At 42.0% G+C, this 284,775-nt stretch overlaps 1 protein-coding gene across 6 annotated transcripts; it reads left to right on the top strand.

Moving 5' to 3' along the window:
- The first annotated feature begins 43,515 nt into the window (after positions 1–43,515).
- Positions 43,516–274,431, top strand: PRUNE2 (prune homolog 2 with BCH domain). Of its 6 annotated transcripts, none has more exons than XM_059724800.1 (19): positions 43,518–43,644; positions 92,408–92,512; positions 93,629–93,831; positions 97,478–97,641; positions 116,448–116,600; positions 119,888–119,982; positions 185,018–185,176; positions 186,360–193,032; positions 193,458–194,268; positions 229,260–229,339; positions 230,778–230,978; positions 237,925–238,101; positions 252,498–252,600; positions 258,310–258,441; positions 258,616–258,702; positions 262,905–263,003; positions 267,346–267,384; positions 269,976–270,023; positions 271,556–274,431. In XM_059724800.1, exons 1-19 carry the CDS (start codon positions 43,609–43,611, stop codon positions 271,578–271,580), a joined length of 9,390 nt encoding a protein of 3,129 aa, XP_059580783.1. In that variant the 5' UTR covers positions 43,518–43,608; the 3' UTR covers positions 271,581–274,431. The 6 variants fall into 6 exon arrangements, with proteins under 6 accessions (XP_059580784.1, XP_059580783.1, XP_019333692.1 ...); XM_019478147.2 differs by lacking the exon at positions 267,346–267,384 and adding an exon at positions 266,770–266,805; XM_019478148.2 differs by lacking the exons at positions 267,346–267,384; positions 269,976–270,023 and adding an exon at positions 266,770–266,805.
- The last annotated feature ends 10,344 nt before the right edge of the window (positions 274,432–284,775 follow it).

Genomic DNA, 284,775 nt, shown 5'->3' with positions numbered 1-284,775 from the left:
GAACTAACAGAGCTGGTTATTTTGGCTGTGGTAACAGAGGAACATACGTTTAGACTCAGATGTCCTTGTTTGAGCTCCACTTCTATTGACTTGAGGTGTTGTGTTACAAGCTTTTACTTAGACAAGGATTAAAACCAAAGGGACTGACTAACACAGTAATCCTGAATTACTCAAGATAAAGAAAAATGAAATACTGCTTTCTCCAAAAGTCCAATAAGCCAATAATAAATCTTCCAAACTCTATGGTATTGCAAAGTTTTGAAACTTTTTGAAGCAGCAAACAAAGTTTACACTTACTACTAGTCTCAGTGCTCTTAAATCATTTAGTTTCATGAAATATCTTCCAGATAAAAGAAACATATATCACATAATTTACATGGTTAGTCAGAAATTACACTGAAAGTTCATTAAATTTCATCTAGGGAATTTAAGTGAACTCAAGTAAGTAAATTAAGTGCTGAGTTAATTAAGTTGTTAATTAGTTAATTAACTGTTATTGTTTTAAGTGATGCCATTAACAAACTGACATAAATTTCAGTTTAATTTCCTATATATAGAAAGTCTTTATGAAACTGTAAAAGCTTGGGGGCTTAATTCCTTCTACAGAGTTTTGAACCACACACTAACATATTCATAATAGGATTTTTATTATTTAGTAGTGAGGGCAGTTTTTAAATCATTTAACTAATTGCTTTTTTAAGCATAAACCCTTTCTCTACTGCATTGTTTTACCTTGAAATGGAATTTCAAAGATGAATAAAACATAAAAATAAGATGGTAAACATTTCACAATTGAACTTCATTATATATGTATAAAAGAATATACTTCTTTAGAATTACATCTCCCTTGAAGCTATTTAAGTGTGTTGCACTTTAGTTGATAGTTTATAGCTATTATATATTGTTTCTTAGATTCGCACCTGTGGAGAACACTTGTTTTAGGGCATCCACATCCTGGATGTTTTACTCATTACTCCAACTATAACTCATGTTATATTACAAATATTCCCCCAGGCATACATATCTAAGTTTGTTTTTATAGATGATCAAGGAGTCCGATTCAAAATAACAGAGAGCAGGGCTATCGTGAAGAATCTAGTAGTACTGACCCCTTCATAAAGTTTATATACCTTATCTTAGAGCAGGATTTAGTAACAAAAGAAAAATCTTAGAACAGAAACAAGCCCAACCTTGACCAAGAAAACTCAGCTTCAGATGAATTTGGCTTTATGCCTGAAATTTAAATCCCACATCTACACCTTGGGGCTATCACTAAAGTTTCACTTCAGAAGAAAACAATCTCACAAAAATAGCTTATCCTATTGTTAGAGATGCTAGAAATGTCATTTTTAAACACAGGATGTCGGGGAGGCTTTCTTTGTTTTGTTAAACATGTAAGAAGCTGTTAGTGCATGGGGAATATTTTAATATTAAGGGTGCAGACATACCTCTTTTGGGTGGGAGGTAAATGAGCTCACACTATGTTCTTTCAATGGTTCACCTCCATACAGGTGCTTGATGAGTACTCAGAAGGTCAGCACTGACACTGATATAACCATGGAGAAGGCTTCATAAGTGTTGTCACCATACTGCCTAAGACTGCTTATTGGTACCTGGATTTATGTGTATGGGGTCCAAAGTATGGTGGGGATTGACAGCCATATTTTAATATGGTACATACCTTAAACTGGACTTGGATCCTAAAGAGGATACTTGATTACTCATTTTAGCCTGTATTATTCTACCAGCTACTAAACTTTTTCAGTAACAGTAACTTTTTCAGAAACAGAGCTTTCAAGCTTGAATAGCGGTTTGAATTTTCCAGATAGATAATAGACTGACCAAAATTTGTGTTTATATATATATATATATATATATATATATATATATAGGTATGTGTGTGTGTGTGTGTGTACACACACACACACACACACACACACACACACACACATATATACCCACAAATTTTGGTCTCTCTCTCTCTCTCTCTCTCTCTCTCTCTATATATATACATATATATATTGCACAAGCTTTTAGGAGCTGAACTACATCTCTTTGAATTTTCTAGGCATTGTAGCATCCAAAATGGCATCATTGATTGGAAAATCTATTTAGGTTTATCTTCTGACCAACATACATTTTTCCCCACTGTACCTTTTCTCATACCTTCTGAAGTCTAATTTAAATGTATTAAGTGACAAAACTCTCACCATTTCTCTTTAGTACCTATTCTAAAATTGTATCCATCTTATTCTCAGGACATTTTTCCCCTGGGTTTTCTTAAATTGATCCCACTATTCCTAATTATACCTCTCATATCATGCTAATTCATTCTTTGCAATCTTTTAAAGAGTGTTCAGACCCTTCAAATATTTGTTGCTAGCACTCATGCATCACCTCTTAAGCTTGGTCAACAGTGGGTGTGTCTACACATTCATTAATGTGCCGTAGTTACTGCACATTATGTTTATTTCTTGGCTAAGTACTAAATCAATGCACAGTAACTTGCGCTACTGGGTCTTTTAATGATACTTACTGTGCAGTAGCATGCCAGGCAAAAACCATGCTAATACACTACTGCGCAGTAGTATTAAGCTACTGCACAGTGTTATTAGGCTACTGTGCAGTTAGCATCTTGTGTAGACTTGGCCAATATACTGAAATATGTATTTTTCCTTATAAGTAATTTCTTATAGGTTCCTGACTATTTTATCCGTCTTCCTTCTTCCAGTTTGTATATACCTTTTTATTAATGGGTTGTACATATATAGATGTATAGATAAGTATTCTATGTGTGGCGATTAGAGACATTTTTAGGGGAAATACCATTCTCCTGCTGCATAATATGAGGCCTCTACATAATTCTGTCAAAACACTGAACATTTTTTCTGATGTTACGTTTCATTGCCATAAAAGATCACTTATTTTGTTTAGAGTTTAAAACTCTTGTGAGCACAGGCTGAAAAGTGACAAGCTTGCCACTACTATCTAAATACCTTTTAAGTTTCATACACTGGATAAAATATGTTTTGTTGCCAAATTTTAGTACTGCACTAACCATCACTCATCTGTACCTGAGACAGTTCTTTGAAAAGACGTTTTAAGCTTTAAATGGCTTCTTACAAATAACACTGATAATTTTTAATAATACAATATTCTGACAGAAATAAATGGAAAATAAAACTAAAGAACTCACCTCCTACATGATAACAGCCTCTCCCATTGTAATACTTCTGGCTACAGTTGCTATTCCCACTATAGCCAGCAGAGGAAGCAGGTGTTAACTAAGAAACCTTGTTCCAGATTGACATTAGGAATGTACTATTGCCCTAGTTTTCTTCATTTTTGTTGCAAAACTTTTGTTTCTGTAAATGGGGAGCAATTTTCCTTTAAAAAAAAAGAAACAGTATGTTTTACAAGTTTATTTGGAGACAAAACACGCAATACAAAATAGGTTTTAAACCTGGTATTGTGATAGGTAAGGAAGGTGACAGGTATTTTGTGGTGTATTGTACTAGCTAAGTGTATACATAAGCATTTAGTACAGCATATTACTATATTAATGGTATATTGCTTTATTTCATATATACATGTATATGTGTAATATTGTTGCACATTGTGTGGTACACAAACAGCTGCTGTAGTTTTAATAGAAAGGTGGGGAAACAAATTGCTCAGTCAGTGTTAGCCATTCATGAGGATTTCTGAGGCACTTTCTCTAAATAGCTTTCCTTAATATCACCAGTGTTTTGCAGATTCAAGGCACTGACTCTAAGAACTTGACTGGCTGATCCAAATGTGAGTGCAATGTTTAACAAGCCCAGAAAATTACATGAAACTACCAGTAACCCAAACAATAGTACTGTTAGCTAAGCCCAGTCCAAAAAAACCCAAAAACTTCTTGAGCCAAATTAAGGATCAACTTTGGTACTAAGATTAACTTAAGCAAAGGAATAGATTGGTTAAGCCAGGGTTTATATCAAAAAGAGATACTATAGAATCAAAGGGCTGGGAGGGATCTCAGGAGGTTATCTAGTCCAATGCTCTTCTTGAGGCAGGGTCATCCCTGACTAAACCATCCCAGTCAAATCTTTGTCTGACTTTGCTCTTAAAGCATCCAAGTATGGAGATTCTACAACCTCACTGTTCCAATACTTAACCACTCATAGTGAAAACATTCTTCCTAATATCCAACTTAAATTTCCCTTGCTACAATTTAAAACCATTCCTCCTTGTCCTGTCCCCTGTAGCTATAGAGAACAGTCCAGCTTTCATCCTTCAGGTATCTGAAGACTTTTATCAAATCCCACCTCATTTCTTTCCACCTATCCTCTTAAGTCATATTTCCCAGCACTCTAATCATTTTCATTGCTTTCCTCTAGACTTTTTCTAATTTGTCCACAACTTTCTTGAAGTGTAGGGTCCAAAACTAGACACAGTACTCCAGATAAAGTCTCATAAGTGCTGAATGGAGCAGGAGAACCACTTCCATGGGCCAACGTAGGATTTTGAAAAGTAGGGTGCAGATGGTGTTGTGCATCATCACATACAACACAACACACATTTTTTTCCAGGCAAAAAAACTAGAAGCTTTACTCATATGCTAAGGGGCCTTGTACTATATTTTTCAGTTTAAGTTCAGCAGAAAAAAGTACCACTTTATTTGGATATTCATTCATTTGTTGTATCACATATTATGTATAAAAAACCCACAACAAACTAGGCAAAAATTATCAAAAATGTTGTTTCTTTTGTCTTCCTGTAATTAAAATTAAATGTAAATCTCTTTCAGATTCATAAAAGAAAATCTGGCCTTGAGCATCTTGACAGGGCAAGCCAATGTTTCACTGAAAGCTATTTCCATACCTGATATTCACCTGAGTAAATGTTTCCACACCTGAGTTAATATTTTTAGCTAGAGTTAAAAACAGCCTGAAGGGCTGTGAAATAGGAGCAGCTAACAGACAGCAGAACTGCAGAAGAAATGATATCTTCATTAGTGGATCATCAAAGCCATTAAAAAGAGGAGGGCCATTAACACCTATGAAATGAAGAGTTTAGAAGGAATCAGGTAGATTATAATGAGCCATGAAGTCAAGTGACTCCTTCACTGCTGCCTGAATAGAATGCTGCTGCCACTGCCAGACAGTTAGTTTTAAATTTTGGGTGAACTTACTGCATCTTGATCCACCATGATCACTTCCCTTGACTAATAGAAGTGCAATAGAATTACAGTTCTATTAATATAGGTCAGTGTGCTGTTGGCCATTTCTTTGCAACAAGAGCACACTGTAAACTTATATTCAACCCTAGATCATCCCCAGATCCTTTTCTGAAGTGCTACAGCCTAGCCAAGCCTTTCCAAGTCTGTATTGGTACATGCAATCATTGGCAACGTGTAGGGGGGCATGGGGGTGCACGTGCACCCCTGAGATTGGCAGTGCACCCCCTGAGAGAAGTGCTGCTGACACTGCCAGCAGTGCTTGCGGGCAGTCACGCCTTGCCACCCCCACTTCCGCTACTGACACCGCTGGCAGCGTCTGCAAGCAGTCGCTGATCATCCCTAGCTGCTGCCACTACTACCGGCAGTGTCTGCAGGTGGTCGCTAGCTGCTGATCAGCGGTCGCCATCTCTCTCCCCTCGCTGCCAACACTGCCATGGCTGCCTGCAGGAGCTCCCCACTTGCCACTGCCATGCCCCCGCCACCACCACTGCTGCCGCTGCTTGCAGGCGGTAGCCGTGCCACCCCAGCCTCTGGGGGCATGTGTCGTTCATGCATGTAATAGTTCCACCCCAAGTGCAGGGCTTTGTCTTTGTTGAATTTTAGATGATTGATTTTGGACTATTTCTCCAGTTTTCCATATCATTATGAATCCTAGTTCTACCCACCAGAGGGTCTGCAACCCTACTTAACTTGGTGTCTTTCAAAAATTTTCTAAGCATGTACTCAATCCCATTGTCCAAATAATTCATGACGATTTCAAACAATTCTAGACTTTGGAAAGACCCCTGAGGATCCCACTCAATACCTCCTCCCAACTAGGTATTGAGTCATTCATGACTACTTGTTGAGCATGATGATCCAACCAGTTGTATATCCACCTTGCAGTCCTTTAGTCAGAAATTCTTTAGCTTAGTATCATGAGAGACAATATCAAAAACCTTGTTAAAGTCAAGGTATATCATACACAGTGCTCTTCCCCCATCCACAGAGCTTGTCACCTTGTTATAGAAGGAAATTGAGTTGGTCAGGCATGATTTACTCATGATGGCTGTTCTTGATCACCTTGTTCTCCTTCAGGTGCTTAGAAATAGACTCCTTGGTGAATCTTTCTTAGCACTGAGGTCAGACCAGTTGGTCTGTAGCTCCCTTAATCCTTCCTCTTCCCTTTCTTAAAGATGAGCATTATATCTGCCCTTTTCCAGTCATCCCTGACCTTACCCAACCTCCACAAATTCTCAAGGATGAAGGCTCTGAAATCACTTCATTACCTCAGCCAATTTCTTCAGTATTCTAAGGTGTATTTTATCTGGCCCTGCTGATGTGAAAACATCTAGGTTCTCTAAGTAATCCCTTGTTTTTTTGCTACTCAAGTGCTGTGTACAGACATTCAGGGAGGTTAGGCGAAGATTAGATTGCATATAAAATGGCTACCCAATCTAAGGTAAGTGAGGATGGGGGCTAGTGGGGCCTGGTTAGAAGATGGGGGAGGGAAGCAGGCTTGGTAGGGGATTGTGGGAGCTTGCAGAGAGATCAGAGGAGAAGTCTGGGTTCACAGAGGTTTGGGGGGCAGGTGGAGTCCATGGGGGGTTGGGAGAATTGGAAGTGGGGGGGTTGCTGGTGTTCTGGAGGGTTGGTGGGATTAGGGAGGCTCACGGGGTCCCTGGGGAGGTTTAGGGGGATGGGGTGTTCCCTCCCACAACTCCCCCAGAACAAGGGGCTATTTTCAGCCACTGGTCCTCCCCCCACCATACAAACTCTGCCCTGGCACAAACCGACCCTCTGATCTGGCACAAAACCTACCCTCCGAGTGGTAGTGAATGGGTCGGTATCGACCTGGAAGGATGTGGGCTTTGGGGTCCCGCAGGGCTCGGTCCTTGGACTGATAATCTTCAATGTCTTCATCAATGACTTGGACGAGGGAGTGAAGTGTACTCTCTCCAAGTTTGCGGATGATATAAAACTGTGGGGAGAAGTGGACACACCGGAGGGCAGGGAACAACTACAGGCAGACCTGGACAGGTTGGACAAATGGGCAGAAAACCATAGAATGCAATTTAACAAGGAGAAATGCAAAGTGCTGCACCTAGGGAGGAAAAATGTCCAGCATACCTACTGCCTAGGAAATGACCTGCTCGGTAGCACAGAAACAGAAAGGGATCTTGGAGTCCTAGTGGACTCCAAGATGAACATGAGTCATCAGTGTGACAAAGTCATCAGAAAAGTTAACTGCACTTTATCATGCACCAGCAGATACATGACAAACGGAACCAAGGAGGTGATACTTCCCCTCTGTCGACCGCTGGTCAGACCGCAGATGCAATACCGCGTGCAGTTTTAGGCGCCACACTTCAAGAGGAATGTGGATAACCTGGAGAGGGTCCAGAGAAGGGCCACTTGTATGGTTAAGGACTTGCAGGCCAAGCCCTATGAGGAGAGACTAGGGCACCTGGACCTCTTCAGCCTCCGCAAGAGAAGGTTGAGAGGCAACCTTGTGGATGCCTATAAATTCATCAAGGGGGCGCAGAAAGGAATTGGTGAGGCTCTACTCACCAAGGCGCCCCTGGGGGTCACAAGAAATAATGGCCATAAGCTAGCAGAGAGCAGATTTAGACTGGACATTAGGAGGAACTTCTTCACAGTTCAAGTGGCCAAAATCTGGAATGGGCTCCCAAGGGAGGTGGTGCTCTCCCCTACCCTGGGGGTCTTCAAGAGGAGGTTAGATGGGCATCTGGCTGGGGTCACCTGAACCCAGTACTCTTTCCTGCCTATGCAGGGGGTCGGACTCAATGATCTATTGAGGTCTCTTCCAAACCTAACATCTATGAATCTATGAATCTATGATCTCTCCCTCCCCTCTCCTCAATGAGACTTACTTTCTCAGCTCCTGGCATCAGTGAACACTGATTAAAACTGGCACTGAGAGCAGCTTGTGGACTGGTGGGTTTGGTGGGCCGGTAGGGGCTGGTTGGCTTGGCGGGGGAGGGATGTCCACCTGGGGTGAGGGGAGGGCCAAGGGGTTAAAAATAGCCCTGTGCCAGGGAAGGAGTAGGAAAAGTGCAGCCCCAGGGCTGGAGCCAGTGGCTGGGCTTTTCCAGACCTGGGACTGCATTGGGAACTGTATAGAAGTTGAGTTAGATTGGGTTCACCAGACTCAAGCTAAATTAGACTACCTCAGATGTAGGGTTAACTTAGATCAGGTTGGCCATTTGTAGACTGATCTAACTGTACTGAACTTCTGTACAGTTCATGTGTAGATCTACCTAACTAGTGAAAGGTCTGCACCTGGGCAAACTAAGTTAGATTGGGTGGGGATTTTTAATATGAGTTAACCTCCCCCTAACCTCCCCAAATGTCCGTATGAAGCCACTGGGCCATTTTTACACATGCTCTGGCGGTGGGAGGGGTGCTTTAATTAGAGCAGATCCTGGAGCTGCTCTAATTAAAGTGCTCTCAGTGTCTCATTTATCAGTGTCCCCGCACTTCAAAATGGTAGCAGGGGTGTTTTATCTAAAGCTCATCAAATGTGCTTTACTTAAGGTGCCCCTGCCACCATTTTGAAGTGCAGAGACACTGATACATGAGACACAGAGGCTTGCTGAGTGTGAATTACCACACTCCAACAGACTCTATTAATCAAGTCTACTCCAATGCGCTGTAATTACAGCAAGTTGGAGCTGCCTCCTGACTTGTGTACAGACACCCTTGATTATTTACCTCCTTTCCTATCTTTCCCACAACTCCACCTGTCATCTAGTTGCTGAGCTTCTTCATGAAGACATCATGCAGTAAAAAAGACATTACACTATGGAGTTAGCATTTTCTTCCTTCCCTCAGTAACAGTATTTAATTCTTATAGAATGCTATAATATACTCTAACTCATCATAACTGGAGCAGCCTCTCTGACATTTCTTGCATTTAAAGCATGCAGCTCTGGGTTTTTTAAGTGTGTGTTAAGTCTGTTACTGCCAGTCTTTAGAAAGGTTTTATATAGCCTGTCATCTATATGTTCACATTCTCTCCAGAAAAAGGGTCTATTTGACTATTAGGTTGTAGGAAAAACATACCATTTCTTTTCCAAAGGAAACCTCATTTGCCAGTGCAGTGGTGTTTGTTTTGCAGGATGTCAGCCCAAATGTCATAGAAATTCTGCATTCCATTTTTCTTTTACAAAACATGCTATCCATTATTTTGTATTACACAGGGAATGTAATTAACTTGTCCTTTAAACCTGTCTGCTTTTCTCAGTTGTTCAAATTATTCTTGATTGTAGACTGGTTTTCTGAATGTCTTGTCATGTTAGAACTAGAGTCCTTATACCTGAACATTTATGAGACACTGATTTTGTAGAATATATTTTTTTCTCAGAAGGAGTTTAAATGAATTAATGTCTGAAGTCTGCACAAGAGTTTCTTCAAGTGAGTAAATTAATTCTGCTTCTATCTAGCTATGTGGGAAGCTGAGGAAAAGCTTTGTATTTGACTAAATTGGATAAGGAAGAATAGACACATAGTTTCTTTAATATTATTAATAATTTGCATAATTATAGGGCTAATGCACTCTAGACATAGACCAAACCTCCACTGTACCAGGTGCTGCATGAACACAGAAAATGGGGCAATCCCTACTCTGAAAAGCATACAGGGGAGATGTTTCCAAACAGATAAGGTGCCCTTCAGCCATTGGGACGTTCTCTGTTTACCTTTGTGCAGGTGGAATAGCTGATTGTTACCCCACCTGTGTGTGTGATATAGGTAGCTGTTATTCAATTTATTGTTTATAGTAGGAGGGCTGTGTGACAGAATTTGGGAGTGTATGCAAGATCCAGTTTCTGGATTTCTTCCCACACAAATAACATTGCATTTCATTCTTTATTTTCCTCTCCAATTGAAAATTGAAAGATGTGAGTCCAGAAATGAGATTGGATTTTCAAAAAAATCCAGCACAGGCAACAGATACAACATGTATGTCTTTACATACTTAAGATAATATATATAAGCATCCTCTCATTGAGATGTTTAAAGATTAAAATAAATTCATTTTGGGACTAAGATTTGAGAAATTTAGAATATTTACAAATAGCAAGGTAAAAGTATGTGAGTTCTGGGAATGGGAAGAAGACATACCCTGCAATGCCTCTACATAAAGTTCAAGTAAGATGTGCAAAGAAATTCAAGAATTCATAAGACAAACCCTCTTGAGTAGTCAAAGTGTTGGTAAGTGTCCAGGTTATTATAGATAAAATCTCCAGGTGCTTTCTTGTATCAGTAAATAAAAGGATTTAAGAGTTTGTTGCCATATTATCCAGGTAGGTCACAAAAAGATAGCCAGTAAGACATAGACTGAAAAACCAAAACTGAAAGCCACAGATTTATTTTACGTTTTCAAAACGTATTTATTGTTATCAACATTTTGAACTTTTACAACAATTTGGCACCTCTTTGAGATGATAAAAAAAAACTCTTTGCAAAAATGTTTATCAACATTTCAAAACATTGAACTTATTCCCTTTTGGCCTTTTCTGTGGTGCGTACAGCCTCCCAACTATATTGATTCTAAGGACATGTATGAAAGAGGTGTTCAAGTCCTCAGATGTTTGGTTTCCCTCTTGCTCCTCTGGTTCCCTTCCCCTTGTCAGCATGGCCCTTGCAAAAACTATGTCAACAATGCACACCTATATTGTTTATAGGAAAAAGCTCTGTTTGTGGCAGTATGACGGATGAGCCTATGTTAACATCATTTCTAGCATCGCTAATTTAAGAAAGGATGATAGCCACCAATAAAACATGGGGTGCCACACCATGTGGCTGCTGTCCAATTTTGACAAACTCCAAAGCCCCAAGTCCATTGGGCTTCTGCAAAAGAAGGGTGTGAAGCTTCAGAAGGGGCACTCTAATGTTGTTGTCCTATTTATTTTGGAAGATCTGACTGACCTTGGTCTTCTCTACTCATAAAAGTGCAGGAGACAATCAGGTCCTGAGTAATTAGTTTGATGATCTCAAATGTAATGTTGATGCCAAATGCTACCTCAAAAAAATTCCAGAAGTTCTCACTTTAAACAGTTCAGCTTGTGACTTTGAGCCATACTCCATATGAGAACTTTGGCTTGGGCTCATGCCTACTTTAATACTTACGAAGAAACATCAACACAATTCTCAGTTAACTGAATTGTCCCAGGAGAGCTCTTTGTGCTTTTTCTTTCTCTGTTTTTCATCCTACCTATACAGTTTCTGTTATTTTTTTCCAGGTGCACACTGGTTATTCTACTGTTGCTGAGAACAAACGCTGTTATCAGTAACTTGACTGCTACGACGTTCAGAACATCTCCGTGCTGCTAGAAAGCTGCAGCCCGAAGTGAAGTTGGCAGGTACAGACAAGTAAGCAGTTACATGCTATTACTGCAACATCTGAGACTTAAACTGTGCCACAGAATTCTCTGTTGCCCTTTTCTAGTGCAGTGTGCCTTGTTGCAATGAGAAGCTTTGAAAATCAGCAATTTCAGGGGCCATTATCATGGTTTTCTGATTTCTTCTATCTGAGGGTGGAATTGAGCAGCTGGTTCAATGAAGGATATTCCTGCTGTTCTTTGACCTGTCAGTAGAGGGCATTCCCTCTTTAGAAGATTGAACAAGTTCTCTTTTCAGAGGAGTAGGCTTCCTAGTTTAGCAGATAAGAGCACCCAGCCTTAAATTCAGCCTGCTCTCCTGCATGCTCCATCCGCACAGTAAATCTTCTCTTCAAATATGCAGATATTCTGTAAGCCTGAGTGAATAATTCCTGAAAAATTATTTGATAAATATCACCCTTTCCCCCCAGAATGTATAGGGGCAGCCCAGAACTCTCTGATATATTAGCTATTCAAATTCACTCAGACCATTTCTCATAAATTCTACTCATTCTAATCATTACGGATGGATACTAAACAACATTCAGGTTGTGTTGTTGAGTTAGGATTATGTAATTATTTATTCATTTTAGAACAGAGTTATCTTAGAGATGACTTACGTTTTCCTCAAAACCCAGCAAAATAAGAATGTAGCCACACATATTCAGAAAGAAAATGCACATAAGAATGATATTTAGACAGATTTATCTAGGTATCTCTTGTACAGGTTTTGAAATATTTAATTACATTTCAAATAGGGTTGGATTCAGGCAATCTGGAGCCCTACTCACATATCCATGTAAGAACCTCCTATGCACATTTTTCTGCTGGAGGAAAAGGCAGATGACTATTTTTTCCTCCAGCAGCAGTGAGAGCTACAGCAAAGCACACCCACTTGTCTTGCCTGAACCTTGATTAGAGGTAGGGGCCCAGCCCTAAAAAGGATGTCCTGCTTAGCTCTGTGTGGTGAGTCTGAGGCTAGGAAGCTCTCCCCATAGCTCTGTGGCTTGCTGCTCTAAACCTCAATTGGAGGCTGCCTGCAGACTGAGGGAGACGTCACTGTATTGGTTACCCTCACTTATGTTTTTAATATTTCTTTATAATAATAAGCTGTAGAAACCTAGTGTATTTTTAAAATGAAAGCACCAACTCACATGTGACTACATGGCTCTAGGATCTCAGGCTTAGGTATAGGTCTACCCAGTTCTGATTTCAAAAGGTAGCATTTTCTGGTTAGTGAGTCTAAAGCAACCTATATTTCTGTGCTGTGCAAACAACTGTTATTGTCATAAGATCTGTATTAATAGATTGCAAGATATGTAGCCACATATACACTTGTTACACCAGCCATTAGAACTAAAAGCTGAATGTTACAGTCCAAATTTTAGGCCAGATATTACAATTAAAACCTTTGTATAGCACCATAACATTAAAGTATTCCTGTTATATAAGCTATTTTTCTCCAACAATGTTCAGCTCATGGAAGCTTATGTTTCTCTGATTTAAGTCTTCTGCCTAAAAATATTTATTATGTAGAGCCTCATTTGATATTAAGAAACAAAATCATAGCAGAAATATGAGGAAAATATCAGGGGAGAAAGCAATGAAAAGAAAGTATTGCAAGCCTTGAATTTAGATGATAAAGGGAGATCTGAGAATAGAAATTCTTCCTGTGACATTGATTTACCAAAACACTTATAATTTACAAAACCCCTCATATATGTTCATAATAATTTAGCAGCTGTTGCTTATATAACATTAAAACAAACAAGAATCTGATTCAGCAAAACCAAACAATTCCTGTTAATATTAATTTCCCCCAAAATAGCAGACATATTGGGTGCATCTACACAAGACGCTACTGTTCAGTGGTTACCGTACATTTCTTTAGTACTTGTGTAATCAAGTACTAAATTAATGTGCAGTAACTGGAGTTATTGTGCAGTAGCACCATTGAATGCCTTTTTAGAGATGCTACTGAGCAGGAGCCTAATAATACTGCGCAATAGTGTATTGGCACTGTTGGTGCTGTGATGTGCTACTGCGCAGTTTGTGAATTGTGTAGATTTGCCCATTAAGTCACATCCACATCTGAATTTAGTGTAAAAGAACAAAGATCTTCTCAGCCTTAAAAAGCCAAAGGGTTTTTTAAATATTTCTCATATTTGGCTATGTGACCTGGAAGGCAATCTCACACAGCCAAGGACCCTTGATTTGAGGCCTCTATATGTATTCTGCTTGAACTCAACCAAAGGACTTCAACAGCCCAGATACAGTCTTCTTAATGAAGGTTAAAGAAACACTTTCCTTAGATTTCTGATGTACAGCAGAGAGTGGATTATCCAGAAAGTCAGTTAACCTGAAGAGTTTTTGCATTAACATATCCATCAACTTGTAGCTGGATTCTGATTGTCAGTGAGACAAATGTGCATTGTTTATATACTAGTGCTTTGAGATTTTAAAACATTACACAATACTATACATTTATTTCTTAATTTTTAATATATTTGCTGTACAGTACAGTAATTAAAAATAGTTTTCAGCACTTTACTGTGGTATTTGATTATCTGGAAAATTTGATTAGCCAGAATGATGGTGTCACTGATTACCATATTTTCTCACATACATACCCCCTTTTAAAAAAAGAACAGCCTCTGGAAATTGGCATGTACGTTATATCTGAGAAATATTGTCAGAGCAGCCAAGGCTGCTTACAGGGAAAAACTGAAAGTAAAATCTACACAGGATCCACAGAAAACAAAACACTGAGCAGGCTTGGCTCCCTAGCTGCTGCTACTCAGTTAATTAGCACAAAGAGATATGTTTTTTCTTCATTCTGCCTTTTAAACACAAGGTGTGTATCTTATTTTGGGGCACACTGTATGTGAGAAATATGGTGTTCCAAGTAGTCAACAGTCTATTGTCTTTGGAAGTTGGGGCTGTGGAAGAACCTTGTAAGAAAAGGACCTCTCTACCATCCTAGTCCTACCCTGTAGGGAACAAGATCCTTCCTGACTGGCAAGAATTAGGCAGTTCTGGACATGCCCAGAAGCAACCCATTAGCTATCTAAGGAACTTGACTGATGAAAATATAGATGCCTCCAGCATGAGGCAGTAGATCTATGTGTTTTTAGAAGATCTAAACTTTGGACTTAGGCCTGCAAGAGCAGATAGGTAGGACTCAACCATCTAAGTTATTCTGTGTATCTAGCCATAAGTGACTTGCTCAAAGCCATGTAGGAAGTCTAGGGAGAAGCCAGCAATTGAACCTCGGTCTCCCATATCACGGGGCTAATGCCCTAAATATCCACCCTTCTTCATATTCTACAACAAATTAACTCTTCTGAAATTTGGAGGATCACAAACTAAGTGCTTTGCTCAGCACCTTACAGAATTAAACTCTTTTGTGGGAAAGCATTCATGGCTAGAAGTTTACAGAGAGACTGAGAAAGATTTAATTAAGAAGAAAAAGCAACATTTAAAAAAATCTGCTCCTATTAGCTAAATCTATTGACTACTGACATCATTTACATTAGGGGAGTCAAACTTATGTGGCTCTATGGGCCAGAAAAGCAGTGCAGGGCCAGTCCATGGGCCAGATGAATGTTGCATGGCTGGCCCCACAAGATAGATTGGGCCTATAGGCTTGCTCCTCTCCACCCTTGGCATGCTGGATCAAGCATAGATGGTGCTTATTCTCATTGGTCCAGGACCCATGTTACCTGTGGTGTCCATGCTGAAGTGGACAGGGGAGTACACTGTGTAGCACAGGTTCTGGACTGGCTGGAACAGGTGTCATGTATAGCACATGTCGCAGACTGGCTGGGGCAGGTGCCTTGTGCAGCGTATGTGCTGTATTAGCAGGTACCATGCTGTATGGCACATGTCCCATGTATGGCACATGTCCCAAATTGGCCAGGGAAGGTGCCACATATGGTGCAGGCACCATATGTGGTGTATGTCCCAGGCACTACATGTGGGCCCTATGCATAGTAACACATGTGGCATGTGGTGCAACTCCGGACTGCATGGCAGCTTGATTCAGCCTGAAAGCCATATCTTTGACTCCCCTGATTTATTCAGAATATTGAAATAGAAGAGAAGCTAAATCAGATTGCACTATTTTGTTGTGATATCAAGAAGACTAATGCTATTAGGGCCTAAAAACATAGAGTGATGCAAATTATTATACAGAAACATTAAAAAAAATGACATTTGAATGAAATATCAAACTGCCAGCCAGAGCTCTTAGTACCACTGCCCAGAAGCAGCACTGCATTCTCTATTATGCTTAGTGACTTTAAAAATATAGGCACTAGTAAACATTAAACATTGTGTTTAAATATTAAATGTTAAAGTGCATTATCAATTTTTAATAAGTCAATTAACTAAGAAAGACTTCCATTTGTTTTTCTGTAATGGTAAAGATAAACAGAAGGAATCCAGCAGGCAGAATGTCAATGGCATGGAAAAAAAAGGCCATCATTACAAAACAGACACCATAGCTCTCAAAAGTCCTAAATTATAATCTGAATGCTATTTTTTAAGAAAGGGAGGAAGCAGTATAATTCTCTCCATTTCAGAAATGGTTGTAAACATTTAAATGCTTCACAACAATTGAGTTAAAGATATGGCCTGTGCACTGGACATGACCCGTGGAGTCCTGTTAGCCAGTCCCCAGTGCTGCCCCTGGGCTTCAGAATAGATCCACAAGCAACGTGCATGACCGGTCCTATATGCAGGGCTTGAGACCTGCACTGCATGCAGAGCCTATTTTGGCCATTCCAGGACTAACACCTTATGCAGCACCCACTCCAGGATCTGGGCTGCCCATTTTGGCCAGTCTGGAATCCACACCGTGTGTGGTGCCTGCTCCAGGACCCCTGCTGCCCATTCTGGTATTTGCATTTCATGTAGCACCTTCAGCTGTTCCAGGACCCAGGAGGGAGGTTGTGAAGCGTATAGGGAAGTTGGTCTGTTGGCCCAATCCAGCTGTGGATTGGCCTCACCTGACTCATCTGGCCTACAGCCAGATAAATTTCACATCCTTGTTTTACAATTTGGGACAGAGAGGTTAATTCCATTAATTTCAAGTGTCATGACCTTGATGCTTTCTTTTTGCCAGGAAGATGAAAATTACAGAAAAATAATCTAATAGATTACATCAGCTCTATGGATTTAGCCTTCACAAATGAAGTATGTTTCTACACGAAGACTCAAAGCCATGGTTTTATTAGGATGTTATTCAATTTTGTAATCACTGATGGTATGTTAGGTAAATCTACATAACTGTTCAGTGTAAACTATTTTTAGTACAAAATTCCATCTCCATTTTGCAAAACTCTTGAAGTGCTGTTTCTGAGGGTGTATAATGAATAAGTGAAGCAGTACGTTTATAATTGACATTTTTTTACTCAGCACAGAATTAATGTGGAATTAAATGTGGAAACATATTGTCTTTACCAATCACTGGGCACGTACGTTTACATGTTCATTAATGCACTGTAATTACAGTGCATCAAGTTTAGTACCTGTAATAGTCCAACAGGCATTAAATGTCTTCTGTAGGCTTGCCCAATGGGACCAAGAAAGTGTCAGGTTTAAAAGAGAAATAGATATTCACATGTGGACTTACATTAGATGAGACAAAAGTAGAAAAAGCATAAATCCTCACATTTCAGGACCTAAGTCAACCATTGACATGACAGGGATTTGCAATACAACTGGTTGAGAAATGAGAAAGTTTGAGGTAAAATTTGAGACCTGGATTTTTTCAAGCAGCTTGGTAATAACTAAATTTCTTCTATGCACTGGTTAGTTCATAAGTGTCCACAGTAAGGATGCTCCCAACTTCCTCTGCTGCTTCCTGACAGAGTCAGCATACTGGACTAGAAGGGATCCTATATGGGTTGCAATATGTGCTTCCCTCTGCTTTGGATTAGTGCATTTTTACAGGCTGATGTGAGAGTTATGATGGGGCAATACCCTTGCCCTCACTCTCAGCCCATCCTTCCCCTAGGGAATTCCCAGTACAAATGTGGTATCTAGCTTACCAGCATACCGGGAGCACACATTTTAACTGTTTTCTGAATCTGGGTTGCAAGGAGCTTTGAACTAAGTTTTGCTGTCCTGAGCTTCTTGTGTCTGGTGTTACCCATAGCTCTACTCTCTTGCATTCTTGCTCCTTTCTTTAAAGTCATGCATCTCAAATTCTTTCTTAAAATAAGGAGCATAATAGTTCTGGTCTTTAAACTCATTGACAGCCATGTGACATTTACAAGATTAATCAGCATAGGAGAATGGCAGTTGAGTGTTTTTTCTTCCTGGAGTGTCCAACTTTGAGAAACCTGAGAACAATATGTTCCGTTTGGCCATCTGAATCTTGCTTAGTTTAGTACTTGATGCTTCTTTCAGCTTCACTATTATTTTTCTTAACATTGTGATATTGAACAGGATTTAAATATCATTACAACTCTAGACCTATGCATAAGCCCTAGGGCTGATCTTCTCCAATGAGAATTCCCATTTGCCATTAATTACACTTATGTGTAATAAATTAAATTGCATAACACTTAACAAATACATTTGAACATTCCATTCCTGCCAAATATAAACTGGAGAAAAGATAAAGGAGGGGGATTTTTGCAGCTTTATTAATATTATAGACGAATTAATTTTAAAAGGAAAAGAAAGAAAACTTCTATTTGCCTATACAAATCTACTCTTGGTAAAACCATGCAATTTTTCCTTTAGTTATTGATAGTATTCTCATCTGGTTTAGTGCCTGTTATATAAGAGCTGAGGGAAAGTTCTTTAATTTCTTGTTATTTCCTTTCACTGACAGCTACTGTTGACACAACTAATTATACATGAAGAAAGAGGCTTCGACATTCAAATCCTTACTACAGCTGAAACTTGGGTTGGCTGAACATGTCATAGTATGATGGTGCTTACAATTGAAAGGGGGATTTACACTTAATAAAAAGATATGACTGAATTCAGTATGTGCTAGTGACTCTATTATTGAAAATAAATTATTGCTATATCACTAGTGCAATTCTGTTATGATAATATAGTAACTAAAAGAACAGAACAGAACTGGAAAGAAAAAAAAATGAATTTGTTAGTAAAAATGAACAAATAATTTATATTATTTTTATCTTTTTTCTTCTCTAAAATATCTATGAATAAATTGTGATTTCTACAGATTTATTCATTTAATGCTTTTAAACAGCTTTATGACTTTTATTAATGAGTTATTCATTAATATTTAGATAGTTGTGATTGGTCAGATTAGTCAAATAATATTAGGGTCACCAGATGGTGATGTTATGGATAGCCTCGCAAGTTCTTTTTCTTAGCATGCAAATTTGTTTATAGTCTTGGGAGAAAATGTTGATTGCTGTAAGTTTTCTGATGCACTTTGGGGGAGGGGAAGCTGTTGCAAGCACCAGAAGCATTTGCTCTTTGCTTTAATCTTTCTAATTATACTCAGTTTTTGAGTCAATTCTTGAGTCAGAGTCATTCCCTAATAATTTGGAATTGGTGGTAGGCTGCTATCCCTGTTGGAAGGGGTTGCCTATATGTAATTTCTCTTGCAGGAGTGGCATTCATGTGTTAATAAAGTAAGTTGCACTAAGAATATTCTGGTATACCACATTGCTGATTTCTTCTTCAGTGAGAATCTGAACAGTAAGGCCCTGACATCTGCTACCACTGGCAGAGGGCCAACAATATTCTTTTGTTTCCCAGTTAGGTGAGTGCCAAGAACTTCTGGTGTGTGAATAAAAACTTCAAATTGAGTTTCTGTGAATATTTGTTCATGCAACTATGAAATTTGTTTTCCACAGACTTTTTTTCTTTAGCCAGTAAAATTTAATTTTGTGAAAGCTCACAGAAATTGGAAGGCCTTAACGGAGCAAAAGACAATTCATAAAAAAATTGAAATAAATATCTATGGATCACATTTTACAATTCTAACTCAGCTCTACTTGTGGGAGTTGAGGCAGCAAGGCCTTTTAGCTTCTCTGATTACCCATACTAATCTATGCCCAACTGAAACTAGCAGAAGTGTTTTGAGACAGGGTACATATTTTAAACTACATTGGACAGGACCTGCATATGAAGCTAACAAGAAATAGTATGTCTATTAGACAAAGAGATAGGAACTCTTAAGTTCTACTCCGGACTCATCCATTGATTTGTTGTCTGTCCTTGAGGAAGTCATTCACTATGTGACAAATTACTGATGTCTAAAATAAGTGTAATATTTGCATAATTTTCATGGTCTTCTGAGGCTTTAGGAAATAATATTTCTTCAGCCATTTGAGATCTTCAGGTGTCATTCACTATATTAAAATAGAGGTATTTTTATGTCTAAAAGGAATAATAAAAACACTTTAGCTAAGTGGTTTGCCATGATAAGAGGTACTATATATTTTATATGAATGGTATTGCTATTGTTATTATTTTATTGCATTTGAAAGGAGGAGAAGATAAGTAAACACTAAGTAGGGCATTGCTAATTCACAGTAGACAAGTCAATATGTGGAATTAATGTGCCTGAATTTTCTGTAACAAAAATTCAGGCTTGTTAAAGCACTCCAAGGTGCACGTCTACATGTGTGGCCCTGTCAGAAGCAAATTTGCTCCCAATGGGAGCGGTTCAGTCCAGGGCTGATTCTGTCCCCTTGCCCTTCTTTGCTTCCCTACAGCGGCTAGTGGGAGCTCCAGGCTCCCCCAGGTGCCAGGCCTGGGCTGGCAGTGGACACAGGAGTCAGGCCTGGGCGCAGGGGAGCTGGGGGGAAGCTATCCAGAAGTGGGGGACAGTTCCTAGCTGCACAGAGCTCAGAATTATAGCCTGGCTCAGCAATGGTGCCTTGGACTGATGTCTCATGCCCGTGTGTGAGGGTAAGCAGTGCTGGGATGTATGGGCAAAACAGCACTGGGACTGCAGGGGAAAATGTGAAGAGGAAGCAAAGCTGGGATTGCAGGAGTCCGGGGGAGATGTGAGGTGTAAGCAGCACTTGGATTAGAGGAGAGATATGAGGGGGAAACAATGCTTGTCCCTGGTGCTGCTTCACCCCCTTGCATCTCTCCCCAGGTCCTGGTACTGCTTTACCCTTGCATTTTCCCTCCTCCCCCAGGGCTGAGAAGACAGGGGAAGCTCTTTGCCCCCTCAGCCCTGCCGCTGCCTGCACAGTACACACTCCAGTTGGCTTCTGCTCCCTGCCTATGCCTGGGGGAGCTGAGCAGTACCAGGACTGTGGACAGAGAGCTCCCCCATCCTGGCACTACTCAGCTCCTGACTTATTTTACCTGCCATATTGTCTCCAGATTAATGGTATATTAAAGTTTCTGATCCAAGAATAGAGAAGTAAATTACCATATAATGGGTACATCTACACATGCTATTAATGCTATAGAGGCTTAATGTGCATCAAATATTGTGCAGTAAGCTTTCCCTGGGAGCATGTCTATGCATGCTCCCTGTTGGAAGAAAATCTGCTCCCAACCAGAGCAGTCTGGTACAGGGCTGCTCCTACCCTGCTGTGCCCCCCTGCAGCAGCCAGGAGGAGCTCCAGGTTCCCCCAGGGTGCTAACCCTGGAGCTGGTCGCCATGTGCACAGGGCCAGGACAGATCTTCTGGCTGCAGCAGCAGCTGTCTCCTTGCCTGTACACATTGAGTTCTTATGTGCAGGGGGCCAAGAGAAAGCTGCTGCTGCAGAGCTCTCCTGGTCCTGTGCACATGGGGACGAACCCTGGGCCCAGTAGGACTTCCCAGTGCAGCCTGGGGCTGGTTGAGAGCTGTCCCACTTCTGGGGTAGCTCCCAGCCAGCTCCGGGCTATGCAGGAATTTCCCCAAGTAGCCTGGAGCTGGCTGGGAGCTGCCCTAGAAGAGACAGTTCTTGGCCAACCCTGGGTTGCTCAGAGAAATTCCCATGTGGCCCAGTCCTGGCTGGGAGATGCCCTAGAAGGGACAGTTCCCAGCCAGCCCTGGGCTGTGCAGGGAAGTAGAGATCTCCCAGTCCCAGTGCTGCTCAGTTCCCAGCTCCTGTGCAGAGCCAGGAGCTGAGCAGTGCTGGTATGGGGGAGCCAGGGCAGATAGCTACCCTGTCTGGGTATTTTGTGGGGAGCCAGGAGTTGAGTAGCACCAGGACTGGGGGAGTTCCCCATCCCCTGTGGCCCCCAGGTGTTGGGGGTGACTGGGAGCAAATTTGCTTCTGGTCAGTATCTACATGTGTGATACTACACAGTATCTACATGTTCATTAGTGTGCAGTAGGTACTGCACATTTAATTTAGTACTTGCTTAATTAAGTACTAATTAAATACACAGTAACTAGAGTTACTGTGCAGTAGTGCTGGCAATCACTTTATAGTGATGCTACTACACAGTAGCCTAATAATACTGCACAGTAGCGTATTAGCACTGTTTGTGCTGTGATGTAATACTGGACAGCAGCGCTATTAGGCTACTGTGTATTAAGCTTCTTGTGCAGAGATGCCTAGTATCTACTCCACAGATAGTTTACTACATGGATTTACAGGTAGTAGCTAACTATGCAGTAGATTAATTTACTGCTCAGTAAATGGTGTGCACGTGTAGATGCTGCCACTTTACTCTGCAGTAGATTAGTCTACTGTGCAGTAAACCATCTCATTTAGACACACCCAATGAGAACTAAATTTAGGAGTTTTGCTTTACAGCTAAATTAGAAAATCTCAGTAGCTAAATTTGACACAAATTACACCTTTTCCCTTTATGTAAACTACAATATTTTTGTAAAACATTTGAAAACAGAATATATTATATTATAGAATAAGAAATTAATTCCAGTGCTTTGTGGACAGTTTAGAACTCCAGACGATTTCTGTTTAATTGGCTCTGCAAGGTAGGAAATGGGACTCAACACGGGGATTTCTGAACAAAATGTCCTTGTAGCAAGCCACCTGGCTAGCCTAGCACCACTAGGCTCAAATCAGTCCTCGAACCTTTGAACTACTCCTATAATCTGGTCCCAGCCATAGTCCCTCTCTGAGTTTCACAACACAGATGATAATGCCCTGGCTTAATCTGCACCCCAGACTGCAACAGAAAATATAAGCAGTCTACAATGAACACCCACAAGAGTAGGTTAGTTCTCACCCTGTAGTCTCCCTTCTTCCTTGGAGAGACCTGCATCTCCACTCAAACAATTCCCTCTACCTCACTCCCTCTTCCTGTCCCCTTCTTTTTCCAGGTCAGCCAGTCAACATCCCCTCATTTACTGATTGACTGAGCCAGCTGAGGTCCCTTAGGCAGCCAGCCTGTTACCAGCTGCCTAATTGCTCCAGGTTGCAAGCCTGCAGCCTATTACAGTTCTCCATCCCTTCCCTGGACATATCCATCTGGAAGTGAGAAGAAAAAGTCATCTAGCCCAGGAAGCAGGCAGATTAATTGCTCAACTGAATTCCTTGTGAATATATTGAAAAAGTCCTTCTTAAAACTCATTAGTATGTTTTTAATTGTACTATTTACAATATATAATCCCAACCCACTTACCATTGCAGACAGGGAAGAGAAAAAACACCCCTTGTAAACTTGAAGAGCTTCTGATAGACTTAATTTCTACCCTTCCTGGATGTTTAGTTTGACTCTTGGCTGACTATGGTTCAAATGACAAACACAATAAATTTCCCTCTAGGTTTTCTGGACTATTTGGAATCAGAAAGAATGAGGATGAGTTTGTGGATGCTAGACTAGTAGACTGCTTGAATGTCAGGATCTAGGAACCATCAGTGTGTTATACTGCTTACACATATGTACAATGGCCTGTAGAGCAGAATCAGGATTTCTCATTTGACACAACAGCTCATGATAGTTTCAGATTCTCCAGTACGATTTCCTGTTTTCAGGCAAAAATGTAATTTCTGGAAAGATGCAAGTTCTTTAAAAGAAAAAGCTCGTTTTAAAAAAATATCATTATAATTATTTTGGACATTTTAAAACTTGACTGTAACAGCATTTAGTGGCACCTGTGGATGGTTTTGTCCATCTTTTACTCAAATAAACAAGCTCAAATGCAATTGAACATATAGAAGTGACCAGTTTCAATTGGATGGAGTGTAGGTCCTTTATATGTAACACTTATTAGGTCTGATTCATTGCTGAAATCAATGGAATTACTCTAGCATAAAACTGGAGTCACATTAGCCAAATTAGTATTTCTGAGAAAGGGTTTCAAAGGGAAACATGGACATATGGTATTGCTTATAGAAAACTGAAGTCACAGTGCTAAAGGAAGTGGTCGAATTTTAGATAGACTTGAACAACATTCGTTAGAATACAAGTTCTCTACACGTATTCAGAGATAGAATGCTATTAGCAGTCAGGTCAGTAAGTAAGAGTTTATTGCAAATGTTGTAAGGCACAAGAAAATGAATCATGTGTCATACATTATGCCTCTGGCGTGACTTAATTTTGTTGTTCCTATTTGTCCTAAAGTGGTTAATTCAATCATAAAGAAAGAGCTGTGACCCTCATGAAGTACTATGGGGCGCAGAATACCTCTTTCTCAATAAGCTATGCTTATTTCAGTATTTCTCTAGTGAAATCCTTGTGAAATAAAGGACCATTTTAAGGGGTAAATGAGGAAGCTTGAGTAGCTCCACTGAAGTCAACAGGAGTCTTATCATTGACTTTAATGGATTCACCTGATATTTTTAAATAATGAAGAGGAGCTTTGACTAAGCTGTGCAGTTCAAGTACAGGCAGTCCTCGACTTACGTTTTGAGTTACAACATTTTGCACTTACAACATTTATAAATTGACACCCTGTTTCAACTTTCTGATGTCAGTTTCAGCTTTTCAATGCTTGATCCAATGCGACGCCACATCAGTGAAAAAGTTCACTGCGTCGCCCATCTCCCTGGAGAACATCTGTCCAAACTTCCTTGCACACTTTCTTTAAGAAAGCAGACGAGACTCCAGAAAAACCTGCAGCCAAGACTCCTAAGAAAACTCCAGCCAAGAACCCTTCAAAAAGTCCAGCCAAGAACCCTTCAAAAAGTCCAGCAAAGTCACCTCAAAGAAGTCCTTCCAAATCAATATGATTGCTATTTACAGTATAAATACATTAATGTAGCGATATTACTCATCTATAATTGACTGAGTACAAAATTCCTGGTTATTTTTGGAGAAAATAGGGTACCGGGCTTTGGTTTAGGAACCAATCCGCCATTATAAAATTGTTTCCTATGGGGAAAATCGGTTCCGAGTTACAATGTTTCGACTTATGACGTGGTTTTCAGGAACCAATTGTATTGTAAGTCCGAGGACTGCCTGTACAGCGGATTAGTTTGTCTTTGAGGTATGCTACAAGATAGGCAAAAAAGGACATTGTTACTTGATCTAAACAATGTAATAAATGTCATTGCCATTTTGAGAGCATAACATGTATTTATGTATAGGCTATGAATATTTAAGGTTTTGGCAGGCATTTACATTAGTTTGTGCTGGAATTTCAAATATTTCTTTTAATAATTTGTAGAATATTATACTCACAGCCTTAAAAATTCTACCTTTCCCATTGTCTCACTGACTTTATTCCTGCAGTCCTTACTAACATTGTTTTTATTACAGCTGAGTGTTGGTTTCATCATTCCTGCCACTATTTCATCTATTCATGTATTGAATAGATACAGCTAAGATAACTATTTTAATGCTTAAATTCTTATCAAGGTTTACCAAATCCCACATACCTTACCCACAGAAGTAGTCCTAGTAAAGTGAAAAAGGCACTGTTCATTTGATTAAAGTCAGCTTTAGTAATCAAAAGTGATTATTGAGGTTGATATATATTCTGTATTTGTGCTTAATTCCTTGTGGTACTGAAATTGGCTTGTAGCAAATGCTAATTACTGAACTATAGTTTCTGTGTGCATAAGGCTAGCAGATGAAAAAGAACAGATTAAAGGTCAGCCTTTCTTTCCAGTGCCATAGTGAGTACTTGAAAAATGACTGTAGATCCATCTGAGTACAATTTTCTTTTAATCAACATCTTCTTGAATGTGGACAAATTTCTGTTGACATGTACATTAAAATAATATACATTTCCTATTAAAAATAGGTCCCTACACTCAATTTATCGAGCAAATTGGATTCAGGTCTTTATACTGTAAATATATCGTAACCATGCATTTCTTTTACAGGTATTCTCTTCTTTTGATGGAAGACACCAGAAATGACAATAGCATCCTGGACTCTGACCCATTTCCACTGAAGAAACTACATACAAAGAGATTGGAGATCATCCACCAGACAGCTGAGATAAGGCTGTGAACTTCAGGAAGAGCAACACTGATTATAAAAGGATTGATCAAAGCACCCAGAACCCATATCAAATCACCCAAGGCACCCAGAACTCAGATTTGTAGCATCCCCTTTCTGATAAAACCCACTTCAGATGGAACAAAATGCTGATTCCTTATTTCTTCCCCCGCAAATTACCTACATAAGATCTTAGATAAGATGATTTTCTTGGAGGAAATCAATATACAAATGGTTAAAAACAAGGCACACCAGAAAGTTATTTTAGTTTTGGGCATGTAAAGGAAATAAATGAGCTGAAGGACTGCAAGAAATGAGTGAAGCAATGCAAAGAGCTGTAAAGAAGACTCGTATGCTGCCTCACACTGACATATTTTGATGATAGATAGATAGATAGATAGATAGATAGATAGATAGATAGATAGATAGATAGATAGATAGATATAACCATGGTCTGGGTTCAGAAAGTTTTCAAAGGAAAGACTGTAACTGAGAACCCAAAGCAGCTTCATACACATGCACATTCAAATTAAGAGTGTTTTGTAAAGGAAAGGATGTGTGAACTAGATGCTGTTTATATGTAAGGATGTGGGTTTGGCCACAGAGACCAAATATCATCCTCCATTTTAAAAGGTGGGCTTCAAGGCAAAACATTATAGCAGGTAATGAAGGGTAGATGCTTATAGATGTGTTATGTATTGTTTAAAATAAAAACAAATTCAGTGGTTGAATACAAATCTTACTGCTTTAACAAGAATAGCACCACAGTTCATAGGCACTTCAAAGTCTGTGGACACTACAATGTACAACTGCACCGAGGTACCACAAACTGCATGTGCATGCTCATCTGGATGTGCCCCCTGAGTACAAATCACACTGCTGTTGAAACAGAAAATAAATGGGGAAGTTTCAGCAATAGTCTCATTATTCCACAATAATCAAAGGAATCTATACCAAAAATTAGAAAAAAAAGCCTGTTGTGTCTTCTGGTCTTTGTAAAACAAAAGTAATATGAAGAAACCACAAGGGCACCATTGGGTTCTACATAAAGGTGTGTACTAATTTTATAGATACATGACGCCTAGCTACCTACTTATTAAAGATCTGGCTGTTGGTTTATAGATTTAACATAGTGAGTGCCACTGGAAGATTCACTATACAATCTCTATAACCTATATATAACTCTCTCTCATATTTAAAGGCATAAGAAGATTACCAATGTTATATGATATTCTTTTCATTAAATGCACACCATGCTACAAATTAAGTTTGATACATACATTATAGCTTCTCTTTGAATAAGGGCTGTGAACATCACAACAATGCCTGAAATGGTGTTTGTACTCTCCAATGTATCTGCATCAGCGACATCTCCCTGCTGTGTTCTGTTAGAGGCACTTGTAGTAGAAACAGAGACATGAGGTACAATGGTATAACCATACGATGCTGTATGTAACTTTACTGTAGGGTTGGTATTTTTAGCAGGTGTTCCTGCAGTAGAATATCCTGCAACATTTTTACTCCAAAGCTTTTTTATACCGTTTTCAGGACTAGCTTGGTGCCATTTCTACCTGATAAGATGAAGGAACAGTCTATGATTAGATCATTCCAGGACTCCATGAACTATTTCAGGCGTTTGACACTAAGACCTTTTCAGGCACCGTGAAAGTTGTGCAGCTGTGCAGGATTAACTGTGTCCATATGATTACACTGTTCACAGAAAAGTGACTGCATGTAGACATACAAGGTTCCTTGGGTGAATTTGATATCTTTTATTAGACCAACCCAAATGGTTGGAGAATAGTTATTAAGCAAGCTTTCAGGTTCAAAAACACTTCGTCAGGCTAAGGACGCTGCCGCAGTTGCTGCGTGCTCTTCCTGGATGGAATGAAAAGTAAAGAAGCCAGGGGCTGGGCTGGGCTGGGCTGGGCTGGGCTGGGCTGGGCTGGGGAGTCAGTTGCCAGGCAGATTGTAATGTCTCAAAAATCCGATGTCTGTGTTTAGTTCCTGATCTCTAGTATCCAGCAGGTTGATGAAATGGAGCTCATAGGCTTGTCTCTGGGATGTGTTGTGTAAATTTCCCTTGAGGATCAGGACTGAGAGATTGGAGAGAGAGTGGCCCTCCTGTGAGAAATGTGCCCCCACCGGTAATTGGGTGTTTCTGTCTTTGATGGATTTCCGGTGTGCGTTCATTCTGGTGCGCAGTTGTTGTCTGGTCTCTCCTACATATCTTCCATCAAGGCATTTGGTGCATTGGATGAGGTATACTACATTCCTGGAGGTGCAGCTGTAAGATCCTGGGATGCTGATGGCTCTGTTGTGGGGTGTAGTAATAGTGGAGGTGGTGGAGATGTGGGGGCAGGTTTTGCATTTCTTGTCATGGCACGGTCTGGATCCTTTTGGTGTGTTCTGGGGCTGAGGAAGTTTGCTTCTTGTGATGAGGTTGGCAAGGTTCGGTGCTTGTCTGAAGGCTAGGATGGGTGGCTCTGGGAAGATTTTTTTAAGAATAGGGTCTTTTTCTAATATGGGTTGCAATTTTTTGAGGATTTTCTGTATAGGTTCAAGGGATGGGTGATAGGTCATAACCAGCGGTGTGCGATTTGTGGGTGTTTTTCTTCTGTACTGCAGCAGTTCTTCACATGGTATCCAGGTGGCTCTTTCAAACGTGCAATCTGCCTCTCTGGAGGAGTGTCCTTGCTGGGTGAAAGCCTTTTTAAGACTGGTGAGGTGGCAATCCTGGGTGTTCTCTTCAGTACAAATGCGGTGGTATCTGAGGGCTTGGCTGTATATCACAGCTTTTTTGGTGTGTTTTGGGTGATTGCTGTGTTGTGTGTTGGTCTGTGGGTTTCTTGTATACTGTGGTCTGTATTTTACCCTTCTGGATACTGATCATTGTGTCTAAAAAGGGGATGTTGGTGCTGGAGTATTCTAAAGAAAGTCGGATGGAGGGATGGTGACTGTTGAATTTCTGGTGGAACTCAATTAGAGATTCCTGGTTCTCACTCCAAATGATGAAAATGTCATCGATATATTGTAAGTACAGCAAGGGTTTGATGGTGCAATTCTTGAGGAAGTCTTCTTCCAGGTGGCTCATAAAAAGGTTGGCATACTGTGGGGCCATTTTAGTGCCCATAGCTATTCCCATCGTCTGGAGGAAGTGTTGATTATTAAAAGTGAAATTGTTGTGTGTGAGGGTGAAGTGTATAAGCTTAGTGATATCTTTGGGTCTGTATTCTGGGTTGTAATCTTGTTCCTTTAGATATGTAAGGCAGGCATGGATGCCATCCTGGTGTGGGATGTTGGTGTATAGGCTGGTAACGTCCATGGTGGCTAGGAGTGTGTTGCTGGGAAGGTGGTCTATGTTTTTAAGTTTCCATAGCAAGTCTGTGGTGTCTTGGACAAAACTTGCTCTGTGGGTGACAAGCGGTTTTAGGATGGATTCAACAAAACCTGATATTTCTTCAGTTAGGGTCCCATGGTTGGATATGATAGGTCTGCCAGGGTTCCCTTGTTTGTGGAACAGCTATGGGCACTAAAATGGCCCCACAGTATGCCCACCTTTTTATGAGCCACCTGGAAGAAGACTTCCTCAAGAACTGCACCATCAAACCCTTGCTGTACTTACGATATATTGATGACATTTTCATCATTTGGAGTGAGAACCAGGAATCTCTAATTGAGTTCCACCAGAAATTCAACAGTCACCATCCTTCCATCTGACTTTCTTTAGAATACTCCAGCACCAACATCCCCTTTTTAGACACAATGATCAGTATCCAGAAGGGTAAAATACAGACCACAGTATACAAGAAACCCACAGACCAACACACAACACAGCAATCACCCAAAACACACCAAAAAAGCTGTGATATACAGCCAAGCCCTCAGATACCACCGCATCTGTACTGAAGAGAACACCTGGGATCGCCACCTCACCAGTCTTAAAAAGGCTTTCACCCAGCAAGGACACTCCTCCAGAGAGGCAGATTGCACGTTTGAAAGAGCCACCTGGATACCATGTGAAGAACTGCTGCAGTACAGAAGAAAAACACCCACAAATCGCACACCGCTGGTTATGACCTATCACCCATCCCTTGAACCTATACAGAAAATCCTCAAAAAATTGCAACCCATATTAGAAAAAGACCCTATTCTTAAAAAAATCTTCCCAGAGCCACCCATCCTAGCCTTCAGACAAGCACTGAACCTTGCCAACCTCATCACAAGAAGCAAACTTCCTCAGCCCCAGAACACACCAAAAGGATCCAGACTGTGCCATGACAAGAAATGCAAAACCTGCCCCCACATCTCCACCACCTCCACTATTACTACACCCCACAACAGAGCCATCAGCATCCCAGGATCTTACAGCTGCACCTCCAGGAATGTAGTATACCTCATCCAATGCACCAAATGCCCTGATGGAAGATATGTAGGAGAGACCAGACAACAACTGCGCACCAGAATGAACACACACCGGAAATCCATCAAAGACACAAACACCCAATTACCGGTGGGGGCACATTTCTCACAGGAGGGCCACTCTCTCTCCAATCTCTCAGTCCTGATCCTCAAGGGAAATTTACACAACACATCCCAGAGACGAGCCTATGAGCTCCATTTCATCAACCTGCTGGATACTAGAGATCAGGGACTAAACACAGACATTGGATTTTTGAGACATTACAATCTGCCTGGCAACTGACTCCCCAGCCCAGCCCCTGGCTTCTTTACTTTTCGTTCCATCCAGGAAGAGCACGCAGCAACTGCTGCAGCGTCCTTAGCCTGACGAAGGGTTTTTGAACCCAAAAGCTTGCTTAATAACTATTCTCCAACCATTTGGGTTGGTCTAATAAAAGATATCAAATTCACCCAAGGAACCTTGTCTGCCTATATCCTTAGACCAACACGGCTACAACCTAAACCCCTGCATGTAGACATAGCATTCACAAATTCAGCTGACACTATATAACCTAAAACAACATCAAACTATCCTGAGCAATAGCATGAGGCACTTGTTGGAATTTATGGTTAAGTCCTTTCACTAATTCATTTGAAGCAGGGTGTCAGGGAGCTGATATGACATATTTAATACCATTTTTTAAACTCTTCAGATGTGAATTGAGTTCCATTGCTATTTATAATTTGTTCAGGAATTCCATTCCTTGAAAATAATATAAATTCTTCCATAATTTACTACAAGTTAGCTTAATCCATACAGAATACTTCCTGTCAGTTAGAATGGGCATATATTCCATTAAAATATGTCCCGAAAGTGGTCCAGTGTATCTATTTGAATTTGGTGCAACACAGTAGATGGCCAATAACTAGAAGGCAAAGCAGCACTTCTAGATGAGTGTTGACATGGCACGTACTTCAGCATTTGCTGACATCTTTTACCTTTTAATGCTGTTTTCTCTCTTTATGTATCAATATCTGGCCACTACACTGGACTCCTAGCAAGGACTTTTATTTTTACATTCCCAAATAGCTTTAAAGTAATTACTGGAGCATATGTGGTCCAAGTTTTTTAGGCTAACCACTCTGATAGTATACAATAGACAATCGCAATATACACTTTCAGCTAAATTCTATTCTACCTCTTAGGCATGTAAGTGGACTTAGGCACCTAAATGAAATCTGATTCCACCCTCCTTGAGTCCCTAAAAAACTGTTACTATAAAAGATGGGTGAGCCTTTCTCCTCCTTGCTACTTTTTTATGATCTCTGCTTCTGGGTAAGATGGTGGCGTGTTGCAAAAGTTGATGCATGAATGGACTTCCAGGCAATTACACAGCATGGAATAAAACTTCATTTTGGTGCCAAAATCTACTTAGTTGCCCAACAGTTGGACTAGAATCTTTGCTCTTTTATAGTAAAGAAATCTGAAAAGAGTTGTGTGTATAAATCCACCATCTATTAATTGCGATGTCAGACACTTCCACCAATTCTTCATCATTTGGGCTGTTTGCAGACATTGATAAAAAACCCAACAAAAACACGCTATAGCAGAAGAAGCAGTGCATTACCTCATCCCAGCTCTGCAGCATCTGTAAAGATCTTTACAGTGGGGCTTTTTGGTGCTTTCAGCTAAAACTTATTCAATCAGCAATTAGATAAAAGTGCCAAAAAAGCCCACTAAAGTGCCTGATCCTTACAGATGTTGGGTGAACTAGGTTGAGGTTATGTACTGCCTCTTCTGGGCATGCCCAGTTTAAAGTAAAGCACCATTTTTGGGGGAGAGGGTGGTTGGGTTTTTTTCCACATCTGCAAGCACCCTATAGTACTATAGAATTTGTCACTTGCAAGGTTTCAAGTTGTGCCATGTAGAACATATTGACTATCTTCATTTCCCCTTCATTATCTTTATTTGAACCTTTCAGTAGCAAGCATGAGAATCAGTTTGTGTTCTCACGTTGGTTGGTGCTTTTGAGCTCAATATGATAACTCTGAGTGAGACTATTACCCATTTCTGTAACTGTGCTGTAGCCATTGCCAGTATTCAATTCTTTCAGTTAAAAATTAAAAATATAAGTTGCTGATCTAAATAATTTTCCAGACTAAACCATGTTCTATACATATATGGGTAAAACTTCTTAATTCCTAAGACTAAACTCAGAGTTTTGCTATCAATTTTAGTGTAGTTATATTTTATAGAAATAAGAAATCTAAAGGAAAAGGAAATAGGTCTTTCAGTATCTTTTTTCATCACTTAGGAAATCATTGATTCTATTTCATGGCATGAGCATCACAAGTTAACTTTGTAGGTAAAGGTTGTCACACATATGGTTGTTTCAGACATATGCTTCTTTGCTTAATTATAACATTTGCTACATTATTTTGACCAATACATTTTCTGTCCATTGTATATAAGTTTATTTAGAGAATGTAGCACTGTCTGTTTATTAAGCAAGTAGCAGTGGACATAACTGGCTATCTTCAAAAAGGTATATACTTATAAAAGATTTTAGGGTTGCGGTGCCTCAGGTGTCGCTTTGATTCTGTTTTGTTATTTTTGCAAACCATCTTTATCAATGGTATGGCAGCAATATGCAATCAAGCCTTTGGAAACTTCAAGTTTTCCTTGCTTGCTTTTAATTTATGCTCACATTTCAGGTACAGTTCAGTGGCTGGGCTGGTCAGAACCCAACATTTTCTCACCACAGAGAAGCAAAAATTAAAAAAAAATTTCATTCTGTGTCCAGATTAAATCTTGACACTGTCAAATTTCATGTAGAATGGAAATTCAGAAATTTCATATAGAAAAATGGCAATTCATTTGATTTTTCTAACAAATTTGATAAGGTGTTCTGAGCTTCCCAGATGTACAGAAGTCCTGCTTCCAAGGTCCCTACTATAAAACAGTGAGCATAGCAGCCTTGGGATTATCCATGAAAGTGGGCAATCTGGCAAGAAGCCAGACAGCTTCCCAGGCAGGCTTCTTTGATTTCCATCTGATGATCTGACAAAAAACCAAAATGTTACTTCTGGATGTTTCATTTTGGTGGAATCAGCATTTCCTGATAGAAAAATGATCTGCCAAAAATTCCCAGTCTTCTCTATTGGAAGATTTTCAAGGTGTTTTTTATCCCTAGATGCCATGACAAGGATGTTATCCAAGTAACAGCAAAAGACAGGAATATGGCCTGTTATACCTGCTCCATGGTTCAGCCTGTGCAGATGTTAACTCAAACTATACTAGACTGTTATACTGAAATAAGTCCTTATGTGTTTTAATCATGAGGACCTATCATCAGTCACTGACTTCATACTCCATTTATGGGCAGGATTGAGTTAGGTTGATCTTGGAGAAAGGGTTGCTGTCAGTGAAGTGAATATATGCTCCATACAAGGAAAATAATACTGATTTGCATAAAATACTGAGTTAATGGTAACTGAGTTATATAGACTTACTCTTTTTTATTCATTCACTACAGTTAATCCTGAATATAATTCCAGAGATCTGTAAGGGCTGAAATTCTGCCTCTGCCATTACAATATCATAAATGGCACTGGAAGAATCTAAAAGTGCCATGAAATTTTTTGTCTTCAAGCACAGCTTTTCTGTTTGTTTGTTTGTTTTAGTATTTTAAGGTAATGACATCATCTTAAAAGACATCACTCGCCTTGTCTAAAAGTTGAGTTCATTTTTATTTTGGGCCAGGTTTAAATATATTTTAAAGGGTTTGTATGCTTTTCCATATCTGCTGAATCTTTCTATATTCATTCTCCAGTGAGTAATGTAGATTTACTACACAGCGTATTTGGTTTGCAAATACTGTGTTACTCTCACTGTAGTAAAATTGAGGAGGAAGATATCCCTTATATATGTTTTTAAATGCATTGTGGTTTTCTGCAAATTCACCTTTTACTGGCTGCATCTATACATGATGCTGACTGCACAGTAGCTTGTTACTACTGCATAGTAGTAATGATCTACTGTGCAGTAGTGATAGCTACTGAACAGTCAGTGTCACCAAAAAGCCATTCGGGGACGCTAATGTGCAGTAGCTCCAGTTACTGCACAGTTATTTAGCATATGCAAGTACTAAATGACTGTGCAGTAACAACTGCGCAGTCAGCATCTCATGTAGACATGGCCACTGATAACATCAGTGAGAAACTAGAGAGGTCAGAGATCCGGAATTAAATTCCATTTTAAGTCTACTTGCAAAGAAACTGAAATAACACTTTGTTTATTGTCTTCTGAATTAACCAGTTGTAGATACTATAACATTCTTTTCAGACTCCCTGGTGTTACATGCAAGCTCATGAATCTGAAATCCTCTGGCACTGTCCTCCTGAGGTGATGGTTGTGCACATTTTTCTATGCATGCTTTAATTTATTACAGCTTCTTTATAATCTGTCCTTATACCAACCAATCAGGACAGTGAGACTTTCAGTGCTGTCCATTCTGTGTTTTCTTCTTGACCCCTAGTTTATTTGAACAGATTACATTATGCTGTTATAGCTCATTGGCATTTTTGGAATGATCCTCTTAGCAAACTCTAGATCATGATCTACTGAGATCACTGAGATCTAATGTCAGAGGCTCCAGGATCGGAAGCGGCGGGATGCATGTGGGGAGTGGTTGGGACACAGTCCAGGAGTGGCGGGATGTATGAGTGGCAGGATGCACATGGCTGGGCTGAGCTGCGCCCCCTGCCACCGGGGCTGGGCTGGGTGAGTGGAACGATCTCCCTCCGTGCCCCCTGCCACCAGGTGAGTGGGGGCCCAGCCCAGCCTGACCCATCCAGGGCCCCACTCACTTCTGCCCCTGCCCACTCTCTTCCTCACCGTGGGGCCCTTGACCTGTCCCCCCCCCCCCCCGACTGACTGACCTGCTGGGCAGGGGATAAGGGCGGGAAGGCGGGGCAGGTGGGGGGGGGTGGTAGATTGCTCTTTACTTCAAAAAGTGATCTTCACCTAATAAAGTTTGGAGACCACTGCTCTGGAGCATTGTATAGAATCAAATCAACCTCAATCAGTAGCTATGCTTGACCTGTTCTGTATGTTATACACTAACCATTTCCATAATGATGGTAGTGTGCACCTTTGTGTAATATCTTAGTGTCTAGAGCACTCACCCAGGAGCTGGGAGCATTTATACACACACTTTTCTGTTCCATGACATGCTAGAGATCCCCCGCTTCAGAGCAGACTCGATTAATCACCAGCTGAGGCAAACTGCACTGCGCCATGTACAGTTGTATAAGCAGTGAAATGCATGTCAGTGCTCAGAAAATGCAGGTAGTGTGCTTTTGAACTAAAGGGCCTCCAATGTGTTTTAGTTCAAAAGTGCACCACCGCCATTTTCTCAGAGCTGACGTGCATTTCACTGCTTATACAACTGCAAGTGTTGCAGTGCTAGGTGCTTTTCAAAGTGCCTGGTGCTGCAGCACTTACATGTGTAAAAATGCCCTGGGAGACCTGCATTCTAGACCCACCTCAGCTTGAGGGAGGCAAAACCATATTTCCTACTTTCCAGGATAAAACCTAATCACCAGGCTAATGAACAGCCTGGATAAGGGGTACCTTCCTGTAATAGGGTTCTGCTCCAGGGGTGGCTGTGATGCCCCTGGAGCCTCCTGAGCCCTTGCCAACCTGGCTAATCTTCCCTTCACTTTCCTGTCATGCCTTAAAGTTATTCAGAAGCCCTGCTGCAGCCCTGCTGCCCAGGAGCTCTCCTCACTCCCTGATTTCTGGGGCTAGAGTGCCTGACCATATTAGGTCCGGGGCTTATATTCCTCAAACCTGGCCCCCTTCTGATCAGGTGACTTTCTAATTAGCCCCTCCCACCTGCAGGCTGCTCCTCTCTTAAGTGACAGGTGCAAGCTAAGTGCCCTGTCATACTTCCATCCTTTCTGTTGAAGAACATAGGATACTGTAAGGCAAGGATGCAAAAGTGATGGGGCTGTGAAGAGAGAAAAGAAAGTGCCTGACTCTCTAGCCTAGTGAGTTAGGTACTCATCTGGAAGGGGAATATCCTAGTTTCTGGTCCTTGTTCTCATGATTTTTTTTTTTTATTCAATGAGCATCTAATATAAAATGCATAAACAGTCCAGGAAATAGTACCCAGGTACTCTAACCACTGAGCTATTGAATCAGGCTTTTGTACGGAAGATCCTGGAAAAAATTATCAAGGAGTCTATATGCAATAGGCTTGCAGAAGGTAAGATTCTGAATGACAGCCAGCATACCTTTGTCATGGGCAGGTCTTGTCTTACCAACCTCATCTCCTTTTATGATCAGGTCACTCACCACCTGGATAAGGGAGAGGAGGTTGACATTGTATACCTTGATTTCCAAAAGGCCTTTGATCTAGTATCCCACAATGTTCTTGTGAGTAAATTGGAGGACTGTGGGTTCAACCATGAGACAGGTGGGTAGGGAGCTGGTTGTGGGGTAGGACCCAAAGCATTCTAATGAATGGATCTGTGTTGTCTTGGTGAGAAGTGGCCAGTGGTGTCTCTAAGGGGTTGGTGCTTGGTCCAATGCTATTCAACATCTTTATCAATGATTTGGATGTAGGGTTGAAGAGCTCACTGGCCAAGTTTTTGAATGACACCAAGTTATGGGAAAGCGTGGTCACACTTGAAGATAGGCTGCAGATATAGGTAGACCTAGACGGGCTAGCAAATTGGGCAGATTGGTATCTGATGAAGTTCAATGTCAAGAAAAGTAAAGTGCTCCATCTGGGGACAACTCCCCTCTACACACCTACAGGCTTGGCAACACCAAACTGGCCAGCACCATGAATGAAAGGGACCTGGGGATAATAATAAACCACAGTACGAATATGAGCCAGCAGTGTGACGCCATAGCCAACAGGGCAAATAATACCCTGGCATGCATCAGTTGATGCATCTCCAGCAAAATTGGGGAAGTGATTCTTCCAGTCTACTCAGCATTGGTGAGACCTCAGCTGGAGTGCTGCATCCAGTACTGGGTGACACACTTCAACAAGGATGTGGTAAAGCTCAAGACAGTCCAGAGAAGGGCCATCCATATGATTAGAGACTTGCACTGAAAGCCATAGGAGGAAAGGCTGAGGGACCTGGGACTCTTCAGCCTGACAAAGGGAAGGCTGAGAGGGGACTTGATAGTGGCTTACCACTATATCAGGGGCATACATCAAGGGCTCTGTGAACAACTGTGCACCAAGGCGCACTTGGGGATAACCAGGAGTAATGGCCATAAATTCCTGGAAGACCATTTCAGACTCAACATTAGGAAAAACTTCTTCACAGCCAGGGTGTCCAGATTTTGGAACAGGCTTCCTCCAGAGGTGGTGCAATGGCCGGCCCTGGAAATCTTCAAGAGGAGACTGGACAGTCATCTTGTTGGGGTTACCTGACCCAAATTGTCTTTCCTGCCTGGAGTAGGGGGCTGAATCTGATGATCTTCTGAGGTCCCTTTCAGCCTCGCAATCTATGAATCTATGAATTTTTGTTCCCCTATTCCATCATTCTTGTGTTCTTGGCTGCAGATTGATCCTGATTCAGCTGAGCATATGGAAGTTGTCCCCACCCAGACACATGGGAGGTGAGAAGTCTGGGTCTGAATTCCATCAGGCTGAGGAGGATCTAAATCCCAGTCTTCTACTTCCTGTGTACTTTAACCATCCAGCTACTACGTATAGGGTGGGTGACACTGCCACAACTAGTCTGTTGCGTAGCCATCCTCTGAAGAGGGAATATTTCTAGAACAGGAACACAAGTGGTTAGAAATGCCTAATGTATAGCCCTTACTCAAGCAGCCAAGCCCCAGAAAGGGCCAGGAGTACAGACAAACCCACATGCTCAATGTTTTCTATTCAGTGGTTCTAGACAGGAACCTATTCAGCATCTGGTCTCTTGAATTGCTCTTCTGAGGTGCCTAACTCTCCATGATGACTGTATATGTAGCTTAATGCCTAATTGTAGTTCTTTGACTCATATCCCTGGGGCAGGGAACCTAATTTTTAGGCATTACAACATCTAAATTGGATGTGCCCAAGGGGACAATCTGGATTTTGCCCATGGGCCATTAAATACAACACAGTATTTTATTTTACTAATATACTACTCAAATATGTACTTGAGATGGCCTATACTTAAAATAGAATTGCCCACATACATGCTATCCATAAGCAGAGGAAGATAGTTAGTCATGTTAGTCTTATGTTAGCCATCTCATGAAGTAAACCTGCTGCTTATGAAAGTTTGTGTTATATATCTCTGATTTAGTTAGTCTATCAGGTACAAATCTACTCTGCCTTTTACGTTAAATGCTGCCACTCTCTCAACCCACAGTTACTTACTGTTACTAAAAGCTGGGCCCCAGATCCCAGACCTGAACTTTCTCAAGGTAGGAAGATTTCAGAATTAAGGACTTGTGTTTGTGCTCAGTAAAGAATACATAGTAAATCTGGAGGTTGTAAATCATGGAAACAATGGAAATTAGCAAAAAACTTGATGAAATGTTCACACTCTTCACTCCTGTAGTATCTGTGAGAATATAAAGCTCAGAATTACTTTATATATATTATAATTCACTTTCCACTGGAAAATTACAGTGATGATGTAGAGAGCTTTTTTATAAGATTGTAATGTCTAGGCACTTTGTTTCTATATAATCACCAGGGCTATAATTCTCTTGGACACAGTAAATGTTATTGCAAAGTCATTGTAAATCCTTTCATTGTTTTAGTAACAGTGAACATTAAAACAGGACTTGTCCTAAGATATATGGGTAAGAGGCATGCCCTTCTGACTTCTGTTTTCTCTTGGAAGAAAGCCATTATTTATACTTGCATATTCAGAAGCATAAAAACATACAAATATTACCCATTGAACCCTGTCTCTCTCTCTCTGGATTGCAGCATATTTTGAGAGCAAATGTGCTAAACTTTTACTGGAAACTGCAATACAAAAGAGACTGTTTTATAATGATTTAAATAAATGAAGGAAATACAGGGGTTGATTTTCAATTTGAGTCATGTACATAATTCCCATTAATACACATCTATGGAAGAATCCCTTAGGTTGGGCCTCTGGAAGGGTTGTTAATTTACTTTGTTTAGATATATCAGAAAGATGAAGGAATAACTAAAAAAAAGATAGGGTCTGGTTTTCCTCCTATTTCATCAAAATTGGGAGTAACTTTGTATCTTATAGAGGTGCTTCACTGGTGTAACCAACAGAAGAATCAGGCCTAATTCTCCATCAGATACTTAGCAGATGATACTTCAGTACTCTGTTTACAATGAACAATGAATAATGTATTAAATTATTTGCATAAATAAATAGTTTAAAATGAAGCTTCAGTGGGTTTACATTTTCAGAATACAGTTTTACAGTTTCTTTTGCCTTTCATTTCTCTCTCTTTTCAATGGTTTATCTTGTTGGTTCTCTGCAGTTGTTTACCAACAAGACAGAAATCCAGAAACACACCTCTAACCTGGAATAAAGCAATGCATAGCATATCAAAACCAACTCTGTTTGCAAGTGGGAAGCATATGAAGAATACTGTACCTTTTTTAATTTAGTAGGAAATCAAAGTGCAGCCAAAGATAGTAAGGTGTAAAAATGTGTTTTCACCTATTTATGTCTATGAATCCTTCTATTCACAGGGTTGTAGGTTGTAGCCATGTTGGTCTAAGGTCATAGGCAGATAAGGTTCTTTGGGTGAATCTGATATCTTTTATTAGGCCAACTTAAATAGCTGGAAAACAATTATTAAGCAAGCTTTCGGGTTCAAAAACCCTTAGCCTGATGAAGGGTTTTGAACCCGAAAGCTTGCTTAATAATTGTTTTCCAACTAAGTTGGTCTAATAAAAGATATCAGATTCACCCAAAGAACCTTGTCTCTTCTATTCACAGATCTTTTAACTGAGCATTCAAACAAGTTGTCAGCTGCAAAAATGTTTCATCTGCAAGTACAGAGAAACAAGTATGTTTACAAATATAAGGAATAAGAATGAAGCTTTAAGAATCCAGTTTTTATTCTCTGATAAATCTTCAGCCAGGTGCTAAATGTCTGCCAGACTCTGTACACTCTATCTCAGTTTAAAATAAATACTTGCCAGAGGTTAGCCATTTTCACATTAATTTTACAAACTTTAATTTTCCTACTAATATTACATATTTTTATTGGCTTTCAACTTCAGTAATCACAAGACTGTATTAATTACATGTTGGGCCAAAGTTTTAAATACACCTCAATTCTGCATGTCAAATAATGCATCAGTCTCTTTGCTATAATTAAATGCACCCCAAATGTAAAATAAACCCATAAATGAAATCTAAGATAAATCCATAAATGGGAGATTACATATTACAAGCTTGTAATCCTTTAAGAGGCTTTCTATGTAGCAAACAAAAATCCAGAATCAAATACCACATCATTAAAATAAAGGGTTTCAAGTGGGAAATGTGCTGTAATACATGTAGCAGTATCTAGTTTGTTGTAAGACTTGTAGCTTAACATAGGGTTTTTATGAACATTCTGTCCCTTCCAATTTGTGTGTTTAAGTTTCCTGCCATTTAGACTACACCTTAAACCTACTTGAGCCTTGATTTATTTTTAGTTTTGAATGATTGTACTGCAGTTCAGTTTTTCTGGTTCAAAGAACACTTTAGAACAGGAACACATCATGACAGGCAGCTCAATAATGTGATCTGCAAAAAGAAAAAACTATTAAACCAACTGGGAGTGAATTAGCATCCACAGAAAGGTTCATGTTAATAAGGAAACAAATGGTGTTGGATTTTACTGTAATATCTTCAATGAACTGTAAAATAATACAAGAGAGAAAAAATTCCCAGACCTCTTAGCATAAACTTTATTAATAATTACCAGGCAGTAACTCCTGTTTGAAGCACAGTTTGATAGGAATAACAACTGTGCTGTTCAGTTTGGTTACTTTAGTTAATAAGGGAAATAAGCCAAGGGATACCAGCGATCAGAGCAACCACAAATTAGCTTTGCAATTCACTTTTGGTGTGATGGCGAGTAAGCAGTCCATTGATTTCAGTGAATCTTGGGCCTTTTGCTCTTCTGCATGTTGCTTTCCTTCCCTGTAAAATGGGTGCAGGATTGGCAACCTGCTTCATAGGTGTGTTGGATTGAAAGAACTGGCTGAGGCAATTAATGTTACAAAAAGATGATCTTGTGCTTGAAGTACAGGACTGGCATTTTGGAGAATTAAGTGCTACAATTTTGCTCCAGAGCTTCTTAACCATGGCAACAGGATCTGGTAATGTTTACCACCTCTGAATCCCAACCCTTTAATCCTTCTCTGCCTTAGTTTCCCTACCTGTAAAATGGGCATGATAATAGGTAAGTACCTGCCTCCCCAGTGTGCTGTGAGGTTTACTTCATTAGCTATAATGAGATCCTTCAGGGGAAGATCCACTAGAAAGGTCTATTATTATTATTATTGAAAAACCAGAAGAAATGAATCATGGAATCGTGGAGGGTGTAGGTATGGCATTTCCCCCATTAAAATCCTTGTCATTGCTTACCAGGCTAAATCTTTTCACTGTCTGCTCCATTGCTGGAGTGGATCATTGTCACATACTGGCCAAGAGGCAACATGCATGTCCAGAGGCAACCCTAATCTTTTCTGTGAGCCTATGTTGTCAGTTGCCCTTCACAGAATCATAGAAATTTAGGGTTGGAAGGGACCTCAGGAGGTCATCTAGTTCAACCCCCTACTCAAAGCAGGACCATTTCCAACTAGAGCATCCCAGCCAAGGCTTTATCTAGTCAGGTCTTAAATACCTCCAGAGTCTGCAACATCTCTAGGTCTCTAGGTAACCCATTCCAGTGGTTTCCTCCCCTCCTAGTGAGAGAATTCATCCCAATATCTAACCTAAACTTCCCTTGCTGCAAGTCAAGACCATTGCTCCTTGTTCTGATCCCTGCCACCACTGAGAACAGTCCTGCTCCATCCTCTTTTGAACTCCCCTTCAAGGCTGCTATTAAATCCCCTCTCAATCTCCTCTCCTCTAGATCAGCAGTTCCCAAACTCTGACAGATTGTGCACCACCAATTTAAAACAATACAATATTAAGTACCACCAGGGGTGTAGGTTGTAGCCGTGTTGGTCTAAGGACATAGGCAGGCTAGGTTCTTTGGGTGAATCTGATATCTTTTATTAGACCAACTGAAATAGCTGGAAACACGTTTCCATGTGTATTAAATGCATGTTTCCAACTATTTCAGTTGGTCTAATAAAAGATATCAGATTCACCCAAAGAACCTTGTCTGCCTATGTCCTTAGACCAACACGGCCACAACTTACATCCCTGGTGGTACTTAACATTGTATTGTTTTAAACTGGTGGTGTGCAATCTGTTGGAAACATTTTTCCAACTATTTCAGTCGGTCTAATAAAATATATCAGATTCACCCAAAGACCCTTGTCTGCCTAAGTACCACCAGCACATTTTCCAGTTCAACCTCAAAGACCACCAGCTGATTTTTGTCATCTAAAGTAAAGATAATAAATCTGTTGACGCCTGCCACCAGCGTTCCCTCTAAGCTGCGCGGCCGTGCAGGTGCACCTGGCAGTGAGGCATGAGCGTGTCTGTGTGGCTTAGAGGGACCGCTGCCTACCCCTGACAGGTTGTCCGCGTACCACTGGTGGCACCCATACCACAGATTGGGAACAGCTGCTCTAAACTAAATAAGCCCAGTCCCCTCAGAAGTCACTGCCTCCAGCCCCTGGAGCATTTCTGCTGCCCTCCTGCACAGAAGCCCCCGACTATCAACTAAGCGCATCCCCTTGCTCCACCACTCGCTCCCCAGCCACTCAAAGCCCTCTGCAGTGCCAGGCAGGCGCTGGCGAGGGGGAGACGGAGGGAGCCATTCCTTCAGTGCATCCTTGCTGCAGAGTTGTCTGCATCCTCTCACTTTGTCCTCACTTTTGGGCGCTGTCCATGGTTGCAGCACTCGCCGGCTTGACGTCAGCCCGCCGGAGCCGCCGGTGCCATTGGCGGAGGAGCTGGGCCGGCCTCTGGGATGGCGCGAGCTCCCCCCGCCCCCGCCCCCGCCCCGGGCGCCCCGGAGCCTCCCACCCACTTTCCATAACAGGAGAGGAGTTCAACGGGCAGCTGCTGCCGGCAGCGCCCGCGAGGACCCGCCCCAGCCGGCTCGGCGCAGGGAACTTTGCCCCGGCTGCCTCAGACCCCTATGACAGCAACATGGAAGAATTTTTGCAGCGCACCAAATCCAAGCTGGTGAGTTGCAGGGGGAGGGGAGGAGGAAGGGAAGGGGGGCACCAGCCAAACTTCAGTCACTCGGGTGCTGTAGGGCTGGGCTTACCTCATGCCTGCGGGCACCGGCCCTGGGCAACTTTGCAGCCCTTGCCAAGAGCAGTCAGGTTCATCAGCACCCTGGGCAGCTGGGATAAGACATCACTTGGGGCCTGGGAGGGGCTGGCCTTTTATTTGCTCCCAAAAGGAGCAGTGATCACAGCCGGATTGCGGATTTGGTCCCCACTGGCATTGCCTGCGGGGCATGGCCCTCAGTGTGTCCTTCTGGAGGGGGGTTGTTTACCAGTTTGCCAAGCGGCTTTGGGAAGCATCAAGTTGCTGTGCTAGACCGTGAGAAAGGAGCGTGGGATTCTGCGGGAAGGAACTGAGGAGATGTCCCATGTTGGGAGCCACCTCCATGATCACAATGTCATGTGGGGTGCTGAATAAGTTTGGTCATCAAGGTTTCAAACAGCTGAGGACATTTGCAGGGTAATCAGGGGATGTGACTGGCCTGGATAATAGTAGTTGGATACCTGAGGTTGTGACACTGTGTCGTATTTGCACACATGGGCTGTTTGAGTATATGAACTTTACATACATATATATGTAAGTATACAATGTGTGTGCATATAAATTAACATTTTATGCAGATATATGTATGTATACAATGTGTGTGCATATAGATGAACATTTTATACAGATATATGTATGCATACCGTATGTGTGTATATAGATGAACTTTATATAAATATATATGTATGTATATATATAATGTGTGTGTATATAGATGAACATTTTATACAGATATATGTATGTATACACTGGGTATGTATATAGATGAACAATATATATATATACACGTATGTATACAATGTGCATATAGATGAACAAGTATGCATATAAATGTGTGTATACAATGTGCATGCATTTATCTATCTACATACACACACACACACACATATACACACGTGCACACATACACACTGCATATGTGTGCATCCATGGCCAGATCCTTAGTGGGTGTAAATTGGTATAGTACCAGTAACTCCATTATACATTAAAATCCCAATATTTTAATATAGAGAAGTTTTGGGTTTTTGTTGTTGTTGTTTGTTTTTCCCTCTTTAGACCAGCTATATAGGTAAATTGCAAAATCAGGGTGCTCTAAATGTTGTGGCAAATTCAGGCCATCTTGTGCCCACTTGTTAGGATCAATAATTTACAATAATCTATAGAGGATTAGTTTGACGTTAGTTGCCTTCAGTGAGCTGCCCATGCTTTGGATAGCTTTTTCAATGTTCAGGTGTGGATTAATGTTGTACTTTGTGAGGCTAATTTGCATTTATGGCTCAGGCAAAACTCCTCCTGAAGTCTTGGGAGTTTTGCTTTAATAATTTCTGGAGGTTGGGTCCTATGTGCTTGCATGTTTTTCCTGGACTGTTGCCATACATTAATAATAAACATCATTGTTTGTACTTGACAGTAGCAGTGACTTCCTGATTTGCAGACCTGTTTTGAATCTGCAGAAAAAGGAACTACAATAAAAGAATCTGTTCTCTATAAGGCCATCACCTCCTATGTGTAATAATTTGAACTGGATGGTTTTTTTAGCTGCTCTCATGTATCTGCGTAGAAAAATACATTGAGGCCATGTTTTATAGGAATGACAAAATACTCAGGAGGAACTATGTAACTGCTGATCTCCTTAACCTTAAACACTCCACATAAGCAGACACTAAAGTAAATATCAAGTGTGTCATCTTGATCACATGGCAGGAAATGTGCTGGACATTGTTGCAACCTTGCCTGTTAAAGAAGTTTATGGAAGCATTATACTTTTAGGATACTGATGTGTGCACATGTCTAAAGTTAGCTACATTTAGATATACATTTTTAAAAGCATTGCTAAAATATAATGGTTAGTTCAGTCACAAATGCTTAATGCATTTAGACATTACTCTCTGAGGCAAGGTAATCGTTTTATGTGTCTTTTAAAGGTAAATAGCGATTTGTTTTTGAATCACGTTCTTGGTTAGTGCCTTAAAGTGAGGTCATTTTTACTTTTTACATAGGTAAATTACATTAAGATGGTATGTTTATCACAGACTTTGTCAGTATAAAGCAAACACAGAAACTTTGATTCTGTTAACTAAAAGCAAATTTTCCTTTCAAATTGCTGATTAACTGCTGATGACTACAGAGAGAGGAATTACTGTTTGAAGAAACCCATGAAAAACATAGAAAGTATTATTTGCCTAATTCAAATGAGATGTGAAATGGAATACTAAACAATGACAGATGTGGAAACTATTATATCAGTGTGAGCCAAAATATTTAAAGAAAATGCAAACTCATTTCTTACACCTTCTGCAATATGGGTGATAAATATTTGTTTTAGGCCAGCATCAAATGTGTTTGATACAAAATGAAGGGGGTTGTACCCAAAAGCTTTCAAAGAACAATTTTTCCAATTATTTAGGTGGTCTAATAAAAGATGTCACATTTACCCAAAGAACTTTGTCTGTTTGCCTATTTACACAAAATGAAGCATTGAAAAAGCATATCTCCCAGGGTGATTTGATTTGATTTGATGAAGTATAAGCCACTGCTTATGAAAGCTTATGCATCTCTGATTTAGTTAGAAGTGCAAATCTACCCTGCCATCTCTTGCAACTGGATAGTCATGCCTGCTGAACATAAACGGGGAAGAAAATCCCTCATATTAGACCATTCACTTCAGTCTACCATGTGTACGTTGTTCTATGTAACCTGGAAAAAGATGCAGCGTAGCTAGAGACCTGCACCAGGGAATTTCCCACATGTAGGAACAATCTCCATGTGTGTAAAACTGATGGAGGTGGTTTTATTGCCTTTATTGCCACCTAAACACAGGTGCAGGAGTTTATCACATCACCTTTATAGCACATGTAGATGCACCCAGTGGGCACATGTACCTGAGATGCTTATTGCACGGTAGCCTAATAACACTTGTCAGTAGTTTGCCAGTCAGAAACCTTGCTAATAACTTACTGCACTTATAACTTGCTTATAACTTACTGCATTTATTAGGCTAGTGCGCAGTAAGCGTTACACCAAAAACCATGCGCCAGCACTAATGCACAGTAAATATAGTTACTTCACATTCAGTTAGTACTTCATTAAGGAAATACTAAACTAAATGTGCAGTAACTACGGAGCATTAATGAATGTGTAGACGTGCCTAGTGAGCAGAATTGTATACCATCAGAAGCCTATTGGTTTAAACTGATTACAGTGAAACGGGTTGCAGAGTATTATGCAGTCTGAGTAAAGATGGCAGAATCTAGTTCTAAGTGAGCAATTGCTCTAGATCATACAGAAAACCTTATTATTGTAAGTGCTTCATCCTTCTTTTGTATTTGACTCTAGCCACATTAATCAAGCCTGACTTCCTTCTGGAACAAGTTGTAGCCTGTGAGAGTGCAGCATAGATATCTTTCAGAATCCATGTTTTCTAATAGTGTGGTGTTGTGTAACACTCATTAACTGCTAAGAAGTAAAACTCTGCACCATGTTTAATGATAGGAAAATTGCCATTAGTTTATTCTTTTAGAGGAAATTAGTGTTACTGGTGTTACTTGTCATGCAGTTACATTGTTCCTGGTAACATTCAAAGCAGAAGTTACAGTTAATATGTAAATCCAGTGGCTTCTTTTATAGGGTTATAAAACAATGTTTTATCTAGGAACAAAGAAAAAAATCAGTGAAAAACATAAAGGAGCACTGAAAATATACACTTTTATGGCACAATCCTGCAGTTTATTGTCATCCTTACTGCAGGCACAACTCCACTTGAAATCATGGGAATTTTGTGTAAGTACTGAGTAAACCAAAAGGAGCTTTACAAAAATAAAGACTGCAGGACAGGACTCCAATAGTGGATTTACAGTGAACCATTCAAATTAATCCATAATCGTGACAAGCATATGGACAGATTCTATTTTCATTGCTGGTCCTTATATGTCACTATGATAGTACATGGGGGTCATTGATGTGCTTCTAGAGGTTGAAGATAATCTTTTTGAGCAGGAACAAGCCCATGGTATTGTTCAGAATACTGGCATAGGAGGAATTCTGTAGCTAGGGCCGAGAGCAGGAGTGGTACAGATAGAAATAGAAGTAGGATGGCCTCAGGTACATGCAGTTCCAGGAATTCTGTGCTTTCTTGTTGGCAGCCAGTGCCTTTTTGGTTATGGAATATTTCTGAATCTCCAGGGCAAAAAAGAGAGCAGAAATCCCCCTGTTCTCTGACTAATTCTTCTGTGTTGTGCTTCATGGGAATGCGGTACAGTATTGATTCCAATAACTGTGCTTTCTCTTACTATTATAGTTTAAAGTGGAAACCTCTCCGAACTGTATAAATCATGTTTCCCAATTCGTAGAATGATGGGGTTGGAACGGATCTTGAAGGTCATCTGGTCCAACCCCCTTCATGAATGCAGGAATGCTACTCCTAAATCATCCCTATCCAGTGTCTAACCAGGCTCCTTTTGAAACCCCACTAGTGAAGGAGCTTCTACAACTTCCCTGGGGAGTCTACTCCATTGCCTTACAGATCTAACAGTAAGGAAGTTTTCCCTGAGATTTAGTTTAAGTCTAGTTTACTGCAACTTAAAACCATTGCTTGGTGCCCTGCCATCTGTGGCAACTGAGAACAGTTGTTCTCCTTCTTCTTTATGGTGGCCTTTCAAGTAGGACTGCTATTATGTCCTACGTAATCTTCTTTTCTTTAAGTTAAACATACTTAGTTCTCTTAACCGTTCCCCACACAACTTACCTTCTAACCCCTTTATCATTTTTGTTGCCTGCATCTTGATGCTCCCCAGCTTCTCCATGTCCTTTTTAAAATGTGGAGCCCAGAACTGCATTCGGTACTGTAGATGAGGCCTAACTAGTGAAGTTGGGGGCACTTGGACTCTACTCCAACACAAATGACAATAAACAGAGTACTAATGTGGTTCAATTTGTTCCCCCTTCAGGTCTAGAGGTGGAGGGATTCTGTATAAGTGGACCCCCATACTATCATGAGGACAGATACAGGCACTTGTGGGATTTTATCACTCTTTTTCAACCACAGGAGAAGAACAGTGCAGTGCCCATATTGTGAGATGGTTCTCTTTGTTTATGTGATGATTAGCTGAAACATTCATACAAGCCCAGATTGCATTAACTTTTTTGAATTTCTCTCCAGGATCCTAGAATCTCTGGAAGTCACAGGAGATGCAGATAGACTACCATGCTGTCCTGTGCCTTGGTGAACTAAAACATGTAATATTATGTAAAGCATGTAGAGCTCTTGTAAAACATGTAGAACTATTGTGTACCATTTTTTCAGGATCTGGCTTTGGTCATAAATGACTCATGCCTGTTCATACAGTAAGTGAAGTACAAGGACAGGATTAGAACATAGGATTTTTTACTCTTCACTCTGACTTATTCTTTAGAGGATTTATTACTATTTTTAACAGCAGTGGAATGCCTTTGGGAATATCCTTTTTTATCATTTATGGCTGCCATAGAGAAGAAATCCCTAGAGATGTCACTAACAAAACTTGAGATCAACCCAGTTGGCATTAGTTGATGGAATTCTCTACATAAGGGTATATCTCTTACAGTTAATCTCTCTTCCTGGTGTAAATAGTTTCTGATGTGGGATGGGTGTCACCAATTATTCAAAAAAACTGTCTTCTATATGTTAATTACAAAAATAGATTCAATGATCAATACATCAACTTCAGAATGATTATGGAAATATTAGTTAGGACCAATTACATATTGACTTTGAAAATGTAGAAATATTCTCTCTCTCTCTTTCTGTGCATGTGCAGATATGGTATACTATGGTATATCTGTATATAGTATACAGTATGTATGTTTATATGTATATAGTATACAGTATGTATGTTTATATAGTATTTCTCTGGTTAGAAATATTGTCAACATACTGGGTTAAAAATGTGAGAGTTATGTGTAGAATATTTATGAATAACATATGTCTCTTAAGGTATGTCTATTATATTGACTTGCCTGACTACTAGGCATTATGTCAAAGGAGGCCATTAAGGAAGAAACCAACTGATAGCTAAAAAAATATACAAGGAACTAAGGTCCCTGGAGGGAACAGTGGGGAAGAGACAGCTAGTCTTGTGAGCTATATTCTTTCCAGGTCAAAAGCAACAAGTGCTGGCCTCAAGGATGAAGGGAGGATTGAGAGAGCTATTGTCAAATTGAGGCCGATACCTCAAATTGACCGAGATGTTCAAAACTGCAGAAAGCAAGCTCTCTCAACTGTGAGATGGAAACAGACTCTGAGCTACAAATAAGTTGATTTTAGGTAAGAAATTATACATATAGGACTCTTTGTTGTGCTAACCTATTTTCCTAAATGCCATGTCATCCTTGGAAGTTAAATTTACTTTGTCCAGAACACACTATTTTTGAGTCACTTTAATCAGTTGATGTCACAGGTCCCCAGAGGATAAGGTACCAAGCGCAGTTGGGGTCAGCACATTAATGTAGTTCATTAACAGGGAGCTGAAGTCTAGAGGTCCAGTCTAAGATTGATTGGACTGGATGGCTGGACTTCTTTCAGAGGAAGGTACAAGAGGCCAAGCCTGGCACTTGAGAGGGATTAGAATGGACTCCTGGTATCGCTTGCTTTGTAACCCTAAAGTAAAGTCAAAACTATTGTCTCCTACAATATTTTCCTATTGAAAGGTATTTTCCTACATGGTATATTTGTGCTTTCCTATGTGGTATATTTGTGCTTTGGGGCTGCATGATTCGATGGACAATAAATGGCAATAATATGACAGATTTATGTGACCAAACTGCAGAAACAGAGTTGCATCCTTTAACCTTGAAAGATTCTTTTATTTAAGTGCCTACTATTAGTTTTGTTATCGGTGATAGTTCAAGACTGGCAGATTATTCTCATACTTCAATGGCAGCACTGTGGTCAAGACAAAATAAGCACAGATTATAGGTTTTATGGGGAAAAAGAAACATTTTTTCCTCCAAGGGAAGTATTAATTTTCCCAGATGATGTTGAAATTATCCAAACAAAGACAAAAGAGTTCCACTTTTTAAGAGATGGGATGGGTTCCTGAATCCTCTAAAGTCTCATTTATATAATCCTGGACACTTGGATCACTGTTCATCAGAGCACTTAAGCACGTGCATAACTAAGCTTGTAAGTAGTGACATTTACTTCAGTGGGATGGCTCACATGCTTAAAATTATGCACATGCTTAAGTACTTTGCAGAATCAGTGCCTTAAAGCTATTTTAAGGCTGACTAACCCTTTGTGCCTCAAATCAGTCAAAGGAAATCATGACCAGAAATTTCAGTCAGGATTTATTAATAGTGTAGAAAGAAAGAGTAAACAGTGCATTAATGAAATTTACAGGTAATCTTTTATCCAGAGTTGTGAACACCTCAGAGGAAGGACTATAATTTTAAGGAGTCTAGAGAAATGGAAGAAAAGGGATAAGATAATACCAGAAAAATGCAAGTGAAAAATAATCCAAGACATGTATTCAGTGGGAAGGGTAACTCTTGGAAGCCATAATTTGAATGTGATATTTGAAGATATAGTACCTCAAATCAGACACATGTGAAGTGTGATATGATTACAAAAAAGCAATATTGAGCTACATATACAAAGGCACGATGCCACAGAATAGGAAGGCAATTATACCCCTGGGCGCATCCACAAGTTCATTAATGTTACTGTGCATTTAATTTAGCACTGGTATAACCAAGTACTAAATAAATGCATAGTAACCAGAGTTACTGCACAGTAGTGCTGGCAAATGCCTTTTTAGTGACACTACTGTGCAGTAACCTAATAATACTACGCAGTAACATATTTGCACTGTCCGTGCTGTGACACACTACTGCATGGTGTTATTAGGCTACTGCACAGCTAGCAACTCATGTAGACACACCCCCTATCTACGTAACATGCTTATATATTAAATATTTATTAGAGACAGAGAGAGGGAAAAAGAGAGAGAGAGCCCTTTTCTATATTCTTTATGTATTTCCCCCTTTTTATGGCCATTATACAATGACATGTCAAATGCCGTGTCCAGTTTGGGGTGCAATATTATAAAAGTTAATTTGCTGGAGGAAGAATGCAGAGAATAACGAAAAAATTATTTGTTGGCTAAAAGGATTAATTTATGAGAAAATATAAATAATCTGATAACATGTAACTTGATTAAGTAATAACTAAACTGAGAAAGGATTTGCAATCTACAAATCTTTAAAGGAGGTAAGCCCTAAGGCAAAAGAGGAACCATTTATCAGTGCAAATAGGTGTAAAGAGGAGAAAACGGGAAAAAAGGAAAACTGAAGCTTAATTTTAGGAAAATATTTCAATGAGAACTTTTCAGCTGTGGAATAATCACCCTAAGAAATTAGTGGAAGTTCCATCCTTTTAAAACTGGGCACAACTCTATTAAATGGGCTGTAGAAAAAATCCTGTACTGGGCAGGATATAGAATGCGTGATGTAATAGCCTTCCACAATTCTATACACAGCCATCCTGAATGCCGATATGAAGCAGAAGTGTGAAAATAAAAATATATTTTCCTATTGATTTTGTTCCTTCATATATAGTACAAATAATTGTTTTCCCTTTTTAGAACAACCAGTACATCTTGGTTTTTTCAGTTCCTAGTGTAAGCACTCTTTCTCACCTTTCACAAAAACATGAAAATGTTGCTATAACAATCTTGGTGCATTCTTCCTTTGAAGTGGAAAGGACCAAGTGCCTGGGATGCATATGAAATCCTAGGGTACCCTGCCTCCCAGCCATCAAATTTTGGGATCTCTGTACAGCTGGCTTACTTCTCTATTTGCAGTCTTCAACAACATGAAGTTTCACTGGGAATTCAATCCCACCATATGTCAGCTTGCTAAGGGACCACTATTACCATTATTATTATTTGTTTTTTGGTAGAACTTAACGCTTATGGTCATGGACTGAGACTTCATTGTGCTAGATCCTATACAGTCACAGTTCTTCCATACCAATTAAATCCAAGACAAAAATAGCAGATGGATAAAAACAGGGGAACACAAGAAAAACATGAAACATGGCCTGTGCATTCTTGGTGGACTCCAAATCCTGCTTCCAATGCTCCTAAGCTACATTATGTTTATCTGGTTATATTTTTCCAGAGACCTTGTCTCTGCATGGCTCTGGGAATGGTGTTTATTAGGAAAGACAGCTGCAGTTGCTTTCACATAATTAATGAGTGTCAGATAAAAAAAAATGTTATTTACTTGTTTTTCAGTGGCACATGCACATGTGTCCATATGTGCACTGAGATTCAAGGGAGTAACAGTTCAAGGCCTAAATTACCTGGTATCATTTCCATATTTTTTTCTTTTAGAAAAGATGAAAATTGGTGCTGGCGATTTTAGAATGATTGTTAAGTGCTTGGATGCTGCTGCATAGTCAAATGAGGAGCTATAGTAGAACTGCAGCTGAATAAGTGCTGGGAAGGACTCATAGAGAAAACATTAAGAACTTTTTAAAAATCACAACATCTGAATCATAGCTGATTTCTCTTCATTTCGTGCATGAAGCTATTTTATCACTGTACAATGATTGCACAGTAGGTAATAGGACAATAGGTCAGCTGAATTCCAGTTTATGCAATTACATCCTGGCTATCTATACTTTCCTGTGGTTTTAGTTCATTAGTCTTAAAGTTTCTGTCCTAAACTGCTATTACAGAGCTGTTATTTTCAACCCTAGAGGAGGCAGCATTTTAGAGATTCCTGTATATTAAAGAACTTTGGAAACTTTGGCATGTAAAATTGTGATTACTGAAATGAAGCTGAAAAAAGGGTTATTCTGAGTAGCAGTTACACATATATAAACATGCAGTTAATACACCAATATTTGTATACTTATTAGTATTTTTATAGGACTTTGAAAATGTAAAGTGTACATAAAAATGTATAGTGCTATATATTTTTATGAGTGCAGTTCCATATCAAGCATACAAAGTTGTTTGATAGAGAACACTGAATACTTTTAATGTAATTTTTACTTGTAGAATTAATAAGACCCCAATACAGTAAGGTATTTAATCTTGTGACTCATGTCAAGCATGTGAGTAGTTCAACTGAAGGCAATGGCACATATTTAAGTACCTTGTTGAATCAGGGTCTAAAATTTAAGCAAACTCTACAAGAAATTGACCTTACCCTGTCCTGTGTTTTGGGCGGAAGGGTAACTTGGAGAAACAGGACATTTCCAGCTTTGGCAGAGAGAAAGAAGAAACAATTCGTGGGTAGCTCAGTTAAAAAAGTACCAGTCATTTGATGGTGCTCTGCTGTTTTGACTATTAGAAGGTCATGATTGATAAGTGGACAGAGAAAAGTTGTGGTTATACCCTCTCTCTATCTATTACCTAGCTTTCCCAACTACTGTATATCATGGCTACTATCTCTTTATATATGTGGGATATATATTTGCACTAGAATCAGAACCAGAATTTTAAGAGTCTTTCCTAGGTAAGTTATTGCAAGTAGTTTTTTTCATGCTCACGTGGAGCTTTACCTGATAACTGTGTTGACTAAATCATTTTATAGATTATTGTCAGAGGTCAAACAAAGGTAAAATGCTTCATGTAATCGTTTACCAGCAGAGTCTCAGTTTTACATGTAATGTCCCAACTGTCTGGGAAATCCTTTTGACTGAAATGTCTTGTTTTTTCATTCCATTCAGATCTTATTTTTTTTCAAGAAAGTGGTATTAAGATATAGAATAAAATTTGTGGAACAAACAGTACAATGGAATGGGGATTCAATATAATAGACAAAGTTTGGAGCGAAGAGGAAACTCAAATGAGTGTATGCATTATCAGAGCTGGTCAAAGTGAATGTTAATGATACTTGTTCAGAGTCACATGATAAATTAATTAAAAAAGCAGTGTTATGTAGTATACAACTGTCCATTACAAGAAATATATACCATTACAGAGTTAAAAGCTGGTCACAGCACTACAAAACATTTTAAAAAATATATTTTTATGTGGTTATTTTTGAAAGCTAAAAAATGTTGTCACAAAGAATTCTGATTTTGAAAAATATTCTACTTATCTAGAGCACAGTTTTGTAATGCAATTCTGAGGCAAAACTTTCTTATACATATGGGGCCAAGAAATTCTGCTAGATCTTGCTAACTACACCTCTGTTTAAACATTGTGGTAATCAGCCCAGTTCTGATCCATGCATGAAAAAGTCCATCCTTATTTCCACACTGACTGATACTCTCTAAATAATTAAGCTAGTTAACTAACCAGCCTTTGATAGGGCAGTAGATCATCTCATCATAGTAACAGTAGGTTTCTTTCTAACAGCTATTCTCTTTGTAAAGTGATTTATCACTAAATATAAGGAAATCCTGTATCTGCCTAAGGAGGTTTAGTAAGTGTTCAGTTGCTTTTTACAGTTGAAAAAAAAGTCAACGGTGATGAATTTTATACATTGAACCTCTGAGTTACTTGTTTAGCTTCTATCACAATTTTGGTTCCATAGAAATCAGTGGGGGACTAAGGCAGAGTTGGCATGTTTAGTAACAAACCAAGCACATTTTGCTTGGTTAATATAGTATACACACAATCAATAAGTGAATGGAGTTCTATTTAAATAAGACATTAAGAGAATTTTTTGTTTGAATTTCCACTTAAACTTCAATGATATCAGAGAGGGATTACCATGTTAAATTAATGTTAAAAGGTATTGATAGAGTTACTAGGTAGGGATATTACAGGGATATTATTGTAGCCCAATTTCAAATGGATTTGTTACTTAGTGCTTTAGAGAGGTATAGCGACAAGCTTGTAAACTTTACTAAAAATGTAGGGAAGCTTCTCCTAAATATAGAAATTTGGCACATGTAGTACTGATGCAGCAGTCTTTCTGTTACTGAACAAAGACTTAACATTTGGCCTAAGTCATTTGCAGACATGGCATGATTAAAGCTGAGTCAGGAGGAATGCGGCTATTGGTTAATTTGTTAGGAAAGTATGCAGTGGGTGGTTTTATTTTTTTTTTGATAACACATGCACAGTCTAAAGTTGTTTCCTCTACGTTTGCCTAGAAAAATGTCTAAAATTTAGATCCAGATATAGGTATGGATTTTGTTTTCCCAAAACAAACTGTAAAGGCACTTGCACTTGGACTCACTGCTCAATTTCTGGCCTATCATTTTTTCCCTGGATTTTATTTTTAATTAAGACAGGGGAAAAAACTCTATCTGGCTTCAGGGAAGGAGAAAACAAGTAAAACTTCAGGAAGGCTTGGCATAGCTCTTCTTTCACTTGCATGCAAACTACTATAGTTTTCTTACAGTTTCTAGAAAAAGCACAGATTTACTTTATGCTAGAGTGCTGTTTATTCTGACTGCAGACTGTACTGTGCCATTAAGACACAGTGGCCATCTCTACATGAGATGCTGACTGCGCAGTACCTCATTACTACTGAGCAGTAGTGTGGCATGTCATGAAGCATGATGTGACACTATTGCGCAGTAGTAATGAGCTACTGTGCCGTCAGCATCACCTAAAAACCATTCAGGGATGCTACTGTGCAGTACCTCTGGTTACCGCACAGTCATTTAGTACTTGTGTATGCAAGTACTAAAAGACTGCGCAGTAACGATCGCAAAGGCAGCGTCTCCTGTAGATGAGGCCAGTTTGGAGTAGGGGATGAGCCATTATAGTCCTAAAGTCCAGTATCTCTGGCCCCCCAATGCCCAACCTTTAGGAGAATGCAGTGTACCTTCCCTTCTGCCTGTCAAACTGAAGGTGGAATTGTCACCCTGCATAGAGAGGCTAGTGTTGTAGAAACACAAGGCCCAAGCAGTCATTGTGTTCAAAGAAGCAAATGTACTGAAATGATGTTTTGCCCCTCCTGGGATTGAAGCAGCAATCTGTGTACGTCTCTGTGTATGACTACGTGGTAGCTTCTTGCAAATTCCATTTTTTATCCATGTACAAAGGAGCTAGCCATGACCAGGCCCTACATGAGGAATTACTTCCGTGCTATATACTTGAAGAGTGGCAGCCCCAAGAAAGTATAAACAATATAATGTGACAATTTTTTCTCCTTTGAAGAATGATGTAGGCATGGACAGGGAGTTAAAGCTACACTTCTAGAGACAAGGCAGCCAGGTCATTTAGAGTTCTAGTTTCTCACTTCTTGGGACATGGTCTCATAACCTTTCACAAGTGAAAATGGGTTTAATGGTCTGATTTGAGTGTATGTTTACATCACAGAATCACCACATGGTTTTTGACTGACAGCTTCAGCACAAAGTCAAAACTGGAATGGCAGAGGGGTTTCTGAGGTCAGGTCTAAAGTGTACTGGTTGATCTGTTTGATGAAGCTTGCACAACACCTGTCTGTGTATGCCTGACTCAAGATCATGGTATTATTCATCCCTTCTGTTAAAGAAATCTTCAAAAGTTCCATGAGAAAACAGTTTTGAACTCCACAATTTATTGACAATTTACGTACACATTGTATCAAACTGCTATACGTTGTTGTTACAGTAGATACATTTTATTACATGGGTAGACCATTTCAGTTAAATCTTAAAAGTTCCTCCTTCAGATCATCTGCTTGATTGAAAAACAAAACAAAACAAAACGTGAGCTCTTGACTTAAACTGGCATTTTTGCAGAGAATGAAGAAAAACTTCTAAAACCTGTATTGTGACATTAAAACACTCAATATACTTTAGTTTTCCTACAGCCAATATTCCTCTAATATATATATATATATATATATATATATATATATAAAATAATCTTTTCAAGATCCTGTAAGCTGTCATTATACAATCCTTCTCCTTATGGATAATTTCTGCTGTATTCAGTGTACTATAAAATGACAGACTCTACAGATTTTCAAGCCATCCTATAGAGCATAACAGGACATTTTACCCCTTCTGTAGAATTCTGTGCAACTTTTCCATAAAGGGTGTGTAGTCAAGTTCTACTTTAAGTTACATTGATAAAATCTAGAGTAAATCTGCCAACTCCAGTAGAGTTATTTCAGATTTAGTAAGAATAGAGAATTTTCATTCCCGACTAGCCTGAGCCTGAGCAAATGGAGCACTGTATAGGACAGTGAACTGTATCCTGCACACAAGGGAGCACTAAGCAAATGGATCAAAACTCTTAGGGAAGCATTTCTACTTGCTTGCTTTCCAAATATCCTCTAAATCCTGAACCTCTTTTCTGAATGCCCCCAGGAATCAAAATATCAAGATCCCTTAGTCATCCTTACAACAGGCAGACTCTACTTAGTTTCCTTCCTCTCTGCTTTCCCCTGCATTTCCAGTTTCTCAATACCTGTTATTCCCAACCAGACTTTCTCATTTATACCAAGAAACACATAGATTCATGGTTGGGGTGTTCTGGATACTGAAGTGCATGGTTGACAGCTCAGAGGTTGCAAGTTTGAGGCCACAGCAGAAGTGCTCATGGCGCAGCCCTGTCAGATCACAACAAATCTGAGAAATCTGCTAAATACTGTGGCACAAGGACACAAAAGAGGAAAGGAAGGTTTAGCTGTTTATGAGCAACCTCTGCAGATTTGTGGGTATGGGAGTCCTATTCTGTGAAGTGATATTTTCACTTTCTACAGCTTTGTAAAGCTGGCTGCTTACCTATGCACCATTCAGCTCATCTTGTCTACTCTTGGATATTAAGCTTGTATGCCCAGGAGACTGGCCCTGATTGCATTATGGGCAATTATATACTCTTACCGGCAATAAAATATTCTTATGCTGGAAAACAGCCAATGATCTGAAGAAGGCAGGATGGCATTCTAGACCTTTCCAGACCAATAGATCACTGTGACCTCCACCTGCCATTTATGTTGTAATTTTTACATACATTTCAAAACAGTTTTACATAATTTTTATGTCCCCATAGTATTTGATGATAGATCAATCTCCAAATTTCCCTTAAACCTTGAGGAACTAGCACTGTAAGAACAGACTCTATTCTTTATATAACTTCTCCTGAGCTATAGACAGCAGAGTACAGTGATAGATGTGTGCATGTAGGGATAGTAACATGCCGAGCAATGTTAGCATTGTACAAAAACAAAGAAAATTAAACAAACCCTTCAGCTTAAACTTGTCCCAGTGTAAACACTAATATAGCAGCAGAAGTCAAAGGGATATGAGGTCTGCTGGTACAATATGGAATTAAAGGTGAAGTGTTAATTTTGAATTTAAATTTCCTTGCTTTTTACAGTTTGTCATAGCTTTATAAGATAACCATATTGTTTATTTTCAAGTGGTTTTAAGATGAAAACATCCTGCATCAAGATTCTAAAATGTATATTATTGATTGATTGTACAGTAAGAGCTCTGGACTCTTTTAAAGTGCAGATTATTGACCTAATGGCTTGTAATGGCTCCAAATTGCTTGATACTGCTCTACATTTCCTTCAGACAGGCAATATGTATTCTTGTGTGTCTTGGCTTCACTTACAGGTATTTTTGTGAAGCCAGAAAGAATCTGGGTGGCTGTAAGGAATGGTATTGGGGTATGGAGCCTTTCAGCCACAGACCATCATATCTTATACAACTGGGGTGGATCCAGAGGTAGTGCAGCGGCATGGGTGCACCCTATCAACGACTTTTGCATTGGACCGCACCATAGGAGTTTCTGGGTTTTTTTGAAAGTTTCTAAAGCAGGTAACTCCCTTCCCCTTCCTGTTCAAAGGCATGCCACCTCACCACCACTGCCCCCTGCCCCCACATGTCTTTCCCCAGTGTCCTGGGAGGGAAGCACCAGAGCCATTCCTGCCCACTGTGTGAGGACTGGGCTCAGCTGGGTATATGGACAACAGCAGCAGGGGTGGATGGAGATGGGGTTCCCCTTCTTCCTTGTGCCTGCTCCAGAACTGGGTAGGGGTGGGGGAAGTAGTCTTTATCTGTCCTGTTGCTGCTGTCTGCACCCCAGCTGAGCCCAGCCCCTGCTCAAGACTGGCTGGCTCAGGAGCTTACCCATCCCTGAACAGTGGACAAAGCATCAGTGGCAGGCAGGGGAGATGCAGGGAGGAGGAAGAGAAGAAAGGTATGCCTCTGAGGTGGAAGGTGAAGGGAGGAAGGATTTTCATTTGCTTTGAAGACTTAAAAAAGTCCTCAGAGGCTCCCATGGCATGGTCTTTCTGCACTGGTGGGGATGAAGGAGGATGATGTCACACCCAAGGGTGTGATTTTGTTTGTGTGTGCTTTGGCACTGCTAAATTATTTCCTGCCACGAGGAGCTTTCTTTGCAGGGTGCATTTCTCAGTTGCAAAGAGAAAACCCCGGTGCAAAGAAGTTCCCGCCACCCGCATGCAAATTTGTGTCCCACTATTGGCCAGTTCTAAATTATTCCCACGTGGCGGCTAGTGATTGGCTTGCTAGCCGTATAAGAGGCTTGAGCGGTTTCCACCTAAGTTGGAGAACTCCAAGGAGAACCCCGCAAGGGAGGACTCCACAACCATCTGGAGGAGGAGGAGGAGGACTTCACGTCTCGTGAAGAACTCTAAGCGCTGCGGAGCCTAACGGACCCAGCGTGTACCTTAAGAAGGCTATAGGGGTCTGATCAACCTCTGGCCTCTCCCCATCGCCGAATGATCCCTCGACGAACCCCTTCTCTGCGCGCAAGTTCCACGGAGCCTAGCAAACTATAGGCCCGGGCAACTATAGGCCGGTCAGTCTCACCTCCATCCTTGGTAAAGTATTTGAAAAAATTATCAAGGCTCACATTTGTGAGAGCCCGGCAGGGCAAATTATGCTGAGGGGAAACCAGCATGGGTTTGTGGCGGGCAGATCGTGCCTGACCAACCTAGTCTCTTTTTATGACCAGGTTACGAAACGCCTGGACACAGGAGGAGGGGTGGATGTCGTATACCTGGACTTCAGGAAGGCCTTCGATACGGTATCCCACCCCATACTGGTGAACAAATTAAGAGGCTGTGATGTGGATGACTGCACAGTTTGGTGGGTGGCGAATTGGCTAGAGGGTCGCACCCAAAGAGTCGTGGTAGATGGGTCGGTCTCGACCTGGAAGGGTGTGGGTAGTGGGGTCCCGCAGGGTTCGGTCCTTGGACCGATACTCTTTAATGTCTTCATCAGCGACTTGGACGTGGGAGTGAAATGTACTCTGTCCAAGTTTGCAGATGACACAAAGCTATGGGGAGAAGTGGACACGCCGGAGGGCAGGGAACAGCTGCAGGCAGACCTGGATAGGCTGGACAAGTGGGCAGAAAACAACAGGATGCAGTTCAACAAGGAGAAATGCAAAGTGCTGCACCTAGGGAGGAAAAATGTCCAGCACACCTACAGCCTAGGGAATGACCTGCTGGGTGGCACGGAGGTGGAAAGGGATCTTGGAGTCCTAGTGGACTCCAAGTTGAACATGAGCCGGCAGTGTGACGAAGCCATCAGAAAAGCCAATGGCACTTTATCGTGCATCAGCAGATGCATGACAAATAGGTCCAGGGAGGTGATACTTCCCCTCTATCGGGCGCTGGTCAGACCGCAGTTGGAGTACTGCGTGCAATTCTGGGCGCCGCACTTCAAGAAGGATGCGGATAACCTGGAGAGGGTACAGCGAAGGGCAACTCGTATGGTCAAGGGCCTGCAGACCAAGCCCTACGAGGAGAGACTAGTGAAACTGGACCTTTTCAGCCTCCGGAAGAGAAGGTTGAGAGGCGACCTAGTGGCTGCCTATAAGTTCATCACGGGGGCACAGAAGGGAATTGGTGAGGATTTATTCACCAAGGCGCCCCCGGGGGTTACAAGAAACAATGGCCACAAGCTAGCAGAGAGCAGATTTAGACTGGACATTAGGAAGAACTTCTTCATAGTTCGAGTGGCCAAGGTCTGGAACGGGCTCCCAAGGGAGGTGGTGCTCTCCCCTACCCTGGGGGTCTTCAAGAGGAGGTTAGACGAGTATCTAGCTGGGGTCATTTAGACCCAACACTCTTTCCTGCTTATGCAGGGGGTCGGACTTGATGATCTATTGAGGTCCCTTCCGACCCTAACATCTATGAATCTATGAATCTATGAATCAAACTTCGTGTGAGTGTATCCAGAGCTCTTCTCCAAGTTGTTTTCTTCGGTTGACATGACGGGCTTGCGTTTTTAGAGCCTTCAGCCGGATTGGGCTAGAGTTTGTGAGTTTAGAACTCTTGTCTGCTTTTCTTCTTTCCTGTCTGTAACTGCAACTCAAGCAAGTTTTCCTGCCTGCACCTCGACCATCTACGGTGTAAGTAAAATAATCTTTAATCAACCGCTAAGTGTCCGTGCCTAATTCTAGTCCGCCGGCCTGCATTCCCTGACCCACGTGCCAGGGCTGCTGGCCACAGCCCGCCGCGCACCCCCGAGGGCCTCAGACTTCTCCTGGCCCGCACAGATGAGAGCAGGGCGTGCAGCCACCCCTGCAGTCTGGGTTGCTTTCCCTCAGCCCCCTTTGAGAAATCCTGGACCTGCTTTTGTTAGGTAGTAAAATGTCAGTATGGTCTCCTGACTGTTTGCTCATGAACTGAGTGTATAGTCTTAGTGCAGTCTCTGGTAGATGGCAGTCCATATCTCAGTCACAACAGGAAAAATAAAATATAAATAAAAAGCACTGCTGTTGACAATATAGTGGTGAGGCCACAGACTCAAGACTGGTCTAGAAATGGAAGAATAGATTAGAGATCCTAGCCTCTACTGTGGCTCCTTTGTACTGCTCCAAGTCACAAAGAGGAAGTACATCTGGCTTAATTAGCCAGCCAAGGTGTTTCCCAGCCTCAAAGAAACCCTTGGGTGGAACCAGGAAAGTGGACTTTTTTCCACCTTGCCCTTGCAGCCCCAAATATATGGGGTGTGTCAGGCTTGTGGCTGTTAGCCAGGGGTATGGCCATGATGTTGCCATACATTTTACCAAAGCAACTCCCAGCTAATCACAGGATCAGGGATTGATAAAGTGGCATATTTGTCCTCTTTGCAGTTCATGTATTGTTGTAGCTTATGCACATTTTGTAGGCATCATGATGCTAACAAAAACTGTTAAATTTAAAATGAAGCTTTACAAAATGTTCTGATTTGGAACTTTGTGCAATGCTAGCTTTAAAACATTTAGTGCTTCAAAATGTGAGTTTGCATCCATAGACCTTTGGATGACCCTGCAGAATTTAGTCTTCTCCTGTTATATCCGGGTTCCTTATAAATGAGAGTTGTGTGTGTGCAATAAGAAGATAATGGCTCAGAGCATAAAACCCCTTACTCATAGGTCACCAACTAAAATCTAGCGCAGGTGATTGTGACTGTGTATGACTTCCATTTGATGCTTTAATTGTTGCCAGTGTCCCTTGTGGAATGGGCTCATTGGTTAAAGTCCTTAGTGGCAATTAACATTAATTGTCACTCTCCCTGGGACTTTTAGGTAAAGGCTGAATGGATAATATTCAACTTCATAGAGGTTCGTCCCTGAAAGAGTTGAGATGTATGGGGCAGGGAATTGGCTTGTATTGTATCTGCTTTGTGAATGAGAATGTCTCATTGTACAGGATGTGGGGAAAGGTAGAGGGAAGGGGGTGTATGCAGGTGATCAATAAGACATCCAAACAGAACTCTGTTGACAGAGACATCCACATCATATGATGGACATCAGAACAGAATTTACTTAAGATCATAGGATCATAGAAAGCTTGGCCTAGAAAAGACCTCACAAAATCATCTAGTTCAGCCCCCTGCTCAAGGCAGTATCATCCCTGAATAAACCATTCCAACCAACTGTCTGCTTAACCTGTTCTTAAAAACTTCCAAGGATGGAGATTATACAATTTCTTTAGGCAGCCAGTTCCAATACCTGACTATCCTCAGTCAGAAAGTTCTTTCTAAACTCCAACCTAAATTTCCTCTTTTGCAGCTTGAGTCCATTGCTCCTACTCCTGTCTGCTATGGCCACATTTCATTAAAGACAGCGCCAAAAGCCTTGCCAAAGTGGAGTTTTATCACATCCACTGCTCTAGCTCCATTCCACAGAGTCTGTCACATTATTATGGAAGGAAATCAGGTTGGTCAGGCCTGACTTGCTCTTGGTGAATCCATAATAACTCTTCCTGATCACTTTGTTCTCCTTTAGATACTTCACAATAGATTCTTAAGGACCTGCTCCAGATCTTTCTAGATATTGAGGTCAGACAGTCTGTAAATCCCTGGATCCTGCTTTTTCCCTTTCTTAAGGATAGGCACTATATTTGCCCTTTTCCAGTGATCTGGGACTTCACTCGACCTCCACAAACTCTCAAAGAGAATAACCAATAGCTCCTAAATTACCTCAGCCAAATTTTTCACTACTCTAAGCTGTGTCCCATTGTGCCCTGCTGACCTGAAAGCACCTAGTTTATCCAAGCACCTAGCCTGTTCTGCCCCTAAACTAGGCCTTTGTCTCTTTCCCTATTCTTACTGCCAATTGTGCTCAACATCTGGCAGCTGCCCCTGTTCATGAAGACTGGAGTAAAAAAGGCATTAAAACTATAGCCTTCTCTGCATCATCCATAACTAGATTGCCTTCTGCATTCCAAGATGAGTTATATGTCCTGCTGTACTTGGGTTTTGTCTTTCAAAACCAAAACAAAGCAAAAACAAAAAACCCCCCAAACCCCCCAAAAACAAAAAACCCTCCCCCCCCAAAACCCCCCAAAAATAAACCCTTACTGACATGCACTGGAAAGGTGTACAAAGAAATAAACATCATAATTTCTAATGTTAATTTTTCTTTTTTGGTTGGAAGGAGACAGACACATATTTATTGCGTATGCTGAAAATTAGCTAGACACTAAAACAAATGCATGTAGTTGTCAGGTTGCTGCAAGCTTCTCTCCAAAACTGAAAATAGGTCTGTTGTTCTATGCAGTCATAATTTGACATGCTCTTAATGTGTATTTTTTGAAGTTGGAGATTAATGAGTATGTCATTATTGGGTATTGCTGGAGCTTCACAGGTTCTTCACAACACATTTAAAGTCTACTGACTGTCACTTTTAACAGGACTACGTCCCCTGGAGAGTCACAAAGAATACACACCTGTGATCAATTTAACAGGTGACTGGATATCACCAGTGCTTTTTACAGCTACAGCTGAAAGATGATTTATCTTGAAGTAAAAAAGAAAGTCCTAACCCTCACCATAAACATTTCAGATATGACAGTCTTGGGTAGCTGGAGAGAGGCGCACTTCATGCCTCAGAGATGCTATGGGGCACAGTATTTTGAAGAATGTCACATAATCATGCTTGTCTTGGGACAAGACTCTGCCTAGTATACTTTTGCCTGCTTGAAAAATAGCACATAAAAGCAGTTATACAGATCAGTAAGTTGTAACAGATATGCCTGATCTGTCAAAAGGGTAGAAGTGTGGAATAGTGGTAGGGAAAGCAATTAATAGTATATAAGAATATGTAAATGCAGTGGAAAAGTGCCGGGGGAGGTACTGCTTTTATCTGATTCCTCCTTACACCTTCCTGATGTTTCCATTTATAGAACTCCTACTTTCCATCTTTTCTGCATGAATATTACACTCACATTTAACTCATGTAACCTTTATGTTATCTCTGAACTTGGACCAGATTCTTCCTTGCTGTAACTCAATTGAAAACTGGAGTTACACAAAGATGAGTTAGTCCCTGTACTTCCATTTAATTTGTATCTGAACTAGATTTTCCTGAACAAGATTTTGGTCTCCATGGAGCAGAGGTTGAATTTCCTATTACATTTATGTGGTACCAAGTACACGTCAGTGCTTAATGAATAATAAGCTTCAAAGTGTGTATTATACAGAAATGGAAAGAAATCCATTTAAAATTTGTTTGGGGAGTGTGGGGAGATACTTCATATTATCATGTACCTCCTAAGATGGGGAGGCAAGAAATATTCATATCTCTAGTTTACAAATAAAAAATAAGACCATTTTGGTTAGTGATTACTTCTACAAGAGATTCAGTTTTCAAAAGCAATCCCAATACTATTGCAAACACAAATCATGTCTTACAGATAATGGTCTCAAAATATTTTTCCCAAATAAACTATTGATACCTATTGCATCTGGGATGGGTTTCCTCCATGTTCTTTCAGCAAGGAAATAACCTGTTAAAGACTTCAGTCTTGTTCCACTTCCTATGAGTTCAGATGCTGATCTGACACCAAAGCAATTTAGGACTGACTTAGTTAAAATCAGTGATTTTTTTCCAGTGCAAAGTGAATGTGAATGAGCTCATCAGAATCAGGCATCTTGTGTAAGATGCATGAAAGAGAGAAATGTGCCAAATGTCAAAATTGTATGTAGGAAATGACATGAACAAGATTGGTTGAATATTAACCAAGTGTATGGGTTCTTTGTCTTTGCAAAACTGGGTAAATGCTTCCATGAAGATCTCTCTCTCCTACTAGATTTTCAGCTTACAATTACCAGCTTTGCACTCTGCCACCATTAAAGAGGGACTAAGGTTTGTGTAACTGCAAAAGTGTCTGATGTCATTTAATTAACTACAATCAATGTGCATAACATTAAAAATAGCTCAGGCACATGTAGATTAATAACCAGGCCCTTTTTCCTAGCTACATTACAGACATACCAATGAAACATAAATACTTGCAAAGGGATGACAGAAAGCAATGTAAATCTAGGAAACCAAAATATGTGTTCAAATGGTGTGGTCGTCAGTTGAAAGGGGGGGGGGGGGGGTCTTTTTCTTTCCTTCCTTTTCCTTTATAAATCTTTTTGTTCTTGTTAGCATATGTACTTGGCTCAGAGAGAAGCCCAACAGGGCCACTTTCTAATCTTTTTTTATAGTGTGTTCCATGATTTAATCATCCAATAGAAAAAAAATCTGGACTCCATCTCTTAACAATACCATGCTGGTATAGATTGTTTTGGTCTACTCTAAGTGCAGTATCCTGGAAGAACACCAGGAAGAAGAAGAAGGGATCAATAATGTAGTCTGATTCTATCACTTAAAAGATTTAAAACTTGGGACCAAGGCCTTGATCTGGACCTGGCAGCCAATGGGAAGCTGAGAAGACATACAGAGCATTGGTGCAAGATGTTGTCTTTGACTAATTCTACTTAACAGGCATGCTGCTTGGCCTTGGCTGACAGCCCAAGATAAAAAACACTATAGGAGAGAGGAAAATTAGGGTATGTGTATGCTATAGACTGCAGTGTATTGTGGAGATGCCCGGGCTAGCTTTAAATGAATTAACTTTCATACCAGTAGCAGTCTAACAGTTTGCAGCCTTGCCTGGGATTTTTCTTTTATTTGTAAATTAAACAATAATCATAACTGAATCTTATTTGAACCCTGAGCCCCAGCCTGGCGTTCCCTCACAAACACTCTAATAATGAACAAAGGAAGTAAATGTAATGCCTACATTCAAAGAGATAGAAAAATACAATTTGAGGAGGAACTCTGTGTTCCATCTAGTATGAAGAAAGACACGAGGGATATTACTGGTTAAACAGTATTTTCTGTATTCTTTAGAGGGATAACTCAACTGAATAACTTCTCAAACAAAGCTGGTAAGAAAGAAAAGGACAAAATATCTTCACCGATAAACAAAAAAAAGAAGTTGCCTGAAGGAACAAGGTGTTTGCTTTGTTATTTCAGCTCACTGCCTTGCTGAAAGACTGAAATATCTTAGATGAAATAGAAGAAACTTAATACTGCTGTTTCTAAAAGCTGCCAGCATTCACACTCTGATCTTGCCATGACTTTTCTCTAATGCAAGGTTTAATATGAACAGTAGTTTGTATTAAGAACAGCACCTTGAAATGTTGCACTGCTCAGCATATGTGTGTACTCCAAATACCACCCCCTTCCCCATAGGATCCACATGCTAATTATTCCCACACTCACAAATGGAACCAGGTGTTCTTTTCACAAGTCTTGGTACCCTTCAAAATTATATGCAAATGAAGTGCAGGGCTCTCTGGTCCATCCCCACCCTATAGAGGTTGGGGCCACACTAATCATATGTGACAGGCTAAGAGAGGGGCCTATAGAGCCTCTTAGCTACATAAAAGTTTGGTGATGTTTGCCAAACATTTAAGGCTTATGAAGAAACAGGAATAATTGAAAATGCAAAAGAAAGGTGCTGCTCAGTTGTGGAAAGTGATGGCGATGGGCATGCATACACACAGGTGGTTGCAGAGCAGTTATTGTAACAGGAATGAGAATGGTGTATCTAAAGGTGTAGTTTGGACTGCTGAGTGAACCATATTGCTCACAAGACAGATTTGTAGAGGTATAGTTGTGTGTGTGTGCACGTGTACGTATATATGTACACACACACACACACACACCACAATCAATGTGTTTGCCCAATATAGACCATGTGTTATTTGGGCATGCTGAGCATGGGCTGCATTCAATATCTTCATAGTTGGTTTCCATATGTGAGCACATGCTACTTTTAGCAGTAGTTCAATGATAGCCAATGTATTTAATGGGGGGGGGGGGAGGACGAGCAGGTTTGCTGGTATGTGAACATAAGATGAGGGGCTTTTTTCCTGTGCTGATTGGGGAAAAAAGTATTGTCTTATATTCAAGTAAATATGGTAGTAACTTCTTGCCTATATTGCCATTATTTCTTCTCTGAGAAATAATGTTTCTGTATCAATATTTGCATGATCAGTTGAATCCCGTGTTACCTCCAAATGGGAATATTTGAATTTCTGCTTCCTTAAAAGCTTTGTGTTAAGACTATAATAGTCAACAGATTGGAACATCCTCATATCTGCAAACACAGGAATTGCCATATGGGTCTATGCAAATGGCTCATCTATTGGACTATCTTGTTTTTGTTAAGGAACCAAGATCCAATGCTTAAGAACAAGCAATAATGAAATGTAGCCCATATAGTTTTCCTTATCTGCTTATTTTGTTTCATTTCTATCTTCTCAAAATGTTTTTGTAAAGGCCTTTGGATTTAGCTGGGGAGCAGATTTATTGGGGATGATAAATTGCCCAGTCTTGGTGTTGCAATGAAAACAAATCTACTATATATTCAACAATCCTCATTAGAGAAAAGAATGCTTTGCTCAATCAACCATTAACCTCCCTTAACATTATGAATTATCCATTTATTTCTGTCGTTGCTTTATTTGACCTATATGGCCTCGTGTGAAGGACTAAAATCCCTTTGGTTGGGTAGTTTCATAGTTGGTAGGGTCAGAAGGGACCTCAGTAGATCATTAAGTCCGACCCCCTGCCGTGGCAAGAAAGATTATTGGCATCAAATGACCCCAGCCAGGTGTTCATCCAGCCTCCTTTTAAAGACCCCCAGGGTAGGAGCCAGCACAACTTCTCTTGGGTAGGTGTATTATATCCAATATTTCTTGATCAAATGTCTTGTTGAATCTTCTCAAGATGAATAATAGAGCTAGGACATTTGACTCACATGTACAAAGTCCCTGTGGAATTATCTCTGTAACATATATTACGTGCCTTTCTACATTTATAATGGCATCTACAATGATTTTGACAATTCTTTTCCCTGCTTTTAAAATGACAGCTAGATTGCCCTTAGCACAGGATCACCCTTAGCACCTTTTATATTCCACTTAATTCCTATCCTTTTTGATATAACAAACCCATTTATAAAAAGAAATGGGACATCAGAGCCTAATGAAAAAAGGGCTATCTTACACTACAAGTCTAAGTGGCTTAGATTTTCAGTTTAGAGAGATAATTATAATAATAATTCTAATATAATAAAAGCCTTCGTCTGTCTGTCTGTCCATAACACTTTATTTGCACTCTGCTCAGTTGTCTTGGCAGCCAATCACAATGCTGACTGAAACAACCAGAGTGCTCCAAAAGCATTCTGGACAGGAGGTGGTGGCAGCGGCAGTACAGCAGAGTGTCGCCATGATGGCAGGGATGGAGGGGATGGAGTGGGGAGGCAGGTGGTGAGGCCAGCACTCCCTCCTTCCCCCCGGCCTTGCTCCCTGGAGACAGCAGTAGCATGGGGTGCTGGCTGAGGGGGATGGGAGGGACGGCGGGGCAAGCTTCCCCCCTCTCTTTTGCCCCTCCCCCCACTCCTGGGAGGTGGCGGCGGTGTGGGGTGGTGGATGGCAGTGCTCTGCCCCCCCCCATCTTTCTTGATAGGCAATTGGCTAGTAATGTTGATAATAATAATAGTACTTATATTATACTTCAAGGTGTGGTAGACACTGTACAAATTTAAAACGACAGGTTGCTGATCCAAAAGCTAGTTTGTACCATTTGTACAGAGTCCTGCAGAGATGGTGTTCTGGAGTTTTACTTATCAAGGAAGAGCCTCAGAGCTTTCTGATATACCTGGTACAGGGAATGTATGTCTAAGCACACTCTTCTTTGTGGATATGGCCAGTTCTAGCCAGGGCAGTGGAGACAGCTATGATTCCAAATCCCTTCTCTCTCAGGGGTGCCATGTAACCCTGGGGATGTAATTAGAGAGAAAGCCCTTTAATTATTTTCTGCCCTTTTACACTTCATCTCTCCCCTCCCACTGGCAACTATACCAGATAAAATCTAGTGGATAGTGGTTACTATCTTTTTGACCCACACTTGCTGAAAAGGCTTAATTTACTCTTGGACTTGGATGGAAGCATCTTACATGCTTAACAACATTTTAGAATGTTCTCTCTGTCCCAAATTGTTCTGTTTCAGTCTCCTGCTCCTGTCCCCCTGGGTACTGCAAGAAAAAATCACTAGTAACTAAACTCCCATATTATGTTTCTCTTGTAACCATATGCCAAAACTCATGTTCATATTGTTTTTACAATAATGGCTTTTACCTTTTCACTGCATTAATACTAACACTAAAATCACCACAACAAACACAAACATGTTAGTTTGCTTCTGTACATTGCCTTTCTATGCACTTTAATTAAAGTGGTGTTTGTTTGTCCTGTAATATTACCATTCCCTAATCGAGGTACTGAGCAAGCACCACGGTGACAAGATAAGTTGCTTTATTTTGTTCCATATGTCTGTGTTCCAAGTTTTCCATAGTTTTAATTGGTTCCCTGCAGAATAACATTTACAAGCATATGGTATGGAAAATGCTGACTGCATTTGTTATCATATATTTTAGTACATTGGTGGCACTAGATCACTAAGCCTTTAAATGTGATTATGAGGTTATTTAATGCAGGCTATAGTGCACTTATAAAACAGGAACAACCTACATTATGCCAAACGATATAAAGGAAATGCATTCCAATCCTTTTTAATACTTCAAGGATAGAGGAAGCGGGGAGTCTAGTATATAAAAGGTTTTACCTACTGTTTATTCTGAGTGTATTTTATCAGCTTAGTGCATTTTGGAAAATCCTGTGGGAGCAGCTTTTCATGCCATGGAGGGGAATATAGGCTGCAAAGAACAAGAAAACCAACCCCCCCGCACCCGCAAAAAAGCGAGATACACAGTGCCTGATCCTTTGTACCATGAGTTAACTCTATTGATTTCAGACCTGATGTTCTCAGATGTAATTAAGTGCAGGATCAGGCCCCAAATCTTTGGTATACTATTTGAATCCACCATTCTTTTTTTACATCACTGCTCTCCTGACATAAGATTTCTTGTGCCAAAGCAAATAGGGCTGATTGAGAATGGAACAATAAATGGTAGCCCATGAGCAAGCATTTCATGGAGCCCCTGCCCAGTGTCTTGCTCACTGGTGGAATTTTGTGCCCATTGAAGTTTCTTTTTTTCAGGATTTTAGATACAGTGATTCAAACATTTCTACTCCATTTATTTCATCATTGTAAGAACAAACTTTTGGAATCTAAAGGCAGCACAATTTCCAGTGCTAACTAGCGACTGTTGCACTATGCGTGTGCATAAGATAATACAGGGACTTGATAACATTTTCCAAGAAATTTGATATTTTCTGTTGCACGTATTCCACACAAAATATGCTCTCATTTTACAGTGATGAAGGCAGTGAAAGCATTTATATACAATAGAGGACAATATTCAGACTTTCTGTTTCAACTTTTTTCTCCCAAAACTGCTCCTGGTTGTTTTCTTCAGTCAGGAGGATTTGCATCCCTGAAGCTTGTTAAGTTTCAAGCGTCAGGCCTTTGTGTGGCTTGTGAATGTGGAAAGGATAGCAATGGTTTTCTACAGTGGGAGAAATGTTTCTTTTCTACCAATACTCTCTGAAGGAAAAACACCTATAGAAAAGGCAGTGCTATAATTCTCCAAAGGGGGGAAGTGTTTCTGGGAGATATGAACCATGAAGCTGTTCATCCAAAATAATTAAATGTTTAGAAGCATATGAGCATGTTAAGACAGATGTATATACATGAAGATTTAATTCAGCCATCCATGTGAATTTCTTATCTGTTTGTATATCTTTGTGAAGTCTTCAGGACACACAAAGCCATAATTGCAGAATATTCTCTCTTTATGACTGAGTACACTATTCTTGGGAAGCTTGATGTTTTATTATATGCATGAAACACAGAAAGCGCCCAGAGAAGATACTATATTCAAGATTATATTATATTATATTATATTATATTTTTGGGATATATCTTTTCCTATTCAATCTAAAAGCAGTGATTTGCATTCCTTTGAAGAACTGGACTGCTACCTGCTCTGCAACTGGTTTTGACTGTGTTGTATAGGGAAGATAGAGGCAGGAAGTATGTAAGGAAGGCTAATGGCTCTTTTAGTTATTCATAAACACTATAATATTAAATAATGATATTCTCAAATGACATTTTGCAAAGCTCAATAGTTGCATCTCTTTTCCAGTGTGTATTTCCTTGTGTTATGTAACTTCATTAATAAACACAAGCCTATCTCTCTTTTCATACATGCTTAGTTTCCACCGCATATCACCTTGACATCTGTCTCTCTCAAGGACATCTGGTCTCACGAGTATTACAAAAATAGATCTCCCTTATGAAAAAGAAGAATAAAAGTTGCCCATGGCAAGGAAGAGATTTTGGGAAAATCCTTATAGGGAGTGAGCTTTCCAGGAGTCTTAAAGGGAGATAGAAGAGTCCTGTTAATTAGTTTGTATTTTCACTCTGGGAAAACATATTAACAACATTTATATAAGAGAGTATTGTACATTCTCAGAACCAGCCACTCCAAAGAAGTGAGGAATTTTAGCAATTAGATTATGTTAACGAAGTAATTTCTTAAAAATGCAAAGTGAAAGTGACTTCAGTTGCTCTGTCATCCATTCATCTATAAGATGCACATTTAGCTTCATTTTAGTTCACCTTAAGCCATTGACAAGCAAGCTAGGGAGCTAAGATGGCATCACTGCCATTATCACTATTCCCTTTTCACTGTATTATGCATTCAGAATAATTTTGGATAAGTAATAATGAATAAGAAACCCATGTTCATATAGAGGATTTGTGCACAGTGAAAATGCAAACAAACATACAGTTGTGTGTGCGCAATATGCAAGTACACACAGTTATATGCATACATGCACACATTTCCAAATACAGAATTACACTAGAAAACATTAAGGTTGCAAGATGAAGCACTCAGAAGTCAGGAAAGGATGAGTCAGGATCCTTGCCTGTAAAACTGTAACTCTGTTGTCTTGTATATTGATTATATTACAATATGATCCAATTCATTTTTCACCTTGACATCCATTCATTTTCCATAGACATCCTGCCACAGTTCAGTGGATGATCTCATGTTACCTTTCCTGCATACCACCAAAATCTTGCATTGACTAAAGAATACTTAAGCTATGAGATTAAGTAAGCTTTTTATGGCACTCAGATAGCACACAGCATGGGTATTGCAGACACCAGATTCTTTCATGACACATCTCTGAATAGAAGCAATGAATACAACAGTGATAGTTTATACTCCTGACAAATGAGTTACCCATTTGTTCTTTGTTCATTTTTCAATTACTTTGCAAAGAAACAAACAACTTCTGAAGGGGCTAAGCGCCTTTGATTCCTTTTCGCTCACATACACATCACAGTAGAGTCCAAGTTCTTTTGGACAGGGTTGTGGTGGTGGAGGAAGGAGAGCATGTGGAAGAACTGTAATAATTTAAATATGAAAAGTAAATGATATCCTGTGAATGGTGATTAAATATTACCCTGAATGAGAATGGCAACATTCGATATCTTCCATATTTTGGGTGTGTTGTGAAGTTTCCAGAATGAGAATATAATTCTTTCTTTTGTTGCAGTGATTATTATGTGCTGTAAGATTAAAATTTGGTTGTTAGATGAGTGTACTAATTGGGCATAGAACAATATTAACTCACTTGCTGTTCAAATTAAGGTAGCACAAAGCAAGAAGGAAATTTCTTCATTTTATTTCAGTAACTTCTTTGATAGAGAGTCCTCTTGACAGGCTGCTGAAGTATTGCTGATTCAGGCTTAAATAATAGTTCTGCTGAGAACATTTTCCTTGTTTAGTCATACCATACTATATCCTGTTTTTGTCTTGGCAGAAGAGGCTGGTTGATATCTTTATTTGGCCTGAGGTCATTAAAAAGGTTTTTTTCTTTACTCTTGTACGTTCCTTGTCACTTTTTTTTTGTGTGGAGGTGGGTTATTGTTTTGGTCTAAGATCAAGGTAGTATAGTATCTGACTGACTTCAATGGGAATTGTATCTAGGTTTAAGGGTAGAATTGGGATCTAATAGGCCATTTTTCAGACACAGTTTTTGAAGTTGCATCTACAGTATTTGTGTGCATAACTACTGCCGAGTTCTCTAAGTTCTGAGTGACTGGGGCTGCGCAGACTGCATACCATAATACAGTGCCATGTGGATACCCTGCTTCTGTGATGTGTGGGGATTTCTCCCCACCTCACATTGTGCCAGTGCCCCTGCCCCACCATGCTCCTAGTGTATGATGTGATGGGCACCCCTCCCACTGTACTACGCTGCACTCCACTGTGCAGAGTTTCCAAGACCTTTGAGTCCTTTGGCTGCAGGCTTCCTTGACTTCTCTGTGCTATCCTACCCCACCCCCAGTGATGGAGGCAAGAAGCATGCAGATACCATTTTCTAATTTTTCACAATATGAGTTGTTATTGTACCTCTGTTATTGTGTTGAAGAAAGGGTAATCCAGTAACGGGCAGCACAAGTTGTCATATAAACATATTTAGTCAGATCCATTAAATATCCTTTTATCTTTTCATATTTTCAGTCATGGGAAAGGGTGGAGGTGCAAGGCCTGTATGTAATGCTGTTACCTGTAAGTATTTCCATCCCACTGGATAGGCTGATTATGGCTGTTATCAAACCTGGTGATCCTAGATTAGAACTGACTTCAAAAGGGAATTTCCATTCTGTGGAAAACTCTGGGAACAGTCAGTTTTGGTAACCACAGGAAGGCAGCTGGGGATCGAGTCAACTTGCCTAATTGCTGACTTCCTGGGTTGCCAAGCTAATTGGCAAGACAGCTGGCTTAGAAAGTTGAGATGGAATAAACACATGCCTGTTGAACTTTCTGTTCAATATGGTATAATTGAAACCTGACAATCTGTATTGTGGATCATAACATGTGAACCTCTGAAAGACCGAGTTCCATTAACTGAGGCTATAGAAGTTTCATCCAACAATTACCAGCAAGGCCAAAGAACCCCACTAAATAAATGTTTAGTAAATATATGTCTCTTCGGCCCATTGTAAATCATAGCATAAATGATTCATGCTAATCCTCTGTACAGTATTTCATCATAGGTGGGCACATCTACATGTGTGCTTTAATGTGCATTAGCTTATTTTAATGTGCATTGAAGCATCACAAAAAAGTGCTCTTTTGCTAATATGCACTAAAATAGGCTAATGCACCTTTTTCTAGTACCTAACAATAGAGAGCACCTATACATGAGCATGGAGGATTAATTAAGTCTGCTGGACTGTGGCAATTACCGCTCTAATTGGAATTGCTCTAATTAAAATGCCACCTCTCTCCACCCCTACAGCATGTGTAAAAGTACCTGGAGGTATTAAATTTAATGTGCATTAGCAAAAGCACATTAATGAATGTGTAGACACTCCCAGTGAGATTTAATGTTTCAGGATGGATCTTGGCTCATGTTCCCTCCTGATCTTCCTGTTCTTGAGTACAGTTTTATATTTTTATGAATCCCTTCAACTTTTGTTCAGTTCTAGTTCTTTATGAGTCTGTTGGCCAACACAAATGCAGAAGACATCTAGGGGCAACATCTTGCCAATGGGGCTGCCATTTGGTATGGAAGCCATCTGTGAAACTCTTAAAAAGGTGATATTACAGATATCTGCAGTGCAGATCCCACAGATGTAGGTCAAAGTATGGCAAAATTGAAAGTCCTCTTTATTAAATCATGTTTTTATTGGACAATATCATGTACAGCATCGAAGTGCTGTTGCAGAGATAAAATTATCAAAAGTCCCTTCCTTCCTTCTTTCCTTTTTGCTTTGGACGCTACAGACCAGGCTCGCTTGGAGTTGTGTGGGGCGATCCTGAGCATAAGACTCCCTGGCTTCCTATCCCTTTTCTTTTCTGACTCCCATCTGTCTAAAGGTTTCTTGGTTCTGTTTATCTCCCTTTCTGATTTTTTTCTTGCATTTTTTGCAGTGTTTTTTTCCTCTTTTTTCTCTGTTCTCTGTCCCCTCCCCCTCTACTTCCGGTTTCTTTGTCTGCAAGTTGTTACTTGACAGCTTTTTTTTTTACTGTTTCTTGGGGCGGTCCTTCCCCTGTTCTACCGCAGCATGGTGCGGGCCTGGTGGGCTGCCTTCCGTCTCTGTCCCCAGGCCAGGCACCTGCAGTTCCCACAACTGCTTCAGGAGCCCCGGTCCACAACCCGGCCCTGCAGCATGTCATGCCGAGCCTGGCCTCCGCCAGCCTCGTGGCTGCTCTCATCGAGGCACACACCACCCACCTGGGGCACCTTCTGGACCCTGCTCAGTCAGACTGTCTGTCACCCGAAGCCCTGGCTGCCTGGCTGGCACTGCGCTCTGTCTGCACTGTGGGCCGGCTTCTGTGGGCTGTTAGGGCCACCCTCCCAATGGAAGCAGCAACCACCCTAGAAGGATACCTCCAGGCTCACCAGACCCTTCCCACTGTGGACACCGGGGGTGACACCTTCCCACCACTACCCATCATCCCCGCGGTGCCCAGTGAGTTGGCCAAGTGGCCCAACATGCTGCTTAGGCTCACTGTGCCCCCCAACAGCAATGCGGGCTGCCTTTTTGGCACACTGCCCCGCAAGGGCCTTTACGTGTGGGTGGAGCGCACCCGGCATGCTCAGGTGCTGGCCGGCCGCCCTGACACCATGTGGCAGCAGCGCCTGGCATGGCCCAGAACCCCAGCATGGTGCACGCTGTACAAGGCACCCACAGCTAAGAAGACCGGCGACCTGCAATGGCGACTAGTGCACGGCATCCTGGCCACTGGCACCTTTGTGTGCCACCTGGACCCGATGGCCTCAGCAGCCTGCCCCTTCTGCCCGGGGGTACTGGACAAGGACATTTTCCACCCTTTTCTTGACTGCCCCCGGCTACAGCCGCTCTTTGCCACCCTCGGAGCTGCTTTGGGCACTGGGCCGGGACTTCTTGGAGAACATCTACATCCACTCCTTCCTGTACCAGGCTGTCGAGTGGGCTGCAGTCAGCCTGGCCAACGTCCTGCTGGGCCAGGCCAAGATGGCCACCCTGAAGAGCCAGCGAAACCGGCTCACCGGGACCAGGATGGTCGACGCCCTGCAGCTCTTCCACCTGCTGGTGCAGGCCTGCCTCTCGCTTGAGTTTGAGCACGTGGTCCTCCGGTGGACGGTGCCCACCTTTGAGGAATGCTGGGCCCTCGAGGGGGCACTGTGCCGAGTTGAGGTGGGACGCCTGCTCCTTGCCCTGTGACACCACCAGCTGCTCGAGGTACAGAGACGCGTCCAGCGGGACGAGACCTCGGACTTTGTTCATGTAAGCCTCTCAAAACCTCCCCCTTAACCATGGCTTGAGGGTTCACACCCCTCCCTATGTCAGGGTCAAGGTCTGAGCAGGTGCCCTAGCTGGTCTCCTGGGGCAGCATAGCATATGTTATGTGTGTTGTGTTAACACGGTCCCAGTGATTTACCTGAGCACTCCCACCCTGGTCAACATGGTGTGCGCGGAGGGCCTGGACATTGCAAGCATACACTATCTTGTCACGCCCCTAGACACCCAGCCAGTGAGGGTGGTGATTTCCAGTGTGCCCCTACATGTGACCAACTGGGAGCTGGCCAAGGGACTCGAGCCCTATGGGGTTCCTATGAGTCCCTTTCATTGACTGATGATCAGAAGCAAGGACCCAAAGCTGAAGCATGTCCTGTCTTTTTGAAGGCAGGTCTTCATGGTCCTCAGGGAGGGCCCTTGGTATCTGCCTTGCTCCTTGAAACTCACGCATGATGGACGGAGGTTTGTGATTTATTTTTCCTTGGTGGAGACCATGTATTTTCAGTGTGGTAGCTCTTCCCTTCTGGCAGCCTAGTTCCCATGGGGGAAAGCAGCCAGAACATCAGTGACTGCAGCAGCGCCAATGGATGGTGCATCCACTTCTGGGACACAGGCCTCACCCAGTGAGGCCAGGAGCTCTTCCTGACCTCCTTTCACCCCTGTGACATCTGAGGGGGCTGGTGTCTCTGGCGTGAGAGCATAATCCAGTGGAGGAGCTGGGACTACTCCTCAGCCCTCTCCCCTGCCCATTCCACCTACAGTGCCCCCCCCCAATGCAGACGCCCCACCAGGTGGATGGACTGATGTCTCCACTTGACCCCTGCGTGCCCTGACCGAGGCAGCTGGGGTGGCAGGTGACTGTGGTGCCAAGGCCCTGTCAGATGATGGGGCTCGGGCCTCCTCCCAGCTGCCCTCCACTGCAGCCTTGTCTGAGGTGGCTGGCTCTAGTGGGGTGGGCCAGGAATGGTCCTGCCTGTCCCCTGTGAAGGGTGGACCACCTGCCACTAGGAAGAAGAAGAACAAAGAGAGGAAGGTGAAGATCTTCTGGTCTCTCCCCAGCCCCTGCCTCCTGTGAATTTTCCAGGAGAGCCTTGCCGACAAGGTCCTGCTGATCAGCTGCCGCCAAGCAGTGCTCATGCTGCTGCCCAAGAAGGGAGACCTTGGCTGCATTAAGAATTGGTGGCCGGTCTCCCTGCTATGTGCGGACTACAAGATTCTGGCCAAAGTACTGGCAACCCACCTCCACGCTATCATGGCTTCTGTCACTGGGCCTGAGCAGAGCTACTGCGCGCCAGGCAGGACCATCCAAGACAACCTGTTCCTGCTGTGCTACCTACTCACAGCCAGTGAACTCTTCAATTTAGACATTGGATTAATCTCTCTGGACCAGGAGAAGGCCTTCAATAGGGTGGGCCATGCCTACCTCTTCCAGATGCTGATGGCCTTTGGCTTCAGGCCCCTCTTCACTGGGGACCTCTGGGTCTTGTATTAAGACACCTCCAGCCTGCTCAAGGTGAACGGTGTGCTCTGTGCCCTGTTCCCTGCATGTAGGGGCATCCATCAGAGCTGTCTCCTGTCAGGCATGCTCTGTGCCCTGGCCATCGAGCCACTGCTGCATGCACTGCGGCACCACCTGAGTGGTGTGGCCTTGCCATCGGCCATGGGCCCATCCATTGGCCCTCTGCTCCAGCTGTCAGTGTATGCAGATGCTGTGACCATCTTCCTTAGCACCCAAGAAGACATGTGGGCCCTGACAGACTGCCAGTGAGCCTATGAACATGCCTCCTTGGCCCATATCTATTGGGCCAAGAGTGATACCCTGTTGCTTGGTGCGTGGATCAGCATGACCCCCCCGCCCTTGATTTGCCAGGGGGCCTCACCTGGTGCTGCAAGGGCTTCAAGGTCCTGGGCATGTTCCTGGGGCCACCAACCTTCATGGAGTGCAACTGGGACAGCCTTGAGGAGGGGGTGGAGGCTTGCCTGCAACAGTGGTGCTGGTCCCTACCCAGCCTCTCCTATTGTGGATGTGTCCTCATCACCAACAACCTGGTGGTGGTGACCCTGGTCGACCTGTCAGGGGACCTACTTGAGAGGCTCGAGTGCCTCCTTATAGATTTTTTCTGGGATTGCTACTGCTGGCTCCCACGAGCCATCCTTTAACTACCTGTTGTTGAGGGGGGCCAGAGCCTGGTCAGCCTGGCGAACAAGGTGGCTGCCTTCCACCTGCAAGACCTTTGCATCCCACTTTGACTCAGCCACCTTGACGGACTGCCCCTTCTGCCCCAGGGGCATTGAGAAGAACCTCTTTCATGCTTTCCTCAATTGTCCCCACCTGTGGCCGCTCTTTATTGCTCTTGAGTGACCGCTGTAGGTGCTGGGCAGGAGCCTATCGGAGAACAACTACATGTGCTCCTACCAATATTGGGTGGCCAAGCGGGGTGCTGTCTGCCTGGCCAACTTTCTATTGAGTCAGGCCAAGATGGCTATTCTCAAGAGCCGCTGCACCTGGCTTGCTGGGACCGGCTCAGATGATGCCCTGCATTTTTCAGCCTCCTGGTGTGGGCACACCGCTTGTTGGAGTTTGAGCACGCTGTGCTCCAGTGGGCGGTGCCCACCTTTGAGGCATGCTGGGTCCTTGAGGGAGCACTGTGCCATGTGGAGGATGGCTGTCTTCAATACGTGCTCTGATGTCATGACTGGTCTGGGCAACCAGGCAGGCTCAGTGGCAGACTGCAACTCCATGGTTGCGCTACACCCTGGGCCCTTACCAGGCTGTTTTTCTTTGTGTGGGAAGTTGAAGGTTTTATCATGTGTCTGATTGGATAGAGCAGGGTAGGAATCATTTGTTTATAGAGGGCTTTGGTCTGTATGACCGTGTAGCCGGTGTCCTGACTGCATAACGGCATGTTAGGCACAACATGTAATACAGCGAAGGTGTCTGTCACGGTGTGATGCTACGAATGTAGTGGCATAGTGCTCTTGGTTCGATGGTAATTTGTTTGTCTTTGCTTTGTATATTGGACCTGGATCCCAGAGGGGCCAACTTTTTGTACCCCGAACTCCTGAATAAAGTAGCTAAAAAGTAAAAAAGTCCTCCTTCCTTCCTTCCTTCCTTCCTTCCTTGTCCGCCATGCTCAGGTGCTGGCGGGCCGCCCCGATACACCGTGGCGACGGCGCCTGGGGCCACCGGCTTCTCCACCAGCCCACCCGGCGTGGCGCACATTGTATAAGCCGTCGACCACCAAGAAGACTGGCGACCTGCAGTGGCGGTTGCTGCACGGCATCCTAGCCACTGGCACGTTTGCGTCCCACTTTGACCCAGCCGCTTCGACGGCCTGCCCCTTCTGCCCTGGGGGCGTGGAGGAGGATCTCTTTCACGCCTTCCTGGACTGTCCCCGCCTGCGGCCACTCTTTGCCACCCTCGAGCTGCCGCTGCGGGTGCTGGGCAGGAGCCTCTCAGAGACCACCTACATATGCTGCTACCCGTACCGGGCGGCCGAGCGGGGCGCCATCTGCCTGGCCAACTTTTTGCTGGGCCAGGCCAAGATGGCCGTCCTCAAGAGCCGCCGTAACCGGCTTGCCGGCACCGGCTCAGACGATGCCCCGCGGCTCTTTGGCCTCCTAGTGCGGGCGCGCCTCTCGCTGGAGTTTGAGCATGCTGTGCTCCGGCGGGGGGTGCCCGCCTTCGAGGCACTCTGGGCCCTTGAGGGAGCGCTGTGCCACGTGGAGGACGGCCGTCTCAAATACGCGCTCTGATGTCATGACCGGTCTGGGCGACTGGGCGGGCGCGGTGGCGGACTGTGGCTTCCGGCTTGTGCCGTGCCCTGGGCCCTCACCAGGCTGCTTTTGTTTATTTTCTCGGGGTGAGAAGTCGAAGGGTTTTGTACGTGTACTATGGGACAGGGAAGGGTGGAATTGTTCGTTTCTCGAGGGCTATATATATAAATAGCATGTTAGACAAGATGTGTATTACTGCGAAGGTGTTTGTCACGGTGTGATGTTCTGAATGTCCTGGAATGGTTTCTCTTTGGTGTGGTTTGATGGTTTTTTTGCTTTCTGTACCTGATCTTTTGTGAAATAAAGTTGTTAAAAGTCAAAAGTCCTTCCTTCCTTCCTTCTGTGGCAGAAGGAAATAAGATTTCAAGTCATCAAATTCTGTCTCCAGGATAGAGCCCTCTAGCAAAAGAGCTTATGAAATATTAAGCTAACTTGATCTTTGCATAAAATATTAAATTAGCTTTATCTTGGCTTTCAGCCATTTCTGTGACAACACAAGCATAAGAGGAAAAAGGATAATCAACTTAAAAGTCCTTAGGTCAGTGGAGATATCATAGTGGCTGCCATTCTGAGACAAAATCAGAATATTGTCTGAAAAGACTGCTGAGAAGTTGTACCTATGCAGATGAAGATCAGAAAGAGCCTTCAGTAGCCATTCAATAATTACCTAAACCTCTTTATAAAAATGGTTTCAAGTCTCAGTCTGTCTGGGGTATATCTTTGGAGTCTGTTCCCAAGCCAACCTGCCAGATTGAGTTCCAAGGATCACTAGAGAAGCAAAATTCAATCTGACCAGTATGGCAGCAGCAGCAGAACTCCTTCAAGATCCCTACTTCAGCATCAGAGCTGGAACAGCTTTCACTGACACATCTTCTGCCACCACATGGCTGTCTGTGGCTAGTAACAATGCAGCATATTTTCTATCAGCCATGCACGTGCCTCTTTCCCCATGCAGAAAACTTCCACCAACCTGCCTTCTGTGTACCCACTGAAGAGTTCTTGAAATTATGTCCCTTTCCCATGTAGCAGAAGTGCAGCTGTCCAGTGCAGGCAAGGTCCCCCACATATCCACAGAACAGATCAGGCTTGGGGCAATGCAAATGAAAAAAATATATATACCTTTGTTTTTGTGTGGAGGTAGGATGAAAAGGGTGTGGGCAAAAGTACTTGTTTTGTGATTGTGAATATAAGTATAATATAGGATTTTCTTTTTTATACCAGGGTAGGCCAGTTTAAACATTCCTTTATATGTAAGAGCTTTTTAACCTTGTATTATGAGAAAGGAAGAAGAAATCTTGTGTGTAATTGAGCTATTTTGACATTATAATCCACAGTGCCAATATATATTGCTACAAATTCGATTCTGGGTGTACATAGCCCATAGTACGTATGAATGAGTCAGCTGCTTGCTGCAGATAAGAGCCAAGAAAAAAAGCCTTTCTTACTAATATTGTCTAATGATATTAGTCCCATACTAATGTTATTCCTTGAAAACAAACTGGGTAGAAAGGAGAAGTACTTTATAGTAAGTAGCATACAGGTTCAATTTAAGTACCAGATTGCAGGAAGAGTTTAACATTTAATAATGTACATGTGTTGAATAAGATAAACCTGATCCTCAGCTCCATCAACGTTGTTCTTCTGACTTCAATGGCACTATACTGATTTACATCAAAAGCAAATATGGTCTAATAACTTTAATTTATTTCATGCCATACACCCAGAATATCAAGATACATTACAAAATGTGACATGTTGTACAGAATGTACCTTTTACAGAGCCAAATAGAAACTCATTGATCATAGGAGAAATCTGTAGGTTTGATGCAGAAAAAGAGAATTTAATTTAGAAGCTCAAATTCACCTGGGATGTCTTCATGTTCTCAGAGCTATTAAACCCTGAATGTGGGCTACATTTGCAAAAAGGGGCTCTACCCCCTCGGGAGTTTTTCCTGAGGGGGAAAAGGAAGTTTCATACTTGACCTGTACATTTTTCTTCTAGTTACTTGGCCAGCCTTAGGATCTGTTGACTAAATTTGTGTGTAGAGACAGAAGAAACATCTTCAATGAAGCATCTCTTCCCTGTTATGAAACAGCAAGTCCTAAGGGGTTAAGAGGGATGACCAGGAGACCAGGCCTGGCTCTCTCTTGGTTGGCAGGAAGGGCAGTGTAACAGGGAACACCTCAAGGCCTGATCTCATGCCAGCCTGCCCACCTGTTTCTATGGGCAGTCTGCCCAGTCTGTCCTGCCACGACTTTTTTATTTCCATAAACCATTGGTATAATGCGGGAGACTACCCATTACTTCCCTGATGCCAGGAGTTGCTATCTGCGGCAGCATTCCTCCCCTACACTGCAGCCTAAGCCTCGCAGATGGCATCCACATATTGTAACCATATCCTGGCCCCTAACTCCAGCCTCTCTCATTGGGCTCCATGCCCCTCACTCATACTGGGCTTCTTGCCCCACACACACAGTCAGGGCTTGTAGCCTCTGGGCTCCTTGCCTCTCACTAGGCTCTACATCCCTTGCTAGGCTCCACACCTCTTCCCAAACTCTGGGCTCCTTGCCCCCCTCTGGATCCCTTGTGGTCCTGCTGACCTCCTTGCTACCTAGTAGGATGTGGGGGATGGGGTTAAGTTGCCCCTACCCACCTTTCATTGGGGTGGTAATTGGTCTGGCATTTCCTGGGAGCTCCCACGCCACCAGGAGCCCCACGAGGCCACCCATCCCCAGCAGGGTGCAGTTTTAGGTCATGCCTAGGACCAAGAGCCTCCTATCCACCCCCATAACCTCTTGCCCTTACCCCCAGGGTTGTTCCTGCTGTAGCTCAGCTAGGCAACATTTCTGCCTAGGCTGGCAGCAATAGACTGCAGTCTTTATATACTAGGTTCTCAAAATGACTGCTGCTGTCAGGCACCTTCTGGATGCCTGACCCAGCCCTTAAAGTAGCAGGCACCAACAGTGCCCTGCCACAGGCAGAAAGATTGCTGTTGTGCCCGGCCATCACCGCCACTGCTGGTAGCCTAGCTGCAGCTGCTACTGCATGGATCACTGCAGGCCAGGGTGCAGAACTGCCTTGTTGCATCTCTGTGGTGGGATTGGGATGCTGGCACTAGAGAGAAGATGTAACTAGTGAAATAATCATTCAGAAGAGCTAAAGCCAAGAGATTAAAAGCTGGAGAAGCAAATGCTAGGGTTTAGAGCACTTTCAGAGAAGAGAGCATGCCTGGCAAAGACAGAAGCAGACAGCAGGGAAGGAGGAAAAGATACTGTCTCAGTTTTAAGTAGGTTGTGAGGACTCTCCAGCGACTCTGGGCATTATGCACTTACTATATTTCATAGTGTATAACTTGACACAGTGTATAAGTCAACCCCAAATTTTTGATCAGGAAAGTTAGGGTTTTTTATATATCTGGTGTATAAGTCAGTCTTTGCTTTGAACTTTGTCACAAAAAAGTGATTGGGTCCTCACATGCTGGTGGGCTCTGGGGAAGTTGGATTAGGCCCCTGGGACCTGGGGCAGCACCCGGCCTGCTGGCAGCCCCCACAGCTGGGCTTGGGAGGCACCACCGCTGCAGAGGGAAGGACCAGGGTCCCCTGCAACTCAGGGGTTGCCTGGCCCACCAGCAGCTCGACCTGTGGCTGGCAGGGTGTGGGCAGGCGCCACAGAAAGTAGGATCAGGCCCCTTGCTGTTTCTGCCTTCAGCAGGCTCCTGTGGCCAGGAGGATGCCTGGCATCACCCAGGAATGGGCTGTCTCACCCCATGGACAGTGTGGGGTGTTGGGCAGGGATGGGAGGGGAGGCCAGCCCTGCCCAACACCCTAGCCTCCCCCCTGCCTGCACTGCCCATGGGGAAAGGCAGCCCCTTCCCAAGTAGCCCCAGGCATCCTGCTGAAGGCAGAAGCAGTAAGGGGCCCAATCCTGCTTTCAGTGGAACCTGCCCATGCCCCCCTGGCCAGGGGTCAAGCTGGCAGTGAGCTGGGTAGCCCCTGAGCTGTGGGGGGGCTCCAGTCCTTCCCTCTGGTGGCAGTATTCCCCAGGCCTGGCCAGGTAGGCTGCTATCGGGCTGGGTGCTGCCCCAGCTCCCAGGGGCCCGATCCAACTTCCCTGGAGTCCAGATATGGTGTATAAGTCAAGGTGGAAATTTAAAGGCAAATTTTTTGGGTTCAGACCTCGAGTTATATACCATTAAATATGGTACCACCTAAAAAGGGAAACCAGACATCTAAGTCACAGCAAGAGACTAGCAAGAGAGTGAACAGGGGCTGCTGGCATCATGTGGTTGTTGACAAAGAAGAGCCACTGCTGACCGGAGAGACAATTGCACTGGAGAGGCAGGGCCCAATTAGATTTCTCAAATAAATTTTGTCACCAGGGCTGGACTGTAATATAGTTACGGCATAGTTCTGAAGCTGTGAACAAATACTATTATTTGATGGCAGTACTGTAAAGGGATAGCATCTGCTTGTGTACAATGTACTATGGACGTAGCATGTAATTGGCCTCCTATTACTTTGTGCACTGTTTACTTTATCAAGGATAAATGACAGGATTAGGCTCAAAGAAGAATTCCATTTCAGAGCTCTAATTGCTACATTTTTCAAATTGCAGTCAATAAAAAAGTAGCTTTTAGAACCTGTTTTCTGAATTTTTCAAATATTCTTCTTACTAGAATTTCAAACTTATCAGAGACATTTTTGTTTGTCAGCTGTTAATGGCCTATTAATATCTGTTTTCTTGAAACTGCCCTACAATAGCTTACTATGAAAATGCTGGTTACTTTTGAAACTAAATTTGATGACTTATCATCTGTCAAGTATTTATTTTACCAGCGGATGATGTTGCACTCTGTTAGTCATGCTTAGCTGAGACAGGAAAACTGCCTTTTAGAGACTTTGCTTCAAATACTGAATCCGCAGTGTAATAGATCCAAGGTTAAAAACAGCTGATCACCAGCTAAATTGCACACATGCAGTATTGGGAGAAAAAATCCTGGAACTTTGGCTCTGAAACACACTCGACTAAAGGAAAATGTTTGTTAATTGTAGCAATACTGACATTTATATCGTCTGTAATCTCCTCCAGACAGAACTGCAGATATTTTGAGAGGATCTGATAATACAGGTAACAGACAGTACTAAACGTACACTAACTAGTGAATGACATTGATAATGAAATGGCTGTGTGTAGCCGAAATGACAGGCTTATGATGGGTAAAATCATTGCTGTTGGTACCAGCCTATGTCCTATATTTTTTGAGGTGTGGGCATTTCTAGCTTGCTATCTGGGAAATATATATATTTGAATATGAAACTTACTATAAAGATAGCATCCAATAAATGCCTCAAGAAGCAGCGATGATAAAGACAGGAAGGATTAATTACTGTCAGTAGGGGTTTGAAGCTGGTTGTTATATAATATGTTCTATAATGTAGTTAAATATTGAGATATTTAAATAGTTGTTGGGACAAAGAGGAAAGATGATTCAGAGGATGAGGCGTTAACTTGGGACACAGGTTCAGTTCCTACTTTACCCTCGACTTATTTCATGGCCTATGTGCAAGTCACTCTCTCTGTACTGTACAGATAGCACTACTGCTGAACATACATGCATTTTAATCCAAGAGGTCTAGTCATACAATCACAGACCTTGAAGGAACCTGAAAGGTAACCTAGTCCTTGCCCATGTACAAATGTAGATGCAATATTCCTAAACCATTCCTAATCATTATATTTACTTCATTTTCAATTAGGCATATATCTAGGATATAATTTAAAATCCTGGTTTGCTATGCAGCAAATTTCCTGAGGGGATAGTACTATATGTTAGCTCTGATGATTTTGAGTCCAGTAGGGACAGGGTAGCTAAAGCACTTCTGCAAGCTTGCAGAGGTACCTTGGTAAGCAATGTTCAAAATCAATGCTGCTGCTTATGTGAAAGTCTTTGCCTAATGGATGTATTTTTAAATTAAGACATACCTTTTGATTAAAATTAACGACTATTAGTTTTTTTTAAATGATTTATTGTGTCATATGAGATTTTGTAACTTCTAGAGGAAGTATTGCCATGCAGAACTTTTATTTTTCTAAAATAACATTTATTATGATATCACTGTAATATTCATTAATATTTGTTTGATTCTGCATAGTTCAGGTAATGCAAAGTGACTTTACAACTTGTGCTGAAACATTTTTCTTTTAACAAATGTTTAGTTTGAGGAAACAAGCTAGGAGCTTCACTTTCCTCTTAGTGTCATTGTCTATCATGTTTTAAAAAAACAAAGGATAGGTATGCGGTACCTGATCCCCTGTGCCTGTGAATGGCGTATATAATGTAAAAAGTGCATTATATGTGCATAGATGATCTAATGGCTCCTTATGGCATTAAAAACTATGAAATAACATTACAAGATCTTTATAACAAATGTGCTTTTAAAGAAACATTTTCTGATCACGTGATAATAATAGATAATAATATTCACAAGTGAATAAGTAAATTCACACGTAAATAAAGGGAAACATCTTTGTACAAACTTATGACAATTAGAAATGTTTGAATAATCCAAAAATACTTATTGAAACTTATTTAAAAGATAAAAACAAGTAACAGCAGTGTTTTAAATAATAGCAGCATTTTTAAAGCATGAGTACCTGGAAGTTAAAAGTGTCTAAAAACTCACTAAAAACAGCTTCTCCTTTGTGTTCAAAGTGAGAGAGATGCAAATGGTAAACAAACAACAAAATTAATGAAATTACATTTTTACACTCTTTTACGTTTAATAGTTTTGGGTGTCAGGAGAATCACAGGATATTTATTTATTTATTTATGCAGGTTCTTTGTTTCACCTGGTGATATACTGACATGACAACGCCTGTATTTTAATTAGAAACATTTCATTATCAAAGAATTTAAGGTCAAACTCATAGAGCTGTGGGAATGAGGGGGGATTCTCACTAGTGTATCTTTACGTGAATCCTTAGCAATGGGTGGTGTGAAATTTGCCCTTGTTCCAAGTGTAGCTGTGGCAGATATTATATCTGATGGACATGCTTCAGAGCTTAATTTTTCTCTCATATTCTCACATGTTCTGGTGGGAACAAATAGTTGTTAGCTTGTAAGAGCAACACATCACAACCTCCTTCCCTGTTGGGTTGTGCTAGTTGAGGTGTCAGTGGATGCCACAATAGTCATTCCTTCATTCATGCACCTGCTGGGCTGCAGGGATAAGATGGGAGCTTCAGTGCCTTACCAGTGTGCTAAGATTCAAAGTCTGAAGAGAGACAGTGTTATTTAACTAATTACCACTAGTTGAAGAGCCTTCTTAAATCAAATATTTTATTTTTAAAATAAAAAACTATTAGGAGGAAACATATTAGAAAAATGAGCAGTTTATGTGTTATTTTATCTTTCCCTAAGGCTTACTGATCCCTGGAAGATTGAGAAGGCCTAATCTACTCCTTTAAAACCCTATTTTAGCCCTTAAGCATAGGATAATTTTGAAGTAAAACTATTGCTTCAAAATAAAAAATCAAAACTCTTCATTTAAAAATTAATTGGATTTAAACATTGTTTGCCCATTTTTCTGCTCTTTTTCATTTAAAATTATACAAAAAGATAACCCAGTTTTGCAAATAGTTTTGGCCTCCTAACCTTGTCTTTTTCAGCAATGTTAGTCCAGGTCTGCTAATATCTCATCGTATGCGGATCAGCAATTTTACTTCTTTGATCAGATCATAGGCTGTAGTCACAAATATGTTATACCTTGGTTTCCAGTTTATTACATCACAAGTCCATGTCAATCGTGATGGGGGAGGGGACCAAGAAGAGAGAGAAGTAGATATTAAAAAAAACAGAGTTGTAAACATGGGCATATAGTGAAAACAGATGTCGTTTTAGAGACTTGAGTTCTTTTCCTGCTTTTATACAATGACAAGAAGCAGGAATATTGCCAGCTGCTACAGTTAGGTTCTCACCTCAGCTCCTCAATCCTTCTTCTCTGCTTTTGGAACAGCAGAATATCCCCCTAGCAGTGGTTTTGCAATAAGAAAAAGAACATGGGTATTTTAGAAATAAATGTGTGTATTTTAGTGCTCAGGAAAGGTGCCATATTGCCAGTGCTGGCAGTGGATTTTTTTCTCTTTTGAGAGAACATCATAATAACTGAGTAATGAACAGATGAAGTTGTTGCTGGAGTTTAGGCTCGATGCCTGTTTAAGCTTTAGTCTTTCTGCTGGGAGTGCCACCGGAGTTACTTGTTAGTACCCTTAGAAGTGCTTTTTTTGGGTCAGTGAACATGTAGTCACTGGAAAATAGGTATACAGGCATAACCATTGGATGGCTAGCAATTTCAGATACTACTGATCATGCTGACTTTGTAGAGGTGATGGGGCTGTCTGTTCATTTGGTTCACTTGATTCTGTCTCCTGTTTTTACATGGAAAATATGAAAGCCGCAGAAGTAAGCCAAGTACATACACTTATGAAGGAACTAAGTAAAAACATCTTGCTATATATAACAGCTATGAGTTTGAGAGCATTTTATTTTGCCTCTAAAATGGGGTAAAATTGGTGTAGCTTGCCAGTTCTATATCTACATTGTTCAAAGACAGTTTGGGAAAGGGAGTTAACTAAAAATACAGAAATAGAGAAATCCTGATGCTGATAAAGATGGATATTTAATAAGTTATAGGTATCTGACCCAGCCAGTTTTGCAACACTACTCTTCAGAAAGCTGTGGTTAATGTAGTTTCCTCCCCAGTGGTATGGAATACAGAACATTTGTCCTGCTTTTATTTCCCAAAGGTATTTTGAGTGACTGTGTTCTACATAATAAAAAAAAAGCGAATGGTTCCTCTTTTATCCAGGTAGAGAGATTAGACACTTCTATCTTTTTATTAACATGTTTATAATTATTGAGGCAAGTTATAAACTAATTATAGCCCTTTATGGGAAAATTAAATTTAACTTGATACAGTGAAGAAAATTAATTCAAAATAACAAAATGCACTTCAGCCTTCAGACAGGGAAAGAGACAATCTGTTTAATTGTACATGTTTAGACGTTAGATACCTACATTAACGTCAATCAGATTTGTTTCCCAAATTAAGTGCCATGGCTCATTAAAAGAAGTAGACTGGAACATTTCTGTACAGTTAGTGTTTCATTAATGATATGTTCCAAAAAAAAGGACAATCCCAGGTCATCTCCCACATGTGTGTGCATGTGTGTGTGCACATGCGGGTATGCACATGTGCATGGGTGTGTGTGGCTTTCTGAACTGTGCATAGATCTTTCTGAGGTGCTCTGCATTAATACTGCTTGCCTAGCATTTCCCTCTCTGTGGTTTTGAGGAGACTCAGTTGTACAAGATAATGAACATCCTTAATTCTCCCTGATGTCGATGGGAATCAAAGATACTCAGCAAAATACATGGTTGTGCTTTCTGTAGGATTAGGCCATTGCCTGCATCCTGTGCCAGAACTTGCTACGTGATGTAGACTTTGCTGAGTGGATCTTTACCCTCAGTATCCTGCCACCGTTTGCCTCACTAGTCTGTGGACTCTTTTCAGCAGTACTCTACTTACCCCTAAGGCTAAGGACAGACATTAAACATAAACCAGTTTAAGTGATCAGAAACTGATTTAAACATGCAACAGAACAGATGTTCAGTGCACATAAACTGGTTTGAAAATGGCTGAAACTGGTTTGAGATAAACCTGGTTGAATGTAGTACCAGACTTAACCGATTTGGGTCAAACTAGTCTATGCAATGTCTATCCCAAACCTCTTGCTGGTTTAAGATTAACCAGATACCCCCAGCATCCCGGCATGCTCTCTGGGCTGGGCGGGGCTTTCTGCTCCATAGCAGGTCTGGCCCCTCCCCTCCACCCCCTGGCTGGAGCTCTGGCAGAGGCTGCAGATACAGCAGCATCTGCCTGGCTTCCCCCTGCCCTACTTGCCTCTTGCTGCTCAAACAGAAACCCTCCCCAGCTCCCTCCCATCTCCCACAGCATAGACCCCAGCCCCATGGACCCTAGACATGTGGTATACTTGCTAATGCCAAGAGGTGTCTGTATGTCTCTCCAATTTCACTGGACAGGCAGACAGAACAGTGACCACTTAGGGCTTTTTGGAGCTAATCAACAGGTCAGCTTAAGAAGAGTTTGAAATAATGGAGAGAGGCTATTGTTTTGCTGATGGGGTGATAAACCTCAGCCCCCTGCTGGCTTGCCTGCCTGTCAGTTTGCTGCAGACAGTATAAAGGAGCAGGGAAGGAGATTGAAAAGCTCTGTATTATCAGCAGATGCATGCACTACATCCCCCCACACCCCTTGCCTCAGAGTGCTAGCAGGGGGCTGGGATCTGGCAATGCTCCCACCCCTTGACCAGCCATAAGGGAAAAGCCTGGGATGGTACAGGCAGACCTTCCTAATAAGAGGTCCTTCTGGGGCCTGGTCACAGCCCCCCTCAGCTCAGCACTCTAAAAGGCAAGGGAGGGCTGCTCTAGCAACCCCCGGCTTTTAGCCTGAGCCCCTACAGGCATGTGCCTGAATTTCCTCAGTTCACAGAGAATGTCTGTCTGGTTACAAACTGATTTAGCCTAGCCAGGCTAACCTGCAAAGATTGAATCAATTTAGGCTCAGGCTTCTTGAATGTCTGTCCCTAACCTAAAGCTGTTTATCTTATTATCCTACAACACTGATTTCAATGTGTCTTCTATGGGCTTAGTCTATTGGGCCTAATCCTGGGTCCCCTGTTCATCCCAAACTCCTGTTCACTTCACTGGGAGCTCTGGGTGTACAGGGAATGCAAGTCTGGCTTACAATTAAGGAAACTATTTCTATATTTTAAAATGTAGTTAAGTGTCTTCATTCCCTCCTGTTTTTCACTGTCCCCTTTTAAACACGTTTTATACTGTTTGTTTCAGAACCGGAGTAAACGCCTGGAGAAAGTCCACGTTGTTCTTGGGAGTAAATCCTGTGACTTGGATTCCCTCATTTCTTCTTTAGCATATGCCTACTTCCTAGATAAGGTAAAAAATGAGATTCTGACTTATTTGTTTGAGATGCATTAATGTTCAACAAATCAAAACATACAAGTAAAAGATCCCACCCCCTGACCTCATTGCAGGCAAAGTCAAGTCTCCTTTCCAGTTAAATGGAGGCAGTTTGAATCACTTCATTATCAAATGTAATGAGATAGGTTATCTAGCTCCCCAAAAAATGAATTGGCATAGACTAACTTATGGCCATTATGAAAAACAAACAAAGACATTAATTCAGTCTAGGTATTGGCATGTGGTCTATCCATCACTGAGGTGTGATATAAGTGGTACATAGATTTTCTTTAAACCCCCCTGCACAGGAATGGATTTCACCCTAAGGCCTTTGAAACAAACAACAAATCTTTGTGTAACTATTTTTATTAGACTGGGTGATTCACAGGAGGCTAAGGACATATAAATATTGTTTATGTGTTACTTGTGTTACAGTTGCACTAGAGATCTCATGGTGCTAAACGTTCCATTTGCAGATAGTAAAAGTTAGTCAGTCCTCTGGAGAGGTTGTCATCTAAATAGTTGAGAAAGGAGATATTATCCTTAAGTTATAAATAGCCTATAGAGAGAAAGTGTGTGAAATTTTGGCTTCAGTCAGGACAGTGAGACTTTTTTCCCATTGACTTCAATAGAATCAGCATTTCTCTCAGAGGAATCATGGAGTTTGTTTGAAATTACAAAAGATATTTGTGGCAAGGTGTGACTTGAACCAAGATCTCCTGAGTCCATTGCCAAAACTGCAAGACCAGTTTAGATGGAAAGGTGAATATTCAGTGGAGATGACAGGGATTTAGGTATTTGACTTAACGTTTAGTGCACTTTGAAGACCATTTTGATGAATCTAATGTTTTATTAAAATGGAAAAATAGATTTTTTTTGCAATCCTATTTGCTCTGTATCTAAACAGACACATAAGGAGGAACTGGCAAAAAGCTTTATTTGGAGCAAAAATAAAAATAATAAAAAATAGACAAACAACAGGCAATTTCTATTCAGGCTAGTTTTCCTTGTCGCAAACAGTTATGCATGGCCCAGATGAGAGGCAGGTACTGTTTAACACTGCTGTGACATATACATGTTCTCCTGTTACAGGTCAGTCCTCCTGATGTTCTGTGCTTGCCAGTACTGAATATACCAAGAAGAGAATTTAGCTACTACACAGAAACAAGGTTTATTCTGGAAGAGCTGAATATCCCAGAATCATTCCATATCTTCCGAGATGAAATCAACTTACATCAGCTGAATGATGAAGGGAAATTGTCTTTAACACTTGTTACCAGCAACATGCTGACAAGGTATTTTGTTTATGTGCAATAAAATGGCTCTTCCAGCTCTGGTTTCAGCTGTTATAAAGGTTATATTTTATAGTTGTATGATTAAAAAATGCTGCGGTTTTTTTTGTGATATGAGTCCAATTCACAAATGCTAGGGGGTTCAGCTTTATTTTCATATGTGACCAGTACATATCAGCTTACTTCATCTTTGTTCCACCTTTTTTACATAGTTTTACCATATTTTCTCATATACACCACCCGTCAAAATATATACACCTTGTTTTGGGAAGACAGAATGAAGAAAAATGATTTTTTTGATGTTACGGCTGCATAGAGCAGGGACAGAGCCTAATCTTTAGCGGACTCAGCCTCCTTTTTCTGCCTAACCACAGTTGAATCCCTAGCTGCTGCTGCAAACTAGTCTCCATGGGTGGATCTACAGGTACCTGTAGACATGAGGGATGCTTGCTCTGATGCATTGTAATTACAGTGTGTCAAAGCAGACATGATTAATCGAGTCTGCTGGAGCGTGCTAATTAGTATGCTCCAGCAGCCTTGGCATTATATGTATTCAGTGTTCCTGTGCTTCAAATTGGTGACAAAGGCATTTTGACTAAAGCTTGTCAAACAAGCTTTAGTTAAAGTGCCCCTGCCACCATTTTGAAGCATGTGACGCTGAATACATGAGATGCTGCAGGCACTTTAATTAGAGCGGCTCCTGAGAGCCACTCTAAATAAAGTATCCCTTCCTTCCAACCCTGGAGCATGTGTAAAGATGCCCTATGATTCTGCAAAGGGCTAAAGAGTTTGAGCTAAGGAGCTCAAGACTGAGATAAAGAGGTTGTGAAATAGAGAAACCAGGAACAGCCAGCAATCAGCACAATTGCCCTAGAATGATTAGCTTGATCAGTGGAATATCAAAACCATTAAAAAGGAGAGAGAGTTTTTAATACTTGTAGAGTGAAGAACAATGAGTCAGTAAGTCACATGACTCAGCTGCCTAAACAATAATACTACAGCTGCTGAATTTCAGAGCAGGAATCAAACCAAGGTGCTTCTGACATCAGGCAAAAAAATCAGCTTCCCTGCTTAATATGCATACCCCAATTTTAGGGGGCTGATTTGAGGGGAAAAAGGTATATGTTGTATATGAGAACACATTGCATTGTATCTTTTTGTTAAAAGTGCCTCATGTCTTAACAGATCTCCTTTGAGATGCTACTCAAATTGGATGTGTTGTCCCAAAGTTTTCTTTAATATCAGTAGCAAACAGGTCATGCAGTGCAGTCAAAATCCCCTGCATTGGCTGCAGCCAACACCCAATACTGCCAAGGATGGCAACTCCCTCATGTAGCAACAGAAAGGGGGAAAAAATTCCTTCCCTGCCTCATGTGGCAAATAGCAAAGCACAAAAGCCTGGGAAATACCTATAGTAAAGCATAGGCATAGGGGCTTCTACATCATCCCTGACCAGTGTTTTTCCAGCCTCTACATGAATGCCTCCGATGATGGAGATTCCACAACATTCCTAGGCAGCCTGTTCTACTGCCTCACTGTTATAACAGTGAAGGTTTTTTCTGATATCCAGTCTAAACCTTTCCAATCTAAATTCATACCCTTTTACCCTCTCCTAGTTGTCAGTTAACCCAGTCCTGGGATATGCTATTTCAGTAGGACTGCATAGTCCACTGAGATAGTAAGTGATAAGGAGTTCTGTATCCAGTTGCGGTTGCAGGCCAAACTATCCAAAAAGGCCAAGGCATAAGGCTTTATTTTTTTCAAAACAAAATGCCCTGGATTACTAAATTATGAGGAATCAAGAGATGGGCGTTATGTCTCATCTAAAATGTGGCCATCCTATAACACTGAGTGCTCTCCCTCATTCTGCTGGTCAAATTTAAATTCAGAGATTGGTATTCTGTACTTCATTTGGAGACTTTAGGAACTGTCCAAGGGTAGGCTATAGTGTCATAGGTCATCTTTATGTCCTCCCAATTCAGCAATGCTTGGTATCTCCTGGGGTGCCTGTTTAAGTCATAACACTGGCTTCAGCTGCTTGGGAGCCACACGCTGCCTGGAATCACTGTAGCTTCAATCCCAGACTGCCCTGTATATCAGGGTTTATGAATTATTTCATGAAGGCAGCATTCCTGTGATGAGGAAATTCTCCTTAAGCCAGAAACAGGGCTCTAATATTGCTCTGATCCCTTACTTTGATGTAACCAGGGTCAGAAGAGAAATACATCTCTCATGCAGGGAGAAGAATGCCATTTAATGCCAACATTTTTTTTTTCTTCAATTCATTTTGCCTTTTACTTTAAGATAGGCAGGACCGTGCCTGTTTTAAGAGAGAAAAAGAGCCTCGCAGTGGGTGTAAGTACATGAGATGTTTATTGTGCAGTTGACTAATTAGCTGTGTGGTAAATGTCTTGGTGTCCACAGGTGCACCCCTATTAGGCAGGAGTAAACTAATTTATTCCACATCAGGAAAGTACTTGTAAATACAAGTACTATCCTGCTGCAGAATAAAAAAAACTCCACATCAGTGCATGTGTATGTAGATGCTACCCCAGCTGGATGGAGCATGAGAGTGCTTCAGTGCAGGGGCTGCCTCCCACACTGAAGCTGCTTTGTGCCCTGGCCAGCTTCTCTGCAGTACATTGAGCGAGGGGAGCAGCTCTGGGCTTCCAAGCTGACCCCTGGATCTCCTGCCAGCTGGGTCTGCTCTGCCCAGGTCCCATGTACTGAACCTGAATAAACTGGGAAATTTATTATTCCAGACTTTATTGCTCCCAGGTACATGTTCAAATGGCATGCCTGGGAGCAATTAACTGTGGAGCATTAAGCTCCACAGTTTATTCAGGCACTGGAATTGCACATGTAGATAAGCCTAGTACCCCAAACTAGTGTGTTTACCAATCAAATAATTGGGAGAAAAATTTGGAAAGCCCTCTAAACTGTAAATAGAAAGTTTTATATTAAACCCCAACTTTAAAATCCATAACAGTTGAGTCTTCAACCACCTCAGCCAACTTATTGTATCATTTCACAGAGCAGAAACTATCCATTATATTTTATTTTGTATCTGTGCCCCTTTGGCTCTTTGTTTCCTAAAGAATTATGATCTTTATTTTATATTATTTGATGAAATTTGGATTTGATGTTGTATTATAGCAGGAGAAGAAGCAGAAACAGTCCATGCCTGAAACGCCTAGCTTGGATAAAGAGCCAAAATATGTTGAGAAAAAGCCCAACATCTCCATTAAAAAGGACTGTATTTGTCATATGCGCACAAATATTTTTTTGAATTATGTTTTCATTAGATATTTTGTTAAGGCAAACAGAGGCATTCAAGTCTAAGCACACATCAATTATTTCAAAGACAATCTAAATTCTTCATTCTACAATGGTGACGTCAGGACTTGGGTGCGGAGCAGTTCATGAATATTTTACTGCTTCGTTCTCAAAAGAATTTGAATAAGAATGCTGGAGCATATCTGTCTGGCGGCACCTGTTGTTAAATACTAGCTTTTCTTTTTAAAAAATGTTGGTAAATGTTGTATGGCTAACTATAGCAAAATAACCAAAAAGGCTACATGGGGGTGTTTACAGAGAAAACAAAAAGAAAGAAAATATTCATTATTAATTTTTTTACTTTGCTTAATAGTGATGATAAAGGTTTGGAATCAGCTGTTGTCAAAGTCATCAGTCCAGATGAACAATGTGATGGCAGCCTGGAGTTACAAGAGTCTTCTTCCTCGCTAGTAGTAAAAGAGATTCTTCAAGAGGCACCAGAGTTAATCACTCAGCAACTGGCTCATCTCCTCAGAGGTGAGAGATTACTCTTTATTTTAAATACTGAAAGGTTTAATGGAGTGTTTCTGAATCTGCTCATGCAGAAAGAGTGTGATCCATTCTTTGGTTAACAATCCCTTTAAAGACCACGGGAAGCTTCATAAAAGAAGCGGGGAGTAAAGAGTTTGTTAAAGAGTAACATTATATTGAATATTAAAAATGTGCATTTAAAAATAGGCATGAGGGGTCCTTGTTGTATCACTAGAGAGGAATATTAAATGGAGCTGTCTACACATCAGCTGGGTAGCTGGAATAGCTCTTGGAGTTGGAACTTTGCTTCCGGGGACTCTGAGTTATTGGTACTAAAGATACTTCTGCCCTATAGTGGACAATGAATATGGAACAGGGTTTCATGCTTGCATGTTAACACTTCTCCCGATCAAAACTATGTTTATATAATCCTGCTTTTATGATATAATGTGTAACTTTCATTATCTAAGAATGCTGTAATCAAATCTCCATTACCCTTTCCTCTCAGTTTGCCTCATCTGCCCACCACAGTATTAAGCAGTGGGGCTTCAGTACAGTCACAAATGCCTCTCAGTTCTTTTCTTCGTAGTTTATTACATTTATCAGTGTCTTCCGACTCCTCAGTGTGACAGAACTATTTGTTAGATGTAAAGCTAAGATTATAAAAGAACTGGATATTGCCCGAAACTTAATTACTTAATTCTGTTGTTCCTGTTCTGGAATATATTTTCAAGACCAATATACTAAAATGATAAACACTTATGATTATGATATTTTCTCTGATGTCATTAACTTTGGCAAATTTAACAACAGGATTCTGAACTTTTGTGTACTCTCTAGGTTTTGTGTACTCTGTAGGAAATGATAGGAGCTTATTCTCTTCTTTTCCGTTCACTTTTGATTTTTATAAGATGTCCATCACCATAGCTAATGAATATACCCTAAGAAAGTATACAAGTTATTATTTTTAAAAAGGCCTTTCATCATTTTATGAGGAAGGATGTTAACAGTACAGAATGTAGCCAAATCTCTTTAAAATGTTTCATATCTAATGGACCCCAGTAAACCTGCCATTAAATATTTTGCAGTCTGCAGATCTCTGTAGAATAGCTCTATGGGAAACTATGCCCTCAACTAACCAAGTAAGCATAATCATCTATCTTTGTGACAGAATGAAAGAAGGCATTTGGGGGTTTATGTCAAGAGGCCTCTTTGTCGATACAAATGTATGACATTATAGATAACACAATCTTTATACCGTACATTGTTCAAAGATAGTATTACGGTTTAATATGCAAACACGATAAATGTATTTGTTATAAAAGCTAAAACAATAGACAATATTTTTTCTTTGATGCAAATGTGAAGGCCAGTCATTCAGACACCTATTATAATGTTTAGTGTTTATTGCCATTCATAGTTCTGTTGAAGTCAACGTGACTGTTTACGGTAGCAAGTGCTTAATTTTGCAGCAAGTGCTTGTGGAATTAGACTCATACCTAATGAAATTATAGTTATCTGTTTTCTTTTTCTTCTTTTGCATGCCATGAGAGATAATCAGTAACATTTGAATAACTAAGGCCAGAGAAGTGAATCAGTGGATAATTATCTTCCCAGAGCAGGTGTTCACAGCTGGGGTGCCACAATGCAAGCACCGTCACCATGGTGGCAGCCAGGTAAAACTGCCCTAAACACTCTTCCTGCACTAGGTCTCTGATCACACTAAAGCAGGCAGGATCTGGTTGGTACTATGTACCCTTCCCAGTCTTCCCCTCCCCCCTTCTGAAATCAGAATAATGGAGAACAAAAGGGGTACATAGCCCAAAGTAGCTCCTGTCTGCTTTAGGCTGCTCAGAACATGTGCACACATTATTGTTCTTCCCCAGGATGGCTGTGTGCAGCAGTTTTACTGGAGGTAGCAGAACCTGGTTGAGAAGCACTGTGCTAAATTGAGTCAGCACCAACAGTGGTTCTCAATCAGGGATGCTGCCACACTCAAAGAAGTGGTGGAGGGATGCCCTGTCCCTGAAAAGGCTGAGAACCAGTGATCTCGAGTATTATGCATTTTCAGCAACCAGGGTATGTAGTCTCTTTTTGCTAGTGAAAGATACAGAAACAGTAAAAATACTAAATTTAGTAGTATAGTGAGCTTGGGTGTTTAAAAAAAGCCTTTTGTAAGTAGGAAATAAGTGTCAGAAACTCACAGAATGCTGATATTACTTTTAATTTTTATTACATTGTCCAAATTGTTAAGACTATACATATTTACAAACACAGATCCAATTCTGTCCTTACCATCTACCCATATCCTGCTCATATCACTCTACTGTTATGATTCATGCTTCTTGCCAAGGTGCATATGCTGGCATAATATGGGATCCCAAATCTCACTCGGCAGTAATCATGGAGGAAAAAGGAAAAATTATGGCACTAGAAATATGTAGTAGAATTGTAGAATGTGTAGTAGAATGTAGTAGAATTCCTGCTGATATACAGATACTATCAACTATTTGCTTTCCCTTTATTGTTCTGATGTTGTGGTTAGCTACCAGTAAAGTACCTTTTTGGGAGGATGAGTAGCTGCTTCCTGCTGCATCATCAGTGGGTGTGCGCTAGAAGGCTGACATATCTCATTCTAGGAGGATATCTGGGATGCAGGAGCATAAAGAGTACCTATGTACAGCTGCCACATCTCCATTCCTTCCTTTTGTCTTCAGTGTACAAAAAATGGTTTATATATAGCCATTTTTGGGGTAGTTTATAGGTAGAGAGCTAACCTGAAATGCAAGTGCTATGAATTTGGAATTCATTTTCATAAAACAGCTGAACAAAGACACTTAACCCCTGATCTTGCATCAGTGAACTCGATTGGAGCTTTGTTTTCTACTGCAGTGGGCACCGGATTGGGCCCAAATGGTCATATTGTCTGAGAAGGGTAGTAAGATGATTGAATGCCCTCTTTTCAAAATATTTATGCAGTTGCCCTGTATCAGATGTGACAGTTTCATTAGCTGCCATCTCCACAGGTTTCTATCTCCTAGCCTGCTCACACTATATAGCAGTTTTAATGATATGCAGAGGTATTTACAACTGCACTGACATGTACTGTTCTAACTTTGAACAAATTAGACTTGCTTTTGAATGGCAAAAACAAGTCAGAAGGGGGGTAGGGGTGGAAATGTATCCATGCAGAACTGAGCATTATTGACTTGGGCAGTTTCAGCTGCATGAGTTCCTGATATCTTTGTCTCCTCTTCAAATACGCTGTAAGCTAATTCTACCCTTGGGTCTTGAATAGATCCTGCTCCAGGACTCAAAGTATTGTACAATCATTTTTGCCTTAAGTCAGAGCTTGTTCTGACTCTGGGTGTGCGCCAGAAGCAAACAATTATAAAACCTGCCAGAGTCTTGGGCCTGTATTATTTCATTTCCCCAGAGATGTTTACTAGGGGACTATTGCCAAACTCAAGATCCATTAAATTGCTGAATCATTACATTTTTTGTTGGAGCCAGCTGGCAAGGATGTGATTCAAAACACTGCCTGTCAGGTACCTTGGGTGAGTGGGCTCTCAAAAATGCCTCCTTATGTTTATTTGTATAAGGCCTTGAAGGATGCCACAAGGTGCAGATTGCAACATGTAAATACAGGCAAATTTAATAGCAGCAGCAGCAACAGCAGCAGCATTTATGGCAAAACCTACCGCATTAGACATTTCTGTGCATGAGCATACGAATATGTTTCAGTTCAGTGCTGATGCAGTTTGGCTTCCAGTAAAGAAGATTAGTTTGTTATTTTAACTCACAGTAATGCTACAAAAATCCTTTTAAGGAGTTCAGAGAAGACACTGGTATTTTTGGTCTTACTTGTCAGATGAATGGTTCACACATTTCTTAAATGGTCACGGAGTTTAAAAGAATTATGTTGCTAATATGAGAGAGAAGGAAACATTTCCATTTTCACCAAACAAAATATTTTTGGACTGCAAAGATATTTTCCCATTGTGCAGAAAAATAAATTATTTTCTAGAAGGCAGCTATCTTTGCCTAGGAGACTGAAAAAATGTGAGCTACAAATATGTGCTTTTAACTACTGGTGATGAGTGAGGTCTGCTTGTTGTTGTATATACAGTGTTCATGAAAGGCTGCTGATTCACCCCTCCCCAAAAGATTTCCCTTTTCAGCTGAAAGATCAGAATGGAGGTGAAAAGCTTCTGTATTTCACTGCACTGTTCTTTTCAGGCACAAACTTATCATTCAGGAGATGCCTGTGCTGTTCTTAATGTTTTCCCAAAACGACTTCTGCCTTCATTAGATCGAGTTTAATATTAATGCATAGCAATTGCTTTTGGCAAAAGTGGTGCTTCACTTCTGAATTGCTTTGCAAAAAGAATAAAATGTCCATTATTTTTTTTAAAGAGGCATACCGTATTATCCAATATTCCTTCTCCTAAAACCCAGGTAATGCAGTGTGAACTGCACAATAGTTATTGAACCTTAGATTACATATTGCATTTTCTTTCATTTCTGCATGTCAGTGGACAGAAAAGCTTCTGCAGTGCTTTCAGGAATCCAGTGGGAATTGCACCAGTTCTCAGTAAAAGCAAGTTGTCTGCAGGAGGTGTTCTAGGTTGATAGATCTTTTATATAGCAGATACTTAAAAGAGTACAGGACAAGATAGATTTGAATCAATCTGGAAAAGTGGTAATGAAAGCATCCCTAGGCTGGGGAGAAATCAAGTGATGTATTGTTACTGAGTCAAGGCCAATTCCAAGAGCATTGCCTCTCTCAGCTATCTGGGATCTGACGTCCCAGAGGGAAACTGAGGAGTCCAGTGTACCATGGATATGTAGGGGATTGTGTGCACCTCCCATTAATGCTGACAAATACATTACTGTGATTGAAGGAAGGAGATGCCCCAGGGCTAACTTTGGGAATTGCTGATACTCTGTTAATATGAGAAAGCTCCTTGTCACTTCCTTTCACCTTAGTATAAAAGTTAAACAATCACACTGCATGACTGCAGTGCACCTCACACGTAAAACTGCTTTTCAAGTTGTTTGCCCATTTTGATTTGTTATTCCAGTGGTGTTTTAAGGCTGACATTTCATGTTTGGATGCAAATGTTTAATCCTCCTAAAACCCCAAATGGGTTTTCCTTCAGGAAATTTTGTACACATTCAGAGCATGCCAAGTTGCCAAGCTTGAGAGGAACATAGCAATCAATCAAGAGCTTAAGCCTGCTGTCAGGTACCCAGGGAGAGTGCATGCCTGCACTCTATCTTGTGCCCATGTTCAATCTCTGGTTTTACAAATATGAAATAATGTATGTATCCTATTGAGAGTACAATAGGAATTTAAGACTAATTTTCCCAATAGAATATCCACAAGAACATGCCTATAGCAGGACAGTATTATCTTCAAAAGTGCTTTCATAAAACTGTGCTTGAAGTGAAAAAAATGTAAGTCATTAGTAGAAATTTTTTATTATGAAGTTGAGCTCTGATACAAAGGATGTAAGTTTCTTTTGACATACACTAATGCAAATCAGAAGTGGTTTATTTAAAGTGAATGGGGTTACGCCAGTGTTACGACGATAGCGTAAAAAGTGATGCTGTACCTGTGATGCTCCAGAAAGTATGTGAGAGGCAAGGCTTTCTTACAGTGATATCTTTTATTGGACCAGCTGCTTAGCTGGGCTAATTAGATAAGCTTTCAAATGCAAGACATTCTTCTTCAGAAGACTTAGTTTAATAAAAATGAGTTTAATTCTTCAGTAGAATGTCTTGCATTCAAAAGCTTTTCTAACTCTATCCCAACTATGTAGTCGGTCCAATAAAATCTACCATCCAAAGAAACCCTTGCTCCTTGCATAATTCCTGAACCACCACAGTTGCAACATCACTCTAACACTTCCTAAACTCCAATATTAATTTGAAATAAACATGATAATCTATGAATACAAAGCTTAAAATGTTGAGGTAGACATTCAGAGACCAGGTGCTGACAGATACTTTTGAGGGCTCTAAGGAAAAAGCTATATGTATGTTGTGGATATGATCATGATTGATTTGAAATTCTGAGATACAGGGAAAGTCAAGTCAAATGATCTACTGCATTAATGTAATGGCTGCGTAATCATTGTGTGAGAGACACATGAGAAATATTTGCTCAAATTGTGAGAACCAGTAATTATTTTCCTCTTATTGTTTCTGTATGGCTTATGCCTCCCTCAGCTTTTTAGAATATAGTCCTGTACTTAGAGCTTAATTGAAACCCTGGATTGATTAGGCAAAAACTGTAGTGTAATTATTGCTCAATTTGTAATCAATTGTGTAATTAGGCAAGCTTGACATGTGATACATAAAAAGAAAATTAGTAAAGTGATGGTATTTTTGTTGGGCTGAAGCACAACCCACTTGATCTTAGTTTTTTCTGGACAATTAGCCACACAAATCTGGGGTGACCTTGTAGCCTTCTTTAATTCCAAATTGATGAGCTTCTGTGCATTTACATTTGATGCCTAGTACTTTACTGTGTTTTCTAGTAGTTCATGCTCTGACAGCCTCTGCTACTTCTGGTGTTCGTTTTCCACATTCCTTTAAGTTTGTTTAATATATTTCTTTAGTTAAAGTTAGAGGTGACAAATATATTGTAACTACTCTTCACCTTAAGAACAACACCCTCCAAATAGAGATGTACAATTGCAAAATTGAACAGAAATTTGGGGTCCTTCAGATTTTAGTTACTTATTTGTAGATACTTGGAAATCGGGCCTCTTTATGGAGTAATAATTTAGCCACCTAATAATCATTAGCCACTTCTGAAAAAATTGCCCGCAATATATACTCCCTATTCTGTATTTCTTTTATGCTCTTAATGCTACTGCAGGGAAGAGGACAATATATTAAAAATAATTTTAAGACTGACATAAAACTAGAGTAAGTCAAGAACATTATGATGTTTACTTTATTTAGCAGTATCTCACTTAGTGAGATCAATTAATGAGAAAGTGCTTTAACAAATAACTTGCCCTGAGCTTTTCAGATTCAGCTGTTATTTCCAAAGAAAGACTTTTAACCTGGCAAGACTATAAATATAACTTAATTTGGTGTCAGTCAATTTAAAATGTATGTAGTTTTGATATCTGTATTTTCCTTTCCTTGTTATAAGAAATATTTGTGTTTCTACACAGATTTTTCTTTCTACTTCTTGTCCAACAGTTAAGTGAAAAGGCTGAATTAGTAATATCTGCAGTTAGACGCGGGAGCGGCGAGAGACGCGTGGGTGAAAGCTTGCTGCGCCCCCGCTCCCCCGAAGCCCCCCAGAAACCCTCCAGCAGCCGCAGAGCCCCCCGCTGACCCCCAGCGCAGCCGGGGTAAGCGGGGCCCGTGGAGAGAAGGGGCTAACCCCCTTAGTGTGTGTGTGGGAGGCGGCAGCTGAGTGGAGCCGGGCCGGGTCAAGCCCCGCCCAGGCCCCTACTTGGCCCAGCCCCCCAGGGAGCCACGCGACCGGAGCCGCGCGAACAGGCTGCACAAACAGGCGCGCTTCTCTGCCGGCGCGTGAGTTAGCGCGGAGTTCGCGCGGGAGGGCATGCAGGTGGGCGTCGGACCCTGCCTGCGCACCCCCCAGGGTAGACAGCCCCAGCCGTAGCCAGCCTACCAGAGGTATGACACGGATGGGCACGCGCCGCACCCCGAGGGTCCCCTCGGGCTCAGCGGCCCCCCCCTCTGGCACCTCAGAGACGGCCACCCAGACAGAGCCCCTGGTTCCGGGCTCCACACAGACGGAGCCCCTGGCTCTCGGCTGCAGGGGCTGCCTGTCCCTTTTTCAGGCTCTGGGGCCTGGGAGCATGGCGACCTCCCCTTGCGGGGTCTGCTCCCTTTTGGGGTCTCTGGCGTGCCAGCTGGAGGAGCTCCAGGCCACAGTCCACAGACTGCGTGCCATCAGGGACTGCGAGCAGGAGATAGACTCCTACTGCCAGGCCCTTCTCCCCCGGGAGGCAGAGGGTAGATCACAGTCTCCCTCCAGGCCAGAGGAGGACTCTGGGACCTCCTGCTGTGTCCAGCCAGGGGCATGGACCAAGGTGGTCAAGGGCCCTAAGGCCCGCCGCACCAAGGCCCCTGCCCCGCCAGAACTGAGCAACAGGTATGCACCTCTTGCTGCCCCAGCAGAGCCTGCTGAGTTGCCGGCCCCCACAGGCAACATGGGCCTAACTGCAACTCCCGCCCCTGCTCTCCCCAAGACAAAACGTAAGGTGTTTGCTGTGGGAGACTCCCTCCTGAGGGGGACGGAGGGGCCAATCTGCCACCCTGACCCCTTAGCCCAGCAAGTCTGCTGCTTCCCAGGGGCCCGCATCCGGGACATTGCAGAGAGGATCCCCAAGCTCCTCAAACCCACAGACCGCTATCCCATGCTCCTTATTCATGTGGGCACCAATGACACGGCTCGGAGCACTCCCAGCCAGGTCATGAGGCGCTACAGGGATTTGGGAGCGGGGCTTAAGGGTCTGGGGGCACAGGTGGTGTTCTCGTCGATCCTCCCAGTCTCAGGCTATGGGCTGAGAAGGGACAGGAGGATCTATGTGGTCAACCAAAGACTGCGGCGCTGGTGTCGTCAGGAAGGCTTTGGCTTTCATGACCACAGCCCGCTCTTTGGCGAGAGAGGCAGCGAGCTGCTGGGAAGAGATGGTCTCCGCCTCTCTCCCCTAGGGAGGAGGCTCTTCTCAGCCAGACTGGCTGACCTGCTCCACCGGGCTTTAAACTAAGCCCGCTGGGGGACGGGGGGACTACCGCCACTGCTGGCCCACTGAGCAATCCTTGCAAAGCCAGCGGATCACGGCACTCAAGGGAGCCCACCCCAGCCCCAGCCCTGGTAAAATCTGTGGGCAGGGAAGGAGCCCCCCAGGGGGCGCTTGCCTGCCTGTACACAAATGCCAGGAGCTTGGGGAATAAGCAGGAGGAGCTCATCCTCCTGCTCAGTGCAAACAATTATGATGTCATAGGGATCACGGAGACCTGGTGGGACTCCACCCATGACTGGACCACGGGGATAGATGGCTATACCCTGTACAGGAGGGATCGTGTAGAGAAAAGGGGCGGGGGTGTAGCTCTCTATGTTAAGGAAAGCTACGCGTCCCTGCAAGCCGATATTGGCGACCAGGGTGGACGGCTGGAGACCCTCTGGGTTGAAATCCGTGGGGAACACGGCACAGGGGACACAATGGTGGGAGTCTATTACAGACCTCCCACCCAAAGTCCTGAGCTAGACCAGGAGTTTGCCCAGGAACTGGCTGAGGCAGCTTGCTCCAGGACCATGGTTGTCATGGGTGACTTCAATTACCCAGACATCTCGTGGGAGGATCGCTCAGCAAAATCTGAGTGGTCGCAGAGCTTCCTCTCGTGCGTGGATGACCTCTACCTGACTCAAGAAGTCTATGGGCCAACGAGAGGCAAAGCGCTGCTCGACCTGGTGCTGGCTACTGGGGAGGACCTAGTCAGCGACCTAGTGATCGATGGGAAGCTGGGTGACAGCGACCACGAGCTGATCACCTTCACCATCTGCCGAAAAGCTGGCAAGTCAGTCAGCAACACGCAAGTCCTTGACTTCAGGAAAGCCGACTTTGACAAGCTCAGGAGGCTTGTCAGTGAGGCCCTAAGGGACTGTGACCGCAGGGAGAGGGGAGTTCAAGAAGAGTGGTTGCTCCTCAAGGGAGCGATCCTCAATGCACAAACTAAGTCTATTCCATCTCGGAGGAAAGGCAGCAAGAGGGCACAGCAGCCCCCCTGGCTCTCCAGGGACCTAGCAGACTGAGGCTAAAAAGAAAGGCCTACAAAGGATGGAGGATGGGAGTCACCTCCAAGGAGGATTATTCTGCACTGGTCCGGTCCTGTAGGGAGCAGGCCAGGAAAGCCAAGGCTGCAACTGAACTCCAGCTAGCTTTGAGCATCAAGGACAATAAAAAGTCCTTTTTCAGATATGTGGGGAGCCGGAGGAAAAGCAGGGGCAACGTTGGACCCCTGCTGAACCAGATGGGGCAACTGACAACTGACGCCCAGGAAAAAGCCAACCTATTAAATAGGTACTTTGCGTCGGTCTTTCATCAGCCCCATGGGACGCCCGTGCCCACTACAGGGCCGGGAAGTCCGGGTGAGGGTGATCCCCTGCCCTCCATTAATGCTGACTTTGTGAAGGAACATCTTGAGAAGCTGGATACCTTCAAGTCAGCCGGCCCTGACAATCTTCACCCCAGGGTACTCAAGGAGCTGGCGAGCATCATAGCCCAGCCTCTAGCGCGGATCTTTGAAAACTCTTGGCGCTCTGGTGTAGTGCCCGAAGACTGGAAGAAGGCCAACGTGGTGCCTATCTTCAAGAAAGGGAGGAAAGTGGATTCGGCTAACTATAGGCCCATCAGCCTGACTTCTATCCCGGGGAAGATCTTAGAAAAGTTTATTAAGGAGGCCATCCTTAATGGACTGGCCGACGCCAACATCTTAAGGGATAGTCAGCATGGGTTTGTTGCAGGTAGGTCTTGCTTGACCAATCTCATTTCCTTCTACGACCAGGTGACCTATCACCTGGACAAGGGAGAAGAGATTGATGTCATATATCTTGACTTCAAAAAAGCCTTCGATCTGGTGTCCCATGATCGTCTCTTGGAGAAACTGGCCAATTGTTGCCTTGGGTCCCCCACGATCCACTGGCTGGAAAATTGGCTCCGGGGTCGGACCCAGAGGGTAGTAATTGATGGAAGTCACTCATCGTGGTGTCCTGTGACCAGTGGGGTCCCCCAAGGCTCTGTCCTTGGACCCATACTGTTCAACATCTTCATTAATGATGTGGACACTGGAGTCAGAAGCGGACTGGCCAAGTTTGCTGATGACACCAAACTTTGGGGCAAAGCATCCACACCAGAAGACAGGCGGATGATCCAGGCTGACCTGGACAGGCTCAGCAAGTGGGCGGATGAGAATCTGATGGTGTTCAACGCCGATAAATGCAAGGTTCTCCACCTTGGGAAAAAAAACCCGCAGCATCCTTATAGGCTCGGCAGTGCTATGTTGGTTAGCACTATGGAAGAAAGAGACTTGGGGGTCATCATTGACCACAAGATGAACATGAGCCTGCAATGCGATGCTGCGGCTAGTAAAGCGACCAAAACGCTGGCTTGCATCCATAGATGCTTCTCAAGCAAATCCCGGGACGTCATTCTCCCCCTGTACTCGGCCTTAGTGAGGCCGCAGCTGGAGTACTGCGTCCAGTTTTGGGCTCCACAATTCAAAAAGGACGTGGAGAAGCTTGAGAGAGTCCAGAGAAGAGCCACGCGCATGATCAGAGATCAGGGAAGCAGACCCTACGATGACAGGCTGAGAGCCCTGGGGCTCTTTAGCCTGGAAAAGCGCAGGCTCAGGGGTGATCTGATGGCCACCTACAAGTTTATCAGGGGTGACCACCAGTATCTAGGGGAATGTTTGTTCACCAGAGCGCCCCAAGGGATGACGAGGACGAATGGTCACAAACTACTACAAAATCGTTTCAGGCTGGACATAAGGAAGAATTTCTTTACTGTCCGAGCCCCCAAGGTCTGGAACAGCCTGCCACCGGAGGTTGTTCAAGCGCCTTCATTGAACACCTTCAGGATGAAACTGGATGCTTATCTTGCTGGGATCCTATGACCCCAGCTGACGTCCTGCCCTTTGGGCGGGGGGCTGGACTCGATGATCTTCCGAGGTCCCTTCCAGCCCTAATGTCTATGAAATCTATGAAATCTTGATCAGTGTTATTATAGTATAAAGTGGTTTTATAAATTAAGGAATACAGTGGCTTCGATACACGGTAAAACAGGAAAAGTTTGGTTATGATATCACAGTTGTTATTCATAGACAAATATCAGGGTGACCTATTGAAAATTGCTGGTAAAATACATTTGTATACCCTTTTTCTGTTCTTATTTTAGCTTTATCCTAATACATTATAATATCTGTTATGGTTTTGTATATTTTCAATTTGTGTATCCACATATAGGTAAGTTAGGCCTTATTAATTTCTTGAATTAGTATGTAAATGTCTCATCTTATCTGGGATATTTATCTCCTGTCTTTCAGTAATGCTTCTGCATTAGTTTTTGCCTGGTAGTCAAGTCAGTACATAGTGCAAAATTATTTTCAGGAGCACTTCATCCTACTTCATGTGTTTATAACTTTCTGAAGAAAATCACTCTGGAGGATAAAACTTTCTTCTGTCTCATAATAATTATTTTGTAAAGTTTGAGGAAAACCCTTACAGTAATTTTCTGTAATAATGGGATTGGGAATGCCCCCTTTCCGCCCCCCCCCCTTACCATTTGCCATTCTTAAATTTTCAAACTAACCTATTTTGCTAGACTTGACTATACCATAAAGAATCAACACTTGAAACCTGGAAGAAGACTGTCACACAAAGGAGGAGGAGAAATGTATTTGCGAGATTTGAAAAATCTTGGCTGCTTCACAGGGACCACATCTACATGTGTGGTGGACAGCACAGTTATTACTGTGCAGTCGTTTAGTACAAGTACTAAAATACCATTGCTGCATGTTTTTTCCCCCGATGCTATGGCGCAGTAGCAATGAGCTACTATGCAGTAGCTCATTACCAGTGAGCAGTATCGTTGCCACACGGTTAGTGCCTGACAGAGCTACTGCATGGTAGCAATGAGCTACAGCGCAGTAGATTGTTGCTACTGCACCATAGTGTCTAGTGTAGACATGCCCTGGGAGTTGGAAAAAGAAACCCTTTAAGGCAGTTAGCCAGCGTATGGTGCTTTACAATAAAAGGTTGAAGGAGTACACTCATCTTACTGGCTTCTGGTCTCATGAATATGGCACTAGACTAGAAGCCAATACCTGTGGGCTCATTTCTTAGCTCTGCCATTGACTTCCTTTTTTGAAGTGCAAGTTGCTTTACCACTTTGTGGACCTTGTCTTTCTAAATTATAAACTCTTTTGGGTAGTAAGCGATGGTCTCTTCCTGTGTGTTTGCACTTACTGCATAGGTGTCCTATGTATTTGTCAAGGACACCTAACCCAGTGGGGCCCTGATCCTTCTTGGAATCTCTAGGTGCTATTGTAGAACAAATAATAAATAATGCTGAAACATAAGATTGTATTGTCTTTAATTTAGTATGAATAATTGACAATGAGTGTTTTCTTGGGGTATGTTAACAAATGGGAAAATGACCTTGAATCCTGTACCTTCCAGCAATATTTTTTACACCAAAGCTGGAATTTGAAAGATGGTCTGCTGTATACAGTCTTCTGGAAATACCATTACTCCACTTTTGTCTTGCAGTAGCATACCAATGATGCTGCAATTACTTAATGGACTCATGTTTCTTTTAACTTCAAAATTAATGTGTCATTTTATTTGGCTGAATGTATTATGCTTTTTCTATAAGCTCATTGGCTTTGAATCTGCGGGAGTCAGTTGTGTTGGAATGGTTGGCGATTAACATGGACTCCTGTTTCTAAGGTCATCCTCAAAGTCCTTTAGAAGAGGTTTGTTTTATACTGACAGTAAGGAAGGTCATTACAAATATTTTGCTTGCACAAATAATAGAGTCAAGCAAAAATGTTATTTGCTTATTATGTGTAACTTAAAGGAATAAGACTTTTGCCTCTGAGCTGTACAGTCATGGTCTGGTGTTATTTTCCATTTCATTATTTATTTTGCTATACTGTTTTTTGTGCATTAACCATATACTCTGTGCCCATAAATGCATAGCTACAGGGCATGAAAAATGGGAGTGTATGGAAAATGGAGATCAACCTAGAATTGGGATGTAAACTACTGGCTCCTGGAGAAAGCAGTTATTTATACTTATGGGAAAAACTCACATAAAAAAAACCCTGTGTTAATTTTTGGAACAAAAGGGAATGTTCTTGTGGCCATCATGGGGCAGGAGGGAGCTCCACAAGTATAAATATAACAGAAACCTATACAAATAGAAATAAGTTAGAAGTGGCTTTTAATGTGCTTGATTCATCAAGAAACAACAAATAAACACAGTGTAGTTTTTTTACTGAATTTGACATTTTGGTTGCACAGAACATGGAAAATGTTCCTATCAATCTTGACTGACCTTTGTGTGTAAGCCTTTACTGACCTACCTGGAGGCTATGTCTACACTGCAGAGTTAAAATTTGAGTTACCTACATTTGAGTTAGAATGCCTTAGCGTTAGCCTAGCTTGAGTGGAAGCAATTGCACAAGGACAATAAGATTGTTGCACAGAGCAATTATATAGCAGCACAGACGTGGCATTTTAACTACTGATGAGTTGTGCTAACTCTAGCTGTAAAGTATGCCCCCTGGCAGTCCTGCCTGACTGAGTTAAAAAAGCACCTTCACAATCAAGTTAAGGATGTGTTGATGGTACTCCGTTTATAACTCAATGAAGACAAATCCAAAATCTGTGTCCAGAGAGGCAGGGGCATGCGCAGCACGAATTTCTGCAGTGCAAGCCCCTGAATGTGCCCTTCATTGTGGGACAAATTGTGCCACAATAGGGAAACTGCCCTTGCTCAGCTCCTCCTGGCTCTTCAGCCACTGTTTCTGGCCCCATCAGTCTTACCTGCTGGCCTGGAATAGCAGGGGCCCAGCTCAGGCAGCACAGAGGCCTGGCCAGCAGTCAGAGCATTGCTCTGGATGACCCGGCCTCTGTGTGTTCTGATGTATGCTTGTTGGGCATGCACCGTGCCACTTTTTTTTTCTGTTTTTTTGGGGTTGGTTTTTTTTTTTTTTTTTGCTACTGGGAATCCTGGTAGCAAATTTTGGCCCTGTCCTGAAAATTTGCAGCACAGGGAACTGTCAGGACCCAGGGCAGCCGGCCAGCAGCTCTCCCTGACTCCCACCCGGGCAGATAAGGGTCCGGGGCCTTAGAAGGCCGTCAGGCGGGTACTTGTGACGCTTGGAGTGGAATTAATTAGGCAGACGCTTATCGGTTGCAAAGCAAGATTGTTTACTCACGTCAAGGTGGTGTAAGACGGAGGTCAGAGATATTTAGTTAGTTACAGCTTAGAGATCGTCGTTCAGTCGTTCTGCAGATATATATATACGGGCCGGCAGTCGGCTTATCGGGCATGCGGGGCAAGGGTACGCCAGGGAGGTCGCGGCGGGAAGACGCTGACAACTGATCAAATTGTCAGATTTATTCCAAGGTGTGGGCAGAGTTGTCTTTGACTTTGCAAAAAATGTAAGCGGGTTTTGTTTGTATGATAGCCAATTGTTTTTCGCCACGTCATAAATCTAATTAGAATCGCCAATTATCTAGCAGTCTTTGCTAGGGTGTTATTTTTACAGGGTTACTCCTTGTTTTCTTTGACCAATTATAATGATTTATATAAAGCAAAGAAGGCAAAAGTTTTTATCTCTGTTAGTGGTGCAGCAATAAATTTCTTTTTGACATGCGCAGAAAAAAGCGGTTACTATCATTATTGTTAACCCTTAGTTAACCTAGTGCAGAAAAAACTGTTTTAAATGGTTATTATTTGTTTGTGACATGGGCACTACTTAATTTGGTTGTGACATGCCCCCTTGCCCATGGCACAGCAAGTAACATCATGTTTATGTACAGATCATTTTGTTCATCATTGTTAGTATTTGGCAAGTGGGTGTATATAAAAGCAAAAAGCATGGTTAACTTTGTTTTGAGATACTGTAAAATCCAACAGCTAAAACACACAAATATAGCAATTGATAACAAAAGCATAATGAAGGGTATTAACAAGTTGAGGAACCATGATCACGTGTCCCACCCAAACCAACGGAAGAGGTTTGATAGCCAACCTTGGCCTATACCCGAGAGTTGGTTTGGCGTTTTCCGCAATTTTCTTCATTTTTTTGCTTAAGACTGTCGAAACGCATCAACCTTGTCATGCATCACTACTTGCTTTTTCTCTCAACGATTTGACACTTCCTGTCCTCCATCCACCTACGACATACAATAAGCCTTCACATTTGTCTCTTGTGTTCTCTCGTGTTCCAGTTAAGAAACCAAACTAAAAAGGCAAAATTTTCTCTCTTTTCTCTCTCTTATTTAATGCTTTTGTCTACACTCGACCTTTCTGCGACATCCCCCAAACCTTCAGATTATCAATGCTGTTCTCTTTTAATAATTCAGAGCTTTCCACTCAAAACATTATGACTTGGCTTCACTGCGTAAAGTCTCAAACAGGCTTTAAAACAAAACGAAACAAAACAAATATGTACAAGATCATTAACAGGAAAAGAAAACCATAAAATGAATCGTTAGTTGTGTCTTTGGCCTACAATGACAGAAGGTTTAGGACCGAGTTGGAGGTTTTGAAGTCAGCTCTGTTCGCCGAGAAATCTGTTGGTAACTGCAGGAATAGAGCGATGACCCTGCTTGTGACATATGAGCAGGCAGCCATTGTGGCATTGACCCGGGTGTGTTGCAGGTTGGTGCTTGGTGATTCTCGCGATTGGGCAGTTACAGATTGCTGCTTCGTCTTTGCTGGGCCTGTAAGGGGACAAAACAGACGAACAGACAAACAAACAAACAAAGAAAAGGATGGCCATACTCGGTGAACAGCATGGCGGTGAGTTAGCCAGTTGTGATGAGCTATGATGAGCAACCAGGTTTGATCGCCTTCTAGGAGCACAGAGTAGGAGCCAGGATACTGCTTGGGTTCGCAGATGACTTCCTTGTGCACTCGCGGATGTGGTTGATGATGGTGTGGTGTCTAGGGGTGAGCTTCGGCTTTCATGGTTGGGGCTTTTGAAGCGCTAGTTCATAGATGCCCCCTTCAAGTAGTTGTTTGTTGGGGCAGGCTGCGGTGTTATCTGGAGTGCGTTGTTAGGCGTGGGTGCCTCCGGGGCCTGGACCGGTTGGCGGAATCGGTCGAGATTGGTAGCCTAGTATATGTGCCAGTTGTCATTGTCCCGCATCTCCTAGGACGTGTAGCCGTTGTTTGGTAAGCGTGAAGTGGTTTAGGAGGAACCCAAACATGGCTCTTTTTTCTGGTGTCCTCTGGGGTGGCAGTCTTGATTCCTTTCGTAAGTTGAATTGGGAATGTCTTGGCCCTTGGTATTCGACTGGATATGCAGTAAGATAGCTTGGGGCGACGGCTGAGTTTGCGGTTGCTGACTTTATAAGGGCTTGCAGTCGTGGAAGTTGACTTAAAAGATTTTCTGCTGGCTGAGTAACGAGCAGGTTGAGGAGAAGGCGAAGGTTGATGGTATCCTCTTCTCCATAAATCTCCATGCATGCTTTGATGACGTCAAGGGTGGTGGTGGTAGTTGCACCCTCTGGGTTGGTTACTTGCTTAGTTATTGTTATAGGATGAGCGGCAGCTGTAGTTGTTACTGTGTCTGATGGGAGGATCGGATTCTCGCTCGTTGCCCCCTCCCTGTGGGACGGAGGTGGGGCCGTTGGGAGCGACGTCATCTCCTGGGGCGGGGTAGCTGCGTGGAGTCCCGCCTGTTCTTCTGTGGCTCCGCCCTTCTTTTCCAGGTCTTTCGGGCAGCTCATATTTTTCTGGGGGCCATTTTTTGGTGGCAACGGAGGGTTTTGGCACGCTGTCATCTCCGCAGCAGCTTTGCTGACTATAGCTAACTGGGCTTTTAAGTTTGCATTTTCATGCAGTAGGAGTGACACTACGTTAATCATCTTTTCTTTGTCCCACTCGGAGCTTGCCCACTCCTTTCCGACTCCCTCCTCTCCTCTCAGCGAGAAGTAGCTGCTGACACACCCTGTCTCTGCTCCGCTCGCTTGGTGATAAGCGATGTGGGCCCGTAATTCATCCGCGTTATCTACGCGGCGCCCCCCACTACACCAGGGGCAGTTTTTAATTAATTTCACCTTTATCACATTTCCCCTTGATCCTGTTCATGACGCCATGTCGGGACCCAGGGCAGCCGGCCAGCAGCTCTCCCTGACTCCCACCCGGGCAGATAAGGGTCCGGGGCCTTAGAAGGCCGTCAGGCGGGTATTTGTGACGCTTGGAGTGGAATTAATTAGGCAGACGCTTATCGGTTGCAAAGCAAGATTGTTTACTCACGTCAAGGTGGTGTAAGACGGAGGTCAGAGATATTTAGTTAGTTACAGCTTAGAGATCGTCGTTCAGTCGTTCTGCAGATATATATATACGGGCCGGCAGTCGGCTTATCGGGCATGCGGGGCAAGGGTACGCCAGGGAGGTCGCGGCGGGAAGACGCTGACAACTGATCATATTGTCAGATTTACTCCAAGGTGTGGGCAGAGTTGTCTTTGACTTTGCGAAAAATTAAGCGGGTTTTGTTTGTATGATAGCCAATTGTTTTTTGCCACATCATAAATCTAATTAGAATCGCCAATTATCTAGCGGTCTTTGCTAGGGTGTTATTTTTACAGGGTTACTCCTTGTTTTCTTTGACTAATTATAATGATTTATATAAAGCAAAGAAGGCAAAAGTTTTTATCTCTGTTAGTGGCGCAGCAATAAATTTCTTTTTGACATGCGCAGAAAAAAGCGGTTACTATCATTATTGTTAACCCTTAGTTAACCTAGTGCAGAAAAAAACTGTTTTAAATGGTTATTATTTGTTTGTGACATGGGCACTACTTAATTTAGTTGTGACAGGAACATTTGAACATTCACTGCAGGCAGTTGTAGTACCACAAAGAGACTTGTGGCACTGCAGATAGCACATGCCTGCCCATCTGGATGCAGCCAAAGGCAGCAAGGACTTCAATCATGCTGAAGCAAGAAGTGTACTTAGTTTCTGTAACTATTTGTTATACAGGAGGGACTGACTTTGCTTTTGCGATGTTTCAGGAAGCATTCTTTTCAAGTGTATGTCTATGGAACCTGAAAGAATTACAGAGAAACAAGAGAAAATGCTGTTAATTCTAGAAGAAAAGTTTCCAGATCTACCACCTCGAGAAGAGATCATCTCTGTTTTTCAGGAGACCCAGTTGATTGCTCAGGGTAACACAGTTTATTTTTATTCCTCAGGCACTCTGCAAATGTATTATGTGTTTACAGCTAGATAGAAGGGATCATCCTGTAAGATGACAGCAGATACCTTAAAATATCTTTATTTGTACTAACATAGGAGAGTTGTTTTTAAATGACTGATTTAAGGGGCAGCATGAAACCCAGGTTTCTGAGGAGAAACCACTGAGGTTCTGAAGACTGAGGGTGACTTTGCAGCACAAACATATATGAACCAGCTACTGCATACATTTTTTTATTAAACATTCATCCTGGTGCAAGGGGACATAACAGAGCGCTACAACAGAACTCGGCAAGGTACAAATACCACTTTAAACTATCGTCAAGGAGTTGTGTACATCTTGGGGATGGACTTTAACTTCTGAAGCCAGCAAGACCACACCTGCATAGAGTTTGATTACTTGGTCCTTGCCTCAGTGGAGTGAAGTTTACCTGATAAAGCTTGAAATATTGATTATTTTAATAATGGAAAATCATATTTCTCCCTCACTCAAATATGAGACTGGACCGTTTTGCTCAAAGTCATCAAAGCCATTCATTTAGGGATCAAAAGTAAAAATAGTTTTTTACTTTTTTACTACACCCATCTACATCTGCATCTACGTGTTCCTAAACAGAAACAAAATTCAATGAAACATGACACTTCAGAGATGCGATTCACAAATGAATTAAGCAGATTTCATTGTTTCTTGCAGGTTAAGTAAAGCAGATCTGGTTCTTCCCAGCTCTGTCATATATTGCCTCTGGATATACAGCAAAACTTTCATTGGCCTTTTTTTGTTGCCATGTCATATTGTAAACTTAGGTTGTTTTTGCTTTTCCCTATCTCTACACCCCTTTGATTATTCATGCTTCCTGGGATATTTCCCTCCTATTAAATTAACCCTGTTTTGGATTATTCCAGACCCCCTTTCCTTCCTCTCCTCCTTTGGATATCTATGATTTTTTTTACACAGATAAATCACATAAAATTTTGTTATTTTCATATTCATGATCCTCTAGGCCCCTGACTGTTTTAGCTAGTTTAGACCAACATGTTGTTTTAGCCTATCTTGTAAATCATTAATGAAGATTTTAGATAATAATTAAAAGGCCATACTCTGATGGTGATTGGGTGCATCTACATGAAACATTTACTGCACAGTTGACTAATTAGCTGCACAGTAAATGTCTCAGCATCTACATGTGCGCCCCTATTAGGCTGGAGTAAACTAATTTACTCCACAGCAGGATAGTACTTGTAAATATGGAGTAAAAAATGTAGCAGTGCAGGTGTAGGTGCTGAAGGGGCTGACTGGGGCATTAGGGTGCTTTGGTATGGGGGCTGCCTGCTGTCTAGCCCCATGCTCAAGCACCCTCATGCCCCAGACAGTCCCTGTGTAGCATGTTGAATGGTGGAGAGCAGCTCCAGTTAAGCACATTCACTACTTGAATTGCACCTGGTCAGCAAAGGGCTGGCAAAGGGCTTGGGGGGTCAGGCCCAGGCAGCAGGTAGCTGTGTTGGGTGCTGGAGGAACTGGCTGGGTCACAAGGCTCCTGTAACTGCCAAGCCATGTGACTAGGCATCAGGCAGGAGTGTGATGCCCTGCTGGCTGGGCTGACCTGGTGCAATTTACACCCGGGTCACCATCTACATGTGTGTTCCTGTGTGTGATGAAAGAGCCTACTTGTGGCTGGTCACCATATTGGCTGCTCTTCCACCTAGGGAAGTCTTCCCTGTCTCACCTGCCATGACTAGTTGGGATATACATGATATAATAAGCGGGAAGCTGCCCATTTTGATGTCCCAATGTCAAGGGGTATACACACGGCTCCGACCTTCCTTTACCATGTCCCGTGCCTCGCAGATGGCATCCAAAATTATAGTTCCTCTGGACAGAAGCTGAACTAAGAACTCTGCCCCTTGCTGGGTCTCTCACAATCTTCTCATTCTCCCCCTCTCACAAGGCCTCATTCACGCTGCCCCTCACTGGGCCACTCAACCCGCCCTGCTCCTTTGAGCGGCCTTTGGGCCATCAGGCTTGCCTACACACACTCCGGGTGATCCTCCTGCAGTCCTTTAGGTGCCTCTTGCAGCCTACTCTATGGTCCTTATGCCTAACACTAGGGCGACTTTAGCCACAAGCCCCTGTCCAGGCATTTGGCTCTTCCTACCCGCTTCCCTGGGACCACTCTCTCCCCCTCACTGGGGTTAACTCTATGCCCCCTTCCTGGGGCCTGGGGTCTTACACCCACAGGGACTCAGGGCTGCCACTCAAAACCCTTAAAGTGACAGGCACCAAGGTGCTCTGTCATACTATGCAGTATATACCTCTGCAGTAGGATAGTACTTGTATTTACAAGTACTACCGTGCTGTGGAGTTAATCAGTTTCCTGTGGTCTAATAGTGCCACACGTGTAGTTGCTAGATGTGTACTGCAGAGCTAATTACTCTATGCCTCAGTAAAGGTCTAGTGTAGATGCGCCCTTTGAGTAGTCCTGTTGTCTTCAAAGGGTGCAATCCCAGCCCCAGTGAAGGCAGTAGCAAAATTGCCATTGATCTAAATAAGACCAGGATTGCAACTATTAGTACTATTCTGAATGTGTAGAAGTAAGCATGTTCACATAAGTAACTGCAGGTTGGTGGCCCATCTGAGTTCTATGTACAGAGATCAGACAATAGAACTAGGCTCCACAGCATACAGCTTAGAAGTCCTCATAGCCCTTGGGGTTTCCAGTCTCTATAGCAAAGATCCTTGATAGAGTTCTCTCTGTTTCTGGGACTTATAAGCCATGGTACTGTTATTACTTGAAAAAAAACAATTATTTGTATATTTGAAAGGAAGATCAAGAGCAGAATGAGGCCACAAAGTTTGTATTTGTATGTGTCTTAACTGATTCAACTCTGAATGAGTTGAAAACATACAGAAATGCATTTTATTTATATAAATGAACTACATGTCAACTTTCTGGGGGTGGTTAGTGGGTGCTCTCATCAACCAATAGTACTCAATGTACTTCCAGATGCGAGCCTTTTCAAGTTCACTGAGGAAAACTCAATTCATGAGTATCTTGGACATGCTATTCTTTTTTATCTCTATTCCCCTAGATTTAAATAAGCAGTACCAAGAATGTAAATTAATTCAACGTTATGAATTAAAATAACAAATATTAAAAACCAGAAGATTGAATGTTAAGGCTCAAGTTTTACTCTTAACTCATGCTGTTGAACAACTCAAACCAGCTGAAGATATTGAACAGTTTTTTTGTATCCCAAACAGGTTTAAATATAGAGGAAGTAATGATGAAGGATCTCAAGGAGCTATCAGATGGAGAAATTAAAGTAGCAATTAGCACTGTGTACATGAGTCTTGAGGTAAGAGAATATAGTTATTAAACAACTAAACTGCATATCTGCAACCAGTTCTTTCACCAGTTATCCAGGAAACTTTCTTTAGATGGTCTATGTAATTTGCTCTTTTTTAAACTCAATAATTATTTGTGGCCTGATTTTCTCCATTGCTATACATCTGGTTATATTTTCAGATAAAATTCACCGACAATGATTCATAAATGCAGTGAAAAATTGAAAACCGTAGGTTATGGGATTTTCTTTCATTTTGCAGTAGGCAGTCAGCTAACTCAGGCCTTGCCCTATCTTCCACTTTCATAATACCTGCCCTTTTGTACAGCAGAGTAAACAATCTTTCAACTCCTAAGGAGAGGGATTGGCTCTTTTTGACTTTTCTAAACCTACCTTGAAACCTACCAGCAGTAATTTTGGTCATAAATGATGGCACATCCAGGATTCACGAGAAGATCTTCCAGTTTGTTGATCTAATGGGTGCTTCTCTTATACATTTCTTGTGTTAACAACACTGGGGGAAGTCATCTTGTTTGTGAGCTGGGTTTCAGTATTATGCCTCTGGACTGACCCCACTTAAACTGGAATGCTCTTATTTAAGGGCGTGTGTGTATGCATGTGTGCACGCATGCGCATGCATAATAATTAAGCCTTTGTAGCTATGGATGTTTCACAGACATTATCTTTCCTCTAGCTCTGTGGGACTTTGGTGGCATTCAGTGGTGGGGGCTTTGGCTGTGGGTGCTTTCCTGCGTCACCACAGGGACAAGGGTAGCAGCGGGGTAGTAGAGTCCTCAGTTACTCACCTCTGACCTGGGGTGGGTCATTTCAGCCCACAGCCAGGAAAGATGGTTACCCCTGCTCTAGTTTCCTGTTTTTAATGAGCATTGTGCTGTCATAACTTTACATTTAACTGTTGAAAAGAAATTGAAGCGGAGCTCAAATCATTCGGATAATGACTGGCTCTGTCACCTCTTTGTGGGTATGAGGCAGCGGGCACACACAAGAAGCCTGCTTTCTCTTTTGTGCCCGTAAGAAGCAACTAAGTGTGTGGGGCTGAGGAGTACAGCCTCTGAGCAGAACCAATGATGTTAGTGACTTTCATTACATGACAAGGATAAGGCAGGAGGATAGGGCATCTGTTGTATATATTGATCCTTCTCATGGGGGCTTCTTTCCACTTAACCCTTCAGAAATAGTCTCAATTCAGTTCTTACACTGATCTGTATACAGGACAACTCACTTAAAAGCATGACATTTGATATTATTGACTATGTTATCCATCGTGTATTAGCCAAATCCTCCTTTGAGGGCTTGACAGAGTGCCAGTTTAGATAGAAATACCTAAGGCTTTGTTTGACTTGTTTCCATAAGTTTGACAAAACCCCCAAATTCCTGGCTACCACTTTTATGCAGACAGCAGGGTAGATTTGCACCTTAAAGGCTAACTAAATCAGCGATGAATAAGCTTTTGAAGCTTACCCAATCCATGGATGATTTCTGGATCCACAAATTCCCATTCAAGTTTGTTTTTAAAGTTTTGTCATCTTAGATTAACTTGAATGGGAAACTGCAGCATACACAATCATCCACAGACTGTATTGTATTAAATATGGTCTAAACCAAAACTATGGATTCTTATTCTATTACCTGGATTAGCTTTTATAAGCAGTAGGTCCCTCAATGGGAACTACTACTTTTTTCTCTCTCCTCCTTGTCTCTCTCAGCAGTATGCCCTCCTTTTCTTCCCTTTTTCCCTATCTTTGGTATTGTAATTACTGCTTTCTATTTAGAAGCTCTGCCTCCTGCAGTCCCTTCACAACATCTGATGAAGTAAGCCCACTGCTTATGAAAGCTTATGCTATACATGTCTTATTTAGTTAATCTTTAAGGTACAAAATCTACCCTGTGTTCTGCCTGACTTCAGACTAACATAGCTAACTACACTCTACCATTTTCATGCTGTTTTCTGTGAAATAAGTGGAACTTAACAGTATTGCAGGGAATGAAAAACAGATATTTTCTGCATCTGTTCTATGCTTTTATTTTTCTTTTTTATTTAAAATTTTTTTTCCTGGGAATAGCAGTAAGGTATTCCTTGATCTCCAATTGGCCGTTGAATGTTGCGGTTTGGAAGTATGATTCTACTACTTTCAGAGGGGTTGAGCTTCCATAACTCAGTGCGAGTTCAATGTGCTTAGGAAATCTGTTCCTAAAGTTTTGAGAGGTATAAATTAATAATTGCTCTTTGGCCTTTCAGTTTTGGGCTCTTTTTTGGCTATTGCTGGAAGCCCTCTTGATTGGCACTGTTAACCAAAACAGATCCTGGCTTCTTAAAGGAATGGGATCTTAAACCTATCTCTTGGACAAATATAAGCAGCTGGAGCAGAACTCACTACCTGGAGCAACACTATATTAGGGGACTCGTTAAGCATGTTAGCTACAGAGTGCTTTGGTAAACTCCCAAGAACTTAATTGTTGCAATGATGGTAGTTGGGTTGAATGGTCTGTAGCTTTGTATGGCTGCCTATCATCTATTCTAGACTGACTCAAAGTGTTTTGTATAATTTATCTCAAGATAATTTGTATAAATGGATTTCAATAGCTATGTACCTTGAGCCGTACAAAATATAAATTGTACTGGCTATTAAGTGAAAATGTTAATGTTTATCTTATTGAATAAGCAATAGAATGGAAGTACTGTCTGTGGTAATAATTTACATGCTGATTTAGTAATTAATCACAAGGCTAACTAGATTGTTGCAGATATTGAAACAAAAGAAAGAAAAAAAGACCATAGGCACATTTACATAATATAAAGATATGGCTGCAGTTTAAATTCTGACCATTTGTGGAGTCATAGATTTTCCCTGGGGGTCCCAGCTACCATAATTCCTGGCTTCTGGTTTCGAAATATTTTCCTGGGACCTGATTATTCTTTCTTGGACCATTCACTAGAATATATTACTCTTATGAAAGCCCTACCTGTTCTACTCATCCAAGAAGTCTGAAGATTCACATGGTTGATTTTTCATCACAATTGATGAAATGTATTGCAGAATAAAATTATTTGTAAAACATTACAAATGCACATACACAAATAAGGCTGAAAACGTATAAAAACATAAGAAATGGGTCAGACCAATATTCTATCTAGCTCAGTATCCTGTTCCCAACAGTTGCAGCGGTGGATGCTATAGAAGGAGAGCATTGAACTGGATAGAGCTAGAGTATTCTATCACCTATCCAGTACCCTCCCTGTCATCCAGCATTACTGTTCAGAGAAGGCACAGGAAACATCTCCAACTATTTAATTCAATAGCCATTAATAGATCTGTCATCCACGAATTTATCTAGGCCCTTTTTGAACCTGGCTATGCTACCTACCTCTACCACATCCTGTGGCAATGAAAAAGTGTTGGAGCAGTCCAGCTAACAGCAACCCCAAAAGTTATACTTTATAAAAAATGACACCTTTTAAAAAACTGTATTAGGAAGTAAAGTGTGTCTGGATACTTTCTCAAATAGTCCTCTGTCACACCACCAACTTTCTGAATCAGCCTTAAATTTTGTCCCTAAAATTTCTAAATATATAGTCATGTCAAGAGAAATAGGAGGAGACTATTAAAAATGAATTCCTTTGAATAGAGGAAATAGGATTTCATAATGTTTTATAGTAGGAATGTCAACCATATGGCATATGGTTAGATTCAGCTCATGGAGTTGTTCTCTCTGGCACGTGGGACACCTGGTGGGCCAGGAAATTTAGGGGTGAGGCTAGCAGGGGGCAAGGCCTGATGCAGAACCTGTGTTGATGGAGCCCTGTTGAGCCTGGCTGTGATGATGACACAGCCCTGCTTTGCTTTGCAGCAGTTTAGCCATCCACTTGCACTGCTATCTCTGTCACTGGCTGGTCCTGAAACCACCACCTGACTGCTTGTGCTGACTCTGACATAGCTGTTGCCATCATGACCACTGGCCCCACAGATGCCAGGTTGTGGTCAGTCCCACAGAGAGCCCCATGGTCTAGCCTGGGGGGACAGGATGAGTTTGACACTCCTGTCTTATAGTGCTACATTATTTTGACCTTTGTCTATAATTTTGCATTTTTCAATAAATAATAGAAGTTGAACTTGCAATTAAAAATTCATCTTTCAATTAAGAAACCTGGAAAGAATTTATGAAATGCAGCTCCTGTGTTCCACGGATAATCTATATAATCCTTTTATAGCTGAACATCCCTTTATTCCAGGGGTGGGCAATTATTTCGGGCGGAAGGCCGCTTACTGAGTTTTGGCAAGCCATCGAGGGCTGCATCACGAGCAGCCAGGGGCAGATCAATATTAATTTTCTAAATTTTTTAGGGGCCCCATGGGCTGGATAGACTGGACTGTCAGGTCACATCTGGCCTGCGGGCTGCATTTTGCCCACCCCTGCTTTATTCCTTCTTTCTCCCTTGCAAAATCATTGGAAAACCGGGCACAGTTTCTTCCATAACTGAGATCCCCTTCTACCGCCTTCAAACACATTTGTCCACAGTAGATTTTGATAGTGGTAAAAGCTGACAAGGATCAGAACTGTTCTCATTGAATACCTCCTATTTGACCTTAGAATACTGTGGGCCAGTGAACATTAAAATTTGATTGTCAACAGTGTGCTTATGCTGATCTTCAGATGCACATCATTTGGAATATAGCTAAAAGGAATAACAGAAGAAAAAGAAAAAAAATCTGTGATTTCCAGTGACATTAGTCTAAATCCAGGTATCATTTTATTACCAACATTGTTCTGTCTTAATTACCTGAGACTGATGATAAGTGTTTTGGCTGATACATGTTGCTGGTTAAGTCCTCCACAAACATCTGATTTAAATTTATATTGGTGTGTGTAAATCAGTAAGAAAAAAGGAACATTTTCCAGGAATGTTCCAGATGTCATTTCTTTTGATACTGCTCTTTTAAAAAAAAATGTTCGGTAACTGGAGTGGCACTGCTCCATTTTCTCTGTTTGGCCGGGGATTATTTTTTGTTGTTGTTGCCTCAGTGCACTTTGTGAAAACTCTTTTAGAAGTCTGTCTGACTTACAAGGCATGACAGGAGCAGACAGGACAGCTGTTGACTTGTTGACTTGTGAGGAACAGAATAGTCTGTAACAGCATCAACAGTGAAGATGGCTTTGCAAATTCATAGTGTTTTGCTCTGCGTGCCACTCCCCCAACTAGCAAAGTCTAGATCAGAATACTTGGAGTAATAATAATAGACCACAGACATTAAATAATTAAACATCAAGGGGAATATTAGGTACAGACTGCTTTGCTTTTATGTCACAGATGTTGAATCTATAATGTATTTGCTTTTTTAGAAAGCTGACAGGGTCAAATTGTCCTTTAAATCAACGGATATGTAACTGTTGCTTTCAGTGGGGAGGTTTCCTTAGGCTCGATTATTTGCTTTGGTAGAATGATCTTTTCTCATCTGTTAGGATTTATTAATTCTGATGGTATCACAGCTGCTGCTGTTACTAATAATGATAATAATAATGTGATTTTTATCTGCTGCAGCCCATCAGGAACAGTATGCTCTTCATAGACACATGTTTACTGCTGTAGTTGATAAGTGTCATGAAGAGCAAAATTGTTGCACCTGAAGCGTTCAGGCTCTGATTAAGTGATTATTTAAGGATAGTAAGGACAGTTTTTAAAATCATTATACCATCAACAGGGGACACTGATATTTTAATAAATGAAGTATCACCCTAGCACATAATTCAAGATATGAGATTTGTGTTTTATGATAGATCTATAATGAAAATAGATTCTGACTGAGGTCCTTAAGGAAGATTGGTCTGATGTGTTTGGCATGGCATTGGAGTTTGGAAGGTCTGGGTTCCTGTGACATTTCTGCCTCTAACTTCCTGTGTGATCTTAGATAAATCACTTGCTTGCCTCCCTTTTTTAATAAGAGGAACGATAATGCTTGTTTACCTGTAAGGTGTCCTGCAAAGATAAATTCCTTAATGTCTTAAACTATTTGGTTACTATGGTGATAAACTCTACTTTTTCTTATTAAAATATAGATACTAATGGCTCTTACTGTTATGTTAGTGCATACACTTGGTAATTATTTTTTGTTTAGCAAAAACTGTAATGGTGGTAATTGAATACTGTATTTTCCCACCTATCACATGGCCCCGAATAAGATGTGCACCTTCATTTTGGGAAGGCAGAATGAAGAAAGACAGATTTTTTCTAGAGTTATGGCTACATAGAATAGGGACAGAGCCTAATCTTCAGCTTACCTTCCCTTTCCTGCTCAGGGAAGAGCTATGGTTTTAACCCTTTCACAACTGAACTATCAACAGTTCTTGGCTGCTGAGCCAAAATCTGAAACTGTAGCTGCTGCTAAAGACTGGGTGGATCTAGGATTTCTCTCTAGAAGGGAGACCCAGAGTAGCTAACGGACAGCAGAATTGCCAGAAAAAGTATAGCTCAATCAATGGAATATCACTACCATTAAATAGGTGAGAGGGTTTTATTGGCATATTTATCAGCCCTTTAACCTTCACAAGTATAAATAATATAATATATAATATTTATTATACTTGATCATACAACTGGTAATAAAGAGAATGGAAATAGAAATCATAGAATCATTCACAGAAAAAGAGGGCTAGAAGGAGTCTAAGACCATTCCTCCTTGTCCTTTCCTGCAGCCACAGAGAATAGTTTATCGCAGGGGTTTTCAGCGTTTTTGGATCGGTGAACTCCCGGTGGCCGAATGCCGAGCAGTGTACCCCCGGTGGCAGGAAGCAGAGCGGGGCAGTGGGGAGGGGGGTGCTGAACGCGGAGTGGTGGCAGTCACCGGGTGCAACCTTCCCCTGCCCCCTGCATTTGGCTGGGTGGGCAGCACCTGCACGAGAGAGCAGGATAATGCATGGTGGTGCTCCATCTCTGCCGGCCTGCGTATACCTCCTAGGGCCTTCTCAAGTACCCACAGAGGTACACATACCCCTGGTTGACAACCCTGGGTCTTTCACCATCCTCTTTATAACTACACCTCTGATATTTGAAGACTGTTATGAAATCCCTCTTCAATTGTATTTTATTTAGACTACATAATCCCAGATCCTTAAAGCGCATTTAAGAAGCCAGTTGAAAAAATTTGTTAGATTCATAGATGTTAGGGTCGGAAGGGACCTCAATAGATCATCGAGTCCAACCCCCTGCATAGGCAGGAAAGAGTGCTGGGTCTAGATGACCCCAGCTAGATGGTTATCTAACCTCCTCTTGAAGACCCCCAGGGTAGGGGAGAGCACCACCTCCCTTGGGAGCCCGTTCCAGACCTTGGCCACTCGAACTGTGAAGAAGTTCCTCCGAATGTCCAATCTAAATCTGTTCTCTGCTAGCTTGTGGCCATTATTTCTTGTAACCCCCGGAGGTGCCTTGGTGAATAAATCCTCACCAATTCCCTTCTGTGCCCCCGTGATGAACTTATAGGCAGCCACAAGGTCGCCTCTCAACCCTCTCTTGCGGAGGCTGAAAAGGTCCAGTTTCTCTAGTATCTCCTCATAGGGCTTGGTCTGCAGGCCCTTAACCATACGAGTGGCCCTTCTCTGGACCTCTCCAGGTTATCTGCATCCCTCTTGAGTTGTGGCGCCCAGAATTGCACGCAGTACTCCAACTGCGGTCTGACCAGCGCCCGATAGAGGGGAAGTATCACTTCCTTGGACCTATTCGTCATGCATCTGCTGATGCACGATAAAGTGCCATTGGCTTTTCTGATGGCTTCGTCACACTGCCGACTCATGTTCATCTTAGAGTCCACTGGGACTCCAAGATCCCTTTCCACTTCCGTGCCACCCAGCAGGTCATTCCCTAGGCTGTAGGTGTGCTGGACATTTTTCCTCCCTAGGTGCAGCACTTTGCATTTCTCCTTGTTGAATTGCATTCTGTTGTTTTCTGTAAACTTGTCTAACCTGTCCAGGTCTGCTTGCAGCTGTTCCCTGCCCTCCGGCATGTCCACCTCTCCCCATAGCTTTGTGTCATCTGTAAACTTGGACAGAGTACATTTCACTCCCTCGTCCAAGTCGCTGATGAAGACATTAAAGAGTATCGGTCCAAGGACCGAGCCCTGAGGGACCCCACTGCCCACACCCTTCCAGGTCGAAGCCGACCCATCCACTATGGCTCTCTGGGTGTGACCCTCCAGCCAATTCGCCACCCACCGGACTGTGTAGTCATCCAAGTCACAGCCTCTTAACTTGTTCACCAGTATGGGGTGGGATACCATATCGAAGACCTTCCTGAAGTCTAAGTATACGACATCCACCCCTCCTCCTGTGTCCAGGCATTTCGTAACCTGGTCATAAAAAGAGACTAGATTGGTCAGGCATGATCTGCCTGCCACGAACCCGTGCTGGTTTCCCCTCAGCATAATTTGTCCTGCCGGGCTCTCGCATATGTGAGCCTTGATAATTTTTTCAAAGACTTTGCCAAGGATGGAGGTGAGACAATAAATATGTTATAGGTAAAAGAAGGGTATTAAAGCTTAGGGAATAGGTAAAAGGAATGTTAAGGCAATAGGTAAAACAATCTGTTAGAGATTTATATTATGCCTCTACCAGATTGGTCCTGATACAGGGTAGTCACTAGGTGGTGCAAAGACAGGTTAAATGGCTTTTGGAAACCACAAAACTTAAGACTCTGACAATCCTTGTCTGGTAAGGGAGCTCCATATTGAGCTATTACAGCCAGTGAAACAATGTATTCTGGAGGCTATTCTAAGGCTGCTTTTAGGCTTAGCACATCTTCACTGTTGCCCCAAGGATTGGAGTGGGAAGGAGCAGGAAGTACTGTAACATAACATCACCCATGCTTCTTTGCCTTGGGGCCTACCATAGATCAATTGCACGTAGGAGCTGGCCCTAGAATTTCATCTCTAACCCTTACTGGAGTTGAAAATTAGTCTCAAAAATAAAGAAACAAACCTTGGTTATGTTTACAGAATAAGTTAAAAGTGTGTCAGGATAGCATTAATAATAATGGCTGTATAGAATACGTATTAGATAAATTTTTTCTGACAGACTTATTTGGAGGTCTGCTTATTATGCAACTGTTATTTTATGTAAGTACTTCACAATGTATCTATAAAAACAACTGAACTAATGTTCAGCTGCATTCTCTCTTATTTTCAAACAATTTTTATTCTAGTCTATCTACAATTAAATTAGCATACAGTACGGTTTGTTTAAAGGGTTGAACTTCCATTGTCTGTACTGATCACACATTGGTTTGGTATTTGCAAACTTTTCTTACAGTACAAATATCCCCATTATGTTTTTTAAATGGCAGCAGATAGGTCCATGAATTTGTTTTTGATGCTGAAAAAGCAAGTAAACATGTTAACATTTAATCTTTCAGTAATGGAATTGGAAACAAAATTCTCAGCAACTTACAATGCTGTTCAGAGATATTTTTCTGGTGCCTGTTGTGAGAAGTTAGGGTATGTAAAATAAATGATGTATGGAGCTGTAGCAATGCGACTTTTGCAGACTACCTTATGTCTAAGGAACATTAAACATAGGGTTCTCGTTTAGCAAATAAATAACCATTCATTTCAGTGGCTGCATAGTCCAGACTTTTGTGCATATTTTTGCAAAGATGAGGAGAGGCCATTAGGGATTTAATATAAAATAAATCGCCAAGGGGTCTTCTTGTAGTCCTAGTCTTTCTGCCACATGGTGTGTTACTAATGTGCATAAATGGGCTTAAATGAATTTGTTATCTGTATTACATTTGCAGTATGTATATATTTATATATTATTTTTTAATTGTGTTTAAAAATAAAACATTAAATACATATTTTTTCTGTGTAGAAAATATTGCCTTTTTAAATAAATCAACATTAATTAAGTTTTTAGAACATCAGTGCATTAGATTGGCCAGTAGGTAAATACATAACATAGATAATGTATACAGCTAAATATATTTTAATTTTGTATTCCCAGAGGTATTCTGAGAGATAAATTATCACCTTATCGGAATGAATGATGCAGTTAAAGATACGTTAATGAAAATATCGTACTGGCATGTAAGTCACAGAGTCCAGTTCTCTGGAGGATGGTAGATATGCTATTGATGCCCCAGGTCAGATTAAGAATCTCATTTGTAAGGAATACAGAGTGGTCCTAGATATTGCCAGGCAAAGCAAATCTTGTGAATTTTCTTTTTGCTGTTCTCTTATTCAGCTCTACAGGTGCAGAAAGAAAACGGATTGGTCGGATTGTTTTTATTGACAGTATTAATTGATTGTGACATCAGCACTGATTATAGTGAGCTAATGATTATTTCTGTCTAAAGATTTGTAATCTTTAAATCCAGAGTGGATGTCTTTTTAAAAGAGATGCTTTATCTTAAACAGAAGTTAGGGGCTTGATGCTGAAATGACTCAGTGAGATGCAGGAAGTCAGACAAAATGGCATAGCATTTATTAGTAGCTGCAAGTCAGACTGAGTTTAAGGCTGCTGGATAATGTCTTATGTTACAGTAATTTTTGATAAGGCACGTTTGCATATTTTATTTTACAGCCACCATCATTATTCATAGTATACTGCAAACCAATCAGCTGAACAAACCTAAAGGATTTGTCCTGCCACTATCATTTAACAATGCATTCGATACCCATCAATATAATTCCTGATCACATTTGAAATGGTGTATGTTGAGATGCTTGTGTCACTTTTTCCCATTTATTTCAATAGTAGTCTGTGTTTAATGAAGTCACAGTGACACTGCTTGTATGCTATATTAAGTATGATATCGAGTCTAAAGCTCATTCTGGCACAAGCTACACTTAAGGAACCTCGCCCATATTGTTGTCTTGCCAGACACACACACTTTAAAATTAAAATATCTCATTTGAATTGTCAAAATAACGAAGTAAAAAAGAAAAGAAAAGAAAATACAATCTTATAGTGAACACCTACTTTTAGATTTGCTTTAACACAAGAAGACATTTCTTTTCTGTTTGTCAATATATCCATCATTTGAGAAAAAAAGTAGGGTTCTTTTTTCTTTCAGGCTGTTTACAAATATATTTGTTTCTTGGCATATATTAAAAGATGCTGTTTGTTTATAGGAACCCTTAACTATATCATATTAAGCCAGCATCTCTCATCTAGATAATAGAACATCTAGCTTCATTTTGGTAGTGAAGAGAAGCCTCATTACTGGACTGCATTCTTGACTTGTATAAATCTCTCTAATTTATCATGTCTGTACTCTTGTTGCTCATGTCAGTAGTGCTTTAGCTCAGCTGTTCACGGGGCATAGGCACTGACAGCGGGAGGTGCTGTTTTGAGAAATGTTTAGCAATAAAAAAATCTACATACCAAGTAGAATAGACTTTTCTTATCCTTATATATTCCACAGCCTGGGAATATAATATCCAAGCATATTTTAATATATGAAAATAAATGAGCTGAAAATTGATTCAGAATCTAACATCGTAAAAAGTATTGCAGATTTACATTTGATTTTGTACTACTGAACATTCATTTTGTTCTTGATATTTTGTGAGAGATCATCGAGACAGGAGGCTAAACTGTTAGCCCACCAAGATGATCAGATAATTTAATTCAGTTTGTAGAATTACTTTGTTCTCTTATGATTTGCCGAAACATCTAATTATGCAGGTGATATGGTATTAGTTACACTGCTGAGGGCTGAGCTTTGTATAAATAAATAGGATAAGACTGAAGATAAAAAAATAGCAAAAGTTAGGCTTTTAAATTGTTATTTGCATACCTAATTTAGTAGCTTAAAAATAAAAGATGGCAAGCACTCTGAAACTCCTAATGGACTTGATATCACATCTCTAGGTTATTTACATACAGATAACTTGCAGTATATTATATCTCTTAAGAGAAAGTGTCATTGTTACCTGTGGTGCAATTCTTGGAATTAATACAGATCACTAAAGAAAAGTCCCAAACAGTTTGCAGTTTTAGTGTCTGTCTTATAAAATTTAATTTTAAGTGCAGAGCTGTTATACACAAACTTACTTGGTGCCAAAACATTAGTGCTACAAAATTATAAAATTAGCTACAGCATTCTCGTTAATAAAACCTGAAAATAGGAAAAGCATGGATAGAACCTGCTTATAGCTTTCAGTTAAAATTCATACTTTTCATACATTGGTTTAAATATTATACTTCCATTTGAAAATTCGTCAAACATATTCAAACAACAACCTTAATTCTACCCCACATAAAGTACTTTCAAAAACTTTTACCCCCTGTGTAACCAGTTAAACCCTATATAACCAGTTAAAAATTATAATTCATGTATGTGTTGCAAGGTTCCCCTCTTGAATATCTTTTGCAGTGTAGGAAAAGTAGCTTCAACTTACATACTTAGCCTGTTTCTTCTCATCTGCATCTTCCTTCATTCAACCAGTACAGTGAAGTACAGGTCATTAGAAACCTTTTTTCTAATGGAATCTTTTCTACATTTCTTCAGTGATGGAAACATATATAGTTTTTTCCCCCTCAAATAGAAAACACTAGTTATATGAAATACTATTTTGGTTCTGAAAATTTTCCTAGGTGCAAGGTAATTATGGAAGATACCTCCCTACTTACTAATGTAGTACAAGTTGAATCTGGTCTCTAGTTTTAAAGAAATAAAGAACCTGTAGACACTTCCAAAGTTTGTGTTTCTGTTTTGTTTTCTTTTTCATGAATGCTGATTGTTCCATTTGTTCTACGTTAAAGAATTGCTTGCTAGAGTATTAATCGGAAAATTCTGAATTCCCTAAAATGTCATTGTTGGAGTTGGCATGTGGTTGGTGGTAGATGGTATCAAAATGATCTTCACAGTGGAGTTTTAATTCTGGAGACACTGTCCTCTACTCCATGAAGGGAGTTCTTCTCAGGTTAGACAATACCAACGTGTCCTGTTGTACTTTACCGTTTATGTAACAATCATTTGCCCAGATTCTACCTTGACATATGAATGAGCAAGGTGTCACTGACTTAATCCCATGCCCAGGAATAGATTTCTCTAGGTATCATGAAAGCCAGTGGTCTCCTATTGTGTCTACATGAGATGTTTATTGCTGAGTAGCTTAATTAGCTCAGCAGTAAATGTCTTGGTGTCTACACGTGGAGGGCTATTAGGTTAGAGTAAACTAATTAACTCCATCACAGGGTAGTACTTGTAAATACAAGTACTATTCTGCTGCAGAGTTTTTCCACTCCTCAGCAGTGCCCATGTAGATGCTAATGCAGCTGGCTGGGTCACAAGGGCGCTTCAGTGTAGGGCTGCCTGTTGGCTAGCCCCATGCTGGGGAGCCCAGCCACTCCCCCCTGCAGCATATTGAGCCCGGTCAGAGCAGCCTTGGGCTGGCAGGCTGACCCCCTGGGCCCCCTGCCAGCTGGGGTTTTTCCAACCCTGCTCAGCATGCTCTGGTCCCAGATGCATGTGGAGACATGGCACCTGGGAGCAATAAATTCTGGCACAATATGTGCCAGAGTTTATTACATCACATTAACATGCACATGTGGACATGCCCACTGGGCAGTAAAGAAATTTGAGTAATTAGCTATACCTGCTTTGGGACTCATTAGGTCAGGTCCTCAGCTGATATAAACTAGCATAACCCCACTGATTTCAGTACATCTATGCACCAATTGAGGATTACTTTATCTAAAATAAAAAAATGCAATGGGGTTTGAGTAAGCTCTAGCCATAATAGTGACAACTGCTGCTCCTTAGAACAGGAGTGTGCTTTAAAACTGAAAAGGCCTATCAGTCAGCTTAATCTGAAAAATGTTGTGGCTACTTGGAGCCTTTGCATCGATGTTACTAGATCCTGGATCATATCCTATGTGAGCATGCATTACTTTGACTTCTTAAAAGTTTGTTCACTTGTCAGCTCCATCAGTATTTATAAATATTACTAGCAGTGTTGTTCCCCAGCACTCGCTATTTAAACATGATATTCCAAATAAAGGGAACACAATTAATTCAAGAACAAAAAGCAATTTCTTCTTTCACATTTCTCAATCCAATATTTGCCATATGGAAGGCTCAGCATCAGTCTCTCAGCAGGCCTAATTTATGGCAAACACACAGCCAGTGAATAGAAAAAAAGACATTTAAGATTAATATTTTCTCTGTTCTTATTGAGCCCAGTATTGTCACATTAAGTCCATATAGTTGGGTCATGCCATTGTGTTAGAGGCTGTAATGTGCCACCCTTTCAGGAGATCCTAAAGATTCAGAGCCTGTACCACTTGCATGTCATGGGACTAATTTACTGAAGCTGGCATGGAAGTGTGTAAATGAGACCTTCTCTGTGCCAGTCCAGCACATTGCTAGACACCCCAGGGGGATATTCACCCCATTTCTTCTCTGCTGGTAGAAATGGTGCCACCTTCTGTGTGGAGAAGGAAGGGGGGTTGAACTCATGCAGGGGGTTGGACTGAATGGCCTCTAGAGGTCCCTTCCAGCCTTATTTCTCTATGAATCTATGATTTAGTTTACTACTGGGGCTTCACAGGAACTCCAGTAGCTGAGTAGATGTGCTGATTCTGTGGTCCTCTGAGAGGAGTTTCAATTGCAGAAGACAGACTAAATCCTGATGTAGATTTTTTCTCCATAAAAATCCATAGCACTGACCAGACCCAGATACAGTCATGGGTGAACTGGGCAGCTGCCCGGGGTCTGGACAGAAAGGGAGCCCAAAAATGAAAACAAAAAAATTACAATTGCAAAAAAAGTTTTTATATTGCACATATACATATACCTAATCCTGTGTTTTTATTTCCATCGAAATTCAGTTGATATATATCATTATTTCAATTTGTGAGACAAAATCATATTGTCCAATTATTATTATCAGTATCTCTGGTGAAGGGGATCTGATACTAAAAGTTCGTCTGGGGCCACCAGGAGTCTAGGTACGGCACTGGCCCTGACATTCAGAAAACATCATATCTCCCGTGAAATTCCATTGATTTCTGCATCTTCTTTGATGGCCATACTTTTAGGAGAAACTCCAACTGTATCTGTACACTGGCACTCTTTGTTGGGACTCCCTTTGCAGTTTTATCAATGTCATTCCTTAATGTGTCTTTGGGGCAGACCAGATTAAGCCCTCACTTCAGGCCAAGCATGTTTGCTTTTACATGCCTCCAGACAAGAAGACAAAAGAAGAGAGGAAAATAATATAGGTTTTGCCATTTGGGACATATCACTACACCATTGGGTTAGCAACACTTCTGCTTAAAGTTTCAAATTTTTTATTGAGCCATGAAACTGCTGAAGAATAGGTACAATCAATTTAGCAAAACAACTTTGTTACACTCAAATGCTTTCAGTTCTGCTGCATAAAAGAAAATAGAAATCACTGTGCTTACCAACCTGTATCCAGGTTATACCTATAAAATAAAATAAAAGTAAAATAGAGCAATAGTTTGAACTCTCCTTCTGATTTGGTAGCAACAACAGTTTATTAATATGCATCTTTCCCAGAGTTGTTCTCATAATATCAGTGCTGATTAGGTACATAGGAATTCCCATTCCAGATCAGAGTAGTTGTCCATCTGCTTGGGAATCCTGCTTCTTTTTACCTCTTATCAGCTGAGGGCTTGTTTATGCTCAGAAACATGGGAGTTTATAATTTTTATATTTTAATTTATGTATTAGTTTCTATTAATAATGTGGATGCTTTATCACTCAAATTCGTAAAATGTTTTTCTTAATCAGAGAATTATAGAGAAATAGGGCTGGAAGGGACCTCCAGAAGTCATGTAGTCCAGTGCCCTGCCTGAGGCAGGATCATCCCTATCCAAATGATCCTATAAAATCTATAGTCTTAACTCCACATAAGACTATCGTCAGCCCTGACAGAACAATTATAACACCATAACCTGCCACAGGTAAAGCAGGTAACTGCCATGTCTGCTAATGTCCTGCTTCTATAAAAGGTAGTTGTGACAGGGGGCCTCCTGGGGCCGAACTCTGTGGCCCGCCTGCCTGTCACCGTGACAGCGGGCCTACTCAGGGCCGAGCTCTTCATGGCCCGCCCACCTGTCTCTGGGCAACCGCCTGCTTATCTCGCCCGCCACGCCTTTGATGATAATTGATTCATATATCGATGTCAATTAAGCGGGAGGCTGCCCGTTGTAATGCCCCGATGCCAGGGGGCGCTCTGCGGCTCCGACCTCCCCTAATACCGCAGCCCAAGCCTCGCAGATGGCATCATGGTGTTACTATAATCACCGGCCCCATACTGGGCCCCAGAATCGTCCTAACAGGACCCCTCTCTGATCCTTCCTATCAGGCGGCCACTCCGCCTTCATCTGGGCTACCTAGCCCCCCCGAAGCTATGGTCCCCTCTCAGGTGTGGTTCCCCCGGAACCTTCAGCTACCTGGCCCTGGCCCACCTCCAGGCCAGTTGGGACCCCAGGCCCCCGGCTCTTGGGCGTCCCTTGCGGTGGCCCCCAGCCCTTTTGACTACCGTAGTCCTGGCCCCAGCTTGGGCCAGTCGAGGGTACTCTCCCCTTTGGGCTGGGTCTCTCTAGTCGCTCACTCTGTCACTGGGCCTCACCGTGCCACTACTCCCCATCCTCCCGGGGGCAACCGCAGCACCACGCCCACATCACTCCCACTCTCTGGGCCCCTCACAACACTGGCCCTCTAGGCCCTCCAACAAACACATGGGTAACCCACCCGGTGGTGGTGGGAGCTAGGGGTTAAGGCACCCACACCCGCCTTTCACCGGGGTAGTAACTGGCCTGGCATTTCCTGGGGGCTCCCGCACCACTGAGAGCCCCACCAGACCACCCACTCCCGGCAGGGTGCAGTTTCAGGTCATGCCCAGGACCAGGAGCCTCCTAACCATCCCCATGCAGCTCCCTCTTACCTCCGGGTCGTTCACAGCAGCCCTACAGCCAGGCAATGTTGCTGCCTGACCTCCTGCAGCTAAACTGCCTTGTTTATATAAGCAGCCTAAGCCTCAAAATGGCTGCCCTAATCAGGCACCCGGAGGCTGCCAGCTCCAGGCCCTTAAAGTGGCAGAGACACCCTGTGCTCTGCCACACACCTCCCCTCCTTAAATCATGACCGCCCCCTCGCTGGGGCCTCTCATCACCGCCCCCTCGCTGGGGCCTCTCTTCTTATCGAGCCCCCGGTCTTCTAGGCCCCACACATTGCTACCCTCTCTTAATTGAGCTCACCATCCTGCTGTTCCTTCTCCTGAAGCTATCTTCCCCCCTCAGGTGTGGTTCCCCCGGAACCTTTGGCCTCTTGCCCTGGCCCACCTCAAGGCCAGTCGGGACCCCAGGCCCCCGGCTCTTGGGTGTCCCTCGTGGTGGGCCCCTGGCCCTTTTGACCATCCTGGTCCTGGCCCCAGCTTGGGCCAGTCGAGGGTACTCTCCCCTTCGGGCTGACCACCGCAGGACCCTGCCCCCTTGAGGCCTATTGTTGTTCTGGCCTTCTACCGGGCTCGATGTACGGCCCCTCTTGGGCTCCTCGTCGCTGGCCCCCTTCACACTGGGGCCTCTCACACTACCGCCCCCTCACACCGGGGCTACGCAACCCACTGGTTGCAAGTGGCAGGCACACACAGTGCACTGCCACAGTAGTCAATATACGCTCAAGAGATCCCAGGTAGATGTCTATGCTCTTTGCTATAGAGGAAGGCAGTGAACTTCATCCTGTTAGCTTCAGCTCAGCTGTCAAAATCCTTCTGAATTGCACTCCGATCCTCCATGTTCACAATCCTTCCCAGTTTTGTCTTGTCTGCAGACTTGCTTAAGAAGCTTTCTAAGCCAGCATCCAAATAATTAATAAACACATTGAACAGCACCAGGCCCAGGACAGACCCCTGTGGGGCTCCACTCAAAACCTTCTGCTGTTTTGATGTGGACCCATTAATAATTACGCTTTGCTTGCAGCTATTGAGCCACTTATCTATCCGCCTTATAGTAGCATACTGGAGCAGTGAGTTCTTCAGGTTCTACTGTTTGAAAAATCATTTTTTTAAATGTTGTCTCTCAATTTTATTGGATTTTCCTTCCTTTATTATTATGAATGGGATAAATAGGAGTGCCTGCTTTGCCTTCTGTTTTATCATTAATGATTTCATGTATGTGTGGTTGGTTTTCTCATTAAGCTAACCTGTAAGCAATCACTAATTAAATAAACAGAGACATCTTGGCTTCTTCATGGTCCAGTACATGCTGACCAGTTAACATGAGCCAAATTGTTTTCCATGTTCATGGTTCATTGTTACATGTCTGAAAACCCTGTGAGGCAATGGAGTTGTGCTTAAACCAGTATTTGCTGGGATGTCATTCCTTATTCCCATTTCCAGCATTTCCCTATTTCTAAAGGTAAAATCCAAAGTGAGATTATTTTAAAAACCTAAGTGAATTAGGAGCATAAGTCCCAATGGGAGTTATGGTTCTAAATCATTTACCTGCTTTTGCAAATCTCATTCTAAATCCATAATTAATCTGTTCTCACTGGTCCCATCAAATCCCATACATGCACTCAAATCATTTTGTCTTACCCTCTTACAAATCTACTTGCATTTTCATCTGCCAACTGGAAGTGTTTTTGATTTTCATATACATTAAGGGATAAGACATGTCATATGTAATGTACGCTCATTACAATGCAATATTGAATTCTGAACCAGTGAGCAAGTACTCAGTACTAACACCAGAATATCTTTGACCCATTATTACAGATTCAAAAACAAGCATATTTTCAAATGGAACTCTGCATTGCCAGTGATGTATCAACACTCTAGGTCATTATTCTTTTCTAAATGTGATAATAATGTGATCTGTTAACATTAAAAGAAAGTTTGACTCTACAAAAGCAGCTGGAAATGGACAACCACAATATGCTGAAATAGAACTCTTCCCATTAGAAGCTCCCTGTTTGATATATATTGTTAAAAGTTCCTCATATTTGGGATTCTTTTTAAGCAAAATACTTGCATTGTAACTCAGCTGGTGTTGGATATGAATGAATGTGGAAATATTCATTTCTCAGTGGTAAACCAGAATTTTTATTTTTTCATCTTTCTGATATATTTAATAGGTTTTGAAACACCCTGTTGGGGGGAGGATGCAGAGGGGGGTGTGAAAAAACAAAAGCCCATACATTTCAGGTGCTAATCGAATCCAGAAGTGTTATACACCAGTGATTCCAGCGCAGTAGTTCTCCATCTTAGATTCAAAGCACCCCTAGATAGACATAAAACACCCCTTGTTAGGTCAAGATACCCCTTAGAAAATGTCAGCTGTTATTTTTCACTTGTTTTTTTACTACAATAGAGCAGTTCTTCTGTTGCAAATAACTCAAACCACAACAGATCAGATTGTTTTAACACTATGGATTCCTATTTGAAATCTCTGAAAATCACTGTTCCAGGGTCTTTTCTCATGTTTTCTTTATAATGGGCTTAGAAGGCCAAATCCTGCCTCTGGAGAGCAGGAATATTACACTTGAGTGCTTAACATGTTACTTGGACCTTGATGTGCAGAACACGATTCCAAAGCTGAATGGTTAATGGATGGCTTCTTTCAAAGGAGCATTTTGTGTCATGGCCAGAGCCTACAACTGACAGCACTATGCACAGTAGCTAATATTTTATCTGTCCACAGTTATGTATTTGGAGCTGTGCTATGCTTACTACAATAACCCTTTCCTCCTTTATCCTATTTCTTGCCCTACTGCTTCCTACTTGCTTTTTGGCTACTCTTCTACTGTGCATGCCTACCACAAGCCTTATCATGAAGATTCTGGTTTAATTAATGCAAATAAATAATTTATATTTTGACATGATTTTTTTTTTTTTTTTTTTAACTAAACGTATATATCAGTGTTAACAATAAGAAGACATGCAGGTCATGCTGTAAGCTGTCTGTTATATCCCACCCACTGCCCAGTAGTTTGATGTTTTACAAATATGGTTTTCTATTACAACATTTTGGCACAGAGTAAGGTTTGGTGTCTATGGAAAAATTTGGTGAGGAAGGCCAACTGAAAGAAGTATACTTTAAGGAGGAGAGTGAGGTTGCATTGTATACATGATCAGAGAGGACCTTCTGCAGGTAGTGTGAGGGAAATTCTGAAATCCCCAGGAAGAAAAAGAAAGTAGAGTAGAATAAAAGCAGGGTGACATGGCAGATGGGGGAGTGAGGGGTAATGAGAGATGAGGTGGGATTGAAAATACCCAAGGTTATCACGTTTTTACAGAGCTATTTTTATCACCATAATTAGCGCTATTTTATCACCACAATTACATTTGAAAAACATTGGTACTTGCACATCAAACTGTGCACTGAATTATCACTCAATGCATGATTTATTTTCAATCTTTGTTTGAAATTCTAGCCCTTGTACTATAAATGAACCTGATTTAAATGAAAAAGACATAGGAACATAGAAATAGAAAGATGGAGGAGTTTTTCATAGATTGGCTGACCAATATCTCACATAATGATATGCCATGTTTATATTAAGCCATGAGAAATGTAGAACTGTCTCACTTGTATGTCACCTGCATGAATAGAGCATTATGTGCAGATGGAGTCACTCTATTTTTTCTTTAGAGGCAGAAAGCTGGGTAGAATATACCTTATAGACTAACTAAATCAGAGATGCATAATCTTTTGTGAGCCCAAGCTCACTTAATCAGGTAAATTCATTCGTATTAAACATATGCGCTTCTTGTTTGTATTTACCATTGTACTTGTAGAGCTTCCTTGGGACATGGATTTACAGTATTACCTTTTACAGGAGGCAAGGATATTTGGGGGGGATGATATCTTTTATTGGACCAACTGCATGGTTGGGAGAGATTTTAGACAAGCTTTTAAACACAAAGTAAGCTCTAAGAAAAAATCAACCCACAGCTTGGGCCAAGTAACAAGCAGAACAATAGCCTGTGCAAAACTCCATATATAAATAAAAGCAGCCTGCCTAAAGGAATGTAACGAAGAGCAAAGAGACATTATCAAGGTTAGCTGAAAGACAAGAGAAATGCAATGCAAAGAGATCTCTAGGTAGATTATAATGAGTCATAAAGTTAATGTGTGTGTTTAGTCCCTAGTTTTTGGTGTCCAGCACAGTTATGAATTTTTGTATGCAGGCCTGTATTTTGAAGGCATTTTAAAAAATTTCCTTTGAGCACAAGGGTTGTGAGTGGTTGTTCTCTGAAAAATACTCTCTGACCCATATTTGTGTTTCTCCCTCCTTTTTCTTTGTTTTGGGCTTATTCATTCTGGAGTGTAGTTTTGTTTGATTTCATGCTGTCTAGTTTCAGCATACAGTTTCAAAATACTTCTTCTTGTATAGTTTGTGAAACTGTACAAAAATGGCGATGACATCATTCCCAAATGCTGATGTATTGTGCCTTGTGAAACTCAGATTAGTTCTGGGAAAGAAAGAAATCCTCTAGTTTTCAAATGATCTTTACATTGCAAGTGAGTTCCAAAAGGACTGTAGCCTGATTTAAAAGTTTTGCATACATAGTTCTGTCCTTTAGAGGTCTAACTTTCCCCCACCCCTGACTGATGTAGTTATGCCAGCAAATGCCCTGTAGTAGACTCAGTTACGGTAGCCAGAAAAAAGTCAACACAAAGCATTTTGCTGTCTGGAGAAAATGGGATCTGCATCATAATCATCTGGTATGGAGAATTAATGACTGAATTCCACAAACTAAAGAGAATTGTAGAAAGAACAGTGCATATCCAGAAACAGAACAGAGTCTTGTCCTAACCTGATTTTCACATAATATTGGTTCAATGAGTCCAGGAAGTCAAGTTGAAACCTTTCATGAAAGCTTAACTGAGCACTTCTTGCATGTTACTGTTTAATTTGGGCAAGCTTACACACAAATCTTTGAAAAATGCTCATGTTTTGCTCTTTAAATGAGAGTCAAGCTTTGTTGAAGAAAAGATTGTATTAGCTGTTCAGTATCTCTGCAGTGTTGCATCAGATCCACTCTCTTTTTGAGTTGTGTGGATTACGTCTTTGTACAAATGTTTCTATTGAGCGAAAGAAAAAGTTTGTTATTTGGAATGTTAAATGCAATTATATTGACATATGGTGATAATGTGATAAAGCATAAGGGTTAAAGGTTGAAGGAACCATGGCTTGGCAATTAGCAATGTAAATGAAACATTCATTATCCAACATGCTGAGAAGTTGATGAACTGTACAATAAATCTGAGCCCAAGTCACTACTGAGATAAGTCATTTCAGACATTACAGTATTTATGAGTATCCAGGACAGTATTTTGAATTCCCTGATGAAATATCTTGTCATATGGAAAAATTCTATCCATTAGTTTATGTAGACTAAATCTATGGTAAAAAGTCACAAGACCTTAAGCTACATTCCAAGCAATGCAAAATAGAACAAGAAGAAATCTAGGAAGAAAGAGATGTTAACACTTGAATTATTTTTTAAATAAAGTTTGTGGAACTGATCTAATTTCTTCCAGTATAAGCTGCCTTGAATGATTTGAGTTGACATTACTTCATATCAGGTACGTCTACATGTCCCCCTATGTGACATGGCCACATGGTACATCGGTGGTAGTGATCATGTGGATCTACTTGTGATCCTCAGCTACGTCGCTGTAATGGTGCGCTCCCCCAGTACAGTGTACCGCTATAGTGAGGTAGCAGTGAAATCTAACCGTGCACTGTGCGCATGGCACAGTAACCACCCATACTGCACTGTGCTTTAGTACTTCCTTTTGGTATGGCAACATGTAGACCTGCTTTAGTATGGCGACGTGTAAATGTGCCTATCATGCAATATCACTGGGATTAGGTTTTTTACACAATACATGGTCATATACATGTCATATACATTCAAAAAATACAATACATGTCATGACAATACATGTCATATACATTCAAAAAAGTTTCATATCTTGTACATAACGTGAAGATAATTTTGAAGCATCACAGGAGGCAGGCTGATTTAAGAGAGATTTAAGATAACTTATGCTGAATCTGTATTTTATGGTGCTGTACAGTGTAGAAGCAAAGGTCTTCTAATCTTGGTACTTGCTTTTGTGTGGCAATTAAAATACCATATATTACACAGACTATGAGCTAAATTGAGTCTTGAGGTAGGTAGATGATCTTTCAGGAAAGTTGCTCTGATTTGGTCTATTAAATCCTACCTCTGAAGTGTTACCATGGCAAATGACACACAGTATATACTGCTCCACACTATATTGCATTGGTGAAAAACTGCAAAATATAGGACAAGTTTTGCATTGTGTAGTGGTAAATTTTCTCATAAATCAGGGGAAAGTATTTTAGTGGGTAAATATTGATTTCATATATAGCTTCTGAAGAAGAAACATGTTCCACACACATTTCATTCCACTTATATGAAACACTACTACAATAACAATAATCTTATACTTACACAGCACTTTGAATCCTAAAGGATTCCACAATGATTTATGAATCATGAGCCAAAATCTGAAGTGCTTACTCAGTACTTACTCAAGCAACTTCTCCCATACATCTACATCTAATTTTTGTCATGCTCACTTCATTCATCAACACCAGCCAGTTATCTCTGTGTAGAAAGGTGACAGCTGTTTAACTGCAAAGAAACACTGAACAGCAGTCCAAACTAAGATGTAAAAAATACCATGGTGTACACAATTTACTTGTTCCTCTGGAAAAAAGTGTTAGAGAGAGCAAAAGTCTCCATAGAACAGACCCTGTAATTGTTCTTTATTTTTCTATCGTTTGTGTCTGAAACCAACTTACATAATGGGACCGCTTTTGTACTGAAAACTGTTTTCAGTTCATGTATAAGCCCATGTCCACATGTAGGAAGTTGGAGAAATAATTTTAAAAAAGAACAATCTGACTTTTGTATTTTGAGCTGGGGAATACTGCTTTTTGACTAGGATCATCTTGGTTATTTTATATTCTTCATTATACCTGTGCGAATAGGGAAGTATTCAATCCAGATTCGGATTCGGCCGATTCAGAGGACAATGATTTGATTCGGTGATTCGAATCACTGTCCCTATTTGATTCAGCTGAATCAGAATCAGGGATTTGGTGCTAATTTGGAGATTCAGATAGGCTGGGGAGAGGCAGGCACAGCTGGGTGGCTGCAGGTTCTCCTGTGGCTCCTCTGGCTGTGCCTGCCTCTCTCTGGGTGGAGGGAGTTGTGGGAGAAGCCCCCATGGCTGCCCTGCCTGGCCACATGCCCTGCCTGGCCCTAGCTTCCTGGCACTTAAAAAAAAAAAAGCCCTGCACACACTGGCTGTAGCAGCAGTGATCAGGGCCTCTGGGGGATCATGGCAGATCCCCCCCAGTGCAGTGTAGGGCAGCAGGGATCGTCCCCACCCCTGCTTGGCACCCATGCAGCAGCTGCCATATCACGGGGCTTGGCAGGGTGCTGTGTGCTGTCCCAGAGCTGGAAAGGCTCCACCTGTCAGCCAGAGTCTGGCACTGCTCAGCTCCAGTGGCCCCAGCTCCCAGACAGCACATAGCACCCTGCCAAGCCATACTGCACCTGCACCATAGGGCAGCTGCTGTGCAGGTGTCAGGTGGGGGGGGGGCAAACCCTGCTGCCCCCCACTGTCCTGCACTGTATGGAGAGGCTCTGCCACAAGCTCTTAGAGGCCCCAATCGCCACTGCTACAGCCGGTGAGTGTGGGGCCACCAGAGGACCTGCAGCTGCCAGGTTGTGCCTGCCTCTCCCCAGCCAGTCCGAATCTCTGAATCAATTCAGAGGCTTTGTATTCGATTCAGACCTTTTAATGGGTCTCCCGATTCAGTTCGGATTTGGAGGTTTGACTGCCGAATCGAGCCGAATCTCCTCTGAATCGAATTGGCGACTGAAGCTTCACACAGCCCTATTTTTCATATGCCTTTATTGTATCTCTCTGCTGTCTTTTGTCTTATACACTGGAAGTTTATGGTGGCTGATACAGTGATTGGTGGCTGATACAGTGCTTAGTGTACAGTTTCTAGTGCAATCACTAACACTATCACTATCACAAAAATATAAATAATAATAGTGTACACACACAGTTAGAAACTTTTGGGGTCTGGCTATTTTTCATGGCAGAATTCATTTATTGACTCTTACAAATCTGTGACGTAGAGGTATACTGTTATCCCCATACTATAAATAGGAAACTGAGGAACACATTTAGGGCCTGCATCAAGCTCACTGAAGCCAATGGAGAAACTGCTATTGAATAACATGGGCTTAGAATGAGGTCTTGAGTGATTTTTCTAAAAGTTTGAACAGAGATGAGAATTGAACTTGCTATCCTGAGTTCCAGTCCATCACTTCAATCTGAAGATGAACTTTACTTCTTTTTTGTTGCTAGTAGAAACTGGAATAGGTGACTGTGGTATGTGTTTCAGCAAATATATTCTGTATGACCAATGTTTTTAAGAAGTGTTTGATCTCTCTGGGCTCATGGGCCAGATTTTGGTTCCTGACTTTGAGGTTGGGAGTTGTGGATGAAACCATGCTGCATTCCAGCACTCCTAAACTACTGAAACACCCCATCAGAGATCTACCGTTTTTGAATAGAGACAAAATTGAATACCAGCATCATTTGGAACTGGTTAAAAAGGTGCCTTTTTCACTCTGGGTCCTATCCTGAGTGTCACAACCCAAGGGTGTGATTTTGTGTGTGCGGGCTTCGGCACTGCTAAATTATTTCCCGCTACGAGGAGCTTTCTTTGCAGGGTGCATTTCTCAGTTGCAAAGAGAAATGCACGGTGCAAGGAGTTCCCGCCATTCATATTCAAATTTGTGTCCCACTATTGGCCAGTTCTAAATTATTCCCACGTGGCGGCTAGCGATTGGCTTGCTAGCCGTATAAGAGGCTTGAGCGGTTTCCGCCCAAGTTGGAGGACTCCACGACTATCAGGAGGAGGAGAACTTCACGTCTCATGAAGATCTCCAAGCGCTGTGGAGCCTATCGGACCCAGCGTGTATCTCAAGAAGGCTATAGGGGTCTGATCAGCCTCTCGCCTCTCCCCATCGCCGCCTGATCCCTCGACGTACCCTTCCCTGTGCGCAAGTTCCACGGAGCCTAGCAAACTTCGTGTGAGTCTATTCAGAGCTCTTTGCTTCGAGTACTTTCTTCAGTTGACACAACGGGCTCGCGGTTTAGAGCTCTCAACCGGATTGGGCTAGAAGGTTCACAGGAAGGAACTCTAGTCTGCCTCTCTTCTTTTCTGTCTGTAACTGCAACTCAAGCAAGTTTTCCTGCCTGCACCGCGACCATCTTTGGTGTAAGTAAAATAATCTTAAATCAACCACTAAGCGTCCGTGCCTAATTCTAGCATGCCGCCTGCCTTCCCCGGCCTGGCGTGTCCGGGCTGCTGGCCACAGCCCGCCGCACGAAAAAAAATGCCCGAGGGCCTCGGACCGCTCCCAGCCAACACATGGCGACGAGGATGGGATCAGGGGAAGGCACGCTGGAGCTAGAATTAGTTAAGAACTGCCCTTGGCGCAGTGAAAAACGCCAAGTAGAAAGCTTTATGGAGCTGGAGGCGCATATCGCTTACCACCAGGTGGGCGGAACGGGTGAGAGATTTATCAGTGGACGCCTTTCGCTGAAGGAAGAAGAGGGAGCTTCCGAAGACGGAGCCCCGAGAGAGAGGGAAGTGTATCTGCACCCCGCGGCATTCGGGTGTATAATGAGCGATGAGCGGGTCCTGTTCAGGCCCCTCGACACTGTGTCCCTCGCCAGAGTCAACCCGGCAGGCGCAGTAAACCCGACCCTCACCCGGGAGTGTGCCCGTTGCCTAAGATGTGCTCGGGAGAGTGAAGAACCGGTGCCGATTGACCGGTTCGCCCCCTTTATGCTGGCGTCTAGCTTAAGGGGTCGCGAGCTTCCATCCAAGCTCTGCGAAGATCTGGAGACAGAGGAACGCGCCGCGGATGAGAGGGTGGCCCCACAATACGACAAGGGGGGAGTACTAACTGCAACTTTTCGTACAGTAACTGATCTAATGCAAAAGAATTTAAGTTTGAAAGCCCAGCTGCGTATGGCCATTCGAGCGGTCAAAGAAGCGGCTGCGAAAAAGAATGCTGAAACGCCATGACAAGATGGCGCCCAGCAAGAGGGAGACCGCGTGGAAGAACTGGAAAAGAAGGGTGGAGCTTTGGAGGAACCCGCGAGAGTTTGGTCAGCGACTCCGCCCACCGATGCAGCGCTGTTTACGGCGACTCTGCCCACCGACGCAGCGTCGCTTTTGGCAACCATGCCTTCATGCCGACGGAGGGGAGAATCGAGCGGAGGAGCGCATCTGCCCCTCCTGCCTGAAGCAATAACAGCAGCAATGACTCCCGCAGCAGTAGTTCAGCCTGTAACAACAACTAACCGAGTTGCTACTGCCTACTATGCTCGCACCAGAACTGAACTACAGGATTTGTGCAGAGAATCAAGAATCCAACCTGAAGAAACTCTAGCTGTATGGTTGGGACGTTTGGTCGTGGAACTTGGATCCGACCTGCTAAACCAGGAAGAAGCAAGCTTCTTGGTAAGACAAGCTTCATGGAGTAGAGGACATGTCACTGACATCGACATGGTAGCGGTTAACGTTCACTGGCCTATTCCACTGCCAGCGCTTGTTGCAGGACTGATAGGTCAGAAAGCCCACGTATGGCATGACGGATGGCCAGAACATACCGGCGCAGAACATCTCATGCTAGCGATCATCGGAGTCTTGTACTGTGCCTGGAACCCCAGAGCATGTGCGCTGGGACTGACATCACTCCAGCGAATAAGACCATGGCCTCACTGTCATCTACGAGACCCTGGAACCATTCCAGTGACCGTTCACAGCATAGATAGTTGTCTTGAGGTTTATGGGCGAAAGAACATCGCTGTGTTCTGGATTCTGCTTAACCCAATGGTTAACCAGCCTGTGAGTAACCTCCTTCGTCAGTTGTCCCGACTGCATATCCTGATGGAGCCAAGATTATTCGGTGATCGGGAACGTCGACGCCCGACCGAGATTCAAGGCACAAGACGCTGCGAATCCGACCTTCCATCATTGCCACAGAGAACACCAGAGGAGCGATACATGTTTGGATTTCTCCTACAGTGTTCTGGACTCAATAAGTGGCAACTTCAGATTTTAGGGGATGCAGGCCAATGGCAGCTGGCCTATGAGTTAGGTTTTCATTATCTAGAAGAATTAGACAACGGCTCCTCGACGATTCCATCTAGTTGAGTGTGCAAGAGAGGGTAGTTCAAAGTAGCAAACACCTGTATTATATGTTTTAAAATTGATAGTATAATTCCATGGAAATTTTGTACATATTTTGAGATACGTTAACTTATTTTTTGAGAGTTTTTGTTTACAGATCCGGAATTCAGAGTGCGTGGCGAAGAAAAGCCCCAAGAAGGATAACATCATCGAAAGAAGTGAGGGCCTGACGCGTGACTTTGCCATGATGCCCACTGAAGCCCTGATCGTGCAGTTCTTCGTTATAAATCTGATCATGTGTATATGTATTTGTGTTGCTTATTATTTGATTCGATCCCTAGAGGACGAACTTCTTATGTTAGCAAATTTTGTGTTTATTCGTTTAGTTCAACAACCCGTGGTAAGAGCTCTTAATAACTCGAGTGACGAGTGTGCGGTCTAATTTAGCTATGCCTTCAGCAAGGGGGGATGTCACAACCCAAGAGTGTGATTTTGTGTGTGCGGGCTTCGGCACTGCTAAATTATTTCCCGCCATGAGGAGCTTTCTTTGCAGGGTGCATTTCTCAGTTGCAAAGAGAAATGCACGGTGCAAGGAGTTCCCACCATTCGTATTCAAATTTGTGTCCTACTATTGGCCAGTTCTAAATTATTCCCATGTGGCGGCTAGCGATTGGCTTGCTAGCCGTATAAGAAGCTTGAGCTGTTTCCGCCCAAGTTGGAGGACTCCACGACTATCAGGAGGAGGAGAACTTCACGTATCATGAAGATCTCCAAGCGCTGCGGAGCCTATCGGACCCAGCGTGTATCTCAAGAAGGCTATAGGGGTCTGATCAGCCTCTCGCCTCTCCCCGTCGCCGCCTGATCCCTCGACGTACCCTTCCCTGCGCGCAAGTTCCACGGAGCCTAGCAAACTTCGTGTGAGTCTATTCAGAGCTCTTTGCTTCGAGTACTTTCTTCAGTTGACACAACGGGCTCGCGGTTTAGAGCTCTCAACCGGATTGGGCTAGAAGGTTGACGGGAAGGAACTCTAGTCTGCCTCTCTTCTTTTCTGTCTGTAACTGCAACTCAAGCAAGTTTTCCTGCCTGCACCGCGACCATCTTTGGTGTAAGTAAAATAATCTTAAATCAACCACTAAGCGTCCGTGCCTAATTCTAGCATGCCGCCTGCCTTCCCCGACCTGGCGTGTCCGGGCTGCTGGCCACAGCCAGCCACGCGAAACCCCCCCCCCCCCCGAGGGCCTCGGACCGCTCCCGGCCCGCACACTGAGCACAGCTAAATCTGATCTCAAAACATACCCTACCTCATATGTCATTTTGAAACACTAAGAAAAAAAATAGAAGACAATAATTATTTTGTAATTTTTCATTTTCATTGTTTTCTTTAAAATTACTTTAACTATCTTTGTTAGTCCATGAAGGGCTGCAGTTTTCCTGTCTTCTATCACTGCTTTTACACTAGATTTATTGGATTATGATGGTTGAGGAGATAATTGCAATGGAAGAAGGTACTTAGAAACTGTCTAGTGGCAGTTCTGGTCTAATAATTTGCTTTTTGATGGTCTTTTTTATGTTATAAAATATGTCTTTACTTAAAAAGGAATGACAATATGCTCAGTATTACTGGGAATCTCTGATGCTGTTCAGATTGATTTATGTGGGGACTATGGCTTTTATGGAAGCCCCTTTAATAAAACAAAATCTACAATTGAGTTAATTCCCCTTGGTGCCTGTCATTTGCATTGAAACATTCTTGTTCATCCACTTGCTCAAATAAATGCAATGACAACATGCTGTCCATCCTGTTTGGATAGACAGGGTGTGAGAAACCCCTCTGCAGGGCACCTGCAGAGCTTGGAGTTTCTCCCTATCTTCCTGCTGCTTGTCCTAGGGAACAGACCAAGGTTTGTCCTGGAATAGGTCTTTAATCCCACAAGCCTCATCTCATTTACCCTTATACCAGATATCACAGCTTCTGTAGGAGAATCTGTGCCAGCTCTAAGTCACTACCCTGGGTTGTGAAAGAAATATTAGTTCTCCCTAATATTAGGGAAATATTAGGGAAATATTAGGACTCCACAGAAAAGGCTAACCTGGAATATCACTTGCTTAGAGAACACTCTCTGCCACAGGCAGTCAGTAAAGAGAGAAAACCACAAGAGGATTTATTATGTAGGGGAAAGAATTATACAAATAAAACTGACCGTAAATTCAAAGACAGAATAAAAAGACAAGTGAAGTTTCTTACTCTCTCATCTGGCTACACCCTAGCCCTCCTGAGAGTCATGTCAGTATTTCCAGAGTTCAGCCTTACTGTTGTTTCTGTCAGCCCTGGCTGCTGGGAACCTTGAATCTCCAAAGCCTAGGATCCAAAGATATGGACAGACCTTCAAATAACTCCTATCCAGCCCCCTTACCTCCACTATCAGCATTATTCTAATTGCTCATGAATCACAGAATCCTCCAGAAATTTGTTTCCCTGGGACACATGGCCTGGTGGGACATTTGTCTTGATACCTTTAATACTGTGAAGATTTTTTTTCCTTTGTAAGAAGACAATGACTTGGGTGCCCACCACCAATGGCCCCTTTTGTCTGCCATTGGGAGTGGCAATTGTCTGTGCCCTAGCATCAGAACAGCAAGAGAAGCTTAGCAATTTTGCCTACTCTCTTTTTCCTTTGACCAAACCATGGTCAAAATCATAAAGATATCTACAGACAACATAATATAATAAAAGCAATAAAAGCAACATAAATGAATGCATCATAACATCGGTTTTCCACACATGTTATATACGTATAAAAGATATGCATAACACTCAACAATCCCCCCAGCCCATGGTAGGGGTCATGACATTGGGTTCTGCTGTTTCAATATTTATAAAGATTTAGTCTCCTAGGTAGTGATTCAGTATTTACCATCACAAGATTTATAATTCACCATCACAACAGGAAAATCAGGGAAAGTGTGAGTCCCTTACTGAAAGGGGGAGGCAACCTAGTGAGAGATGAAGAGGAAGTACTCAATGCCTTTATTACTTCAGTCTTCACAGGCAAGGTCAGCTAGCAGACTACTGCAGCCAGCAGCACAGTTTGGGGAGGAGATGAGCAACTGACAGTGGTGAAAGAATAGGTTAGGGACCCTTTAGAAAAGCTGGGCATGTACAAAGCCATGGGGCTGGCCGTGATAAACCAAAAAGTACTGAGGGAGCTGGTTGATATGATTGCATTGCTGCTGGCCATTATTTTTGAAAACTTATAGTTATCTGGAGAGGTCCCAGATGATTGGAAAAGGGCAAATGTAGTGCCCATCTTTAAGAAAGAGAAGAAGGAGGATCTGGGGAACTACAGACTAGTTAACCTTATCTTAATCCCTTAAAAAATCATGGAAGAGGTTCTCAAGGAATCTATTTCTAAGCATTTGGAGGAGAAGAAGGTGATTAAGAACAGTCAGATTTACCCAGGCCATGCTATACCTGACCAACTTGGTTACCTTGTATGATGAGATAACAGGCTCTGTGGATGAAAGGAAAGCAGTGGATGCTATATACCTTGACTTTAGCAAGACTTTTGATATGGTCTCCCACAACATTTTTGCAAGCATGCTAAGGAAGTCTGAGTTTGATGAATGGGACTGAAAGGTGGATAGAAAACTGGCTGGATTGTTGGGCTTAAAAGGTAGTAATCAATGGCTCAATGTCTAGTTGGTAGCTGGTATTGAGTGGAGTGCCCCAGGGGTCAGTTCTGGGGCCAGTTTTGTTCAATATCTTCATCAACGATCTGGAAGATGGAATGTAATGCACCGTCAGCAAGTTTGTGGATGACACCAAGCTTGGGGGAGTAGTAGACACGCTGGAGGGTAGGGCTATGATTCAGAGAGACCTAGACAAATTGGAGGACTGAACCAAAAGAAATCTCATGAAATTCAATAAGGACAAGTGCAAAGTCCTGCACTTAGGATGGAAGAATCCCATGCACTGGTACAAGCAGGGGACTGAGTAAGTAGAAGCTCTGCAGAAAAGGATGTGGAGGTTACAGTGGACCAATGCACTGAATATGAGCCGCCAGTGTGCCCTTGTTTTGCAGAAGGTAATAGCATACTGGGCTGCATTAGTAGAAGCATTGCCAGCAGATTGAAGGAAATGATTATTTCCCTCCCTTTAGCACTTGCGAGGCCACAACTGGAGTACTGTATTCAGTTTTGGACCCCACCACTATAGAAAGGATGTGGACAATTTGGAGAGAGTCCAGTGGAGGGCAATGCAAATATTTAAAGGGCTGGAGAACATGACTTATGGGGGGAGGCTGAGGGAACTGGGCATATTTAGTTTGGAGAAGAGAAGACTGCAAGGGGATTTAATAATAGCCTTCAACTACCTGAAGGGTGGTTACAAAGGAGATGGGGCTAGACTGTTTTCAGTGGTGGTAGATAACAGAACAAGGAGCAATGGTTTCAAATTGCAGCAAGGGAAGTTTAGGTTAACTATTAGGAAAAACTCTCTCACTTGGAGCATAGTAAAGCACTGGAATAGGTTACCCTGAGAGGTTGTGTAATCTTCATCCTTGGAAGTTTTTAAGACCTTGGTAGACAAAGCTTTGGCTGTGGTGATATAGTTGTGTATGGTCCTGGTTTGAAGTAGATGGTCCTTTCCAACCATAATTTTCTATGATTTTATGATTTAGCTATAATGTATCAGTTCAATATTCAGGGTTTTGGAGAGGCTGTCTTCTAGAACCCCAGAAACATATTTTCTAATCCTTTATTTTTAGGGCACAGTCCTGCATAGTTATTGCTATTCCTTGCTTCATGAATTTAGGTATTGTAGCAGGGGCCCAGCTGAGCCCCATACTTACTGGGGTGATAGCTGTCAGCACGCTCCCCAGGCGGCAGATCCCCAGATGGGCTGCCGGACAGGCAGTCAGCATGTGGCAGATACTCTCCAAGCTCCATTTCTAGACCAGGGTGAGGGCTGGAACCCCAGCTCTGCATGGAGATGGGCTACAGCCTGAGAAGAGGGCAGACAGCCAGCACAGGAAGTGCCACCTAAGGCCTAGAAGCTCCTTTGGGGCTCTCAGCACCTGTTGGCAGCAGGGCACAGGGGAGCAAGCAGAGGTCTGGGTTAGTCCAGACCAACCCAGAACTCCTCACATAAGGCTGCACAAACCCAGGGAAAAGGAGAATGTCAGCATAGGCATTGCCTCATGCAGTGTTCTTCTACCAAAACTGAAGACCAGGGACCAAGGACCAGGACAACTCTGACTCTCTGGATGGAATCCTGACTGCCACACTGCCATAGGAGGTCAGGTACCTTTAGGGGCTACACTGGGGTTCAGGATACTCCTGGCCCTACATTACCCAAAGGGCTCAGCCCAAGAAGGACCAGCTCACTCAGACTGGGCTCATATAAAGGGCAAGCCCTGAGGAGGTCTCACTGCCTGGGAAAAGATGGCCAAGATACTCTGCTGGGCCAAGGAGAGGCCTGAAGCAGACATGGACCAGGTTATTTAAATTATATTAGTTTATTCATTTTTTATATGGTCCGGATGCCGCTGACCACAGAACTGAAGCAAAGATTGAAGGGTTCAGCCGAGATGTGCTGACCCTGGAAAATGCAGTTTCCTTCCATTGTGGACTCCTCTGCCTGAACAACTAGGCCAGATAGCCAGTTTAGCTGGGCATCTGTATCACACCCCAAAAGAACACCAGAAGAGTGGAAGGGGATCAGGTGTAGGGGACGTGGAGCCCCACAGAAGACTCATAGATGTCATGACCCACACTAGTCTCAGCCAACTCTCACCAATCAGGTACCAGCTCCTGATACCTTTTTGAGTTACACCAAGTTATGGAGGTTGAGATATGAAAATAGGAGAGTGAAACAATCACTGAGCATGTGGCATTTGGGCCCCACCCCAGTGTAGCTACTCGGCCTGGGTCCTTCTACAGTATGCTTGGACTTCTCTTCTTTTCTTTTTGACTGAAGCTGGAAAATCCTAATTCTACTCTAGGTATCATGGCAGTCTTACTAAAATTTGTAGAAAACAGGGCAACAGTTCAACTTCAGGACTGGGCAATCCTGAGGCCTCGAGAAACTAAACTTTTAGAATAGAAATTAATAACTTGCCCTTTTTTGTTCTTTTAGTAGCATATTAAGTTAGCTTACTTGAAAAGTTTCTGAGAAGACTTTGAGTAACAAACGGAAAGACCCTAGTCAAGAAAAAAAAAAAAGAACCTTTCCCCACACTTAGACTTACACATGCATTGCTTTCCTGTCAAAGTCTGGGGAAAGCTACACATTACTGTTTGCAACATGTACCATAATTGCTTCTGTCCAGTGAGATTTTGGTGAGTTGTGAATGCAATTAATTTTGTTTTCATTTGCTTTTCATAATGCCTTTTATAACTGCATTTATAGTATACTAAATATTGAAAGACTAGATAGAACTCGTATAAAGTAATTCAGGATCTACCTCTAAGCATAAACCGCACAGGAAACATCATAAGCCATGACATGCCTAGGTGCCAGTGGAAGTCACCATTCATATGCAGACCATTTGTTGGATTGGTGAGGTCCCATCATTATATATTTTTTGGCAGTCCACCCCTTTACACAAGTCTATCACTACTGCACAATTCAGGAGGAATTAAAACTTAGGTCCCAACAACAATCCATGCAAAATTTGCTGCTTATATCACACTGGTGAGGGGTTTCATAATTAACCATCACCAAGTGTGAAGTAACTTACCAATTTGTCATCTATTTTATCTATTATTATCTTTTTATTGAAGGAACAAATGGCCAAGGTTTAAGGAAGGCAACTAATAGGTACAAATTCCATGCCCATCCCCAAGTCATTGATCGTACATACAAATTACTTGTTATATAAATCCTCTTTACCTAAATGACGCATAGATTTTGCTTTTTTTTTTTTCATCTGCATGGGCCAGAGTCTGCTCCTATTGTCAGTCTAGACTGGCTTCATTGACATTAATGGAAGAGACAGATGTTCTTAGTGGTTCCATGTGATTTGGAAAAATGGTAGTGTGATTAAAGACAAAATGGATCTTTTCAGCCCTGCTTTCCCCATCAAATGTCCAGACTTTTTGTAGCTCATGTAAAAACCTGGAATAAGGCAAGTGTAGAATGGTAGGAAAAGGAGATGATGTCTCAGGGGAAGAAGGTGTACACAGAGAGTTGCTCTGGAGTCTCTACAGACTATCCTTAGACTGGCTGTAGCTCCCAGAATTAAACCCATGACACCTCAGAGGTGAGCCAGGATAAAAATGTCAAGAAGTATGTGAGCAGGCCTGTCCTGCCCACCCTGCTGCGTTAGAGTTACCTGGACCTCTGGCTTATCCTCCCCACTTTCCTGCCATGCCTTGATGGTATAATGATATTTGAATGAGGAAGGATGATTCTTTGAGCAGAGGTCTTCTTCAGGGCTCCACCTCCCTTACACCCTGCCCCTTTCCTCTCAGGTGGTTGGTCGCTATTCTCCGTTGGTCCAAACTGTGAGGTATCTAGTAGAATCTATGTTCAAACTCAGGCAGGTTATTTACTTCGTGGTTTTTCGGCATCAGTTTTCTATGGTTGAGCCTCTCTTTGGCTTAACTAATTGGGTTATACTCCACCTGTCTCTACCCCTTTCTTCTGGGGATTCTACATTTCTGTGTTTATTCCTGAATACTTTGTTTAGGCTTTCTGGTTTCTTCCAGCCTTACTTCAGGTCTTGTAGATTAAATCTCTTTTAAAGACCCAGGTGTAGGGAGTACGACCCTGCTAACTATAGCTCAGACACAAAGGGGATCTTCTCCCCAGCTGACCCTCATTTACCCACGGACAATAAATAAAAAGAGAGATTTCTTACTCTTGGTCTCCATTGTTTCTAATTCCAGAATACAAACAAACAAACAAAAAAAGGTTTGATCGCTCTTGCTTCCTTCACAGTTTGAGGGCTCTGTTAGGCTATCACCATCCAGTTTAAGCCCTGCTTTTCTTCTCCCGAGTGTGCCATGCAAATTTCCTCTTTGCTCTGGCTGCCTCAGTTTCTCTCAAGGTCCCACTTTGCTCAGTGGGTCTGTTCTCTCCCTTCTCCTGTTCAGCTTCTACCGATTGTCCCAGGGGGTTTTCTCCACTTGACCATGGCTCTAGGGACTTGCTGGGATGACTCTCATTACCCCGTGTCCACTGCTACTTAGCTCTCTGGGCATGCAGGGGTGCTCCTTGCTTGGGGCTCACTTGAGTTGTGACACTCCCCCTAGGGTTCACCCACTGGGGTTCTCAGCTCCACTGGTCTTTCTCCCTGGTCCAGCTGCCCAGTTCCTACTCCTAGAGATGCTGAACACCACACCTTTTTTGGCATTTCTTATTAAACTGTCCTGTCTTCTGTCCAGGCCAATCAGAGCCAGCTCCCCAGGGCCTGCCTGTTTCCCTGGCTTTCCCCAGACCTTTTCCTTTGGTGCACTGGGGGATTTGCTGCTTGTCTGGACCTGTCCGGGTAAGTTTTCTGACAGTGCAGCTGGCTCCACAGGGATATAGCAGGGGGTTGGCCCCCACCCCAGCTACAAGGTGTAACTGTAGCATAGCTGTACAGCTGTGGAACAATCATGCTTCAAGTAGGTTCCCCACATCCCCAACAATAGGGACAGCACATAGGCAAAGAAACCAGTGTTTCTGTTTCAAAGAGTCTCAGAGTTTGTTCTCCAATGCTAATGGTCTAGTTTATGTATGCTAGCTGTCTTCCCTTCCAGAGCCTTCTACATGTTTCCAAGCTCTTCATGGCAAAGAAAATCCTAAGGGTATATAAACCAGGTAGAAAACCAAGACTAGCTGACTCTGAGGGCTTCTTCCTCAAGAGATGCACAGCTGTTCTCTGGGACTGAGCCAGTGATAAAAGAGTGTTGGGAAGAGCAGAAGCAGGAAAGGATGAACCGGTCGGCAGAGTGTTCAGGGAAGGAGAGAACTGGGTAGAAAGAGAGAGTAATAAGGTGAACTTACATGTGACACTTAGATCACATGAAAGCTGTGGAATATTAAGCAGTGTTAAAGTTAGAATGTACTGTGAGCAATCACAAGTTAAGGGTTAATACAATTTCTTGCCTGTAGAGCTCTGACTTGCCACTAGAGGGCATGACTAGGATTCAGGACATCTGGGCTCTAACCCTGTTCAGAGGGGGAGGGGGTCTGGGAGCAGTGCATCCTGGGATGCTGGAGGTCTGAAAACTGTTCTTTTTATCTCCATGGTGCAGACTGAAGTTACCCTAACACAAACTAGGTAGCATGGCCCAAGGTTAACCCTCACCTGAAGCAGTGTGATTTTGAGATGTTCAGAGAGCACTCACCATGAGCTTAGAAACTTTAGTATGTGGTCACTTGCGTTTTAAGTAACCTTAGTATAGTCTATATGTAACATGTAACTTCAACCTAAAAGGAACAGTGCAGACACAAGATAAGGCAAGTGTAAATAAAATAGGATAAAACCCTTATTAGATTAAAGGCCTTTCATATACTTTCCTTGTGTTACATTTCCCTGTCAGAAATTGCTTTAGGTCTTTGAGCAGTTGTATTAAGGCTCTGTTATGTAATTATGAATGTGAGAGGGGGGTTTGCCAGCTGTGACTGAAATAGGAAGGAGAGCTACAGGACGGAACAGAAAGAAGGACAAGACCACAGGACAATCTCTTTATGAAGGTATGTGCCTGGGTGGATCCAGGGCTTTGGAAAGGGGATGTAGGAACAGTGACCTGTGCTGCAGGGGTGGCTGTACCCTCTGCTGTACCTCACATACACACACAACAGGACACCACTGGAACAGCAGCAGGGGACTGTTTTAAGTCTCTCAAGCTGGTAAAAATCATCCCTCTGGTTTCCTTTCCCCTCGGTGCTCAGTTGCATATTCCCTCCCCTCTCCTTCCCTTCTCTCACCCACCATGGCCACTGCTGCTGTTCCCAGCCCCAAAGCTGCTCCTTCCTCTCTGCATTTGGGCTGCATGTGGAGCCAAGCTCACAGCTACAGCAGCAGGCAGGTTCCCTTTTTACATACCTGTCTCTGGGCTGGCAGGGAACATCCAGGGGACCGGGCAGGGAGGATTTATCGTCTGCTTGTATAGCTATGTTTTTCACTGATCTTGTCTTTTTCTGATGCAGCTCTCAGACTTTGTGTAGTATAAAGTTTAACAATTCAAGACTCTACCGTACATACTTGGTCCCCTGGAGAGCAGATGAGCCGACTGCTGTTGTCTCTGACTGAGCCCAGCTCTGAGTAGAGCCCAGTTGAAGCAGACAGGTGCAGCTCTGGAGCTCCCTCCACTCCCACCTCCTGGGCAGCTGGAGACAGTAGCAGCAGTGGGCAAGAGCAGGGGAGGGAAGCAAAGGGGTGGTGGGGAATGATGTTGAGCATGGAAGGAAAAGGAGGTGGGGATCGTTACTTGCTTTGGGGACTTAAAAAAAAATCTCTGGCTGCTCCTCCCACAGCTTGATCAACTGAAAGGAGGTATATGTCTATACCACTGCACCCCCTAGGATCCACTCGTGGGTATGTGCCACTGTGAAAATGTTTGAGGACCCCTATTTAAGAGCAGCAGTAACTTCTGGTACTTCAGAAAACTAAGGGTTTATTTCTGCAGAGTAATTAGAGAGGACCAAGCTCATGTGTGTGAATTTGCAGTGTACTGGCTACTCCATTCTAGCTTCCCACTTGGATGCTTTAAATGTATACTAAGAATGTATTTATGCAAGAGGTACTCTTGCACCTCTTCAAAGGGCATTTGAAGAGGTGCAACCGTACATAATAAAACAGAATAAACTACTTCATACCTATTGTGCTATTAGAGTGTCCACATAGGGCATTAGTGCAGAGTAGATAGTGTGCTGGAAATTCATTCTCTCCCTTAATGTGTATCAGCTTCGTGTAGATGAATCCTTGACTAAATCCTTGTCTGGGCTGAAAATTTTAGCTAACAGTCTTTCCTCTGGAAAGTCAGAGCCACCTAGTGCCTGTGAGAAAAAATGTTTGTAAAGTAAAATGCACACATTTCTTTTTGGTTTAGACTGCTCCCTTAAAAACCCACCAATATTATTGCTAACAAGTTGTATACAAAATTAATTACAATTCTGGATGTTTCTGGAAATAGCATGTCCATTAGCACACACAGCAAACTAAAGGCAATTATCCAGACTGCACCATTAACTTGTATTTACAAATTTGTTCCATACATGAAGTGCTTAAGAGGAAGAAATAAGATTGGGCAAAGACAATGGCTCTTTCAGGGCCTCTTTTAAGTTTGCAAGTTTAAAAAAAAAAACTTCAATATAATTGCCAAATCTTTCCCTCTCAATGTGCAATTAACTTCCTTTTCCAATTATCTACTCAATTACGACCTAAAAAATCACTTGCATTAGAGTGTGGTTCCACTGTAAGAGATGATGCAGAGAAAATGGCAATGTAGGGTTCCATGTTTATCCTCTGTCAGTGATTTAAGATCCAATATGAACAGGTTATAAATAAAAAGAATCTCTCTCTCTATATATATCTATACATCTATATATTGATATATCGATATTAGTTAGTTAGTTATTTTTCTCAATCCCCATCTGCCAGCCCTGCTAATTCGACTTGAACTCTAAGAGTCAAACAGGATCATTTCCAATAAATGCTTCTGCATCCTGAATAAAGCTTTTGCAAACCAAATTAAACAGTATACATTGTATGGAGTCCAAATTTCTCCAATTATGCTCTAGTGACACCTGTGCTACTCCATTATCTTTAAAAGTCTTGGACAGGTATAACTCTTTGGAGTCTAAATAATCATATGAGCCATGTCTGAGACACAAAGTGGAATAGAATCCATCTCACTGCCTGTGGTGGATGAACAGCACTAACAAGAGAAGAATAATACAATCGCTAAACTTTTGTCACTAAAGTCAGCAGATACCAACTAATTAGCTTGTAATAGTTGCTGTCATTTTCACTGCAGTGGGAGTTGGTCAAATCTCTTGCACACACACACACACACACACACACACAAAATGAGAAGACAGCATTTATTTGTAGGTTGAACCAAATGATTATAAATGAATTGAGGGATGTCTCCTGGGATTGGACATAAAGGTCTTGTAAACTGAAAATTTTATAAACAAACAGCTGTTGGGAAAATACCATTATGCTGTAATAGCTGCTATTAAAATCCATTAGCAATCTTGATGGCCTGTTTGAATTTGATGCATCATTTGCTCTGAACAGCATTTCTTTCTAAAGATTTTAGTAAAATATATTTAGATTATAAAGGACAGCAGCAATAGACTAGGAGATTAATACCAATTACATATTTTACTTGCATAAGCCAATCAAGCTTTGAGGAATACTGCATATTCTCCAGTTTCAAATGTCATTTAGCAAATATAAAGAAATTAATCTAAAGGTTTCTGTATCACTAAGGGCTTGTTAACAAACTATAACATTGGTAGTTATAGTTCTGCTCCAGCAGAATATTTCTGGATTAAAACTGAGTCTGTCTTTTAGGCAAACCAGAAAAACCTCTCTATTTTTAAATCTCTGAGCATTCCCAGTTGACTCAAAACTGTCATCCTATTCCTGCTCATAGCCTCATATAACACGTTGGGTGCCAGCTGCCTTCAGGGCGGGGTAGGTATAGCTCATATTTCTGCCAGAATTAGTCAGACTTCTAATGAGATGTTGAAAAATGTATTTTGCCAAAAGATATACAGGGATTCTCTTCTTATAGGATCAATTCTATAAGAAGATGTAACTTCATCTAAAATAATCCTCTGGAAGCATATATTTGACTCCTTATAAATGGAGTAATATATAGAGAGAGAGAGAGAGAGAGCGAGAGAGAGAGAGAGAGAGAGAGAGAGAGATGCACACACATATATATATGTGTGTGTGTGCACATCCCATTTTATATAATACAAACACACACACATTATATTATATATATAATCATTTACTGATGCTCCAAGAGCACCATCTGGTGGTTGAGCAGGTATAGAAACATGAGTCTTTGTGACATTTTAGCTATACAGTAACCAGCTTTTGCTATCAGTATTATTTTTATTTCCTATTATCTATGCATATACAACATTTCAGTTTATTACATAGTTTGCTTTGCCTTGTTTTGTTTCCAAGTTATAAAAGTCTACAAATGCCCTGATTGGGGAATGCTTTACAATTAATATTTGTGCATGCGTGTTCACACATACACACGTGGATTTTATGTAAAACTTTTCCTTTCTTTTCTCCTCATCTGTTTTCTTCCCCCATCCCTCTTTCTCCCAACTTCTCCTTTCTCTTCTATAGATGCCCTACAAGCAGCTTGCTGTTCAGTGGTGGCTATAGAGGTAGTTAATTATGGTTAAGAACAGACGTTCGGAAGCAGTCTAAGTTTTGTGCTTTACCCTAAGTGCCCTAGGTTAGGTGAAGAGCAAACAGAAGAGACATTTGCCCTTGTGGGGGAGCATACAGGCTGTCTGCACTGTCTGAGGCCAGCAAGTTGGGTGTGCTCCCACATGCCTCCCTGCAGGCTGCCAGAAAATACTGAGCCCAGCAGAGCAGTCAGCCACCCCTGATTCATCAGTATGGCCCCTCTCCCCAGCCCCACTCCCTTCCTGTAGCTGGCTGTCAGCTGTGATGGTGGGCAGAAGCCCCCACCATGGTCTCTCTAGACCCAAGCCAGCACAGCTGGGGGGGGGGGGGGAGGGGGGCTGCACAGTGGGAGACTCTGCTTCCCTCTTTGCTGCCCAGCCCAGCTGGCCAGCATGGCCCCCCAGCCCTGCCTCCTGCCTGGGGCTGCCACTGACAGCTGGCAAGGGGGGTTAGTGCTGAGGAAAGGGGCTGTGCTGGCCAGCCAAGCCAGGCAGTGTATGTGGGGAGGGATGAAAGCCCCTGCTATGTGGTGCCCCCAGCTGTGCTGGCTCAGGCTGAGGTTAGGGCCAGCCAAAGCCAGCCCCAAGCCCACCACCCAGCTGCCACTGACACCTGGAGTGGCCCCCAGCCCTGCTGCCTGCTGGTGGCTGGCTTGATTAGTCTGCTTATCCAGAGCAGATGAGTGCGTGCCACTCTGTGAAGTAGGGTTAGTGAGGGTGCTGCAAAGCAGGCTGGGATGCTGGGGACTGAAACCTAACTTGAGTCAATAGGGGATATGGTATAGAAGTTGGATAGACCAGTCTAACCAAAATCACTTAAGTATGATGCTACATCTACCCAGATCTATCTTAGACTGGGTTCTGCCATTTTAAAACTAGTCTGTTGTGTTGAACTTCTGTACTGTTAGAGGTTTACACTGGTTTTCAGTCACTTATACTGATTTTATGTGTAATGTCTTTACCTAGCTTAAATTAATCTGCAGTCAGGCAAAAGGTAAGGCAGAGTAGCACTTTAGAAACTGATGCTGACAAAGGCAATAACCTGGTTCATCAAATTGTGGCTATGTAACATAAGTGGTTCCTTTCTACTATTTCTTGTCTTCAACCCTCTGCCTTTTCCTCCTGGCCAACTATTTAATTGTAATAGAAAGATAAATCACCATCTCCCATATTTAAGAATGTTTGCCACACCAGGGATGGGACAGTAGCCAGAACCATGAGTAGGTAATAGCAGGAGATGCAGAAGATTTGGGCCCAGATCCTCAAATACATTTAAGCACCTGAATAGAAGGGAGGTGCCTAAATACTTTTGGGGTCTGACTGTTTTCTATCGATTTGGACTGTTCGAAAGGGCAAAGTCATAAGTTCTTTCACTAAAGGACCTACATTTTTGTTCCTTGATTCCCAGATATTTCTTCCTCTTTTTCCTATTTTGGTTGAAAAAACTTGACCTCCTTCTAGTACCAAAAAGAATAGAAATATTGAAAAGAGATAACCTGGTAATAGGTTGACCTTTGTAAACTATGACAACCATTTAAGTTCAGGGACTTCTATAAATAGATGCTGAACTTCCTTACCATTTCCCACCCCCCCAGTCTTTCTTCATCTCTCTGAAATTTTCCAATCCATGTTTCTCTCTCAGGCTTTTTCATTGTACATTTTCTTTTTACTTTACCAAGTATTTTTCTCTCTGTGTCTTTTCCCTTTGCTCTTTTTCCTTTCCCTTTCTGGTTTTTTCTGTTTCTAGCCTTCAGTTTTTTTTCTATTCTTCTCTTCTCTTCTATTTCAGTCCGCCAACTGATTTCTCCTTGTACCTCAAAATCACCACACACATTCCTTTTTTCCTCCTGCATCTTCCTGCCTTATATGTGCTTCTGTGCCTTGAGCCTTCAGCTGTCTCTTGTTTGGCCCAAACCCAGTCCTTGGTCAGACTGCCTTTGCTCTAGCCTCTCTTCATTATTGCTCCTTAAACCATTTTCCCATTATTTCCCTCAATAATAATGGAATAGTATGGCCATGACAACAGTCTCCCTCTTGCCATCCCTCTTTTCATCCACAGGATGGAAGAAACAGACTCTTGGAACAACAAGTCAGACCAAGTCAGGGGTCAAATGGAAGATAGTGAACAGCAAAAGCCAACAACACAAATCAAAACATAAATAAAACAGCCCCCCAAACAAAACAAAGAGAAAAACAGATAGCAAGGAGGCAGCAAATATATGGATAAAACAATATATAACAAATGGAAGAAGGCAAAATAATCAGTGTGAATTGGAAATTATGAAGTGTAGAAGATCGACTAGGGAGACAAAAGATACCAAAGGAAAAATCCATGGCCGACAGAAATAAGCACAGAAAATAATTTATAAGTATGTCAACATCAAAAGAAATGCCAAGGATGGGGTAGGACCATTACTAAATATTACAGGGAAAACTGCTATTGCAAGGTACACACAGCATAAGTCTTTGTATTGTGTGCTGAATTATTTTTTCATATAGCAAGTGGATAGTACAGTATTGCCCAGTGTCTTAAGAGCCAAACAACCTCTACTAGACAGAAATATTTTTAAATATACAAAGCGAAATAAACTGTAACCAACAATTCTAAAAGAACTAGCTGAGGAGATCCCCGTGTGGTTGATATTAGTTTTATAAAATTTTTTGAATATTTAGAGAACATGGGAAGAATGCTAATGTTTTGTCAATATGCACAGAGCAAGTTGCCCAAAGGCCAGCTAATAAACAATGAAAGGTTAAAAATTTAGTTAATTCCAGTCCATATATTTTTATGGAAAATAGGCCTTGTCAAATAAACCCAGTTTCATTGTTTAATGAAATTACAATTCTGGTTGGTATGTAACAGATCTGTCCATCATAGTCTGGATTGGTTGATAAACTGGGCCTATTAAAAAAGTATTCTAATATTGCCAGATGCAGATCTATACATCTAGAAACATAAAATTGAGGTTGTATCAAATGAAAGACTATCCCTGGAAAGCAAGGATACTGACAAAGACTGAGGTGTCTTAACTGGAAATAAAACCTGACTATTAGCTCCAAGTATGATGCTGTTGTAAAAAGTGTGATCCTTGAATGCAGACACATTAGGTAGAATTAGGGAGGTCATTTTATCTCTGTATGTATCATTGGTGAGACTGATGTTCAGCTGTGATCTCCACATTTTTATAAGGAGGTTGAAAAATTTAAGTGTATGTAGAAAAGTACCACAATAATTATTTGGGGTTTAGAGAAAAAAAAGTCGAGCGAAACACATAAAGAGTTGTATGTGTGTAGCTTATCAAGAATACTGAGAGGACTTGATTTCTGTGTATAAATACCTTTACAAGTACAAAATACTGAGGACAAAAGACCTAGTGGACAAAGGCAGAACAAGGACCAAAGACTGTAAACTGAAACCAGACAAATCTAAATAAGAAATTAAGCACAAGTTTTTAAGAGTGAAGGTAATTGGTCACTGGAACAAACTACTAAGGGACATGGTGGATCCTCCGTCTCTTGAAGGTTTCAGATCAGTGCCTTCCTGGAAGAAAGAGGCGCCACTGGGCGCTTAAGTGCCCTAAACAGCAATATCAATGGTAGAGCTGCCCGTGATGCAGTAATGGTCAGGCCAGAAGTGTAGTACCCTCCACCCCTTCCCCCAGAGCAAGTGCCCAGACCTAGTGCATCAGTTGTCCTCACTTTGTTATGCAACTACTGGGAGATAGATACGTTTGACTAAAATATTTCTCAGCTATTGATTAAGCTCAGTATAGAGGTAAGTGGGTGAAATAGAATAGCCTGTATTTAGATGATCAGAGAACATAGTCTAACGGTCCTTTCTGTTTTTAAACTCTATGAATACATGTTATGTGTTCTTGCCTGATAGCTTTCACATCTGGCTGTTTTTTTGCAAAGCTATCACTGTACCATTTTTTCAGGGTTTTTTGTTTTGGTGTAAATAAGTATACAAATTGTGGCTATAAGTTTTTCAGTTACCCTTGACCGCATTCTTTTTAAATATATGAAGTCTTAAGACAACTTTATTAAATATAATTATAGTGTGTTATAGTATGACCTGTATAGAACAACTACATTAACAGTGTTATAGCTCTACTTAGAAAGCAGAAAATACTATAGATAATCTATAGCTTTTGTTCATATTCCATCAGAATATGCTGTTCTGTCCAAAGTGAAACACTTAATGAAATTGGGTTTTGGAAGAAAATGGAAAGTTTTACATTTTTTAGATGAAGCCCTTTGATTTATTAATTTCAAATTACTTTTAGAATATATTTACTTTGCAATATATAATACAAAGTGAAAAGGGAAAAAAAATCAAATTAAAATGATTTTCCTCCAAATTTCCTTTGCAGAAAATTTTAGATTTTTCATGTTATGTTTTATTTCAGAACAAAGCCAGATTTTGAAATCTCATAATCTTTTGTGAAACATATTTCTATTCTCTGTAGATGTCTATGGTATTCCTGCATTTTGAGATGATTTTCTATCTCATAACTTCTATGGAAAAAGTTCATTACTCAGTGTAGGAGTTAGACGTGATAGACAGTATATAAGGCAAATGAGTAAGGAAGCACACACTGAAAGTTGAGAACAAAGAAATGTAGAACTTTTACCTTACCGATTATTATTCATTTTATCCACAAAATAAAGGCAGGCGTCCTGTAGAAAATATAGGGTTTGCAGTTAAACATTGATTCTGCATCACCATTGTGTAAATCACTGGAGTTACAATAACATGGACCCAGAGTAACACAGTGGACATTGAATCCATGTGCTATTATATATACACAGAAAAGTGTGGAGTAAGGGTTACGCAGAGAACCCTATTTTTGTTGTTGTTTTTATTTTCTGCCATGTGAATGCTTGGGTTCACATTAATAAAATGGTATGGAATTTCCTACATCTTTTAAGAAAAGAACGAAAACAAAAGAAATCCTACTATATGTAAGTGTTCAGTAGATAGCAGTAGATTGGCTGTGCCATAAATTATGTGCAATCAAAGCAGCCAAGCTCTTTGTCTTGTTCCATTGCTTCTTTCCATGCCTTATGGAAGAAGGTTCTCATGGAATTCTCAGACAATCACTAAAGACGTCGTTAGCTCCGTGTCGTGCTGCTGTACAAGTTCCAAGGGGATATACCATATGCCAAGATCAATGTAATATCATCCAAGAACCTAAATGAGTTGAATACTGAGCATATATTTCGGTAAACTGATTTTCTATTTAAATTGTGTTTGTTTATTCTGAAAAAAATCCTATTGATTCATTCTTGAGCAGAGAAAAAGGGACTTTCTTACTCTGCATGCACGCACACACATCCTCAGTTATAACCACATATAAGCACTGTGTGAAGAACTTTAACCAGATTAACCACTGCTCTTCAACTTCTTAGGACAGGTCATTGAGCCAGATTTACAGCTGTTTTGCGTCACTGGAGTAATGAAGATAATGCTATGTCTCAAACTAGTCACCTTATTTTGGGTAACTGATTCTGCAATATCTTGGACTTTATATAGTCACTTATACCTGCACATAGTAAGTGAAAATCTACTCTGAAATGCACACATGAACAATATGTGGAACAGTGGAGAATTAGGCCCAGTGTATGAACAGCCAGATTGACATTAGGTCAGAATCAGTCCTCCCTGATATCCACACATACATTTACAATGACCCAACTTATAGTTTGCTTATAGAAACATTAAGTAAAGGTGTAGACTTAGGTTTACTTAAGTAAAGGTGGGATGAGTGGGCATGAACCCTGGGTGCCATTCTAGAGGGGGTGAAAAAAATAATAGCAGCCACTAACTGCAGAAGCAGCCTGGCTACTGCTGCTGCCCTCTGCACTGATGGCATCCAGGGAGAAGAACTGCCCAGTTATGCCTTTTTATAGAACACCGAAATTATTTCAGACGTTAAACTTTGTGCTCAGTGAGTGTTGATACAAAATATAAACACGCATACAGTTGGTGAACTTTCACTAAGTGCAGCTGAGTGCATGGCATCAGAGAGGCATCTGCGAGTACTTTTTTTTCTTGCTTCGGTAGATAATGACTCTTGCATCTCATCTGAAGGAACTGACTGTTTAACAAATGAGTTGCTGAAGGCATCTCACTTAACTCGCACAACTGCAAATACTTTGTATCGTTATTAAAACTTCAGTGAATTACAAAAGCCTGTTATCAATAATATTTGTAATTTTTTGTGTGTGGCCAGTATAAAATTAATTGATAGTCTCAGTCCAGAACCTGATGTTGGGAGATAGATGCCAGAATATTTTACCCCGTTGAAGTCAATGGAATGATTTCTTTTAATTTCTGTGTGCAGCTTAGGCCCTTGAATATCCCTAACAAGATCTGAATGGAAATGGGGAAACTACCACTTTAAAAGAGATGGTACTTCAGGTCAAAGTGTTTGTACATGGGCAAAGAAGTATGTGGATGTCTATTTTGCCGCTACATGATTTATATTTGTAATAGAGAAGTTCAATCTTCAGCAAGGCCAGTTCAGCTCATTTTATGGGCAGCATATTTAATAAAAATGGACATTCTATAAAATACATTTATTTATTTTTTTATTGATATAAACAAGAAAAAAATGCTAATTTACTGGCATAAACCAGAGAAAATGTAAGTACACCATAATGTAAGCGTGGTGTTGTTTGGACTGTCCAAAGTGAAGGACTGAGGAAATACGTGGAAGCACATTGTGCATCTATTCAGCTTAATGGAATAAAAGTATATTTAGGAATTTATGCTCTTTGGTACTTAGATATATTTCCATGATGATGGCACATCCTGTTGGTCTTAGGGCTCAGGAAGTAGAGGGATAGTTGAAAATAGTCTATATATTGAGTTGACTATCGCAAGACGCAGTTGTGAACACATTACCATTCTATTCTAAACCTTCTTGAAATCCATGAGTCTTTTCGTTAACATCTGTGGGCACTGGATCTGACGCCGTTTGCATAGGAGTGCAAAATAAATAAGCAATGGACTCAGATAAATGTGGCAAATAATGATTTGCCACATTTGGAGGGTGTAAGTAGAGAAGGGAGAGATTGTGAAGAACATGGTTTGAAAACAGGAAATCCTGAGAAAGGGTGAGGCAAGAGGGGGAGGAAACATTCTGAAAGACAAGGTATGGAAAAAGGATAGCCAAAAGAAAAGGGAGAAGGCTTGGGTAAGAACGAAACCATCAAAAAACCTCCCCAAAACCACACAGAGTCACACCTTTTAAATAAAGAATTAGGAGTCACCTCAACATCAGCTACTGTTGCAAAGTGCCCTGAATAGCTTCTTGTGGGTTAAAGCTAGCTGATTATTTTCAAAGCAGTGCTTTGGTGATGAAAACCTTTATCTAGACTTGATATGGGTAAAGCAGGGCTGTATTGGCGAAAGCAATACTTTTTTAATACCTGTCAAATTATACTGTTGAGCCATTCACCTACCTGTGGTGGAGATACAATAGAACCAAAAACTGTGATGGAGCTGTAGTACGATCAACATCTACTCACGCACAGGGGAGAACAGGACACATGGAATTAAGTGTCAAATCCAGCCACAGTATTTCTAAATCCACTATCTGCTCAGGAACGAGCTTATATTTTCTTAAACTTGAGTGAACATGATTTTCAAAGATTAGAGAAGAGCAATCGTTTATGCAGTGGTATCATTTTTCTAACTATGTCTTATAGTACCCATTAAGCAAACAGCTTCGTTTACAACAGCATCTGTGATTAACTAATCCTGCTTTCCACGCACAAGCAAGTAACTCACTGAAGTCAAATGGGAAACTTGCAATTTTATCTCCAATATGATGATGGTGACCTGCAACTTATGGCACCTTTTTGAAAGGAAGCAACAAACACTTGGATGATCATTTTTGTGCCTGTTTGAGAAATCTTCTAGTATTAGTCTAAGGTGGCAAATGTAAAATGCCTGTAAGAAACCAGCTTAAAACAGAGTACTTAAAAAAAAACCCCATGCCCTGTTTTTTTTTCTTTTGATGATGCTATTTAGGGAGAATTAACGTTTTGAGACAGTATCTGTTCTTTTGTGGATTTGCAGTGGTTAAATCAATAGTTAATGAGGTTCGTCATGTAATTTGAGCCTCTAGTTTGTTTATGCTAGACCAACTTTATCCATACTCCAAACAAATTATCTCTTATAATCACCAGCCTGAAGATAAATCTCTAAATGTTTTTCTGATGATAGTGCTGTGGTTGGCAGGTGTTAAAAGTGCCTCCCAGGGACAAAGATTGAAGATGGGCTTGTTCCCACAAATCCTTCAGGCGAGGATGTTTAGCTTTCTATCCTGTCTTCTGCAGAGGAGCCTTGTATGGTGCCCTGCTAATGAAATCTAATAGGCAAAGGTCATATATCTTTATGAAGAAAAATGCAATGCTGGTGAGTGATGAATGTGCTCCATGGGGTTCAGTGGACGGTGCTCAGGGATAAAATCTATGTTTAAACAGTGTTACAGACTGCTTGGCATATATATATTCTTAGTGCCTTAACTATGTTTTGTAAACTTCCTTTGTACCTGGCCATATGAGTGAAATAAATATAAAAACAACTCTCACTGACATTCATACTTATTTGCTTAAAATTAAAAGTAAATAAGACCTGAGATGGTCGGCCATCTGCCAGTTTTTAGACTGATGATAGATGCAGGGAGCCACAGTTCATACAAAAAAAATATTTGTGATATCTTATGTATCCTGTTTTTAAAATGTTGTGTTAAAAAGTAATGATCCCCAAAATGTAGAATCTATACTATTGAATGTAAAGCTACTGGTTTGATACTTGGTTCAGACATCTGTAAATCAAGATCACTATATCAGTAATAAATAGAATTTAAATGGAATATTCAGGTACTAGGTTGCATATAGAGCTTTTGAAGAATGCCCTTCAGGCCCTTTAAGAAATCTTTAATCTGAAGTTAGAAGGAATTAAATAAACCAGATATTGTTGAATTACTGCTGTTTTTAGAGAAGTTACCAGTTCATTTGCTGTAGTTATACTGCTGAGCTAAGAGACAGTTCAATAAATCAACTCAGGCTTGATGGATTCTACAAACCATTGCAATAAGTGCGTGGAAGAGGAAAGAAATCTCTTAGTATTCCCTGTTTGACAAAAGGGTATGCAAAGAGCCTGAATGGATGAATGGTTGATTAATTTTGCCAGAAATTTTCTTGACAGCTAGAAATGTGTTTTTGTGTTACCATGTTTGCATGGGAGTTATTTTGTAAGGTATGAATTATTGCATATAAATTTACACCTGAGACTTAGCTAGCTAAAATAGACAGCTCCTGGTCAGTACCAATCCTTGTGATGTTTCTCAGCAGTTTAGTAGAGCACACCCAGGAGATTGGTCTCTGGTAACTTTGCCTGTTATCTCTTGCTAATCTGTGGTCAGTGAAATTAAATATTTCATATGATTCGATATTAGTCTGATGTGCAACTTTCACAAGTATTTTCAATGAATGTGCAAGCTATTGATATTTTAAAAGTTTTTAAAACAGAGTAACATAAAGGAGACAGGAAAGGATAGAAACAGGTATAATTTTTGTTTGCAAATAACATACTGACTTCTAAGACAGGGGATTTCACCTGTGTGGGCATGTCTACACCTGTAGTTACATGCGCCTAAACTTAATGCATCTTTGTTTAAGGCACTTTAAGGTGATTTAGGTGCACATCTACACACAGATGCACTAATACGCATTAAGGCACATTGAATTTAGGCTAAGTCACATTAGCATACATGTAGCTGCACTAATGCACATCAACATGGTACATGTCCCTTGACACACACCATGTTAATGCTCATTAAGCATCTACACGAGTGCTAATGCGACTTAGCTATGCCAGCTTAAATTTGGTACTTGCTTTAAGCAGGTATCACATTTAGGTGGGATTAGCCTAAAATCACCATTTTTAAGGTGCATTAAGGGCATGCATGTGTGGACGCACGTCCTTAATGCACCTTAAAAATGGTGATTTTAGGCTAATCCTACTTAAAAGGCCTACATGTAGACAAGCCCTCCTTTCTCCCAACTAAAACTGCTTTGTCTCTTTATCACTATTTCATCATGTTTATTTAGTAATATAATGTATCAGTAATTCCTTGACATGAAGTTTCATTAGTTATATCTAGAATGGAGACTTGTGGCTATTTGGAGCAGAGTGAGGGTATGACATTGCAGCAAGAGAGATGTCAGTGCCAAAATCCAAGTTAACCCTTCCCTGGCCTTGGAACTGCCATAGTTTTATATGGCAAGTAAAGATCCAAAACTCTGAATTTGACGGTGGTTCTAGTGCCAGGGCATGATTAACATGACTTTATAGTGACACCTCCTCCTTTCACAGCATCCTGCCCCTGCTAAGCTGCACATTGACATAAGGTCTAGCTCCTCTGTCTCCATTACAGTGCTTCCCTTTACTGAGTGCCCAGAGCTTGTCACACACAGTAGCTGCTTTGTGTCACTTGTGGTACATATGTCCAGAGTTAGGGCATATGTTATCCACCTCAGTGGTCAGAAAGAATTGCCTCTCACTATTCAAATATGATGCATGGTTAAACTAGGCCCCTTATAATGGAGAAGGAATCACTGTTTGAAGTTTTAGATAATGGCCATTGCTGAAGGCAGGCTGTTCCATTGGGTGACTTGGATGTTTTACAACTATCTGACCGTTTCTATTTTCTTTTGATACAGTGAAATACTGTACTTCAGCTGGAAAACCTAAAGCATGCTGGTTGTCATGACCAGGTCTGAGAATGCTAGATGATAGGGCTGTGAGAAGCTTCGATTGCTGATTAGATTCAGAGGCGATTCAGCCTGATTCGGTGGCAGAATCTCCAAATCCAAATCGAATCGGGAGACCAATAAAAAGGTCCAAATCAATTTGAAGCCTCCAAATTGATTCGGAAAAGATTTGGAGAGCTTCAGAGAGATTTGGAGATTTGGGCAGTCCCTGCTTGCTGCCGCAGGGAGCTGGACCCAGACTCCATGCTGGTAAGAAGGGGGGTGGGGAGGCTGGAGAAGGAGGAAGGGGAGGCCCCACTCCCTTGCTGCTCCCCCAGCCCCTGTGAGCCCACCGACCCCTGCCCACTCTCTCAGCTTTGTCAATGACTGCCCCGCCTGGCCCCAGTGTCCTGATGCTTTAAAAAAAATAAAAAAGCCCTGCACTCACTGGCTGCTGCAGTGGCTGTTGGGGCCTCTGAGGCCTTATGGTAGAGCCACCCCCCACAGCATGGGGAAGAGGGGGGCAGTAGGGAATCTCTCCCCCCCAGCAGAAGCTGGTGAGTGAGGGGCTTTTTTTTTTTTTTAAGTGCCGGGACCCTGGGGTCAGGCAGGACAGCCATTGACGGGGCTGGGAGAGTGGGTTGGGGATGGGGCCTGTTTGATCGAGAGATTTGGCTGATTCGGCGGTGGCTGAATCTCCAAATCAGATTTGGCTGAATCGATTCGGGACAGTGATTTGAATCACCAAATCGAAACACTGTCCCCCGAATCAGCCAAATTCACATCCAAAGCAAATACTAGCCACTTTGCACAGGCCTACTAGATTTAGGTTTAGTTGTATGGCCTTTTTTTTAGAACTTTCTAAAAAAATTGAGACTTCCCCAATACACGTGTGCTTGTTCCAACTGTTTATACATTTGAAACACTTGAGACTTTTGAAACTTGTTACAATTATATATTTAAAATGCAAATCAAAACAGACAAACCAGAGTTTTAACACATACATGTCTGAACTTTTTTCAACAAATTATCTCAGTTTATTGAGTCAGAAAGCAGGTGTTAGTGTTATGATCAGTGGGAAATCTATATTTGTTGTGGCGAGCATAGTTCCTCAGTGAGGACATAATGTAATCATTCAATTGATTATAATTTAATTATCCAACTCACAATATGGGTCCTAATGTCCAGAACGCTTGCTTGGTTAAGCTTATGCTAGTCCAGTGATAAATGCAGTGTAGAAACCCATAAGAACAGAATTGAAGAAGCGCTTTCAGATTCTACCTCCCCTTCTATTCTTTGCACTTGACCTTTTCCAGGAAACTTCAAAAAGAAACTATAGCAAGAGAGGCAAGAAAGAATAGTGGTCCTTTTCAAGGAAACAGAACTCATATACATCCTGACTACATATTAGTGGTGGGAAGAGTGGAACTATTCACATATAAGGTGGTACATATATATCTAATAAACATAACCCCTCCTTACAGGCTCTTCAAGCAAAGATGTCATACAGAAAACCTTTATAATTTTGTGTAAAGCAGATCTACCTCTAGTATGATACCAAAGATAGCTAGAGCAATTCTCATAACTTTCTATTATTTCATTATTTTTTTCTACTTTGATGACCTTACCTGAAAACTTTTATAAAAAAATAGCTTGTCTCTCTTTTCAGGAGGGGGCTTTTGGTAATTAGCTTGGATTTACAACAAATGGCACACAGACTGTTAGCTCTGCATGTGTGCTATAACATTGGTGTTTACCCTATTATATTGCAATTTAAGTATGTTATAAAGTTTTATCAGTGAGCACATATAAAGAAACAGAAAAGCAGAAGTAGTGAGCGTGAAATACATAGAGGATATAGAGAGTCAGAGTATGCCTGAACTTACGGATCTTTATGGCTGAAAAAAATAATTGCTTTTATTGAGAAAATTTATAATGGGGATACAATCATATTCCTCATTTATAGTTTGTGATGGTTGGGTATTTTTAGCAAATGAGTTGTCAGCAGAAAGGCTTCATTAGACCCATCAGGATATCTGCCCATGAATAACGAATCCCAAACTGTACTGACAGTTTCCTTGAGCCAAAATGATGGAGCACCTCTGACAAAAGCCATATTGTGCTCTCCATGTGAGAAGTGTGAAGAACAAAAGAGACAGTTTGTTCTTAATTTGGTCAGGTTAATATTGACACAGTTAGCTCAGAAGACTCAGAAGTGTGTGTAATATACATTTACAGGGATCACTCGGGTAATTGACTGCTGGATGTCATAAATCAGAAAGTGTTTCCAGAGAAAAAGAAATTACATTTCTCTTTGAATATTGTTCAGAGGTTTAAAACATTTTCAGATTTGCAACTATACTAATTCTTAAATAAATAGAATAAAAATTCCTACAACTTCTGAAATACTGCTGCTTTTCACACAGAAAAGCCTGTTTTACTTTCATAATATAGGAATTTGTATAAAGCAATTTCACCAATACTGATCATACCAAAGAACTAGAACAATGCTTCATCTGAGTTTATATTATTTCATTATATTTTTTTCAACTTTGATGATGGTACCTTTCCCTGTAATACCCATCTGATATACTTAAGCTTGTTACAATAAAGACCTATATCACTATAAACTATTGGATTTCTTAAACACTAATATATTTTGGGGAGAAATATTCCAAATTAGGTTTGGCAAATTATGTGGAAAATCTACCAGCATGTTGTCAGTTTTGTGAACGATATTTTTTATATGCCTGATGTATAGAAATTGATTTCACTCACAATTTACACTTTGGATGAAGCTTGGGGTTTACAGTTAAAGATAAGAAAATGCTTGCTTTCTTCAATATGACTAGCTGAGGAGCTGGTCACTGTAGTACCAAGCCATTAAGGAAACATATTTAAAATTATACCATAACATTTTTATTTTATTTTATTTTATTTGTTTTCTTCTCATGTTACAGGATTATTTAGAGGATTTTGATAAGTAACAGGATGCATATGTAGTACTTCATAGCTGTAGAGTTATGTGAATGTATTAATTTATATTTAAATCAACAAGGGGTAATACACTGAAGTAACAAGCTTCTTACAAAAAATAACAGCCATTAGACCTTTTGTGAAGTTTCAATTTGTCATCATTGTATTTTTTATTGCGACATTTCATTAACTCCAGTAACAGATTTATTTTTACAGTGATTATAATAAATTGTCAATGTGGCAGCTTAACTTATGAAACCATTAGTGTTCTTCCATTTCTGCAGGAAATACATTATTCTCAGTTAGGTTTGGCAAGAACTGTGGTATTCTAGTGAGGAATATTTACTTAGCTTTAGAAAGTTTGTTCTTAAAGGCTCACAGTTCCAACCTGTACCTATTTTCTAGTCTTTATAATTCTGAGCCATTTGAAAGAACAGCATTCTTATTTATGAAGCGAACTGCACAGAAAAATTTTCTTTAGAGGATGCTGAGGGTGCAATAAAAAGCTATATTTAATTGGCAATAATTACATCTTTGGTAGGGTTTGCACCCTGGGCAGCTATGGGTTCTGGTTCCATGGAGTAGGCATGGTTTGTCATAGGCAGGGAGTTAACCCTCTCACTACCCCCTGCCCTCCCACTGATTGCCATTCCAGGCAACAATATAAAACCCTTACTTTGTTGGCACAGTTAACTTCTTTCCCCTGCTCTGTATAACTACAGCGTCTAGCTCAGGGATGGGCTAAATACTACCCACAGGCCAGATCTGGCCTGTGGCGGGTCCCTTGGTCCCATCTGGCCCAGGAAGTGTCCAGACTGTGGCACATCCCACTGCCCCCCGGGTGCACAGTGGGACTGAGGCAACTCCATGGCTGGACTCCATTTCCAGGCAGCCCGAGCAGTGGTGGCTCCTTCCAGCTATTGCCATTGCTGGCCCCAGCCCCAGGGAGTCTGGCAGGGACCAGTGCACACAGACCCAGCTGATCCCACCCCGCACCCACTCCATACTCATCCCAGCCAGAGCAGACCAGCTCCAGACCAGCCAGGACCTATGTGCAGAGCTCCAGCCCCAGCTCCAGCCCTGGCCTGCCCCAGACTGCTTACCCACTATGAGCAGCAGAAGCTCGGGGGCATGGGGGAAAAGTGGTCACTTGCCCCTCACCACTGCCAGGCCCTTCTTCGTGCGGCCAATGGGAGCCTGTGCCCAGATTGCCTTGCAGCTCCTTTCCACTGCCACCACTGCCCTGCTGGGTGGCCTGGAGGTGATGCTGGTAGAAGTGGTGATCGTGGCAGAAAGGAGCCACAGGACAGCCTGGGCATGGGCTCTGGGTGGCCACAGCAAGAAAGGCCCAGCAGCAGTGAGGGAGAGCTGGTGGCTTTTCCCTCATGCCCAGCAAGAGCTTCTGCCCAGCTGCCACCACTGCTCATTGTGGGTGGGCAGTCTGGAGCAGGTGCAGGGTGGACCGGGGTCAGGGCTGTGTGCATATGTCCCTGCTAGTCTGGGGTTGGTCTGCTTTGGCTGGGGAGAGCTCAGAGAGGGTGTGGGTCAGGCTGGGGCCAGGTCTGTGCACTCAGCTGCTGCTGGGTGCTGGTGGCAGTGGCAGGGAGGAGCCACAGGGCATTTGGGCTCTGGGCTGTTGGAGTAGAGCAGTGCTGTTTGGGTGTGCTGGGGGGGGTGTGCAGAAATGCTGACTACAACAGCTCCTCAAAAATGCCTATGTTGTCCATGGGCCCAAATAATTGCCTGTCTCTGCTCCAGCTGTTGGGAGCAACAATATGCCTTGCCTCCATTCTGGAGGTCCCCTGCATCCATTCCACTGCCTCTCTTTATCAATGCTTAGGATTCAGGCCCACGAGCCCATTTCTAGTTATACTACTAAACACAATTGATTTGGGGGGTTGGCAGCCAAAGTGAAAAATGTGACAATAACAGCAAAAACAGAAGAATAAGCCAAACAACCCTTATTGAATGTAACATTTTTTGTGTCTTTCATCAAGCTAAATCCCCCTCCGCCTACCCCATAAAAAACATTTTCAATGTTCTTGGCAAGCAAAGGAAAGATGTAATGACTACTTACTTCTTACCCCTTGATTCTAAATCTTATTTGGCCTCTCACTCTTCCCAAATGTCTGGATAGGGATTGTAGTCACAGCATTTTTTTCTAGTTTCAGCTAGCTCAGAAATACTGTCATTTCCCTTCTGAAGCAGATTTTATTTTGTTTTTTTCTGTCTGCCAACTGGAGCCTGAACTAGCGTAATTCCCATTTTTTTAATGATTACAAGATCACTCAGAAGCTTCAACTAGTGCAGGCTATAACTGCTTCCCAATAGCTGGGACAGTCAGAAGTCGGCGTATAACTCCTCTCTTCTGTACTCTCCACTGGCTCCCAGTCCATGCTGTCTTCAAAGTGTTAAGCACAGACCTGGCTATACCTTATGCAGCTCTGTGGCTGATGTGAGATGCTATGCTGCTGTCTGTACTGGGCCTTGATACTGCAATGTTGGTTTCAGTATACCTACATAAATGCAACTGCATCTCTATGAGAAAGCCATTGCAAAACACTAAAGGCCAGTGTGTCAATCCATAATACTGAGAGACAGGGAACACTCATACAATCCACAGCACTGGAGTTGCCAAAGGGAAAAGAAAAGTGGAAGCATGTGACTGCTAGAAGAAGTAGGGTCCCCTGAATTCAAAAGGAACAGATTGAAGTCAACTGCTTGCAAGCACTCTGGAACAGCTGAGGAAAAGGCAAAAGAGAGGACATTGGGCAAGATCCAGAGGACTCAGCAGTTTAGAGAGCAGGAAGTACAGGGCCCCAGGAATGGGGGCTCTAAGACCACTGAACCAAGAAGGAACAGAAGAGTGGTGATGGTGGTAACCCTCTTTTTCAGAGAGCAGAGGCACCAATTTGTCATCTGGATTTGGGGTCCTAGGAGTTGTATTGTCTGCTTGGAGCCCAAATTCAGGATGTCACAGAAAGATTGCCAGATCCCATCCATCCCTCAGACCACTACCCTTTCCTGTTTGTCCCTGTAGACACCAACAATACTTCCAGAAACAATACTGACCAGATCAGAGGAAACTATGAGGCTCTTGGCAGGGGGCTTAAGGAGGTTGGAACACAAGTAGTGTTCTCTTCAATCCTCCCTGTGGAAGGCAAGGGCCCAGGCAGGGACTATCATATCATGGAAGAAAAACACATGGCTGAGACAATGGTGGTGTTGGTGTGAAGGCTTTGGATTCCTCGAGAAAGATGGATGTTCTGGGGAGGAGGACTGCTACCAAGAGATGGGGTCCATCTGACAAGAACTGGAAAGAACATCCTTGGACATCATGTGACCAGTCTAGTAAGGAGGTCTTTAGATTAGGTTCCACGGGGAATAGTGAACAAAATCTTAGAGCAATAGAACATACAATCCAGAGAGGAAAGGATCAGAAGAAGCAGCTAAACTCTGGGATAGGGTCAGATAGGGTCAAATAGGTCAAAATTCAAAATGTGTCCAATGTATGCATACACATATGAGAAGTATGAAGAATAAACAAGATGATTTGGCAGTTACAACCTGCAAAAAGAACTATGATCTGATTGGTATTGTGGAAAAGTGGTGGGACAGCTCTTATGACTGGACTGTCAACATTGAGGACCACACTCTGCTTCAGAAGAACAGGGTTGGGGGAAAAGGGTGGTGGTGTAACCCTAGTATGTCAAAAACACATACACTTGTTCCCTGGTTCAGGAGCAAGAAGATAGCACATTAGAATGTGCTTAGGTGGAAATAAAAGGTGAAAATACAGTACCAATATAATGTTGGGAATTTATTAGAGGTCACCAAGTCCTGAAGAAGAGGTGGATGGGGCACTTTTTAATGAGGTGATAAAATTATTCAAAAGTAATGAGATGTGACTGATGGGAGACTTCAATTTTCTGGGCATCTGCTATAAGAACAATACTGCTCAACAGCCCTGATGCTGCACAACTTTCTCACCTCCACCTGGAGCTCCTTCACCCAGCTCTCTAGAGACTCTACCAGAGCACGCCCCCCCCCCCCCCCCAAATGGGGCTATCTCTGTCCCTGCTCCTTGTCACTGGGAGCTGCGCTAGGCACCCCCTGCAGCCCAGAACCTGATCCAAAGCCTCCATCACTGAGAGCTCCATCTGGGTAAAAGCCTCAGAGGAGCCAGAGGTTTGGGGCATGGCAGTAGTGGGAGGTCTGACTGTGCAATGCATCCCCACCATGTTTAAGTCCTTCCTTGCATGCCTCTTTCCTCTGAGAAAGCTTGAGACCTCACAACAAAGAGGTGGGTCACTAACTGACCTGCGAACTGACTAGCTAAATCTTGGTGTTCCTCAGGTACTCAGTTAGATCTGCCCTTCCCAGTCACAAGATGGTCTCCTCGGTCTTAGATCAGTCACTAGCTCTTCTATGTTTCCACATCCTCTTTGTACTTTTGGTTTGAAAACATATTGCTCTTGTCTCATTTTTACCTGGGGTGATGCAATTTTCAAATTTCTGTTTTATCACTTCAAAGTTGGCACCTCTTCTTGAGTTAACTGACAACTATTAAAAGTATAAAGTGCTTCAGAACAGGCAAATGTCAGGAATAATGCTACCTTTTGACCCTCTCTTTTTGCCATACACTGCTTCCTGATTCAGAAAGAAGCATTGTATAAAACTTCTCCTTTTGTCTTCCATAGCTTTCAAATGGCACCATTTACACCTTCAAGAGTGTTTTTTAGCTCATTTTACTTTTGGTACTATGTGGTATTCATCAAACAGTCAGAGCCAAGGCATCTGACAGAGAAGTTGGTTTCATCCAGTGTCAGAATACTAATTGATCAGCATCATGTAACATGAGTCTTTGCCCAGCATGACTGGCACTGGCAACAGCCTTTTAAAAATATGCTGTTCCCACAGTGTCTGGAATGATCAGGGAGTTGAAATACAGGAAGGCAATTATTTTCTTTATCCTGAAGAGTTTATAATCCTAAGCTTTGATACCAAAGGTATTTATATGTAGCTGCATCTACACGTGCTATTAAGGCAATCGAAAAGCTCCAGCACAGTTCATGCTAGGGTCAGTTGCTCCCATGTGCAGCATCTACACATGCACCCAGGACTACAGCACTCTGAGCCAAAGCAAAGCAGCCCTTGGCTTGCAGGGTGCTCAGCGGGTCAGCCCCTGGCTCTGGGTGGTGGTGTTGGGTGGTAGAGGGGCTGGCTGAGGCACGGGGGTGCTAAAATGCAGGGCTAGGCAGCAGGCAGCTCCCACACTTTAGCACCCTCATGCCCCAGCCACTGTCTACACGTGTGTTTCAGTGCATGGGACTCCTCTGGTGTAGGATACTACTGTCCCTTACAGTACTATCCTCTGGCAGAGTTAATTTCCTGTGTCCTAATACTGGCACATGTGTAGACTTTGACGCTGTGCTACGAAGCTAATCAGTCAACTCTGCAGTAAGTGCATGCGTAGATGCGTCTTGACCATGTCTACATGAGACACTGACTGTGCAGTTGTTACTGCACAGTCATTTAATATTTGTATAAACAAGTACTAAATGACTGCTCAGTAATCTGATTTATTGAGCAGTAGCACAGACGAACGGCTTTTTTGCAATGCTGCTGCCTGAGACTATTGCACAGTAGCATTGCATCACGGTTTCTGTCGCACAGTGCTGACTGCACAGTGGTCTCAGGCTACTGCACAGTCAGCATCTTGTGTAGAAGCCGCCCCTGTGTGTATAAGTTAATATCCATGAGTTAGCCCCTAAAATGAAGGATTATTTAATAAATAGAAGAACTAAGATGTATATAAACATGTATCAGCATTTGCAGGTTTATTGCGTATAAACATGTTGTATAAGTGTATATTATAGTTAAGGGGCTGATTCTCATTTATACTAAGGCCCATTAATACCACACTAGAGGCATAAAGGAGTCTTAAAGGAGGTGCAGCTGTAATTCATGCCTTTTCATGAGTATTTTTACACTACCAGTGAGAAGCAAAGGGGAATAGGTATATATAAGAAGCAGGCCCTAAACATTAAACCGCACAATATTTTTGCTGTGGAAGTTCTTTGGATTCCTTATGAAAATGTATAGCAGAAACAGAGGAACATCTTTGTTTACCAATTAGAGTGAATGATAGAACGATAGAATGTAAATTTAAAAAATGGATAATCTATGCATTTCGTGTTTTATTAATCATTTGCCTTAATGTACTAACCTGATGTAGTAACGGTGAATCTTTTGAACATAAGAATGGAACTAGGGTTTGGTTCAGTACGTTTGCGTTCATGCTAGGGCATTGTGAGTAGTTGTGGGCATTGCAGTTGTGTTGGGACTTGGATTCATTTCTTTTCACAAATGTGCCATGGTTCTCAGACTATCCCAAATCTGAGTCCATTCTCTTTATATTACATTACCTCATAGGAGCTCATCCTCTCAGCAACCTTTGTTCATCTGGCACTCTTTGGCCAAATTCTGATCTCAGTCATACTAGTGAATCCATTCATATCTATTCTGAGCACTGTAGCAGCTCCGTGACTTAGAGCTGCCTGTTGAAAACTTCAGCGCTAAGATTAGTGCTCAGAATCAAGATTTCACATCTGTCTCTCTGGCTGACCCTCTTCCTCACAGACTCTCTCACATGCTGAGCACTGGCTCCCTGCAGCTCCCCCTGCGTGCTAGCCCAGGGGCTGACAGGGAGCATGGGGCTGGGAGGTTGCTCCCTGCCTCTGGGGGGCTGCCTGTCCCAGCTCCTTGATCAGGGACAGGCCCTGGCTCCCCACTCAGGGGTAGGGGACTTGGAAAGAGCTACAGGTCGGAGGCAATCACAGCCCTCTGCTTTGATCCACTGGAGGGGCAGCTAGCAGTGAGCCCCCGGTTGGGCAGGGATTCTCACTGCCTACTGCCCCACTGGTGGATCAGGGCAGGGGGCTGAGACCTGCTCCTCCCCTGCAGTTCTTTCCAAGTCCCGTGCCTTGATGGTCCTCTTGGAGCATGGGGCTGGGACTTGCTCCTGACCAGGACAGTTCCCAGGCCCTGCTCCATGATTGCGGGGTGGGGGCAGGGAAGCCTGTTCCTCACCCAGTTCTGCAATCATGGGGCTGGCCAGGGAACACGCTCTGCAGCATGTTCCCAGCCCCACCTCCGTGATCGTGATTGGGGAGTGGTTCTCTTCTGCCAGGATACTGTTCCCACCCAGGCTCCGGTGCCCCGGCAGCAGACAGATTCTGGGGGCAGGGAGAAATCTCCTGCCTGCCGCTGCCCGGGAGCAAGTTTGCTCCCAGTCAGCCATCTATATGGGCTGTACATCCCAATAAGTAATTGGGACTACATTTGCTACTTGTATTTACAGGTAGAAAATGTACTCACAATTTGAGCCCATTACTGCGCAGTAAGCATCTGCACATGTAGACAGTGATACTTACTGTGGAGTAATTTGCTCTAATTTCATGTAGACGTACCCTTTGTGTAGCAATTCTGCACATGTAAAAAGAAAAAAATATTTTGTTACATACTGTGCAAGCAGCGAGATTGAGCTGCATCTTTAAATGTAGAAAAGCAATATTTTTACTTACTAAACATTTGACAAATAGAATATTTTTCTTAATTTTAACTTAAGGGGAGGGAAACACATTTTGTGGACACATCTGAGCAGATTAATAAATAGTATTTGTATACATGTAACCAAAACAGCAATTTATCAGGTAGAAGGCAGATGGGGAAGGGCGGGGGAATGCCAACCTGTATATACAGTTGTGTTGTGTTGATGATGAACTGCTGTTTATTCAGGGGCAGCATAGCTTGGCAGCAAGAGAAGAACCATTACAGCATCTGACATTGTGCTTAGCTAGAAGACAACAATAAATTATCTCAAATACAAATAACAGAAGCATAAAGGAAGAATAAAATGTTCTCTGAGTCTTGTGTTCATTATTTCATGGGGCTGTTGCCAGAACTGAGAACTGAAGAAATACAGAGATTATTCGTATTACAGGCCTTTTTTTTACCCACACTTGAAACAGAGTCACCTGGTTTATGCTGCAAGATCTCTGTCACTTTAGACTATATTTATACCTACTGTAAAGTTAATTTATGCTTGAAGTGCTGAATATAACTTTAGTATAGAGGAGCTTCAGACTGAATTAGAATCCATGCATTTTTTTTCTCCTTATGGATATTTGTTATTTGCTGTAGAGCTATGATTCTCAACCAGGGTGTTACGGCACCCTGGAGTGCCATGAGTTCCTTTCAAGGTGCCATGATGTGCCACTCAAAATTAGCACTGTTAGGTGTGCAAACAAGATAAACCCAGGGATTTCTAATAGGAACACATAGTATAAAAAACACTCTGACCTACTGTGGTCTTCCTGAGTTCTTTGCAACAGAAGAATTACTCTGCTATTAATCCTAGGTGGAACTTTTTGAGGAGTGTCTTGAGTCTAAATAGGGGTACCTTAAGTCTGAAAACATTGAGAACCACTGGCTGTAGAATGATAGCCACTTAAACATTTTAAGGCTATCTTGTCCTACTATATCCTTCTTATTAGAGATTACTGACGTAGTCAGCTATATTAGTCTGAAGTCAGACAGAAGGTAGGGCAGAGTGGCACCTTAGAGAGTAAGTGGTTCATAGAGGCATAGTTAGTTTCTAAGGGTGCCTGTACATAGCGTAGGGGCTACTCTGATGAGCACATTGGAGCAGACTTGATAAATTGAATTGAGTGGTAATTACTGCACTCCCGCAGCCTGCCGTATCTCATGTATCAGTGTTCCCATGCTTCAAAACAGCAGCGCTTGAATTAAAGCTCACCAAATGAGCTTTAGTTCAAGCACCTCCACCACCATTTTGAAGCGCAGGGATGCTGATACATGAGGCGCTGCAGTGCTTTAATTTGGGTGGCTCTCAGAACTGCTCTTAGTTAAAGTGCTGCTCCCCTTACCCCCAGAGTACATGTCAAAGTGCCCCAAGGTGCCACCCTATCCTATCCTCTGCTACTACTGTAAGTCACTATTTAGAGAGAATTACACTGAGCTGGAAAAGCCCTGAATCAGGTCCTTAATTAGGCAAATGCTCAGTGAAAAAAATATTATGTACTGATCTTGAAATATAAGGATGCCTCAGAATACATACAGAACTGGGGAAAAATAAGGTTACATGCATAATGGTTTAACTAGCGTTTCCTAACTTTCTGAGTGTTTGACTTAGCTACCTTAATGAATTTGGTTACTCTTTTAAAATAATTACTTTAAATGTAATACTAATATGATGAATTCCATGAATCTTGTATATCTATTTATTTCTAAAACAAATGCTTCCATTCAGAAAATTGCAGAAGTCTGTAGTTCAAGAGCAACCATATAGTACAAATTGTTTGTAACAGGTAAGGTAATTGATAAGTTTTAGCTTTCATGTCCAAGTTTCCAAAATGGAAGATATTGCAATATTTTTTAAAATCCCTAAAAATAACTAATCCTTTATACTGTGAAAGTAGTCCTTGGAATTAGCTGCTTTAGGTATGACTGGTAGAGTAAGACTATTCTCAGTTATACCCATTGACTTATACTTTCACATTCTTGGCTGCTTGCTCAAACAGCTAAAAAAAATGGAAATTAACAGTCATTGTTTAAATATGCAATTTCTTGGTATATTTCAGGATTGCATGTTTCACAGGAATATCATCGGTGACCTGAAAACATTTATAGATAAATATGCTTTTGATGTACTTGTTATTTTGGCCAACTATTTAACAGAGGAAGAGCAGACAAAGCAACAAATAGCGGTGTACTCGGAAAATGTAGAGTTGTGCAATCAAGTAAGTATTTTTGAGAAGAATAACATCTTTTTATGAAATAAGCATTGTTTAAAACAGCGTGGGACAACTTATTGTATAATTAGATGGGATTAAATACAGCATAATCATTTAATGTGATGGTGTGGGCTCTTATAGCACTTTATGCTGCAAGTTCATCATGACTGTATTATTTATATAGCATTAAAAAAGCAGAACTGTATTTATCACTGATCCAAAACCATCCAACAGAAATGTCCAGTGGTTTAAAGAAAGAGATAGATGATTTTTCATTTAGAATATTTTCACCACAATTTTGTTATTATTTGACTTAGCTGTGTGTTTTGCTGTGGCCTGCTCAAGTGCTCCAATCACTAGGCCACGAACACAAAAACAATATAAATTAAAGGGATGGTTCAGTTTAGGCTCTTAAATCAGACTATGATGCTGCTTCCCCCAAATTTGAAAGCATTCTGATTCAAGTGTCTGGTTTTATCTTCCATCTGATTGGATCCTTGGAATACTATACAGTTTTTGAAATAATAGATCCTGATGGCATCTGGGAGGGATGTTCTCAGTAAAAGCGCAAGGATTCAAGTATATGCATCTGATTGCAAGACAGGGGCCAAAACTATTATGTAAAATGTGTATGTATTTTGCATGCAGAGACGATCCGAGCAGGGTGCAGGGCCTGGGGCAAATTAGTGTGTGCACGGCCCCGCCCCTGGACGCAAGGAAGCCAGCGGCAGGGTGGCGAGCAGCCAGACGTGAAGCTGGCAGCAACACAGTTGCCACACCACTCTGCCCGGCTCCACGGGGCCCCTCAAAGCACGGGGCCCGGGGCGGTTGCCCCGATTCACCCCCCCTAGGGATGGTCCTGACTTGCATGTATAAAACCTTTTCAAAGAATTAACATGTCTTTCCATCTTTGAGATATGTCAGCTTCCAACTATCTTTTGAATTTGATTTAGTAATGATGAATAAAACAAAAAAAACCCCAGGGATCAAATAAAAAAAGGTACATAAATAGTATGTAATGGCTTTGAGTTTACCAGTTAATGTGTTTAGTGCTCATTAAAAGGATAGGTACAACAAGATAATTGAGAAATCAATCAAAAAGAATAGATAAGCAATTTATTATTTTTCTGTATTACTTATTTTCATCTATGCTTGGAACAGCTTCCTGTAACATTTTATTTTTCAACAGATTTGCTGTGAGTTAGAAGAATGTCAGAATCCTTGTTTGGAGCTGGATCCTTTGGAATGTGGATGTGACCAGATCCTCATTTATCAGCAAGAAAATTCTTCAGTCACTTGTGATCAAATATTTTTATTAATTAAGGAAGTTATCAATAGGAGACAACCAGAAATGGTATCCAACAGCAGAACTTCATCTACTGAAGCTGTTGCTGGGAGTGCACCACTTTCACAAGGTTCTTCTGGTATTATGGAATTGTATGGTTCAGACATAGAACCACAGCCCAGTTCTGTCAATTTTATAGAAAATCCCCAAGACCTCAATGGATCTATCCAAGCCCATGCTGATGTTAATATAGACCTCGTGAGTCCAGATAGTGGGTTAGCTACCATTAGAAGCAGTCGGTCTTCCAAGGAGAGCTCAGTTTTTCTCAGTGATGATAGTCCAGTTGCAGAAGGTGCTGCATCTCATCACAGTCTCCTTCCTGGTTTTGATTCTTACAGCCCCATTCCTGAAGGGGCCATAGCAGAAGAACAAACAGCTCAGTCAAGAAACAGCAGTGATAACTTTGATCTTTTCAGTTTTGATCTAGCACCCATGGTTACAGTTCGATCTGAGTCATCTTCTCGTTCTGTTGATTATTCCCCAGCAGATGACTTCTTCCTCAACAGTGATTCATCAGAAGGACAACCACCTACTGTTCAGAAAGGACTTGATGAGACAAATCTATTAGAAAGTGACACGGCTAATTATTCAACTGATTTACTAATGAAAACAAATGAAGACGACAATTTAGTAGAGTTTGATAGTGAATTTAACCATAGGCAAGAAAATCTTGGAGATATGTCTGAAAAAAGTTCAAGTTTGATTGATTTAGTGGAAGGTGATTCATCTTCACCAGAGTTATTGAAAGTTGTTGAAACAAGAATTCCACCAACTCCTATGAACAGTCTTGTAGAAACATCACCTTTAGATAATGGACCACCCCTGTTTTTCCCACAAGATGTAATTAAGAAAATTAATGAAATAGATGGTGCAAATTATTCTCCATCTCGTGTTAGGTATGGAAGTTGGTGGGATGGCTTTGATTTAGATACCAAAACTGCTGATGCATGGAGTTCAAGTGAGCAGGAATCTGTATTTCAGAGTCCTGATTCATGGAAAGATCGTAAAACGAGTCCATTACTACGGGAACATTTTGACAGAAGAGCCTCCGATTCTGTATTCCTCCAGAAACAATCAAGGCAGATGGACTATTCAAGAGTAGGTCTGTGGGAAAACCAGTTTAACCCAGTCCAAGACAAACAGAGCCTAGAACTCCAGAAGAAAACTACTGAACATACCTGTTTGCAAAGTGAGTCTATAGAGGAGTCTAAGCAACAAATGGAGGACTTCACTGATTTGTGGAAGTCCAATGAACCAACACCAGATCCATGGTACAGTACTGTAGGTGAAAATGGGCAACTTGATGCAGAATCTTATGATGTTTGGACAAAGATTGATCACGATGCCACAGAGCCCTTGGAAAATGCATGGAACATGCCCAAACTGGATATTGAACAAACTTCAACAAAGAATCCTGATGCATGGGTCATGTCCCAAACTAGTTTATCAGATACTTCAGAAATCACTGCAGACAATGAGTCTGAAAACCAAAAGAATCAACTATCACCAGAAACCTGGAATAATGGGAGAGACTATTTAGTAGAAGAATTCAGTATATCTGAAAATACAAGTTCCAATATGGATGGTGTGCAGGACAATCCTGAACTAAGCACAGAAAATCAATATGTTTTAGGTGACACTAAACTGAGACCAAAACAATTTGAAAAGATGAATGCATTGGAGCTGTATGATAAAAACATGAAGAAAGAAGCTCTGGAAGCTCTGGTTCCCTGGGAAGGCTCTTTTTTGTCATATAAATGCTCAGACTTTAGTTCATCAAATGGGGGTGAAGAGTTGGTTGTTTCTCCATTAGACACCAATTATTCAACATCTGATTCATATGTTTCACCTACATTTATAGAGGATGAGAAGGAAGGTGAAGAAAGGCATTTTTACAAAGAAACAATTTTTGATCAAGCAATTAGCTCAAATGCAGATGAATCTAATTTTTTTGAGGAAACACATAAGGCATCATTACCACAAAAATGTACTAGAAATACACCTTACGCAAGCCCTGGAAATGTGGACTTGTGGGATTCACCTCTGAATAACGGCAGCCAGTGGAAAGCAGAAAATTCTGAAATTCTACCAAACACTGATAAACTTTTACTTAATTCAGAACAAATGCTTACTCAACATTTTTCAGCAGATGAGGAAGTTGGTGAAAATAAGCATTCTGATGCTGAAGACCCTAGAGTGCCACTTGTATCTAATCAAACAATCAATCACTTACCTCAGCCACATAATGAATTGAATGCCGGAGACACTACAGCTGAAAAAGAAGAAATAGGGAGCAGAGGCCCTGAAGAGGACACTGCATTATCTACAAGTTCAGACAGGGGTAACCATTTGGACTTGACAACAAGTAACTCAGAAAGTGAGATTCCACATAAAGATCAAACACAAGAAAGTATTCATAAGGATTCAGAGCAGAGTACTCAGCTTTCAGTGCAGCAGTTGAATCTGTGGAGTGTACCAATTCAACAGAGCCATCAGGCAGGATGGGAAAATTGTGATACCTCTCAGCAGCAAGAAGATGAAAATACAAGAATGGATGAGTCGAGTGGACAGTTAACCATTAGGAACATTTGGACTGTGCAAGATAGTGATGCATCCCCCTTAATACCATTCAAACCATCCTCTGGTACAGATTCAGAGGAAAGCAAGTCAAAATCTGAAATTCCTAGCTCACCAGAAGAAATAAGAAACAGTGGCAGTTTTGAAGCTCTAGAAATAGAGAAATCAGAAATTGAAATGCCATTTTCTAATCAGACTAGTTTTGTCAATCAGGAAGAGAAGAATAGATCATTACAGAGCAATGCAGAGTCTTCTTCAATAATTGTTGAGACAGAAGGACATTCTGAGGATTTAGATGTACATAACCCACAAATGTACAACCATAGTATAATATCCCAGTTACTTCTTAAAAATACTGTTAAGGAAGGTATAGAGGTAGAGGACGCAACAAGTCCAGAAATGGAAAGTGCCTCTGAAAGCTCTGATAGAGGGGAGGCTAATCAAGAAACGCCTTCTCCAACAGCGCTTGACAAGCTGGATATCTGGAATGGCACTGTGAAGAGTAGCTCTGACTCGGCTGCACCAAGTGATTTGATAAATAAAGCATCAGAGGTGTTAAGAGAAGCTCAAGAGAGTTTATCTGATGAGGTCCCTAACAATTTAGACATGTGTAAATCTGAATTAGGTTCTTCTGAAAATAGTCTAGAGTTAGGGTACGATACTGAAAAATCTTTCGTGAATGAAACTCTGAAGATTAAATTGCAGGAGAATCCCTCTTCTGGATATGCTGAAGTTCATGGTATTACAAATATGCCTACGAGGGATAATTCATTTTTACATGGAATAGATTCTGAGAGAAATGAAGCTTCTGAAAGTTTAGCAATGGAGAGTAAACTTCTAGACAAGGAGGATGTGGATGTCACCTCTCTTCATAATTTCCCCCAAACTTTAAGTGTTTGGAATTCACACATGGATGAAGATGTACAGTCCCCTGGAGCAAGTCCTGAGACAAGTGAGGTTCTTGATGTGGCAAACACCTGGAGTAGCCTATCCAGAGATCTAAAAATCAAAAGTTATTGTGAAGAGGATAATGTATGGAGTGGTTCAACAAATGATTATACCTATTCAAATACAACAAGCCCTGATGTAAGTGATGCCTCTGTGAATGTGTGGGGGGTCACCCCAGCTACCAATAATCATAGAGAAAATAAAGAGACCTGGAACATTACACATGATGAGAAATTAGAAGAGACTCCTGAAATAAAGATTCCTAAAAAAAAGATCTTTGAGACTAAAAGTCAAGAAGAGTCTGAAACAAGCACCGATCATAAAGTTCCAATACATTTAGATTTCTGGAATGCACATGTAGATGACGATACAGTATCTTCCTTGTCAAGTCCTGAAGTAAATGAGGATTCAGAGAAATCAGAAGCTCTTGAGGCAGAGATAGAAGCAGATTCCAACCAGGAAGCAAATGGACATAAAGTTCTTGAACTACATGGGCCTTATTATGCACAGTCTGATGCAACAAGTCCTGAAATAGATGAAAACAGTTCAGAGGATGAAACTAAATTAGGAAAAGAGGAGGAAATGGCTATTTTGGATAACAGTTCTGAAAACATCAAAGCATGGACTGTAACAAAGGAAAATGATATTACTCACTCACCCATATCTGATCACAGTATACCTGAGTCTTCTGAAGGCTTAGAACGCAAGGAAACAATTCAGAGAGACGTTCAAGGAAATGCAGACAGTGGCAATCCAGACAGTCCAGGTGTTTGGAATTCATGCCAGCTGAGTGGTGATATGTCACCAACTCCTGCAGCACGTCATAAAGAAGAGTGTTCTTCCAAGGATTCAGATACATTGAGAATATCATTGGAAGATGATTCTAAAATAGAACAAAAATCCAGAGTGGAAATATCTGGATTTCCAGATGATAATTTGGGATGGTGGAATTCAGAAATGCAAGCAGGTGAGACAGTGGAAGGCCAATATTTTAATTCAGATAATGGCTTAGAAATGAATCAGTTAAACACTAAATTTGATGCATGGGGATCACAAATACAAAGTGAAGAATTAAAAGATACACATCGAACTGACCCAGGTAGCGATGGAAATCACTCACCCCTTCTATATTGTCAAGAACAACAACAGGAAGACCGGGTGCACTCCATGAATATTCACAATAGTCAAATGGATCAAGACCCTCTGCTGTTTAAAGTGTATGATCCATTCATACTTTGTAAAGAAGAAAAGGATTTAAAAGAGCAGCCTTTTGCTATAGTGCAGCAAGATCAAGACCATACTAAAAGTCCTGTTGTAGAAGAGTGTCAACCAGATATACCTGAGCCAGTATGTTTGGTAAACTCAGCAAGAGATTATGTGGATTTGATACCCAGTACTTCAACTGGAGAGGACAAAGTAAATGTTTTTGTTCAAAAACAATCAGATGTAACTGAAACATTAAAACTGTGTAGCTCCCCAGAAAATGCTGTCATTGCATATGATTCATCCTTTAAATTGACAGCAAAATTAAACCCAGACAGAAATGAACTAGCTGAAATTCCCCAAACTACATTTATCCCAGATATTTTACAGAGCAACGCCCAGGAGAGTAATCATTCATTCTCAGTAGATCCTGATTTATGGACTGATGCTGAACATCTTTTCACTTTGAAAGCAAGTGGTGAAAATCCTGATATATTAAGTCACTGTGACCAAGACAGTAGCTCACAGACGTCAAACAGTCCTGATGTGTGCCAAGAACATGAAGTCAAGCATACATCTGCACCATCTTCTTGTGCTTCGGCTGGAGATGAAGTTAGTCACTCACTTGAAGTGTCAAATATAAGCCAAGAAGCAGGGTTTGGTTTTAAACCGCTATTAGAAACACCCAAAGTAGCAACATATCCTGAACAAGGCAACCCCCAAAATAATGATGGGACAAATGGTGTTGAGTCCTATCAACTATTATCTTCTGAAGCTCATGAACCTTTGGAATTTGGCAGGGAAGATATCTTAGAAGAATCTGACTTAGAAAATAAAGCAGCTGTTGTACAAATGGGTTCAGCAAGTTCCTCTGCTGAAGATTTGAGCATGGCTCCTTTAACTCTTGAAGATACGTGGTATGAAGGTAGCACTTTTGCAAACCATCAAGACTCAGCTTCAGCCAATACTGTTAGTTCTCAAAATGATTTAATTGCCACCCCTTTATTTTCTCCTGGAAGCTCTGGAGAAAGCATAAAAGATATGAGTACTGTAGCTGAAACTGGACACATTTTACCTATTGACCACACAGCAGTGACTAATGATAAATTAGAAATATCAGATACGTGTGATAGAAGTGAGACTGGTATAGAAGTGAATACTGATAATTCACCAGTCACTAACAATCCATTCAGGACTGTAGAAGTGAGCCAAGCATCACTGTTAGAAAGTAAACAGATGGCAGCAATGGAAAGGCATACAACCGATAAACAAATGCTATCCTTAAAAGACTCACAAGAGGTTGGTAGTGAAGGTTTTGCATGTGGCTCATTCAGTCAGCATGCTGATAATGTAGTAAAAGGATCTGAAATCTTACTTGAAAGCCAGACTCCTTTATTTAAAGAACTGCCTAATGAACAATCACAAATCACACACACTTCTCCACCTATTGTACCATTTGATACAGAAGTCACTGGCAGCAGAGAGAGCACAACGGATAAGATTGTATTAACACAGCAGTTTCTTGACAGTGGTGTAGTGGAAATGCCATTATCTTCACATACTCCTCAAAAAGAAGAAATAAGCTTTTTAGAGACCAAAAGCAGCAATACTAATGATCAGCTATTTGGCACACTTGCAGATTGTCCCAAGGAGTATCATGCATCAAGATCTTTATCTCTAGATTCTGAAGCGATGCTCAATTCATCTGAGATTTTGACAAGATTAGAATGTGAAGCAGAAACAAGTAATACTGATTCACCACCAGATGGAGCCCTAGGATTGCCCAACGGTAAGAACTTCCACACTTTCTAGTGAAGCAAGTTCATGAGACAAAGTAAGTGTAGGTGACATGCGATAGCTACCAAACAGTAAGACTGAAATTGTATCAGTTTTGAAAGACATGGATCTTCCTGAAGTCTAGCACTTTGCTTTGGAAAGACCTGTATTCTCGCTCAGCTTACATTTTGAGGTAGGGATTCATTTACTCCAAGTGAGTAGCATAATGAGACCCCAAGCTAGTTGGCAAATAGGTATTGTCACCATGTTATATGTTTATTATTATTTATTATTGTTAATTCAGGAGGAGGTTAACAGGGAATATAAACTATACAAAAAATAGAAAGTGGATTTATTTTACAGGATTCATTTGATAAAACAATTATTGCCAATTGGCAGCAACTAAAATGCATTTTGTTTGTTCATTTTTAATTTTAGAAGCTGCTGGTGACCCACATTATAAAGAGAGTAAGCAGAGGACTTCCACTGCAAGCCTTGAGCAGATGCATGTGAACAGTAAGGAGGATACGAAGGTAGATCAGACTGCATTACAAATGGATTACATCCTTATGACTAGTGAAGGAAATATATCTGTAAGAAAGGATATACTTGAAACAGAGGAAAGTGATTTTACATTTAACAAAGCTAACATTGCTGAACAAACACAGCCTAATGAAGCCTTTTCAGCTGACTCATTGGATACATTTCAGTCAATCTCCATGATAAATGAAAGCGAAAGCCACTCTGTTTTGGGGACTGAAAGGGATTCTTTTCACTTAGCACAGAAAAGTCCTTCTATTATGTCTCCAAACCTGGGTGATGAAAAGAGATCTCCAGAAAGCTGTGGCTGGATAGTGCTAGGCCCAAATGAAGTCAATGATATATCACCTGAAGAAATTTTCAGCAGAACAGAGGCAAGGAACTTGGGGCCCAGACATTCTGCCAAAGAGCTGGAGACTGTTTCAGTCCAGGAGTTGATTCACAACACACAAGCTGGAGTTCAGCAAGGAAAAAATCCTCAAAAATCATTTGAACAAAAAGAGTATTCTTCCTTGGATAGTCTGAGTAAAGAGGACAAGAATTCAAGCATCACAGGGACAGATGCTCTTTTGTTGCAGGTTGTTGGTGATGACGGTGAATGGGAAGTGTGTTCACAACAACATCCTAGAAGTGACATGGCAACTGAACAAGTAACAGAGGTGGAAACAGAATTTCTCAGTCATGAAAGAGAACCAAGCCAAATATCAGGGTAAGGAAAGGTCCATATGTTCAGTTTATGAGATTTTTCCAGGAATCTATGGTTTGCTAAGGACCTGGGAATTATAAGGATTTGACAGAACATTCAAACATAAACATATTAGTTTTCCTTACAGGACTGAAGTATTCCTATATTCTCCACTTTGGTTAGTAGCATCACAACATAAATCCATTCAAAATAATTTTATAATAGTTTCATAGCTGGTAGGGTTGGAAGGGACCTGAGCAGCTTATCAAGTCCAACCCCCTGCCATGGGCAGGAAAGAATGACCCCAGCAAGGTGATTATCTTGCCTCCTTTTGAAGACCCCCAGGGTAGGAGCAAGCACCACTTCTCTTGGAAGTTGGTTCCAGATCCTAGCCACCCTGACTGTGAAGTAGTGCTTCTTGATGTCCAGCCTGAACCTCCTCTCAGTCAACTTATGGCCGTTATTCTTTGTTACTCTGGGAGGTGCTTGGGTGAACAGGGTCTCTCCTGTTCCCCGCTGGTCCCACTTGGTAAGTTTATAGACGGCCACCAGATCCCCTCTCAGCCTTCTCTTGTGGAGGGTGAACAGGTTCAGGTCCCATAGTCTCCCCTCATAGGGCCTGCCCTGCTGCCCCCTTATCATGGGAATGGCCCTTCTTTGGACCCTCTCAATGCTGTCCACATCCCTCCTGAAGTGCAGCACCTAGATCTGGATTTATTACTCCAACTGCGGTCTGACTAATGTTGCATAGAGGAGGAGGAGCACCTCCTTGGACCTGCTCATGATGTATCTGTGGATGCGTGACAAGATGCAGTTGGCCTTACTGACTGCGCCCTCACATTGGTGGCCCATGTTCATCTTGGAATCAATAATGTCTATATAATATAATACTATATATAATATTGTATAATAGAATATAATAATATTGAAGGGAAAAATACCCTTTCCCTGGGTAGATGCTGAATGCCAAGCAGCTGTGTTATAGGTTAGGGACAGAGATTATACATAAACCAGTATAAATGATCAGAAACTGAAACAGAATAGAACAACTGTTCTGTTACAGAAACCTGTAACAGAACAGATGTTCAGTGCATATAAACCAGTTTGAAAAAATGGCTGACACTGGTTTGAGATAAACCTGGTTGAATGCAGTATCAGACTTAACTGATTTGGGTCAAATTGGTTTATGCAATATCTGTCCCAGACCCCTTGCTGATTTAAGTTAAACCAGATTCCCCCAGCATCCTGGCATGCTCTCTGGGCTGGGCAGGGCTCTCAGCTCCAGAGAACTGGGCTGGCCCCTCCCCTCTGCTCCCTGGCTGCAGCTCCAGCAGAGACTTGCAGGAGCTCCAGTAGAGACTTGCAGGCACAGGGCTTCCTGGCTTCCTCCTCCTCCCCCCAACCCTCACCACTCCCTGATGAAGCATGGATCCCCCCCTCCCCTCTGCCTTATACAGATACCTCTCATCATTAGCTAGCATACCACATGTTGGATATGGTCCTTACTGTGGGAGATGGGACCAAGGCAGACAGCACAGTGTCACTTAGGGCTTTTTGGAGCTAATCAACAGGTAGCTGGTAAGGTTCTTTCCTTGGAACTAGTTGTTTAAGAAGAGGTTGAACCAATGAGAGATATTTTTGTTTTGCTGATGGGCTGATAAATGCTCCCTGCTGTGTAACTAAGTGCTGTGTAAATCCCTACTGGCTCCCTTGCTGACCAGCGGGGGGAGGGGTGGGGGGGACGACAGATGACCTCTTCCTATAAAGAGCATCCTGCCAGGGCCTGGCCACACCCCCAGTCAGCTCGCTGTGGAAGGGAAGGGAGGGCTGCTCTAGCACCCCCCAGCTTCTAGCCTGAGCCACTGCACGTGTGTGCATGCATTTTTTCAGTCCAGAGGGGATGTCTGTACAGTTACAAACTGATTCAGCCTAGGCAGGTTAGACTAACCTACAAAGATTGAACCAATTCAGGTTCAGGCTTTTTGAATGTCTGTCCCTAGTCATAACGGGAAATGGATAAAGGGTCTGTTTTGGACTCTCCATCACTGGAGGTATTCAAGAAGAGGTTGGATAGCCGCTGGTAAGGAATGATCTAGGTATAGCTATGCCTATATTCTACTATGGGTGTTTTCAGTGTGTCTGGGCTTTGCGGGTACCTGAACAGGCCAGGAGGGAATTTCACCCCCACCCCACCCCTACTGTGACGTCGGTGGGCCTCATGTCCGGTACCACCCTTCGTCCGGTAGCCCCTTCCCCTCATCCCGCCTGCCACGACTTGGATGTTATAAGTGATTCGAAGGAGGGGCTCAGTGGAGATCTTCTGCCAGAGGGGCTTGCCCGACATGGGGGAAGTACTCACGGTTGGGTCCTCAGATGTTCCACGGGGCTCCGCCACCCCTACACCCCGTCCACCCGCCAACCGGTCACCTGTCGATGGGATGGTCATCCTCCGCTACTTGCAGCCCTTCTTACTGACAGGCCTTCCCGAGACCAATGGTCGCCTCCAGGAAGCCTGGCTTAGCCTCCGCCTGACCCGGCCGCTAGCTCAGGTCATTTCTCTTCTTCTCTCCCCTGTTCTCAGAAATAATACTCCTCGGGAATGGGGGGACTTCCTGAGTCACTGCTCTGGTCCCGGCAACCCCTGGGGATCACTCCTCCTGCCCCCACCGGGGTTTCTGGCTCTCGCCTCAGCTGCTGGGCTGATGCCCAGTTGCCTGCCTGAGGCTCTGGCTCTGGGGAAGCTGCAGCGGCAGCGACGTGCTGCACACCTCCTCTCCCCTCCTCTGGCTTCCCCCTTCCTGTGGGGTTTGCTGGGGTTTTTAAACTCCCTGCGACAGCCGCTGCGGCTGCCGCAATTGGCTCAGCTCTTCCCCTTATTGGGAAGAGCTGTTTAAACAGCTGGCGTAGCGCTGGCTCGCGTGGCTGTAATGGCGGCTGCGGCTGCTGCCGCGATCCCGGCTCCGATGCCGACGCCACTCCCAAAGGTAAGTATCTCGGCCCTGGATTTTCTTGAAGGGGTGTTGCTGCCCCCCAATCCTGTCTGTCCTCCTCCTGCGTCCTTGACGGTGATGGGCCTCTGTCACACCTACAAGTACATGTGTCAGTGTTTTTATAAACCTTCTTCAAAGCCATTGGAGGCTGGTGCAGCCAATGAAGGGGATTTTGACTGTGGTATGCCCATACTCCTGCTGGGACTTTAACCTGGAGCTTTCCTTAGTTTAAGTTTTTGCCCATCTGCTCAGACCAATTACCGTATTTGGGATTAAGAGAGAATTTTATGCCATGGTCAGATTACTATGGACTGTGGAGGTTTTTGCTTCCTCTGTAGTGGTGAACATGGCCCTCTACCTGGGAGCTCAAGAGCATTTATTTACAACCCTTGCAACAGGAAGATGTTGGCTGCTGTGGTCTCCCTGTTTTACTTGTGGCAGGTCAGGGTATTATATCTTATGTTCTCCTAGGGTTGGTTGTGTAGTTTTATTAGAGGTTAGATAATGGATTTGTATAGGATTGTTTGGATAGGGGTGATCCTGCCTCAAGCAGGGTGTTGGATTTGGTGACTTTTGGAGGTCCCTTCCAGCCTTACTTCTCTATGATTCTCTGTGCTTCTGTGGGTCCATCAGGGGGCTGGAAGGAGAGAATCAAGAGCCACCTGACTTCAAGGTGCTGCCATGAGGCTCTGTGGGGTTTGGAGTGAAGGATATCCTACCTAGTCCTATTTAGGGGAAGGCATTTAGATGAGGATATCAGATAAACACAATCCAACCAATACTTCTGTTTTCTAGGTAGAGGACAGGAAAGTGGTCCTACTATAGGGGTTAAAAAAGCTACCATCCTCACAGGGAGGGAAAATATGTGTGGGAATTCATACCTCAATGAATTCAGTAGCAGCATTCCCTTCCTGTGTCCTTTCCCATTCTGACTAGACCGGCATTATGAGAATATTTTTTGTTCTAAATGATCCCTGTCACTCCCTCCTTTCATGCTGACTGTGGGTGTGCTGCTGGTGACTCCTCCCTTCCAGGTAACTTTTCTCTAGGGAAGAAGGGAGTTAGTGGTGACTAACATGTTTTTGCCGATTATTGCAGCATTTTAAGGGTGGAGGTGCTTGATTTTGTATCCTGCTATACCCTAAGGGGCTTCAGGTGAGTATGAGGGGGAAAGAGGGCTCTCCTTCAGAGGACATAGCAGAAAGTAGGTCTTAAACCTATTGGAAAAGAGTGGGCTTGACATGCAACAGTATTGAAAAATAGATCTATAGATTAACCATGGTTCTCACTTTATAAAGAAAGGAATCTGGAAAGCATAAGGGAAATTTTCCTTTAGAAATTCAGTATAGAGATTTAATTGTCTTGTACTTTGTTTATGTGAAACATCCTTATGAAAGATCTTGCTGGCTAGGGACAGAAGTTACACATAAACCAGTTTAAGTGATCAGAAACTGGTTTAAACTTGAAACAGAACATAAGCTTAGTGCACATAAACCAATCTCAAAATGGCCAAAACCAGTTTGAGATAAACTTAGTTGAATGCAGTATCAAACTTAACTGATTGAGGTCAAGCTGTTTTATGGAACTTGTGTCCCAGACCCCTTCCTTTCTGTTCCTTTCTGTTCCAGCCAACCAGGGTTGACCCTGCCTTGCTCTTCCCTAGCCGGGGCACTATCACTGCTCCAGCTGGCTGAGAAATGGGTGGGGAAATCCTGCTCTGGAGTGCAGCTGGGTCTATCTGGCAAAGGGGCAGAAGCCCTTGCTAGGCATCCCCAGACCCCCACCCCCCTTGCTGCTCCAGCAGCAGGAGTGGTGGCAGGGCCAGACCCCAGAAGCCTGAGGGGAAGCAGATGTTTAATCCCCCCATTGCGGGGTCGGGGGGAGGGTGTTGCATGAGCACCGATAGTCTCCACTTGTGCACCTGGGGCAGTGCAGACAGGGCCATGATGTCCAGACTCCAGTAGCCTGAGGGGAAGGGGTGGGGGTTAATCCCCTCATTGCAGAAAGCAGTGGTGCCAAGGCCCTCAGAGAAGTGGCCGGCCAGCCAGCCATGGGGAGGGGGCAGGAGGATGTGACCTGGCTGCAGGGGTTGGGGGGAGCCAGGGCTAGTTACTTAGCTTGATTCACCACTGCCTCCCACTGCAGCAGTGTGGCCTGGGCTGGGGCAGTCCCAGGGGGTGGGGGTCAGTGCCCACTGCTTCCCACCTCCAGCCCCATGTGGGGGCTGCAGTTCTAAGGCAGGCTGCAGCTGCAGTGCAGCGCTCCACCCCGTTCCCTCTCCTGACAGCAGTGGCAGCAGTGGAGGCAGAGTGAACTATTGTGGGAGGTGTCACCTGCTGCCTTCTTGTGGTGGTGCCGGGTGCTCAAGGTGGGCTTCTGTGGTCCAGGAGTGTGTGCAGGCAATGAATTGCTGCAGCCTGGTCTGGCCCAACCTCATGGCCTGGGAGTGCAGCCTGCTCCAGCCCAGCCCTGCAAACCAGGGAGTTAGGCAGCAACTGGCTCACAGCAGCCCACCCCTCCCTTTCCTGGTTGCAGCAGCAGAGCAAACCATTGCAGCAGGCAGAGGTGAGGCATCTGTCATCCACTGCCTGCTTGTGACAGTGCCGGGATCTTGGGACGGGCTGCTTCGGGCCATTCGCTGCCTACATCACTGGGCCGCAGGGCCAGGCTGGACTAGGCTGCACTTCTGGGCCATGGGGCCAGGCTGGACGTGGTTGCATTGGTCCATTGCCTGCCCCTGCCACTTCCTACACCCCTGACCTGTAGCAGTGACCCCCACCCTGAGCACCCAGGGCTGCCCTGAGTAGGTGGTGGGTGACAGGTGCTTCACTCCACCGCTGCCTGCACTGGGAGAGGGAGGGGGATGGGGACCCGTGCTTCAGCTGCAGCCTGTCTGCAAACCATGGCCCCCAGATGGGGCTGGAGGCAGGAAGTGGTGGGTGCTGATCCCTGCCCCCTGGGGCCACCCCAACCTGAGCTGTACTGCTGCAGCAGGAGGTGATGATTTGGGCTCCATAACTAGCCCTGGCTCCCCTGCCCCCTGCAGCCAGGTCATATCCCCCCTCTCAGCCCTCTCCCTGTGGCTGGCTGGCCTCTCCCTGGGGGGACATGGCCCAGGGTGCTGCTGCCTGCAATGGGGGAATGAAACCCATGTCTTTCCCTCAGGCTACTGGTGTTTGGCTGCTGCAGAGTCTATCATTGTGCATGAGCACAGCCTATCAGTGCCTGCCCCCACTCCCCCCCCCGCCGACTGCAGCGTGGTGATTAAACCCCCACTTCCCCTTAGGCTACTGGGGTCTGGCTCCACCCCTGCTCCTGCCTCCAGCTAGTGAGTGGAGGGGCTGGGGATCCCTGACAGGGGCTGCTTCCTCCCTCCCCCTCCATGCAGACCCTGGCTGGGGTCCCTGCAGGCCAGAATGGGGGTTTAAACCCCTCCCCAATCATACTCAGGCCTGTCCAGGCCTGGCCACGCCCCTTCCATCTTCAGATTAGTTTTTCACCAGCTGGGGCTCACTTTAGCTGCCCTCAGCTTCTAGCCTGAGCCACTGCAGGCGTGTGCCTGCATTTCCAGAGTCAAAAGTGAATGTCTATTCACTTGCAACTTGGTTCAATCTATGCAGGTTAGACTAACCTGCAAAGACTGAATCAATTCAGGCTCTGCTTTTTTGAATGTCTGTTCCTAACCCCTTTCTATACATACATTGTGACTTAATCTGAAACAAAAAGCCTGATCACATTCATAACTTTTGTTACCACTCATCTTGTTTTAGGATTCCTGAACTTTTCACTAACAACTAGCAATGCTGACAACAGGCCTTTTCCCCCCAAGAAACACTGCATGCATTAGTGTTGTAGTGTATCTTGATAATTGTATGCATTGACAGGATGTAATATATGAGGCAACTACAAGATGCTTACTCACACTCAGGTATGAATAAGATTAATGGTGGTAGTTTCAGAATCCAAATTGTACACTTACTGTGTATTTCTTTCTCCCAGACCTGTTAAAGAAACCTTCCCCATAAGCAGTTCTACATTATTTTAAGGGACAAGTCACAAGAGATTTTTGCTTGCTATTTTTAATTTCTAGTAAATATGGGATCAGAAACAGAAGCAGGGCTACAATGCTGTGCAAACACGTGGGTTGAATGGTGCAATTCCTGGGCCCAAAGTTAAAAATATGCATAAGTGTAGGATCAGGGCTTTATTTTATCCAGGAATTAATATTGTTAGCTGCTCTGCAAAACACAAAGCTAAACGACGGTGTACCTATCTCAAATTGTTTATTATCTAAATAGACTGGCAGCACAAGAATGCTGTAAGGGTGATGTTAGCTTAGAGGATTTTCTGTTTATTTTTGTATGTCAGTGACATATTTTACTAGCACAGGTTAGCCTTTGCTGCTGGTAAGGAAGAGAAGAATCTTCAGGAGGAGTTTGACTGCAGAGAGGGTGGGCATTTAGCAGCAATGTAAAAGATCAAGCTGTGTCCCAGTGCTCAACCTTGCGACTCTGAAAAACAAACCTGATTGACAGTCAGAATGCTTGCTCTGCAGACAATTCCAAGATTCCAAACCAAAAAAAAGTCCATTTTGGGATGAAAAAGCAGAATTTTTAAAATTTCCCACTAAATGGGAGATCTGCGGGGTGGGAGGGGAACAACTCATTTTTACTCTAACTCCAAGGCACAGGGCATAATTGTCCTAGCCTGAGATACCCAGCTGCTGGATCCATGTTTCATTAGAGATTCAACAAAAAAAAAAGGTTCAACAAATCAGCATTTTCCAATAAAAAAGTGCTTAGCTGGAAAAAACCTGACCACCCATATTCAAAACAAATGGCAAATAGAACAAGAAAATGGAAGTGTTATTTACAGGTGTAAAGTAGCTGGGGTTTGTTAGCTCTCAGAAGTGTGAGTCAGCTGTCAGCCCCTCTGCTCCACTAAAAGCATTTTAAATTAACAGCTGCCAGATGCTGACCCTGCGTAAGTCACCCTGATTAATTACATGGGCACAGCTTCTACTGGTTTGCAAATGCCTACATGTCAGTGATGTTATCATCACTACACAGGAAGTGAACATGGTTTCAAATATCTTTTTTAAACTTGTTCTTTTTTATAAGCCACTGTGGAACCAAAGCAGTTTCTGAAGAAACAGAACAGTAACATTCGGGCATTGTTTTAATGAGGTGCCTCAATACACGGAGGAGATTCTGATTTCACAGGGTGCATCTACATGTGCAATTAATGCAACCCGATAAACTCCAAAGCACCTGGAGCTGGAGTACACTGCTCCTGGGCACAATGTCTACACATGCACCTGGGACAGCAGTACTTTGAGTCAGGGTGGAGCAGGCCCAGGCTGGCAGCAGGCTTGGTGGGGGGGGGAGGAGGCAGCCCTGTGCTCCAGGTGGTGGTGTTGGGCCACAGATGGGCTGGCTGGGGGATGAGAGTGCTGAAAGTGCAGTGCCTTATGCCTAGGTAGCAACCAGGAGTCTAGCTCCTTACTACCTGCGCTGACCAGGTGTAATTTAGCGGGTGTAACCCGCAGTTTCTGTCTACATGAGCATTTTGTCGCACTTAATTACTTTGCCATAAGATAGTACTGTCCCTGACAGTGCACGTGTAAACTGTGATGCTTTACTGCAGAGCTAATTAGTCTACACCACAGTAAAGTGCACATGTACATGCACCCAGCATCTGGGACCCAATGGATGCTTATACATGAGCAGCAAGGCTGCTCTGATGCACTGTAATTACAGTCTCAATTAATTAATGGTCTCCCATGTCTTGTGTATCAGTGCCTCCATGATGAAAAATGGTGGTGGGGGGCGCTTTAAATAAAGCTTGTTTGATGAGCTTTACTTAAAGTGCTCCTGCTGCTATTTTTTAGTGTGGGGATGCTGATACAGGACATGCTTTTAGAGATGTTCTGATTAAAGCCCTCCTCCCCACCCCCCACTCCCAGAGCATGTGTTTAAATGCCCAATATTCAGAAGTCTCCTACTCTTATTTAGGAATGTAACCAGAATTCTAAAATAATACTGCATGCTGGGTGCGGTCTTCTTTTGACGATTTAGTCCCAGTTGTGCGTGTCAAGTATCTGAAAGTCTGGACTCTGTGTTACAGCAACTATTGACAACGGAATGAAGTGCCCTAGTGACAGCAATGGGATAAGTACTAGAGTAGGCAAGGCTCAGACTTTTCAAAATAAAATTTCCTTGGCACAGTGATAACATCCCTTCCTATAACAGCACCTTGCACCTGCACTGCTGCTGACTCTTAATGTAATATACAGGTATCAGCTTTTCTACCATGGACACACTCTGTTATATGGTCAGCTCTTTCACTTCTGACTTTTGCAGTTTAATACCAGCTGCCTTTCCCATAGCTATGGATATTTCTGCTCTCAATACTGATGTTGCTGATTCCCAGAGAAGTATGGAAAAGCGAGCCGCTGTAGTAAAAAACACAGATAAATATATTTGCCTAATGGAACGGGACAAAAATGTTTATGGTAGCCATTATTTTCAAGCTCTACAACTGTTTTATTCAACCTATTATATAAATAATCTGGCAAACAGCAATTTGTGAATTACTCTGATATGAGGTAAATGTCTGATTAGGGTCCCTTTAATACATGTTTTAGTAACATTTTTGAAAAGCAAAATATATCCTCCAACAGAAAATCCCTCTTCCAGCAAGAAATTCTTCCAGAGACTGCTATTATAGCTGAAAAGGTTTATTTTAGTGAACAAAAGTTTAAACCATCAACATGCAGAAAGAAAACATCTCTTAACCCTCAAATCAGTAGCTGTCCACAGGTGGATTATTATGACAAGATACTGCCAAAAAGGCAGAAACATTCTTCTTGCAGTGCCCACCTGCAAGAAGAATGTTTCTTCTCCTAGTCACTAGTACCTTAAGCCAAAAATTTCCTAGGCAGCTGTAGGTTAACACTCCCTTAGGCAGACTCAGGGGGCAGTTTCCTTATAAAAGCCAGTCTATTTATTATACACGGAGATAATTTCTCACTATACCAAGCAAAGCCAATACAGGTGCAAAGAACAAGCACAAACACAGAATCAAACCTCAGATTTTTCTTCAAGCTGAGAGGAGCAACACAAACCCTATACTTTTTCCTAAACACCAATCTCTGCCCATCTAGCTTCCCTTCCTGGGTACTTTTAACTTCCTCTGAGCCTAGCCAGTCATCTCTGTCAGCTGACCCAGTTCTTTAGCAGATAAACTATTATTCCCTAACCCTTTGCAGCTGGGCTCCAGCCCCTGAGCCATGCACCTCATTATAGCACTTTAAGTGAAAATTAAGCAGAATTTATGTAACTGAATTCAAGAGTGTGTGCTGCAAAACCTGTGGCCTAACATTCCTTGAGTAGCAGCAGGCTAGGTGGCCATACATACCCATGTGTTCATAGATAATATTCCCTAAGACTATTATTCCCTAATATTAATTATTAATTATTAAACCTAAGGATAGGTATGCTGTGGCAGTGGTATGGTTCTGGTTGAAAATTCCTGAGGACATACATGCCTACTGACACACAAAATCCAGAAGTATGGAAAAGATGCCACTTAGGAACATCCCTCTGCACCTACTCTCAAGAGCTTGGCTCCACTGGTGAGCTTGAGATCAGCTTCACTGGTTCATTTCCAGGTTTGGAGCGCGTCTGTACAAGCAGGTGGGCAGGCATGCTAGAGGTTGCTTTGGATAGGACACTTCGTGCTCTTCTTCTTTCATATGGCTGGGGCAAGCAATAGCAGAGAAGGTGTATGTTGAGGTTTGATAGCCAGCTGATGACATCCAGACTGGCTAAGTGGATTGCTTCAATCCCTCCATTATATGCAAGTTCAGGGCAGGAGTTTGCAATGTGACTCATTGACCACCTCACTGCATATGCAGTGTGGTGAGTCCTTGATGCCCTACTTAGCCAATAAATAGGCACACCTTCTGTGTCCTTTATGAATGCAGTTGAGTGCAGTCCAATATTTATGTTGCAGGCAGAAACCCAGAAACTCAGTGGTTGGATTTATGACCAAGTTTTTGTTGCACGCTGTTGCTTCAGACCAGATTTCATGCCAGCAGCTCTCACCTTCCAAACTGTTTGATGAAAGTTGTAGAGCATGTAACCAGAAAGGTTGCCTTGACTTAAGCCTACATCTTGGTGGGTGGGTGATATCTTCATACAATGGGAGCTCAGCATCAGCCATGATCTTTTTATACTCTCAAGGTAAGGCCAAATCTCTACTCACCGTGGAGGGAGCGATATTTGATATCACCGGCAGTCACATAAGTGGCATGGATTTTAGAGCACCACTTACTACTCACATGGTGGCATTTACCTGTGCATCAATGTGATCGGTGTGAGAGCTTTGGCACCAGATGGGAATGCAATATCTAGCTGTAGAGAGTACCAAGGCTTGTAGTGATATATGGAGGGTAGGAGCATTGCTTCCACAGGATGCTCCAGCAAGCTTCTCTATAATGTTTACCCTCATCACTGTCTTTTTGCCAGTAATTTCAAGGAGTTAGTGGTAACTGAGAGTTTGATCTAGAGCGACTCCAATGTACCGTGGATTTTTTGGATGTTATTTTATTTCCACAAAACTGTACATTTACCATTTTATTGGCCTGGGAATTGTTAACGTGGAACAAAGAAACGGCCATCTTAGTTGCTTTAAGTTTCAAACGCCAAGTTTGGAAATAATCCTGTCGGATGTGCAGATAATTTTTGAGGACCTTATCTGTTGTCTTGAAAGAATCATCTTGTGTTGTTAAGGCAGTACCATCAGTGTAAATAAATTTACATGATGCTGTTGGCAGGATGTCGCTGGTGTATAGGTTGTAAAGAATCAGAGAAAGAACAGACCCTGGAGGGAGACAGTCATTTAGCACTCATCAGTGGCTCAAATCCTCGTTGAGATGTATCCAGAATCTATGGTTTGATAGGAACATGTTTATTATTTATTAGTAGTTTATGGTGTAGACATGCTTACAGGAGAGGGTGATATTTCACATACCCAGAACTTCTGGCATTGTGGAAGAGCTGAGGAACTTGGTGCTTAAGTCTATTTGAAATTCACAAACTAGATGTCCCTCTGCTTAAGTTCCTTGAGTGGGGCTCATCTGGTAGGTAGGACCTGAGCAGACCTAATATATACTGACAGGACTGATTTGTGCACAGTACACAAGAGCCCTAGCTACTTTCATTCAAAAGTACAGCCAAAGCTCATTGTGATTATGGTGCCAACACTCATAGAATTTTTCAATGGATAGAGCACTTATTTGGGAATGAGAGACTCATCTTCTTCTCAGGCTGAAGTGGTTGAAACATTGTCCACATCCTCAGAGAGTGTCTTATCACCTGGCTGCAGGCTAGATTCCGTTGAAGGCACTCATTACCCCTCTGGTTGAATCAGTGCCCCTATACAGAAAGGAATGAACAAGTTATGGGGTCAGGGAGACAGAGCAATAGGAGGAGGTGAAGAGACCTCTATAGCCCAGTGATGAGGGGACTCATTTTGGAGGGGAGAGTTCTGGATGGGGTAGAAGTGGGTTTTCGGAGTGGCTGTGTTTGGTTGTAAAGTACCTACCCTCCTGCTCTATCACCTAGAATACCAGACAACCAGAAGCAGAAAGAAAACAGAAAATGATTAATAACAAGAGGTTGATTGGGTTCATCTTTGCTCAATTAAAGCAAAATATTTCTAGCATAAAAGTATTTAAGAAAAACCCTAAATTGATGTCAGTAAGAGCTGAACACTAGAAATAATATGCTCCAGGATTTATTTGGCCTCGTGAAACATGCAAAAATATCTGATAGCATAATAATAATGTCACCCTCATAGGAGAGAGAATAGCTTTTTCCATGACTTTTTGTATGCAAACAGCCAAGAAAAGCTAATTGAAAAAACAAGAATTCATGGAGTCCAGTGCACATCTATGATGTTTAGAACAATTCTGTTAGCACTGGAGTGATGCCAGCAGTAAAATTTACTGAGTCTGAAGGTCATTTTTTTTCTGGATGAGAGCAACTTATCTTACATAACTACATGAAATTAGATAGTGATGCAGTAACTGAGGAACAAGGAGAGGACACTAATGTTCATTCTGGTTGCTTATATATATATATCACTCTTCTTTAAGCATGTTCAAGGCCATGTTCACACAGTGTTTATTTATGCATAAGTACACACACCATTTAAAGTAATATTTGTGTTTTACCTTTGTAGGAGGGGGTGGGTTGTGGTTTTTCCATCCTCTGCAGATATTTGAGGAGATGGTTGCTATTGCAAAGCAATAGGAGTGTCTGTGGGAGGGGGATGCTACAACTTCCTTCATCCTTTGTGCCAGTCTTCTTCTCATGTTTTTGTATCATAAACCATTTGCTACTTCCTCTCCCTTTAACAATTAAGGGTTAGGAGTAGCTAAGCATAAAACCCAAAGGGGACCTTATTTAGGTTAGAATGAGCATGGGATTATTTTGCTCTGGGAAAATGGGAGGAGTAACAAAGAGCAGTCAGGGATTAAATGTAAGAAGGAATAGGGTGGAGTGGAAGAGCAGAGGAGGAGAAGTATGGGCAGAGTAAAACATGGTTTGGGGTAGACATTGTGAGCTAAGGAGAACTGAGTGGGCTGTCTACATGTCCTTTTACATGCGCCTAAACTTAATGCACATTAGCCTAATATGCTTTAAGGCAAATTAGGCATGTATCTACATGTGCACTCACTAAGGCACATTAATGCAGGTGTGCAGACTGACTTGGGACTAAACTTAGTCCCAAGGCAATGGACACACAACAAGTTAATGCGCATTAACACAACTACACATTTGCTAACGCGACTTAGCTATTTGCACATAAATTTGATACCTGCTTTATGCAGGTATCAAATTTAGGCTCGAATAGCCTAAAGTCACCATTTTTAAGATGCATTAAGGATGCACACATGTAGATGAGCACACTTAATGTGCCTTAAATTGGGCTAGTGCATATTAAATGCACATGTGTAAACACGCTCAGTAGTAGGCAGTGGAGCTACAGTGGCTCCTGGATAGGTGAGTGAGAGGGTAAGAGAAAGAGTTGCTTAAAGGAGCACAAATCCTTGAGTAATCAGGATTTGGGAAAGCAGATGAAGGCAAACAACTGGGAGCTCTGAGAAGAGTTACAATTATTATTAGTAGAACCAGCCTGGAGGGAGGGGGTCAAAGAGTTATACCTTGTAAACAGCACAGTATAATCTTGAGAGTGAGAAAGCTATCTTCCATGATATTGCCTGGATGTGTTTATATTAATAGTGGGCAGAGATAGTCATATATTGAGGAGAAAAACCTGTGAATAACAGGGCTGTGGTTCAGTTCTAACATTTTGAAGATGGTCTGAGATGATTTTGTCCAACGTGCATAATATGATGACAAATCTTATCGCATAAGTCACCAGTCTTAAAGCTCAAATACTAAAGTCAGTGAGGTGAAAACTAGCTTCATAGTAGTAGTAAAATGCCCACTGAGTTCAGTGGGGCCAGGATTTCACTCCAGATATCATAGATTTCATAGACATTAGGGCTGGAAGGGACCTTGGAAGATCATCGAGTCCAGCCCCCTGCCCAAAGGGCAGGAAGTCAGCTAGGGTCATAGGATCCCAGCAAGATAAGCATCCAGTTTGCTCTTGAAGGTGTTCAATGTAGGCGCTTGAACCACCTCCGGTGGCAGGCTGTTCCAGACCTTGGGGGCTCGGACAGTAAAGAAATTCTTCCTTATGTCCAGCCTGAAACAGTCTTGCAGTAGTTTATGACCATTCGACCTAGTTGTCATCCCTTGGGGTGCTCTGGTGAACAAACGTTCCCCCAGATACTGGTGGTCACCCCTGATAAACTTGTAGGTGGCCATCAGATCACCCCTGAGCCTGTGCTTTTCCAGGCTAAAGAGCCCCAGGGCTGTCAGCCTGTCATTGTAGGGTCTGCTTCCCTGATCTCTGATCATGCGCGTGGCTCTTCTCTGGACTCTCTCAAGCTTCTCCACGTCCTTTTTGAATTGTGGAGCCCAAAACTGGATGCAGTACTCCAGCTGCGGCCTCACTAAGGCCGAGTACAAGGGGAGAATGACGTCCCGGGATTTGCTTGAGAAGCATCTATGGATGCAAGCCAGCGTTTTGGTCGCTTTACTAGCCGCAGCATCGCACTGCAGGCTCATGTTCATCTTGTGGTCAATGATGACCCCCAAGTCTCTTTCTTCCATAGTGCTAGCCAACATAGCACTGCCGAGCCTATAAGGATGCTGCGGGTTTTTCTTCCCAAGGTGGAGAACCTTGCATTTATTGGTGTTGAACACCATCAGATTCTCATCCGCCCACTTGCTGAGCCTGTCCAGGTCAGCCTGGATCACCCGCCTGTCTTCTGGTGTGGATGCTTTGCCCCAAAGTTTGGTGTCATTGGCGAACTTGGCCAGTCTGCTTCTGACTCCAGTGTCCACATCATTAATGAAGATGTTGAACAGTATGGGTCCAAGGACAGAGCCTTGGGGGACCCCACTGGTCACAGGACACCATGATGAGTGACTTCCATCAATTACTACCCTCTGGGTCCGACCCCGGAGCCAATTTTCCAGCCAGTGGATCGTGGGGGACCCAAGGCGACAATTGGCCAGTTTCTCTAAGAGGTGATCATGGGAAACCAGATTGAAGGCTTTTTTGAAGTCAAGATATATGACATCAATCTCATCTCCCTTGTCCAGGTGGTAGGTCACCTGGTCGTAGAAGGAAATGAGATTGGTCAAGCAAGACCTACCTGCAACAAACCCGTGCTGGCTATCCTTTAAGATGTTGGCGTCGGCCAGTCCATTAAGGATGGCCTCTTTAATAAACTTTTCTAAGATCTTCCCCGGGATAGAAGTCAGGCTAATGGGCCTATAGTTAGCCGGATCCACTTTCCTCCCTTTCTTGAAGATAGGCACCACATTGGCCTTCTTCCAGTCTTCAGGCACTACACCAGAGCGCCAAGAGTTTTCAAAGATCCGTGGTAGAGGCTGGGCTATGATGCTCGCCAGCTCCTTGAGTACCCTGGGGTGAAGATTGTCAGGGCCAGCTGACTTGAAGGTATCCAGCTTCTCAAGATGTTCCTTCACGAAGTCAGCATTGATGGAGGGCAGAGGATCACCCTCACCTGGACTTCCCTGTCCCGTAGCGGGCACGGGCGTCCCATGGGACTGATGAAAGACCGACGCAAAATACCTATTTAATAGGTTGGCTTTTTCCTGGGCGTCGGTTGTCAGTTGCCCCATCTGGTTCAGCAGGGGTCCAATGTTGCCCCTGCTTTTCCTCTGGCTCCCCACATATCTTTCTTCAAGCTGCTGTTCCACCCGCAGGTGCAGCACTGTGTCTAGACTTCTGGCAGCTATGGGCAAACTTTTAGTATTGGGCCCCCCTTCACCAGAGAAAATGATAATATTTGAACAACAGAACCCCCCCCTCCCATTTTTGGGCCCCCTTTCTGTCTGGGCCCTGGGTAGCCACCCGGTTCGCTCGTGCCTGTGTCTGGGTCCGCCAAGGTGAGGGTAGAGCAAAGAATTAAGGAGCCCAGCTTTGTCCCTGCTGCACCAGAACAATTCGGTCCCAGAAGAGAATGTGGCTTGTTACATTTAATGAGCAAAAATTTTAATTTGTTGTTAGCTCATATCTGCAATTTAACCTGCATTTTCTTTCATGGTGCTCTGCCATTGTGTTGTATTATAAGCATTTTTTCCTCTTTACCTGTCCCTGGTAGCCACCAACTTCCAACATGAGCAGAATGAGGTAGACTTTATTCACTCCTGTCAAGATTGTTTCTTAATTGGCCAGATCCACTGTACAGCAATGCCAAGCACTCCAGGGACTTCGCATACTGCTTCAGTAGCATGTTCCAGCTCCTGCTGAACAGCAGGATTATAGACATGAACTGAGGATTGAACTCAGGTCTCCCATGTGGCAGTTCACGGTTCTTTTACTGGGTTTGTTATTGATTCACATCCATAAATAAGAATGGTGCTTTAGAGATATAACACTTTAAGCTTTCAGTTCTCTGGAGTTTCATAAATAAATTTGCCATTAGAACATCAGGACGATTCATTATCAAAAGCTAGTCAGGAATTTTACCATGAAATGCATTTCTGTAGAAATGCCAATTCATTAAGACAGAAACTGTTTGCAGGAAACAGTGTATGTGCAAAAAAATGGAAAGATAGTCCATTTTAACTTTTAAAAATATCATTTTTCCCTTTGAAAATATTTTGCATTCTTAAATGGACATAGATTTATGGTCTTTTTTAAAAATAATGAAATGATTGAAGCTAAATCATTTTGATTGACATGAACTGAAGCTATTTTCACATGATTGATTCATGAAAATGTTTGAGATATTAAAAATCATCCCAATTTTGAACAGAGAAAGCATTTCTCACTCAGCTGTACCCATCTTTTTCTCCTTTTTAATATTTCATTCTTTTTGCGAAGATTTTGCTGCTATTAAAACAGGAAAATGGCAGAGGCATTGGCAGCTCAGTGGGCACATTAGTACACACAGTGGACCTCATTGAGGCATTTTCTTTTTCATTGTTTATTCCATGACCCTATTTAACAACTGTGAATTAAATTATTGATAGCTGAAATTGATATAAGTAATAAAACTTGCCGTTTATTCTTCAGCTTTCACAACACCCTTCTTTTCCCCACACATTCTGTGGTCCATGATGCCATGAAAATTATCTTTTTGTTGTCAGTTTTGGAGTGATACTATGTTTTCCACTACTATCTCAGTGCTAAAATTAATTAAAATTAAAAGCCCAGATTTCCATTGCAGAGCCAGCTGTTAAAAATAGCAGCGGCCAAAATGGTGATAATCCCATTTTTGTAATAATATCTTCATATTTACATCAAGCAAGAAACCAAGTACTTTACCAAAATGTTTAAAATAAGAATAAGACTACAGTTTATAAATTGATAAGAAATAACAAAATTCCATTGCTACCTGCCTTTATGCATTTTATTTTTTATTAAATTAAAAATGCACAGTAATACGTCCTCTTATAACCCCCAAACAACTACATTTTTCTTAATGTAGCATATGTTGTCTAATGCTGCTTCAATATGAAAAAGCCCTCCCCTCCTATCCAAATAACCATGCTGTAGGAAGTTCAGATCAATATGGATATGATGTACTTGATTTCAATTCCAATACTGACTCTAGTCTTGCAAGCTGATACCTATGAGTAGAGTCCAAAGCTTATATAGCAAGTGCTAATCAACTCCATAGGGCTTTTTATGGGCAGTGGGAAATTGTCTGGATCTGACTGTAGAATCGTCAAACTGTCTTTTATTACATTTATAATTTCATTGAGTCTTGCCATTGTCAGGCTAATAATGACATCTATATGCTCTATGGGTTTTTTTCCCCCCTTAAGAGCCCAGATATAATATGAGATTACAGTGTCAGGCACCTTGCCAGCTCCCCCTCTCAACTACCAGAAAACTTGAATCCCTCAGTGCTACAACCTACAGCACCATCATGTGTCATGTTACTACATCAGCATCTTTTTTAGATGCTCTGTTTTCTTTAAGGAAGTGAACTTTTTGTAAACACTCAGTAATGGTCTTTTTTCTGTAAAAGATAAGTGGGAGGCCAACTGCTGAGGAGATCGATAATGGGCCCAAGATCCTATTGTGGGGTTACTTATTTAAATGCAAGACAAGATAGCAAGGACAGAACCTTTGTTCAGGCAGAGCCATGGGTATACACGAAGCCTTATAGACAAATCAGATGGTGGGTGGGCCCCTATCCCAAGGTGCTTACCATCTAGGATGTGTTCTAGCCAACCCTGATATCCACATTTCAGTGTGGAGAGACAACAGCTGAAATGATCATCTCAGGGTTTACTGACTTTTGCTGTTTTGCCCCAAAAGAATTGTGAGGCACAAATACACAAAACCCCTGCTTCCCTACCTTGTACCCCCTTTTCTTCATCTCAGAAAAAAGCTGGAATTCCAAGGAAACCCTGGGGCTGCTAAGCATAGGCACCAACTCCATGGGGCTCAAGCACCCATCAAAAAAATTAGCAAGTGTTCAGCACCCACAAGCTATGGTTGTTTTGCTTTTGTATGTTAGGTATCTGTGATTGCTTGCAGACATTAAAAAACAAACAAGCAAACAAAAAACATGCTTTACCAGAACCAGCAGTATGTTACTTCAACTCGGTTCTGTAGCATCTGTAAAGATTAGATGCATCAGCAGGGCTTGTTAGTGCTTTTAAATAAAGCTGATTGAATCAGCTATTAAATAAAAGCACCAAAAAGCCCCACTAAAGCACCTGATCTTTATGACATCAGGGGAGCTGGGTTGAAGTAATGTACTGCCTCTTCTGGGCATGGACGGGACTCCCGCTTCCCCCCCCACAAAAAAAAGCACCCATCGGCAAAAACCAAAGTCAGCCTGTGCTGCTAAGCCAGGGAGCGAGCTGCTGAACCATGCTCCTGAGATTTATGGATGAGCAGGCCCCACACTCCTTGCATCCAAAGGGAAGGCCACAAGCCCTGGGGCTGGGTGGGGTAGCCTCGGTGCTAAGGGGCATGCTTGACAACCTAAGAGCTTGCAAGTTTAAGGCCATAGCAGAAGTGCTCACAGCACAGTTTGTCAGATTCCAGTGAAATCTGGGAATTCTGCTAAATACCTTGTCGCGAGGACACGATAAAGGAAAAGACCGGGGGCTCTGAGTAGCTTTATTATGCACATCCCACTTTGTGAAATAGTTTTAAAAATATTTGTGTCTTCATAACTGAACTGTTAAACTGAAAGGAATTATGCTAAGTGTGTTTGAATATGTATGCTCTCTATAGGCATAGGCTGCAAACAAAGCTGGGGGCTGAGATAAGCCAAACCCAAAAGAACTTCTCTGTCTTTGCAAGCTTTCCTCAGACTCTGAAATGAAACAGCAGGGAGCTTTTCACAACTGACAGGAATGCTGTTCAGGGATGCTAGGACAGAGCCCTATGGAGACCATAAAAATATATTTTTCACAGATAAAGCATCATTTAGCACCTTATCATTTACCCAACCAGAGCAACTGTGGTTTCTGGCACATACTGCAGACTATCGGGAGGCAGGTGATCGTCCTTATTTAGAAGTACCACTAGTCATGTGATCAGAAAATGGTGGAGGATCTGTATTCCTAGTAAACTGCTACTGAAAGAGGGATGCTGAAGTGCAGCAATCAAGCATCTTTATTATTTTCCCACTAAAAAGGCCTCCTCAAGTCTTTAGAAGGTAAGCATATCTTTGCACTAAGAGGCTGATATGCAAAGCGCTTCTCTGATTAACGGTTCTATTGTTGCAATTACTTTAGAGGAAAAAAGGAAGGGTGAGCGGACTGTTTGTCAGCAGGATGCAAAGCATCCAGTGCCTCATTACTGAAATCAGGCAGCTGTATTTTAATTCTCTTGCAGCTCTTTATGAGAGAAGCTTACATCCATGCGATGGATTTGTTTTGTCAGGGTGAAGAGATGGTATTTGTAATTAGGAAACAAAACTTCACTGTACAATCAATCACATAACACTTCTGATTATTTTCAGTTCGTTTGCATAGCTTTCAGGGTCTGGTGGGAAAAGAAGAAAACTGGATACTGTCACTGAATAACTTGTTTTTAAAAGACTGCTTAACTATGGCATAGCAATTATTTGGGATATCTCTAGCAGTACAGTACTTCACAATAGGATTGTTTTCGGTGCTTGGCTGTTAAGTGAAGCATATGATTTCTTTTTTTCTTGCAATACCTTCTTAAATTGCTGTAGAGAAAAGAATCTTGTAACCTTTTGAGAAAGAGCTAGGATCCAGGAATAATTTCAACTGACAAGAAGAGTGAAAAATTACTGCAAAGTTGGTTTGTACAGGCATCGTTTTCATTCATTTGAAATTTGGGGAACCTAATATGGCTTTGTGGGTATATTTGCATTTTTATCTGTGAGGCAAGTCTGAAAATTATTACTGAGGATGACTTGTCATAAGCAAATGTTTCATATAGCCTAAAGAAATGATGATGATGTAGAAGAACCTGCTGGTTACATATAGAACATCTACCGTACTTACTTGAATTTAAGATGCCCCTGAATATAAGATGAGTACCCAATAATTAGATGCTGTACATAGAAAATTACAAATTTGTTATAATTTTTCATGTATGGAATCTAATTATTGGAGGGCCATCTTTAATTCATCCCCCCACCTGCTGAAGAGGGGCAGGCAGTGGGGGAGCACGTGATGAAGGGAGGTCAAACAGCTTGTCACCTGCTTGTTCCTACCCCCTGTCATCTCTACCCCTGCCTGCCTCCTCCTCCCCCCCCCCTGAGCCTCCACCCTGCTTCTTCCTCTGCTTTCAATCCTGCTCTCCCCAGTCTCTGTTCCTCCTCCCCTGATCCCGACCTCCCTACCTTTACTTTTGCTCTCTGTGCTGGCAGGCTCCATCCCTATTCTAGCTTTGGTCACTTAGCATGGGCCCAGCCCAGCTCCTGTAGCAGCCATGCAAGCTGTGCACCACTGCTATGGGATATGCTGGGGCTGGGCTCAGACCCAGGCTACTGTGTGGATGGAGCCTGCCAGCATGGAGCAAGGGGATGGGGGGAGGCAGAGGGGCAGGCAGGGGAGTAGAGGCTATGTGGTGGGGAGATGGGAGGAAGAGGCTGCAGGGGGGAGGGGGGGGAATGGAGGGGGGCAGGGGTTGCAGGCAGCAGCTACAGCTATGGCCCTGACCATGGGTAGGGACTGGAACCCAAGCTGCAGCAGTCACCTGCCCTGCTTCCACGCCACCTCTTAGAATCACATACAAGGGCCAAGATGAGGGGCTCCCCCCATGTTATATGGCGGAGGGGAACCTCATCTTAAAATTGAGTAAATACAATATATATGATGTACATGATATGAAATATGTGTTGTGTTGGTAGGTGTAGTTGTTAAGTGTATTAGCATTATGAGGGAGTGAGGGCATTACATTTTGGACTCATTGATACCTCTTAAGAAGCACAGCTATGCTGGGGAAGGGGTAGGAGGCATATAGCTTCAGCAGTCTTTCCAGGAGGCAGTTAGCTGGCTACATGGATAAAGAATCCCATCTTTATCCCTTGCCCTTAGATATGTCTCTGGAGTCACTAATGTTAGTTTTTCTTACTCATTCCTCACTGCTTAGCAATCTAGGGATTGGGAATGCTTAGAAAAAGGCCTTTTATATCCTATTCCTGACTGGCTTGGCCAACATTTTGTCTTGTGTAAGCCAGGACAATGTTGCAGGAAGTCCAAGTCATTATACTATGCTCCAGTGTTAGCCAGAGTTTACCTCTAGTTAAACTCAGACCTAATAAGAGTATTTAAGGGTGTGCAGCAACACTACAATCAACCTCTATAAATAACAGTGAAAACAATCCAGACAGTGATGATAGATAAGAGTTGGAAAATACAATTACAGTGTAGAGCAAATGTCTTTTAATGGCCCTTAATATATTGGTGCTTTATTATCTCTGTAGCTGCTGAAGTCAGGAAAAAATAACTGCTTCAGTCAAAAATCCCTTTGTTCAGATGAATGTGCTACACTCAAAAATCACTAGTGTCCATAGGTGGCAAATGAAGCAGTTTTGTCAGGCCAAGTAAATTTTGTTAGTATTATATATGCCACAGGAGAATCTCAAAGCCCCAAGACTGAGTCCCCCTTCCCCATCATGCTCACTGTCATACCATCCCATAGAAAGAGATATTTGTGCTATATGATGCACCAATAAGCCATACAGTGGAAACAGGAAAGGAGCACAAGCTTGGTGATAATGTAATGTGATCAAATGGGGACTTGAGCTTATCTACCTATCTATATTTTTTCTTTTTGATATTAAATAATGGTTTAGTTATTAATAGCATCTGTAACTTACAGTATTGACTGAAATGTTTAGTTCTGGAAAGGTTTCAGGTTAAAAGTTCTGCTACATGAGGTCCACTCTATGACTATAACACGGGCACGAAATGGAGAGCAGGAAAACAGTTCATAATTTCCTCCCATTGGTATAGAATTAGCTGTGTTCTACAGAAAGATAATCAGTTATCTGCTGGAGAAGAGTATAGGCAGCAAAATGTGTAGGAGCAGTCCTTGAGTGACTGTAGCAAAGCCCATAGCCAATCGTTGTACACATAATATAAAAGGTGAAAGAAGGTCCATTGTTTCTGAGATCTTTCTATCCTAGGCTCCTTTCTGCTGCATATTGGTCCAAGTGTTATATCATGCTTTTTCTAAACAGCTGAGAAGGAGGTGGGCTAACACCTCCAATTCTTACTTCATAATATTCATACAAGTAGCTATCAGACAGTAATGGTTTTCATGCACTGTGGATGTGGAACATGTCTAGCCCACCCATCTGGAGGTAAAAATTTACTATTGAGTAGTACAACAAATTCCTATGTATTTGTTCCAACCCCAGTTACAGAGGAAATGAGTCTCAGATCCTCTAAAAGTGTTTACAGTATGTGCCTAATTTACTGAGCTGCTAAACTCCATTTGATTTCAGTGGGAGTTAGTTAAATAAGTTTTGGGCATCTACTGCCTTAGTGTGAGAATCTCAGCTTGCATTTAAACTTGTAATGCTTTTGAGATATTAGGGAATAAATATTATATTACAAAATCCCTCCCCGAAGTTGAGATTTGTCACCACCCCCACCTCCATGCCACACCTTGCTGTTCCATGCATTTTTTTTCCACACAGTCACGTGGGATGTGTTACTTAGGGAAATAACACAGTCCTTCTTCAGAAATGTCAGTGAAATAGCTGTGAAATGCCATTCCTTAAAAAATACCAACTCCTGGAGTTGGATTCTCAATATATGTTCAACACAGAAAGCTATTGGGGAAAACTCCGAGGCACAGTTAACGAACAATATAGTACTCACACCTCTGCACAGATAGCATAAATGGAGGCATGGTGTACACAGATACAATGAAGCTCCTGATATGCCATGGAGTTGTGTGGTACTGTGACACATGGTACTGTGCAATATACTCAAAAAGCATTTCAAACAGGAGCATCCCCAAAGCACACAATGAAATGGAGCCTTTATTCAGAATGGCAGAAAGGAAAGGTTGGAAATATAATAAGGGAACACAATAATTAATTAATAGAAAATATCATAAATCTCCTAGTAAAAGTGCCCAGGGACATTCCAGGAGATGCAAATAAATCCATAGCCTATATCCCCTGACATGCCCATATCACCCCCAGTTGAGGAAGGCGTGCATGTTCAGGAAAGCACTCATATTTATTTAACTTTAAACTAAATGAGACTTGGCATATCCTTTAAGTTTAAATTTCGACATCATGTCCCTGCTGGATAACCTGTCAGTGATCATGTATATTCTGCTCAAGGTTCTCTCCTACAGCAATCACAGCTGGGGTATGAGTCTCTCCTAAATCCAACCTTGGGCCCCCAACCCCTAGTCTCTCGTAGGCTGCCTTTCCTACTGGCTCTGTTTATAAAATTGTTTTTAAAACTCTCTCCTCCTTAATATGAAATCCTGTCGCTTTAAAGTTATGCAGCCTGTTCTTGTCATTGCCTTTTGAAACACAGCTGAGACCCCTCTAGCTTGGGCCTGCTGCATGGTTTATTCATGCCAATCCTCAATGGAGTTAGTCCCAAACACCTTGGGAACACTTGCCTCATCTGTTTTGAATATCTAAATAAAGCATCATTCTTGGATCAGCTCTCACATGCCCTTTCAGTGAAGGGTTTTGGCTGTATGCCAGGGTCTTCTCCTTTAGACTCAGTGCTTCCCTGCTAGCCTCCTCCCCTCATTCTCATTCAGAATGCCCCACAATCCCAGCACACTGATCCTGGCACTTTCCCAGCAACCCTCAATGTCTGATGTTCTTTGTCTCCCAGTTTAACTGGTCTGTAGATTCTTCCTGCTCCTACAGTCGAACAAACTTATCGCAGTAGTTTGCTTCTTGTAAGTGATTTGTTGTAGCTTTCTACTGATTTTGACTCTGTTCACTCATGCACTTGCCTGACCTGGCTATTTCTAGTGTTTCTTCCTGACTCTAAATACCCTGCTCCCAAAGTAGACAGGCTGTAGGAATAGGCTACTGCATGGTGCTGGTTTTACTTCCCACGTAGCCCTTTTTTGTCTTCATCGGGCAAAGTCCTTTGGTTCCAGGCTAGTCCTGCCCCACATTTTCCCTGGCTACATGTACTTGCAGCTGCTATTCTGGTTGTCCATCCCTTGCAGCTCCATGCTTGTAGCTATTGGGATACTTTTCACTGAAGCCACCTGCTGAACCAGATCACCACTCCTGCTCCTCTGATACCTCTTCTCTCTCACCTCTGTGACCTCAAGACAAGATGAGATGGTGAGTCCTTATAATCAGATTGTGGCGGAGGTAGAGGTCTCTGGGATCAAACTCCTAAGATATCCATCCAACCATATGTTTTTCTGACAGCATCCGGTTGATCTGAGCACTTGCTCCTCTCTTTAGGTGGCCAGTAGCTCAGTCTTTGCACTCTAAATCCAGATGTTGGGGGGGGGGAAGGTAACTGCAGGTTCACTGCAGTAATTAAGGTAAGAAAAATTACATTGAAGTCCCTATCTGAACTGTATAATCCTAGAAGTTCAAAGTGAATATTGACATTTTAGGTAGAATGATACAAAAGTGGAAAAAATGAATATTTTAAGAAAGAAGAAAAAAAGATAAAATACAATTATTGTGATAGAGGGATAAAAGAGAAAAGCAATGTAACAGAAAGCAAAGGAGTGAAAAGAGGTTGGAGGATCATGGATACAGGGATAAAGTAGAAAATTATATATTTAGATAGACATGTAATAGCACAGTATAGAATAATAAATTACTAATAAGATAAAAATGCCATATAAATACAGATTTTGAACTACCTAGAAAGTATCTATGGCATAATAAACTTTTGAATATCTCTCTTGATGGGTATCAATATACTGCAAATTGTGTCTGTGTGATAATGTCAGAGGGATTGAAATCAATCTCTTTTCTCTACTGATGAGATTTTTAGAAGCACCACGCAAGTGCCACACCCAGTGATTACAAATAGAAGTATGGCAGTAACCACCTCTGCAAAATCAGGTCCCAACAACTCTGTCACTTGAGCTAGATAGATTATTTCCTTTCAGCCCAAAATCTGTTTGAAAAATAGGATCTCTGATAGAATGAAGTCTCTCAGCAGTATATTTAATAGAGGGACGTGGTAATGGTTTAAATCATTAACAAGAGAAAAATGCATTAGATAGCACAAAAGGCTGACCGTACAGAGAGCTAGAGAGCAAGGGAGAGAGATTAAATTAAAAAGTAAAACCAAGTAGCAGCAAACAAAGTTGCAGAAACAGAATGGCTGTGCAGAGATAACACTAATTGTATCTGAAAGATTTGTCAGGGCTATCATGAATAAATTCAATATAGCCTATAGTAATGGGTGAAAGGAAATCTAACAGTACTGAGCTCCTTAGAAATATAAAGGGGGAGCAAAACTTCCATTTTCCTAAAGAGTTTCTGTTCCTTCTGCTATCGTAAAACACTGTCCTTTGAAAGGGCTAAGGTGATTCCTATAAACTGCAGATGGCAAAATGGTGTACTGTCTCTGTGCAGATACATCATTTAGAAATGTTGATATCCATACTGTATGCCACTATAGTAGAGTAAAGCAAGGAAGTGCTTAATAAACATGGCTGTTGTGCTATGTCTTGAAAAGGCAGGGAGACTTCTTGCTTTCAAAAGTACTTTATTGCAACTGCCAACAGATGCGCAAAGAGGGCTGGCAACTTCCTGCTGATGTCACATCATATCAGCCCTCAGGAAGGGAGTTAGCCCTTACTGCTACATCCCCCTTTCTCAGAAACTTGAAGGATTTCCAAAGAACTGCAAAATCATCTTGAGAGGAGAGGCTAACAAGTACTTGTGAGTCTTTACCACTGACTTCCCTACAAAAAGAGAATAATCTTTTTATTTAAAGGAGATTGGTTCACAGATCCAGTCTATTTGGTAGAGCAGACACACATCCTGACCTAGTGTAGTAAACAGGTGAAATATAATGGAGATGCTCTCGATTCCTACAGAGAAGACCTCTAGGTGTCTCCACCCAATACGAACGAGGGGCATCCTCCCTAGCCTTGTACTTCTGCATCTGAACTCCAAAATTCCTGCTCTGGGGAAGAGAAGGTACATTTCTTGAGGCATACCTGGTGTTATAATTCCATCTCTGATGCTCCTTTATAAGTTGATCTTTCTCATGAAATTCCTGTGCATCGACTAGTTTTAGAAACAAGTCATCTATTGTATTTTGGTAGAGCTGTAGAGTCAGCAGCTTGTAAGGAAATCAGGTGGACTCCATCCATGCTCTAATTGTCTTGAATGGTATATTAGGAGAGCCTGATGGAGATCTTCATTCTTTGGAAGCAAATTCTTCAGCACCCGCACTGCACGTTCTGCTGCCCCATTACTACATGGGAAGTGTGTACTGCAGGGGATATGCTGAAAGTCATACTGAGCTACAGAGTGCTTGCATGCAGTTCCAGGAAGCTGTGGACCATTATCTGCTCTTAAAACTCGTATCTGCTCTGCAGTTGTCAGAGGCAGCAACATCAGAATTTCCTCGGCCGGATTCCCCTGTTGAGTAGATGAGGGTACTTACTTGGTAAGGTTCAGGCTTTTTGTTCAGACCTGACACTTCCCTGAAGTGGTTAAAATCTCTGATCCATCTAGGCCACATTCCAGGGGACTGGAAATCAAACTGTTTTGGTGGTGTAACTTTAACTGCCTGCATTGTTTCTCTGGCCAGCCTCTGCCCTGAGCTGGAGTAGGCTGCTGCTGCAGCCTGGTCTGTCATTTAGGATTCACCCAGTTACTGACTGACATTTGTGTTCTTGTTGGTGGCAGGATTCATCCCACTGCTAATACCGTGTACTTTCTCATAGCTCAGGAAAAGGGAGGGAGAGTTCTTGCTCTCAGAAGAGCTTTATTGCAACTACTAACATAGGCACAAAGATGGTTGACAACTTCCTGTTGAAGTCATTGTGTCAGCCATCAGGAAGGGAATTAACCTTTACTACTACATACGTAATGAGAGAAGACCTATTTTTAGCAGCCTATTCTGTAGTATATGATTAAACTAACTTCTACCCATTTCTGCTTAGTGTTGAATCTTAATGATCAATATTTAATATAGGAAAAGTCTATCATCTGAATGTTGGCATTTATTCATAGCTAGAAGACTTTCGATTATTTCCAGCTATCTGCTACAAAATTTCAACCCGTTTCCCTGCCTGATCCAAGACCTTGGGAAACAGTTTTATAATACACACTTCCATACAAATATTAATCATTTATTTTCACAGTATTTGTTTCATAACAGATAAGCATGTACCTTAATTCCTATAATATGGATGGAGATAGAAGACATGCGACTTGCCCAGGCCACAGAGAAAGTAATTTACATCACCAGGATTAGAAACCATAATTTACGGACTCATGGTCTGTGCTTCTCAGTTCTAAAGGTTTTGAATAACATGATCTGAATCTGGCCCAAACTTTTCTGAATTTCACCTTTTTTATTAAAAAGTTTAATTGAAACTTCGCATTTGGATAAAATGTCATTCTTTGTGATTGCTCTGCAAATAAGTTAATCACGTTTTCAAGTAAAGTGCCTTTTGTTTGGTTTTTTTCCCCTTCCACCTCTCTCAGCGGCCTTAGTGTCAAAAATCAAAAGGTACACATTTCCAACCAGCATTCCTCCTCTAAGATGTTCAGTGTGCACATCTGCGCAGGTGCGCCTGGCAGCACAGCACAAATGCCCATGCATTCCACGCAGCTTAGAAGGAACACTGTTTCCAACCCTGTTATTTCCTACTTGTCCTTTTGGATGAATATGTTCATTATCATAACTCAACATAGTGTATCCAATTCACAACTGTAACCAGAAAAATAGTTTTCTATTTAAAATTAATAACTGATTATATTTTTAAATCTTTTCAGTTATAATTTTGAAAAAGCCGTCCAAGAAAGGAAAAAGCCATGGATGGGCAATTATTTTGGGCAGAGGGTCACTTACTGAGTTTTGGCAAGCCATCGAGGGCTGCATGACAGGCAGCCCAGGACAGATTAATATTAATTTTCTAAATTTTTAGGGGCCCCGTGGGCTGGATAGAATGGCCTGGTAGGCTGCATGTGGCCCCCGGGCCACATTTTGCCCACCCCGGTTAAGCAGTAGAAACGGCTGTGATTATAATTCACACCCCAATTTCCAGCAGCTGAATTTTGCAAAAAAGCTGTGCATTGCATGTGAGAAAATATAGGATATTTACAAACTGCGGTACATGACAGTAAAAATATATAAAACTATTTTAATTCTTTAACTCTTTAAGTTTAATATTTTATGGACAGGAAAAGACCCTTCATTTGGGGGATAAAAGCAAAATGGCACGCAGATTTATTTCCAAAATATTACTATGGCAAGCAGTATTTTAACTCCATACCCATTAAATGATGTTTTGTTGTTAGCCTTGACAGGCAGACAGCAAGGGGAAGAAGGGAGTTGGATCCTTTCAAATGGAGCAGGCATTGGAATGTAACTGGGGATTTCAAGTACTGCATTAGATTAGTGCTATGCAAAGGTGACGGCGAGCTAAGGGCTGGGTTTTACAAGCTGCAAAACACTCTGGTCATGATCTAGCCACGCACTTAAGCGCATGCTCAACTTTTGACACAGAAATAGGTGTGTTGAACCCAAGTGAAGAATAAGTTGAATAGCTTTGCTGGTGTGGGGACAGGCATTCAGGACTTTGCAGGGTACAGCTCTGAAAGGGTATGCAAGAAAGCAGTGCTGTACCTACGGTGAGGCAACTGGAGCTGTTTCCCCGGGAGCTGACCTGGGGAGGGGTCAGGATAGAAAAAAAATAGCTGCTGTTGCAGCTGCACAATCACACCAACAACAGCATTTGAAAGTTGCCCCTATGTGTGGCAGCTGCACCAGGTGCCTGGCCACATTGTTACATCTCTGCAAGCACAAACAGATTACTTGTGGAAGGAATATTATATACTATACTTCCTTTGAAAAACATTCTTTTCAGCAAATGAAGAGACACAGGAAAGGAATATTGTTTACAGTAAAAACAAAACAAAACAGGATTATCAAAATTCCACGTTGTTCTGTCCCATCCAATACTTTCTTACTTTTCCTTTCCTGAATCTGTGTGCCTTGTTTTTATATCTGGAATGGGCAAGGACAGAGAGAATAAAACATTGTATTTATATTATCCATTAGATGGAGATGATAGAGGGCTCAGTGCCCTTTATTTTAAATCTGTGGAACATTGCACGGTGCAGCATTTTTTCCTCTCTCAGATTCCTTTCCCTTTTCTTAGATAACCAGTGAGACAACAGATGCTAAAAAAGTTTGAGAGGCAGTGATTTTGGAGCATAATATCTTTCATTGGGCCAAGTGTATGGCTGGGAAAGATCTTAAATAAGCTTTCAGGCATAAGGTACCCTTCCTCAAGTAACTCAAGATCATGGTGTAACCTGGGTGATATATGAAACTTGAGAAGCTGCCTTGTTTTCCAGTCTCCTCTCTGACTCACCTTCTCCTTTGCACTCTATCTTGTTTTCAAGCATTATTATTCTTCAAAAGAAACATGAATTAGTAGAGTTTTGTGTTTGTGAGCTTGGCAGGTATGTACCTTTGCCCAGAATACAATGCCATTAACATTTAAAACACATTGCTGAGCAGAGAGAGGGGAGGAAAAAAATAAGGTACACAAACATTTTAAAAAGCTTAAAAAAATATCAACATGCTGTTTCTTGATTTACTGCTCTCTCCAACCTAAATTTGATGTAGCTTTTGGCAACAGACCTCTGGTATGCTAAAGCTACAATTTCAGACAGCAAGTGAATTGTCAGGATAACTATAGGAGAGGTCACCTTAGATTGTCAACCAGGGGAAGAGTTCGCTTCAGTTAAACAGTATTTGCGTATTTGGGCTCAGCACTAGGCTGAGCTGCGGAGGTGATGACTCAGTGTGATGCTCTGGAATAAGAAAACAAAGCAACTTGTCAACAGAGGTTAGCTGGAGAGTTGCGTCTGTCCCAAGTCCTAAATCATACATGCACACCGACAAGGGTTACTATGTATCATCAAGAAAGCAGGTATTTGTAGTTGTTTGTAGACAGAATCCGTTTAAAGCAGCCCTGCGTGAAAGTGGTAGTATACACCTCGGAGTCAAGACTACCTTCCTGAATTTCGGAGACTTTACAGACTTGGGAAAGTGAAAGAGCGTTAAGGAGGTTATTATTTTATCAGATGGGAGCCATAGAAATGTGCAGGAGCTCAGCTGTAAGTCTGCCTTCCCTTTCCCCATGTCCCCTCTCGTATATAAACCTGATAGCTGTCCAACCTGCCTCTCTGAAATGCACTTTTTTCTTTGGAGTTACCTTTGCCCAAGTCTGGAAGCCTGATTTATCAAAGCAGAAGTCTAGTAACTTGACTCCTAATGCAGCTGATCTTTGAATGGCTGGTCTGTGTACCACACAAAGGAAGTCATTTAGGACACACAGAGTTTGTTTTACTTTGACCTCAGTTTCAAGGCAAAGCATCTTTTTTATCAGTCCAGTAAATCATGCATAATTAGAATGGAGTCTCTCATGCACCTGAGTTTAATCTTTCAACATGGAGCATTTACCATTCAGGGGTGTCAAACTCACCTTCTGCCCCAGGCTGGATCCAGGCCACAGGGTTTCTTGCAGGCTGGATCAGGTCCAGGAGGGTATGGGGCAATTAGCAGGAGTGGCGGTGGCCACTGTGGCAGCCAGGCAGCAATAGGGCAAGTAGCCATGAGCCAAGCAGGTGCTTGCCATGGCAGAGAAATGCAAGAGGATATGGACTAGTGATTACAGGCAACTGAGGGCTGTATTGCACAGCCCACACTCACCCCTGGTGGCAATAGCCACATCCACAATGGCCCCATATTCTGTGGCAGGCCCTGCTCACCATTAGTCATGTCTCCAAATTCTCTGGCCCACTGGTAACCTAGTTGACCAGATGGAGCAGCTCTGCAGACCAGATCCAACTCAAAGGCCATGTGTTTGACATCTCCACCGTAAAGTTTTAAGAACAACTAAAATGAGTTCACTCTTTAGTAGCATCTGCTTTGCCTATTACTTTATGACTCAATAACCATTAATGCTGAATCCACAAAACAAACCCCCCAACCTCCTTGACCTGTATTCACTATATTAGAGTACACATTTGTGTTGTGGCAGGCTTGCTGTCAGTGTCAGTGTAGATGTTTTCTGCAGGGGCTGTAGAAAATACTATCATCACAGGACACGTTTTATGATTTTTTTCCCCCTTCAAATGTCTGTTCATCACTTATTTTATAATAAATAGAAACTTGAAACTGAAAAGAGGGTAAGCTTCATCTTAGCAAAATACTGCTTAAACATTCACATGCAGTTTTGCTGAATGGATATAATATTTGCCTTGTCTGATCTGAAATGCTCTTGGCAGTCTTATGTCAACAATGTTTTAAAAAACCATTTAAAAGCATTCCTAAGTGCCTGCAATGCTGTCTTTAGCATCTACAACTGCAAGAGGGTCTCCCTGTGTTTTCCATGTGTCCAAAAGTAAAATTCTGTGTCTTTTAGATTAATTGCATAAAAATTGTTTAATTAAACTGAGATTAGAGATTCTTGGCCCAGTTCTGCTCTCAGTTAATTGAAATCAGTGTGGCGGATATGCCCTGTGAATTCAGGATACTGTAGTTTATAGATGTAGCTGGAACGCAGTGGAGATTAACTCTTGAGATGGAAGGCCTCTTCATCTGTTTGCAACCTGAGTTGCCCATTCTTGCTAGCTGTCCATAACAGCTGCCGAAACATTCCTCTAATATGAAATATTCAGTGTTACTCATTCCACCTACATAACTTACATGGAAACTGGGGTTTTACAATTATATCAACTGTAGACCAAAGGAAAAGCTTAAGAAGCATTTAGATGGTCATATTTAAATATGCAATTATTTGGCATAAGCAGCGGCACAAGCTCCCAACACTTACAAGCAAACAGAAGGGAAGGCTGAGAAAAAAAATGATTTGAGTAGAGAACAGTAGAGATGGAGTAGGAACTTGCCTGCCAAGCCATGCCCTGTCCTACCCACAGCAGTATTGCTTGAAGCTGGAAACCAGTGATGCCTCTGTTGATGTTCCTGCAGGAGTGCATCAGTTCACCCAGCTAAGTGGTGACTAACAGAATTGTATAGACCTCATATGAAAAGAAAGAGAATTAATTTCTACCTGAGGAAAGCTAATCTTATGGTAAAGTAACGGGACTGTATTCAGGGATTTTAGCTTCAATGTAATTCTTCTGTTACAGATCCTTAAAGATTTAATGATCTGCCAAGGTTGATACATTGCTTGGACAAAAGGGCAGTCAGCTGCCCAGGGCAACAGAATTGGAAACTCAGCATTTCTAGAGCTATCAGATCAGTGATTTCTGATGGGTCAATGCAGTTAGTTTGTGAATGTAAAAAAGGGAGCAGCAACATTGATTTTAGCAATATTGGTAAAATAGCTATGGCCAACCTGGAATATGAAGAAATTTTTCCATTAACACTGGGATTTGCATCATGCTCTTGTAACCTGGGTTAATTAGCCTACAACCAAATGATTTTGCTGGATGAAACTCCTCTACAGCTAAGGTAGAGGAAAATAACTCCCCCTTTGTTCTTGTCAAAGCTACAAGATAGGAATATACAAGCAGTCTATTCTGCAATGGATCTGAGTTGTACTCTTTTTTTCTACCACCAATACTTTAGCCTTCTCCTTTGTCACTTCTTAATTCAGGGTGCAGTTCTTTCCCATGGTAACTTGTAAGGATGATGCTAGGCAGCCTGTGTCAGAGATATCTAGGTAGCTGTCAATTGCTATAATGGTTCCCCTTTGAACCGTGAGTAAAATGGTCTGATGGGTACAAATTTGCTTTCACTTGTGGGTCTGTGATCTGGCTCCATCAAAACAGCATTTGCTGAGAGGGTGTGTTGTAAGCACCTTTTAGATGTAATGATGATCTTGTCACAACAAAGAGGTTATGATCACACCTGCAACAGCCTGTTCCAGCCCCCTAATAAGATCCAGAACATGATATTTTGGGAAGGTTTGGGGCCAGTTCTGAACCTGCTAGTTGTGAAAACAAAACCATTTTTCTGCTGCTAAAAAATATTCAAGTGTTTTCATGCTTAAATTGCTACTGTTAAAAAAAAATGTATCCTGCAGTGCAACGCTTGCAAAACAGCTATAACAGAGTTATAGAATAGGTTTATAGAAATTGAACAGAAATAGGAGACATGAACACAGTTGAATTCTTCTAAATGCTTGCATTTTTTTTTTTTATTGTTAATCCTATTTAAGAGTCATTTTAGGTATAGTTAGTATAATTACCTGATATTTTCCTATCATATTATAACATTTTAGTTTCATATGATAACCTGATAAGAAAATTGAATGTGTGGCTGCATAGCTTGCAGTAGGCTGCCATAGAAAACTTGGTATGAAGTTCCAGGATAGTATTTCTAGGATTTTTCCCTCTTAGACATGTCTGTGAAGTTCACTGATAAAATGAGACCCTTTGTTGGTTTACATGCATATGCATAAATTAGAAAAGTTTGCAGTCTGCCAATGTATAATTATTCAGTGCTTCATTTTGCTCTAAACCAAGGTGGAACCTAGAGTCTCCAACAGCCACACTTCCATACATATTGTGGTATGGTATGAGCTACATCATAGAATCTCATCAACTACATTTGGTTCACCCCTGAATTAATTTGCAGCTGATTTGCAAGTCAGATATTAAAATTAGGCATATATGAGGAAGGGAGATGCTCCACATTAGATCAAATACTTGATCTTTAGATCTTGGTGAGCTTTCAGATAAAATATATTGCCTTTTTTTTCCAGATCTGTATCAGAGGATGTAGGAATGGACATCCCCTTTGATGAGGGCTTGATAAGCCCCAATGGTACAGAGATGAGACCTGGTAAGGAAGGCTTTATTCATTTTTTTAAAAAATATTTCTCACTCCAATAGCATATAATTATGCAGTGGGAAGGATATCTCTGGGCTGGTAAGGCATGATTGCAGTGTTAAAAAGAGTGTTAAGTGTGCTTTATTTAGTTAATTCTATACTTCACTTGACAAATGATAATTTATAGTGTGCTGCATATTTTCTCTTGTGCCTTGGTGTTATCTGTCTATTAAAGCATTTTGTTCTTGTGACAATTAAGTACTTTGCTTTCTTCACACTATATTTGACTTCAGTCTAGTGAAGTTTGTATATAAAAATACACAAGTCCAAACAAACCAGCTTCAAATATTCATGTGAAATGTAGTGGCAAGAAACCATACTAGAGATGTATATTAGCTCAGAACGTCATTATTTGCACCCAGCTAGGAAGAGCAAAGGCATGGTCATATTTATTTTGCGCAGAGTGATATTACATAATCAGGTAGAGCACATAAGGGCATACTTGCAATATAAATACCAGAAAAATGATAGCAAACACTCAATACAACAGTTTCTCCAAGGTGTATTTTTTTTATTTGCATTTTTCCTGATTTCAAAAGGTCACTGGGTTCACAGCTGAAGTGATTCACGTGATCATCAAAGTCCTCAAAGTCTGCTGAGGTTTAAAAGCATGTGTGAACTTTCCCATATGTTAACTCATATTTTATAATAAGTAGAAGAAGCTACATTTTATGAAATGATAAAGGATCTCAGTAGAAAACTGATTTCAGATCCAAACTTTTGGATTCATGCCTGTCTTCAAAGAAGATAAATTCCTGTTGTCTGGCTGGTCTATCAGCAAGGTGTTGTCCATCTGGGACTGGGGTGAGGGGTTAGGAGGGCTAAAAATAGCCCAGTGCCAGGGGGTTGGGTAGGAAAAGCACAGCCCTGGGGCTAGGGCCAATGGCTGGGCTTTCCCAACCCCCAGGATAAGCTGGGAACTGTACAAACGTTCAGTTATATCAGTCTTGCTGGACCTGATCTAAGTTAGACTAACTCTGGTATAGGGTTAACTTAGATCAAGTTAGCTATTTTGGACTGATCTATATTTCCTGAACTTCTGTACAGTTCACACTTAGATGCACCTAGCTAGGGATGTAAGAGTAGGGTCTGCACCTCAGACAAATAAATTAGATTGAATGGCCATTTTTAATGTAATCTAACCTCCCCCTATTCTCCCTAAATGTCTGCATGTACCCAGTATGTGGTAACTGTTGTCCTTTTTTAAATATAGCAATATTTTGGTAAACATTTGAAACTGATATTATAGGACCAAATTCTATATCAATTTTAACATTGTTATTGTCAGATAAAAATCAATCACACTGTTCAAAGTGTTTAAAAATATTCAAAGGCATACAGTGGAAGAGTTTTAAATACTGCATATATTATTATTTTTCTTCATATATAGAACCTCCTAATTCTTTGGACCTCAATGGCTCCCATTCCAGAAGGATAAAGCTTACAGCTCCAAATATCAACCTTTCCTTGGACCAGAGTGAAGGGTCTATTCTTTCTGATGATAATTTGGATACACCAGATGAAATTGATATTAATGTAGATGATCTTGACACTCCAGATGAAGCAGATTCTTTTGAATACACTGGACAAGGTAATGAACTAGCCTGTATAAGTAAAGGACAGTGTGCATAAACATAGTGTGGTTTTTCCTCATTAAATTGGAATGGGTTAAGATCTGTTTGTCAATATTTAGGGCTGTGTAGATCAGCGTAATGCTTCAGACTTAATCCAAATTATCCAAATAGTACTGCTTTCTGCTCAGAACTGGACATTGTCTCCTTTCCACATGCAGTAATCTGTAGCCTCTTTTATAGGGGCACTGAGCGAAAAAATGCTCATCGTAGAGGTCAGAACATCTAACCAAGGAACCGTCCATAAGACTTGTTGCTGACAAATTCCTCATGGGAGGAAAACAGTATTCTCTTAGCTCAGGGATATGTTGAAAACATAACTAGTTCTTTGACAACCTGCACCTGGTAATAGTTGTGTGTGTTCTTTTAGTCTTCAGGATGCTATATTCCTAAATGGGACATTGACCCAATATTTGAACCCATCTCCTTTGATATTACTTATTTCTAGATTTCTCTTTTTGAATGAGTATATTTTTATTTCTGATTATTTTTGCTGATGTTAGCTTGCCCTAAAAAAAAAACAACTAATTAGTTGTCATTCATGTTTCTAATCTGTCTTGATTTATTTTGTATTCTTCTCTCTTTTTTCTTCTTTTCTCATAAGTGTTGAGTTATCCATGAGTTTCATTTAAACTCTGTTTATTCCTTCTCTAGATCATTACTGTAGCTGTTAAGTAGAATTCTGTCTATAGCACTTCCAGACAGGAGGCCAGTAATAACTAAAAACTTACATTTTATCATAAAACTTTGATTATGAACCTGCAATTGGCTTTTCATAGATTCATAGATGTAGGGTCGGAAAGGACCTAAGTAGATCATTAAGTCTGACCCCCTGCCCTGGGCAGGAGAGAATACTAGGCTCATATGATCCCAGCTAGGTAATTGTCAAGCCTCCTCTTAAATACCCCTAAGGTAGGAGCGAGCACCAATTCCCTAGGAAGTTGGTTCCAGATCCTAGCTGCCCTAACTGTAAAATAGTGTCTTCTAATGTCCAGCCTGAACCTACTCTCAAACAACTTATGGCTGTTATTCTTTGTTACTCTGGGAGGTGCTTGGGTGAACAGGGTCTCTCCTATTCCCTGCTGGTTCCCCCTGGTAAGTTTGTAGATGGCCACCAGATCCCCTCTCAGCCTTCTCTTGTGAAAGCTGAAGAGGTTCAGGTCCCATAGCCTCTCCTCATAGGGTCTGCCCTGCTATCCCCGGATCATGCAAGTGGCCCTCCTCTGGACCCTCTCGTTGCTGGCCACATCTCTCCTAAAGTGCGGCACCCAGAACTGGATGCAGTATTCCGACCGTGGTCTGACCAGTGTCGCATAGCGGGGGAGGATCACCTCCTTGGCCCTGCTTGTGATACATCTGTGGATGCATGACAAGGATGCATGTTGTGCAACAGTTTTCAATCGAAGATTTTGTGAGATGCAATATGCAAGAGATGGTTTACTAAATTACTACTTGATTACTTTTACAACGTTTCTTTCATTCATTGATTAGATACTGAATCTCTTAAAAAAATAATCATTCAAGTTTTTCTGGCAAGGTGTATTGCTTAGTAAACCGGAATATTTTATTCCATGTAGTTTCATTATCTTCTGCATGTTTAGTGGCTTCTCTCATTCTATTTATGGTTAATGATGTTATTGAAGACAGAGATAAGCCTTACAAAGCAGCAGTTGCCAGAAATCCACTTGTTTACATATTGGATACTTAGATGTATCTGAGTTTATTAAGGATATTAAAACAGAGTAGTCACTCAGTTAAGAAAGGTTCAGTTGCCAGGGATAGGTATCCTGCCTTACTGTGTTTAGATGTTAAAGCTCTACCTTCTTCAGCACTGACAACTTTTTTTCCCCATGACTTCTGTGATGAATTGCATTATAGGATAAATGCACAGAAGGCATTAGGCATTACATTAGGTAGTTTGCAGCTCCATGGACTTCAGAGTCCTGAGTTATGTGCCTACACTCACTTCTTCAATGCATAGGGAAAAGTAGGCTCCTAAGAACAGGATTCAGAGAATGCGGAAAACTGAGCAAGAAATCATGTAATTCAGTAGGGAACTGAAAAGAGAGGTTGGGCTTGAGCCTTGTGGATACCAGTCTCTTAGGATTTTCAGCCACAAACCTTTTCTTGAAGTTAGGCACATCAGCCAGGTATGCCTCTCTTCCTGAGAGGAGGGACCCTTACCAACTAAACCATGATGTTAAGTGAATATTGAGAAATAGGAATCCTTTTTCCAAATCACTACTCTTCCCAAGTTAGAGCAGGTCTCATACACAGATCTCCAACATTCAGGCAAGTGGTATAACCACCAATAGGAGCTGTCATCACCTAGGTAGTTTTGCCTTCACCCACCAAAAGTTAGTTAGCCATACATCAGATTAGGCAGCAGCTGGGTTGTGGTCTTGAGGCTTGCACGTTAACAGTAAAATACACAAATTCCTCTGGATCAAACCCTTTAACACAAATGCATTAGTTTTCACCTATTACAAGCAAAACTATAAACGTCTAGCAAGCAGAATTCACCTGCATGACACTGAAGCAGTAGAAGTTAAAGTAAGTGAAATACTCCAGAAATACTAGTGGAGCCTTCAGAGGTCTTGTTGGGAAGCTATACTCATGAACAGTGAAGTACTGGAAACTGATCAGTTGGAAGTGAATGAGGATGAGAAGGACCTGGTTGTATTAATCAGAGCACAACTTTAAGTTATTTATATGAAGAGCCGTGACAAAGGCTAATGGGATCCTAGAATGCAATCAGGCTAGGTATTTCCTATAGAGGTTAAGGAAATATTCATATCATTGTAAAAGATACTGGTACAACCGGATTTAGAATAATGGATAAGATTCCGTTTACCTATATTCAATAAGGAGGAATTCAGACTGGAACAATTGCAGAGAAAGGTCCCTGGGGTGATCAGGGGAATGGGAAGCCTACCACAAGAGAAGAGATTAAAAAAGAGCTCGGTTGAGAGGGGGAAACATTTCCACTTGTAAATACATCAGAAGAGTAAACACCAGAGATGGAAAAGGGCCATGACAATGCTGGTCCAAGAACAAGTTATATGAACTGTTCATAGATAAGCTGGAAATTAGAAGAGGGTTTTCAGCCATTAGAACAATGAGATACTGGAGCAGCCTTCCAATAAGCAGAGGAGAGAGAGGCACAGAAAACACACACAAAACCACAACCACACAAAACGTCACCTAAGTTGTTCTAAGATGCAGCATAATAAAGTTTATGAATGGAGTTAAATCATGTAGTGCCTAGGATAGCAAGGACTGGTGTGGATGCGGTAGTGGTAGTAGTGGCAGCAGCTGGTTTCATCAATGAACAATTTGGAACATTTTAACTGAAACTCCCCCCCACTGCCCAAACACTTCTTTTCTTTCTGTCCCCGCCTTCGTAGCAAACAAACTATGTTAAGTGCTGGGAACTTAAGAGCTAAAGTGGTGGAAGTATTATACTGCTGAAACTCTAGTGGCTTAAAATCTAGGTCCTAAGAAAAAAAATCCATGAAAACAGGATTTATAAAATAAAGGAAACATTTTAAAGCTTTAAAGGGAAAAAAAAAAACCCAACAACTTGCTGATTTTTATATCATTCTCTCTAGATTTCACCTTAAGCAAATCACTTCTATCTGAAGGTAATATTCAAATGCCCTTCCTCTCAACTCTTCGTTTTCTCCTGTCACTATTATCATTGGATATTGTGCCTCTCTGAAACAACCCCAGAAGTACTCCTGTAGGCTGCTAGCCTGTCTCCCCAGCTCAAGAAGGTTTAAACAATCCACTCAAGCTCTATTCAGTCCTTTTTCTGGGGGCATCATTTATCAGTTTCACTATCAAGCTTTAGCAAGCCCCACAAGAAAGCAGGTCAACATATCCCCAAGAGCCATTTTCCCCTGACCAGTCTTCCTAACACTTCCCTATTTCAGCTGTAAACCTGTCCCTTTTCACTTTCCATGACCCTCCTCCTCCATTGACCTACATCAGGTGTCATCATGTCAGCACTTACCTTTGCAGGTGAATCTGATAATGATAACAGTGGCAGGGGGAAATGGTGTGCTGGGAGGAAAGGCACTTGAGTATTGCCTCCAGATAGAAGTGATAGAATTGCCTTTAGATACAACGGAGGAGTAAAAATGAACAGATTTTTCCCTTTTCTACTTAGCACAAACACCTGTTCTTAAAAGGGGCTCTGCCTCAAAACAAGGTTGGCTGGCCCTTCGAAGCAGATTGCCTGATGAATAACAATTTGTGTAATTTAGAGTAAAGTGCACTGTGTGCAACTACTCATGTAGTGTTCTATGACACAACAATTGCATCTATGACCTAACATTCAGGATGAATTATAATAACCAAATTTAATGAAAAGGGATTGATTAATATTGTCTCTTTATATTTTTATCATCCTTTCTCAAGTCACTCTGGATATATTTCTACTGTGTAATCAAGGACAAATGAATTATAAAGCAGTGCAATGCATCCTAAACAGGGATAGCTGCTTCATTCTCTAGTGTGTCATGTTCATTATTATTGAGAATCAGCAGTTTGACCAGTCAGCTGGTTGGTGAAACTATCCCATCATATGTAGCTCCCTTTCTTTCCTCTTCACTTCCCCTGATTTCTCCTGCATCTTCCTTTTGCTATGATTCCCTCTCAGGTTTTTTCTTCCTCCTCCCATCTTTTACTTTTCCTCCTGCTCTATGACAGTTTTGTCCTGATTTGGTGAGATTGTAATAGAGGTATTTGGCTGGTTTTTCTTGTTTGAACAAGGCTGTTGCTTAAGGGTATACTTGGCCCTGAATTCTCAAACTATAAACAGGGCTTTTTTAAAAAGAAATCCACAGCCTGCTGGCATCCCAATAACATCTTCGGTATATTTTACTATTCATTCATTGTGTTTTTTTGAGTGGCACCAATGTACCGCAAAACACACACATTCAGGACATTTTATTCTCAGGAGTATGCCATTCATTCCAAAGTCAGTCAAAAAATAGTAAAAAGATAAAAACATTGATAATTCATATACATGTATGCATACTTAAATGTGTGTGGAGGTGTGGGCATGAATGCATGTATGCATAAAAATATAGATCCTCACAGACTTATTCCCAGAAACACTTGCATGAGTAATCTGATTCACTTGAGTGATTCAGGCTGAGAAGTCATGCATACTTTTTATTTTTACAAGTGATTTAAGAAGCTGTGTTAAGTGAAACATATGTGTCATGGTGCTTTGTGATTCACCCAAATAAAATACATTTTAGGCTGCTTTGTTATATTTTAAGATCCTTTCTTCTGATTTGTTTCCCAAATCTCCTTGGTAGCTACATTTGGCCTTTTCACCTCAGAAGACTTAGCCTGTTTTTCATTTGCATCATGCAGCCTAAAAATGTATTCCCTGTCCTATCTGTTTTCCAGGCATTTTTTTCTGTGTGTGACCCGAACACATTTGTCCACACTGCCTGCTTATTGGTGTGTTGTGCATAAAGCTAGAATGCTTCAACAAAAACCCCAAACAAACCCCAGAAACAGGTGGAAAATAAGAGCGATTCACTAAAGAAATAAATAAACTGACATTTTAGTAAATACCTATGGAAAGAACGAATTCTATTTGGAGATGAAGTCAATCCTTTATGTTCATTTTTCTGTAGTTGACCACTACATTTGGCATAGATAGAACCACTACATGTGGGATAGAAGAAAACATGAACTAGCAGTCATGTCATTAAGTGCAGAATAGAAATAGTTTCCTAATTACCTGGAATATTCTCTGAAGTATTAGAAACCAAATCCTGGTAGTCTGTCCTCCTTTGTTCAGGGGCAAAACCTGCAGGATCCTTTGCCTTTGTGGAATGCTAACAATACAGCAAAATGTACTGATAATATTCTTAAGCTGGAAAGTAGAGAGGCTGTGCTGACAGACTCCAGAGTCCATTATGTGATATTGAACTAAGTGTATATGGGCATTGAGTTTATGGGCTGTATGTGCCCAGAACATCTCAGCCCAATGAAGTATACCAGTAGTAGTGGCCAAGCTGCATTTCTGCTCTAAACTTGGTATCTGCAAAGAGAGAGAGGAGCATTGTATCCCTTTCATATTTTTACTTGGCCCTTTAAACTGGGGACAAAGGTTTAATCTTTAGGCAAAAGCAACTGCAGGGAATACAATCCATGGTCTGAAAATATTGTTTAAGATATTTGAGGAGTCTCCCTACATAATTTTCCTGTCACACAGAGGACTCTTGCTGAATGTTATGGGATTTATCTTACCTCTCCGCTCCAAAAGTCTTTGACAACACTGTGACATGTCACTGCATTGCTCTTGGCTTTAACAGAGGTGTATTGGTGCCTATCTCCTGTTCCGATGCCAGACAGGGAAAAGCAAGGAGGAATAATTGAAATAAAAAAGAGAGAGGCAATTGAAAAAATGAGGGTCTGTTCTTCTTTCCTTTCCCTCTCCCAAGCCAAATGTGGAAAAATTAAGATATTCTGGTTTTGCATTTATCTTCAGGCTTTGTTTTAGTTCACTTATCATACCAGTGGCCCGCATGTGAAGAAATGTAATTCAATAAACACAGCAAGGTGTTGATCAGTTTTTTACAGGCTTGCTTCAGTTTTACTTGCCCGCAAAATATAAACGCCCCTCAGCAATCCTGTACTGTGTATTATTATTGTGTTGGTAGAAGAGGAAGTAAAAGGGAGGCAGGTCTGAAAAACTGGCTCTGAAAGATTCAAGTTCTGTTCTTTTGTTATATCAGCACAAATCCACAGTAACCTCAATGGCTTTCAGGAGACAAAGAATTTCAGTAGGTTTTCTCTGAACATGCACCACTGTTGCAGAAAAAGTGTGAGCCACTCTTGTTACCAAGATGCTGAGCTAATCCTGCTGTTTTATTTCAGAGGACCAGACAGTCATTAAGGATGCTTCCCAGGAGGAGTCTGAATCCATTCCAGAGTATACTGCTGAGGAAGAGAGAGAGGACAACAGGTTATGGAGAACAGTAGTGATTGGAGAACAGGAACAGAGGATTGATATGAAAGTTATCGAGCCTTACAAAAAGGTTATTTCACATGGAGGTAGGAACCCTGCCACCCCAAATATATTTTTTAAGTAATGGGAAATAAAGTGAAAGCTTTAAAGTGAAAGTAGTAAAGTGAAAGCTGAATTTTATTTTTCTGTAAACAACATGTTAGCTGAGAGCCTCACATCACAGTCAAAAAACCAGTTGAGCCAAACCATTCATTTGTCTAGCAGGATTAGGGCACACCAGTTTTCTATAGCCAACTGCACACAAAAGAATGATATAGCAAGCTTTCCCGTCTAGCTGATTCCCTGGTGTGAATGATGAGCTAGCCATTGACAGCTGGGTCAAGAGAAGGCAGTCTTTCTTCTGCACAGGTCCAGAGCAGGTCATGAACTTAACCCTGGAGCGATAGCAAGATGCCTTAAGTGCTCTGCTATCACACCCTAGCTCACATTACAGCACATATTGACATATCTTGGGGGCCATATTCATGCCTGAGCTTTCCCCTCTGAAGACTCGGGTGCAGAGTCCCACATGAAGAAAGTACACCTGGAAGGAAAATGTGGTGGAAATAAAGCAGCTGCACACTCCTTTACACCGGAAGGCTTATAAGCTACCACCAGGGACCCAAAGGAGAGTCATACTGCTAGAGAAAGGGAAGTGGCTGTAAGAAACTTTAGTTCAGTGAAAACCCTGAGCAACCTTTGCTAGCTGTGCTTTTAGGGAATGCCTACATCACATTGGGATCAGAGTAGGGAGCACCAGAGAAGCACACATACTGCTCAGGTGTTAAACCAGGAAATGGGTGTCATGCAGTTGCCCCATGCTTTAGATGCATATCAATAAGCACACCTAAAACAGAGGGCTTATTGACATGTTCCCAGCACCAATCTAAGGAAACTACATTACATCTTTCATCGTCCAGGGAGCAGGCATGCAATGCTTCACTGCATTGACCTTAATGCAATCTGGGAGCAATGTATCATGGTCTCAGAAAGTCCCCAGTGGAATTTAAAGACACTTCACTCTGGAAGTCTCAGAGGACAATACAGGAAAAAACACTCTTCTTCCAGGGTAAATCATTACTGAGGTACAAGAAGATCTACTGGCACAAGGATAACTGTCTGCACCTTTATGTACCAGCTTGTGAATTTGGCCCACAGATGTTGAAGGTTCATTTGGAAACATAGGACAAACATAGAGAATTTGCTGACCTACTGAGTACACCCCTCAGTAGTCTCCTTTGCTATGATAACTTAATTCTGGAAGAGGCAGCTGATGTTATTCTGACTTAATTTACATTGTTGCAAATCAGAAGCAAGTCCAGTGAAGCATAGTGAATTCATACAATGTTAAACCAGTATAAAGAAGGTAAGTCTGAGGCACCCTCTACATAATATTTCTATTGTGCAATTACCTTGTTAATTGTGCAATAAATTTAGACTGGTTACACATGCAAATTAACTACCATGCCTTAAAAAGGTCCAACCAGCTATACAGTTAGACGTTGGAAAGGTGTAGTAACTTTATAGCTGGTTTCTATCCAGTTTTAATTTGCGCATGTAGGCAGTCCTGTGGCTAAAAGACAGCAGCTGCTGCAGCCATTGGAGTCTCCCAGCCGCAGGGAAGTGGGGTGCTCCAGGCAGCAGCTGAGAGATTGCAATGGCTGAGATATCATAGCAGCTGCAATCTCCTAGCTGTGGAGCATTGCATGCACCTCCATAGGCAACAGGTAGGGGGTGCCTAGGGGTGCATGTGCCCTGCCTGACGGGGCTGGTGCCTCCCCTGACAGCCAATGTTAATACTGTCAGTAGGGCTGGTGCCCCTCCTGACACAGCTGCCGCTGTTGGGGCCTTCTGCAGGTGCCGCCCCCCCGATTCAGGAGGCACTGGTCACTCACGTGCACCCCTGCAACTGGGAGACCACAGCAGCACCCTGTAGCTGCAGGGACTGTGAGTTGGGGGCTGAGAGTACGATACCTGAGGGGGCTCTTGGTCTCAGTTGTACGTGGTCCCCTCAGCTGGGAGCTCTATCAGCAAAGGGGTCTTCCAGCCATGGGAGCCTGCTTCTTGCTGATGCAGGAGGAGTCCAGGATTGGGGTCCTCCAACACTACCAATAAGGTGCATTTGGATCCACAATACACTTCCTGCTCGCATGTGTGGCATGGTAGGAGGCACGATTGCATGGGTCTCACATTAGATCCCATTGTGCCTTTACCTGCACGTGTAGAGCGGACCTGAGCCAGGCTTAATGTCTGCTACAGCATGGCGGTGAGGGAAGTGAGTAATAGTTACATTCAATATTGGAACATCTTGAGCAGCAGTACAGTGCTATACAGGCAGTCCTTGAACTTACGACACAATTGGTTCCTGAAAACTGCATCTTAAGTCGAAACATTGTAACTTGGAACCAATTTTCTCATAAGAAACAATGTTATAAATGGGAGATAGGCTATCGGGCCTTGGTTCAAGAACCAATTTTCACCAAAAATACCCCAAAATGTTGTACTTGATCAATTATAGATGAGTAAGATAGCTACATTAATGTATTTATATTGTAAATAGCAATCAGATTGTTTTGGAAGGACTTCTTTGAGGTGACTTTGCTGGACTTTTTGAAGGGCTCTCGGTTGTACTTTTTGAAGGGTTCTTGGCTGGAGTCTTGGCTGCAGGTTTTTTTGGAGTCTTGTCTGCTTTCTTAAAGAAAGTGTCCAAGGAAGCTTGGACAGATGTTCTCCAGGGAGATGATTGACAAAGCGAACTTGTTTGTTGGCGTGGCATCACATCAGATCAAGCGTTGTAAGTCGAAACTGATGTCATAAAGTTGAAACGGTGTCAATTTATAAATGTTGTAAGTGTGAAACATTGTAACTCAAAACATTGCAAGTCGAGGACTGCCTGTAAATGCATTATTAACTGTATGTTAATCGTAGTATATGATTTTCTTTCAGTAAAGAATGGAGGCTTTGGTTCTTCTATAAAAAAAAAAAAAATTATTGAAAAAAACACTCTGTAGGCTGCAGTGGTAATTTCTTTCCATAAGAAGTATGCTGTTCCATGGTTCATTAAACTCTGCAGAGCAAATGTGCACAGTTCCAAATGGGAGGTGAGGTAAAAGAAAAAATGCTGCTTTTAATGACTGCATACTTCCCCTGGGACGTCAGCACAATATAGAGCTTTGATTGACCTGGAACAGTGGTAAAGTTACTTTCTGCCATTCACAAACATCAGCAGCTAGCCTTTCACCAGCAACCTGAGCAACTATTTGATTTTTATGGTCTATGCATTCTTACTCAGTAATTATTAAACAGTCCATCAAATATAGCATGCATTTTAAACTAGGAAAGTGACCTCATTTAAGCTGTGAACTTGTAACACTGTTTCCCTCAGCCCTTCTGTTCCCTAGCCATCACAAAACACCATTGTTCTTGACCCTGTGATTTAGACCACCTCAATTTATTTACCCCTATTGGAATATTTACCATGGATACTTCAAGTGAAAAACAGACCTCAATAAAAAATGTGCTTGCCTTGACTGTTCAGGTTCATGATAAAATATCCACATGAGGGCTAGGAACAGACATGACACATAAACTGGTTTAAGTGATCAGAAACTGGTTTAAACCTGTAACAGAGCAGATGTTCAGTGCACATTAAACCAGTTTGGCCCCTCCCCTCTGCTCCCTGGGTGCAAATCAGGCACAGACTGCAGGTTGCTCCCTCCCTCCCCCTCACCACTCCCTGCTGAGTAGGAATTCCCCCCTTCCCTCTGCCTTGTGGAGAGATGTCTGTGTATTAGCTAGCAGACCACATGCTGGCTACAGTCCCTGCTGAATCAATAGGCAGAATCAAGAGATAGCTGGTAATGTCCCTCTGTTATTTTTTTTAATGGGGTGATAAACCCTGAGTTAGGGGTGATACACAATGTTATCAATTCCCTGCTGGGCTAATCAGAGCATCCTGCTGGGGTCTGGCCATACTCCTCTGGCTCAGTACTGTGGAAGGGACAGGAGGGCTGTTCTAGCACCCCCCAGCTTGTAGCCTGAGCCACTGTAGGCATGTGCCTGCATATCTGAGATGTTTGTGCAGTTACAAATCGGTTCAGCCTTGCCAGGTTAGACTAACCTGCAAAGATTGAATCAATTCAGGCTTAGGTTTTTTGAATGTCTGTCCCTAGCCGAGAAAGTTAATGGAGGCATGGTTTATTAACTTTGAATGGCTGCTAAGTGAGTAGGAGTTTGCTTTAGTCCTACAGATATTTATGTATGAAATTTCCCACATGGGGAAAATCATCATGTGAGTAATTTTGCTGTTATAGTGCTGCTCACCACTAGAGTTATTTAAATATAAATAAACCTCTTTTCCATCAGAGGTTCAAGCCCAGTCCTCATCTGATGTGAATCAGCTCTATTGACAGTAATGGAATTAGATTGACTTACGGTAACTGAGGATTTGGTCCTCAAATTGTATTGTGCATGCCACTTGTATGAAAGCCTACAGACTCTCATAGTTTTCCAAGGTACAAAAAGTTTAACTGGAAGTATAATAAAACTACTTTAATGTTTATATAAACAGCTTCCAATTATAACAGTACACGTGAATATCTGTGAACTTAGTGGCATCTGGGAAGTGTTTGATACACATCCATAGATTACATAAGGAAAAAGTCCAAAGGATTTGTAGTAGTGTTATTTTATTTTGTAATACATATCTATTTTTTCATATACCTTATATACCCAAATCCAAGATGACTCTGAATGTAAGATGATCCCCCAATAATTGGATCCTATACATAGAAAAATTATAAATGTGTTATAAATTACCATGTATAGAATCTAACTATTGGAAAATCATCTTAAATTTGTCCCCCTCACTGCTGCAGCAGGGAAAGCAATGGCAGGTGGGCATGTGGTAGGGGAGGCCATGGGCGGTTAGCTAGTGGGGGAGACGGTGGAGGGGCAGGCAGTAGGGGGCAGGTGATGGGGGGGAGAGTCAAACAGCCTGACCCCTACCCTTTACTCCCCACACACACCTTGTCCTCTGCTGCCTGCCCCACCCAGTGCCTATGCACCCTAATGCCTGCCACACTCATCAATGCCTACCCCCCTAGCACCTGCCCCTCGCCCCTGTTACTTGTCCCGCATGCTTGCAACCCCCTGCTAGGCACCTGCCTCCCTCAGGCATCCCCTGCCTTCCATCTTGTACTTAAAGTCCAGATGAGCCCCGCCCACCATTATAAATGGTGCAAAAACCTTTTCTTGAATTCATGTAAATATGTTATGTTTAAAAATAATTCTAAATGCAAATACCACATAAAATATATGCATGCCTCACTAAATTAAGCAGTGATCTTGTATTTTAAGTACTAAGAATGGTTTCTATTTTGGTTTCTCCTGAAAACAAGTCCTTGGTTTTGTGAAGACTATTTTTAATGGGGACAGGAGTAGGCCCCTTTGTTGCACAGATCTACTTGTACTACTTATGTTTTAGCTTTTGAGTAGCTTTTATGTTGAATTGGCCATATCCTATGGTGGGGTCCTAAATATAGACAGTTACCTAGTGAGGATCAGATTTACCCCTCAGTTTTTTAGGATTTAAATTCCATTTTCTAGGCGTAGGGGCAGACATTCAAAAAGCTTGAGCCTGAATTGATTCAATCTTTGCAGGTTAGTCTAAACTAACTAGGCTGAATCAGTTTGTAAGTGCACAGACTTCCCAGAAATGAAGGCACATGCCTGAAGTAGCTCAAGCTACAAGCTGGGGGACACTAGAACAGCCCTCCCTTCCCTTTCATATTGCTGAGCTGAAGGGGGGGCGTGGCCAGGCCCTGGAAGGATGTTCTGATTAGGGAGGGGTTCCCCCCCTCCCCTTCTGACCAGCCCAGCAGGTTATTGATAACACAGTGTTTATCACCCCATTAAGAAAACAGCCCAGGGACATTACCAGCTACCTGTTGATTCTGCCCTGGTCCCATCTGCCATAGCATGGACCAGCATGTGGTATGCTAGCTAATGCTGAGAGGTGTCTGTGTATGGCAGAGGGGACTGGGGAATCCCTGCTTAACAGGGAGTGGGGAGGAAGTGGGGGGGGAGCAGAGGGAAGACGGGCAGATGCTTGCAGTCTCTTCCAGAGGAGCAGCCAGGGAGCAGAGGGGAGAAGGCAGCTCTGCTGTAGAGCAGAGAGCCCTGCCCAGCCCAGAGAGCATGCCGAGATGCTGCGGGACTCTAGTTTAACTTAAACCAGCAAGGGGTCTGGGACAGACATTGCATAAACCGGTTTGACCCCAATCAGGTAGGTCTGATACTGCATTCAACCAGCTTTAACTCAAATGTGTTTCAGCCATTTTCAAACTGGTTTATGTGCACTGAACATCTATTCTGTTACAGGGTCAAACCAGTTTCTGATCACTTAAACTGGTTTATGTCTAATGTCTGTCCCTAGCCCAGGAGAGAGAGGCAATTTTTCTAAAGTCATCACTGACCATGCATGCTCTCCAGATCTGATTCTTTATGGCGTTACTCCAGTTTTATATCAACACAGCTCCACTGAGTGGATGTAATGGAAATGATGCATTAATTTAAATGAAAATGTATCGGTAGTGAGCAGCTCTCTGAGAAGTGTGAATTGTCTCATACCAATTTGACTCAGACATTCAACTTTATTGTTCATTCTGGTCTTGCACAAAACATTCAGGCAAATTAGGTGACACTAAGTGAATGTGGCAAGCTGCCAAAGCAGAAATGAAGTTCTCTGCCATCCCAGTACTTTCCGGTAATTACTGTTTCCAAGAGAAACAGTCTTACCCTCTAGCACTCATTACAGAAGTGGTAACTTTTCTCCCTAGTAGTAATCTGTTTAAAGTTGACTGTTTTGTTCTGCTCATTTCTTCTTATGCTGTTGTGCACCAAAAAATGAGCATGCATGTCAAATGTTCTCAGTTTTATTAATATTGCATTCCCATTTCCAATAATGTAAGCTGCAGAGGTAATCTTTAGTGACATTTGGCATCTTATTCTTCAGACAGAAAAAGTCCAACAGATGGGCTCATTGCTATACAATCTTTTGTAAAGAATTGTGCAAGTCTAACATGAAATCATCTAGGTCTTCTGCTTCAGTCTTTTGAAATGGCATGATCTGCTTTTAAATCCACTGTGGATGGAATCCATTACTTCAATTTCAGAAGGAAATAATATAAGAATCACTGACATGTACCAACCATACACAGACTAATTTAGAAACCTGGGGTGAAATCCTAGTTTGATTGAAGTTGGTGGGGACAGGATTATGACTCTTTTTTATTAAGAGTCGAATTCCCAGGTGGTCTTTGGTATGTCTGTAAACTCCATCCAACCGAAGGACCCAGTAACAACATGGTGGGGCTACTCATGGGGAGGGGTAGCTCTTACAAAATACCACAATGTTGCAACCTCCAGAGTAAGACAGATATAGGGCACCTCAAAACCCTAGCCCCCACTGCCTTATGGGTACTCATTGGTTGGAGAAAGTTTAAGGGACATCACCCTTGCTGAGGCATTAGGCAGTCAGCAACAGTTCTTACCTGTTGCTGTCTGGCAGAAGCTACATCCATTGAAGCACTGACTTGGTTTGGCCTTTGATTTCTGTCTCAGTGGTCTAAAGCAGGGATGGTAGGTTTTGGGCAGCCTGCGCTCCTCCATACTCTTGCCTAGCAAGACCTTGCATCCAAGGTCTTGGTGTGATGGTCACAGGACTCTGTACAAGTGGGTTTATCATTATCAGGCACCTGACTAGACCACTTAATGTGTACACCATGATCCAGAGGCTCGATAGTTGCCTACTAAATCCCTGGTTGCGCATATGAAAATGGTACAGTTTCGTTTCATATGTATGGGGCAGGGTTTGAAAATGGGATTGGTATAGAATCACTGTCTATTGCCAGCTTTCTCTGTACAAGTATTTAAAAGCAGAAATAGGGCTGGTAGACCCTTTTTGCTTAGATAGCATTGGCAGGGGCCTGAGAAGTAAGTTAACCTGTCAGTCTGGAGAGAAAGACATGAAGATGGCATTCAAAATCTGCCTGGTGGCCACAGAACTGGGAGGGAGTGAGTTGAAACAGCTCTACAGTTTAGGGAGGAGATTTGCTACTTCATAAAAAAAAAAAATTCTCAGTGATCTGTCTGGCTGCTTAGGCACATTGCTCAGCCTAATTGCTCTAGCTGGCTTCTGATGATGAATGAAAAAGCACCACTCCCTTGCTATTCCTTGAGTATAAGGAAAGCATATGAAAAATATGGTTTAGATTGATTTCTGGGTTTTTCGTGTGTTCTGTTTGGAAAATCTCAGCTGCACGTAATCATGTTGCTTTATATGCAAGTGCAAATTGGGCCCTCACCAGAGCTGACGAATTTAGTGGACACACCTGCCTCAGTGTCCTAGCTATGCCAAGTTGGAAAGACTGGCTCATGACAATATTATGTTAGTTTCATTAGTTCTCCATAGGGATTTCTGAATTTGTGTAGCAAGGAAATTTTCTCCCACCTTCTAAGGAGATGAGAAAAATAACTGTCTTCTTTCTTAATATCCACACATAATACACACAACTATGTAGTTTGCTAGTTTAAGGTCTGGTGAACTGGCAGATGCCCCTTTAAAAGTGATGGGCAAGCTTAAATAGATGAAAAGTCTTTAGAGGATAAAATTAGAATATTGTCCTTCCATTTTATGTTTTGAAAACTAGGGTGTTTCTAGAGGTATTATAACCAAGAGGGCTCCTTTTTTATCTCCTGCCTATTCCCTAGTTCAAGAGAGCAAATTTAACTGGTGGCATAATTGCAGGCTATGTGTGACCTCAGAATTTTCTCTGTGGTTGGTCTAATGGTAAGTAACTTTAGTGAGACGTCAACATATGCTTCAGTGAATTACTGAACTGGATCCATTGCAAACTTTAAAAAGAAGGAGGAGAATATAGTAGGAACAAAATTAAATTTCTCCTTCCTGACTAAATCATATGACTTCAGATGAATCTGAGATTAGTACTGTTAGACAGGTGGCAGCAAATGTAACTATGTGCTAGTTCTGCCTACTGGCTGACTCGAATGAATGATATTTGATCAAACCATATATATGAATTGAAAAGTCCAGCAGTATAAAAATGAAGGCTTTCTTCAGGGTTTTTTTTTTCCCAGCTGTTGATTTTGGAACAACACTTAGTTCAATGGAAATATTTTAAAAAGGACAGAAAATATAATTAACACAACATTTGAGCCTTGAATGGAAAGAATGAAATCTTAGTAACTGCCACCACCCCTGGACTGTTTAATTTCTCATGTGAGGTACACCCAACACAGCACTTGGACCTACAAGTTACTAAGACAGCACAGTTTCATAGCTGGTAAGGTCAGAAGGGACCTGAGCTTATCATCAAGTCCAGCCCCCTGCCATGGGTAGGAAAGAATGCTGGGGTCAAATGACCCCGGCTAGGTGATCGTCTAGCCTCCTTTTGAAGACCCCCAGGATAGGAGTGAGCACCACTTCCCTTGGAAGTTTGTTCCAGATCCTCGCCGCCCTGCTTGTGAAGTAGTCCTTCCTGATGTCCAGCCTGAACCTACTCTCAGTCAACTTATGGCCGTTATTTCTAGATACTTCTGGTAGTGCTTGGGGGAACAGGGTCTCTCCCATTCCCCGCTGGTCCCCCTTGGTAAGTTGATAGATCCAGATCCCCCCTCAGCCTTCTCTTGTGGAGGCTGAACAAGTTCAGGTCCCGTAGACTGTCTTCATAGGGCCTGCCCTGCTGCCCCCTGATCATGCGGGTGGCCCTCCTTTGGACTCTCTCAATGCTGTCCATACCCCTCCTGAAGTGCGGCACCCAGAACTGGACACAGAACTCCAACTGCGGCCTGACCAATGTCACATAGAGGGGGAGGATCATCTCCTTGAACCTGCTCGTGATGCATCTGTAGATGCATGACAAGGTGCGGTTAGCTTTACTGACCGGATTCTCACATTGGCGGCCCATGTTCATCTTGGAATCAATAATGACTCCAAGATCCTTTTCTCCTTCTGTGCTGATGAGAAGGGAGTTCTCCAGCCTGTAGGTATGCTGCTGGTTCTTCCTCCCCAGGTGCAGTACCCTGCACTTGCCAGTATTGAAACCCATCCTATTTTCATCCACCCACCCTTGTAACCTGTCCAGATTTAGTTGTAGCCTGTCCCTCCCTTCTAACGTGCCTGCTTCTCCCACATCTTAGTGTCATCCGCAAACTTGAACAAGGTGCTTTTCACCCCCTCATCCAAGTCGTTGATGAAGATGTTGAACAGTGCGGGCCTGAGGACCGAGCCCTGGGGGACCCCACTGCCCACATCCCTCCAGGTCAAAAATGACCCGTCCAACACTACTCTCTGGGTGCGGCCCTCCAGCCAGCTGATGACCCATCTGACTGTGTAGGCATCAACACCAAAATCTCCTAATTTTTTAATGAGAATGGGTGAGAGACAGTATCGAAGGCCTTCCTAAAGTCCAGAAAGACTACATCTACTGTGACACCTGCGTCCAAGGATTTTGTGACCTGGTCATAGAAGGCCACCAGGTTGGTCTGACAGGACCTGCCTCTAATGAACCCACGTTGGTTGCCCCTAAGCATACACTCCCCTGCTTGCCCCTTGCAGATGTGCACCTGGATAATTTTCTCAAAGAGTTTACCCAGGACCAAGGTAAGCCTAACAGGCCTATAATTTCCTGAATCCTCCTTCCTCCCTTTTTTGAAAATGGGGACCACATTGGCCCTTTTCCAGTCCTCTGGCACCTCGCCAGAGCACCACGAGTGCTTGTAAAGCTGTGCCAGGGGTCCCGGAATGACCTCTGCCAATTCCCTCAGCACCCTTGGGTGGAGATCATCTGGACCTGCTGATTTTGAACACATCCGGTCTCAACAGAAGTTCCCTAACTAGGTCCTTTCTGACCCTAGGCCTGGCTGTGCCTCTCCGGAGTCCATCCAGAATCTCGGTGCGGGGGATGTCCTGGTCCCTGCTCAGAAAAATGGAGGCAAAGAATATGTTAAAGAGGTCAGCTTTATCGTCTGGTGCAACCACCAGATTGCCAAAAGTATCCTGCAGGGGCCCCACATTACCCAGTGCCTTCTTTTTACTCCCTATGTATTTAAAAAAGGACTTCTTGTTATCTTTGATCCGGGTCACTAGTTCTGTCTCCACCTTGGCCTTCCTAACAGCCCCCCTACAGTCTCAAGCAATGGAGGTATAATCCTCCTTGGTGATGGCCCCTCCCTTCCATTGGGTGTACACCTCCTTTTTAGCTTTCAGACGTTCCTGAATGCCTTTGGTGAGCCATGGGGGCTTTTGAGCACTCTTGCCCGCTTTGATTCGCGTTGGGATTGTCACCCTTTGGGCTTCGAGGATCATCTCCTTAAGGAACAACCACTCATTTTGGACTCCCAACTCCCTTCCCCTCTGGGACCTCAGTGCCTCCCCAACTAATCTCCTTAACTCATTGAAATCGGCCCTCCTGAAGTCAAAGGCTGCTGCCTTACTGCAGGCCTTTGACACCCTGTGCTGGATGGTGAATTCCAGTAGGCGATGATCGTCATCGCCTAGGTGATCGAGCACCCGCAGTCCCCTCACCAGTTCATTGCCTGTGGCCAGGACCAGGTCCAGCAAGGCATTTTCCTTGGTGGAACCATGCACCTCCTGGGTTAGGTGGAGGTCCTGTATCTCGGCTAGGAACCTACGTGAGTGGTCAGACCTGGTTGACTGCTCCTCCCAGCAGATGTCTGGGTAGTTTAGGTCATCCATGATGACCGTGTCCCTTGACTTAACTGCCTCTGCAAGCTGACCTGAGATTTCCCAGTCTAGCTCTTCCCCCTGGTTGGGTGGTCTGTAGTAGACACCCACCGTTAAGTCCCTTTCCCCCTGACTCCATTGTATTCTAACCCAGAGCATTTCAGTCTGCCCCTCTTCTGACCCAGTACTGTTTGTTGAGGACGTGTATTGCTCTTTGACATAGAGCACCACACCCCCACTTTTCCTTCCCATTCTATCCTGCCTGTACAGTCTGTAGCCCTTGATGTTTACCACCCAGTCATGGGTTGAATCCCACCATGTTTCTGTGAACCCCACTATCTCCGGGTTTGTGTTAGCTAGCAGGAGGACAAGTTCCTCCTGCTTGTTCCCCATACTACAAGCATTAGTGTAGAGGCATTTAAGGCCTCCTGTGGGTGTAAGCACCCCCTCCCCCCGATCCCAGGACTGTCCAAACCCTGCCACTTACCTGGGTACTTCTTGTGCTCATTGCCTGTCTTGGCTGGGAAGTGTTGTCATTTCCCCCTGTGGCCCCATCTCCCGGCGAAACTAATTTAAAGCATGCCGTACAAGATTAGGCAACCTGGAAGAAAAGACACGCCTGCCTTTAGAGGAGAGGTGAAGCCCATCTCACCCGAGATACCTGTCTGCCTCCTGAGATACCTCTGCCTTTGCCCTTTTGGTGAGATTAACCTCCAGAAATCCCTTTGTTTCCTGCGCCTCTCTTTGGAGATTGAAGATGTGGCTCTATTTAGAGACAGACTATTTGTAACATATACCCAGCAACATGTTTCCTTAAGACTTAGCAGATCAAGACAACAAAGAAAAGAGAATTAGAACATATGAAACATTGTGTAACATAGCAGCCTATTGCTTAACCTTTCATTAACTAAACTAGGTGTGGCATTTTAAGCTTTGTTACAGAGGAATGATATATATATATTAACATGTACCCTTCTCTGATTTTCCTTGCTCAGCTTATCAGTTCCTGGTGATGTATAGGAAGTTCCTCTTTTCTTCCTATACTCAGTGAAGTGGAATGCTTACTTCACTAAATTCCATTTCTTTAGATTAAATATGATGATTGACTTCTGATTTAAACTGTTGTTCTTTCCAGTGGAGCCAAGTTTTTCCCTCCAGCTGAATATACCCAGTTGCCAAGCGTGCAGGAGAGGGAGTTTGTTTAGATGTGATAATTTTGAAAATTTACTTAATTAATCTTTCTTGTGATTACACAGACATATTAAGGGAATACAAACATTTAGGCCCAATGCACAACTCTTGTAATAAGTAATGATATAGCAGGCCCTAAGTATCACAGTAGAGAAGCCTACCAGCAGACATTCTTCATATGCAAAATAGATGTACACACACACACACACACACACACACACACACACACACACACACACCCTTTCTTTTCACAAAAAATCAGTTGTCCAAAATTGTGGTGCATGTCTTAACAGGAGAACATGATTTTCTACCCAGAAAAGAAGCACTTGCTTTGATTCCTGCTCCACCAATCAGCAGCAGCGACATTTCTGTTCAGGCAGCTGAGGGAATAAGTTGACTCATTGTTCTTCATTCCACAGGTATTGACAAACATCTCTCCTTTTTCATGGTGTTGACGTTCCACTAATCAAGCTAACCATTTTCCTGGCAATTTTGCTGTCTGCTAGCTATTCCTAGTCTCTTTTCCCTTATTTTAGTGCCTTGCAAACTGTTTTTAGCTCTTTTGAAAAATGTAGATCCAGCCATGGAGACTTCAGGGCACCTAGGATTTCAGCTTTTGGTTAAGCAGGAAAGGGAGTGTGAGACAGTGGAAGATCAGGCTCTGTTCCTGCTCTGTGCAGCCATAACCATGGAAAAATCTTTTTTTCTTCATTCTGCCCTCCCCAAGACAAGGTGTGTGCCTGCCTTGGGGGCATATGGTATGCAAGCAAATATGCTATTTTGCAAAATCTTTCAGGCACCGGGCAACTGTAACAGCCCCCTCCTATCTCCCCTGCAATGTGCTGTGGTGGTGTAGTATGCATTCTTTTATAACTTCACAGCTACCATGGAACTTTGCTGGACCATAAAGAAGGCGGGTGTATTGGAATGAAGGCTCCAAGTAACATTTCTAAAATTTGTTTAAAATATGTGATTTACTTGATTCCCCATCAGGCTGATTCCATAATAGAGTGATTTATGATTGCAGTGTCAAGTTGCCAATAGGGCCACACAACTGACTTAAAGTTGTATAGTTGAAGAAATTGTAAACTAGAGAATGAATAGCACTGGATCATTTCTTTAGCCTCTCCTGAGTGAGGCTGAAGGGAGCATTCAGCACATTCCTGATGGAGACAGAATGCTGAGGTTTGAATTAGCAGTATATTTCCCCTTATGAATCTATTACTTTCAAAGTCACATAACAAACACTAAACATGGCAGAGTTTTCCTTGCCTTTTGAAAAAGTGTGTTACAGTTTGTGCTTCCAAAACCCAACCATAATGAGCTGCCCCATTTCTTTTTCTTCTGATGACAGCTGGTACTTTCCCTGCCTTCTTCAGCATTTAGAGAAATCACCGTATTTGAGGACTACCACATTCCTTTTTTATATTTATTTTGTTAAGAGCCTTATACTCTGACACAAACGCGTTTTTGTTTGTTCCACAGGATACTATGGCGATGGTCTAAATGCCATCATTGTGTTTGCTGCATGTTTCCTGCCAGACAGCAGTCGAGCTGATTACAACTATGTCATGGAAAACCTTTTCCTGTGAGTGATATGTGTGAACAATGTGACAGTCTTCTGAGTTAATACCTGTAATTATGTAGTGATAGATAACCTGTCTTTAATTATGAGATAATTTGAGGTATTAAAAGGGGATCATTTAAATGCCAAGGAAAAAAGCAGTCTTAGGTATGTTGCGCAGTGAAGCCGTTATGTTAGTTGAGCATAATAAAAAAATAGAGCATATTTGCCAAGATCCTACTGTAATCGTTCCTATTTAGAGCTTGCTGTAATTATTCTCCAAATGACAAGGATTATAATATCTCCATGCTACCTAGATCTGAAATCAATGAACTGCTTCATCAATGGGTGCTAGCCATGGATGAGAGGAGAGCAACCTCCAGTATTTTTGACCATCTGTTCATTTTTCACTCTGTTGATATAATGTATTATTTGGATGAATGTACCCCCTAAGAGTCCTGGTTCTGGACCACAACCCCATTGTAATACATGGTGCATTCATACAAAACCAAAAGATGACCCCTACCAGAAACACTGCCCAAACATGGAAGCTCCACCTGTTTCAGCTGCTTCTCAGTCAGTCAGTGCAAATGTCAAAATTCAATGAGGACAGGCCTTTGAATTTAGCCAAATGAGTCCAATAAATATTGTTTAACAAGAAACAAGATAGGTCCTAGTATCAACTTGGCTTAGCAGCAGGCTAATGGGATAATTTGAGCTGTCTCCAGACTGCCCCACTTCATGCTTCTGAAATCCCAGTTTGTCTGGCCTTCCAAAGCCTCAAGACCAAATTCTCCTTAGGTCTCCATAATTACAAGTTTTGCACTGGGTGCTTTATAAGAAAATGCTGAATGCTGCCAGAAGAAAAAAGACTTGCAGGTATTTCTCCCCTCCAAATTTGATGGTAAGTTCATGCCTAATTCTTGGGAAAGGATATCTCAGCTAAAGAGAGAGATTGCAGGCCATAACATTTAAACGTAATAGGGTAGTATGCTTAAAAAATGCCAAATTATTGCAATTCAATTAAAGCACAAGAAAGCAAAAAAAAAAAAAAAAAGCCCCACAATAGCACTCAAAACATGCTAGTTCGAACACATGCTTATCTATTGCACTTTGCAGAATTACATTGAACTTAAAGCTGTCCAGCTATTGGAGTGAACCATCAGTGGATCAACTGACACTGCATGTTTCTTAAGTCTTTGAAGAAATGTGATTGGGACCTTAGACCAGATTTGTACAGGTATCTGAAGACCAGGGTATAAATAGGTCCTTAGTAGTGCTTTTGGTAATACCACTAGGCTTCTGTCTGTGCCCTACAATATCTGTAAAATATAGCCCTGTTTTTATTTATTTAGAAGTCAGAGGGTATTGTGGATAATATGCTAACAGTCATAATAACCATTGGGAGTAAAGAGAATTATTCAAGGATTTTTAACATCAAATAGGCTCTTTCATGTTGATCATGTCTGACCATGACAGAGGCATTAGAATGTCACCCAGTAGTCCCTGAGTGAGAGTTATTCTTTGCTTCTATAAAAGCTTTGGGTGAATTATAGAAGTTAGCATTTTAGAGCAAACAAGGTTTTTTTGTGAGGCCTAGAGCTAGACCCCACATCATGAGGGGAAACATTGGTTAAAAAAATATAGTGGGTAAAAAGAGCATAGGCTCTTGACTAGAAGGGCCCTACTGAAGGACTCTGTCGCAGGGCACCTTGGTGCTCTGCTCCTAGAGAGAGGAAACTGCCAGGAAGAAAGAGCCCTGGCAGAGAATAACGAGCACAGCTGTGGGTTGCCTGGGGCAACCAGGAAGTCAGCTAACCGGAAGGGGCAGGGCCTGGCCCTCATAAAGCCCAGGGGCTGAGGCCAGGCTGGCAGTTCCCTGCCAGCAGCCAGACAGAGAGGAGCTCCTGAAGCTAAGATGCAAGAACCGCTGGTACTACTCAAGCCGAGTAAAGGATGGCGGCTCCGGGACATTGGAGCAATGTTGTTATAGCCAGGCGGCCTTAAGTTGTAGCCAAGAGGCTTGTGTTTGCTTTGTTGTTATGTGTTACACCAGTGGTTTTGGTGAGGCTATTAGGGGTTGGAGGAGGCCTCATAGGGACCCACAGTGGTGTGGGGGCCTCAGCGCCAGTGAGGGCACAGAATCCTCATAGGGGACTCACAGCGGAGTGTGAGGACCCCAGCGCCAGCGGGCGCAGCACACGGGGTGCATAGACCCCAGCCCGAGAGAGGGGCATTTGAGAAGCCCAAGTGTGGGCACGGAGAGCCCCAGGAAGGGGGCAACATTATTGGAAAGCCCAAGTTGGGCCCGGCGAGCCCCAGAGAGGGAAGCGCCTTATTGAGAAGCCCAAGTGTGGGCACGGAGAGCCCCAGAGAAGGGGTACTACTGAGAAGCCCAGTGCGGGCGTGGTGAGTCCGCGGAGAAGGGCAGAGTACTGCGGTAAACCCCAGAGAGAGGGGGTAGTAGTGCGGTGAGCCCTGGAAGGGGGTGGCAGTGCAGTGGGCTTGAGAGACAGGTGGCTTAACCAAGAAGTCCCAGAGTGGGCACAGAAGTCCCCAGGAGAGGGGCGGCCTCACGGGGAAGGCCCCAGAGAAAGGCAGCTTCGCAGAGAAGGCCCCAAGAGGGGGTGACGGCGCAGAGAAGGCCCCGAGTGGGTGAGGAGAGCCCCAGGAGTGGGCGGCAGTGTAGGTAGAGAGAGAGATAGTGACAGTCCAACGTCTATCCCAACTGCGAGGCTTGGGGCGTGGTATCAGGGGAGGTTGGAGCCACGCATAGCCCATAAGGCTAGGGTGCCCAGGAAGCACCTATCATACAGGGAGACCCCCGGAGAGTCCGGAAAACCACGGGGACGGAGGTCCCAACTAACCGTGCCCAAGGAGACATAAGGCAGCCTCCCAACCTTATCTAACATCAAAGACGTGGCGGGCGAGAATCTGAGGGTGCCCTTGGGCCAACTTGGCATGGAAGAAGGGGCCTTAAGGAGATCACAGCCCTCCTGGAGGACCCCGCCGTGACAGACTCAAATTCACTTTAAAAGGAGAAATTCTGTCCTTCGATTATTTTAGAGAGCTGTGGACTGGTTCTTATGGGAGTCTTGTAATTCTGTCACTGCTGTGCTGTGAAGAGGAAACAGCAGGCATTGCAGTTTGGTCTGTGCCATCCAGGGAAAGGATATTGGCAGGTTATGTCTCTTAGGGCTTCAGCCTCAGCAGAGACCCAAGTTTTCAAAGACTATCTTAAAGGATTAATCAAAGTAACAAACTGGTGAAAGAAAGTTTTCATAACCCATGGGGTATGGTATTTCCAAAACATGTGAAAAATGACCCTAGGACTGCTTTCCACAAACTGAGAAGCTACTGATGGAGAGTTTGCAGCTGGGAACTATGGTACTGCACTTTCAGGATCATCTATGGGAAGTACTTTATGCAAGACCAAGAGCACTCAGTTAAGAAAATAACAGGAAGAGGTATTCAGTATTGCCAACTCTCATGATTTTGGAGAAATATATATAAAAGAAAGAGCTAAGTTGGTTTTTTTTTCACATTCCCGAAGCATAGACTTTAAGAACAGTGCCAAAATCATGAGTTGGGAACATTAGGTATTAGACTTGTAAGAATTGCAGGTCTCCTAGTATGTCCAACTAGAAAGAAATCATGTAAATTACATTATGTTTTGGGAATTAATATAGTACAACCATCCTCTCTTTAGCGTAACAAAGGAGATAGATGGTTAGGCATCTTTACACATCACTTTGTATCTCTCTGTATGTAAGAAACATGTCTGGAAGTTGTAAGACAAATAGAAGGCACAAGATTCTGCTCTCATTCCCAAAATCTGAACCTAACCCCAGTGAAGACAATGGAATGTAAGAAAGAGTACTGCTCTAATAGCCTTGAGAGTGATTTGTGGAGAAGCCTTTTAAGTCATGAAGGTGGAATAACTAAGAAGAGAATTTGCCTATAATCCTCACAAACTCCTCTATAATAATATTCTTCCCTGTTTATATAAAACTCTACTTAAGAGCTTTCAACAGAGTCAAATGATAGCTGTCATGTTGTATCATTTTCTGCTAGATTTTAAAATGACTGGCATTTTCCTCCCTTCAAATCTATAGTATTCAGCTCAATTTGTTGATCTCACAATTGCTGGTAATGATCGATATATTTAGACACAGTATCTTCTTACTAAGTTAATACTAATAATGGATTTCAAAAGGGACTGTATCAGCTAGTGTTTAGGGTGCCTAAGCCTAAAAATTTCAAGTGGTTTGACAGACAACATACAGATGCAAAGAAGGGGAAGAAGGGCAGTACAAATCTCTGCCTGAATAATGATGAGTGACAGTAGCATGGATAGATCCACATATTTAATTTACTTAATGTCTCTCTTATATTTGTTGAAAAAGGTATTACAGGCACTCCCCTTTGGTAAGAACACAGCTTTTTATTTTTGAGCTGAAGAAGTGTATTGTAAGAAGAAATATAAGGAAGAGATTAGATTGAGAGGCTGTCTAACTCTTCAGTGAAAGGTGTAATTATATCCACAAATTGATCGGCATTTGCAATGTGAATGTACAGTTTCCAAGGGTGTGGTTCAGTGATATTTCCCTGTAGTTTTTATACAGGTACCCCCCTGGGCTGGATGATGGAGTTCAAACATTTTAGAAGGGGTATTAACCCTAGGCTTCAAGGCACTTGGCATGTTGGAATTGTTAGAGATTTGGATAACACATAATGCAAATGATGTACGGATTAGTCCACCTTTGTCTCTGCCTCTCTACCTGTACTAGCTGCTGTTGGAGGCAACATCTCGGATTAGATAAACCTTAAATTTGTTCCAGTCTGCCAACTATGATGTTTCCACAGTAGAGTCGCAAACTGGAGTTGGAAGTATCCAGCTGGGCTAGACCATGTGTTTCTATGCAGTCCAACCCAGAAATTAAATTTGTCCTTTAATTGGATTGATTGAACAGTTATTCCCATAGGGGTAAATCTCATCCACAAAATATAGCTCGGTTATAATACTGACTTCAGAACTGAAACATTCACAGCAGGGTTATGCACACTTCTGGAGCATTCTGCTCAGAAAAAGAACTGATGGTTACAAATACCAAGGGGTACTCTCCTCTCGGAGAAGCAGGTAGGTGCACAGTGCCTACTGGTTATGTGGATTAATAGTTTTGAAATTTAAAGCTTGATAATTACTATTCCTAATCACAGAATATGGAGCAAAAAATTACATCTTTAAGAACAAGATTTAAAGGCCTTATTTGGCTCTTATTTTTGGTTTAAATACCATTTATTCCTAGTAAACATGTCAATGATGAATGCTGAAGTTAAGATTCTTTTATATACCCTAGTTAATGTCTCACTATCACTTGGTAACTTCAGATTCTTCTATCGGGGTCTTGCAGGTTGAATCTGTAAAGTTAATATGTTTACAGGAAGGAGGGGAGAAGGAACACACTATGAAGATGAAGCACTCCAGACTTGCTTTCTGAAAGAAGGTTATATGAAGATGCAGATAAGATTATAGCTTCATGTCAAGCTTCCGTGAATTAACCTGAAAGCAGCTGTAGATGTCTGATTTTAATTTAAACACAAAGAAAATATTGTTTTGTTTGAAGTTGCTTAGTGACCATTAATTTGTGTGTAGTAGATTGCTGTTGATTAGTATTAAATTAATAATATAAAAATCCAGCTCTCACTCGTTTGCCTTTTGTCTCTAATTAGATATGTAATAAGTACCTTGGAGCTTATGGTAGCTGAAGACTATATGATTGTCTACTTGAATGGGGCAACTCCAAGGAGAAAGATGCCTGGACTTGGCTGGATGAAAAAATGTTATCAGATGATAGATCGGCGGTAAGCATTCTGCATTCTACACTCAGATCTATCCCCACTAGACTTCTGTTTAAAATGCCATCCACTTGCATCTCTCCTCTGTGTAGAGCTTACATTATATTTTTCATTAGATATAGTCTGTATAAAATATTTTTATTTTTAAGAAACTGAAGCATTGTTTTCCCCCCAAATCAGGTTAAGGAAGAATTTGAAATCATTTATAATTGTCCACCCATCTTGGTTTATCAGAACAATTCTAGCAGTGACACGACCTTTTATAAGGTAGGCAATTAACATTGGTTTTCTTTTCATTCAGTCCCCTTCCAAAGATGACCCTGAATGATCAGATATAGCTTTTGTACCATAGGTAATTCCTAAAGTTATGAAAGCTGAAATGTGTATTCAGATATTTAGATAAACACAAATGACAATTTGGTTAAAGTATGAGTGCAAAAGCTTGACATGTTGTGGCAGAGCGCCTTTGGTGCTTCCCACTTTAAGGGCCAGAGGAGACATCAGGGCACCTGGCAGGTGTGAACCAGGGTAACGAGGCAGTCACATGACTGCAGGGGGGCCCTAGGATTGGAGGAAGGGGCTAAGCAGCCTCCATCTCAGATTCAGGCCCTCAGGGCTGAGGCAGCAGTTGCTGCAAGCAGCCAGGGAAAGAACACCACCCAGCTGGAGCTGCTCAGAATGTCTTGGAGGTAAGGGCAGGAGCTATGAGGATGGCAGGAGGCTCTTGGTCCTGGGTATGACCAAAAACTACATCCTGATGGGGAAGGATGTCCTAGTGGGAATGCCTGTGGTAGGGTAGTTTCCCAGAAGTGCCAGGCCAGTTGCCACCCCAGTAAAAGGCGGGTAGGGGCACCTTATAACCCCAGCCTCCACAACTTAGTGGGAAATAGAGAAGGCAGTGGGGCCAAGCACACTTAGGGAAAGGCACCAGAGCCCATGGGGGTGTAAGACCCTGAGGCCTCACCATCAGGGTAGAGTATTAGCCCCATTGAGGGGGTGGAGTAACATATCTGGTTGTGTAGAGTAGGGCTGTGAGGGAGACCTGAAGGTTATGCCATAGTGGGTGCAGAGTAGGGTTGCAAGGGGAGATCCGAAGGGCTGCACTAGAGTGGAATAGTGATTGAGCCCCAGTGAGGGGAATAAATTCAGCCAGAGGCAGAGTTGGGTCTCAGTGAGAGAGCATGCAGTGCATGTGTGAGGATACCTGGGGCAAGCAGAGCCAAAGGCTGAGGGAAGCCAGTAAGGGGCTGGGGGAGCTATAGTGGGTAGCTTGGTACACAGTGAGATGGCATAGTTATGGTGAGCTCCAGGGGAGAGTGAGAGTCCCGAATGAGACTCTGGAGCACAGGTTGGTGTGAGCCACTGTACAATATGGATGCCATTGGCAAGGCATGGGACATGGTATACAGAAGGTCAGAGCCATGTACAGTGCTCTAAGCATTGGGGCATTTAATGGGCAGCCTCCTGTATTCAACATCTAGTTTATTACACCAAGTCATGGCAGGAGAGACAGGGCAGACTGGGTAGGCTGACATTGAGATCCGGCCTCGTGATGGCCCCCTGTCACACACATGACGACATTAAGTAATTAATTGAATCCATTTCAGGGTTGGATTTGCACGTATCATTCAGATTCTACTTTTTAAAATTTCCCCTGATGTAGTTGTTGATACCAAATCAAGGTAAGTAGAGAGGTGTGGATACAAGGCTAACTACCTACCCTCATAAAAAAAAAAAAACAACCAAGTAACAGCAACAACAGCATGACACTTGGTGGAGAAATAGGACTATGCTAGTATTTGATATAAATGGCCATTCAACAGAGAACTCTACTGTCCCCTTATGCTCTGTAAAAGCTACTGTGGAAAGGCAGTCGCTAGAAGACAGGACCCTGAACATTTTCTTACCAGAACAGAAGTAACAAAGCCACAAAACAGCACCTAAGAATAAAAATGCAAGTAGGCCCACCTTTTCTTTATAAATTCTATTAAGCATCAGTAAAAATCTGTCCTGCTTCTCTAAATTCCTTTTCTATCTCCATGCATAAACTTAAAATAGTTACCTGCAACAAAGATAACATGATTCATTATTTATGGTTTTAAAATTTACAACAAAAATATTTTCTTGTTGCACAGATTTAAGAACTTATTTCTCCTTTGACTAATTGCCTTTGAAGAATTTTTCCATAGCCTTCCAGATGCTTTTATATCAGGGTAGCATTTGCAACACTTGCTTCAGCTGGCATTTCAGGTATTCCAGGTTGAGATCCCTAATAAGATGCTATATATTATTTTTTGGCAAGTTAAAAATAAATAGATATAATATGTTGCTTCTGTCATGGTCTAGATTTTATAGTTCAATTTCATACTCAATAGGCACCCTCCATTGCTATTTATTTATTTACTTACAATGGCCCCTTCTAATTTCCATTTTGGTCAATGAAAAGACTCTGGCTCTACAGTAGGAGAGAGATTAGACCCAGTATTATTTTTGTGTTGAACCAAATAGTTAAAGCTGGTTTATGAAACAGACCAGAAATGTGCATTTATCCTAATTGTTTACACAGCAAAGAATTGAAGTTGAACTAGTACTTATTCTAGATTTCGTTTCTAAATAACTGACATTTCACTATGTACTCAGTTTTTATGCCCTCTCTAGATGTACATGACTGTGGAATCCAACAACACTTTATTGCTGGTACAGAGGGAGTCCAGGATTGCCATCCCAGGTTCCCCCTGCATCAGCAAGTAAAAAGCTCCTACAATTGTGAATCCTGTAGCTGATAGGACTTGGAGCCATGGGAGCACCTCACAGCCAGGACTGACAGTCCTGCAGCTGCAGACTGTCCACGCCAGTGGCATCCCACGGTGGCTGGGACAGAGTCCCACAGCTGCAGGAGTCTCCATCCTGTCAGCCCCCCCACTTTATAGCTGGTTGCTGTCCAGCTTTAATTTGCTTTAATTTGCATGTGTAGCAGGGTCTGCTTCTGTGGCTGGGAGCTTGGTCAGCTGATGGGGCTCCCAGCCACAGGGGCAAACCCTGCTTCATGTGCAAATTAAAGTTGGATAGTAGCCCACTATAAAGTTAGTACACAGTTTCAAGGTCTATCTTTATAGCTGGTTGAACCTGTTTATAGTATGATAGGTACTTTGTATGTGTCACTGGCTTCTGTTAAGTGTGCAATACCTGTAAGATATAGAAAGGGCCTATATGAAGAGACAGTAAATATGGATTTAGCTGAGCACTGTCTGAGTTTAAGCAAGGCACCTCAGAGCCTAAGTTGAGAGTAGACCTACACATGTGTGCATGTGTACACACACACACTATAAATAGTATATCTCCTGGTAGGTTGTCATATCCCAGATATACGTATTACAGATTTAACTGTTTTATTTAGTTATCACATATGCCTCCAGAACCTGAGAATCTCATCAGTAAACTGAAAGGGAGGCTACAAACAGGTAATTCCTCACATGGAGCTTTTGCAACTGAAGTGAATGCTTCACATTTTTGTGATGTATAGATGCACTCAAGGGGGCCTGATCTGTTTTAATGGCTCTCACTCAAAATATAAAACTACCTACACTATCAATGTTTTTAGTTTCTAATGCGCTCCTCAGTACTCAGTGAGATTCACCCCAGACACAGAGGACAAAAGGCCCATTCCTAAATTCAGTCTTGCATAAGCACCTTGCTGTATGAAGGATCAGAAGACCGTTGTGACTGGATCAGTGGTCCTCAAGACACCCCCATAACTTTTCTGAATTTAGCAGCACCCCAGGACATCAGTTGGGATTTACTGAGCTAGAATCCAAATTTTTAAAAGCTTTATGGAGTCCTGCCTTGAAGCTAAAAAGGTTGAGAAACACTGACCTAGCTCATACCAAGGGAGGGGAATGGATGCAGAATGTCAGCTTGCTATGGCCCACTCTTTCCACTGCCTGGACCTCTCCCAACTTCTAGTCCATACCTGATGGTGCAAGGATGGCCCTTGCACCAAGGCTTCTCCCCTGGGGTTGTACATGCTGGTCCCCACAACCCTTCCCACTGGTCCTGAGAGCATAAGAAAAGCCACAGGGGTGAGCTAGACTGAAAAAGATCCACCTGCCACCTACCTGCACACAGTAGAGTGCAATGCTCAGTGTGGGGGTGGGCAATGCAGGCATGTTCAGCTGTGGTAGCAGTCCCCAAAAGAGCAACCAGGGACATCACTGGTCTGCAAGATCCGCAGCGGGCCTGGGCACCTGGATGGGGAGAAGAGTGTTTTACTTCTCCCACACACACAGGCTGGGCACTGCAGTACGCCTCAAGGGATCTCATGGCACTCCAGTTGAGAATCACTGGGCTAACATATATACGGACAGTTTTTAGTCTGGAAAAAAATCAGTGCTCTTCCTGACTTCTGTTTTCTTTATTTGTAAGATTTTGCAGAGGAAAATGAAATCACCCATGGCATTTCTGTGTTTCAGCTCAAAATTCAGCAGTAAGATACAGTATGTCGGTACATTGGCAGAGCTCAGTGAGCTGATTCCAATGGAGTATGTACACATACCAGACAGCATTGTCAAGTAAGTGAAGTACATTAAGGATGAAGATATGTGTACTGATGAAAAATATTTTCATCATCTAACCAAGATATTATTAATTGCCAGCTGGAACTGTAACCAGATTTTGCCTTCTAGATCCTGTTTCATGTAGGGTGACATCATTATATAAGCAACTCGGGGTAACATTATTCAGGAATCTGTTGGAGAGTTAGAAAATGTTTAGCTGAAATTATCAAGAATAAGAAATTAATTCAACCATTTGAACAAGAGAGAAAAAATTCTATTTGTCCCTGATTTTACAGAGATCCCACTCCCAAACTCTGAAACAGCTAAATGTTCAGGCTGTGAAACAAGACAGATACTACATGGTCCTAATTAAAACAAACTCTTCACTCACTAATCAGAATGCAAAACGGGAATGCCTCCTCTTTCAAGATAATCATTTAACATTACATGCCTAAATTACTGTTCTGCAGTTGGGCTTTATTATGTTTTTTTTAAGCTTTAATCTTGGAGCACTTAGAATGAAAGCAATGATTCATAGATAGCCTGATTGATAAAGCCACTGGCTGTTAAGCCAATTTAGTAATGCCACTGTGATTTGAAAAGGAGACTTCCAAGGCTCACCTGTTTCTTTTCCAAGTGATTTGTCAAAGATAAGCAATCATTTAACGATAAGTAAAACTAAAAGGAAAGGGAAAACGCATTTTAATGTCCGCCTTATATGGGTATATGGTCCCTAAATGCTGTCAAAAGATGTTTGTTTAAAATGTACATGCAGCTGTTTGTGGGGGTGGGAAAGGTTAGGGCTATTGTTCATCTCAGATTGACATCTGTTTCAGAACTAGAAACAAGAGAAGCTGAAGCTATTCAGTAAAATTAAATGACCTGGAAGTCAATCACTGTTTCCTTGTGGGTTGTTGTTGCAAAGTTACAGTGTTTCAGCATGTATTATTTATTTTTCTTCCCTGTGTCTGATTTATCATGTTTTGAACAAGGCAAAGACTGTTACCCTTTGAAGAGTAAATGGGCAAGGATCTGATAGTCTTTTCTTTAGCACATTGGAGAGATTAGGTTTTCAGAAAGGGGAAAAACACCACAGTGTGTAGATCTGTTCTTTCAGAGACCCTTTCAGAGATGTTACAGATGCTTCCAACCTGGGCAGGTATTCTACTTGCCCAACCACTAACTGTAGAACCACAAGCTGTAGAGCCTCGTTTCCTTCACCAGGCTGCTTGTTGCTCTGAGACGTGCAAACCCCTCAAATGCAATATTTCAGGAGAAGATGAGGGAGCCCAATTCTGCAATGCAAGGGTTCCAAGAGATAAGAAGGCACAAAGAGACGTTTCATTGTCTGTGCAACTTCTTTGTAAAAAATGAGGAGCAATGGTTGTGTTCAAGCTTTTCATCTGAGCAAGAGACTGTTAAATACATTAATATTCCAAAGCTGCAAAGTCTCCAAACAAATGTCTTTCACCAAAACTCTGTTCATTTTCTTTCCTTTCTTATTCTTTATTTCATGATATCTGTCTAGCCTCTCACTCCTTGACCCTTTCCAATCCACTTGCCTTGTCTTGTCTTTTCCTTCCATATGTATGTTTCTTTTTCACTTCGGCTTTGTGCAGACGTTACATCTAGAAGTTCGAGGGGCTAGATTGAGTTAAAAATGGTCCCTTGAACTAATTTAGAAATTAGATAGGTGCTGGGAGCCCAGTGTAAGGTAAGCTGGGGTAGGGGGAAGGGTGGGCAAGATGGGAGAGCTAGCAGGGGGACTTGGGGATCGTGGGGCTAGCAGGGTCCACAGGGTAAGTTTGGGGAATTGGGGAGCTAGCAAGGTCTGCAAGGGAGCTTGGGGTGCTAGCTGGGTCTGCAAGGGGAGTGGGGGGAATTGGAGGGGCTAGTGGGGTGCTCTGGGGGGTTGGGGTGGTTGGGGACATGGCAGGATCAGAGAGCCTCTCTGATCCTACCAAACTCCCTGGACTCCCCCAGCCCTGCCCCCTGATGTTGCTGACCGCCCCCAGTTCCAAAAACCACTCCCAAGGCTGGTTTTACCAGTGTTCACTGGTCCTGGGAGCCCATTTGAAGTAATTGGGGTGAAGGAGTGGGGGTGGGTGGCCTCATGGAGGGGTTTGGTGGAATGGGGAGTGTCTCTCTCCCCTGACCAGGGGCTATTTTTAGCTTCCCCTCCCCCCACCTGCAGATAAACAATACCCTGGTGATCAAATCCTCCCCCCTGCTCTGCCCCCCACCCTGACTTACTCCTGGCACCAGCAAACACTGGTAAAACTGGCACCAGGAGTGGCTTGCAGGATTGGGGGTTTGATGGGCTTGGGGTAAGAGAGGCTGGCAGGTCTGCAGGTGGGGGCGTGGGAGGAGGGGCCGGGGGGCTAAAAATATCCTAGTGCCTCGGGGGATTGGTAAAGTGCATCCCCAAGCTTTCCCAGCCCCAGGGCTGTGATCTGAATGTATACAGAAGTTTGATTAAATCGGTCCACCAAGACCTGAACTAATTTGGTGCACCTACAAGATATAGTTAAATTAGATCAGGTCACTCACTTTTTGGCATATTTAACCTTCCTGGAACTTCTATACAATTTGCACATAGATCAATCTAACCAGGAATCTAAGGACACTTTTACATGTGCTCCAAGGGTGAGGGGGACAGTGTTTTAATTACAGTGGCTCCAAGAGCTTTAATTCAAGCACCCCCACCGCCATTTTTAAATGCAGGGACACTGATACATGAGACACAGGAAGCTGCTGGAGCATGGCAATTCAAATTAATCGAGTCTGCTCCGATGCGCTGGAATTCCAGTGTTTCAGAGCAGCCTCTGCACTTGTGTACAGATGTTCTAGCATTAGGTTTGCACGTGGGTGAGCTAAGTTAGATTGGAGGGTCATTTTGAATGTGGTCTAACCTCCCCCTAACCTCCCCAAACATCTGTATATACCCTTTGTTTCTGTGTTTTAATATTTCTTGGGGAAATCTATTCTTCTTAATGCACTGAATTCACTGTTTGGAACTGCCAGTTCTCTTCTAGGCTCTAAACTCAATACTCAGAGACTAGAAAGAGGGCTGGACTTTGTCTTGTCTGGAGTGAGAGATGGTGTCCTCACACCAGAGATGCCAAGTAGATGGGGGCCCGAGGACTCTGGCCTTCCTAGGGAAGAGGATCGTCACCTGAAATCTATAAAACTTTCCATATGTCTGTCATCTTAGGACTCCACCCCTCCACCCCACCTGGCAAAAATAAAAGTCGGTGCTTATGCCTCACACCATTATTAACACATAATTTAAGGCACAGGGAACAGCTTACTCCATGTCATAAACAACGGGGCTGGATCTCTCCATGTTACTAAAGAAGTCATCTCAAGGCAGGGTGACCTATTGTGCCCATGCTTACATAACACTCTCAAGGCAGTAAGATCTGAGGAGTCAGAGATATATGCCTGAAACCAGGGCTTGTACATACACCTATGTTGCTCTCAGTAGGAAGAAGAGCCCGAAAGTATGTTCCAGTTTGCGATATTTCCTCCTGCTTTGGGAAATCCTGCTGTCTACTGTGAAATATACAGCAATCAGCATCCCATTCACTTTGTTGGCTGCCATTGGGTTTGCTATTTTACAAGTAGCGAACTTGTCAGACTCATAGAAAAGAAATGTATTCATGCCAGGTTCTTTCTCTATTGAAGACAACAGTGATGTGTGTGTTTGTCATTATTCTACCTTCATATAATTTGTATTTGTACATTTTTTTTTCTCCTTCATTCATTTTTATCTTGTAAGGTATGATGAAGAGAAGTGTTATAAGAGAAGAATGAGGTAAAACTCTTGCTCTGCAGTTCATGCTACTGTCCATGAGTGAACTTGTGTGAACCAGCCTTTCACCCTTAGGTGACCTCAACAGCTGAATGAGAGAGTTCTTATGATTCTTTGCTTTTGTGGAATTAGGTGTCCTACTTTCCCTTCAAGCTGTTGAGATCAGCCTCCTTTGCAACTCAAACCTACTAAACTGAAAACGTCCTTGACGTGGCCCAGGCTGCAGCTAATTTAATTCTCTTTGATAGAGCAATTGAATGTTTTCAGCTTCATACAGCAAGCATGCCTCAGACCCTTGCTACTTTTATGTTTCTGCCTCCAGATAAACTTGTATAAGGAATTTCAAAGTAAAAGTGGGTTAGGAACAGGAAAAAATGACAACATATTGAACCGAAGAAGTTCGGGGGCAGTGCAGAAAATTGGGTGACTATATTTTAGAAGCATGTACCTTGTTCTCTGCTCCGCTATTGCTCCGCTTCTTTCTTATGCTCTGCTTGCTTCTTCTTTGTTTCTTCCCTACATCAATAACTTTTACTCATGCAGACTGGACGAAGAGCTGAGGGAAACATCAGAAACAGCTAAGTAAGACAGTTTTTAGCTAGCTGCTGGCATTACATTTGCTTGATTTAAAGGAATGGATTGAATGAAACATTGTGTTTTTGTCACTACAACCAGATCATAATTTGAATTACTGTACACAGATGCCATATTTGAGAAACCACTTCCCCTGTCACTGAAAGGTACCTGATTTCATCCAGTTGGGTCTCTGTGGGAATAATAATACTCTTATGTTATTGAAAAGCCTTATTGCCATTATTCATTGACTCATCATTGTAACCATTAATGTCAGAAGTTTTGCCATTGACTTCAATGAGTGCCTGATCTGGACCATTAGAGTAGTTACTTAAATAATCTATCTCCCCCATTTATGCCTTAGCTTAGATAATTCCCCCATTAACAGCACATAGCATAGACCCTTTTAAAAAGGAAAATGTTACATTTTCTCAGTAAATCTTAGGCCTGGAGCTCACTTCATTCCTTTTTTCCCCCACTAATTTCCAAATGGGTTGACTGAGGTGTATTCATCTGGGTTCATTCTGCCTGAGGTCACACAGTGAATCAGTGGTTCTGCTGAGGAATACAACCTACTATCTTTATGGCTCTCAAGGCTTTTCACTGACATGCTTTAGAGAATATGGTATTCAGCTCCATGGAAGTGCTGAGACAGAAGGATGCAAGGCATCTTACCTTTCATTAAGTTGCTGATAACACGAGTGAATAATACACCTTGAAACCTTGAAATAAAAAACCTTGAAACATTACTTTTTCCAGATTTCAGATTAGATAAAGTGATTTTGCCATGTTCTGGGTGCAGACAAATCTTGAGTTAAATGTATGAGCTTTAGTCAACTCTGACTTTCTAAGCTTTTTCATTTAAGATGTATAACTATAACATGACAGATTAGCAGATACATGGGCCAAAGGCACCATTTTTGAAGAAGACCAAATATATCTGAGGCCACTGATAGATGTTAAAAAGAAGGCACAATAGGATCTGGTGCACAGTCCCAACAATTGCACCTCCTGCCATGCCACACATTCATAGCAGGAGGTGTGACTGTGGGATCAAGCATCAGATCTCATCATACCATATTGCTGGTGCAGAGAGTACCAGCATGATACCAGGCTCCCCCTGGACTGGCAGTCTTTGATCCTCTGGCTGGGAGCCCCATCAGCTGATATAACTCCCAGCCACAGAAGCCAATGGTGCATCTCTGTGGCTGGGATCCCTGTTAATGACTGGAGCTCATAGCCACTGAGGAGGAAGGGAGGGGTGGGCTGTGGCTGTGGCTGGGAGCTCTATTAACTGATCTGGGCTTCCAGCAGGGGAAACTCACTGTGCTTCCCCAGCCAAGACCCTTGGTCAGCTGACTAATGCCCCCAGCCTCCAGTGTGTGCTCCGGAGGCTGGAGGCATTGGCTATGCTTTCAATTAAAGTTTTGATAGGAACCAACAACAAAGTTATCACACATGAATGTGTGGCTAGGTTGCTACTTGAGACAACATTAACAAATGAATTATGTCTGAAGTGTAACATGTCAGGGGCCTGAAACATCCATGATATTACCTGTTACTTCCATATGATCAAACTGTGTTATTCCAGTGTTGCATCAAAAGAAAATACCTCATTCTACCCATTCTTTTAGTAGAGCATATCTCTCTCTGTGGGCATTAGTCACAAGATTTTGGGATTAAGGAGCTTTTGGTTTTGTCAACTCACCTGCCTCAGAGTCTACGTACAATTTTGCATATAAATTTCCTATTTCCTTCATAAGCAAATGTATGACATATATGTGCCTGTGACATCAGGCTTTTACCTAGCCACACAAAATGGGAATCAAAGAAATATACAATGAAGAGTGGCCTACATTTCTTTTACAGTTTTCAGTGCACTGTTTATATGTCTAGTGAGTCCATAAATCAGGATGGTTAAGAAGGGAAACTGAATGCAGGGAAATATTTTCTTGCTACTTAGAAGGCAGGGTAGATATGCACCTTATAAACAAACTAAATGAGATATATAGAGAGCATAAGCTTTTGTGAAGTCGAGCTCACTTTGTCAGATGCAGTGAAAAGATAAGCATAAAGCAGTGCATAAAATGGAATAAAAAAAGGTACAAAGGGAGGAGGAAGATTTGGTTCACAAAAGCTTATGCTCTCCATTTATCTTGTTTAGTTAGTGTATAAGATACATATCTACACTGTCTTCTGCCTGACTGCAAGCTAGCACAGATAACTACCTCTGTCTTGTTACTGCCTTCTTCCAAGTGGTTCCAGATCAGAGCACAGCAAGTGAAGGGGGTACTGGAAATACCCAGGAAGATGCGACTCTGGTTAGATGGGAAGTATCTGGTTTCTGGTGTATTTCCTATCCTCAGTTAACTAATGTCTCAAAGAAATAGCCAGAAAAGGAATCCTGTAACTTAATCTATGTAAATTCACACATATTAACCTGTTATGCCCATAATAACAACATTATTTTATGTATTCACACAGCCATCAGTTCTGTTGTCAGCTAGTTATTACATTCCCAGAATGTAGTTTTCTTTTAGAAAGTGAAAGAGAGAATGCAAAGAAAATGTTTACTGCTGCCTATTTTCCCTTGCACCCAGGACTAGCTGCCTTTCAAATGAGCCGGAAATGACTTCTATGGAGCAGGAGTAAGAATTTATGCTTAATAACATACATATGTTGTAACATCATTTCGTGATCATAGTTATACACTGAGGTCTGGGTAAACTCCAAATGGCCTTTTGCAGATCCATATGCATTTAAGTGTTCTTTACAAGAACCAAATTCCAAGCTTATAAGCATAGAAATGGTGTTGCAGTTCTGTTGTCAAGACTATTATATTAATTTATATTGCAGTGGTGTTTAAAATATCCTACAAGTTTTCCAGACAGATACAGACATAGCCCTGGTCCTGACAAAGACATGTGAAGGATGGGAAGAAGGTGCAAACTGATCAGCATGAGGAAGATAGGCACAGGTCTTATTAAATACAAATTTATTTGTAATTTAAACATTGTAAACTCATTCAAGTCAATGAGACATTTTCCATTGACTTGAATGAATTCTGGCTATGCTTTCAATTCCTTTCTTCTCTCCACTATTCAAGCCTCTTGACTTATAATACTTGGTACAGTGCTAGTAACTATTAGGACGTCTCACTTTTGTACTGTTTACACTAATGTTGGTTTTACTGTTTTACTTTGGATTAATTATATATAGCAAAATATTCTCTTTAGTTCCTTCTAAATTGCACCAATGAAAATGCATTACTCATAAGAAAGAGCCTTTTCTGAATTTTAATTCCTAAAGTAGGAAGCAACATATTATGACTTTAATTATTCAAAGTCTAGCAATATAAAAATTAAATCTTTTTGTGATATCACTTATTTTTGTTTCTCACAAAAAAGTTATTTTTTAAATAAATATCATACAATGAATCTATGAGAACAGATAATTTTTTGTTGGGTTTATAGTATACATTCCATTAAATGTAAAAAATTCTGCTATTTTTCTCTCTAAAAATGGTGAGGCAATAATTTGCCTTTGCTCATATTTGTAAGTTTTTGCTGACACTTCCAGAAATCAGTTTTACATCTACGAACAACCTTCCAGTGACAATGAGAGTTTTGCCTGGATCTGTTCAATCGCCTTTCTTCTATAATCTCTCTAGTGTCTGCCCAGCTCTTATGTTGTTGTGTCTGTATTCATTTTGACTGGTTTTTTTTTTTCTAGGGTCATACTAGCATGTTTTCTGTTTCTTGGTTTGAATAATGAGTTCCTTTTTAAAAAATAAAGTATTCAATATTGGAGCATTTTGCATGTTTTAACAATGGTAGTAATTTCTGGAGAATATAATGGGATGTCTCCAGGAGATCTCTAAAGTAGCTGTGTTTTCTGGAAAGAAAAATAATGCTCTTGTACTTGTGGTGGCAGCTATGTATTTTGCAGAATACCAAAGAAACTGGGAGAGTAGTTGAGAAGGATGGCAGATTTGTTTTCTTGGAAACTCTTTATGGCTCTAAGGGACTACATAAACTATTTTACACTGGAGCACTGAAGTCAATGAAACATGAAGGTGTTCAGTGCCTGTCAGGACTGAACCCTTAAGATCGGGGAAAGAGATAACAATGTGTTGTATTAGCACTGATTTTTTTTTTTTTTGCTTTTCTTCTTTCCAAAGCATTGACATGAAGCTGAAAGAATGATTTAAAGCCATAGCTTCCAGACACTCAAGAAAGAGGGTCTGCATTTCTCTGACACATGTGGCCTGGAGGAAGAGGCAGTTTGATTCATTCGGCTTTGTTTTACAATTACTCAGTGCTGTTACGAATTCCTGAAGAAAGCTAAGGGCCCAGTCTTGTTGCCCCAGGCTTTGGATCTAACATTGTATATGGTCTTCAGAGGTGTCAGTTACAATAAGGAAATCATAAACTTTGTTTATGTAATTGTGTCTGTTTTCCATTCAAAATGATTATACCATTTTACCAACAATATGCCTCATGTAATTCAGTGAAACCCTGACAAAGCAGTAGATTTCATGGCTTGTCTTCAATATATTCATGTTTATATATAGCAAAAAAAAAAAGGGGTATGACAATAAACAATAGTAGCTTAGTTTGTTTTACAGCTTAGCTGTAGCTCTACTGTTTAAAATATTTTAAGAGTTGGTACATGTATTTCTCTGAATGTGTCCATATCTCTTCCTCCTGCAACACCCTTCTTATTCAAGGAGTACCATCAATAGCAACGCAGAATTACATGTTTCATCATGCTGAAGCCTAATTTATTAGAAAATATAATAGTCATTGAAGAGATTTTCCAGAGAGAGTGTGCCGACTAAGCAAAAGTAATTGTTTTTTAATTTGAGTTTAGTATCTTTAATTTTTTTTCATGTCAGTCTTTTTTAAGTAGTTAATCCTTTAAATGGTTTTCACATGTCCTAACAGTGTTGGTAAGATTTTAAAAATATAGTGCCAGTATTTCAAGGACAGTTATTTAAGTTGTGGGCCTTCAAATGGCATCCTTAGTTTAAGTGAAGTGTGATGATTATTCCATGTTAATCATTAACATCAAGGCTTTTCTAAGGTAGTAGACTACATTTATAAATCCATAGTCTGGTGCCATGATCAATCGTTAAATACAGATGTCAAAGTATTTTGAGGATATGTTTTCAATTAACAAAATGATGACTGAAACACAGTTTGCTTTTGTACCAACCGTTGTCACTAGGATCAGTACAAACAGAAAAACAGCACTTATTCACAGCCACTGACCATCTATTGGTATATTAAATGCCACAGTATATCTTTACACTAAAAAAATGGAAAATAACTGAAGTATCTTGAATGCAACAGTGTGATGGGCACTGGCTCTTTACTGGTAAACATGGTTTTTGCATAAGAGTGAAAGTTGATGCCCAAATCTGTCTGTCCCCTTTATAAAAAGAGTGGTAGTGGCTATAGCCCACATCTCTTTCCCCACATCCCTTGTAATATCCCTTGGGTATGTACTAGTTATAGTTATGCTATATGATCACACAAAGGCTGGGATTATAGTTGCAGGTTCACAGTGATGACTTTACATAAGAACATCCTTGTGAACAGTAATTCTAGGTTCTCTGTTCATTTCAGCATTTACACATGTACTAACTCAGCATCCTGTGCTACTGACCAAAAGACAGACCAAGAGGGAGCAAACAGGCTTTATCAAAAAGCAGAAGTGATGTGTGTTGTTCTCAGTAAAATCCAAACTAAGAAGAGAGCCCATTTTTTTTTTTTTGTCCTGCAGTTCAGAAATCCATATTTCAGTTGGATGTTACAGTTTCTGTGGAATATCCTCTTATTCACACAGTGAATAAGAATCATTGTATGCCCAGTTGTTCAGCTACTCTAATGAAGACTGACAGTGATAGAAGGACAAAAAGATGCCAAAAGCTTTCTTATATGAGATCTAACCTAAATATCAACACATCAATGGTCCTTGTTCTATTTTTGCATTAGTGCAGTGCATCTGTGTTATATTAGGCAAATTATTTTATCTCAACTAATTTTCAGTTCCTATACATTTTAATGGGGGTAAGGCCCACTCCCAAGAGATCCTGGTGACTATCAACTGTTGTTAGCTTCACTGTATTGAGCCTCAAATTAATGGCTGGTAGTTTGCATGATTTTTCAGATAGTCAAGTCTTAGCTTGTATATGCCTTAATGTGATGCCCCTTAACATGCAGAATATGAAGCTTTATTTAGGCATTAATACTTGTGTTAAGTTCGTTCTGGATCTGACCTGTTGAAAACACGTAACAGCATGAACTCATGTCATCTGTAGATCTGCAGCTAAAGCCACCTTGAATGAACTGGATCATCTAGATTACACTTAAAGGGACAGAATTGTTCATTGAAGGGCAAATTCACTTTCATTCAGGGGTTCAACACTAGGCTTGTGCACCCATTAAGTCCAACTTTCAGGACCTGAGTGAGGCTTAAATGGTGCATAGTCCTTTGGCTGATCTTTTGCACAGGAGGGTAATTACTAGAGGCACTTTGGTTACATGACTAAACAAAGATCTTCCTGTGAATGCCAGTGAGCAGTCCAGTTAGCTAATGGCAGCCTATGATGGCAAGAACACATCTGAAACAAATGGCATATCGACCTAATATTGAGTTGCCAGTGTGATGGTGTGAAAGGGTCATGAGGACTTAGAAAAAGGTGGAGTTATCTTTTGCTTATTAATATATTTTAAAGATAATCTTTTTTAATGTTCAAATATGGCAATTATATATTATACTAACAGTTATCTATCAATATCTAAGGAAAATTGATAGTCTGTTCAAAAAGGAGTATAGTACTTAGAACTGCACAAACATAATCTCTTTTATATTCAGATTTTTTTCTACTATTATCAAAATGCTGAGAACAAAATATAAACTAACAGCTACACTTTGTTTTGTTAATAAACCTATGCTGACTAAATTGTAGATTAAGTAATATGAGAATATGTAATATCGTATGTACAGTATGTATGTATGATTCGGAAATAAAAAAGCTGCAAACCAAGATTGAAAGTGCCTCCTTTCAACTCTGCTTTAACTTTGATCCTAGTTCCCAGTGCTTGAAAAACTCTAGACATGTTCTTTAATCATTGTTGTTCTTTCTTGAACTGACAAAGGACCACAGGAGGGAAACTGGTAATTCAGGCCCCTCTTATATAGAAACAAAATATGAAAAATCTTGGGCAGGCACACTTGTTACTTAAGGTTCCATAACCATAAACATCCTTGCTTTTGATGATCCTTCTCCTGACCCTGACTTCGGACAATATATCTTTGTTGTAGTCTAAATGTTTTCTTTGCAAATAATCACAGAGGTGTGATCATTTCAGACTATTTATCGACTAAATCTTGTAGAGAGAACTTAAATTTAGTTTTGGAGTAGTATATTATGAAGATACTGCAAATTACAGCTAACAAGGATAATAAATGCAAACATGATTAAACCTCCAATATTTTCTCTCCCTTATTTTTTTCACCTCATCACACAATACTTGATTCCTCCAAGGGCAGACAAGGTTCTTTGGGTAAATATAATATCTTTTATTAGACCAACTAACTAGTTGGAAAAATTGTTCTTTGCAATGTGGGCGACTGGTGCCTCCCGAGTCGGGGGGGGTGAGGGAGGGGAGCACCTGATCGCTGATGGGGGATTCAGGAAATGTCTATGACAATAGGAGATGTTGGAAGCATGGCTACTGCAGTAACCAGGCAATTTAGGGGGTAGTGAAAATGGCAGTGCAAGTAAGAATACTTCTTGTGGTCCATGAAGAATCCCTAAATTTTCAGTACATGGCAAATGACAACCTTTTTCTCAGAAAAATGAGCTTGTCTTTCCCCTTTTGTGAGCCATCCCTACTTTAGAGACAGGAAGTCCCACTAAAGGCTGTAAACTTTGATTACACTTATGTTTAAATGGGTTACTGGAAGGCCGAGTCAATATGGAAACAAAGTTTATTTTGAAGACAGGAAGAAAGACTGTAGAAGTTTGGAGAAAGGAGAATTATCTCCCTCAGTTTGAAAGATAAGGTTAAATTTAGCTTTACAAAAGCAAGTAAATTTGCCTTTTACACTATAATAAATTTCAGATGGGAAGTAGCCTGTAGGCCTTATGCTGATGCTATGCGTAGGGGTGAATTTCACACAAATGTTTAAGTATTTATCAAACATTTATGCCATGATTGTTATGAAAAATCAGTACCAGCTTATGTATAAGCTGAGAGTTTGAATCCTGTCCAGCCCTGTATTAATAAAAGCCATTATCATCTGAACGATGCTTGGTGCCTTCAGACCAGTGGACAAATGTCCATATGACAAAACAACAATTCAAGCTGGCACTAACTGAGAACCATGAAGGAAGAAATGAATGATAATACTAAAGAATGTGCAGTTCATTTAACCCTACAGATGGTCCCTTGGGTTCAGCCATACTGGGGGTATAATATAATACCTAGTCTGTGATAAATAAAATATGCCACACTAGGACTTCCAAGTTGGCACCTTTCAATAACGTAAGATTATGGGCATGCAGGAATCACTTAGGAAAATCTGCTTTCCTGATGTTATTTAGTCGGGTAAGCCATGAGTTACCAGGAAAAAAAAACAACACAAAAACCCTCCAAATAATTCAAAAGAGTTAGAAATGACAAAACCTATATTTGTTGCCTCTACCATAGCTGTTACACAACCAACAAGCAAAACAACTTCAGGTAGTTTTTGGAAAAGGAATCCACATAGCACTTCCCTATGTTTCTCCTGAAGCCCTGGATTTAAAACATTCTTCAACAAGAATGTGATTCAAAAAAGGGACTGTATGAAAGCACTGACTTATGGGATAGGCCAACAGTAAAGCCATCAAAAGGCTTTGAGATGTCTGTCTATGGCTTCATCCTTTTGATGTTTTAGTAGAGTTTGCCTTAAACAATCAACCTTGGGGCAGAAGTGAAGGCAGCTAGAAAGCAAGAAACAAAGAGGAAAACAAAAGTCATGAAAGAGAAATGAACAAATGGGAAGATATTACTGGCTTTGCAGAGGTTCTTCTGAGTGTCCCTGGAAGCCACCCAGCATCAGGAAAAAATTCTTTATGAAGTTCGATGCCACAACTCTGGATTCCAAGACTGTTTCCTATAACAGTACTTCTGTTTCCTATAACAGTACTTGGCTTGCTTCTGTGGCCCCACCAATAAGCCCAAATTAGCTCAGCTTCGGATGGGAGAAGTATGAGCAGAAATGAATTGTAGCAAGATGAGCAACATTTCCCAAATTAGCCAAGATTTCTCAGACAAACTGGAATATAGCAGGCACTCCTTAGTCAGAATGGCCAATCCAAACTTAAGAGAGAGTCAACAAAAGTAATGGGCATAACCAGCCATGTTCTCCTGGAAGCAATCTCTCTCCCTCACTGGCCACATACGACCTAATCTCTTTTGTCTCCTGATCTTGGTCTCCATCATGAAAAATTTACCTCTGGTTCTTGCGGTTTCCATTGTCTTTGCTATGATATTCCTATGTTAGGTAAATAGCCATATCAATAACTGGATAGGTTATTTCATACCAAGCCATGGAGCTACATGCAGTTACCCCCAGTGCACAATAGCATGCAGCAAGGCTGGGGAACTGAAAGATACATAATACCCATAAAATATATTATAAAAGCATTCTCATATTTTCCACAGAGGCCCTGAAGCAGAGTGGGCAAAACAAATATAAGTAAATAGAAAAAGAAAAGAGAGAAGAAATAAGTGAATTCTGTAAGTAAACACAAAAAAGAAGAAAAAATGAAACAGAAACATGTTGGAAAGAAATGGAAACTGCTAACTGGCATGGAGAGTTGTTTCCTGTGACACAGTGGGCATGTTCACACAAGCACTTGATCCAGGATCAGTTTACTAATGAGTAAACTACTTGTGAGTCAACACTTCTGGGCATTTACACATGTAGAGAAGCAGGATCAGATTTGCTTCAATGGGCTCCTGCTGCCACCAGGGGGCTGGCAGGGAGCACAGGGCTAGGAGACAGCTGTCTTCTGGCTGTAGCTGGGACATTACATCCTGCCCCAAGGTAGTGCCTGCTACCAAGGTGGGGACAATGTCCCCCTGCCCCAGCTGCAGGGAGCTCCTGGCCCTGGCTCCCTGACCAGGGGCTTGGAAAGAGCTGCGGGGAAGGTACAGGTCCCAACCCCCTGCCCTTATCTACCAATGAGGCAGCTAGCAGTTAGCTCACTGCTAGCTGACTCACTGACAGATCAGGGCAGGGGGCTGGGATCTACCCCACTTCTGCAGCTCTTTCCAAGCCCCATGCCTTGATCACCTGATTAGGTCATGGGTCTGGGACTTGCTTCTGACCAGGAGCCTGTTCCCTGATTGTTTCCATGAGCGCGGACTTGGGTGGGAAACAGGCTGGGGAGCTTGTTCTCTGCTTGGCTCCACAAGCATGGAGCTGAGCAGGGAACAAGTTCCCTACCCTGTACCCTGTGCTCATGGAGCTGGATGGGGAGCAGGCTCTCCAGCATCCACCGGCAGGGAGCTCACAGTGCCAGTGCTGAGAGACCCTTATCTCCCAGCACCAGCTCTATGACCATGATCTCCAGAGGAAGCCCCTGGCTGTCATTGTCTGCATAGTGCCCTTAACAAACACTAAGACCAGGTACAGGCATTAGACTTTTACTCATATAAGTGATTGGAAAGTGGTCTATACCCATAACAGAAGTTCAGCACACACAGACTGGTTTAAAAACAGCAGAACCCAGATTTGCACCCCCACCAAAAGGCAAAAGTGTGTTCTGTTCACTGCTGATCTAAACTTGCAGAAAACTTAGATTGATTCTACCTTGGGCTTTTTGAATGTCCATACCTAGCCCAAACCTGCAGGAAAACTAGCAAAGCTAAAAATCACATGCTCGTTCTTTTTTCCAAAACAAGCTGTAGTGTTCTGTAGACAACTTTTAATACTTCCTAACACCTAAACTGGACTGGCATTAGTAGACATACTTTATTATTGTTGTTAATCATTGTTTTAAAAAGCCCATCTTTTTCAGGGCTGGGTCAACTGGGTCAAGGTGCTTTGTCAAACACAGTTAATCTACTAACAATGATTATTTCTATGTCTTATTCATTATTAATAAAAAATATCACAAATATTGCAAATGCATCATGCAAAAACACTGAACTATCACATGAAGAACCCTGAAGAGCTGGTCTGTCTATGTTTGAAACCTAACTACAAGCTTCCAGCCCCCCCCCCCTTCCCCCAACTGCATGTAAAAAGGAACAAATTTCTCCTCCTCCCTTGCCCTTTGTCATCCCTATTGAGTTAGGATGCCTTTTTGACCTGATCTGGTGAACCCTTTGTCACTGAAAACAATGAGATTGCTCCTGGGAATAAAGATACATGGTTGTGCAAGAATGGGTTGGTAGAATCAGGCTTTTAAATTCCAGCTCCATGGGTCAGAGACTTTTCTCTGCTTTCCCCTGAGACATGCCCTGGACAACTCTGGTGCTGTAGAGATAATGAAAGAAGTATACTGTGTAACTCCACTGTTCTCACTGCAATAAACAATTACCTGTGGTTATGAAAAGCTGTTCTTTGACTAAATGCTATTATTACTTCCATGTCAATTATGCTTATGCCACAGCATGAGATTATTCTAAAATCTATTCTATTCCTGGTTGTAAATTACTGCCAAGCCCACCTTACTATTGTGGCTAAAGCTGTATAACGTTCACAACTCCCAACTAATTACACTCACAGGAAGTGTGGAGTAATAGCACATTTAAAAAAAACCAAACACACTAGTCCTTGCAACACCCATGCGTCATCAAATATTTTACTGACCCTCTCAATAGAGTTAACACCTGAAAGAATGTTACCTGGAAGACCTGAAAATAATTGTCTTGGCTTTCAATAATAATTAAGAATAGTATTATATTTGTTCCAAATTTCAACACTTTATGGCAGCCTGATGGTCTTGGTCAAATGTCTCATATGCATCTCATCTGAAAGGGAGACATCCTTAGCTTTGCTTCACAGTCCAGTTTCTCATACCCAAATTCTCCAATTATTTTTTATCGTGATTTTGACCAACGGTATTTCCTCCTGATCTCTTCTTCTCTAATATGTTCTGTCTGACATCCTTGGAGGTTTTCAAAACCTGGCTAGACAAAGTGCCCCCCAACTTTGTGTGCAGGCTGGAGTGGGGCTGCTGCTGCGGGCTGGGGCTCTGCACCCTACTGCCTTCACTGCTGCTACTGGAGCTGTGTGACGCCATGTGCCTGCCACTGCTGAGCTGGCAGGGGACTCAGTGCAGACTGGAGGTGGCAGCTACATGGCATCATGCAACAGTGGGGCACAGAGCCCAGTATGTAGTGGCAGCCCACCTCCATCCCACACTCAAATCTGGGGGGCATGTACCCCACCATGCCTTCCCTGGGGTGCACGCAGTGGTGGGAGCCCCCTCCCCCCACCCTTGGACAACCTGCCCAGGGCTCCTATCATCCCATGACCTGCCTTGGCCTTGGGGCCCCATTTACCCCAGCCCCTTCCCCACTCCCTCCTTCACTATGTGGGGCCTCAATCTGGCTCCCCCTTCCTTCTCTCCCTGCCTCTTCTCCTCCTCCAACTTACCTCCTGCGTACACATGGGCTCAGCACCCCCCCCCCCAATAATATTTTCTCCCTCTGCCTATGTTTGGACTAGATGACTTCCTGAGGTCCCTTCCAACCCTAACTTTCTATGATTCTATGACATAGGACCTGAGATTGTTCAGAGCGACATCTGTTTCAATGTAATGCATACCCGTGTGCTAGCATCTCTCCAGTTGAGAGCTTAATTACAAACACTTCATCATTAACTGCACTTTAATTTAGGAGATAGGTGTTTTCTTAGCACAACAGGCACTTGCACACATGACGGGGTTTAACCCTCATTAAATTAAATAATTTTACTGAATTTAAAATGATTTGTTTTAAATCAATGCATCAGTGTTTGCAAGTGACAGCCTTTACCTCGAATTACACTTGGTGCACAATTCCCAGTAAATTCCAGTAGGGGGAGCTGCATACCAATCCACCCCAGTGCTCTCCTCGGTACTGAATTAAAGCAGGGGGCATGTTTAAACCACTAATCCCCTCATTTCCCAAATGCACACCCCGCACCATAAAGCCAGGGATTCCCATGCTAAGCTCTGGTCTTCACCTCCCCCACCCACTCCCAAACCGCATGGACTCCCACACCAATCCACCTATGAAAGATATGCCACATCCAGAAGGAACTGTATGAATTTAAACCTTTATTTAAACTTTAAATAAATATTTCAGTTACATACATGATTGCTTGTGCTAGAAAAACCCTGTCATAAAAAAATTAAAATACAGTAGAAATAGAAATTGTATTAAAATATAAAAATAAATTTACAGCATAAAATGTGAAAAAGGTAAAAATATAACTTTTCCTTTTTTATTTATAAACAAGCTAAATAAATAATTAAACACTGAAGTATGTGGCAGTTGAGTGGTAGGCCGGGGCTATGGCCAGTAGCCAAAATGGCAGGTGGGTACTTTTTGACAGACGGAGCGCAATTAGGCACTGAAGCGTATTGATTGAACAAAGAAATTATTTACTTGCGCTGTCGGTGTACACAGCGCAGGAAGAAGAAACTGATTTAGGTTACAGTTGTAAACCGAACAAGATGAAAGCTTTCCGAGAACAAGATGAGACGTCCGTGAACGGCTGAACAGGCTTGCCAGACGAAGGGGGTTATGTCGGGTAGGTCGATGACAGGGAGTCACTGGTGGATGATCAGTCCGCCAGTTTTACTCTGAGATATGTGCGGAGGATTGCTAGTTCTCCGAGTTCTCTGAATCCTCCTTCTCTGAGGTGTATGTGGAGAGGGCCACTCTCTCTCCAATCTCTCAGTCCTGATCCTCAAGGGAAATTTACACAACACATCCCAGAGAAGAGCCTATGAGCTCCATTTCATCAACCTGCTGGATACTAGAAATCAGGGACTAAACACAGACATTGGATTTTTGATACATTACAATCTGCCTGGCAACTGACTCTCCAGCCCAGCCCAGCCCCTGGCTTGTTTACTTTTTATTCCATCCAGGAAGAGCACACACCAACTGCTGCAGCTTCCTTAGCCTGACGAAGGGTTTTTGAACCCGAAAGCTTGCTTAATAACTATTCTCCAACCATTTAGGTTGGTCTAATAAAAGATATCAAATTCACCCAAGGAACCTTGTCTGCCAACCTGGAGAACCATGCACTCTCCAACCTGGAGGGATATGAGAAGTTCTCCAACGTGGGCGGAAACTGATTTACCTTTTATACGACTAACAAGCCAATCACTGGTCACCAATATTAATAATTTGGAACTGGCCAATGGTGGTGTGCGCGTTTGCATAAGTTTTGGCGGGAACTTTTTCTAAGCTGTAACTTTCCATTACTGTGGCATATAGTTACATAGCAGAATTTTCCTACTGTGACCTGCTTTTTGCTGTGACCTAGTTTCTCCCTATGCCATATGTATCAAAATTTTCCACCATGGCACAGGCATGCAGAATGATTGACAGCAGAATGTTTCACTGTGGTGGGAGATTCCACTAAGGCACATGTATCAAACCAATGGAATTTTCCACTGTGCCATAGGCATACAACTACTTGGTTCTGACAAAGTAAATAATAAATAAATAATTAAGAAAGTAATTAAATAACTAGCAAAACTTATTCTATATACTCTATTTATACTATTCTATTTATACTCTATTTACATTTGTATTTCTTTTTATTCTATTTACATATCTACTTCTATCTATTCTATTTACATATCTATTTCTACCTCTATTCTATTCTATCTCTACTCATTTATATTCTTATATTTACATATCTATTTGTATTCTACTTTTTTATTCATTCATTATTCTCTTCTTCTATTTCTTCTGCTTTTCAGTTCATTCATTCATTACTCTCTTCTCATTTTCCTGATCTTGTAAGTCTTCTGCAGAGAAAGAAAGAAAAAGAAGATGGGTTTTGGCCCATAGTCCCCAAACCACCTTCTTCACCTCCCTGCTACAGGCTACAAAGTAAGAGAGATATTTCTGGCATTACTTATATATCACCCAGGATGTTACGTATCCCGGGGGACAGGTCTGGCAGGCAGCATCAGCTCTTGTTGTTCATCATGTTTCTGGAATGCAATTATAAGAAATAGGAAAGGTACCCCAAAATATTAAAGTACAGGAAACCCTCACTATTTGCGGGTTTGGCATTTGCAGTTTCAAATATTCGTGAATGCCAAACCCGCTTCTTAAATACACTTAAAGGAGCTCCTCAAGAGCTCCGTGCTTCCTACCACTGGGCTCCTACCACCGCCGCTGTGCTCCTGCTGCCACCACCATGCTCCCGCTGTTGCCAGAGCACCCGTGCCTCCCCCCCCCAGCCACCAGGGGCAGCAAGTTCATGAATGCAGATGGCATTCATGAATACAGTGCCTTATTCGCAGATTTCACCATTTGTGGGGGATACAAGAACAACTCTGTGCAATTTTGGGGTGGCTATCGCCCCTGCCCACACCTTACCACTGGACCGGTGGGAGCAGCAGTATGGCATGGAGTGGCATGGGATGGACTGGCATGGTGTGAAGCTGCACTGCAGTGCATCTAGAAATAGCTGTATAAAATTGAAACCTTTATTTGCTTCCTGAAAATATTATTGGCACTTTACTTGGATATAACATGGTAAGTAATATCAAATAATAATATTGCTCCAAAAAAGAAATAAAAACATGTTATAAAAATATAAACTTGCTTTTTCTGGCTTTTCTGCCTTATTTACAAAATAAATAGGCAACTAGGTAACTACAAGTACATGTATATGTATACCTATATACATGTATACCTATATACATGTACATGATGCTATCCATCCAGTACCTACCCACAGAATCTACTATGTGCCCAGAAAAAATAGGCACAGTTTCCCATAGTGCACTGTGAACTAATTCAGAGCATGTTCCAGCAGTGCTAAGAACTGTGAATTATTCCCCCACATTCCCATACTGTGGGATATTTTACTCCTGATGAAGTGTAGCACCAGTGGGGTCTCAGGAATTCTACTGTTAGTTTGCAGCGTGGCTGCTCACATGCAAGCTAAGCCAAGCCAAGTGGAAGGAATATCCCGAGTGTAAGTAATTCAAGATCGTTCTGTATAAAGATGTGCTCTTAGATTCCACACTGTGTACAATCTATCCGTTTTCCTCACTAGTTACAAAATGCAGACTATATGTAATGAAATAAGCTTATATACCATTTGGATATAGCATATGTTTTCAGTCCTTTCTGGGCAGTTATCAAATGTCCCTTACTACATGGTAAGGTAATGCTTTTCCATCTTGTCTTTTGAGTATCTGCATTGTCCCTGGGTTCACTCAGGTTGTTGGAAATGTTCTTCCATTTTTCTCCTTGTGGGATGGCTACATCAGTTAGCCCAGTGCCACTACTGTTATTTTTATGCTGTAATCAAGATGCCCTTCACCTTCTTACTTTGCTTTCATAAGTCATTCATACATTTTATGGTTTCATTATCTGATACAAGCCCAAAGCATGCTATGCTTCATTTTTCACCTCTACACCAGATTCTTCTTGAGTCCTTGTTTGATTGAATTATATGCTATGTTGCTACAACAATTAATTTTAAAAGAGGGCTTAAGGCAGGGATCATGGTACCCTCTCACAACCAAACCTGTCTATCTTAGGACACCTACCACAAGTGAGGGTTATTCATGCTGATTCTAGGCAGTCCCCCCCCCCTCCCTCAACATCAATCCATTTTCTGGTAGATCTTTGGCTCTAATATTGACAGAGTTTTGGTCCAAAATGATCAGACCACTGGTATTGCAGTTATCAAGTATGTCAGAAATACAATTATTTTCAGAATTCTTCTCTTATGCAGGGGAATACAGTTTGTCTTAACAATCGTGCTTGTTATCATCCCTGTTTGTGCAAAGAATTTGATCCTTGAATAATGGAAAACTCATGTAAGGGGCCACATCTTCCTCTTGCTCTGGGTGCACTGCTGTGGGCATTCCTACTCCTCCATACCTGGTCCTTCTCCTCAAATGTCCTTGCTTATTTTCATTTCCATGTCTTGATTTTACTCAGCTGGAGAGAAGGGTTGACAGGGTTTGTGGCTTCGTTGGTCCCCCTGGCCACCTTAGTCTGGATTTTCTCCCCTTCTTTTGGTAAGTCCTCTGGGTTCTTTCACTTATGAGTCTCTTCCTTTTATAGCTTCTAACTCTTTCCGAATAGGCTCAGCACCCAGCCAGTTTTCTCTGTGGCCTGTCAGACCTCCCTCTAT

The sequence above is a fragment of the Alligator mississippiensis genome, chromosome 3 (assembly GCF_030867095.1).
Source record: "Alligator mississippiensis isolate rAllMis1 chromosome 3, rAllMis1, whole genome shotgun sequence".
Classification (NCBI taxonomy): domain Eukaryota; kingdom Metazoa; phylum Chordata; order Crocodylia; family Alligatoridae; genus Alligator; species Alligator mississippiensis.
This window is presented reverse-complemented; position numbering and strand designations above follow the sequence as displayed.

Bases quoted from the DNA above. Each gene is read 5' to 3' on its own strand.
- PRUNE2 (XM_059724800.1), top strand. From the start codon at position 43,609: ATGGAAGAATTTTTGCAGCGCACCAAATCCAAGCTG. The intron at 193,033-193,457 runs GTAAGAACTTCC...TTTTAATTTTAG, and splicing joins AGCCCTAGGATTGCCCAACG to AAGCTGCTGGTGACCCACAT. The intron at 194,269-229,259 runs GTAAGGAAAGGT...TTTTTTTTCCAG, and splicing joins GAACCAAGCCAAATATCAGG to ATCTGTATCAGAGGATGTAG.